This window comes from Mesoplodon densirostris, chromosome 18 (genome assembly GCF_025265405.1).
Source record: "Mesoplodon densirostris isolate mMesDen1 chromosome 18, mMesDen1 primary haplotype, whole genome shotgun sequence".
NCBI lineage: Eukaryota > Metazoa > Chordata > Mammalia > Artiodactyla > Ziphiidae > Mesoplodon > Mesoplodon densirostris.
This window is the reverse complement of record NC_082678.1, coordinates 8,072,952-8,357,510: the sequence shown is the minus strand read 5'-3', so window position 1 is coordinate 8,357,510 and position 284,559 is coordinate 8,072,952. Positions and strand designations below refer to the sequence as shown.

General features: G+C 46.9%; 7 protein-coding genes and 2 pseudogenes across 26 annotated transcripts; 5 read left to right on the top strand and 4 right to left on the bottom strand.

Moving 5' to 3' along the window:
- Positions 1-44,257: 44,257 nt before the first annotated feature.
- On the bottom strand, positions 44,258-46,047 carry FZD2 (frizzled class receptor 2). The gene has a single exon (XM_060081611.1). The coding sequence runs from the start codon at positions 46,030-46,032 to the stop codon at positions 44,335-44,337; it is 1,698 nt and encodes a 565-aa protein (XP_059937594.1). The 5' UTR covers positions 46,033-46,047; the 3' UTR covers positions 44,258-44,334.
- A 32,908-nt stretch (positions 46,048-78,955) lies between these two features.
- GPATCH8 (G-patch domain containing 8) lies at positions 78,956-183,374 on the top strand. 4 transcript variants are annotated; one of them, XM_060081311.1, is made up of 9 exons: positions 105,257-105,320; positions 106,295-106,329; positions 113,796-113,868; positions 133,943-133,987; positions 136,253-136,320; positions 136,955-137,041; positions 159,641-159,784; positions 172,910-173,040; positions 177,194-183,374. In XM_060081311.1, the coding sequence occupies exons 5-9, from the start codon at positions 136,294-136,296 to the stop codon at positions 181,095-181,097; spliced, it is 4,293 nt and encodes a 1,430-aa protein (XP_059937294.1). In that variant the 5' UTR covers positions 105,257-105,320; positions 106,295-106,329; positions 113,796-113,868; positions 133,943-133,987; positions 136,253-136,293; the 3' UTR covers positions 181,098-183,374. The 4 variants fall into 4 exon arrangements, with proteins under 4 accessions (XP_059937292.1, XP_059937295.1, XP_059937294.1 ...); XM_060081309.1 differs by lacking the exons at positions 106,295-106,329; positions 133,943-133,987 and adding an exon at positions 78,956-79,208 and having other exon boundaries at positions 105,246-105,320; XM_060081312.1 differs by lacking the exons at positions 106,295-106,329; positions 133,943-133,987 and adding an exon at positions 80,803-80,899 and having other exon boundaries at positions 105,246-105,320.
- LOC132478983 (protein BEX3-like) lies at positions 97,191-97,488 on the top strand (annotated as a pseudogene).
- LOC132478420 (small ribosomal subunit protein eS6-like) lies at positions 143,822-158,514 on the bottom strand (annotated as a pseudogene).
- Positions 183,375-188,084: 4,710 nt separating the features above from the next.
- ITGA2B (integrin subunit alpha 2b) lies at positions 188,085-201,345 on the top strand. The gene is made up of 30 exons (XM_060080748.1): positions 188,085-188,272; positions 189,809-189,930; positions 190,020-190,117; positions 190,224-190,389; positions 190,674-190,723; positions 190,799-190,844; positions 190,938-191,066; positions 191,414-191,461; positions 191,612-191,655; positions 191,791-191,844; positions 191,987-192,039; positions 192,246-192,457; positions 194,718-194,900; positions 195,155-195,200; positions 195,300-195,404; positions 195,492-195,547; positions 195,641-195,792; positions 195,945-196,070; positions 196,433-196,500; positions 196,657-196,804; positions 197,335-197,427; positions 197,698-197,777; positions 198,090-198,170; positions 198,294-198,390; positions 198,489-198,641; positions 198,743-198,859; positions 199,350-199,463; positions 199,682-199,783; positions 199,998-200,114; positions 201,101-201,345. The coding sequence occupies exons 1-30, from the start codon at positions 188,085-188,087 to the stop codon at positions 201,155-201,157; spliced, it is 3,105 nt and encodes a 1,034-aa protein (XP_059936731.1). The 3' UTR covers positions 201,158-201,345.
- A 2,831-nt stretch (positions 201,346-204,176) lies between these two features.
- FAM171A2 (family with sequence similarity 171 member A2) lies at positions 204,177-214,125 on the top strand. The gene is made up of 8 exons (XM_060081331.1): positions 204,177-204,462; positions 207,779-208,006; positions 208,234-208,326; positions 210,641-210,799; positions 210,879-211,058; positions 211,159-211,275; positions 211,401-211,527; positions 212,123-214,125. Exons 1-8 carry the CDS (start codon positions 204,345-204,347, stop codon positions 213,606-213,608), a joined length of 2,508 nt encoding a protein of 835 aa, XP_059937314.1. The 5' UTR covers positions 204,177-204,344; the 3' UTR covers positions 213,609-214,125.
- A 120-nt stretch (positions 214,126-214,245) lies between these two features.
- GRN (granulin precursor) lies at positions 214,246-221,017 on the bottom strand. Of its 3 annotated transcripts, none has more exons than XM_060082070.1 (13): positions 220,922-221,017; positions 218,138-218,293; positions 217,888-218,013; positions 217,686-217,770; positions 217,113-217,225; positions 216,881-217,016; positions 216,665-216,759; positions 216,314-216,437; positions 215,944-216,041; positions 215,607-215,852; positions 215,136-215,369; positions 214,804-215,034; positions 214,246-214,715 (listed from the first exon to the last, which is right to left on the bottom strand). In XM_060082070.1, exons 2-13 carry the CDS (start codon positions 218,273-218,275, stop codon positions 214,578-214,580), a joined length of 1,764 nt encoding a protein of 587 aa, XP_059938053.1. In that variant the 5' UTR covers positions 218,276-218,293; positions 220,922-221,017; the 3' UTR covers positions 214,246-214,577. The 3 variants fall into 3 exon arrangements, with proteins under 3 accessions (XP_059938053.1, XP_059938054.1, XP_059938056.1); XM_060082071.1 differs by having other exon boundaries at positions 218,138-218,282; XM_060082073.1 differs by lacking the exon at positions 215,136-215,369.
- Positions 221,018-234,488: 13,471 nt separating this feature from the next.
- SLC25A39 (solute carrier family 25 member 39) lies at positions 234,489-239,822 on the top strand. 7 transcript variants are annotated; one of them, XM_060082241.1, is made up of 13 exons: positions 235,440-235,570; positions 235,860-235,956; positions 236,441-236,540; positions 236,673-236,732; positions 236,845-236,889; positions 237,164-237,273; positions 237,612-237,679; positions 237,822-237,946; positions 238,125-238,298; positions 238,613-238,722; positions 238,937-239,018; positions 239,097-239,177; positions 239,287-239,822. In XM_060082241.1, the coding sequence occupies exons 3-13, from the start codon at positions 236,456-236,458 to the stop codon at positions 239,400-239,402; spliced, it is 1,056 nt and encodes a 351-aa protein (XP_059938224.1). In that variant the 5' UTR covers positions 235,440-235,570; positions 235,860-235,956; positions 236,441-236,455; the 3' UTR covers positions 239,403-239,822. The 7 variants fall into 7 exon arrangements, with proteins under 7 accessions (XP_059938220.1, XP_059938224.1, XP_059938221.1 ...); XM_060082238.1 differs by having other exon boundaries at positions 237,140-237,273; XM_060082239.1 differs by having other exon boundaries at positions 236,830-236,889.
- Positions 239,823-240,474: 652 nt separating this feature from the next.
- Positions 240,475-249,902, bottom strand: RUNDC3A (RUN domain containing 3A). 9 transcript variants are annotated; one of them, XM_060080813.1, is made up of 11 exons: positions 249,561-249,902; positions 245,804-245,919; positions 245,261-245,409; positions 244,989-245,074; positions 244,072-244,161; positions 243,878-243,958; positions 243,534-243,699; positions 243,248-243,405; positions 242,309-242,446; positions 242,088-242,212; positions 240,475-241,055 (listed from the first exon to the last, which is right to left on the bottom strand). In XM_060080813.1, exons 1-11 carry the CDS (start codon positions 249,665-249,667, stop codon positions 240,913-240,915), a joined length of 1,359 nt encoding a protein of 452 aa, XP_059936796.1. In that variant the 5' UTR covers positions 249,668-249,902; the 3' UTR covers positions 240,475-240,912. The 9 variants fall into 9 exon arrangements, with proteins under 9 accessions (XP_059936796.1, XP_059936799.1, XP_059936797.1 ...); XM_060080816.1 differs by having other exon boundaries at positions 242,088-242,194; XM_060080814.1 differs by having other exon boundaries at positions 245,261-245,397.
- Positions 249,903-284,559: the final 34,657 nt, after the last annotated feature.

Sequence of the window (284,559 nt, the reverse complement as noted above, 5' to 3'; positions counted from 1 at the left end):
AGCTGAGACTTATTAAGAGGGTCGTGTGTCTGAGGGCACACAGCCAGCGAGGGCAGAATCAGGACTTGAACCCAGGACTGCTCATTTCCGGTGCCCCTCCTGCTATACCTCAGATGCCAAAGGGCACACCCTGCCCTTCCTTTCTCACCTCCCGCAGCTCCAACAGCGTACACTATTCTTTCTTCTTTGTTTTTCCCCCAAGAGGCCTCCCGTTCCCTCGAATCCCCTGCGGGTCACCCCCTACGCCCACTTTTCAGTACTTACTCACAAACAGCAGCAGGGGGCGCTGTAGACCAGCTCGCAGGGACCGTGCTGCCCCGGGAACCCTGTTGGAGGAAACAGCCATAAGTCTCTCTCCCTCCTTTTTAATTTGTTTATATTAAAAGTGTTTTCGTGGGCTTCCCTGGTGGCGCAGTGGTTGAGAGTCCGCCTGCCGATTCAGGGCACACGGGTTCGTGCCCCGGTCCGGGAAGATCCCACATGCCGCGGAGCGGCTGGGCCTGTGACCCATGGCCGCTGAGCCTGCGCGTCCGGAGCCTGCGCGTCCGGAGCCTGTGCTCCGCAATGGGAGAGGACACAACAGGGAGCGGCCCGCATACCGCAAAAAAAAAAAAAAAAAAAAAAAAGTTTTCGTAAGTACTACTTGTACATAGTGTAAAATTTTAAAGGTACAAATGAGCATGTATACAATGTACCTGCTCCACAACTACCCAGATCGCCCTCCTGGAGGCAAACCGGGGAAGTTTTCTCCTGTTTCCTTCTCCAGATATTCTGTTATGTAAGCAAATATGTATTTTTCTTCCCACACAAATGATAGCATACAAACATGCACACACTGTTTTTTATTGTTCACACAAATGGTACCATACTACACCAGCTATTCTTCCTCTAGTCTTTTGAAGTAATTTATCTTGCAGATCAGTCCATACTATAATTCATGATATTTAATTGGATGGAGAAACCATCATCAATTTTGCCAGCTCCTTGTTATTTTTTATCTTCTACAACCATAAGCAACTGTACACAGGCCACTTTGCACACATGTGTACCTACAGGATAAATCCCCAGAAGTGAAATTGCTTGCCTGCAAATTACACACATTTATAATGTTGATCGATATTGCTAGATCGCCTTGCACAGAAGCTACCCATTTATTGCTGCCTCAGCAGAGCATGCAAAGGTCTATTTCCTACACCCTCACTAACATAAAATCTCAAGCTTTCTGATCTTTGCCTATCCCGTAGGTGAAAGATGGTTTATCACTGCAGTTTTAATTGCATTTCTCTGAAAATGGGTTCCCCCCCCCAACCTCTGAGATTCATTCATGCAATCCGTAAATAATTAGCAGGTGCCTCCTATGTGCCAGGCACCGTTTGGGGGCATCCTCCTCCAGCTGTCCCAGATCTGACTTCTGTTGTCTTTTCCTGTCTGCCCTGTACTGGCCTGCCCTATCATAGCCTCCAAGAAGCTATTTTCCTTGCTTGGCTATCCTCACCAGGTCAAGCAGGGGCGACCTCGCTTGACCTCTTCTTTAGAGGCTTAGGAGTGAGGAGAATGTAGTTTCTCTGTTTCTCGAGACTAATTCCTGTAACCCAATTAAGCAAAGCTGAGAGGTGGGGGACATGTGTCTTGAGGTCAGAGTTAGCCCTGAGTCCTTGGGCTTCTCAGACCCACCCAGTCCAATGGGCCAGTCAGTGCCTAACACTCTGGGGTGTTAGAAAGGAAAACAAAGAGCAGGTACCTGGACACTTGTCTGTATTCAGTGGATATTATTTGCTCCATGACTGGCTGGTTGAAATTCCTCAGATTAGGCGCCTCCTAAATGTAAAATATGGTTAAGAGCAGGACTATTTAGATTAAAGCGAGGAAGACAAGATGTTAGGATCATTGTTCTCTTCTTGGAGAGCAACCTCTGAACTGTTTCTCAAATGCTCCTTTTGTTGGGGTCCCAGCACACTTGACCTCATTGTAGGGTAACCGTTCCTTTGCCGGCCTTCTCCGCAAGGCTAGAAATCAACTAGTGTCTGTGTCTTTGTTCATCTTTGTATCTCTCCTCAGAATAAAAGCAGAATCAACACATGGGAATTTTGAATGAATGTCTTCCTGCCTTCCAGTTCTGAAGGATAGCATCCTCGCGAAGGCCTGCACCATTCTCTAGTTAATAGCTTAACTAGAGGGACCTCCAATTCATCCCATGTTTGGCTGCCAAAGAGTTTTCTTCCCAAAACACACGCTAAGCCAGTCACTTGTGGGGGTTCCCTGTGGCCTACTAAATGAAACACATATTCCTTAGCCTGGAATTTAAGGGCCTCTGTGGTGATATGGCTCCAGTCTACCTTTCCAGTCCTTTTTTCCACTACCTCATGCTCCAATCAAGAGGAATTACTCAATGCTTCTTAAGTGTGCCCACATTCCACCCCCTTGCCTGTGCCCTTGCCAGCCCTCCTCTGCCTGGAATGCTTTCCTCTTTGTTTGCCTTCCGTCACTGATGCCCTCTTCTGTCTCTCTCCCCATCCCACCCTTTGTTTAAAAAGTAAGAGTAATCACTATCAAAATTCCAATGGCATTTTTCACAGAAGTAGGACAAACAATTCTCAAATTTGTATGGAACCATGAAGGATCCAAAATAGCCAAAGCAATCTTGAGAAAGAAGAACAAAACTGGAGGTATCACACTCCCTTATTTCAAACTATACTACAAAGCCACAGTCATCAAAATGTTATGGTGCTGGCATTAAAAACAGACACACAGATCAATGGAAAAGAATAGAGAGCCCCAAAAGAAACCCATGCATATGTGATCAATGAATTTATAACAAAGGAGCCAAGAACATACAATGGAGAAAGGACAGCCTCTTCAATAAATGCTGTTGGGAAAACTGGACAGACATATGCAAAAGAATGAAACTAGACCACTGTCTTATACCATACACAAAAATCAACTCAAAATGGATTAAAGACTTGAATGTAAGACCTGAAACCACAAAATTGCTAGAAGAAAACATAGGTGGGGACTTCCCTGGTGGCGCAGTGGTTACAAATTCACCTGCCAATGCAGGGGACACAGGTTCGAGCCCTGGTCAGGGAAGATCCCACATGCCATGGAACAATTAAGCCCGTGTGCCACAACTACTGAGCCTGAGCTCTAGAGCCCATGAGCCACAACTACTGAACCCTGTGCGCCTAGAGTCCATGCTCCACAACAAGAGAAGCCACTGCAATGAGAAGCCTGCGCACCACAACTAAGAGTAGCCCCTGCTCGCTGCAACTAGAGGAAGCCTGTGCGCAGCAACAAAGACCCAACACAGCCAAAATAAATAAATAAATAAATAGAATTACTGAATGATCCAGTATTCCACTTCTGGGTATTTATCCAAAGAACACAAAAACACCAATTTGAAAAGACATGTGCACCCCTATGTTCATTACAGCACTATTTGCAACAGCCACAGTATGGAAACAACCTAAGTGTCCATGGATGGATGAATAGATAAAGAAGTTGTGACATACACGCAATGGAATACTACTCAGCCATAAAAAATAATGAAATCTTGCCACTTGTGACAACATGGATGGACCTTGAGGGTATTATGTTAAGTGAGGTAAGTCAGACCAAGAAAGACAAACACTATGATTTCACTCCTATGTGGAATCTGAAAAAACAAAACAGAACAAATGAACAGGGAGTTCTCTGGTGATCCAGTGGTTAGGACTCCGAGATTCCACTGCAGGGGGCACAGGTTCAGGGAACTAAGATCCCACTTGTCGGGGAACTAAGATCCCACATGCTTCGGTGCGGTCAAAACAAAAAAAACAAAAACCAAAGAAACCCCACAAGTGAACAAAAAACAAAAAAACAAACTCGTAGATACAGAAAATAGATTGGTGGTTTCCAGAGGGAAAAGGAGTTGGGGGTGGGTGAAGTGGGTGAAGGGGATCAACTGTATGTCAATAGAGGGTAACTAGACCTTTAGTGTTGATTGCTTTCTAGTGTATATAGATGTCAAATTATAATGTGGTACATATGAAATTTATGTAATGTTGTATATCAATTTTACCTCAATAAAAGAAAAAGGAAGAACATTTTAAAACTTAAATGAACAAACAAACAAAAAGTAAGCGTCATCGGTTTTTAAAAAGATGAAAGAAAATAAATTTTACATAACCATCCAGGTCCTCTTTTTTCTTTTTTCTTTTTTCTTTTTTGGCCACCCTGTGTGGCATGCAGGATCTTATTTCCCCAATCAGGGATCGAACCCCTGCCCCCTGCAGTGGACTCATGGAGTGCAAACCACTGGACCTCCAGGGAGTTCTCCAGGTCTTTCTCAAATGTAATTGCCCCCAAAGACTCCTGTTCAGATCGATCCACCAGCAGGATATCATCTACCCCCAGCCCTTAGCTCCCCAGTCAGACTGCTGTCTATGCGTCTCTCATGAGGCTCTATCTTGCCCCATCTGTGTACATTTGTTCCTTTTTTTTTTTTTTGGCAGAGCTGTGTGGCATGTGGGATCTTAGTTCCCTGACCAGGGATCGAACCGCCGCACACACACCCCACAGTGGAACCACAGAGTCCTAACCACTGAACCGCCAGGGAATTCCCTCTTTCCCACTTTGAGTATGAGAAATGGGAAGAGTTTGGGACCTGTCACCATGACCTTCGCAACCATCCCTTCAGACCCTCCTCTAAGAGGGGTTTCCTCTTGGCTCAGAGCTGCCCCACTAGTGTCAGGAGATAATGTCACCCCATTATCTCCTGACACAAGCCCTACAGAGAACAGTGGGCGCCTGTGCCTGGGACTTGGGAGAAAACTGTCCTGTCTGCCCTTTTCCTGAGGGAAGTTATCGTGGTTACATGTCTAACTGACTGGAAGGAGGAGCGTTTTTCGCTTCCAGTCTGTGGAAGGGACGAGGCCAGGAAAAGGAAATGGAAAGTCATCTCCCCTTCCCCTGCGTCCCTGGTCTGCCCAACTAAGCAGATGGGCTGGGGCACTTGTCTGTTAAAAAAGTCCCATCTGCATCCTTGGGAGGTGGTGTGTGCCCTGGCCAGGCTGGAGGAAGACAACCTGGGCCTTCCCCAGGGTTTTCTTCTGGTGCCTTCCACAGAGGAAAGAGTGGTACCTTGGAGTTCCAAGACCCCAGTTTTAATTCTTGCTCCACATCCAATAGCCAGATAACCTTGACCAAGTGCCTTCATCTCTCTTAGCCTAAAAATAGAAAAAGCTTCACCTTCTCTACCTTCCACATAGGCTATTCTCAGCACCAACAGAGAAAATGTACCCGAGTGTTTTACAAGTTGTATTTTTTAAAATGTTATTTATGCCCTGCCTTATTTTGGGCAATGGATTTCCAAGAGGCTTGAAAGATACAGAAGACATAAACTAGCATAAATTAAAAGTGTGATTAGCAGAGGTAAAAAAGAGTGAGAACATAATGAACCCAAAATGAGGTTAAATGCATCCCTTGTTTGCTACAGGTGGATCTCAAGGTTGCTGAATCTTGTGGAAGTGTTATCTGAATCTGTGAAAGGGGTTGCTTGGGTGGTGGTGTTTCAGGGTGTCCAGCATGGAGACTGAACGCTCACAGCAGGGCTGACACATTCTGGATGGGCCCCGGATCTCCATGGACAGGGACTGGTCCCAACTTCACCCTCTGCATAGATGCTACTGCTTTAGTCCAGCCCAGATCCACCTGGACCTGGAGGCAGCCAGGTCCTTCTAACCATCTATCCACCCCCACCACCCTGCACAACTAGCATTACCCCCCTCTGGGGACAGACCCACCTGCCTCCCACTTAGACACTCATTTAAAACAACAACAACAGGGCTTCCCTGGTGGCGCAGTGGTTGAGAGTCCACTTGCCGATGCAGGGGGCACGGGTTCGTGCCCGGGTCCGGGAAGATCCCACATGCCGCGGAGCGGCTGGGCCCGTGAGCCATGGCCGCTGAGCCTGCGCGTCTGGAGCCTGTGCTCCGCAGCGGGAGAGGCCACAACAGTGAGAGGGCTGCGTACCACAAAAACAACAACAACAACAACAAACAACAAACCAGCTCTACTGACATATGTAAGTAATATACATACCATAAGTTCACGCTTTTCAAGTGTACCCTTCAGTGGGCTTTAGTATACAGACCCTCTTAACCTCTTGTAATGAGCAACAGACTAATCAGAACGTCTTTGCCACCCAGACCAACTCGCTTCCTTTTCCTTTGCTCTCCCCCCACCCTAATACTTCTGAAGGAGCCAGTCATAAGAGTCTGGACTCAAATTCGGAAAAGTGGCCCTGTATTTCCAGGATTTTCCACCTCTGACCCATCTCTTTGGCTGGGTGTCCATGTTAGATGGGCTCTCCCGAAAGTAATAACTGGACCTGGGGTCGGTGCAGAGGGCACAGAAAAGCCAGGGCATGATCTCGGAGTTTCGTGAGACTGAGAAACACCCAGTGAAGATCCAGGCGGTGGGAGGCTGTGGGTACGAGTGGCCCAGAGAGCTGCAGCACTTGACAGATCACATTGTTAGACCGTGACTCACTCCCACCACCGCTGCTGCCGCTGCACCGCAGTCTGGAAAGCTGAACCTCTCAGCCTGGCCTTCAAAGGAGGGCCGCTCGGACTGTGGGTGGACCCCCTGAGTCAGCCTTTGAGGGCCAGGTTGGGCTGGCAGACTTGGGATCTCTTTATTCCCGAGCTGGACTATTTCACACCCCTTGACCCCACATGTTCAAAGGTCATGTGCTGGGAGCCTGAAAGGCGCGAGGAAAGGTGTCCTCTTTGTGCTTTTCAACAGAGGAGGGGGACCTGTCTGAGCTCCTGACCTTCCTCCCCAAAAGATTTGGGCTCTGCTGACTGGCTGTGAGGACCCAAACTCCAGCTCTGGAGTTAGTGAGAATCAAGCAGACCGCCTCCCGCACCCTGTGGCACTCACATGCCTTTCTTCTCCTCTCTCCTCCTCCCCATCATCCTACTGTTTCCCACCCACTACATCAGCCCATCAGATCTTTCACAATATAAAGAAGAGAGGGGGTGGGGTTTCCCTGGTGGCGCAGTGGTTGAGAGTCTGCCTGCCAATGAAGGGGGCACGGGTTCGAGCCCTGGTCTGGGAGGATCCCACGGGCCGCGGAGCAACTGGGCCGGTGAGCCACGGCTGCTGAGCCTGCACGTCTGGAGCTTGTGCTCCGCAACAAGAGAGGTCACGACGGTGGGAGGCCCGCGCACTGCGATGAAGAGTGATCCCCACTCGCTGCAGCTGGGGAGGACCCTCGCACGGAGGCGAGGACCCAACACAGCCAGGAATAAAGAAAGAAAGAAAGAAAGAAAGAAAGAAAGAAGAGAGGGGGAAAACAACTACACCCCGATAAAAAAAGTGGAAAACAATAAATCATAATTCGCATGTGTTTGCAGTTGCATTTAATGGACAAAAAAATAATAATAAGGAGGGGGGGAATGCCTTCCGTGTCTATCTTACTCTTGGTTTAAGATTCCCTCTGTTTTGAGCATCCATTGACGTCTGGATCTCCAAAAAGATGGTCCCACCTCAGGGGCCTGGGGACGGGCTGCTGAATCATTTCCCTCTGCAATTCTAGCACATCACAAGTCCACTCTCCCTGCGTGCTTGGGCTAGGAGTGGACTGGAGTATTGAAAGGGTGACCCAGAAGTCCCTGTCTGGTGGAGGAACTTAGATGAAAGCAGTGAAATACTATTTCCCAGAGCAGTATGTTCCCAGCTGCAAAGCCTACAAAGCACTGAAGCTCCAGAGAGTGGTTTGGATGGTGGCAAGAGTCCTTCAAAAGGCTTCCTTAAAGCCCTCGTGGGAACCATCACATGTATGTGGTCACAATTTCTAACCCTCCCTAAGCAAAGCCAGGTAGAGTGTCCATTATCCAGGGAAATTAACTCTGGGCTGCACTGGGGAAGCTGTCCCTGGGTTAGGTGTCTTTAAGAACAAGATCCCCGGGGACTTCCCTGGTGGCACAGTGGTTAAGAATCCGCCTGCCAACGCAGGGGACACGGGTTCGAGCCCTGGTCCAGGAAGATCCCACATGTCGCGGAGCAACTAAGCCCATGAGCTACAACTATTGAGCCTGCGCTCTAGAGCCCGTGAGCCAAACTACTGAGCCTGCGCACCTAGAGCCTGTGCTCCACAAGAGGAGTCACCGCAATGAGAAGCCCACACACCACAACGAAGAGCAGCCCCCACTCGCCGCGACTAGAGAAAGCCCGCGCGCAGCAACGAAGACCCAACGCAGCCAAAAATAAATCAATAAATAAATGTATAAAGAACAAGATCCCTGAATCCAGTGGTCTTTCCCTGCCCCAAGCCACTTCCGTTGCCTTCAGATCATGTGCGGAAACCTGGGAGTGGACGTGGAGGGAGACGGGCTGTGCGGTCAACTAGGAAAGCCGCAAGATGGGAAGACTTGCTCCACCTAATAAGGGGAGAGGGAGGAAGAAGCCGATTCAGGGTTCTTGAAACAGTATTTTCTCTTCTATGGGAATAGCCAAGTGTATCTGGGGAAGACAAAGAGGAGCTTCCTATCTGGGGAGGAGGTCGGCCGCTTAACACGTTTTGGGACACCGTCTCATAGCAAGAGCTACACAGGCACTTGGACCAGCTCGCTGCCTGCTCACAGCCACCCCGTAAGGCATGTTCTTACCCCCATTTTCCCAGTGAGGCTCTGAGAAGTGAAGTCACTGGCAGCTGACTCACTGCAGATTTGGGACACGAGCCCAGGCCTTCTGATTGGAAGTCTGGTGGTGGTGGCAGTACTGTGCCTTGTCACCCCACAAGGCTGGTGCCTAGGGTCATTGCGGATTCTGAGGTGCCCACCATAGGCCCCTATCCTTGACCCAAACAACTGCCCTGTTCAGTGTTTGGGAGGAAGCTGGAATGGCTCATATTCAGGGCTCAGAGACCCCTGGCCGCTTTCCCAGGCTGTTCTTTCCCAAGAGGTTCTTAGGCTTGGTTTTACACTTCCCTCCACCCCACACCCTCCTAGCCCCAGCTGCCTTGGAAGCAGGGAGAAGGAGGCAAGACCAGAAGGCTTTTGTTTTCCAAAGATGGAGAAATGGCTGAAATCCCGGCATCTGCCCCAGAAGACAGAGGCAGCTCTGGATTTCCTGCTGCTCCCAACACGGGCCAGATAATTGGAGACAGATTTTTGGGCTTGGGTTGGGGAGGTGAAGCTAGAAGTACAGTCATCCGGTCTCCTGTAAGTCCGCGTGTGCGTGCGCGTGCGCTGCTTTGTTGGAGTTTCTTTGTTAGTAGTGAATGTATGTGTGTGTGTAGACATCTGTGTTCGAGACAGTGTGTGTATGCGTCTAAGTGCATGTGTCTGAGTGTGTGTGTGGCACGCCCATGTTCCTTGTACTTCTTTGTTCATGTATAGGAGTCTGTGCGTGTGTGTGTGTGTGTAAGAAAGTGTGTAAGCATGTGTCTGGCTCTCTGTGAGTGGCTCCCTTGTTTTGTTTTGTTCCTTTGTGAGAGTCAGTTCAGCCTGGGGAGATCTCACTAGCTCTTTAGGATCCTATTACTCAAGACTTGGTGATTAAATGTAAAACAATAATTAAGATAAAAAAATAAAAGGCAGGAAGGCAGATGGCCTTCAGGGAGAGGGTATGAGGGATAGAAACAGCCAGAGTAGAGTCCGAAGGGAGAGCAGAGGTTCTCTTGTAAGGGCTACAGATAAAACCCCAGCCCCTCCCCCAACCTCTCTAATAGAGAAAGGCACCGTGCACTTCCAGAAAGGTTCAGCTTTCTCCACACTTCCATGGTTGGGCAGGGAAGGAAGCTGCTAGTGCCTTCCTGCCCGAATCGCCGCCCTGGAAGGATTATCAGCCACTTTCTTCTAAGCCCTTCTGTGCACATTCACCAATGTGAGTTCTTTTGGCTACAGATGAGATACAGACCAGTTGGGAAGTAGCCTAAATCATAACACTTACACCCAGTCATTGTGTACCTGCTGCATGTTGGACCCTGGGCTGCACACTGGACATACTTTCTGTATCAACAGTATGTATATATGTATGTATGTATATGTATGTGTGTGTATGCATGTGTGATTTCATAAAACCACTTATGAGCTGGGTCATACCTCTGGGCAGAGGAAACTGAGACTTATGATAGAACCAGGACTTTTTTCTTCTTTAACCTTTCATGATTCCCCCCAAGTGATAATCCATTTGTTCATTCAACAAACAGGTATCGAACACCTGCCTTCCTTAGGCATGACGCTAGGTATCATGGTGGGGGACACAGATGAACCAGATGCAGTTTCTGCCCTCCTGGAGGCCACCCTCTAGGGAAGGAGTCAGTGACGCTCCAAGGACTGAACTCATCACTCTCTATTTGGGACTGATCCCACTCAGGGCCAGAGCAACGTGGCTGTTACAGAGTCAGGGATTTTTTGGACTGGGGCAAGATTTGCTCCTAGAATTAGTTGTTCCTTATAAGGACATTTGAGATAAGGACTGGCTGGGGAAGAGAAGACGTGGGGGAAGTGGAGGGCAGTGGCTGTGTGCGCTGGGGCTGGAGGGGGAGGAGGGGGAGACTTCCAACTGGTCCGCTTCACAGCCCAGCATTCGCTGGGTGGATATGTTGTCCTTAGATGGTCCAGCCCCTCTGGAAGGAGGAAGGAGGGAAGCAGGGGAAATGCACACACCCTCGCCTCTCGGGACTGGTCTCTGAGGTCCTAGGGTGGCTGATTGGGGGTGGGGAGGCTAGAGGCCCCTACTAGCTCCTGGCAACCTGACTCAATTCTCTAGTGCAGCGGCTTCAGAGCCGCCGCCAGCATTCTCTGGCCTAAATCGCTTCCAGTTTGTTTAGTCAAAACCCTTGGCCCCAACATCAAAGCCCCTTTGGAGTTTCTGGGGGTTGTTGTTCTTATATGGTGTTTATTTCAGAGATGGCTCTGCTGTCACTGGCTGTGCGGGGTGGGACAGGAGGGGCTGCTGGGGTCCTTGATTTCAGAGACATCGGGTTGGCCTGGGTGGAGGGCTACCAGACAGTGTCTAGGGCAACTGTCCCCGGGACACTGTGTCCCCCACGCCTGCCTCTGCCTGGGGAGAGCACAAGGGGTAGCTGCCTTCTCACCTGCCCAGGGCCCCGCAGAGGAGCCTCCATTCCGTTCAAATTTATGCCAGACATTTCAGTCTGGGCTTCCAGGGGTCAAGTCTACACCACCTCCGCACAACCCCCATACCAACCCTCACCTCAGAATCCACGGGCTCACTCCAGGCAAACAGCACTCCACTCTACACCTCACCATCTCAGCCCCTCCGCACCCGGGCCTGGACCCCAGCTCCTTCAACACCTCCTCCCCTTCTTTAAGTCTTTACCACTTTTCTTTTAATCTGATTGGCTGAATGTGTACTCAGCTATTTGACAAACGCTTGGCTCCGTTAGGCTCTGGAATCCACACCTTTCTTACTTCTGAGTTCCTGCAGGTTTGAGCAGGACCCCTCCCTCCTATGGCCCATTCTCCAGAACCTGGCAGGGTGTGTGCACACGGAGAAGAGGGATGCTCTGTCCAGACAGCGGATGGAGGCGCTGCTTTTTTTTTAATTAGTTCATTTTTATTTTTGGCTGTGTTGTGTCTTCGTTGCTGTGCGTGGGCTTTCTCTAGTTGCGGTGTGCAGGCTTCTCATGGCAGTGGCTTCTCTTGCTGCACAGCACGGGCTCTAGGCACGTGGGCTTCAGTAGTTGTGGCACGTGGGCTCAGCAGTTGTGGCTTGTGTGCTCTAGAGCACAGGCTCGGTAGCTGTGGCGCACAGGCATAGCTGCTCCGCGGCATGTGGGATCTTCCCCGACCAGGGCTCCAACCCATGTCCCCTGCACTGGCAGGTGGATTCTTAACCACTGCACCACCAGGGAAGCCCGGAGGCGCTGCTTTCAGGGAAGCTGATAGCAAAGGATGCAGGGCTGGTGGCCTGGGTGGAGGTAAGCTCCTAGGACTGGCCCTGGGAAAAAATCTGCACTGAGTAAAGAGGAAGCCAACTCCAGGCCTTTGCCATTCGCCAGAGCATGAACAAAAGGTGAGAGAGAGAGAGGGAGAGGGAGAGAGAGAGAGAAGAGGACAGTAACAGGGCCAGGTCTTTGGTAACCAGTTGTTGAACAGAAAAGTTTCCAACCAGGGGAATTCCCTGGCAGCCCAGTGGTTTGGGCCCAGTGCTCTCACTGCCATGGGCCCGGATTCAGTCCCTGTTCGGGGAACTAATATCCCACATCCCACAAGCCATGCAGTGTGGAAAAAAAAAGAGAGAGAGAGAAGTAAGATGTTTTCATAGGCAAAAATGTAATTAAAAGAAACTATCACTATTAAAAAAAAAATTCCAACCATGAGCTACAAGGACAAAGTCCTCTCTGGGTCAAGTACCTTCTTCCTAGGGTGTTCCTAAGAGCCAGAGGGGTCTCCAGACCCTGCTTAACCTATCTACTCTCCCTCCACCTCCACCGCCTCATCTACCTCTGTTTCCTTCTCCTGTCATCATCCCGGGCTATGCCCTCCCTGCCTTCTGAACTTCCCATCTGCTCCCTCAAAGGGAACTAACTGGATGCACCAATGGCCATCTTTAGTGCCCCCACCCCCATTGGACACATTCTTTTTTTTTTTTTAATTTATTTATTAAAAAAATTTTTTTGGCTGCATCGGGTCTTCGTTGCTGTGAGCGGGCTTTCTCTAGTTGTGGCGAGCAGGGGCTACTCTTCATTGCGGTGCGCGGGCTTCTCATTGCGGTGGCTTATCTTGTGGAGCACGGGCTCTAGGCTTGCAGGGTCAGTAGTTGTGGCACACGGGCTTAGTTGCTCCGCGGCATGTGGGATCTTCCCGGACCAGGGCCCGAACCCATGTCCCCTGCATTGGCAGGCGGATTCCCAACCACTGTGCCACCAGGGAAGCCCTGGACACATTCTTTACCATCACAATCACATGCTAAAAATGGGATCCCAGCTGGGACGGGTGGAGGTAAGACTAGCAGTGGACTTAGCCATCATCCCTGCCATGGGACAATGGCAAAGTCTCTGAGTCTGAATCTCCTGCATTTTGCGCATGCTCGTGAGCCAAGAGCTAGGTCTTTACAGGGGCTCCAGTCTAAGAACTTGGCTGAGCACAGGTGACCTCCTTGCTTTGTGGACTCTCCCACAGGGAGCCTAACTGGTGGTTCCCCCAAGACGTGGTAATTCAGAAAGCCTAGACACAGGCTCCCCATCCCTAAACCAGTGTCTTCAGTGCTCTAAGGAGCTGGTCTTCTGATTGGGGGGAATGCAGGGTTTTTTTGTTTTTTTGCGGTACGCGGGCCTCTCACTGTTGTGGCCTCTCCCGTTGCGGAACACAGGCTCCAGATGCGCAGGCTCAGCAGCCATGGCTCACGGGCCCAGCCGCTCCGCGGCATGTGGGATCTTCCTGGACCGGGGCACGAACCCGTGTCCCCTGCATCGGCAGGCGGACTCTCAACCACTGCGCCACCAGGAAAGCCCAGAGAATGCAGTTTTGAGCCACTCTCTCCCAGAGTGGCCCCTTGGCTCCATCGTATAGCAGGTGCCTCCTCCCCACCCCGCCTTGCAGACTCTCATTAGTTAGTAATGTTAATGTGGCTGCAGCGAGTGATTAAAACTGTTGGTTGGACTGAGGGTTAGCGATCAACATCCCTGGCATAGTGGCTAATCCTTTGGAAATATGTTTTTAATAATCATAGGGGAGGAGGTCAGGGTGGGTGGTCCTGGGAGCTAGGATCCAATGTCTCCTGCTCCCCCAGCCCTCGCTTCCCATGGTTTCTCCTAGGCAGGCACTCTGGGGTGTATTGGGGCAGGGGACTCACTTGGTAAGACTGGCCAACTCCACAGCAGATGGAGGTGGTGCCTGGTACACAGCTGCTTCTGCTAACAGGGCAGGGACAGGATTGTGCCAAGGGTGTGGCTGGTGTAGCTGAATGAAGTGCCCCGGGGTCAAGAGGCTTTAGCCACGTGGAAGGATTAATTCTGAGCCCTGTATTGCTCACTCCTATGCCTGATGTCCAGAGAGGAACCATGGGTTCCAAGGATCCCCTTACCAAAGCAGCCCAGTTCCGGAGATGTCCTCAGTCTCTCCCAGTCAGGAAAGCCTCAAGTCAAAAGGGCTCTATTTCTGTTCCCTTAGGTTTCTTGGGCCTGCTGATCGTCCCATTCAATCATCTAGTTTATGTAATGCCTTTAATAATACACAATTATAATTGTCCTATGAACAGTATAATAGCAGGCACATAATAAATATAAACTATATAGTAATATATTACGTGTAATAATATAATCATTACGGTTAACACTTTATTGACTGCCTACTTTGTCAGGCCCTTTATATAGATTTTACCTCTTGTGATCATAACACCCTGCCAAGCAAGCCTTATTATCCTGTTTTATATGGAGAAATCTGAGACTCAGGGAGGTTAACTTGCTCAAGGTCATACAGCTAATAAGGGGTAGGGCCAGCATCAACCCTAGGTCTCTGGTTAATTTCAAACCCATTCTTTCCAAAGTCTGACACTGTAGGGAACTTAAAGAATAAAATAATATAGCGTCAAAATAAAAAAAAAATAGTAATAATATAGCATCAGCACCATTAAAACACTGATAACCCCGGACACCACACACACACACACACACACACACACACACACACACACACACACACACACACACACACACTAAAAGTTAGGTGACAGCACAAAATAGCTTTTGGAGGGCTGCTGAGGCCAGGCACCACATGCAAGGACGGCTCAGGGTGTGGTACTGGCAGTAAATGTCACAGTTTGGCGGAGGGAGAAGCCACCAAGGACAGCAGGGATGGCTGAAGACTTTGCAGAGGGAGGAGAGGGATTTAACGGGTGGGTAAGAGTTGTGGTGGGAAGGACAGGAGCAAAGGTACACAGGTGGGGATTCAGTGGCAGTGAGGAGATCAGACTGGTCTACTCCATCCTGATAACTTCTGTCCGCCCACTCATCATCCCTGTAAACAGGCCTGCCCTTAACTTCTGCGGATCCTGGGGCAAGAGTACCAATAAAAAGCTGCAAACAAAATTTCTAAATATTTAAAAGTTATGGGACGGGCTTCCCTGGTGGCGCAGTGGTTGAGAGTCCGCCTGCCGATGCAGGGGATACGGGTTCGTGCCCCGATCCCGGAAGATCCCACATGCCGCGGAGCGGCTGGGCCCGCGAGCCATGGCCGCGGAGCCTGTGTGTCCGGAGCCTGTGCTCCGCAACGGGAGAGGCCACAGCAGTGAGAGGCCCGCGTACAGCAAAAAAAAAAAAAAAAAAAAAAAAAAAGTTATGGGACTTCCCTGGTGGCGCAGTGGTTAAGAATTCTCCTGCCAATGCAGGGGACCCGGGTTCAATCCCTGGTCTGGGAAGATCCCACATGCCGCGGAGCAACTAAGCCCGTGTGCCACAACTACTGAGCCCGCGTGCTGCAACTATTGCGCAGCACGCGGGCTCAGTAGTTGCGCGCCTAGATCCCATGCTCCGCAACAAGAGAAGCCACTGCAATGAGAAGCCTGCGCACTGCAACAAAGAGTAGCCCCCGCTCGCCACAACTAGAGAGGAAGCCCGCGCGCAGCAACGAAGACCCAATGCAGCCAAAAAATAAACAAATAAATAAAAAGAAAACAAAATAAAAGTTATAACAAGGACCTACTGCATAGCACAGGGAACTCTGCTCAATATTCTGTAATAACCTAAATGGGAAAATAATTTGAAAAAGAATAGATACATGTATAGGTATAACTGAATCACTTTGCTGTACACCTGAAACTAATACAACATTGTTAATCCACTATAATCCAATATAAAATAAAAATTTAAAAAAATACAAGTTATAAATCAAATGTTAAATAAGACCTATCTCTTACCTTGACAAATCTACTTTCAAAATCACTTTGGAGTTTAGTGCTGGAATGTGGCGGCGCTGCCCCACCTACCTACTTTCTCTTCCCACCAGTAGTTCCTTTCTGCTCTGCTCAGGTGAGGACACCTCCCCAGCCCACGTGTGCAAGCTCCACCCACCCCCGTAGCCAACCCGCCCTTGACCACCATCAACCCTGAGGGTATCCACACTTGTATTTGGCCTGCCCTTGGTGGGAAGGATGGATGGGGAAGGAGCTCTGCAGGCCTTGGAAACAGTCTGGGGGTCACTTAGATAGGAAATTCTGGGGATCAGTGAGGCCCTCAGCTCAGGTACAAAATTTAAGGCTGTCAAGAAACTCAGTAATAATGGTAAATAATACTTTAATGCGATATTTTAAAAATCAAAATTAATGTAAAAGACCCATAATAAACAAAATATCAAAATTTTTAATAAAGATTGGATCGGTATTACTGATTTTTTTTTTTTGATTCAGACTTTAATATAGTTCCACACAGGGCTTGGCCAGGAACCCAGAGCATGATCTAGAAGGGATCGTAGAGGGGGCCCTGTAGGCTCTGGGTAGGCGCATCCCATGGACTCTTTGTTCTGGGGGGTAGAGAGCAACGGGAGGCTCCCAGAACAGAGGACCCTCTTTTTTAGAGCCTAAGGGTGATGCGTACTGAGCTCCATGAGGCATCCAGCATCTAGCAGAGGATCTGGCATGTAGTAGACGCTCAATAAATACGTCTTTTTTTTTTTTTTTTTCGCCGTACGAGGGCCTCTCACTGTTGTGGCCTCTCCCGTTGCGGAGCACAGGCTCCGGACGCACAGGCTCAGTGGCCATGGCTCACGGGCCCAGCCGCTCCGCGGCATGTGGGATCCTCCCAGACCGGGGCACGAACCCGTGTCCCCTGCATCGGCAGGCGGACTCTCAACCACTGCGCCACCAGGGAAGCCCAATAAATATTTCTTGAATAAGCAAATGGATAGCACTAACTTCCAAAATCAATCACAGTCATATCCATTACAAGGTTCCTGGGACAGTGACTCACAGCGCAGCCCCAGCACCCGTTATCATCACGTTGTTGTCGCCTGGGTCAAGGCCATGAGTCAGAGGACAGAGGCAGAGAATGTGTCAAGACTTAGAGAAGAGACTGAGAGAGGATCCTGGACCGGTGGGGGGCAGGAGGAGGCAAGGCTGTGGTTGAAGAGAGTGTGAGGTCCAGGAGGAGATACAGGTGAGATGGAGGCCAGGGGTCTCAGAGGCTCAACCAGAGCTGGGTTTGGAAGACGGAGGAAGAGGGAGGGGACCCAGGCTTAGGGTGGCGGATGGGGAGGGGAGGAAAGAGCTAGTTCTGGGAGGACCAAGGGGCAGCCCAGGGAGTTAGCCAGAGTAAGACGCAGGGGAGGAAGCTACGGAGGCTGGCAGGAAGAGCACAGGACCTGGAAGGAGTGACCGGTGTATGTGTTTCTGCACAGTGATTAGAGGCCTGGAGAAAGGGAATGAAAGCCTCGAATGGGGATCCCAGGAGCCAAGAACAGGTCCTTTCCTCAAGAAATGTTCTGGGCGGACCCCTCGGACCCCTCTCCCCCGACTCGGGTTACACACTGGTGTTTCCTATTTCAGGCCCTAAGCCCTAGTCCGATCGCCTGGCCTCCACTCCCTCCTCCCTCCCTCTTGCCTCTACCTTCCCCAGGGAGGGACAAACACTCTTGATATATGAAGTGTTTCCACCTCTATGCTTGGGAATCCCACAAAGGCTTCAGTGTGTGGTGGCCCCTCCTCCCCTCCCCTGCAGTCCCTCCCCTTCATCCTTCTGTCTGGGAGTCTGGGAATGCCTCCTTTTCCCTGGGGGTGTCAGAGAGAAGGTGGACAAGCTGTGGGTTGGGAGGTTCCCTGTCCTCTCCAGCCATGTCCCTTCCATGGCGGGTGGTCGGGCACGGAATGATGACCACTGGTTTCTTTGGCTTCCCACAAGGGCCCGGTTCTGGAGGTCAGAGGGTGGGTGGGAGGGCTTTGCTTCTAATTTGCCTCTTTGCTTACCCTTCCCACCTCACTCCTTGCTGCCAAAGCCCCCTCCCACAGGTTGGGGGAGTGTTTTCTCCATACAGGAGCCCAAAGGAGAAAGAAAACTGAGTTTTCAAATGCACTCTATGTGCCAGGCATTGTGCTAGGCCATTTTACAAAAGTCATCTCAATTCCTTCCTGGAAAGTTTTTTTTTTTTTTTTTTTTTAATTTATTTTTGGCTGCATTGGGTCTTCGTTGCTGCGCACGGGCTTTCTCTAGTTGTGGCGAGCAGGGGCCACTCTTCCTTGTGGTGCACAGGCTTCTCATTGCAGTGGCTTCTCTTTGTTGCAGAGCATGGGCTCTAGACTTGTGGGCTTCAGTAGTTGTGGCACATGAGCTTAGCTGCTCCACAGCATGTGGGATCTTCTCAGACCAGGGCTCGAACCTGTGTCCTCTGCATTGGCAGGCGGATTCTTAACCACTGCGCCACCAGGGAAGTCCCCCTGGAAAGTTTTTGAAATAGGTATTTTTACTGCCGAAGACAAGGCGAGGCAAGCAAAGTTGGACGTAGTATATGGCACAGGGTTCAAGACGATGGACTTAGGCAGCAGACAGACCTGCGACCGAATCCCAGCTCTCGGCTTCATGAGCTCTATGAATGGGGCAAGATTTTTATCCGCCAAAGCTTCAGTTTCCCCATCCCTAAAGGAAGGGTATAAGGCTCTTCACAGGCTTGTTGGAAGTATTAAGTAAGATATGGTTCATGAAATACATGGGAAGAGGTATGTAGTAGATGCTGAGATTATTATTTTTGAAAGTCCCGTAACTGGCAGGGGACAGAGCGACCCCTCAGCTTTCCACTCCCCGACAAGGCTCTTCTCAAGTGGGCCGGAGCCCTTGGTCCAGTGGAGTGGGCCGGGGGGACAATGAGGCTAAGCGGAGTCAGCAAGCCAGTGCGTGTGTGTGTGTGTGTGTGTGTGTGTGTCGGAGAGAACTCCCTTCCAATTCCCAGGGACCCTCTGTGGAAGTACAGATGGCGTGAGGACTCTAAAAGAGCCTGAAGTCAGGGAGCCCTGAGGACACAGACATCCCACTTCCCACCCACAGGCAGGGGGAGGACCCACTGCAACACCATGGGTGGTCTCCTGGACCAGCTCCTCCTCTGATTCAGGGAGAGGCTGCAGCTGGCCTTGGGCCACACCAGCCACTCACACCACCAGCCACACCACGTGTCCATCACTGACTCTTCCTGCCCCAGTCGTACAGCAAAGAGTGGAAATGGGCACACTCAGGGTGGCTGGAATAACGTTTTAGGCGTGAACAAGCGAGATGATGTGCTGAGCATACAAACACAGGTCCCAGGCACCCATGCGGGGGATATGATTTGGGTTTATGTGCGTTACAGCTTATATGCGAGGGGGTGCCTGTGTGCATACACATTTGTGGTCACACAACTTCCAGACTTACCCTGGGGTCCCTGGGTGTATGTGGGTGCCATGTGCCAGGATATGTGCGTGTGTCCACGTGTGTGACTGCATGTCAGACAAACTCCCTGGAGCTGGGGCTCTGCAGGAAGGGTCAGATGGCAGTCTGAGACACTTTTCATGTGTCAGGAAAACCAGGCTCCCCTTTCAGGAAGCCTTCCCAAGGAAAATAAACTAGCCCAGCTCCTGGGGCAAAGGGGGAGGGAGCGGGGCATGGGGAAAGAGAGAAGGTGACTGAGCATGGTGGAGGAGGTCACGGAGCAAGGCAGTCAAATGACACCCCTTTGACCCCACCCGATGACCCCATCCTGATCTCTGGAAATTCTCTTCCTTTCACTTTGTCTTAAGAGGGCTTTGTCCTCTTGCTTCTCTTCAGATCTTTTTCTCCTTTCCATCACTCTTCTCTCCCTTCTCCCTCCAACTTCCTCTCTTCCTCCCCATTCCTACTATTCTGGCTGCCTGCCAATCACCTCTGCTTCTCTCTCACCTCCACTGAAGAAGCCAAAGCCATGGTCCACCTATGAGAACAGGTGTTCAGAAAACCCCGATCAGCAGGTACAGGTGTACCAGTTGTTATTAAGAAGCCCCTGACTGGTGCCTCTAGCAATGGAGGGGATTTTTCTCTCTTGATAATTGACTACATCATTTATCAGATGTTTATTAAACACCTGGTTTGTGCCAGGCACTATGGTTGGCTCTAGAACTACAATAAATGGGCTCTGCCTTGTGGAAATTTCAGACCGATAGGGGAGTCAGAAATTAATCAAAGCCACGTACATAATATAAAATTAAAACAATGTTGAGGGAGTTCCCTGGTGGTCCAGTCGTTAGGACACTGCGCTTTCACTGCCAAGGGCCTGGGGTTCAACCCTTGGTAGGGGAACTAAGATTCCATAAGCTGTGTGGCGCAGCTGAAAAAAAAAATGTTGAGGGCTTCAGAGAGAGGAATACATAGTACATATAAGTATTGTGAGAGCCTCTAATGGGGGAATTAACATGGTCAGGGGATGAGCAAGATTCACTAAGGAAGTGATTAGTCTAGGTTGGAGGGAAAAGTAAGAGTTAACCAGGCCAAGGAGTGGAGGGAGTGGGTGTGGAGTGAGACAGATTATTGGATTGTTGTAGGCAGAGGGAACAGCATGTGGAAAGGCCCTGAGGCCAGAGGGAGTGAGGTCCATTTGTGTAACTGAAGAAAGGCTGTGTGGTGAGGAGAGAGAGGGAACTTAGACGGGGCTACAGCAAGCTGTGCATGCTCTCCTAGGCTGTGTTAAGGATCATTTGTCTAGACAAAATGCCAATATGCTTTGTAAGTATGATATCTTTTATAATTTTTTAAGAAAGCATACATTCATTAAGACTTTTAAATGATTTTATGTTTTTTCACCACAACAACATCCACACATATTTGAAGAAGAATAGTACACAGATCTGGGGACTTTCCTGGTGGCACAGTGGTTAAGAATATGCCTGCCAACGCAGGGGACACGGGTTCGATCCCTGGCCCGGGAAGATCCCACATGCCTCGGAGCAACTATGCCCGTGCACCACAACTACCGAGCCTGCGCTCTAGAGCCCGCGAGCCACAGCTACTGAGCCCGAGTGCCACAGCTACTGAAGCCCGCACGCCTAGAGCCTGTGCTCCGCAGCAAGAGAAGCCACCGCAATGAGAAACCCACGTGCAGCAACGAAGACCCAACGCAGCCATAAATAAATACATTTATTAAAAAAAAAATAGTACACAGATCTGGGAGACAGTGGGAAATCTGCAATCTACAGATTCTGTTGGGTCCACTTATGAATTCCCAGGGCACCCACAGGTTGAAGGTCACTGTGCTGGGGAAGAGAGGAAAGGACGGGGTAGAGAATCACCTCAGTGTGTTGCCAGCGTCCGGGTCAGACAGAAAAAGCCAAGCTGAGCTGAGCTCCACACACTCTCCTCCCGCAGCGTCTGACCCTGGCCCTCCGCCACCCCAGCCATGTGCTTAGCCCCTAACAGCTGGAGTGGCTTGTGCTGGGGGCGGGGCTGGGAGAAGGATGAGACAGCTGAGCAGGGAGGGGAGAAAGAAGGAGTAAGAGCGCTGCTCAAAGCAGGGCCTGCGACCAGGAGCATCAGCTTCGCCTGGAAAGCTGCTGGGAATTCAAATTCTCCGCCCCACCCTTGACCTACTGAATCAAAATCTTGAAGCGAGGTGGCCTCTGCGGCATTATGTTTTAACAACCCCAGCAGGTGTCACTTAGGCACTGCTGAAGTCTAAGAACCAGCCGTATAGAGGGGTGCGAAGTGCTCTAGGCTGAATCTGTGAAAATAGGAGTTGAATCCTCATTCGTCCAGCCGGTCAGCCATCCAGCCATCCCGTCTTGCTGGATACTCTGTTCATGGAAGCCTTTCCGAGGGAAAGGCACAGAGATGGAAATAACGTGGCTCCCTCAGGCCCAGCACCGCCCCCCCACCGTAGCCTCTCCACTGCCTCTGTCTGGCCTCTTGTTCTGGGACCCCCCAGCCCAGCCCATGTGTGTGGGGTGGGGGAGGGGAAGTGTCTCAGGAGGGGTGGCAGGCGAGGCTTCCTGGCAGATCCAGCTGTCCTTTCCAATCCACACCTCACCCCCGCCCCCCATCCCCAGCTCCCTCACAACAAGCACACCCAGCAGCTGCAGGAAGCGCCCAGCCTGGCCCAACTCTAACCCCAATGTCCCCCAGCTCCGGGGAAGTGGAGTTCAACCTGTTCTTCCCTGATGACCCTCCCAGACCCACCACAGCCTGGACCCATGACATCTCCCAAACCCTCCTCTCCTTCCCCGCAAACCTCCCCTCTTGAAGGGATTGGGAAAAACTGTCACAAGCCATGTCCCCACCCCAGTGCCCCCAGCCTGAGCCCCAGCCCCAGCTGTCAGCTCCTCAGGCCACAGCCCAGCCCCACTGAACGCCACCCCACACTGTGGGTGGGATCTCATCTCCACACAGGCCAGGCAGCTGGCTGGACCACCTGCCTCAGGAGAGACCAAATGGACGGCGGAGAGGAAGGGCAGGGGTGGGGTTGCTCTGAGGGAAAGGAAACAGGGGTGAGAGGGCTGAGGTCAGGGAGTCTAGGCTGTTAGAGCTGGAAGGAATCTCAGGGATCAACCAGTTCAGTGTGGACATTTTACACCCCTCCCCCAGGAGGGGGAGAGAGTCAGGGTACCTGTACATCGGAGAGCGCCGTCCCCCAACCGACCCTAGTCCACTTCATCATACAGCGTCTTCCTTGAGTGAACTGTGTATTTCTTCTCCCCTATCACTCATTCTACTACTCCTGCCTGCTCACAACTGATTAAGTTCGTTAGGTCATCTCGTATTCGCTCCATGTTTATAACTTTTTGTAGCTTAGGAGTGTGTGTGTGTGTGTGTGTGTGTGTGTGTGTGTGTGTGTGTGTGTACTGCCTCCACCATCAGACTGAGGGTTTCCCAAGGACAAAGGCTATGTCTCTACCATCAGTCTAGGCATTCCTAGAGGACAAATGATGTTTCCCTTCCATCGGGAGTTCCCTGAGGGCAGGGGCCGTCTCCCCTATTAGGATGGGGTTTCCACAAAGCAGGAACTGAGCCTCCAGAATTCTGTGGGCCTCCTTCTCACCTCCATGATTCTCTTCAACACACACAGCCTGGTGTTAGTCCCTTAGCCATGTGGTCTGGGACTGAAGAGCAGAGAGGCCCTTGGATAAGGAGCGCTCAGTTCACAGACCATCTCTGCCTGAAATGGCTGGCGGCATCTGGAGCCACTGGGGCCACGGCTACGGGACTCGGGAATTCTCACACAGCTGCCCTCACTCCTTGCCCATCCCCAGATTCCAAATTTTTGTCACACTAATTCCCAGCTCTGGTGTTCTGTGGCTCCTGTCCCACCAGCCCTCCCGGGAAATTCTCTACATTTTGAAGGGAGCTCACCCTACCTAAGCTGCAGACCCTGTACAGTGAGGGAGTCCGGTGGAGAATGAGGGGGAGAGGGGAGGTCTTCCTTTCTCCCCTTGGCCAAGGCCTCGGGATGGCTGAGGCAGATGACCCCCCCCCAAATCTCTCCAGGCCCTTGCCCCTCAGTGACCTTCCCTCTCTCGTTTGCCCCAGACCCTCCCCACCATCTCCCATGACTGGTGAGTTGCAACTATAGTTCAGCAAAGACATCAAAGCTAACCCTCTCTAAGGAATCGGTCATAGAGTCTTCCTCCTTGCTCCCTAAAGAGGGTGCTGGGATTTTTGTCACAGCTCCCAACCTACCAAAGGTCTATCAGAGTTCATTCTGGAACTTTCTGGAATGATCACCCTGCGCATCTAACAGCCCCAGCCTCAGGCCAGCGATGTGGCAGGGTCTGAGTGAGAGCAGTCAATACGGGGGAGCTCAGTTCCGTCCCAGAGGGTCCTGCCAGAGTCTCTTCCCACACTGTGCTGGGCCTTACAGCAGCATACAGGGCACCTTCACAGATGTCATCCTAAGAACGTATAGGTGACAGGCTGGCTAGTAGCGCTTCCTCCTTCACTCTCTATGGCACAGAGTTAAAGCGCTGTCCACATTCACACTGTGCGTGTGGGCACGCGTGCGTATGTGCATGCGCGTCCCCGCGTGTGTGTGTATGACTAACCCCACCCCAGCCCATACTATTAAGGATGAGTTCTTAATGGTCAGGGTCCTTATTCACTTTCGTGGCCTTGGTAACCAGCAGAGTGTACGACATACAGTAGCCATCAAGTCTGTGGGATGGATGGGTAGATGGGTGGATGGATACACAGACAGGCAAAGGAATACAATCTATATATAACCCTACAAGGTGCATAGGACAGACCCTATCCCAGCTTGTGGATAAAGAGACGTACAAACTGTATCCAAGGCCCCACAGCTAGTCAGTGGAGATGGAACACCACGCCAGGCCTTTTTGGGTACCATATCCCACAGCAGTGCTAGCTTGGAACCAAAACCAGGCCCCCAGACTCCCTACACACAGGATCGCCATGCATGGTTGAGCAGGTCACGCGCTGCACGATTCCAGAGGTGCTTCTTGGTAAATGGCACCCCCTGGAGTTGTGGCAGGATGTGACTCACGTGGCTGCCTCCACGCTCACGCCTCAGCCCCCTCTGTGCACACATTCAAGCACTTGGGGCGTCAGGGATTCATCCCCTCCTTCTCCTCCTCTCTCACTAGTCAGGGTGCCAGCCAGCAGGAGTTCCTGCCCCCGCTGGTGAGGACCCCTGAGGAGTACACAGCACCCCCTCCCAGGACCACTGTGTGCTTCTCAGCTCCCCAGGTAGGAGCACTTCTGTCAAACCTCACCATGGCCCCCAGGGCCCCCTACATGTGCCCACACCCCATCCGCACACACAGGGAGGTGCAGGGCCCCAGATCTCCAAGCTCCTGTCTGAGACTCAACCAAGCAGGGGGCTGGGGGCTGGCCTCCTCCCCCCACCCCTGCCTGGGGCAGAGTCCCGACCCCCTCCACTCGTGTGCAGGGCCCTGGCCCCTCCCGGGGAACAAGGCTGGGATTAATAAGCGGCCCGGCTCCCTCCTCTAATGGGCTCCAGCTGCACAAACATTCCCAGAATTCAGAGCCGGCTCTGTCTGGGGTGGCCCAGGCCTCAGCCCCAGCATTCCTGGCCCCCTCCCCCACAAGCCTGGGACAGCTGCTCCGGAACTCCGGCAACTGGCTGGGGATCGAATCCCAACTCGGCTTTTCCAGAGGTGGGGGGCATTGGAACGGCTGGGGCTGGGGCCGGGGCTGGGCTGGGCTGGGGAGGAGAGGAGATGGGAAGAGGTGACCAAACTCTGAAGGGACATCTCAGGAGTTCCTGCCCTACCTGTCCTCCCTCTCCCGCTCTGCTGCTCCCCCTCCCCCGCCAACACGGCTCACACTCTGAGCCCTAGGTTCCAGGGGCCCAGCTCCGTCGTACCTAATTTGTCTCACCAGGCAGTGCCCTTGGCTGGCAGTGCCCAGGGGGAGGTGACAGGGCAAGGCTGAGAGGAAAGATAAACATCTCCCCTTGTGTTTTAAGAGATCCAGCTGTGTCCTGGCAGGAGCTTCATTCAAACAGAGTCTTATCAAGAAGGGGGGGGGGGGCAAAGGGAGCAGGAAGAAGAAGGAAAGTGGGGTCCTCACCCTCTCATTATCCACTCAGGGAGGGACATTCAGGGACCCAGTGGCAGCAGTCCTGGGTGGACACAGCTGTGCCTGTATTGATGACCGCTCTGCACCTGTCTTCTCATTCCCACCTCTGGATCCGGGGCCAGGACCCATCGTTCAGCTGTCCTCGCTCAGGGGCCACCCGTTGGGCCAGTTGGAGGGACATCAAGGGCTGAGGCCAGGCGAGGAGTCCTGTGACTTGTGTTTGTGCCAGAGTCCATGGGCATGGTGGGGGGAGGAGGACCGTGGAGGGCACAGGTGACTCCAGTAGAGGCGTGTGTATGATCCTCTGGGCGTGCATGTGTCTCTGTGCCCAAGCTCGAGCAGCTGTGTTAAATGGCACTATTTGATGGTGTTTGCAGGTGGACGAGTGTGTGCGCACATGCACACATCCACCTCTTAGTGTGCAGAAGTGGGGTTCGTAAGTTCCACACTCATTAGAAAAGGCTGCCTGCTGGCCTTCCCTCCCCCATGGGAAGTGCCCCTCTCCTGGGCCATGGGCCAGAGAGAAGCAGAGAAGAAAGAACGGTAAAGAGAAAAGGGAACTCAGAGAGAGCAGAGCCCCACTAGAGGCTGGAGGCCACCAAGGGAACCAACTGGGTCCTGGCCTCAGCTCTGCCATGAGCCAGCTGGGGACTTTGGACAGGTGACTTCCCTGACCTGGGCCTTGGTTTCCTTATCTTGAATAGGAGAAGGTTGCACTAGTCTCACCTGAGTCTCTGCTTAGATTCCACTGTGACTAGAGCTGGATTTGAGGACACAAAGAAGATGCTCCATCCCTTCAGAGCTGTGGAGAAGTGGGATCTGGGCAGGCCACAAAGAGCAGTCAACAGGGACTGCCTGGAAGGTCCCCTGGAGGGGCAATTCGGAGAAAGGGGGGTGGTCCCTGCCCTGGGGAACCACTAGACGTGTCTAGTCCACTAGACAGGGAGGCAGATAATGGCAGACTGTCTCCTAGCTGGCTGAGCTCTTGGTGGCAGTCCTGTGTTAGGGGAGAAGAGGGTCACTGAGACAGAGAGCCTGGGGTCAGTCATGTACACACAGCAAACACACATGCTCTCCTCCTCGGGCCCCTGCTGAGGAATGCAGACAGACCTCTCAGGTCTTTGTCCCCATCAATCACCTGCCCACGTCACATCACCTGCTTCCTCGTGGCCCCTGCTATTTCTCCTTGGAGGCACAGAGGGGACAGCTCTCTGATTGTGTCTGAGCTCTTTAACTCATCCTTACTATGCATCTCCTACCCCACTGTCCACCCCCAGCTATGGGACCAGCTCCTGAGTTGGAGAGAGAGGGAGAGGTGAGACCTTCTCCTCGTATAAACAGAGAAACTGAAGAGTTTGGGTTGGGGACAGAAACTCAGGAATTGGACCGTGTTTAGGACGGTCTCCAAGTGAGCCTCATTAGTCATTCATCTAGCATTTAGTGAACAGCCACTTTGTATTCAGTCCTGCATTAGAAAATGAGGAATACAAAGAAATAATATTTCCTCCAGGGGTATGATGTCAGAAAAAAAAATTCCTTCCCCAAAACCAAAGGTGGCGTTGGAACCAACCCTAGGCTGACTTAAGGAAACAGTAATCAACCTGCGATGGATGTCAGAGCTGTTGATGTGAGCACTGGAGAAACAACAGACCAGGACACCTGAATCTCCTAGACAAAGGCTCCAGACTATAAAGCTGCAGGTGTTTAGCAGAGATAGTGGGGATTTTAAAAATGAAAAGAAGAAAACAGCTGACCATGGTTATGGAACTCTAAGGTAGAGACGGGCAAGACACTGAACTCATATTCTCTCTCTCCCACCCCTTCCTACCTCTTTCAGCTGTCTATTGAATAACAATCCACCCGAAACTGAGTGACTTAAAACAAGAGCAATCTTTTATTTGCCCACAATTCTGCAGTTCAGGCAGGATTTGGTATGTACAGCTCACCACAGCTCCATGGCTGAAGCCTGGGCTGGTGTGTCTGGAAGAGATGGGGGCTGGCTGGACCTCTCTCTTTCTCTTCATCGTCTCTCATCCTCCAGAGGGTATCTCTCTCCCTCTCTTTCTATGTAGCCTCTCTTTCTCCTGCAGGGTATTTGGACTTCTTTTGCCCAGTCACCATTTGGACATGGTGACTGGGCAAAAGAGGAAGCTGTGCCAAGCACCTTAAGACTTAGACCTGAACTGTCAGGGCATCAATTTTGCTGCATCCTGTTGGTCAAAGAAAGTCACAAGGCCACTTGGATTCAAGGAGAGAGAAAAATAGATGAAAGCACGGGGAAGGCATTGCTGGTGGCCATTTTTGCAGACCATTCACCACATTTCCCCTAACTGTGCCCCGTCTCGTTCCCCCTTGGTTCACTGAAGGGAACTTTCCTCCTTCCTGGTGTGTCATCCTTAATCCCTTCCTCTCTCATACGCCATGTCTAATCAATGCTTACGTTCCATTGTTTCTGCTTCCTCAGTGTCTCTCTAATCATTCCCATGGTTGCTACCATCCTCTCTTACCTGGAATGCTCAATACCTTCCTAAAAATTCTCTGGTTTTCACTCTTGTTTTGTTACTGTATTGCTTGGCACACTGCAGCCAAAGCAATCACTCTAAAAGCCACACCTATGGGGAGTCAGGAACAGGAGAGCCAGGGAGAACTATGCTTCATTACATGTCCTTTTGGCATTTCCTCTAAGATCAGGAACAAGACAAGGGCCTACTTTTGCCACTTTTATTCAACATAGTATTGGAAGTCCTAGCCACAGCAATCTGACAAGAAAAAGAAATAAGGAATCCAAATTGGAAAGGAAGAAGTATAACTGTCACTGTTTGCAGATGGCATGGTACTATACATAGAAAATCCTAAAGATGCCACCAAAAAACTACTAGAGCTTATCAGTGAATTGGGTAAAGTGGCAGGATACAAAATTAATATACAGGTGAGTTCCTTGGTGGCTTAGTGGTTAGGATTCCAGGCTTTCACTGCCATGGCTCGACTTCAATCCCTGGTTGGGGAACTGAGATCCTGCAAGCTGCGTGGCATGCCCCCACCCCGAAAAAACCCCAAAACTAAAACTAAATTAATATAATAGGTATACATTTCTATACATTATATGCCCTTTTGTACCATGTGTGTACCTACCCCAAAACTAAAATGCCTTTTAAAAAATGATTCACGGGGCTTCCCTGGTGGCGCAGTGGTTGAGAGTCCGCCTGCCGATGCAGGGGACGTGGGTTCATGCCCCGGTCCGGGAAGAACCCACATGCCGCGGAGTGGCTGGGCCCGTGAGCCATGGCTGCTGAGCCTGCGCGGCCAGAGCCTGTGCTCCGCAACAGGAGAGGCCACAACAGTGAGAGGCTCGTGTACCGCAAAAAAAAAAAATGATTCCCAATCAAAATCAAATTTAATAATAGATAAAATAAACCGAGCCTTCATTTGCTCTTCTAATGAAAGCACCTCAGTGACGGCCCAGTGCTCCCTGATAAAGTTTGGACTCCTTAACAGAGCTTACAAAGCCCTTCATGATCTGCCCCGCCTGGCCTGCAGCCACTTTGCACGCTGTGCTCCAGCCAAGCAGAACTAGTACTTTGAACTTCCTGTAGTTCCTTGAAAGCACTATTCTTTCTCTTGCCTTGTAGCTTTTACACAGGTGACTGCTCACAATACTCTAATCATCCTTCAAGCCTCAGCTTAGATGTTTCCTCCAGGAAGTCTTCTGTGGTCCATAAAGTTGGGGTTTAATACCTCTTCTATGAATTCCCATAGCACCCTGGACTTGACAAGCACTGTGCTCATCACACTGTATTGTAATGACCTGGTGCTTCACCTTGTCCCTCCCAGTAGGGCACACACTTCCAACAGGGCAAGAACCAAGCCTGCCTTGCTCACTGCTGTTTCCTGAACGCCTGTGCCAAGGTATATACTAACCACACACCGGTGGAAGAAAGAAAGGGAGGAAGGTAGAAAGAAAAGAAGGAAAGTGGAAGAGAAGAAAGGCAAATTGGTTTAAAAGCTGGAACAGCTCAGAATGTGGCCAGGATCCCAGCACCTGGATGGATCTCATAGACATCAGATACAAAAGAGGGCATAGTATATGACTCCCTTCCTAGAAGTTCTAGAACAGGCAAAATTAACTGATAGCGATAGAAGCCAGAATAGTGGTTACCTCTAGAACAGGACTCACTGGAAGGTGGCAGGAAGAAAATGTCTTATATCTTGATTTAAGTAGTGTTTACATGAGTGTAGACGTGTAAAAATTCATTAATCTCTACTTAAAATTAAAATGCACTTTATGCATTTTTCTCTGTTATATGTCAGTAAGAAAGAAGGAAGGAAGGAAGGAAGAAAGGAATTATCTGGCCAGAAATTCAGGTAAACTGCCTAGTTGGTAACAGTGACAAATCAGTTATAATCTAGGACTAAGATATAGAACTGGGATCTGGGCAGAAAATGTGTGAGTGTGCAGGGGGAGCGGGAGTGTACAATTGTGTGCATGCAAGTGAGAGAGGGACCTGGTTTATACTGAAAGGAGAAAAGTAACGCAAAAACCTTGCCCATCCATTCTTCACACGTCTACCTGTCCCTTCCCAAATCCTCCACTGATGTTCCATAATTGCAGCATAGAGCCTGGGATCCTTGACCTGGCATTAAAACATTCTACTATCTGCCCACCCCTTGCCCTTCTGTGCTTATCTCCTTTGCCTTGTGCCCTTTCTCCCCAAATCCACCATACTATGCTGCTTCCATAAACTCCTTACCTGCCTAGGTCTGTCTGTCCATTGAGAGGTCAGCTATCATTGCTCTTTGCTTAGGAGACTTCTACTCACCATCATGGGGTTGACTCCTCCTCCATCTTTCTTTTCATGGTCATTTGCTCATAGCCAGATAGCATGTAACTTGACCTCTTATGGATACAACTATTTTTGTATGTTTTCATCCCTGTCTAGAATGTAAGCCCTCTACAAGGCAGGGACAATGTTAGTGCTCAGACCTACAGCTCAAGCTCCCAACTCTTGTCTGAGCATCAGGACCACATTTCCAACTGCCTACTGGATATCTCCTCCTTAAAGTAAATGTGTTCAAAACTGAGTTCCTTACCTCCATGTGGTAGAGATAATCATGCTCACCAAATATCCCATGTGCTCTCCTATACTTCCCAACCCTCTGTGGTTGGGAGAGGCCACAAGACTTGTTCTGGCCAATGAAATGTGAGTGGAGTGGATGTGCATCACTGTCAGACTGGAGTAGTAAAAAGCCCATACAGAATTCTCTAGTATCTCTCTCTTCTCTTGCCGTGTAATTGAAGAGGTGTCTGAAGAAGACACGTGTTCCAGGTGATGTAGCTACAAGATGGGGGAGCCCCTGTCAGCTTCGATCTCTGAATGATCACATGGAGTAGAGACCCCTGTTGACCACATGGGATCTGTAATATGAGGCAGGAAACAAGAGACCTTTGTTTTGTTAAGCCAGTGAGATTTTGAGGTTATTTGTTACTGCGGCATAATCTACATGATCCTGGCTAATAGATTCTCCACTGCCCCATTGTTATCTTTATTCCTTCTCTTGGTAAGTGGTTTATCACCCACCCAGTCATCCCAGCTAGAAACCACCTTAAGCTCCTTCCTCCTTTCTCCTTCACCTTCCTCTTGATTTCACAGACAGTTCTTCATCTACACCTCATCACCCTTCCCTTGGATTAGAATCAGCATCTTACCTGACCTCTCTGACTTCAGCATCCTCTCTCCAGCCATCTTCCATACCCTTCAGAGTTCTCTTTCTAAGACACAAATCTGACCACAGCATGCATTGGTTTAAAGACTTCCACCTGTTCTTAGTTTTCTTTTTCAGGATAAGAGCCAAAAACCTGAGGCTGGTACCAAGCACCTTGACTGCCTGGTCAACCTCCCTTGCCAGACTTCCCTGTCACCTAGTGGTCTAAGATCCAGCCACATGGGATGACCTGTGAGTCCCCAGACATACTGGGCTTTCTTGGTCTCTCAGTAAATGTGCTTATAGCTCTTGCTTTCTGGAATGCTCTTCCTCCCATTGCCTGTCTGGCAAACTCCTACTCATTCTTCAAAACACCAACCAAATGTTCCTACAAAGCTTTATTCATATCTCCAGGCAGAATTATTTTCTTCCTCTTTTGTATTGCCCTGGTACCTTGAACCTTCCTCTATTAGCATTTTTCACTAAAATTTTAATAATTCATTTACAAGTTTGCCTCCCCCACTAGACTGGAAGTTCCTCAGGGACAGAAATGGTATCATTCATCTTTGTGTCCCTAGAGGCAAAGCAAGTAAAGCATGTTGAAAGAATGAGTGAAGGAATGGATAGATGGACTGAGGAAAGAATTCTCTTATATCTATTTCTTACTTAGAGTATACATCACTTGTACCCCCAAGTTTCTTCAATATGCAGTGTATTAGTTGTCAATTGCTATGTAAATAATCATCCCCAAACTTGGTTGTTTTTTTCCCTTTTTTGGCCTCACCATGCGGCTGGTGGGATTTTAGTTCCCTAACCAGGGATTGAACCCTGGCCACCGCAGTGAAAGCGCCGAGTCCTAACCAATGTACTGCCAGGGAATTCCCCAAACGTAGTAGTTTTAAACAACAAACATTTATTATCTTGCAGCTTCTGTGGGTCACGGAGTTGGGCACAGCTTAGGAGGGTGTCTTTGGCCCAGCGTATCTCATGAGGTTACAGTCAAGCTGCTGGCTGGGGTTGTGGTCTCATTCAAAGTCTTGATTAGGGCAGGGCTGGGGGAAGGGGATCTGCTTCCAAGCTCATTCACATGCCTCATTCCCTCTCAGGAAAGAGATTACACAAGGACATGAGCCCCAGGAAGCAGGGATCAGTGGGGGTCAACTTAGAAGCTGACAACCACGTGTAGTCATAGAGTTTTTCCACTTTAAGTGACACGAGGAAAGAACGGGAAAGAAGAGAAGGACAAGAGAAATTCCTGGTGCAGGACCTTGAGCCAGGATAATACCTTTGAAAGCAAAAATCCTGATCACTGAGATGGTATCAACAGAAATTTTACCTAGCTCTGGCGAAAATGTGTGTGTGTGTGTGTGTGTGTGTGCATGCACGTGCGCACCCAGAAGTCCTGAGAAGGAGCTAGTCATTTTTGCACATCTACAGTGAATGGCAGAGATTGAAACCAAGATTTTTGGTAAGGTGACCCTGGGATAGGAGGCAATTACTATGGTCCGGAAGGAAGGGGGTTTTGAGATAGAAGAATGTTCCATTCTGTTTTTTTCCATAGACTGAGTCATCAAACTTGGGATCTGGTCCTGACTTGGCACAAAGAGACTGTGGAATCCTAGGGTTCTTCTTTTCATTCTCCTCGTTCTCCATCTTTTAAGTAGATAAACTGTGGCATGTCCATACAATGGAATATTATTGGGCAATAAAAATAAATGAAGTACCGATACATGAAACAACATGGATGAATCTTGAAAGATACTATGTGAAAGAAGCCAGACACAAAAGGCCTCATGTTGTATGATTTCATTCATATGAAATGTCCAGAATAGGCTCGCTCTAGAGGCAGAAAGTATGTCAGTGGGCTCGAGGAGGAGAGAGTGGTATTGGGGAGTGACTGCTAATAGATACAGGGTTTCTTTTGGGGGAGTGATGAACATGGTCTAAAACTATATAGTGCTGATTGTTGTACAGCTCTATGAAGATACTAAAACCATTGAATTATACACATTACAAGGGTGAATTTAATGGTATTCCCTTCTTTATCTGTAAAATAAAGGAGTTCAGTCGTGTGATCTTTCAGATCCTTTTAATCTCTATTATTGTACAGTCTAAGGTAAGTGTTCAGAGCATGGGCTCTGGTTTTAGACTGCCTGGGTTCAATTCTAAGTGATCTCACTTACAAGCTGTTCCCTTGAGTTAGGAATCCTCTTCTTAGGAATGAAAGAGTTAATACATGTCAAATACTTAGTGTCAGACACATAGTAAGTAAGTACTTAATAAACTTAATTATTATTATTTCCACTTGTTTCAGTTATCCATTGCATAACAAAGTACCCCAAAACTTAGTAGCTTACAACCACAACCATTTTATTATATCTCACCATTTTGTGGGTTAGGAATGTGGGCAGGGCTTGGCTGGGTAATTCTTCTGTTCCACGTGGCATCGCTGGGGACACGATGATATTCAGCTGGAGGACAGGCTGGACTGGAGGGTTCAAGGTGGTTGTACCCACATGTCTTGTGTCTCAGGGGGGATGGCTGCAAAGTTGGGCTCAGCTAGAACTATTAACCAGAGCACCTACATTTGGCCTCTCTATCATGGCGGCCTCAGGTTAGTTTGACTTCTTACATGGCAGCTCAGGCCACTCAAGAGGCAAGGGTTCCAACGAACATGGTTAAAACTGCTTGGGCTTTTGTGACCCAGACTTGGATGTTACAGAACATCACTTCCATCACACTCAACTGGTCAAAGGAGCCCAGATTCAAGATGAGGAAACATAGACTCCACCTCTCAAGAGGAGTATCAAAGAATTTGAAGTTATGTATTAAAGTCACCTCACTTTTCAAGCCCCAAGTAAATTTCCCATATAAATCTTAGAGGGGCATCAATGGAACAGTCTATCCCTCTTTCTCTGACAAGGAACTGGAATGATATCTCCTGAGATTTCAAGGGAATGAATTCCTACCCCTCCCCAGAGGTGTGGCATGTGTACACTCACACATATACATGCATACACACATACACACACACACACACACACATATACAGGCACAGTCACACAGTCAGATCTGGTACATACATGTAGCCAAGCCTGCCCCCATCTCTAGATGAGACCCAAAGTCCTGCCCTAGAGTTCTTTCCTTAATTCACTGATCATTCTTGCTCCTACTTGTGTGAAAAGGGGGTATTGGCAGGGATGGAACCACTCTTTGATTGGAGAGAGGCCATACATCCCAAACCCACTAACATTTCACTTTAACATGTCTTGTTAAACATGTTGTGTGTGTGTGTGTGTGTGTGTGTGTGTGTATGTGAGAGAGAGAGAGAATGTTTCCTGATTTTGATTGGCTTACGTCAGTAAAGAAATGAGATCTGGTGTTAAGAGCAAGCAGGGGTGGCTCAGACATGTGCTACAGGCCCAAGTCACCATGAGATTTAAATTTTGCTGGGGATCAGCCCAAATCCTCACTTAGATCGGCCCTGCCACTCTCCTCCACACTCAGCCTATGGCCCAGGCCCACTTTCCTCCCTGTTCCCTGATCAGGCCATGTTCGTCCATGGCTTTGCTCATGTTATTCCCTCTGCATAGAGTACCCTTGTCTTTTTCCTGACAACCCTAGTGTCTGCCTCTTGTATCACATTCCATTGCAATTACCTGCTTACATGTCCACTTTCCTCAAGAGCAGAGACCAATGCTCTATTCACTGCTGCATCCTCAGTGCCTGGCACAGAGCAGTTCTCAACACAGGTTGAACCAGTGATTGAATGAGCAGCTATTGCTCTCAGATTCAGCAACTATTTCTCCTCCACGTCTCTGTGCTGCCCATCCAACTCCAATCTAACTCCTCCGACTGCTATGAGAAGGAGCAAAGGTCTCAAAGGCTAGGGTGGAAAGTTCGGGCTAGATTCTTGAGGCCTCAGGGAGACTGTGCAGAGTCTCAGAATACAGGAAAGGATGTGGTGCTGAGCTGTAGAGGTGTGGCCAGCAGACCCAGAGGCACTCACAGCCCTAATGGGAAAAGCCAGAGAATCCTGCAAGGTTTTTCCAGGGTGGGGGAAGATGTCTTAAAGTCTTTATACCTCAATTGAAGTAGTTTGTAAATGCATCTGGTTCTGCTGGGCTAAGTATTAGGGTCCGTTGGGAATATGTAGACCTGGGCCTGAGCCAGCACCTTTCTAGAAGATGATTCTGGCTACTGAGGTGGGGGCAGGTGCAGTTGAGTAAAGCAGTCCCTTGGACCAGTGCTCCTCACACTTGAATGTGCAAACAAATCCCCTGGAAATCTTGTTAAAATGCAGCTTCTGATACAGTAGGTATGAGGTCAGGCCCAAGATTCTGTTTTTCTAACAAGCTCCCAGGTGCTGGCACTGCTGGGTGTGGGGGGAGGCTGGGGAGGGCAGGGCAGAAAGCTGATGGGGTCACACTTTGAGTAGCAAAGACCTAGAAAAGTGGCATTAAGATCCAGACACTGAGGGAGGGCTCAGAGCTCAGGCCTTAAAGTAAGAAGCTGCCATCAGCAATGTAAAAAAAAAAAAATGTTCAGATGATGCAGGAGACAATATCATATAAAGCCAGCCTGACAAGCATCTGGCATGCTTGCCAACCTTTACATTCTCTAATTTGGTGACCATGGCAGACATCACTAGTAGATCCCAGCACTATTGCCCACTGAACCAAGAGGATGCCTCAGAATCCATCTCAACACAATCCTCCAGGTAGTCACTACCAGTTAATAACAGTTGGCATGAGAAGTGACCTCATTTACTATTTCTGGTACTGTGGTTAAGAGTCTGACTGCTGGGCTTCCCTGGTGACGCAGTGGTTAAGAATCCGCCTGCCAATGCAGGGGACATGGGTTTGAGCCCTGGTCTGGGAAGATGCCACATGGTGGAGAGCAACTAAGCCCGTGTGCCACAACTACTGAGCCTGCACTCTAGAGCCCACGAGCCACAACTACACTGAACCCACATGCCACAACTACTGAAGCCCGTGTGCCTAGAGCCCGTGCTCTGCAACAAAAGAAGCCACCGAGATGAGAAGCCCATGCACTGAAATGAAGACCCAATGCAGCCAAAAATAAAATAAATAAAATTTAAGAAAAAAAAAAAAAGTCTGACTGCCTTTGCTCTGCTCTGACTAGCTAGGTGCCCTCGGAATAGCTGTTTCCATGAATCTCAGGTACTTTTTTTTTTCTTTCTTCCTTTTCTTTTTTTTTTGGCCACACTGCACAGCTTACAGGATCTTAGTTCTCCTACCAGGGATTGAACCCAGGCCCATGGCAGTGAAAGCGTCGAGTCCTAACCACTGGACCACTGGGCAATTCCCTCAGGTACTTTAATATGCTGTAATTTGAGGTAAAGATAGCACTCATTTCATAGTTCTTTTGAACATTAAATGCTATTATGAATGTATTGAGCTTAGCAGTGTCTAGCATATAGAAAGTGTTCAATAAATGATGGTTACTACATAGAGGGATGAATGGATTGGCTGCACAATTAGAGGGGTTGTGAGGGGTGGGGTTAGGGTTAGGGAGAGAGAAGAGCCAGAGAGATAAAGGTGGGGAAGAAAAGGTGGACAAAGGCTGTGCCAGGCTGGGGATGGCTGGAAGATTTCCAGCTCTCTCTGGATGGAACTGGGCTCCCTACCGGCACTAAATCTCTTTGATTGGAAGGGGTGAGTGGCACTTGTCATCTTCAGGTATGTGAGTTCAGAACTTCTTATCGAAGAAAACTAAAAGACTTTGAAATGGTCAAAAATATTACTGTATGTCCTTGAAGATTGTCTCTGAGTTTTATTCTCTTCAGTTATTTTACAACTCAGACAACTGATAGTAATGGAAATGATTTTTGTCCATGTAAATTGTGTCTGGTGGAGATGCAATTGATTGTTGTCCAGTGGAAACTGCCCAGTTTTGCATTAAGCAAATTTATTTCTTAGTGGCCTAGATATGTTCTGTTCCTTGGATTCTACTTTGAATGTCTTACCTTCACTAACTAATGAGTTAAATGAACATTTTGATGTGTTCATTGTATATTTCTATGAGAGTAATTATTCTGCCTTGTAGAAAAAGTATTTTTTAAAACATTCTCATTAGCAGTGAGGATTGAGCAGGAGGCTTCCAGGACCCTCTGTCCTGTGCAAGCTTTCCCATGTTCTCCAAACACCAAGATTACATATGTCAACTTTATCAGGGATTGTCCCCAATTGCATTGCTTGTTTTACACAATCCAAGTAGACCATGATCCCATATTTGAGCTTGGACACATTCTCAAACAGTTAAATTGTGAGCTTGCTTGACAAAACATATAACAACCAAACTCACAAGTACTACACTTAATACTTATCCATTCACTGATTCAAGAAACTAGATGGCAGGCTACATATGGGCAGGGACTGAATTTGTGCATCTCTAGAACTCAGCAAGTGCCTGACTCGTGGTAAGCACTAAATACACATCTATGGAGCCAACACGTGAATGAATAAGCTTAACTAGCATTTATTAAGCACTTATTAGGTGCCAGGCACCTTTTAAACATTCTACTTGAATTAGTTTGTTTAATTCTCAAACCAGTCTTGCAAGGTAAGTATAATCACTATCCTCATTTACAGATAATACGCAGAGAGGTTGATTAACTTGCCCAGGATCAATAGCTAGCAAGGAGCTGAGGCAGGATTCAGGCCCAGGTAGCCTGGCTCCAGAACCTGTGATCTTGGGCACCCACATGTGCCAGGCATATTACAAGGCTCAGGGATAAGGAGATAAAAGACCAAACACAGACTCCCCCTCAAGGAGGTCACAGTCAAGAAAGGAGATGAGGGCTTCCCTGGTGGCGCAGTAGTTGAGAGTCCGCCTGCCGATGCAGGGGACATGGGTTCGTGCCCCAGTCTGGGAAGATCCCACATGTCGCGAAGCGGCTAGGCCCGTGAGCCATGGCCGCTGAGCCTGTGCGTCCGGAGCCTGTGCTCCGCAACGGGAGAGGCCACAACAGTGAGAGGCCCGCATACCGCAAAAAAAAAAAAAAGAAAGGAGATGAATAACCGTAATGTGATATGCTGTGACAGGTGAGAACACAGTGTGGGGACAGGATTGGCCTGGGATATGGCTCTCTGCGGAAGGGCCACCTGACCTCAGGTAAGTTCTGAGATGCTAGGAGTTCATATCCAGGTGAGGGGAAGGGAAGGGCATTTGCACCACAGGAACAGTATGTGCAAAGTCACAGAGCATGGTTGGTCTGAGAACATAAGGGTTCTGGAGGCTGGCACGTGAGAGTGTAGGGAAGAATGATGGGAGGTGAGACTGGAGACACAGGAGCCAGATCCACGTCGTGGAAAGCTGTATGTGCGGAGTGAGGGCGGGAGCTGGGACATTCCTTGCAGGCTTCACAGTATTTTAAGCAGGGGAGTTAGAAGCTCAGACCCCATACTCTGCCTTCTCCCCACCCACAGGACACTAAACCCAGTACGCTTAATTCTCTCCAAGGCATATCCCATGCCAGAGTTCCCTGGGAGGCCTAGACCTGGAAGGAGATGCTAACTGATTCTGGGACACACCCAGTGCCACCTGGAGCAGTGGCTGGGCATCCTCGCTCCCTTGTGTCCAGGATTCCTGCTGTCACCCCCCAGTCTCCAACGACCACCACTGTGACCACCTCAGGCACACTCCCTCCTGTCAGTCACATGCTGGGTGAGGCCAGAGATCAGAATTAAGCACCTTCCTTCCTACATTCCTTCCCTGCCCACCCTCTGACTCCACCATCCCCAGGAGCCGAAGAGGCTGGCACACCCCAGGCCCCAGTCAGAGGAAGGAGAATAGGGAGACCAGAGCTTCCTGGGGGAGCCAAGGCTCTGGGCTGTACCCTCCCCTCCCACCAGGCTGAGGCTGGTGATTAGCCGGGTTAATTACATCCAAACCATTTCCGACTGGCACAAGCCCACCCACCCACAGAACCTGCCCAGAGGCGTGCAGGCCTGGCCCAGGGTCAGGAAGCTAGGGCGCCAGCTACCCTGGGAGGGGTCCTGACCCCTGCAATGGCCAAATGGAGGGTGGTGGTCCTCCTCTCTCCAGGACCTTCTCCTCTACCCTTCACCCCAGGTCTCCCTCTCATCACCTCCTACCCTCAACCTCCCTTTTTTTTGCTCATCCCCACACAAATCCCTTTCCCTCCCCTCCCGGCTCTTCCTCCCACTCCAAGTTGGGAATGAAATCATGGGGCTCTGAGTTCTGCACGAGGCCCCGACATAAACACTCTGATTGGGGCTAATTATAAGGGCCAGGTTGGGAGGCTGGAACCTTCAGAAAGCTTGGCTTTCAAACAAAGGGCCCAGGGCTCAGCCCCCAGCCCAGGCCGGCTCCTCTCCAGACTTCATGAGGAATAAGGAGGGGGCGGGGCTACAGGCAGTCCTCTGTAAACCCAATCAATGGTCTATGAGCTTGTTCCATGTCCCAGGTCCTATCTTGTCCTTTCTCGGCTGCTTTCACCTTGGCCCTTCCAGGCCTCAAATCCCAGGGCCTTCCCAGCTGGCTGGGAAGAGCCGCAAGCCCGCAGTGGAAGGCAAGGCAGCTGGGGAGGCGCTCTCAGGCTATGAGACTGGGGATGGGGCAGAGTAGGGGGAGGGAGAGGCGCAGGGGGAGGGAGAGGCGCAGGGGGAGGGAGAGGCGCAGGGGAAGCCAGCTGTGACAGCCCTAGCCTTAATTAGCCAGCTTCAAAGCCGGCCAGCGAGAGTGTGCGCCCTGCTCACTCAGGCGGGTAAGACATTTCTGTCCTAATCAGAGGAGAGAAAGGGAGAAAAACACTACCCACCACCACCTCGGGGATCCTCTAGATTGTGAGCTGGTACCCCGAGTCAGGGAGAAAACGTAGGAGCACAGGAAATCATTCTGCTTTGTTAAAACTACCAGTAAGTCCAAAAGTCCTCAAGAAATGTACATCCTTTGATCCAGTGATTCTATTTTTAGGAATTTATCCTAAGTAATTGGAAGAGTGCTACCATTTATTGAGCTTCTACTATGTGTTGGTTCTGTACATGCATCCTCTGATCTAATCTTCACAACAACCTTGCAGACAGGTACTATCACCTTTTACAGATGAGGACTGAGGCTCAGAGGTTAGGAGACGTCCCCAAAGACTCACAGCTGCACTGTGTCATGCCAATGCCCGTAACTCCCCACACACGGTCTGTCTCTTTCTTCTTTTTTCCCTCGACTATGAAAGTATTAACATTCATTCCACTCTGCTGCATCTTGATACCTGCAAGAGAGACAGGATCTAGTGAATAACCTAGTTTGAGGGTGTTCCTGGTTTTGTAGGTCCGATGGTTTTCCCTTCTGACCCTCCTTTCCACAGCAGAGGGAATTACAGGCTGGGGGCTACTGGAGTCTGAGAAGGTAAAGGTTGCCCCATGGAGAAGTAGAACTACCCACAGATGAAGACTAGATAATGTCTAAACCAGGGACTGAAAAACCAGCTTGGGGATGGTGTGGGGGAGGGGTGTGCAGCTAGACAGTGCCTAACCCCCCTAAAGTTACATACAAAATTGTGTTCCGGGGTCTGGCCATTTTTTTCCCAGGAGGATGTCCAAAGATATTTCAGGTTCTCAGAGGAGTCAGTGGCCCCAGAAGTTTAAGATGCATTTTGAGGTGAGGAGACTATGTCTGGAGAAGGAAGGGACCCTACTACAGTGAGCAGTGGGATTATCAAAGGGGTGATGCCTCAGAAATGGCAGGAGCTTGGGTTCTGCTCCCCCAGACATGTGCCCCATGGCACCCTGGGACAGCATCTCCCCACTTCCAGAATCTAGCCCAGATCAGGGATCCCAACACCCTCCTGGAGAGCTTTTTGGAAAGATCTGGAAGTCCAGATCCCACTGATCCTCACTCTTTGGGGATGTCCAGAAGAATCTAGTCTTAGAAAGCCTTAGTGTTCTTTTCTGGGGCACTTCAAAGGACAAACAGTTTGTCAGCAGTGGAAGCATCTTCGGGAGGGGAATCTGGGGTGGGGTGGGGGGGAAGCAAATGTCTGAGCCATGAGGCAGGGGAGTCTGGAGGAGAGACGCCCTGCTCCTAGAGACCAAGCACTGCTGCTCCTTTGTGGGAGGGGGTATGATTGGGAGGGCAGGTAGAAAGCAGCTGTGGCCTAACAGCTGCCCCAGGCCTGGGGGCCTCAGCGGAAGGGCTTTCTTACTGGGCCCTTGACCCTTCACCAGACAAAGCCTCCCTCTTCCAGACCGAGGGACCAACCCACTTACAAGGGGTAAACTGTGTCCTATCTAAAGGGCGACCTAGAAATCTGTGAAAGTACACCTCCAAGCCCATGTGTTTGACTGGGTTTTCCCAACAAGGGAGCGGAGACAGACCCCTCTCCAGGGGTGGCAGTGAGCTCAAGTGTCTCACTTATGGGGCTCCGCTCCAGGGCACTTTGTCCCCTAAATCCTCCACACCCTCCGTCTAAGAGTTGTTTCATTAGAGCAATGCGAGTAGCCAGAGAGAAAGTTCCCCATACTTTCTGTAAGGTAACTCAGCCCTTTAGAGAAGGGAAGGGCATCTAGATGTATCCTTTCCTAGAGAGGCAATTATCTTATTGTCTGTCCTCTCCCCAGCCACAGAACCTATTTTTTTCAGTGTTCTCAGGCCCTTTTCCCCTCCGTTGGTGACTTTGAGGGAGGAGGGTTGAGAAGGATCTTTACCAAAATCCCCACCCACCCACCCACCCCACTCCGGGAAGAAAAAGGTACTGTTGCTAGTCTACCATCTCCTCCTGCCATCAGCATGATGGTCCACTGACAAAATGTACCCAAAGCACACAGAACTGGGATCTGGGGGCTGAGAGGCAGGGGAGGCTCTTCCCAAATCTTCAGCAGAGACAAGCACTCCTCTTCCCACTGGGCTCCTTCCCAGCCACTGGAAACCTCCCCCCACCTCCCCATCTCCCCTTTCGCAAGCTTTGGCCATTCTTTCCAGGAAAGACGCTCACAATTTGTTTGTAATTTAACTCTTTCCTGTAGCCCTTGTGGGGTTCCTTTAGAATTTTGCAACAAATGGAGCTACAGGGCGGTGCCCCCTCCCTGGCCTGCTTCTTTGATAGGTGAGGGAATCTCCTGTTGGGACTTCACACATACCATCATTTGAGAAAAGGCTAGTTTTAACTTATAATGTTGGCCACTGGTACAAATCATCTGGGGGAGGGTTATACATTTGGGGAAGGGGACTCTGCTGAAATCCCCAGGCCTCATTCAATTCCCAACGAAGCCCCACATACGTGTTCAATTACCACCAAACATTTCCAGATCCCCTCCCCCAACATAAACTAACACACGCAAACACTTCGAAGTAGGGGTTCTAACTTACTTTCTCCCTTATCCCAAAGCCTGCTAACAAAGGGTGTTAAGGCACCATTTTTCCTACCACGGTTTGGCTAAAAAAGCAAGGTCGGGGCAGGGAACCTCTTCTCCACCCCACCCCCAACCAACTAGGTCGGGGGGAGATGGAAGGAGGAGGTGTGGTTTGGTTAAACTAATAAAATGTTACAACCCTGTTAAGTACAATTAAAGGGCTAGATCTCTAGAAGATAATTAAATGCACTTTATTATTATGATTATTAGCTTTAATTTGCACTATTATCAAGAAACAGGAGATGCTGAAAAGTTGAGTTATGGGGCAAACTTGTTTCACCCCATCCCTTGGTCTTCAAATCGATCCATGGTAATTAAAATTCTAAAATACTCCAAATAGTTGAGGGAAATGATGTGTATTGGAAACTGCAATTCTCATACCGGCGTGAAAGATACTTTAAGAGAAGTCTTGACTTTTATTTGTGGGAGTTAGGGGGAAGATAAGAAACATGTTATAAACATTCTATCAATCTTGTGATATAGAATGTCATGTGAACACTCAACCCCACCCCCACAGTCACAAAGAGCCTGCCCAGAGCCTTCTTCCAAAGCAAAGATACCCACGTTTTTTCCCCCCTTCCCCCTTCTGGACAAGTTTGAAAAGAAACCGGTCTTTTGTCAAAGGAAAACTAAAAATCCCACCAGCCCATCCATCCGTTCCCTCCCTCCAACCCAACACATTTTATTGCCTTTTGAAAAACAAAACCAAAAAACCCCAACAACAACAAAACCCCACACACAGCGCACAAACCACCCCACAAACTGCTAACCTGAATGCCAGAGGAGATAGTCAGTTAGGGGTGGGGGGGAGAGCAGGTGAGAAGCAGACAGCAGGGGAAAGGAGATGAAAGGTGATCTCCAGATCCCAGCATCTGCGAGCTGATGATGCTCCCCCTAAAAATGGAGGCGGTCAGGATCGGTACTCAACGTAGTGGGATGGGGAGGTTGGGTTGTTTCAAAACACACATCGCAAAACACTTTCTGCCCCTCCAAGCGCTCGGGGAAGCGAGTTGAAAAGAAGAGTCAGAGAAGAAAGATCTTCCTGCCAGCAGGGGGGTGGGCCCGGAGGGTAGGGGTGGAGGCCATTCTTCACACGATCTCCGCCCTGTCCCCACCCTTCGGTTCGGGGTGTTTTTTTTTTTTTTTTTTTTTTTTTCCACGTCTTCATCTCCTTTGGGAAGTTTCCAAAGATCGAGTGAAGCAGACAGGACAAGTGAGAAAGGGGGAAAGGGAAATCAAAACGAATCCAAGTCTTGATCAAAAGTATCCAACTGCTTCCACAGACCCAGCGTCAGGGAGACGGCTCACAAATTTGGCTTTAAAACCTGAATGTAACTCCCAACTACCCATAGCCTCTTCCAGCAGGCCCAGCCCTGTCAAATCACCAAAATACTGGAACCGAAGTAGGGGGTGGTGTTTGAAAGGGGACTGAAGAAAGGAGAACCCCCCAACTCCCCCTCTTCCCCATTCCTCAGGCCTGGCGCCCCTCACTACTCCCCCCACTTTTTTTTTCCTTTTTTCTTTTAAATAGAAAATATATAATTAAATTTACAGAAACTATTTACAGTTTTAATTACAAACCTGGTGGGGGTGTCGGGCAGAGTTCTCTTTAAAAAGCGACCTAAAAAGGAAATGGTTTCGATTGTTCTTTATTTAAAAAAATAAAATAAGGAGTCTGTAGGAGCGCCCCCCCCCTCCCTGGGGGCGGAGCGCGAGGTGCCGGCCCGGCTGGGGACTCGGCGCCGGAGCTCCGGCTCACACGGTGGTCTCGCCGTGCCGGCTGTTGGTGAGACGGGTGTAGAACTTCCTCCACGAGTGCAGCGTCTTGCCGGACCAGATCCAGAAGCCCGACGTGATGCCCACGATGAGCGTCATGAGGTATTTGATCATGTAGACGGTGAAGTCGGGTGACATACGCGGCGTGTAGTGCGCCGGGCACGGGATGGCCAGGCTCTTGCAATGCTGGCTCACCCACGAGCGCTCCCAGTGCTCTCGGAAGGCCTGCTCGTAGAAGTAGCAGGCGATGACGATGGTGGCGGGCACCGTGTACAGCACCGAGAAGACGCCGATGCGCACCATGAGCCGCTCCAGCTTCTCCGTCTTGGTGCCGTCGTGCTTCATGATGGTGCGGATGCGGAAGAGTGACACGAAACCGGCCAGGAGGAAGGACGTGCCTATGAACAGGTACACGAAGAGCGGCGCCAGCACGAAGCCCCGCAGCGGGTCCAGGCTGTTGAGGCCCACGAAGCACACGCCGCTCAGCAGGTCGCCGTCAATCTGGCCCATGGCCAGGATTGTGATGGTCTTGACGGCGGGCACGGCCCATGCGGCCAGGTGGAAGTACTGCGAGTTGGCCTCGATGGCCTCGTGGCCCCACTTCATGCCCGCCGCCAGGAACCAGGTGAGCGACAGGATGACCCACCAGATGGAACTGGCCATGCTGAAGAAGTAGAGCATCATGAAGAGGATGGTGCAGCCCTCCTTCTTGGTGCCCTGCACCACCGTACGGTAGCCGTCCTCGGAGAAGCGCTCGTTACACACCACGCGCTCCTGGAGCACGAAGCCCGCGATGTAGGCCACCGACACCATAGTGTAGCAGCCTGACAGAAAGATGATGGGCCGCTCCGGGTAGCGGAAGCGCTGCATGTCCACCAGGTACGTGGTGACGGTGAAAAAGGTGGAGGCGCAGCACAACACGGACCAGGTGAGGATCCAGAGTCGCGCAAAGCGCGTCTCTTCCTGGGAGAAGAACATGGAGCCGTCGGGCCGCGCCGGCTCGCACGGAGCCGCGCAGTCGCGCTCGCCCAGAAACTTGTAGCTGAGATAGGACGGCACCTTGAGGACGCGCGGACAGTGGAACGGGTGCTCCAGCGTGGCATAGCGCGGGGGCGAGCCGCCGCCACCCGGGCCGCCCGGGGTGCCCCCCGCACCCGGCTGCAGGCCCGGCGGCGGCGCGGTGGTGAGCAACGCGGGCGCGCCATCCTCCGAGTGGTTCTGGCCCACGCAGATCTGCTCCGCGCCGTGGCGGGGGAAGTGCTCGCAGCGAAGGCGCTCCGGCCACTGGAAACCGAACTTGTTCATGAGCGCCTCGCAGCCCTGGCGCGCGCGCTCACAGATCGAGCGGCACGGCGGGATGGCCTGCTCCAGCACAGTGCACACGGGTGCATACATGGAGCAGAGGAAGAAGCGCAGTTCGGGCGAGCACTGCACCTTCACCAATGGGTAGAACTGGTGCACCTCCAGTCCTGCGTCCTCCTGGTTCGTATGGCCCAGAAGGTTGGGCATGATGGTCTGGTTGTAGGCGATGTCCGTGCACAACGGGATGGAGATGGGCTGGCAGAAGCCGTGGTCCGGGATGGAGATGCCCTTCTCCCCGTGGAACTGGGCTGGCCCCGCAGCGGGCAGCAGCAGCAGCGGAAGCAGCAGGCGGGGCAGGGCGCTGCGGGGCCGCATGCTGGCCGCCGCCCCCCACCCGGCTCCCGGACGCCCCCCCGCCCCCGCCCCCAGCCCCGAGACCGCGCGCCTTCCCCGCCGCCGCCTCGCCGCGGCCGCCGCCTCCCGCGTCTCTTTGCAAACTTTGCTCGCGGCTGCCGAGTTGGGGAGGCCGGGCGGGGGAGGGGGGCGGCGCACCCGCCCGCTGGCTCGCCGAGGTCGGACTGAGCCGCCGGAGACACCGCGCGCTGCTTGCCCTCTCTCTTCCTCGTCCTCCTCCTCTCGCCTCTCCCCTCCCTTCTCCGCCCAGCGACTCCTTTGTGCCTTCCTCCAGCCCTCACCTCGGCCTCTCCGATCCCAATTAGTCGGTTTCAAGGGGGCCCCCGCCGGCGGCCCCGCCCTCTCCTCAGCCCCCCAAAAAAGGGATCCTTGAAACCGCCCCGTCGAGCTCTAAGTACCATCCCAAAATGTTCTCTCGGCCAATGAGATTTAAACCCGAGGATCAGCCCCGAGGGCTGGATTGGTCAACCACAACATAATGAGATCAGAAACCAGATGCCAACAAAACTTTCGCCCCCCCCCCTTTTGCTTTTTAAAGAGACAAGCTATTATTATATTAAGGGCTTTTTGCCCAGCACGGGATTTCTCTGGAGTCGCGGCGGCGAGATCCGGAGACACACGTTCCCCGAACTGCGGCGGACCCGAGTCACTCAACCCTGGATCACTCTTCTTCCGGGGGGCCACGGCGCTCTCCGGGGTAGGGTCTCTTTAAATCCTTGCCTCCGCCCCTGCTCCTCGAACCCCACCTATTCCAGTCCAATTTTTCAGATCAAGTAAAAAAAATATATAAGTTTGAGAAAAAATTGTTTAAGGGAGAGATTTTTAAAAAACTATCAGTTTACAAAGACTTTTCTCTCAGCTCCTTCCCATGGAATCCAGACAAAATTTCCTGTCGCCCTATATGTAGACCCCTAGGAGTTTGCCTCGCTCCTCCCCCTCATACACCCTTAAATAACCCTCTGGAAAACGAGAGCCTGTCTCTTTAAGAGGCTCTTAAAGGGGCCTGGACTCCGGGGCGTAATTGCCCCGTAGCGAGCACAAAGGAGCCCATTATGGTTCTTTGTGTTCGGTGGCACCTCAAAGTGAGAAAACTCAGGAACTCAGAGGCCCTGAGCTGGAGGGTTGGGGCGGGGGTGGGAGGGGGTGAGGTGAAGGAGAATGGCCTAGAGCTGCGGCTTCTCCCTCCCCTTTCTTCCGAGGCAAATCTTAATTATGCAAAGTAAAGTTTAGTTGCCATAACGAGGAGGTCTTAATCGGAGGTTAATGGTGGGGAGTGGGGGATGACGAGGAGTTTTGAGCTGAAGAGATGACTCTTTTAGGACGTTTGGGGGAATTTTCCTCCTCTCTCTCCACCTCTGCCCCCACCCCCTAAAAGCTTCCAGATTTGGTCTCCTCGGAGAGAGGGGAGTTTTACCCAAATCTTAAGTGATTCCACACCAGAAACGGGTGGTGTGTGTGGCGAGGGAGGAGGCTGGGGGGTTGTGTGGATTAACCCCCTACACACACACACCCACACTTACCTGGCTGGGGGTGGATGGCGGTGGCCAGCAGGGTTCCGGCTAGCTTAGAAAGGTTTTCTTCTGTTTTCTCCCTCCTTGGATTTTAAGTTTGAGAGGGGGTTCTGGGGAGGAGAGGGGGAATTTGCATGTAAATCTCCTGGGCCTGGTACTGGATGATGGATCAATTATTTTTATTGTCTCTCAGAGGGAAGGGGGGACACGTAAAAAGAAGAAAGAAAATTGAGTTTAGAAAACCCCTTTGCTTCTCTGTCTGGGCCAAATCCTCCCAGCCTGGCGAGCTGTTTCCTGATCCAATCTAGAAAAGGACTGCTTTAAAAACAAAACAAAAAAACAAACAACAACAAAAAGAGAAACCTAAGAGAAAAAAAGAAGAAGAGAATAGGAAGAAGGAAAGAAAATTCTAAGTCATAGATAAAAACAATGGATCCAGGTTTGATAGGATTCAATTTTTTTTTTTCTTGATTGAATGAAATACAGATTTTCAGGTTCTTTACAACAGGAAGATTCTCCTTATCACTTCCTGGAGAGGTCGACTTTTCACTACTTTAGGCAGAAAGATTCCCTTCAAAATCAGGGGGCTATGCCTTAGCTCTCCATTTTATTTCCATTCCACCCACAAGTCCACCTTCACCCCAGAGCAGTCTAGGGATGGGAAAATTGTGCTATCCTGCTCTGTGGGACCCAAACTAAGCCCAAGGTGCTGCTTCTTCAAATCTCCCCTCCTACTCTACCTCCAGGTCATCTCTAGAGCTGGTACCACCAAGCCTCTGAGCTGAGCGGTGAAAACAAAAAATGAGTAAGACAGGTTCCTCCACTCTACTCAGGAAGCTCTCACAGTCCGATAGGAAATTGAGAGTAAATCTCCAATAGAAATGCAGCATCTTCAATTTCCTTCCATGACAAACCTGTTTTCCTACCCTTGGGCCAGGCTTGAGTGACAAGTGACAGCTATCCCTTCCCCAGCCACCCCCAAGGCAAAGGGGGAGCTGAAGCTGGAAAAAAGAAATAAAAGACATCCTTTCATTCACTCAGTCAACCTTTCATTCTGCAACACATTTTTATTGAGTCTTCTGATTTTAGACCACTGTGGTAGGTGCTGTGGACAAAACAGAGAAAAATGGCAGCATCCCTGCCCTTTACAACTTTACGGTATCCCAGAAGAAAAGTGATTCTATGAAGATCTTACATGTATCTAGCATTTTTACCTGAAATGGATACCTAGTAATTGTAATTACTAAGGTTTATCGAACACTTACTAAGCACTGTGCATACATTATGTGTATGCCTACAAAGTAGGTATTGCATTGTGTTTATGGATGAAGAATCTGACCTTGATGACATTTGGCAACTTTCTCAAGGTCACGTAGTAAATGGCAGAGCTGAGATTTAAACCCAGGCCTGCTTGAATCTTAAAGCTGTGTTCTGTCTCCTACACCACACAGCCCCTAATGTCTATAAAAACTGTGTGCTTTTACACACTTAACAAATATATATTGACCATCAGACCCAACCCCTATTCCTGTGGAACTTATATTATAGTGGGAGAGATTCACAGTCATCACGTAGTCACTTTTTTTTTTTTTTTTTTTTTTTTTTTTTGCGGTACGCGGACCTCTCACGGTTGTGGCCTCTCCCGTTGTGGAGCACAGGCTCCGGACGCGCAGACTCAGCGGCCATGGCTCACGGGCCCAGCCGCTCCGCGGCATGTGGGATCCTCCCAGACCGGGGCACGAACCCGTGTCCCCTGCATCGGCAGGCGGACTCTCAACTACTGCGCCACCAGGGAAGCCCACATAGTCACTTTAATGGATGTAAAATTGCCACAGGATTGAGTGCTACGAAGGGAAAGTCCATGGTGCTATGAAAGCATAATTGGGGAGAGGATTTGATTGAGTTGGAGAGGGCAGAGGAGGCCTCTGAGGTTGGACTGAGGAGTAAAATAGGATGAGGTAAAGAGAGGCCAGCAGGTGTGACACCTGCAGGGCCTTGCAGACCATGTGTAAGGTGCTAGGTATACAAATGTGAACTTATGGGCTTTCCCTGGTGGTGCAGTGGTTAAGAATCCACCTGCCAATGCAGGGGACACAGGTTCGAGCCCTGGTCCGGGAAGATCCCACGTGCCACGGAGCAACTAAGCCCACAAGCCACAACTACTGAAGCCTGCGCGCCTAGAGCCCGTGCTCCGCAACAAGAGAAGCCACCGCAATGAGAAGCTTGCGCACCACAACGAAGAGTAGGCCCCACTCGCCGCAACTAGAGAAAGACCGTGCACTGCAATGACTACCCAATGCAGCTATAAATAAATAAATAAATTTTAAAAAATATATGAACTTACAATCTCAAGGCAGGGATAGGTTTTCCAGACAGAGAGAACACCATGTGCAAGGGTGTAGTGCAGTGAAATGGATGGAAGGAGCAGGGGGCACAAGTATACAAGCACTTTGGTCCTGTTAGAGCCCCGTGAACATCTAGGAGAGTGATGGCAGAGGAGGTTTTATTTTTATTATTATTATTATTTTAATTAATTGATTGATTATTTATTTATTTGGCTGCGTCGGGTCTTAGTTGTGACACGCGGGATCGTTGTTGCAGCGTGAGGGCTCTTCGCTGCGGCGCACAGGCTTCTCTATAGCTGTGGCATGTGGGCTGCAGAGGCTGTGGGCTCAGTATTTGTGGTGCTTGGGCTTAGTAGCCCCGCAGCATGTGGGATCTTAGTTCCCCGACCAGGGATCGAACCCTCGTCCCCCGCATTGGAAGGCGGATTCTTAACCACTGGACCACCAGGGAAGTCCCGGCAGAGGAGGTTTTAAATAAGTAGGGACCTGAGATACTGTGCACATAATCTGGACTCCTGGAGGTGGAGATGCACTGGACTGTTTAGGGAAGTGAAATGGTCACACTTAACTTTTATATATTTTTTAATTTTTCATTATTAAATTTTTGGTCGCGCCATGAGGCATGTGGGACGGCGTGTGGGATCTTAGCTCCCCGACCAGAGATCGAACCCGTGCCCCCTGCATTGGAAAGGCAGAGTCTTAACCACTGGACTGCCAGGGAAGTCTCCACACTTAAGTTTTAGATGGTGCATTTGGACAGTTAGGAGGAGCATGACTTGACTCAGCTGAGTCAGAGATACCAGTTAGGAATAGATTGCAAGAGACCAGGCAAGAGATGCTGAGGGCGTGAACTGAGCCAAGGCAGTGTAGAGAAGAGAGAGTAAGGGAGGAGGCCAACCAAGTTTTCTGATCTAGATGCCCTGATGTCATTAACCCGGCTAGGAAATGCAGGGACAGGCGGATAATGAGCACAGTCAAGCCAGGTCAAGCCTATAGTATGTCCAAGAGAAGATGTCCAGAAAACAGTTAGCTATTCTAACACAGTGCCAGGAAGGAACTCTGGGTAGATTTAGATCTGGTACCTTTAGCCTGTGGTTGAAGCCATGAGATTGGCTAAGATCACCTAGGGAAAGGGGATGGCTAAGATCACCGAGTGAAAGGGGATTGGGTGAGAAGACTAAAGTTTCGTGGATGTCAATATTTCAGGACCATGAACTGTGGAGGAGGAACACTGAGAGGGAGCGGTAAGGCCAGGAAAGATTCTAGGAGAATGTCTCAGACTTGTTTTTCCTGGATCTTGAGAGTCTCAAGTCAGAATTTTTATTTACCTTGTCTCAGTTGTGAGAATTAAATGAGATAGATTATGGCACTCACTTGACCTGATGCTAGGCTAAAAGCTTGGTAAATAATAGCTATTGTTTTAATCCAACAAATTATTGAACATCTACTATATGCAAAGCCGACAAAGTCTGCAGAGACCTAGGCTGCAGCTTCAGGGAGCTTACAGTCTAGCGGGTGATGGTCTGCGGTCCTGGTAATTGCATGTGTCCCTGTCTCCTTGCTCCTTTCGCATTAAAACCCCCTTCTTCCAGAGGAATCATCCTCCCTAGCAGTTACAGGTCCCCTCTTTGTTTCCTCAATCCTGGGTCAGTATTCTTTCCCTCCAGAAACACTGAGTTCCTCCACCCTAAAGGGCAGGGGTGTGTGTATCCGTTCAGGAAGGGGAGGACTGAGGATGAGAACGTGATTTCAGAAACTTTGAATCCTCAAAGGTTTGATTGAGCAAAAGTACTCTACTATCAATGGGGTAGGTTCTGGACACTAGGTGGAAAACAGGTTTGAGTCTTCAGAGACTCTAGTTGGTTACCCCCATTCCCAACCCGCAAGGTATCCCTCTGCTGTTCGAGAAGCTTCCTTTTCCTCCTCTCTTCCTGAGCCTGGAATCCACCTTCAGATGAGATACCAAATTCCCTCTCCCTGAACTCCATCCTCCATTTAGTTCTAAGGAAACCAGCCCTTCAGGCACAGAATAATCAGGAAGTCGAGGACTCCTGGAGCCCCAACTTGTAAGTCCCATTCACTGCACTTCACCCTCCTCCGCCTCAAGTTCCAGGGACAAGCTCTGGGGACAGAGGGAGTAGGGAATTGGCAGAGTACAGACGTTATCCCCTTGATCCCTCCAGCACCCTTTCCCAAGGTCTCTGGATGGAAAAATGGGCCACAAAAGGATTAAACATATATAACAGATGATCTATTAATTAAGCATTTTCATTAGCCCAGGCCTAGGCCGAGCAAAAGCAAGGTGTGGGCTTCTCAGAGCAGACTGGGGAAAACAAAGCTGAAAAAATCAGTGCTGAGTTTGGTTAGTGAGGTTCTTGGGGGTGATTGCCTTCTTGGCCCAGGAAATCAGCATCCCTGGGAATGAATGAGTCAGATAGTTTGTCTCTTGGAAACTTCTAGAACCTAATGCCAAGAGGAGAGGAATGGGGGAGCCTGAACCGTAGACTTGTAGATGTGGAGGGGTCCTGGGGGAGATAGGGATGGGGGTGCTCACTAGGGAAGGAGAGCCAAGACAAGTTTGCGTCCGGGTTGGGGCTCCCCACCTGCTCCAGCAGAACACACACTTCCTTTCCTGGGGCTGCACCCCATCTCCTAACTTGCCCTTTTTCCCCCCCTCTTTCTTTCTTCCCTTTTTCTTTCCACTCTCCCTTGTCCCCTTCCCTCCTCCCAGAACTTCTCTCCTTTTCCTCCAGGCTGGGCCACCTCACCCCCTCCCCTTTCTCTTTCCTGTAACTTAAGCTGTTGTTGGGAGTTGGAGGAGCTGGGCTGGTTTGAAAGGAGGCCCCACTGCTTTTCAGGGAGGAATTGAAACCCTGGAGCCGGGGGTGAGAGGAGGTAGAGGGGGAGGGGGGCAACTCGAGAAATCAAAGCGGCTGCAGCTCCATCTGGGAAACCAGCTTTGATTTACTAGCAAGGACCTGGCTCTCCAACCTGCACCCCCCAACCCAGCCCTGCCCACTCCCCCTCCTTCCCTGGACTTTGCTTTGTGGTGATAACTGGGGGGTGAGGGGGCCTGACTCCCTCCCCGAGCCTGAAAGCCTGTTCTTGTCCTGGCAGAAGAAGCCCAGAGGAGCAAGGCCCCGGGGACCCTGGCTAAGTGAAGCTGCAGATGCTTCTAAGGGAGCTGGGTATGGGAGGGGAACCCTGGGAAGGAGGAAAGCCCCTCCGTCCAGGCAGCCTGGCCCTCTAGACCCGGTCCTCTCTGGCTTGACTGGACCCCCTCCCCAGAGATGTGGGGCTGGGCTGGGGGTGCCGACAGGAGGAGGCCAGGGCTGCTTCATCTGTCTGTGGCCTTTCCCTCAGAACTGGGAGGTTGGGGACGGGGGGTGGAGAGTAAGAACCAGAAAAAGAAAATGACTGAGAAAGAAAAGGAAAATCTATCTGAGCGGATTATTTTGTGTTGAAATTCAGTGTGGGCCGTGGACACCACTGGGCTCCAGTGAGATTCAAGGCCATTCTGGAGGGCAGTGCCACCTGCCTGCTCCCTTCCTCTCCCATCCCGTTTTGTTTCTGTTTCACCTTGCCTCTCCTCTGTCAGATCCTTAAACTCCTCGAGGTGTAAGGTGCTCTCTAACGGAGCCTCTGCAACAGAAATAGGGTCCCAAGAGTCCTGGACCCCAGGGCCAAGGTGGGAATAGAGAACAAAGTGAGTCACAATCCCAGGAGATGCTTGTGCAGCTCTTTGACTGACCACCTAGTCCTCCTCGGTGGGGTGGGGGAGTGTGGGTTTTTTTTGTTTTGTTTTGTTTTTGGCTGTGCCACATGGCTTGTGGGATCTTAGCTCCCCGACCAGGGGTCAAACCCAGGCCCCAGCAGTGGAAGCGCGGAGTCCTAACCACTGGACCGCCAGGGAATCCCCAAGGGGTGGGGGTTAGATAGACCCCTGGACTCCTGGGTTTTCGGCAGAGCCTCCTTCCCCTGCACCCTCACATCACTGGTATTTTTCAGGGTTCAAGCATCCAACCTTCAGGACTAACTCTCAGGAAGGAGAAGAGGCTAATTCAGCATGTGCCTCCCACAATCAAACCTTTTCAGAGCTCACAGCACTATGTGGGGCTGACCCATCCGAGCTCCTGCCCCAGGACAATGTTTCTGAAAGCCTAGAGTCCACATGTCTCAGAATCATGGGAGAAGGGGTACCAGGGCAGGATCTGCCTATTAGAAATACAGATTCCTGGGTCCTCCAAATGACAGGAATTTATAAACCCCAAGTGATGGTGGGATTTTAGTTCCCCGACCAGGGATTGAACCCGGGCCCTCGGCAGTGAGAGTGCTGAGTTCTGACCACTGGACCGCCGGCCGGGGAATTCCCCCCAAGTGATTCTTAAGCCCATGCCCCAGCGCTCTGCTTTCCAGACCACTCGATTAGCTTTCAGAGCCCTGGTTAATCTTGGCAGCCGCCCAGTCTTGCTCTGTCCCCCACTCCAAACCCATCCAACCGCCTTTCCAAATCTAACCCCGATGTGTCTTTCCAGCATTAATTTCTACCGCACTTGCCCTATTGTGGTGGACAAGATGGACTGGCCCTCAGCATCCATTCTCACCTCCTTCTAGGTACCTTCCTGCACTGCAGAGGTTGTAAAGCCAAAAACCTCATCTCTCAGCCTCCCTGGCGGCTAGAGTTCTGGATGCAAAATGCATTCATTCGAGACTTGGAAGGTTGGAAGGGAGATGAGGCCATGTTCTTGCTGCTCTGGCTATTTCTGCTTGCAGGCAAGGTCCTGGAGATGGGGCTTTTCTGGCAGCAGCACCCAGTTCAGTCTCTGTGACAACAGTAGCAGCCTGGCACTGATGCCTATGGGGCCAGGAGGCTATGGGGTTGCATCTGTGACCTAAGTTCCAGTGGCAGCCTCGTGGTTCTCCCTACCTGATTTTGCAGAAGTGACAGCTCCTATCGGAGGCTCATTTCTATGGCTACATCAGAAGGTCTGCTCCTCCAGTCCATCTAACAATTTTGCAAGCTCTAATTCCTTGTTGTCTTAGTCTGCTTTGGCTGCCATAAGAAAATACCATAGAGCAAGTGGTTTAAACAACAGGAATTTATTGTCTCGATTCTGAAGGCTGGAAGTCCAAGATCAGGGTGCCAGCACAGTTGGGTTTTGGTGGGGACTCTCTTCCTGGCTTGCAGATGACTGTCTTGCTGTGTGCTCACATGGCCTTTCCTTGGTGCGTACTTGCAGAAGAGAGAAAAATCTCTTTCCCTCTTCTTATAAAGCCACCAATCCTATTGGATTAGGACTCCACCTTTATGATCTCATTTAACCTTAATTACCTCCTAAAAGCCCTCTCTCCAAATATATTCACATTGGAGATTAGGGCTTAGCCATGTGAATTTCACGGGGACACAATTCAGTCCATATCACCTGTATTAAATACCCTTCTGCATAAAGCATCTAGAATGGTGCGTTGCTTGCACCGAATCCTCACTTTACCCATGAACTAGACAGAGCAGAACACTTGGTACTTTCACGATACACGTCCTTGCTCCAATGGGCCTTTTCTAAAATGTCCTTCCACCATCGTAAATCTTTTAAGGCCTCTTCTCTGTTGCTTCCCTGATACTATTCCCACACTCCTTTCTCTGGGTTTGTGCATATCTTATGGCATTTAGCATTTGGTATGTGTTATTTATGTATGTGTAACTACCCTCCACTCTCAACAAGATCATCTCTTGAGGGCAGAGGCCGTGTCTTAGTTTTTGTACATGCCCTAGTGCTTATAATGGGTGGTATATTGTAGGTGTTCAGTAAATATTTGTTAAGTGAATCAATGCCCACTATAAGTAGGACAGAGCCTGAAGAACTCCTTGGGTTTAGTAATCTAGAGATTCAAGCATCTTGCCCTGGACGCCCAGCCCAACTCCCTTACCCTGACCACTTTGCCCCATTTCTGGAACCCACACTTTAGGAAGCGAGAAGCTAAGCTCTGAGGAAGAGAAATGAGCAAGCCATTTCTGGGTCTGGAGGCCATTTCAGTCTCCAGTTTTGACAAGATTATCCAGTTCCTTGAAGCCATATTTAATTGCAAATATGTTCTGGTGTCTCATCTTAGAAGAAGTAAAGGAAACAACAAATTTGACATAATAATGAGAACCCATGAAGTGGACCCAGGAGATCTAAGTGCTCAGGTCATGGCCTTGATAGGCCACTGCTGACCTACTTACTAGCTCTCTGACTTTCCGTGAATCACTTTGCTTCTGAGTATCAGTTTCTCTATCTGCAGAATGGGTACAATAAAATCTGTCTTATTCCCTTTGAACTGAGGATTGAATGAGAAAATGGATTTGGGGAATTCCCTGGAGGTCCAGTGGTTGGGATTCTGTGCTTCCATTGCAGGGGAAATGGGTTTGATCCCTGGTTGGGGAACTAAGATCCTGCAAACCACAGGGTGCAGACCGAAAAAAAGAAAAAAGAAAATGGATTTGTAGGGACAGTTGCTTTGGGAAGGGACACTGGGGCCGAGCACTGACCTGCACAGCGGAGGAGGAAGTTTGAATCTCCGCTCCACTTCCTTGCTACATTCCCCAGGACAGGTCACTCATGCTCTCGGAAGCTCAGTCTCTTCATCTATCAGATGAGATATTAACCTTCTCTCTCTGAGGGTTGGGAGGCTCAGATGAAGGGGTAAGTGAGCAGCAACTTCACTTAGTGGACACTCAGTACAAGTCGTTAGGATTTATATTTCCTCCTCTCTCTAGGTCAGGTAGAGGCAGCTGGAGAGGAGGTTTTCCAGGGAAACTGGAACAGGTGTTAGACTTCTAAGACCGGAGGAGTTCAGGAGGCTTTGCTCCATGGCTGCGTCACTCCGATGAACCTTTGAGGAATTCTATGGCGTGAGAGCCGGCAGCATAGACCGACGAATACGTTAATGTTGAGCTAAAGTCAAAATCTACAAGGGAGGACTTCCCTGGTGGCGCAGTGGTTAAGAATCGGCCTGCAAATGCAGGGGACACAGGTTAGATCCCTGGTCCGGGAAGATCCCACATGTCGCGGAGCAACAAAGCCCACGCACCACAACTACTGAAGCCCTCGTGCCTAGAGCCCGCGCTCCACAACAAAAGAAGCCACCGCAGTGAGAAGCCCGCGTGCAGCAACGAAGACCCAATGCAGCCATCGATCAATCAATCAATCAATAATCTACAAGAGACTTCAGTTTGGGGGACAGGGTGACAAGGCTTCTTTGAAGCTGGGGCTGACCCAGTCACTCTCCAGGCGTCTTGACACCCTCCTCCACTCCTTCCAACATTCTAAGCATCCCAAAAGGAGAGAAGCTGACTCATTAGGAAGCAAAGAAAGAGATCGGGGACTTCAGCTGAGGCCTCTGCATGTATCTCCGTTTTCTGGGAAGGGCCTTAAGGTTGAGGCGGCTACTGGGGAGGTGGGCACCAAGGATAGAACTGGGAGAGGCAGGTCCTACCTAGAGGATGGGGGTCACTGGGAGGAGAAAACACACTTCCCTCCTCTCTCCGGGAAGCCTTCCTTCCCTGCAGCTGGTGCCCCAAGGATCCACCCCCCCATCCCAGGCGCTTCCCTTAGAGAGAGCCTGCTGAGCCTGGAATGAAAAGAATCTGAACTACAAACAGACCTCCCAGAGGCACCCCCAACTCTCCTCTAACCGCTCCAAGCCAGCTAAAGGCTGGCTTCCTGGAGCTGGAGACTGGCTGAGAGGCAGGGATGGGGTTTGGGCTACAGCTCCGGAGAAGGGGCCTCAGTGGGGGGACTTTTTCCCTCGAGAGGGAGGGGAGGAAAGGATTGAGGGCAGGGTAGGGACTAGGCCGTACAAGAACCATATTTTCCAGACCCCAAATCAGAACTGGTAAGAGTATACTCGCAGGGACCATGAGATTGGGGTTTTGAAATCAAACCTGTCCTCAGCTGTAAGGTCTCCACCCCAGGAGTACAAGAAGTCACCCAAATATAATCCAGGAGGAGAGAAAGAATCCAGTCTATCACCCTCCCCCCCACCCCCAGCCTTCTCTCCCCCTCCGCTTGGCCCCTCTCTCTCTATGTATCTGAACACTTAGTCGTGGTGGGCCAGGGAGCATCTTGTTTTGTAACCTCTCCAGGAGCCAGGCTCTCCTGGATCTCAGTCTGGGCTGTACAACTGAGTCTGAGAAGGCTGTAAATGAGCTCTGAGGAGTTGGGGGCAGGGGCTGGAATCAGAGGAAAAATGGAGAGAACAGCCAAAAGGACCAAAGGCACAGTGCCAGAGAGGCCCCCTCCGGCCTGCCACACTTCCCCAGCCCCTGGCCTCCTGCCCGCTGTCCCCTTGGAATCCCTCTCCCCCTTCCCCCACCTGGATCCAGCCTGGGGCTTTGATGTGAGTTAGCCAGGGCTGTCAGTGTCCACGGATGCCCAGGCAGGGCATTAGAGGGGGAAACCCTGGGGAGGTGACCAGAGAGGACAGGCTGCTGGAGCTGGAAGCTGCCTTAGGCACGATGACCTCTTTGCAGGGGCCGCTCTCTCCAGCTTGTAGAACACAGCTCCTGCCAAGGGTGGTATAGAAAGGCACAGAGCCCACAGCGGGCTGGGGAAGGCCGCTGAAAAGGCAGCTTAAGGGCTTCCTGCTGGGTGAGATGGATTAGGGCCCTGTGGGGAGGGAGCCAGGCAGTGAGAAAGGCCCTGGCCCAAAGCCAGAGCCCCTTGGCCGAAGGCCCTCTGGGATCAGGAGCCCCTGGGTGTCTGGCAGGCGGGGGTTAGCACGCTCCACCTGGACAAGAGGCTGGGAGGATGCGGGCCCAGCCAGGGTTGAGGAGATACCATGGCGTCCCTAAAATAGAGGGGGCAAGGAAGGAAGGAGACACCCCTGGGTGAACTAGCCAACTTCTCGCAGGTAAAGGGAGAAGAGGAAGAGCTGAATGACCCCCCTATTTCTCCCTGTGTCTCCCCTCTACCTCCCAGAGGGAAGGTGTCCTCTCAGAGGCTCCCAGGGTGGGAGGGGAGCAGACAACCCTTCCTACCCATAACCCTCTGCTTCTCAGGGACCCTAATATGGAACAGAAGGGGACCCACATGGTCCTAAAGTTTCCACACAAGCACCGATTTAGGGGAAGAGCCCAGGTGACCACCAAGAAAAGTCGTATAACTGAGAAACCTGGCTGGTGCCTGGACTGTGCCATCAGCGCTGGTTTCACACTGGCCCTCAGCTCTGTTTTCTAATCTGTGAGATGACATCTCTGAGGCCACACTGTGGAGTGGGATGAGCAGTGGCGGAGGAGTCAGGAGATCTGACTGTCCCTCTGAATTTGGTTTCATCACCAATCAAATAAGGAGAAAAAAATTTGTTCCACTTAGTGTATTTCAAGAGCTGACACATGCATTCTGGAAAATTCAAATATGAGGTACCAAGACATCATTATCCCTGGAGTGTGTACACGTGTGTGTGTGTGTGTGTGTGTGTGTGTGTAAAAGGATGGATGTTCCCAGGAAGGGAAGGGAACACATCAAGAACCGAGGACTGCCACATGGATGCCTTGCATGTCTTTATATCTTCACGAGGACTTTAAGAGCATGGTATTATTGCCCCCATTTTATAGATGAGAAAACTGAGGCTCAATTAAGTTATGTAATTTCTTGTCCAAGCTTATAGAAGCTCATAAAATGGGGCATCAGAATTAGAAGGCAAGACTCTTGGGTCTTTAGAGGTTATATGGCCCCAGGGTCTGGAAGCATTATGCCTATGTTCCTATGTTTAGAGGATTTCTCTAGAGGTTTGATTCCTTCTCCTTCCCAGCTGGGCTCAGGCAGGAAGCAGGCTTGGATCCTCAAGACCCATTCCCCATAGTGCAAAAGGGTTGGAGGGTTGGCAAAGTGAATGATGAAGTCAGATAAGGTACACGTGGCCACTGGGGCCATTCTCTGGGGGAGAAGGGGCTCCAGCGATGGGTATTTCAAGCTCAGGGCATCCCTGGATCAGAGCTGCCCTGTCTCTGGACTCAGCTGGGCCAGCCCCCTTCTTTGTGCTCAGATTTTTCCCACAGCCCTGCAAGGGGGGTGCTGGAATCCCAGGCCCACCCCCTCCCACTAGGCAGCACCCCATTAAGCCCCACCGTAAAAGTCTTGAGAGTGGAGGAGGAGGGGGGTGTCCTCATTCCAAGGAAGCCTCGGCACCCTTCTCCCTTTCTGGGGAACAAGAAGCTTGCTAACGGCTTGGGCCCCTTCCCCAGCCCCTGGCCCCAGCCCTGGCTCCCCCGGACAAAAAGCTGCTTTACATGAGAAGAGCAGGCTGGCCTGTCCTTACCCGGGCACTCAAAGAGGCGGTAGCCCCTGACAGCCGGGACACTGCCCCTTCCCCCAAACCGAGGCCTCGTTTAGTTGCAATTAGCAATTCTTTGCAACCCACGGGGCTGAGAGGGACGAGCCCCCTTACCTCCCAAACCCAGCCTCCCAGCCAGGGTTCCCCTTCCCCCTCCTCTCTCCTCCCTCCCCACCCCTCCCCTCCTCCCTGCCCAACCCCCAGCTCTCCCCGCTAATCGGTTGACTTCCTCGGAGTTCTCCAAAGAAGGAAGCACCTAGAGGTGCCAAACCAGGGGCGGCTTGGGTGGGGGTGGGGGTGGGGATGTGAATCTGGGGCTGTCCAGGCGGGGATGGAGGGGACTCCCTCCTCAACTCACGCTGCACCGCCCCTTCCCTCCTCTCTTCCCACTTGTCACCCCGTCTCCAAATCAGGCTTAGCTTTTGGATCAGTAGGACGGGAGAGATGGAAGGAAGTTTTTAGAAAGAGATCTGGGGAAGGGAAAGAAGGTGAGCGGGAGGGTGGCACCGGGTGATGAGGGAGGGGAGGTTCTGTCTCGGAAACCGGACGCTCGCTTCTTCTCCCCTGGTTGGCCTGCCCCCTAAATGCTGCAATTTGGGTTCCTCCTTCATTCAGCGGGCCTCAGTGTCGGGCTGGGGGCCAAGAGCCCTAATTCAGGCAGTGGTAGGGTGCTGACACTTGGAAAATGAAAAAGACGAGATAGAATCCCAGAGCCCCTTTTAGGCTCACACAAACCCACTCCTTGGCGTCTGGTCCCCACGGAGAGTGGATTGGGGGTACGAGTGAGGGAAGGGGAGTGGGAGAGTACTCCTTTGCTCCTTTATTTAACTTTTTTAGTTTTTTGGCCGCGCTGTGCGGCATGCGAGATCTTACTTCCCCGACCAGGGATCGAACCTGCGCTTCCTGCAGTGGGAGCGCGGAGTCTTAATCCCTGGACCGCCAGGGAAGTCCCCCCTTTACTCCTTTAGTAGTTTCCTCCACGGTCCTCTCCTCCCTTGTGTCCAAGCCTCTGGTAGGTTTTTTCTGTCGCCACCAGGGGGCGTCCTCGGTAGAGTGGGGGCTCCGGAGCCGGCAGGGAGTCTGCACACTACGGCTAGTCTCTCCCAGCACCCACCTGGCCTTCCCTTCCGCATGGACCGAGACTGAACATCCCTGAAAGAGAAGATCCCATCCTCTAAGGGAATTCGGCCCTGGCTTTAAAGGGTATGTGGGCGGTGGAACGAGATGTCCAGCACCATGGTTCGGCTGGCCCTTGAGGGACGTGACAAGATAAAGGGACTAAGGCTCCCCTGGGGTCATCTCAGCCCGCCCACCTCACAGCTTTTTTGGAAGAGTTGGGGATTGCGGGTTGCTATTGGGGGGCACCCCCTTGGGGTCGTCAGGATTTACGAAGGGAATAGGACAGGGGTGACTTGGAAGCAGAGCAGGGGGTTCATGGTTGAGCTGAGCTGAGCTCGGCTGTTTTAGGTGTTCCTCTCCCTGTTTGTTAAGTATTGACATTATACTACCCATGCCAATGTTGGGGCAGGGCATGGTTTAGGCTTGGGAAGTAGGAAGGAAAGGTCTGGCCTCTTTATCAACCTTCAGTGGGCTCTCAGAACTCGCATCCTTGGAGCCTCACATCAGAACCAGGGAGGAAACTGCGAATCGAGGCCCCAGGTAGTTCTAGGGAAGGAATCACTTAGCATTGTTTCCTGTGGAATTTGCATATACCCCTCCTTTCCCTTTACAAACCCTGATCCTCTGTTTGGGAAGAAAAAGTGCCCCATAAATGAAGAAGGGATGTGAGTTCCCACCCAGAGCTGAGGGGCCCAAAGGGGGCCAAAAGGAAGCAAAGTGAGATCTTCACCCCAGGGGAGAGAGGCAGGCTCGGCTCCTCCAAAAGCTGTCCTCGGGGAGTTTCAGTGCGAGGCCTGGATTCCAGGTCCTCGGAAGGGCCTGGGGAGGTTGGGCCTCTGGACACTTGGGATCCTACCTCCTTCAGCTGCTGAAGTGCTGGGGTCTCTGGACCTGCTGAAATCCATGAGGCCCTCATGGCCACCCACCTCCCCTGGGAGGAAGGGATTTAATGGGGGTCAAGTGTTTGGAGCTCTGGGCAGGAAGCAGTTGTGAGCCAAAGGCAGGAAATGCTCCTCAAGAGCCATCCTCCCACAGTGAAGCTCCTCCAAGGAGCTTGTTCACCGCAATCCCCTCCAGGAGCAGGAGGTGGGAGGATCTGGGCCGGGGAGAGAAAGTTGGGCCGGAGGAAGGAGGAGGCGAGGCCTGCCACTCACTGCCCCACCCTCTCTCCCTTTCTCCCACCCCTGCTGGAGCCTTGCGCTGACAATTTCCCCAGCCCCCCCACGCCTTCCCCAAATTTCAGTGTCTGGAGCTCTGTCCTGTCAAGAGCCTTTGGCCTCACAGTCAAAGCCCCCCGCAGTCTGAGGTCTTCTGGCCTTGGCACCCACTATTTATCCCGGGAGCCCTAGATGCCTCAGCCTGCCTGCCTGACTTGCTGTTCCCTCTGCTTTGCTGTTTTGGCCTTATCTGTCCCCACCGCTCTTCTCTCCAGGACCTTTGGAAGTCTGATGCGAAGCTGCCTCCATGCTGAAAGCGTCCCTGCTTCCTTTCACACCACCTTGTTCTCACTTGTCAGAACACAAACCACATTTTCCCTTGTTTTAGAACTGAGAGCCTGTCTGTCTTTCCACCAGGGTGAGAGCTCCTAGAACTCTTTTGTTTCCCACAGAAATAAAAGGTGAGCCACCTATGCCATTTTAAAAGTTCTAGTAGCCACATTGAAAAAAAGTAAAAAGAAACAGGTGAAATTAATTTTGATAATAGATTTTATTTAAGTCAATAGATCCAAATTATGATCATTTCCACATGTAATCAATATTAAAATTATTAATACTGTATATTATATACATATGTATTTCAAACTAAGTCTTTGGAATTCAGTATGTATTTTACACTCACAGCACCTCTCAATTTGGATTAGTTTTGTGCTCAGTAGTCACATGGCTTGTGGTTACCATATTGGATAGCGCAGTTCTAGAAATCAGGGATGGATCCCCAGGTCTATGCTAAAAGTTCAGATAGCATCTTGTTTAAGAAGCCCAGTTTTTGGAACAGATTGCCTAGCTTTGAATACTAGCTCAGCTATTAGCTGTATGATCTTAGACATGTCCCTGACTTAACTGTCTCATCTGTAAAATGGGTCTAATAAACCTCATAGGATCTTTGTGAGGATTATGTGAAGTGTGTAGAACAACATCTGGCACACAGTAGTAGGTGTTCTATAAAGATTGGAGGCTTCATCTCTGAAAGAGGCTAACCTTGGCCCCGAACAATTGTAAGCTGAAAGACGGAATTTAAAAAAAAAAAGTCTTTGCACTGTAGCAGGCTGAGGCAGAAGCAAGCTGGGTGGGGTGAGTGAGTTTTTTCTGGAGGAGTTGGAATAGGATGAAGAGGAGAAGGCTGTGGGTGGCTGGCAGAAGGCTCCTTCGAGGGCCAGACCAAGGTTTACAGCTGTGCTGCCATGGAATTTGGAAACAGTAACCGGGATGCGATGATTCACTGCTGAAATGAAGCTTCTGGGATTCAGAGAATAGCGGTCTGCAGCGCTGGAGCGTTGAGAAAACGCTTCAAGGAGCAAAGTGAAGTTTGGAAAACCAGCTGGCAGTGGGTGACAGGACGTTTGCCGAGTTCGCGGTGAAAGGGACTAGTTAGGACAAAGGGTCTGACTGGGGTCAGGCCCACCCCCTTGCAGGTACCCTCCCTTCCTAGCTGCAGGCTTCCTGGGAGATGGAAGCGTATGCCAGCTGCATTTTGAGGCCGTAGCGCCCTCTGCTGGACCTGGGAACCTGGGGCGGCAGCGGGCGTGCGAGGTGCTGGAGATTAGGGGAGGGGGTGACAAAATTCTGTGCAGGGAAAGTTCTGTGCCAAATGCAGTCTTTCCTGATCCCCCAGACACTCCTGAGGAGATAGCACAATCGGAATCCTTTGACAAGCATATAGGAAGCTTAAGTAAAACGAGCAACCCCTAAAGTGTAATTGTCTATTGGATCATCTTTATTTGCTCAATTGGTGTAGATTCATGGGAACTATACTAATTTCACCTCATAATCCTTTGGAGTTGGAGGGCTATGCGTTAGAGGCAAATAATAGTAATAATAGCCACTAATGCTTATATAGCCCTAATTTGTGCCAGGTGCTATTCTTTTATTATTTTACAGACGAGGCACAGAAAGTTTTGTCACCTGCCTAATGTGACCCAGCTGACAGATTTCAGGACCAGGCTGACCTGGGCAGTCTGGCTCCAGAGTGTGTGCGCTAAACCCTCTCGCTACCTACTGAGTCTCTGAAATGATCAGAACCACTTTCCCCCTTATGTGAGATATGATAAGTCCAGGTGCTTCATGAATCTGGACCTTTCTAGTTCTGTCTGAGTCTCTGACCACTGCACATTGATTTTGAAAAAAATCAGGGCTAACGTTTATTGGTTTGTTGTGCACTAAATACATGCCAGACCCCATGACAAGCACACTGTTGGATTATCTCATTGAAGCGCCATAATGGCCCAATGACTACTATCATCTCCCCCCTTTTACAGATGGGGAAGTGTATTAGTTTTCTTTTTCTTTACTTAAAAAAAAATAATAAATGTATTTATTTATTTTTGGCTGTGTTGGGTCTTCGTTGCTGCGTGCAGGCTTTCTCTAGTTGCGGCGAACGGGGGCTACTCTTCGTTGCGGTGCGCAGGCTTCTCATTGCAGTGGCTTCTCTTGTTGCAGAGCACAGGCCCTAGGCACGCGGCCTTCAGTAGTTGTGGCACACAGGCTCAGTAGTTGTGCCTTGCAGGCTCTACAACGCAGGCTCAGTAGTTGTGGCATACGGGCTTAGTTGCTCCGCGGCATGTGGGATCTTCCCAGACCAGGGCTCGAACCTGTGTCCCCTGCATTGGCAGGTGGATTCTTAACCACTGCACCACCAGGGAGTTCCCCATGTATTAGTTTTCTATTGCTACATAACAAATTGCCACAAACCTCGTGGCTTCAAACAATACGTATTAGAAGTCCAGGCGTGGCTTAGCGGGCGGGCCCTCTGCTCAAGGTCTCACAAGGCTGCAATCAAGGTATCAGCTGGACAGTGTTCTCATCTGGAGGTTTGATTGGAGAAGACTCTGTTTCCAGATTCCATCAGGTTGTTGGCAAAATTCATTTCCTCTAGGGTATACTGACCATCCCAGCTTCCTGCTGGCTGTTGGTTGAGGACAGTTCCTTTCCCAATGTATCAGTCAGTGTCCTCCAGAGAAAGAGCACCAATAGGGTGTGTGTGTGTGTGTGTGTGTGTGTGTGTAAAAATATTTATTCCAAGGAATTGGCTTACATCCTCGTGGGGGCTGGCAAGCGTGAAATCCTTAGGGCAGATCAGCGGCTGGAAAGAGTCAGGCAGGAGCTTATGCTGCAGTCTGAAGGCAGAATTTCTTCTTTATTCCTCAGGGAAACTTAAGGTTTGTTCTTTTTTTTTTTTTGGCCACACTGCACAGCTTGCAGTTTCCCTGACCAGGGATGGAACCTGCGCCCCCTGCAGTGGAAGCTCTGAGTCTTAACCACTGGACTGCCAGGGAAGTCCCCAGTTTTGTTCTTAAGGCCTTTTGACTGATTGGATGAGGCCCACCCACATTACCAGGAATAATCTCCTATACTTAGAATCTACTGATTGTAGATATTAACCACATCTACAAATTCCCTCCACAGCAGCACCTAGATAAGTGTGTGATTGAATAACTGGGTACTAGAGCCTGGCCAAGCTGACACAAAACACTTGCCATCGTGCCTCACGGGGCCACTTGCTTCCCCACGCCAGCAAGGAGCATCTCTAGAGTGAGCTGGCTAGCAAGAAGGAGCCATGTAATCCATATAGAATCACGGGACATCCCATCCCCCTTGCCAGATTCTACAAAGTCAGAAGCAACTCGAGGGTTCCTCCCACAAGCAAGGGAGGGGAATCACAAAAGAACATAAACACCAGGAGGTGGGGACATCTTAGAGTCTGTCCACCACAGAAGCTAAGTCTCAGAGAGGTTAGGGAGAGGCCCGGGATCACACAGTGGTAAAGCTGGGGGTCTGCTAACAGCTCTGCTGGAAGCCCCCTGCTGGTTCCACATCCATGGGCTAGCCTAGCTGTGTGCCAAGCTTCCCATCTTTCCCTCATCCTCTTTCCCTGGAGAACTTGGCCTCTTGTAGGTTCAACCATCACACACAGGCTGAGGATGCCAAATCCAGGCTTCCTGGCTCCAGATTGTCTGGTTCTCATGGGCCTGTATTTCCACGTGGGTGTCAGCATGTCTCTGACGCAGTGTGGTGAAGAGACCCTGGTTCAGTCTCAGCCTTGGGTCAGCCACTAGCTCTCTGAGGAGCCTGGCAAGTCCCTGGACCTCTGCCTCCCAGTTTCCTGGACTCCTCTTCTCACCACCCTGCCCCCATCCGGTCGTCTCCCTTTACTCTCTCACATCCGCCCACCACGCTGCATCCCGATCCATTCTGCACTCCAGCTGGAATGATCACGTCATCCACTCCTGAAAACTTCTCAGTGACTTTCTACTGCCCTTGGCATCAGTGGTGAGCTCCTTGGTCTGAACTACCAGTCTCTGTGTGGCTGAGCTCTGGTTTGCAACCCCAGCTTCCTCTCCTGGACCTACAGTTCCACAAAAGATGAGCCCAGGGACCACTGCGGCCCCAGCACCTAGCACCATGCCTGGAACCTAGGATGAGTCACCACATACCTGATAAGTGACAGAAATGGTCATGTGAAGAGAGTGGGCTGAACCAGGCAACCCTTCAGGTGCTGCTTGTGATTCCCGTAATCTCTGTCTGCTCCATCCAGTAACGCTAGGCTCAGGCAGCCAGGTGTTATTGTGAATAGATGGATCCCCAATGGGCCACACCAGGCCTGATTGCCACTTCCATGCCTTTGTTTCTAATCTTTTTGTGATTATTGTATAAATTATATCCTATAATTATACACAGGGCATATTGTTTTGGCCTGTACCCTAAAAACTACAGTGTGCATCAAAGTCTAAAGTGAATTTATTCCTTTACTTACTTTCCTCCTGCACCAAAGAACATTTTAAGTTCATTTATCATTTATGTTGTACATTTTATTTCTCTTCTTTAACTTTACAGGACATTATTATTATTTTTTATGAAGTCAATGCTTATTTAGATTTATGTACATATCTTAGTCTTCACTTCTTTAAAATATTTTTTTTTTTTTTTTTTTTTTTGTGGTACGCGGGCCTCTCACTGTTGTGGCCTCCCCCGTTGCGGAGCACAGGCTCCGGAAGCGCAGGCTCAGCGGCCATGGCTCACGGGCCCAGCCGCTCCGCGGCATGTGGGATCTTCCCAGACCGGGGCACAAACCCGTTTCCCCTGCATCAGCAGGCGGACTCTCAACCACTGCGCCACCAGGGAAGCCCCTAAAATATTTTTTAATTGAGATATACTTCGTCATTTTAAGTGTACAATTCAGTGGCTTTTAATATATTCACAAGGTTGTACAACCATCACCACTATATAATTTTATAATATTTTCATCACCCCAAAAAGAAATCCTGTACTCATTAGCAGTCACCCCCCCATTCCTTCTTCCCTCTACCCCCTGGCAACCACTGATCTACCTTCTGTCTCTATGGATTTACCTATTCTAGACATTTCATATAAACAGAATCACACAGTATGTGGCCTTTTGTGTCTGGCTTCTTTCATTTAACATAATGTTTTAAAGATTCATCCATATCATAACATGTGTCGGCACTTCATTCCTTTTAATGAGTGAGTAATATTCCATTGATAGAGGTACCACTTCTGTTTATCCACTCATCTGTTTGGGTTGTTTCCACTTTCAGGCTATTATGAATAATGCTGCAGTGAACATTTGTGTACAAGTCTTCGTTCCTTCTTGCATCTTAGACTTTCCATCTGGCATCACTCTCCTTCTGCTTGAATTGCATCCTTTACAATTTCCTTCAGTGAGGTTCTGCTGGTAGCAAGCTTTCTTAATTTTACTAGTTTTGTTTGAAAATTCACTCTTGAACTCTAGGGCAGAAGTTATTTTCTTTTAGCTTGTTCAAGATATCATCCCACTGGCTTCCGGATTTCATTATTGTGTTGAGAAGGCTGCTCTTAAGATCCTCATTCCCGCTGCTTGTATATATTCTCCCTTCCCTGCTGACTCAAATTGGAGTCATTCTCCAAGGCCTGCCTCCACTTCCACCTCTTCCATCAGCCCTTCCTCTTCCTGTCCCCTTTGAGCTTTCCTACCCCAGACCTAGAACTGACTGTCCCCATTCAGTGGCAGTACCTTGGGACTTCTCTTGCATGATTTACTTATCAAATAATTTACGGATTGATTTATTACCTCCCCCACTAGATGATCAGCTTAGGGAAGGCAGGAATAGCCACGACCAGTGGCTCCAAATCCTGACGATCAGGAGGTGTGGTGGGGATGGGGGAGAGTCAGGTTCAGTAGGTTTGAAGCAGTTTCTGGGTCTGACCAGGCATCTGGGAGTGGAGGTTAAGAACTTACACACACACACACACACACACACACACCCGCTGCATTAAATCCCTACTGGCCCCAGCGAACCTCTTCCGCAGAGATGGAGGCTTCTGGGAGAGGTTGCTTCGGGTCTGGACCCCCCTGGTCTAATCTGAGATCTCCTTGAGTTGGGCGAGGAGGCTCGAAGGCGGCTGCACTGCGTCTAGTCGACGGTAGGTGGCAGCACACACATTCTCATTGCAGCCCTGGCAGCTGCTCGCGGACTTCCGGGTGGGGCTCGGACCGAACAGGGCATGACGGAATGCGACTGCCCCAAGTCGGACCTCCTTTTAGTCCACAGTGCCCAAAACAGAATATGGTCAACAACTTCTCCTCCAACCCTCTCCCTGTCTCCTCTCCTCTTAGGCCCCGTGCTACGGCGATCCCCACCAAATTCCAGCTTCCTGTCCAGTGTTGTTTCTTGCCTACTTAAACTTTGCCCTTGCTGACCACCTTCACTCTGTCATACAGAGTGAAGTAAGTCAGAAAGAGAAAAACAAATATCGTATATTAACGCATATATGTGGAACCTAGAAAAATGGTACAGATGAACTGGTTTGCAGGGCAGAAATAGAGACACAGATGTACAGAACAAACGTATGGACACCAAGGGGGGAAAGCAGTGGGGGGTGAGGGTGGTGGTGGTGTGATGAATTGGGAGATTGGGATTGACACGTATACACTGATGTGTATAAAATGGATGACTAATAAGAACCTGCTGTATAAAAAAAATAAACAAAATTCAAAAAAAAAAAGAAAAAGAAAAGCAAGATGCAGAAAAGTGTGAATAATATGACCCTGTTTTTGTAAAGCTAACAACAATAAAAATATTTCATGTACATATATATATGTGTGCATATACAATTATATGAGCAATTTTTAAAAATGACTGAATACATGGAATTCCCTGGCAGTCCAGTGGGTAGGACTGTGAGCTTTCATTGTCGCTGTGGGCCCAGGTTTGATCCCTGGTCAGGGAACTAATCTCCCACAAGCCACGTGGTGTGGCCAAAAAAAAAAAAAAAAAAAAAAAGTGAGTGAATACAAACTGCATTGCAGATTTGGATTACCTGGTTGGGGAAGAAGGAGAGGGAAAATCAATTTATTTTTTGTTTAAAGACTGCTTTTAAAAATTTTTTGGAAGATTACACATATATTTAGGTTAAATTATTTATGCTGATATGTGGAAAAAACAAACATATTTGATGAGTATAAAATAGGAAAATATGGGAATTCCCTGGTGGTCCAGTGGTTAGGACTCCACACTTTCACTGCTGAGGGGGAGGGTTCAATCCCTGGTCAGGGAACTAAGATCCGGTAATCTACGCAATGAAAAAAAAAAAAGGAAAAAAATCTATTTCAGACATTTATCATGTTCTATTATGTCTTTTGTCTTCCCCTATCAAAAAGAGTTGACCTCTTCTGAGTCATACCTCTGAACCCACACCATGCCCCTTACAGACTCCTTCCTATCCCTACGCCTGACCCAGGGGCTTTAAGAATCGTACCTAAATCATGTCCATCTCCCCCAAAGTCTGGGTGCTCCTGGGGGTCATGGGCCATTATTAGTACACAGGTCAGCCATAGGATAAATATTCAGTAAATCTCCCTAAGTGACTGGTTCATTACTCAGCCTGAAGAATCTGCAGAAGGGAGGTGGAAGCTATGGCCCCTGGCCCTGTAGAATCTCTTTGAGAGATTCTCTAAGAGCCAACACTCTTAGAGCAGTTGGCCCCACATTTTCATGGTCATCAGAATCATGTTTTGGGGGTGGGGATGGTAATAAGATTCAGCAGAACTGGGCAGGGGGAGCACCATAATCTACATTTTATTAATTTTAAAAAGTATTTATTTATTTGGTTGCACTGGGTCTTAGCTGTGGCAGGCAGGCTCCTTAGTTGTGGCATATGAACTCTTAGTTGCGGCATGCACGTGGTATCTAGTTCCCCGACCAGGGATCATACCCGGGCCCCCCTGCGTTGGGAACGCAGAGTCTTAACCATTGTGCCACCAGGGAAGTCCCATAATCTGCATTTTAAACAGCACTCCCCTGTTATTCTGACCACATTTTGAGAATCTCCTCCAAACTCAAGATCCACATGGACAACATCTTTTCATCTCCATTTAAACTCTCAGAGATGTCTCAGGCTTAGTACATCCAAAATGCAGCTCTTGATACCCTCGAAACTTGTCCGCCACCCACCCAACCCTCCTAATCTCAGCAAATAACTCCCCATTCCACTTGGCTACTCACACTGGGAACCTGGAAGCCATTCTTGATTCCATCCTTTTCTTATCCCCAACATCTAATCCATTATCTTGCCAATCCTTCTTCAAAATGTACCTTAAATTGCTTTCTCTCCACCTCTACTGCCACCATCTTAGTCCAGGCCATAACGTCTATCACCTCTCATGGAATTTACTGCAGTAGCAGCATATCTTCTCCCCACTTCCATTCTTGCCCCCTTAAAATCCATACTCCATACAGTCAATGATGGATCTCTTGGAAACGTAAGTAGGGTCACATTACTCCTCTTCTCTAAGTCTGCCAAAGACCCCCCACCTGTGTGGAATAAGCTCCAGCTCCTTGCCATGACTTCAAGGTCCTCCTAGGTAAGACGGTCCCTGCCTCCCTTTCTGTTAGGGAACTGTTGACCGAAACAACCAGCCTTGGCCAGGCATGATGATAACCACTTGCATGAGTTGCCTCACAACAGGAGGTTTCGACAAGGAACGTGGTGCTTCCACCAAAAACTAACCAGGAGAATTTGGGAGGGGCCAAAAGGAGGGAGGAGCCGCCAGTCCATAATACTGTCCTACCAACCTCCCAGACTCCTTCACGCTGGCATCCATCTTGGCTGGGAGATGCGCATGCCACCGGGAAGGACCCTGAGTCAGACCAAATATGGGCCAAACAAGATGATTGGCCAGAGGCAACCTGGAAACTAACCCCATTACCGTAAAACCTGAGGCTGTGAGCCACATGGCCGAGCAGTTCTCCCAGGTTCCCTGACCCGACTGCTCTCGGCCCAGGCGTGCCTCCCCTGTAAAGTCTTCTGCTTTGTCAGCATGTGTGTCTCCTCAGATAATTCATTTCTTTGTGTATATATATATATACACACACAGAAATGATAAATGAAATGATAATTCATTTCTATCTATATATATATTTTTATTGGGGTACAGTTGTTTTACAACGTTGTGTTAGTGGAGTTCCCTGTGCTGTACAGCAGGTTCTCATTAGTTATCTATTTTATACATGTTAGTGTATATACGTGACAATTCATTTCTGAGCGCTGGACAAGAGCCCACTCTCGGGCCCTGGGTCCCCCTTCCTGCAACATTTTCACTTCTTGCAATACCTCTAACCAGGACTGGCTATATAACATGCAGGGCCCAGTGAAAAATGAAAACGTGGGGCCCTTGTTACAAAATCATTCAGAATTTCAAGATGTCACAGCAGAGCATTAAACCAAGCCTAGAGCCCTTCTGATTACAGACCCTTGTGTGGCTGGCCCTGCCTCTGTCTGCAACAGTCTGCCCCAGTTTATAACAGCCATCTCTCAGCTCGAATGTCACTTCACCAGAGGTGTCACCTGATGATCACTGAATTTAAAGTAGCCTCACCCAATTCCTCTCTATCACATCACTGGGTATTATTTTCTTCCCAGCACCTGGCCATATCTGAAAGGATCTCATTTTTCACTTGTGTATTGTCTGTCCCTTCTCCCCACGGCCAGAATATAAACACCATGAAGGATCTTTCCTGCTGTGCTCAGCTGGGTATCTCCAGCAGCTAGAGCAGGGTTGCTTCAGACTAGGTATAGGATAAATATTTGATGAATAAAGGAACGAGTATGCCTAAACAGTGAAGGAAGCTGGTCTAGCATTGGCCACCTACCACAGGGGAATCCAACGGCCAGCAGCGTTTTCTTTTTTTTCTTTGGGCATTGTGAATACCATAGGCTCCTTTTCGCCCACTGCCTTAGTTCTATCCCAAGTCTCACACTTAAGTCCCTGTCTTTCCTCTGAGTGAGAAAGGATGAACAGACCATGTTTGAATCTGATTAGCTGTGTGACCAAGGGTAAATGATTTGACCGTTCGGAGCCCTACCTCTTCATCTACCCCATGAGGATAATCGTGTTATCAGCTCTTTAGATGATTTTGAAATTAGATGTGTGAAAATTAATAAAGGGAAACCTCACTAAAATGGAGTCGGGAGGACAGAAGGGGGAGCTCTCACTCACATGTCACTCCATATTGTCGACGGAAAAAAATGCACAACCTAAAGTTGAGAATTATGTTTTATCTGGTGGACTTTCTGAGGACTTCAAGCCTGAGAGGCAGCCTCTCAGATAGCTCTGAGGGACAGCTTTGAAGAGGTAAGGGAGGAGCCAGGATATATAGGAGTTTTGCAACAAAGACCAGGTAGTCAGAACAGCAGAAGATTACTGTTAATTAAAGAAAACCCAGACATCTCAAGTTAATTAATTTAGCGCTTTTCTATGTATGGAAGATGCAAGAGTCTGGGCTCACTGAAATTGTTCCTTTGATGTGCACCTTAGCTATCTAGGGCCAGTATCCTGTTCTTTCCCATCCTGACTTCCCTCAGGGCTCATCACAGGGGGTGGCTGTAGTGGCTTGATGGCTGCAACATCCTTTGTTTACTGATATGGCAGGGAACATTTTTCATTCATGATATGAAAACAGATCCCAACAGGGAGAAATGTACCGTTCTTCTCTGGCAGGAAGTGACACTGCTTTGCTACCACCAGCAGAAAGAAGGAAGATTTTCTCCTTGCCTGGCAACAGCACAGCCAATGAGAGACTGTCACAACTCAACCAGTGAAAAGTCATTATATTTTGAACTCCTATTTTCCTCCAGTGAACTTTTTGTTTATAACAGTCCCTCCCAACTTCCTCTTCTCCTCTATAAAAGGATTTACTTTGCTTTATGGGACTTGCATGGGGTTTGCTGTAGTTGCTTGACTTACAATTCTTTGCTGCTCCGAATAAACTCATTTCGCTAGTAAAAAAACAGAAACAAAAACAAAAAACTGACTGTTTTTCGATAACAGGAAGATTTAAATCTCTCAGGCTATCTTCCTTCTCCTTTCCCACATCCTCACAGTATACTTTTTTTTACTTTTGGCTTCATATATTTATTTTTCTAAACATCTTTATTGGAGTATACAATATACTTTTATAAGACATTTTTGTTAGATCAATATTCAGTTTTTGTATTAGTGTGATTGTAAATATTTTCACAGTTAAACCATGTTGTATAGTAGGATTACTATGATTATATTTTTCCCTACAATTTTCCCCTAAAGTTAATTCCCTTTTTTTTCCATTTGCTTAGTTTTCTATATTCCTATCCTGATGATTCCCATCAAACACTTTAAAGAAGTGTAAATCTCTCTTTCAAACCAACTGTATACTCCATCAGATTTCTTTTTGCCAACAACATTCCTGGGGGCCTCTGTCCTCCTGTGTCCCACTGTTCTCATCTATAATGGGTGTTTTTAGGTCTGCTGCACAGGTGTCATCCTGGAATGTCTCTACACAGTCACGCTGGGAACTCTCTTTGCTTCTTTCTCAGGTTAGAGCTCTGCTTTCTGGATTTCAAGTCTCCCTCTTTCTTGTTTTACTCCTTTTTTTTTTTTTTTTTTTTTTTTTTTTTTTGCTGTAGAACATCTTTAGTGGCTTCCAGAGAAAGAGTACATGGGAAATAATTTTTTTTGGTAGCTTGCACGTCAAAAATGTCATTTTTCTCCCTCATAGTTGATTAATGATTTGACTGGATATAGATTTCTGGGTTGGAAACCACCCTCTCTTAGAATCTTCAGGGCATTGGTCCTCAGTCTCCTCCCCTCTGGTGTTTTGCAGAAGACCAAGATCATTCCAAATCTTGGTCCTTCATATACAACCTATTTTTCTTCTTTGGAAACCTTAAGGAGCTTCTCTTTGTCTCATGTGTCCTGAAATTTCACAATGCTGTACATGGCAGCAAGTTATTTTTCATCCATTGTGCTAAGCCCTCTCAATTTGGAAACTCAGGCCATTAAGAGCAGAAAGTGTTTACATGTTATTTCTTTAATATGCTCTTCCTTCCATGTTTTTCCCTGTTCTTCCTAGAAATCCTCCTATTCAGATGTTGGATTGATCCTCACACTTTCGCGTCTGTTCTTTCCTGTTTTCCATCTCATCCATTCAACAAATCTTTATTTAATGCTTACTATGTACCATTCATTATTCTAGATGCTGGGCATATAGAAGGGAACAAAACTGAGAAAAATTCCTGCTCACATGGAGTTTACATTACATATTAGAAAGTGATAAGCACAATAGAGAAAAGTAAAATTAAGGAAAGAGGCTAGGAAGTTCAGAATACAGGGCTCTGTAAATAGGGTGATCAGGGATCTTACTGAGAAACTAACATTTGAATAAAGATGAGGGGGCAAGCCATGTCAGTGGATATCTGGGAAAAAATAATAGGCAGAAAGAATAGTATATACATTAGTCCCTAAATGGGGGCAGAATAGTATATACATTAGCCCCTAAATGGGGCAGGCTGAGGCAGGAGCAAGCCCATGGGATCAAGGCTTAGCCAGGAGGCCAGCTGTTTCAGAGAGAAGGGAAGCAGAGGGCAGAGAGGAAACTGAGGTATGAGAGGTGAAGTGGTGGTCAGTGGATTTTACTGTGAATGACAGGGAAAGCCACTGGAGGGTTGGACCAGGGGACTGATGTAACTGATTGCCTTTTTTAGCAGGATCACCATAGCTTGAACAGTGTAGGGCAGGGGTCCCCAACCCCGGGGCTGAAGACCAGTATCGGTCCGGGGCCTGTTAGGAACAGGGCCGCACAGCAAGATGTGAGTGGTGGGTGAGCCAGCAAAGCTTCATCTGCTGCTCCCATCGCTTCCCATCGCTCGCATTACCGCCTGGACCATATCCGCCGCCCCCCACCCCCACCCCCCGGTCACGGAAAAATTGTCTTCCACGAAACCAGTCCCTGGTGCCAAAAAGGTTGGGGGCTGCTGGTGTAGGGGGTCGGGGTGGAAGCAGAATGTTTAGTAGCTATTGCAATAATTAAGGAGAAAGTGAAGGTGGCTTGGACCTGGGTGTCTTTTTATTCTGTTTTCTGGGAAATTTCCACAAGTTTATTTTCTAGCTCTTCTATTGGATTTTTAATTTCTGCTTAAGAAATTTTAACTTCCAACTTCTTTCTTTTTTTTTTTTTTTTTTTTTTTTTTTTGCGGTACACGGGCCTCTTCCTTTGTGGAGCACAGGCTCTGGACGCGCAGGCTCAGCGGCCATGGCTCATGGGCCTAGCTGCTCCATGGCATGTGGGATCTTCCTGGACCGGGGTACGAACACGTGTCCCCTGCATTGGCAGGTGGACTCTCAACCACTGCGCCACCAGGGAAGCCCCCAACTTATTTCTTAATTTCTGAACATTCTTTTTTCTTTTTTGGCATCCTATGCTCCCTGATGTGGACCCTTGTTCCCTGATGTGATCTTATGTCTCTGTAGATAATGATTATAATTCTTTTTAGGTTTCTTTTGCTACCTCCATTATCTCTGACTCCTCTGAATCCCCTTTTTCTGTTGTTTTGTCTTGTTTTGGTTTTGGATGGGGTTGTCTCTGTCTCTCCTGTTACAAGTTTCCTTCAATGTCTGGTAATCCTTGGCTATCCATTCATACATAAGAGTTGAGTGGAAGTTCTGTGTGATGGGGCTACCTGAATGATGGACTTCTCTGTGGGCTATTTGGGCAGGAAGAAGACCTTTATGTTGAGGAGAACCCACCCCTCACTCCCATTTTTGGTAAGTGTTGGGGTTTTTTCCACTAAGCCAGTCAATTTCCCAGAGCGGGATCTGTGAATGAAAAATATCACCTGCCATGTCAGTAAACAAAGGATGTTGCAGCCATCAAGCCATAACATTACAGCCTCCCTGACGGTGAGCCCTGAAGGAACTCTGGTTGGAAACAGAATGCCCATGCTGCAGCCGCCCCAATAGGGCACTCTGAGGAATCTCAGGATGAGAAAACACAGGATACTGGCCCCAGATAGCTGAGGTGCACATCAAAGGAGTGATTTCAGCGACCCCAGACTCTTGCATCTTCCCATATATAGATAAGTGCTAAATTCCTTAAATTGAGATATCTGGTTTTCTTTAATTAATAGTAATATTTGATGTTCTGACTACCTGGTCTTTGTGGCAAAAATTCCTATAGATCCTGGCTCCCCCCTTGCCTCTTCAGAGCAGTCCCTCAGAGGGATCTGAGAGTCCTATCTCCTGGGCTTGAAGTCCTCAGAATGTCTGCCGAACAAAACGTAACTCTCAACTTTTAGGTTGTGCATTTTTTTCAGTCAATAGATCCTATAGTCTCTCACTGGGAGAAGCCTGACTCTCTGACCAGAATGTTGCCTTTTACCAAATCTTCCCATTTTCAGCATGATATCTCCCTCTTCAGTTGTCACAGATATGAAGTCTCTCCGGTTCAGCCTTTTCAGGGGAGAACCCTCCAGTTCGTTACCTGGGTGGGAAAGGGATTTAGAGTCTAACTGCTCCCTTAACTGCCTTGTAACCAGTCCTCTTGTTTTTAGCGCCATTTACACCTTCACCTTCCGTGGTACCTGGTGGTTCCAATTCTTGAGCCTTTCTATTACACCTTAGCATCAGTCAACTTGTTTCCTGGCTTCCCTACTCCAGGACTTCGCTTTCTCCATTCTACTAAAGCCATTTCCATTTAGCTATGCTCTCCAGCTTCCGAATGATGTTGACATCTCTTGTCTGCTATTGTCCTCTCTTCAGGTCTTTTTGTCCATGTGAATTTATGCCCTTCTCATCTTTTTGCTGTCATTTCAGTGGGGTTGGGAGAGGGAGAAGAGGTAAATGTGTCATGTGTATTCACGGGATTCAACCTGCCACCTTTACCCTCAAGTCTCTTCACAGTGTTTCAATTCTGTGTGTTCTGCCTCTACTTAAATAGGGAGCTCTATTCACTGCTTAGAACTGTATTCCGCTCGGACTGGGGGTTAGGTGCGGCAGAAGGTAACAAAGGAATAGAAGAGACACACACTTTCTCCATAAAATTACATTCCATTTGACTCTCTCAGGGTAGGGTAAGAGCCCTTTTTCCATCATGCGATTTCTGTCAGCTACTCTTTTCAAAAGCAGGGAAGTCCTGCTCCCTCTCCTATGTGTTTTATGTATTTTGGCTAAGGGAGCTGTAGGGCTAGGTGGGGTGCTCAGGAAGGTCAAAGGATAGAAAAATCTGATTCATAACCCACACAAAGACAGTGAGGGGAGAGAGACGCAAGAGGGAAGAGATATGGGAACATATGTATATGTATAACTGATTCACTTTGTTGTAAAGCAGAAATTGACACACCATTGTAAAGCAATTATACTCCAATAAAGATGTTTTTTAAAAAAGACAGTGAGGGTCAGGGGCAGTATAAATGATCAATTTCCTTATTTTTAAAAAGGAAACTGAAGCCCAGAGAGCTGTAGTCGATTTGGATCAACTTTGGTCTCTTGGGAAATACTTCTCTCAAATGATCGCTTGAAAATGCCACATTATTAGCAGTCTTTGGCCCTTTGGGTCTAAGGTTCTCTGTCCCAAGGCTGCAGGCCCCTTGCTGTTCCTTGGGTCAAAGGTCGCTTCAGAAGTCGTTCCTTTCACCACCGCCCCTCAGTTTTGTTTTCTGTAGCACTGGTTAATTTTTAAAATTATGTTATTATATTATCTGATTATCCTCACTGCAATGTAAGCCCTACCAGAGACGGGATCTTTCCTGTCTCGTTCGCCGTTTAATCCTCAGGGTGAACCTGGGATTCGAAACTAAGTCTGACTCCAAAATCCGCGCTTTCAGCCACTACATCATGCTGCTATTTGGTAAAGAAAGCAGAGGATGGGCTTCTGCGTTTTCAGGCAAGCAAGAGGGCAAAAACAGGTACCATACTGGAAGAAATGAGCAGGTGGAAAACATCCGGCTCTACGAGCGCAGCGCCCTCCCGCGACCTTTCTCTCCGGAAGCGTTTGCAGCCCTCTGGCGCGAGTGCGCACGCGCGACCGCCAGGGTCTCTCTCCGGGTCGCGCGCGAAGCGGGGACGTGAGGGAAGGTTCCGCCTCCAGGGTAGAAAGGCGCCTGCGCCGGTGGTGCTCCGGTCGGGACGCGCATATCTCGCTTCCTCCCTCCCTAACCTGTACGCGGGTGGGCGTGGGAGGAGGCGGGGAACACTGGAGGGGAGCGAGGGGGCGGGTGTCGCGGGAGGGAAGGAGCGAACCGGAGAGCGTCGTCCTGAGAGGAGTGAAGGCGGCAAAATGGCGGACCGCTTCTCCCGCTTCAACGAGGACCGAGACTTTCAGGTAAACACGGGCGTCGCCGAGGTCCGCGGAAGGCGCCGGCCGAGCCGGAACCTCCTCATCCCCCGCTCCCAGCTCGCTTTCTCTCCGGGGTCTGCTCCGGCTTCCGAACCGGCTCCCTTTTCTCCCTCCTCCGATTCCTCAAGGGGCCTCCCGGTTTGAGGCGAGGCCGCATCTCCTCTCACCCCGTATCCTCTTACCTCTTTACCTCAGGCCGCCGGGTTTACGGCCTCGGCCTGTTCGGGCTGCGGGTTTGGGAGCCCCAGCCTGGCTGCTGGGGGTGGGAGGAGGGCTGTGCTGCCCTCGGGTGTGCCCAGCGTGTTGCGGGCGCTGGGCTGTCTCCCAGGGGACACGGCGGTTGGGTTGGGGTGGGAGGGCTTGGGGCGAGTGTTGCTGAGACCAGGACTCCCGAACCCCTGGATTTTGCTCACACGGCTCGTCTTGGACTCCTTCCCCCTCTTTGCTCATTGTAACAGATAAATCCCTTTCATTGTCTATTTTTCCATATCCTCACCCGGAGAAAGAGGGCTTTAGTTATCAGACGCTTTCTTGGTTAGTCAGACATTGAGATTTCTCCGGGCGTAAATGTTGCTGTTGTCATTAGACCATTAAATGGGCTTGGAAAACAGTAAGTTACAGGATGATGGTCGATGTAAGCTTAGCCCCAAATCCTACCCCGAGAGATTTGTAAGAAGCGTCCTGATAATGGACTTTACAAGCAGGTGATGACTAGTACCAAAAGCTTGATTTTTCTTTCTTCAGTTGCAAACGTTGTATGGGAAAATGTCCTTGCCATGGCAAGCATTATTGAGGAAAAAATTAAGGCCAAATTAGAACAACACGTCTTTCGGCTGTTTCGAATACCTTCCAGTTAAGCATTGTTACCGCAGCAATCTCGGGTACTAAAAGGGATTTAGTAGAGGTGGGCTATTTCTAGGGTAAAATACATCCTCAATCTCAAAGAAACCACTGCATTACTACCGCATATCCTGGCAACAGCAGTTTGGGTCAGGGGATGCCGAACTCAAATTATTAGCCCGCTACAGATCTTTCTCAGAGAAACACGGGAATACACGGGATAGGTTTCGGAAGGCAGTTTGAAGGCTTTGAATTCCCCGAGATGTTTGGGTTGGTAAATAAACAGGTAAAACAGTTAAGCCAACACTGTTAACAATCTAGTGCCTAGAACGCTTATGAGAAGTTTTGCAACAGTGAAGGATCTGGGGCTGTTGAAAAGCCTTGTGATCATGCGCCTGCTGAGAGCTGCAGCACAATACAGGATCTCAAGGTGTTTAAGGCTATAATGCAGGTCCTGGGAAGTTGGAAGCAGTCAGTTCATATTAGCCATTTGAACCCTGGGAAAGGTGGTTTTTTGTTTGTTTGTTTTAGGGAGCACCGTAAGACATGAGTAGGCTGCAAGATGTGTGGTATTTATTGGTAGTTTTTTAAGGAGACATGTTGGTAACTAAAGTAAATCCTCAAGTGCTTTTCAGAGGAGAGAATTTGAGGATCACTTAATAAAATTGAAAATAAATAATATGGACAACTAAGTTTTGAGGGGAAATGTTTGTCAACCACAGGATTTCAGCAGTCAAACAAACAGGATTTGCAGGGACTTGAAAGATTTTGAAAACTGGAGAGCAGAGTATGAATGCCGTCACCTGAAAAAACTGAGAAAGCCTCTACTTTTTCAAGTAAGATGACTTTCTCTTCTGATGCTGTAGTTGCGTGTATATAAGATCTGCTTTTGGTGGCTTGGTAGTCCTTTGAAGATACTACATATATTTTATGTACTCCTTTTATATTGGAATACCCAATTCCTGCTGTATTGGGTCAGCCAGGTAAATATTGGGATTTAAAATTCAGATGTCCCAGCATTATGGATAAGTAGGGCATTGGTAATGAAAAACTTTTAGACAATTACAGGATAGTAAAACTTCTGTAAATTATTGTGCTAACATTAAAAAAATCATTCATTTAAAAATACTTAAAAGTACTGTTTCTGGATTTTTTTTTTTTTTTTTTTTCTTTTTGCGGTATGTGGGCCTCTCACTGTTGTGGCCTCTCCCGTTGCGGAGCACAGGCTCCGGATGCGCAGGCCCAGCGGCCATGGCTCACGGGCCCAGCCGCTCCGCGGCATATGGGATCCTACCAGACCGGGGCACGAACCCGTATCCCCTGCATCGGCAGGCGGACTCTTAACCACTGCGCCACCAGGGAGGCCCTGGATGTTTTAATAAAAGGGAAAATACAGATTGATTTTCATTAATGATGTCATTTGATTTAGTTATTGGACAGAAGACATAATAGGATGCTCCTGCATATAGTATGTCTGAAACATTGTTCAAGGTCAGGTTATTCAAAATTAACTGTGGCCTTCTTTTAAGGCTTTAAGTGATAAATGAGGTGAAGCTAGTAAGTACACTTGAAAACAGATCCAGAGTAGGTTTCCAGACACAGTGCATAGATCCTGTTGCTTTAAACAGATCCTTTTCTAGCACTGGAAATTTTTCTGTGCCCCTTCTCTGGTAAGTTCTAGATGATTATCATTTTCTTTGCCTTTAATTTGGCAAGATAATTTAGAATTTCACTCTTTGCCAGTTTACCATCAAGTGCAAATTTTGGGGAGTTAGAATACTGTCTCTTGAATTTAGTATGGAGTCAGAGGTGGCTTCACTATTAGATTTTGTGAACACTTGAAGTTTCAAAGGTGTCTTGTATAATATAGTGAGGAGCTTCACTGGTATGCCAGTTGAAGCACTTATGAATATAAAGAGTAATTATTATCAGGGACATATGTTTGAAAACCTTTGATAACTTCACTTTAATAAACAGGTGCTATTCTATGAGCTTTATGTGTGTTATCTCTTAATCTTCACACTAACTCTGGGAGGTGTAGGCACTCTTACTCTCATTTTCAAATGAGGCAGCTCAGGCACAGATAATTAAATAACTCGGCCAAGTGTACGCAGCTGGTACATGGCAGAACCTGGATTCAGACTCTGGCTTTTTGACGTTTGAACCTGTGCTCAGGACCATTATCTCTACTGGCAATTATGTATTTTATATAACTGTAATCGAGTCATCAAATGTGTAGGATAAACTTACAGGTCACAAAGAATAAATGAGCTCTTAGAGAGGTGATACAATTACAGTTGTTACTCTGTTCCGTTTTGTGCAGATCTGTTTCTCGTTGGTCTCCCAAGGCTTCTAGGGAGGCTCGTGACAGTGATAAGTTACACCTTGTCGTACAGGGTATATTGTTAACTTGTTTTAGTTCAGACATTCTTTTGTGTACCCCTTTTAAGTGGTATTTTATCTTTGGAAGTCTTTGTGGTATTTTATCTTTGGAAGTCTTTGTGATTTAGGCTGATGTATTTATTTTTTTAATGTTTTAAGAGTTTTAACTACTCCTTTAAGAATCTGACCTCAATTTCTGAATGAGACATGACTTCTGTCTACGTTTACCAGATTAAGGCATACTTGTTCACAGATTGAAATGTTACACAAACTAATGGAAAATAACATAGTATAATTTACAATATAGATGTGTTCAACACTTTGAACCACAAGTTCACTAAAGAAAGTATTATTTGTACAGTGATGTACAGCTATGAGGTGTACACACTGCTTAGCGTTTAGTGGTTGCGCAGCTATTAATGATGATGCAGCTGAATGTTAGGAAATGTTCTTCAGCTTGTGTACCTGCAGAGGACTGGTGATTTAGAGTAGTCTCTCATTTCTTCTTGTTCTGAATGTATTCTGCATTAGATTTCTAATGAAAAGGAGCTACAATAATAGATCAGTGAGTGATAATGAGAGAAACAACTATCTTAAAGGTGATAATAAAAATCTAAAAATTACCCAAGAACTTCCTATAACCTATATAGTAATCATAATGGTACACAGCAATAAGCAAGTCATGTATTAGTTTTATGTGGTATGTTTGTAGGATTCCTTTTTGTGTTTCATATATGATACCAGGATGTGACCTTCAGATAATTCTTAATTGAGACCATTAAGTTGGGAGGTTTACAGTTTTAAAATATTTAGGTCACAGAAATATATTAATATATTTTCTGTGTGGGTCTTTGTAATAGAGTTGGCATTCTAATGCAGGCATGCCAGAGATCACACATGGGCAAGTGTTCTAGTCTCTGTTTCCTGTGTTTCCTATCATCTGAAAGATGCCACTAGCTATGAAAATCATTGTCAGCTTTGCTTGGGAGACTGAAACTTATGCAAAATCATTGCTGTTTCGTTTCCCATATACATTATGATAGGTGGAAAGGATTGGAACCAAGGCTGTACAAATTTCAAAATACTGATGATGAATTGGCATGATTATTATTAGCAAATGCAAAATTATTGGTTAGTATATTCTCAAGGGATCAAGAGTGACCAAAGAAAGGTCGGCATAGAGGAAAGCTCCCTGGTGGTGATTTGAAGGGTAGAGGGTATATATTTAAGGCAAAAGGCACTTAAAAACGTGGGGACATATTAAGGAATAACATCATAGAGACACTTATAATTTGCACTGAAGGGAGGATGGGGTTGGCGAGAAGTGTGATCATAGCGTTCCATGTGATGGTACCCTTATTTATTTGTTTTCAAAGTAGGCATGGAAGACCAAGAAGAAACAGATCTAGACAAATATATCATTAGGCTGAGTGCCGTCAAAATTATAGAAAAATAGGTGTTCCTGTTGTATTCCGTCCTTTTAGTCTGTATGCGTCACAGAATTCTCATTAAAGTACTGCGAAGGATTCTTTTATCGCATTTTCTCAGGTCTTTAAGTTATATAACGACAACAAAAGTTTGTGACTTAATTTTTTTTTAAAACGTATATAATTAGCTCTCCTGATTGTGCTGCTTCATTGCTGAGATAATTTCCATATAAATTCAGTCTATTTGGGTACATGATAAAATGAATAAAGGACAGTCTGTTTTCTTGATGTGGTCAAGATTACCATTTTTGGAAAAGTTGTAGCAGAAGTTCGTGAAATCTTGAATTATGGATTTGAAACCCATGTAGAGGTTTCATTTTTGTTCTTGTGATTTAATAAGTTTCTAATATTTTATTAATGAAAATGGATTCCAGCTTGAGGTAGACATCCAGTTCTTGAATTCTATTCAAATTCCTTCCTGAAACAACTTGGTACTTTTGCTTGTATGCCTGGCATTCTCTTTTCATATTAGCATTGCCATTTAGTATTAAGTGAAAGCTGACTCATGGCAATTACCAAAGGAATTACAAATGACCACCACAAATCCTGAAAGAAGGCATTGATTTGATATTGCAGTGAATACCAGAAGATGTTGTAATGATTTTCCAGTTATAAAAAATGAATTGTCCATTTAACTTGGAAGTCTAACCAAATGTGCTTAATGCATATTGTATTAATCAGTGCAAAAAATTAAATACGCTCAGGCTGAATATACTGTGTTGTCATTCTTACACAAAATGATATCTTTGGGATTTAACATACACTTAGTATTTTATACTAATTTAGGAATGTATGGGGAAAAAAGTATAGCTAAAGTTGGTTTGGCATTGTACATAGGTTAATAGCACATAATGTTTTAGTAAGTGCTATAGAAAGTAAGAAATTAAAGTTAGGACCCAAAACCACGAGTTTCCTGTTTCTTGCCTTAATTCTTCTTTTTACTGACAATGTTAGGGTAAGATAAATCTTGTGTTTTGTGTCAGTCAAGCAACCAGAAAGTTATCTTTGTAATATTACATTTACTCTCATCTCATGAGGTTCCAATTTTTTGTCATCCTTGCCACTCCTTGGCAATTACATTGATTTCGAGAGGGAATGTCAATTTATTGCTGTGTTTTATAGAACTGAAATACAAAATAGCTCTCCAGGTTTAAAGTTGTAATAGAGAAAAGTCATTGATCATGGTGTTTTAAAAAATAAATAAATAAATTTATTTATATATTTTGGCTGTGTTGGGTTTTTGTTGCTGCGCGGGGGCTTTCTCTAGCTTCGGCAAGCTGGGGCTACTCTTCGTTGCGGTGCGCGGGCTTCTCATTGTGGTGGCTTCTGTTGTTGTGGAGCACGGGCTCTAGGCGCGTGGGCTTCAGTAGTTGTGATGCTTGGGCTCAGTAGTTGTGGTGCGCAGGCTCAGCAGTTGTGGTGCACGGGCTTAGTTGCTCCGTGGCATGTGGGATCTTCCCAGACTAGGGCTTGAACCCGTGTCCCCTGCATTGGCAGGTGGATTCTTAACCACTGCGCTGCCAGGGAAGTCCAATCATGTTTTGTATCTGACATTTTAAATAATGATTTTTGGAAAAGTTGGTGTTCGTATCTCATGGTTCATGTAATAGTATTTTTCCAGAGTTCATGAGAGAAGAACAGCTTAGTTTTTCACCCTCTTTATAGGCAGTACTGATAAAAAATCAAGAAATTAATTTGATACTTTAGGTCTTGACTATAGAAGAAACTAAAGCTGATGCTTGTGGGTTATATGCTGTAGTGTCAATAACTTCTCTTGTTGCTATGAGTAAAATTATGGAGTATTTTAAAAGGAGGGGCAAAAGTGGTTGAAAATTTAATTGGTTTAATACTACTTTAGGGTATCATCTGCACAAAAGATGCAAAGGAGTTTATTTACTTCAAGAATATTTTTTAGAATATAAGCTAATTTAAAAAATTGTTAAAACAGTATTTGAATAGGGGTTGTACTGAGAATAGTATGTATGATTATGTGGTGGAGTTGGTTAAGAAGTGGTGTTTTTCAAGGAGCTATTGTTTTAGCTGGAAAGATAACAAAAGTAATAATATTAAGTTTATTACACACAAGACTAGCATGATTATCAGATGAATAGTATTATAGTCAGTAAATGCAAAACCCTAAGGAAAAGAGAGAGCCCTTAAAATGGAATAACTAGGTGTGCCTTTATGAAGAAATTAGCATTTAAACTGGGTCTTGAAAGGTGGGTTTGCATCCTTGCAAAGGAAAAGAATGGGAGGCATTCAGTTGGAGAAAATAGGGTAAAAGTATAGAAGTGGAACTAGCAGAATTGGTTTTTTTTAGGACAATGAATAAAAAAACATTGGGAATAGGGGAAAAGTGAAAGCTGGGGATACAAAAGTAAGTTTTATTTCAATGCTGTAGGCAGGCATGTACTGGCTATTTAAGGTGTTGTTTAAGCAAGGGAATAGACATAGGAAGATTGATTTAGATACAGTTGTGTTAGATGTGCTATACATAACAGTTAAAGCTGCGATAACCAGTCTCCATTAACCAAAATTAATGTGAGTGGGGGCAAGGGAGTAGAGGGCGTATACAAGGGAGTGATTATAATAATGGGCGATGTGGTTTTAAGCGTGGCAGAGAGATAAGTGAGGACTTTTGGGGTGGAGGGTAGAGGAAAAAAGTTGGATCAATGGACTGTAGGTTCTGATGGGGTTTAAGGCTTGTTGGAGTGGAGGTACTAGAGGGAATGAGCTGGAAGGACAGAAGGTTGTGGTGTTTGAAGTAGAGATTATGGAAGGGTTGAAATTATTAGTAATGACCATGAGAGTGAAATGGCTAAGGTAGAATGGAGGTCAAGATCATTATAGGAAAGGAAGTTAGGGAACTGAGGCACCAGGGTGTTGTAAAATCATCTAACCTGGATATTAGAATGGTAATATTGTGTAATTGCATACTGTCATGGTTTAATACGTGCCCTTGTATACATTCTTGTCTAATTCTCCCAGTAACTCAGCAAGATAAGTAGTATAGGTAGTAAGTCTTTCATAGATGAAGAAACTGAGGATAAATTAAGTATTTGCCTAGTACAGAGCTGAGTTTTGAACTTTAATCTTCTGATTTCTTTTGTAGCATTCTTTCTGCTGTGGTACATAGTTTGGCCTCTTTTTGAGGAGATGAGTGTTGGTATTGTCTACATTATGCAAAGCATTGTTTCTTTTAATACATAGCAACATTTTCTACCAGTTAACTAACTGGTAGGAAATAGTTGGTATGCTTATCATTAAATTTTTTTTTTCCCATAACCATCTCAGCGTTACAAGCTTAATTGGTTCTTCATGACTTCTTGCTTGCCTTTCTTCTGTTTATAGGCCTACCAGAAATTCCATTCCATTTCCCGAACATTTATTGAGTGCCTGTTTGTTAGCACAGCATCATAAAAGGATAAGAAAAGAAGATTTTTAAAAAATTCGCCCATTTTGTTAATTTGTTCCAGTAAAAGAGTAGATGGCAGAGAAGAGTGGTACTTCTACTGGGTACTGTCAAATTAGGGTACCAAAAACTTATCCATGACCATTATGGCATGAAAAGTTGACTGCTGTGGAATCTAATGATGCTACTATCAGCTACTATTTTTTGAGTAGTTTTACATGCCAGGCCTTGTGCCAAGGCATTTTGGAGATATTTATCTAATCTAAGTAACCATCCAAACCAGGTGGTGGTATCCTTCATTTTACGGAAGAGAAAACTGAGAAATTGAGGCCACACGGTAAACTCAGTTTTGAACCTTGTTTTCTCCTAAAATATAACTTTTCCTGTCTTTCCTGATGGTTTCAAGTATAAGATACAAACGCACTAACTTGGTTTCTAAGACTCTTAAGCATCTGGTGCCATTGTAACAGGTGTATTTCTTTTCTTCCCCCTCATTGTCCTGTCCTGCCATCTTGTAGTTTATGTTATTATCTGGACATGCTAGGCTCTTTCATTGTTTTTTGTTTTTGCATATGCTCTTACCTGTCTGGAATTCCTACTACTTATTCTTTTTTAAAAAATAATTATTTATTTATTTATTTGGTTGCATCAGGTCTTAGTTTCGGCAGGCAGGCTCCTTAGTTGCGGCATGCGTGTGGGATCTAGTTCCCTGACCAGGGATTGAACCCAGGCCCCCTGCATTGGGAGCAGGGAGTCTTATCCACCGGCCCACCAGGGAAGTCCCCTTACCACTCATTCTTCAAGACTCAATTTGCTGTTGTCTCTGACGTCTTCCCTAGGCAGAGTTAGTTGCTTCATTTTCTGTGCTCCCGCAGCACTTTGGCCATATTTCAGTAACAACACTTTTGTTAGTAATAGTAGTAGCTAACAGTACAGAGTGCTCTCTGTTAGGAACTGTGGTATGCATTATTATCTCATGTAATCCCCTGGTAAGGTGGGTTTTATTTTTATCCCCATTTTACAAAAGAAAAACTTACCCACTTCACACAGCTAGTGAGTCGAAGAAGTAGGTTTCAAGTAGTTTGGACCAGTCTCAGCCTTTAACCACTGTGTTGTTTTATTTCTCCTATGGTATACTTTGTAATACTTATTATAATACTTATAATTTATCTCATCTCCCTGGACGTGGAACTCCTTGAATGCAGTCTTTCTTGTTTTATTCATTTTTCTAGTATTGAGTCAGGGTCTGGCACCTACAGGTTGCTCAGGTATTTGAATTAATGGTTAAGTAGAGGCATGTATGTAGGAAGGAAAGACTTCATAGAATCTAAGAAGAATGTCCAGACTTGGTGGCTCAACTTCCTGCTGTGCTGTGGATTATCTAGGTTGAACTATTAGTTCTGTAACATCCTAAAGCCAGTTGAAGGATATTTCAAGTGTGGTGGTTGTCTTACGGAGAGTCATAAGCTCACTTTATTTTATATTGTATATAATTTCAGCAGTCTTTTAGTTGTGAGTTTTCTTTTGTGTGACACATTGTGCATACACATTGTTTTTCCTTGGACTAGTGCAGAATTTTTGTCAAATGTCTAAATAGATAGACATTTATCATACCAGCCAGTGGTGAAAAATAATAAGCATTGCTATGGGTCTCAGAGGACTTTTTTTTTTAAATTAATTAATTTATTTTTTCTATCTATTTATCTGTCTATCTTTGGCTGCGTTGGGTGGGTCTTCGTTGCTGCGCATGGGCTTCAGTAGTTGTGCCACGCAGGCTCAGAAGTTGTGGCGCATGGGCTTAGTTGCTCCGAGGCACATGGGATTTTCCTGGACCAGGGCTTGAACCCCTGTCCCCTGCATTGGCAGGTGGATTCTTAACCACTGTGCCACCAGGGAAGCCCCTCAGAGGACTTTTTTTTTTTTTTTTTTTTTTTTTTTTTTTTTTTTTTTTTTTGCGGTATGCGGGCCTCTCACTGTTGTGGCCTCCCCCATTGCGGAGCACAGGCTCAGCGGCCATGGCTCACGGGCCCAGCCGCTCCGCGGCACATGGGATCCTCCCAGACCGGGGCACGAACCCACATCCCCTGCATCGGCAGGCGGACTCTCAACCACTTGCGCCACCAGGGAGGCCCCTTCAGAGGACTTTTTAACTATTGTCTCCATATCTTTTTGCATGCCTCAAAAATTGTTTACTGACTTTGCCTGCATTTCTGAAAAAGGTTGACTTCTCCTATGGGGTTTTAAAAAGTTCCTAATTTTTCAGTGTAATGAGTTTTTGGAAACGAGTCCTTTCTTGTTCTAGTCAAATTATCCAGAAATTTGATATGTCAAACAGATGTACGTGTATTTTAATTTATTTTTATTTATTTATTTATTTATTTATTTATTTATTTTGCGTTACGTGGGCCTCTCACTGCTGTGGCCTCTCCCGTTGCGGAGCACAGTCTCCGGACGTGCAGGCTCAGCGGCCATGGCTCACGGGCCCAGCCGCTCCGCGGCACGTGGGATCTTCCCAGACCAGGGCACGAACCCACGTCCCCTGCATCGGCAGGCGGACTCTCAACCACTGCGCCACCAGGGAAGCCCTGTACGTGTATTTTTAGACGAGTGTGTGATATGCTTATACCCTTGACTCAGTGTAATGTGTTTTCAAGTTCTTAGATATTTACTGAGATGGCTTAGCCAGTTATGTTTCCTACCAGATTACATAGAGTTAAGTTTAATAAGTGAATTTATTCTTCTGGGTTACTGACTGGCCTCAACAGTGCCTTAAAATAATAATTCATTATTTTGTAACTCTTTAAGTCTCGAAACCTATGCAGTAATACTGTAGTGTGATCATCTGGAATTTACAGCTGGGGAAACAGACCTAAACCCAGAGAGTGGTTTGGTAATCTGCCCAAGGTTATACAGCTAGCAGATAGTAATGATTTGATTTCTGGTGTCTCTGACTTCAGAGATCTTTGGCTTTACAATAATGTACTGGAAGTCATTGGAAATCAGACTATATCATTAAGAAAACAGTAGTGAAGAACTGGGGTTTTTGAGGAATTGACCACAATGGTGTTTCTGTCTACTTTCTAAATAGAAATAAATTTTAAATATACTAATAAAATAACATCAATAATCCCCCAGAATGTCCTTTTCTTTTCTTTTTTCTTTTTTTTTTCTGGCCAAGTGGCTTGTGGGATCTTAGCTCCCCAACCAGTGATAGAACCTGGGCCCTTAGCAGTGAAAGCGTGGAGTCCTAACCACTGGACTGCCAGAGAAGTCCCAGAATGTCCATTTCTTTTTGGATAGGTTTTTCATCCTGAGACATTTTCTTTCTGAATTAAGGTAATACTAGAATTAGTTTATTTGGAATGAGTAGGGCAGAGGGAGACAGAGATGAATTCTCATATTGTTGACAGGAGGACTGTTTTTGTTCATAGATGAAATATGAAGCTGTTCTGTATGGCTCTGTCTGCTAAACAAAACTATTTTAGGTCCATGGCAGGTGGAATCAGCATCATTTATATGTTTTGTATTTAGAAAGTCCAGATTATAAACAAGTATGTTATTTGAGTTGTGATGTAGGGCTATGATTAATATATACACTTGGAGACGTTAGACAATCTCTAAGGGGATAATGGTAAATACAGTACAAAAGATAAATTTTGGTTGGGGAGATTTGGAGCAGAGAGAGACAGGAACATCTACAGTATGCAGCTAAATAGCCAAAGCCAGGTGCTAAGATAGGGTTAGCATGAGTGGTACAATAAACTGCCAAAGGTAAAACTTTTAAACTTGGCTCATACCTAGTCTAGATGGGAAAAGCCAGACAGGATTTAAAATCTCAGTCTGTATAATCCTTGTGTTAATAATTGATTTGATCTAGAAACAATAAATGCTGGAGAGGGTGTGGAAAAAAGGGAACACTCTTGCACTGCTGGTGGGAATGTGAATTGGTACAGCCACTATGGAGAACAGTATGGAGGTTCCTTAAAAAACTACAAATAGAACTACCATATGACCCAGCAATCCCACTACTGGGCATATACCCTGAGAAAACCATAATTCAAAAAGAGACATGTACCAAAATGTTCATAGCAGCCCTATTTACAATAGCCTGGAGATGGAAACAACCTAAGTGTCCATCATCGGATGAATGGATAAAGAAGATGTGGCACATATATACAATGGAATATTACTCAGCCATAAAAAGAAATGAAATTGAGCTATTTGTAATGAGGTGGATAGACCTAGAGTCTGTCATACAGAGTGAAGTAAGTCAGAAAGAGAAAGACAAATACTGTATGCTGACACGTATATATGGAATTTAAGGGAAAAAAATGTCATGAAGAACCTAGGGGTAAGACAGGAATAAAGACACAGACCTACTAGAGAATGGACTTGAGGATATGGGGAGGGGGAAGGGTAAGCTGTGACAAAGTGAAAGAGCGGCATGGACATATATACACTACCAAACGTAAGGTAGATAGCTAGTGGGAAGCAGCCGCATAGCACAGGGAGATCAGCTCAGTGCTTTGTGACCGCCTGGAGGGGTGGGATAGGGAGGGTGGGAGGGAGATGCAAAAGGGAGGGGATATGGAAACATATGTATATGTATAACTGATTAAATTTGTTATAAAGCAAAAAAAAAATTAAAAAAAATTAAAAAAAATAATTGATTTGACTATTCAGATCAGAACTTTGGATCTGCTGACTTTGACTGTGAGTAATATTTTTCATTATTTTTTTTTTAAGAAATGGTATTAAATTTTAATAGTCATAGGAGGATGGAAGAGACTCACCTCTTGAGGGTCTTAAATATTGTGTTTTCCTATTTGAAATTATGGGCTGTTTGTTGTGATCCTTAAAGAATTGTCCCACACTTTTCTTTAGCTCTAATTTTCCCTATTAATTACCATATAGTTAATCACTGGAAAAGGTATAGCTGTGGGATTATGTGGATTCCGAAATTAGCACTGGTTAGCAAAAAACAAGATTATTTATATGGATAAATTTAGGGCAACCCCTGTCTCTATTTATATTTAAATGATCACTACAGCTAAATTTGTAATGAGAAGTTTCCACATTTGTCCTGTGCTTGGAAGCAGAATCCTTGACCTGTAAGGAACTAGAGCTACCGTGTACTTTAATGACATGCAGGTCAGTCAGGTTCTATTCATTTGTAGTTAGACCTACCACAAGTTGATACTTTTTTGAGAGAAGAAGCAGTTGAAGGAAAGTCAGCTGGGTGTATGTATACATGTATGTGCATTTAAAAATCTTTGACACATTTTTTGGTGTGTGCGTGTCTAATCTTTTTGAACTTACATTTCTGATCAGCATAAATGAAAAACTATATTTGAATTCTGAAAGCAGGTAATATTTAGAAAGGAAGAGTTGATTTAGACAATGGAATAAGTGTTCAAAGCAGTCATCATTGAAACCAAATTTTAAGAATGCTCTAACACAGGATCTGTGAATTTTCACTAGGATGACCCGGTGTTTGGTTTATGCTTCTTGTCCTGGCTAATTAATTACGATTAGCACTCCCTTTTACTCTAAGAGTGCCCTGGTTTGTATGATATGATCATTCTAGCTCTAACGGGATTTGAGAGATCTAAATGTGGTTTTGAAAGCAGGGTAAAGCAGAAAAAATTACTTCTCTTCAAATCCCTGTTGCTGTCTTCAGATAATCAGATGCCATACTGACTATTTTTGGAAAGAAGGATCTTACTAAGTTCATCTGAATGACTTGAAAAACATTTTTGTGGGGGAGAGAGGCAAGAAATAAAATATCATTATCATCATCATCATCATCATCACTGCTACTACTATCATAGTTTGTGCCCTGGGAGTTTGAAATCACTTTTTATATCCCTTCCTTTCTTCTTCGTTTCGCTTTTCTAGTACGACATTCAGAAGGGACAAAAGGATTCAGAATGAAAAGTTAAACCACTTAACCTCAAAGACAACCACTATTTCCAATTATATGTGGGTTCTTTCAGAGTTACTTAATATATACAAGCATTCTCCATTCTACCTTTCCAATGGTAGCATGCAAGCACATTTTTCAGCATTTTGATTGTTTTCTCATAATAATATGCTTTCAATAATAATAATAACTAGGGCCTCCCTGGTGGCGCAGTGGTTGAGAGTCCGCCTGCCGATGCAGGGGATACGGGTTCGTGCCCCGATCTGGGAGGATCCCATATGCCGCGGAGCGGCTGGGCCCGTGAGCCATGGCCGCTGGGCCTGCGCATCCGGAGCCTGTGCTCCGCAACGGGAGAGGCCACGACAGTGAGAGGCCCGCATACCGCAAAAAGAAAAAAAAAAAAAATAATAATAACTAAAAGATTTTTGTTTTTATTTTAAACTAATTTATTTTAAACTTATTTTAGACATATGGAATGGTCCCAAAAATAGTATGAAGGGTTTTGGTATATCACTCACCCAACTTCTCCTGCTACAGTATTTGTACAATAACCATAATATAATTATCAAAACTAGGAAATTAACGTTGGTAAAATAGTATTAACTAAACCATAGAGCTTATTTGAATTTTACCACTTTTTCTACTGATGTCCTTTTTCTGTTCCAGAATCCCATCCAGGATTCCACATTGATTACATTTAGCTATTCTTTGTCTCCTCTAATGTATAACACATCCTCAGTCTTTCCGTGTCTCTTGTGATAACTGGGTTTTTTGTTTTTTGTTTTTAATTTTTATTTGGAGTATAGTTGATTTACAGTGTTGTGTTAGTTTCAGGTGTACAGCTATACATATACATATATCCACTTTTTTTAAAAAAAGATTCTTTTCCCATATAGGCCCTTACAGAGTATTAAGTAGAGTTCTCTGTGCTATACAGCAGGTTCTTATTAGTTATCTCTTTTATATATTGATAACTAGGTTTTGACTAACTCTGCTTTCTATAGGGAATATTATTTCAGAATTATGGAGGCAGGGTTATTTTTTTTTAATCTTTGGGCTTTGTATGGGAATACAGTGGAAGAATATGGGACTAAGAATCAGAAGCCTTTTTGAATTTGTGACAATCTCTGTATCCGTTTATGTATCAGTTCTCTTGTTTGTAAAATAGGGATGATAAAAAAAAATCCCCTAAATTTAGCTGATTCCCAAATCCTGTACTGAGTATCTCCTGAGCTTATCCTAATAACCTTAGGATAAGGTTTCTAAAGGTATTTTATAAAGCTCAAAGAAGCTGTACATGTCTGTATGTATGGAGTTGTGTTGACCCTTCCCAAAACTTTTTTTTTTAAATAAACGTTTTATTTTAGTACAGTTTTAGATTTACAGAAAGATTGCTAAGATGGTACAGAGTTCATATATATACACATAACACCTCATATACTTTGTGCCCATTTTCCCCTGCTGTTAACATTTTACATTAGCATGGCATATTTGTACTAATGAGCCAATATTGATATAGTAGTAGTAGTAGTAGTAGTAGTAGTAGTAGTAGTAGTAGTAGTAGTAGTAGTAGTAGTAGTAGTAGTAGTAGCGTTTGGCTGCACGGAGAGGCATGTGGGATCTTAGTTCCCCGACCAGGGAACGAACCCACGCCCCCTGCATTGGAAGCGTGGAGTCTTAACCACTGGACTGCCAGGGAAGTCCCTTGATACATTATTATTAACTTTATTCAGATATCCTTAGTATTCCCCTAATGTCCTTTTTCTATTCCAGGATCCCATACAGGATATCACATTACATTTAGTTGTCATGGCTCCTTAGATTCTTCTTGACATTGAGCAAAATTAGTTAGTGTTATAATTGTCATTAATTTTGAGTAATTAATAATAAGTATTTCAATTTATCTTAAGTACCTATATATATATTATGTTTATTGTATATTTAATCTTTTAAAGCAAACTGTTTGACTTGTACATTTGTGTTTGGGACATTGTTAGATAAATTTATGACTTACTTGATATAAAAGCCTTCATTAGGATCCAAAATTTAACATTGTTCCTATAGGTAAGAAAGATTTGCTTTAAATGATCTGTTTCGGGGGAAACAAGGGACTACTTGCTTCCTTTGCTAAAGAAAAAGGAAGAGTTTCATATATCTTCTTTGACCACCTTCATGCCCAACAAAAATATAGTCCTTCTTAACTCTTCTTTGAGGAAGGAGCTATCTAGTCTTCAAGGCAATTCCCTCCAAATCTCCATTGTCTTTGATCTTTTCCAGCTCCCCCTTTGTTTTCTGTATATTTGGTCCTCCTCGCACCTCCTTAAAAAAAAATCATAATAAACAGTTTTAAAAAGCCAACCTTACTATACCACTCTCTTTCTTAAAGACCTCTACTAGCTGCATATAGCGTTAATCATAGATCAGAGAATAAATCCTGTGCTCTACAAAGCCAGCCTTATACTTTTCAGTGGAAGAGTCTCCACACTCCACCTGCACCTGGCTATGATACAGCCCCCCTTCCACTTTGAAGTCTTGCTTGATACTCCTAGTCTATGCTCCCCCAGCTCTTCATTTACATCTCTGTTATGGCACTTAACCATATTGTAATTCACTGTTTAGCTATTTCCTTCTCCATAAGGCATATTCCTTAAGCCCAGGCACTCTTTCTTTATGTGTGTGTCCTGTGCCGGAACACTTCCTAGTAAATGACAAAAAATTAGTGAATATTATGTGTTGGGTTAGAATAACATGTCCTTTTATGTAAATAAAGAGAGAAGAGGCTTGTTTATACAAGGTGATTTTTTAACTGTTGTAAGGACTCAGTATTTCCACATCCTTGCCCTTGTCCCCTAATTTTTTCAGTCTTTTGAAGGTGATTTGTGGGATTCCCTGGTTGTCCAGTGGTTAGGACTCAGTGCTTTCATTGTGGTGGCCTGCGTTCAATCCCTGGTCGGGGAACTAAGATCCCACAAGCTGCGTGGTGTGGATGGAAAAAAAAGGTGATTTGCACTGTTCAAATTATGCCCTTAATGGGGTGTTTTTTGTAAAATACTTTTTCCCAGACATTCTGTTAACTCAACTTGTAGGTAGAACTTTAATCTTATACCTAGATATAACATGTAGTCCAGTAGCCTCTTGTCACAGGTAAGGAATCGTCTTTAATTTTTTAGAACATTGTGCCCCTTTTATTAAAATGTATTATTAAAAACAGTGATACAGGGGCCTCCCTGGTGGCGCAAGTGGTTGAGAGTCCGCCTGCCGATGCAGGGGATACGGGTTCGTGCCCCGGTCTGGGAGGATCCCATATGCCGCGGAGCGGCTGGGCCCGTGAGCCATGGCCGCTGAGCCTGCGCGTCCGGAGCCTGTGCTCCGCAACGGGGGAGGCCACAACAGTGAGAGGCCCGCATACCGCAAAAAAAAAAAAAAAAAACAAAAAAAAAAACAGTGATACAGGGAGTTTTCTGTGTGTGTGCTTGAGGCAAGAGGGGTGCACTCCTGCTGCACTGGCTACAGGAGTTGGGGGGTGAGCTTGGCAGTGACGTGGTGCCCTCACATGACTGGGAGCGGCAGAGCAAAGCAGCCTTCATCCCTCCAGGGGAAGTGGAGCAGGTCTGTGGGTATAAGTGTTGTGGCAGTGCACTCGTGGCGAGAATCGGAGAAGCAAGAGACAGCAAGGATAGGCCTAGGAAAATGAAGAAATGGAGCAGCCCAGGGCCTCCCTGGTGGCGCAGTGGTTGAGAGTCCGCCTGCCGATGCAGGGGATACGGGTTCGTGCCCCGGTCTGGGAGGATCCCATATGCCGCGGAGCGGCTGGGCCCGTGAGCCATGGCCGCTGGGCCTGTGCATCCGGAGCCTGTGCTCCACAACGGGAGAGGCCACAACAGTGAGAGGCCCGCATACCGCAAAAAAAAAAAAAAAAAGAAATGGAGCAGCCCATGCAGAATGGAGAGGAAGACCCCCCTTTGGGAGGGGGCGAAGGCCACCAGCCAGCAGGAAATAATACACAGGGAAAGACTCACCGAGCTGCCTTTAACTTCCAGTGGGCCATACCCAGTAGACAGGTCAGTGATGGGATGGGTGGAGATGGAAATGTTAATGGACGGGATGAGAGAAATCAGGAGAAAACTTGGGGAGCTGCAGTTGAGGAATTGTCTTTGTATACTTGTAGGGGAGCCCTCTAATCACCATGACCATCATGATGAATTTTGCCTTATGCCTTGACTCCTGCCATTTCCCTTGAGATTAATACTGTGATTCCCAATGTTGTTTTCTTTTTCCTTGCATTTCCCTGATATGCCTTTACTGATCCCTTTGCCGTGAACCTTATGTGATTTCCATGTGTCAGGTGTTACCAGCTTCTAATTAGAGATTGCCTTGGCACCCAATCTAAGTTTCTGTCAACAGTACAGTTTCACCCATTCGCCTGGAAAAATGTAAAGTTAATAAAGCAATTAAAAAGTTTTTAACAAGCAAAAAAAAAAAAAAACCCCAAAACGAAAACAGAACAAGTAGTACAAATGTGAAAGTGGATATTGTTTAAAAGTTCAGGCTACATTGTAACAAAGGTAAAAAGTGAAAGAAAGTGCTGCATTCTCCATTTCATTTCTTAGAGGTAATCATTGTTATCAACTTAACAATTTTGTAGTCAGGTTTTTTTTAAAAATAAATTTATTTATTATTTATTTTTGGCTGCGTTGGGTCCCTGTTGCTGTATGCAGCTTTCTCTAGTTGCGGCGAGTGGGGGCCACTCTTCATTGCGGTGCGCAGGCTTCTCACTGCAGTGGCCTCTCGCTGCGGAGCTCGGGCTGTAGGCATGTGCGCTTCAGTAGTTGTGGCTCACAGGCTCTAGAGCGCAGGCTCAGCAGCTGTGGCGCATAGGCTTAGCTGCTCCGTGGTATGTGGAATCCTCCCGGACCAGGGCTCAAACCCGTGTCCCCTGCATTGGCAGGCGGACTCCCAACCACTGCGCCACCGGGGAAGCCCTGTAGTCAAGTTTTTAAATGGACATACTGTTTTGAAGAAATGCTTTAGAAATTTTGACTATGGGTTTTACTCAAGTTATTAACTTTTTTTGTTGCTACTTATAAAAAATATATAGACTTTATTTTTTAGAGCAGTTTTAGATTCACAGCAAAGTTGAGCTCAAAGTTCAGAGTTCCCATATATCCATTCCCCCCTTCACATCAACTGTCATCAGCAATTCCCACCAGAGTGGTACATTTGTTACAAGAGGTGAACCAGTATTGACACACGATTATCAACCAAGGTTGTAGTTTACATTAGGGTTCACTCTTGGTGTAGTTCAGTGGTTTTAACAAATGTAGTATAATGACCTGTATCCACCATTATAGTATCATACAAAACAGTTTCACTGTCCTAAAAATTTCCTATGCTCCATCTATTTATCCCTTCTTCCCCTTTAAGCCCCTGGCAACCACTGTTTTGTTTTGTTTTGTTTTGTTTTTAACTGTTTCCATAGTATTGCTTTTTCCAGAATGTTACATATTTGGAGTCATAACAGTTTATAACCTTTCAGGTTGGCGTCTCTCACTTAGTATTAATAATATGTGTTCAAGATACCTCTGTGTCTTTTTGTGGCTTGATAGTTCATTTCTTTTTTAGTGCTGAATAATATTCTATTGCATGGATGTACCACGGTTAATCTGTTCATCTATTCGACATCTTGGTTGTTTCCAAGTTATATTAATTATGAATAAAACTACTATAACTGTCATGTGCAGGATTTTGTTTGATATAAGTTTTAAATGCATTTGGATAAATACCAAGGAATGCAATTGCTGGACCGTGTGGTAAGGCTATGTTTAGTTTTGTAAGAAACTGCCAAACTATCTTCCAGAGTATTATTTTGCTTTCCCACCAGCAATGAATGAGAATTCCTGTTGCTCCCACATCCTTTCTAGCATTTGGTGTTTTCAGTGTCTTGGATGTTAGCCATTCTAATATGTAGTGGTATTTCATTTTAACTTGCAATTCCCTAACGAAATAAGATGTTGAGCACCTTCTCATATACCATTTGCTATATGTATATTTTTTTTGGTGAGGTATCAGTTTAGATATTTTGCTCAGTTTTTAATTGAGTTGTTTTCTTATTGTTTGAGTTCTTTGTATATTTTGGATAATAGCCCTTTATCAGATGTGGGTTTTTTGCAGATATTTTCTCCTGATTTGTGCCTTGTCTTCTTATTCTCTTGACAGTGTCTTTCACAGAGCAGAAGTTACACATTTTAATAAAGTTCAAACTTATCAATTATTTCTTTCATGCATCATGCCTTTGGTGTAGTATGTAAAAAGTCAATACCAAACCCAGGGTCACCTAGATTATTGCTAGCTTTTACTTGATTTTCATGTCATCACGTTTATTTTGGTGGTAGATGAAAGATGTTTTATGCTTCACCACCAAGGATTATTGGCTTTGTGGTTAACATTTTGCTTTTGTGGAAATTGATGGTAATTATGTTTTTGTAGTAACAAATTTTAAATGTCAGCCTTTCTTTTCCTATAGGGTACATTTAATTCAGTTTAAATCTGCAAATTCGTGGACTTTTAGACCAAGAAACAGCATAAAAGAGTGTCTAGTTCAAATTCTTCATTTTAAAAATGAGTGCAGAATGGATGAGAACTATAACATGATTTGTATGAGATCAAACAGCAAATTAGTAATAAAAATAGGACTTAGGGCTTCCCTGGTGGTGCAGTGGTTGAGAGTCTGCCTGCCGATGCAGGGGACATGGGTTCGTACCCCGGTCCGGGAAGATCCCACATGCCGCGGAGTGGCTGGGCCCGTGAGCCATGGCCGCTGAGCCTGCGCGTCCGGAGCCTGTGCTCCGCAACGGGAGAGGCCCGCGTACCGCAAAAATAAATAAATAAATAAATAAATAAATAAATAAATAAATAAAATATAAAAGAAGTGTTACGGTGAATATCATCTGCAATTTAAATTTGTAATAGCTGTGGAAAATGTGATATTCTTCTCCCAGTGTTCCCCCTCTTACCTTTTCCTTCTGGGAAAAAAGTCACAAAGTAACGCAGCATAATACATAACTATACTTATTTATTTATTGTTTAAACATTTTTTAAAATTATTTTTTATTGGAGTATAGTTGCTTTACAATGTTGTTAGTTTCTACCGTACAGCAAAATGAATCACCTATACGAATCCCCTATCCCCTCTTTCTCAGATTTCCCTCCCATGTAGGTCACCACCGAGCACTGAGTAGAGTTCCCTGCTCTACACAGGAGGCTCTCATCAGTTGTCTACTTTATACATAGTATCAGTAGTGTATATACGTCAGTCCCAATCTCCTAGTTCCTCCCACCACCCACTTCCCCCTTGGTATCCATAAGTTTGTTCTCTATGTCTGTGTTATAACTATATGTATTTTTGAATCAACACCATTTAAAATACATTTCTGGGGAAGTATTTTAAAATCTATTTTAAAGTGGTATTGATTCAAAAATACATATAGCTTTCATTTTAAATATTGAGAGGTAAACACAAAATGATTATGATTTCTATTAGGGTATGAGTATTAGAGTAGTTAAGTATAAAATTCAAAAGAAAAAACATGCAGTTAAAAACAGGGCCTCCATCTCATCTCTTGTCTCTTAGACACTTAGGTTTCTGAGTTAACCTCTAGAATCAGCCTCGTATGTATTCTAGAGCTGTCTATGCATGTTTTTTACTTTGTTTTATTTAATTTTAAAAACTATCATAGAGTAATATTGATTTTTATTTTAACACATGTATAGATGCAAGTAACTACCACTATAGTGTGTTTACAGAATAGGATTTATGCTTTTTTAATGCTTAAAAATATTTTTTTTAAGGGTGGAAATGTAGAAATACTGGCTTTTCCCACCCTTTTTCAAAAAATTAAAGTATAATTAAGATATAGTGAAATTCACCCATTTTATTTATTTATTTATTAAAAATTGAAGGATAGTTCATTTACAGTGTTGTTAGTTTCAGGTGTACAGCAAAGTGATTCAATTATACATATAAATATTCTTTTTCAGATTATTTTCCATTATAGGTGAAATTTACCCATTTTAAATGTGTATAGTTTGTGTTTTAACAAAATGTATCATAGGGGACTTCCCTGGTGGTCCAGTGGGTAAGACTTCACCTTCCAATGCAGGGGGCCCAGGTTCAATCCTTGGTTGGGGAACTAGATCCTACATGCATGCCACAACTAAGAGTTCATATTGCCGCATCTAAGAAGTCCCATGTGGCAACTAAGACCCGGTGCAGCCAAAATAAATAAATAAATAGGTAAATAGATAAATAAATAAATATTTTTTAAAAATGTATCACAATGTAGCCACCACCACAGTCAGTCTACAGCCCCTGTCAACCACCAGTCAGTTTTCTTTTCTCTAATTTTGCTTTTTCCACATGCTGTATAAACAGAATGACACAACTTCTTCAGTATGGTTTCTTTCACTTAGCATAATGTGTTTGAAATTCATACATGTTGTTGCTTATATGAATAGTTTGTTCCTTTATATTGCTGAAAAATAGTCCATTGTATGGGTGAACCATAGTTTTTAAATCCATTTCCCAGTTGAGGGACATTTAAGTAGTTTCCAGACATTCACAGGCAGGTATTGTGTGAACGTAGGTTTTTCCTTTTACTTGTGTAAATACCTAGGGACAGTATTGATGGGTTATTTGGTAAGTGTATGTTTAAGTTTATAAGAAACTGCCAAACTGTTTTCTAAAGTGGCTGTACCATTTTACATTCCCACCAACAATCTATGAGAGTTTCTGTGCAATTTCATCAGCACTTGACATTGTTGGGTTTTTTTTAAGCTATTTTAATAGGTGCATAGTGGTATCACCTTGTGATTTTAGTTTGTATTCCCCTAATGATTAATGATGTTAAGTGCTTGCCATCTATGTATATTCTTTGGTGAAATGTCTGTTTAAATCTTTGCTTACTTTAAAACTGAGTTTTCTTATCATTGTGTTTTGAGAGTTCTTTATGTATTTTGGATACAGGTCTTTTGAGATTTGTGAATATTTTCTCCCAGTCCAGGTTTTCAATTTTTTCTTTTATAGATTGTGCTTTTGGGGTTGTATCTTAAGAAATCTTTGTCTCGCCTGAGGTCACCAAGATTTTCTCCTGTATATTTCTTCTAGAGATTTTATAGTTTTAGGTTTTACATTTAGGTCTGTGATACATTTTGAGTTATATTTTTATTATGGTGTGCGGTATGGATTGAGGCTCATTTTCTTGCATATGAATACCTAGTTCTAGCACCATATATTGAAAATACTTATTTCTCTGTTTTTGAACCTTTGTCGATCAATTAATCATAAATATTGTAAATCAACTGTACTTCAAAAAAACATAAATGTATGGATCTTTTCCTGGACTCAAACTGTATTATTAATGCTCTTTTGTATTGTGTTAGATAGATGCAGAATGATTTGAAAACTTAGTTGTGTTTATAATCTGGTATTTATGGACAGTAATTTGTAGGGAATTCTCTGGTGGTCCAGTGCTTAAGACTTTGCGCTTTCACTGCCACCCCGGGTTCAATCCCTGGTCGGGGAACTAAGATCCCACATCCCGTGCGGTTCGGCCACCGAAAAAAAGATTTTGCTAATGATTCATGATCTATTTGGAAAAACTTGAGTTATTTATCGTGTACTAAGGATGAACTGGAATGGGTTTTCCCAGATGGCATTTTCTTTTTTGTAGAATTACTTGGTAGTTCACTAATAATATCTGTTTAAGTGTTTGTGCTTTTATTATATCATTTTTGATAGTGATAAATTTGGGAGCAGTTCTCTTTTGATTTGAAACACGGTTGTCCTAAGTTAAATACTCTAAAGATTTAATTATTTAAAAAATAGTACCCAATTATTGTTGGTAGTTTGAGATTTTTTTTTTTTTTTTTGCGGCACGCGGGCCTCTCACTGCTGTGGCCTCTCCCGCCGCGGAGCACAGGCTCCGGACGCGCAGGCTCAGCGGCCATGTCTCACGGGCCCAGCCGCTCCACGGCACGTGGGATCCTCCCGGATCGGGGTGCAAACCGGCGTCCCCTGCATTGGCAGGCGGACTCTCAACCACTGCGCCACCAAGGAAGCCCAAGATTATTCTTTTATAATTAGATCATATCAAGCTATAGAATGAAAGAGAATTATGAGATTTGGCTGGACATTGGTGTTCTATAATACTGTGAGGTTTGAGTTAATCTAATTATCTGGATATTTATTATTTAGGAATTTAGCTGTACTTTGCAATTAACACCTTTTAAAGTAACTGTTAAACTTTTAAATGTTGGAATAGAAGTTAAAATGCCAAGAGGTAGGTGTTATTTTAAAGAGATCGTTGGACAAAATATTGAAGATTAAGACAGACTTTCAAGATTGATAGCTATTTTTTCACATTTTAGTATTTGTTGATGATTGCTTTTTCTTATTCTTGGAAGGAATACCTACTCTTAAATCCTATTCCATTTTTTTTTTTTTTTGCGGTACGCGGGCCTCTCACTGTTGTGGCCTCTCCCGTTGCGGAGCACAGGCTCCAGACGCGCAGGCTTTAGCAGCCATGGCTCACGGGCCCAGCAGCTCCGCGGCATGTGGGATCTTCCCGGACCGGGGTACGAACCCGTGTCCCCTGCATTGGCAGGCGGACTCTCAACCACTGCGCCACCAGGGAAGCCCAATCCTATTCCATTTTTAAGATTAGCTTTTTGTCTTTGGAAACCCCACTCCTGTCCTATTACTCCTTTCTTTTTTTGGATAGACTCTACCACACAGTTTTATTATTTTTAATGTGGTAAAATACACATAACAAAAATTTTCATTTTAATTATATTAAAGTGCACAGTTCAGTGGCATTAAATACATTAACAATGTTGTACGACCATTATCACCACTGTCTAGTTGCAGAACTTTTTCTTCACTACAAGACCACCATTCTTCTCCTTAGGGACTTCACATTCTGGTGAGGGAAACAAGTAACCTAATGTTTATGATACGGTGTGGCAAACTATATGTTAGAGCTTGCTATCATTAAACTTTATTCTTTCAACTGCAATTTTACTTTGAAAAAGCAAAGTAATTTTTGGTTAGGTTAACATTCAAGTTGTCATACCACTCCACACCTGAATTAAATTTAGGCTAGACTGAAGTCTTTAGTCTTTTGACTTAGGTCAGTTCAGAACTCACAAATCCTCATGCCATCTACTTTGTAACACGAAGGAAACCGGAAAATTGATACTCTGATTTAAAGCCAAATTATGGGCTCTTCATTTCTCATGGAGCAGAGAAAACTAGGATTAGAGAGAATTTCCTAGTTGTCTGCACCTATCCTCAATTGAGCTGTTTTGACTTATTCTAGTTGCAGTGACAGCTTGCTTGATTGTGGTCAAATATGGCATTATACAGGCATGCTTATCTCTTTTGGCAGATCATTAGCGGAATAGCTATATTTGGGATACTGTGTCAAGAGATTGTGTTTCTGAATTCCTTGAAACTTTGGAGTTAGAACTTGATGATTTAAAGTTGATTGTTTTAGCAGTTTTAGTTAAAAGCAATGTTGTCAACATTGAACAGTATTGTAATACAGATTTTATTTGCATTCTACTGTTAGGGTTTATTTTCTGTAGCACAAGATTGTTTAGGAAAAGTAAAACACAATACAGCCCTTTGTTTTTAAGATTCTGCAGGCTTCCTAATATAGTCAGTCTACAAAAGAGTTGAGAGCCCAAATGGTTGATAATGTTTTAGTTAGCAGTTTCAGTGTTCCTCATAGGAAGACGAGTTCACATTATTAGATCTAGACTTCTGATTGTTTTTATAAATTTAAGAAAGTCTGAATTTGTGGCATAGTTTGTTTACAGAAAAAGAATGAAAAGTTAAAATAACCCCTAGTTTGATTAGTTTTACTAATAATTTTGGCATTTATTGCTTTCGGAAAAAATAACTTGTCTTGTTTTTTCAGGGTAATCACTTTGATCAGTATGAAGAAGGACATTTGGAAATTGAACAAGCATCACTTGACAAGCCTATAGAATCGGTAAGATCAGTGCTTAATTTTGGGTCACAGATAGGTAGTGTTCGTGTGACACTTGATGTGAATGAAGTTAAACTTATTAATAACTTATAGTACAGTTTAGAGGTCTTGCATGCCCTACAGTAATCAAGTAGAGTTTGGGTTGTAATCTAATATTTAATATGTTGGGAAATCAGTGAAGAATCTAGAAACAATTTAGAATTTCGATGGAAAAATATCATTTTTGACCCATACTGATATCCTGTTAAAGATAGCAAGTTGAAATTTAGTGTTTTTGTAAATTGAATAAAGGAGTAAAATGTATTTTGATCCTTTAAAAAGCTTCACATTTCCTGGGCAACACAATCATGTGTGAAATGTTCCATTAGGAACAGTTAAGGACTAATGTGTTTTATTTACCAGACTCTTGTAAAACATGGTAATTTTGGTTTCTGTGGCTTGAGATGTCTGGTTTTTGTCAAAAGTTGATTGTATCTTTTCACACAACTTAATTTTAAATATTGATGCAAAGCAACAGAACAAGGAGATTTATTTTCCTGACTCTTAACTTTTGAACATTATTTTTATTTTGAAAAGCCCTTTATTTTCAGATTACACAGCCCATTGTTAAAATGTCTAAACTTGTCAGTATTGTCAGTATTTAATATTTGTGCTTAAGTTTACGTATTTAATAAGGGTTTCAGGAAGTTGTTGGTTAACTTGAATGAAAAATCATCAAAGAGAGAATCTCTATAGCAGTCAAGACATCCCCCTTCTCCCTTTAAGAAACACTAGCTTCTCCTCCTCCCTCAGGAAAATAAGGCAATTTAGAGAGCAGATATTTTAACTTTAGCTTTTATTTTCGTAACTGTACCATAGTAAAGGATCAACATATATTTATGTTCCTAATTAGGTTGGTGTTGTGTGTGTTTGTGTGTGTGTTTAGATGTTTACAGAAATTTACACAACTTGGGGTGTTCGACATTTTTCTTCCACAGCAGTTGGCCCATATTAGCTAAGCAGCCATGATCTGGTTTGTATTGCACGGTCTGCCTTTTTTTAATTTCTTCTCTAGGGTTTCTTTCTCCCCCACCTCCCCTTCTTATTTCTGTTCTTCTGGTCCAGTGAACACTGCATATAGTACCTCTGTCTTAATGTGCTGGCATGATGCTAGACTTAGGCATGGCAGTAATTGATGACGCATGTGATAATGCTGCAGAGGGAGAATTCACACGTGATGTGCTGAAAGCCCAGTCTTGTTTTGATTTAAGGATAAAATGCCAAGCCCACTTTGTTAAGTTAAAAATCACTGAAGTTGTTGCCTTGTTTTATATCATCTTGGGAATTATCACAAGGTAGAGTTTTACAATAAAATCTGTAGGCTAGCTAGGTCAATACCTTGTACTTGAAAAATAATTTAATTTTTCCATTTTATTTAAATGTTTCTTTGGGTCAGAGTTTAAGAACAGATAGCTGTCAGAAGAAAGGCCGAAGTACCATATTCTACAAGGTACATGGTTGGTTAATATTCTACAAGCTGTAATTCTGTGGGTACTCTGACTCAGCAGTAGCAGGAAATCTAGCTAGACTAAGTTTGCAGCCTAGTAGTCATTATTATTATACTAAAAAAAGTTTTTTTAAAAGCAGTAAATTAAATGATATTTAACATTTTTAAAGCCTTCTTTTAGGGCTACATTTAAAGATTTTTGGAAAAGTCATTCCTTTGGCATGTGGGACTAGTGCTCTTTTTCCTCTCACACTGACCAGGAATTTTTCCAGCACATGTCATAGGGAGAACACTATCAGAATTCAGTCTGACTGAGTAATCTCAACAAGTAGGAGTGGAATTGATATATGCCATATTTATTAAATGGTTATTATCTTCTCCACTAAAAATAGCAAATGGTATATAGTACCCAGACTGGATATTTATTTTTTTATGAATAATTATATGTTCAGAGATGTATATTAATAAGTTATACTTACAATGAAAATTTACTCCCGAAACACATTAAAATATGCTTTATTTGTGATGTGGTAGTTTAGGTAGTAGTGGGGGAGGAGCTTCATAGCCGACATGGTGTTAGATGGAAGTGGGACAAAAAGAGAGGGATTTTATTTCTGTTACCAAATAATTTGGGGATAAATTTAAAGTTTTAAAAGGAAGTCCCAAAATGATTGGCATCAAAATAGTGTAGTAACCCCCAAGTGCCCTATCACCTTAGGAATGCTCACCAAATAAGTGTATATTAGTTATATGTCTGGCTGGCTGGCTATCTTGTTGAGCTATCTTGTTCTTAGGGGTAAATGGCGTTGTTTCTAACACACAGAAAGAGTCTCTGCTGAATTAAAATCTTTCTCTGCAGCAATATCTATTGAGAGGTGCTGACTGTTTTGCTACAGCATGCAACTCAAAAGTGGCTGGAAATATGCAGCTTTGGGAGTCTACAGATCATTGCAGGAGCTAAAGGTCTAGTCATTTTTTTTTCTAACAAAGGTAATCTGCAGCAGCTGGTAACCGAGGAAGTCTCTGCACAGGTTTGTGCCAAGAATATGCCCTTGTGAAGGGTTATTGTGAGTATAGGATTAAGGTCCTTTTGTTTTGTAATAGGGTAAATTTGTTGCGAACCAGCAAGATGGGAAATGAGATACAAAGATGTGATAATGCATTATGCTTTTGGTAAACTTCTGAAGCTTAGCTTTGTTCCTGAGATGATTACAGGTGTTTGTTTCAATCAGGAAATGTTTAAAACACATGAAAATCCAGCATTTGTAAAGTATTTCATAATCTTTGTTATAAAGTTTTATTTTCCCTTCTTTACTTCAGCCAACCAGATATCTTTCAGTGAAATTTCTGGTCAAGAATAAAACACTGAAAAAAAAAGAATAAAACACTGTTCTAAGAAAATGTTTAAAGAATTGCCAGACAACTTGATTATCTGAATTAAAGGAACGTAGAAAGTATTAATATTTTACCCTCATTACAAAAAACTTTTAGAACTTATATTTTAAGTTATTGCTTTATGAGATTTTTAGGTCCCGGCTATAATTATGACCTCTATATACTTAAAGATAAAATATTTAGAAAACAAATAAAACTTAATCTAAAACCATAGCCCAGTCTAGGATTCTACCATAGATCCAAGAATTGGTTGATGTGATTTAGGATATATGGTCCTTTATGATCTTTATCATAGAAAGAAGATGAGAAATCAGATGGGAGAGTGATTATAAGCTATCCAAAAGTTAAAATGCCTGCACCATAGACATAAAATATGTTGTCATTGTTGCAGCTGGAAGTAAAACTACACATCAGCCATTAGTTGGCCTTTGTTCTACCTGACTGATTAAAATTCTGTCTGTATAGTTGTCAGGTTGACTGAGCAGGTTTTAAAAATTAATGTTAAGTTTTCAAATTCCAGTTGCTGATGTTTGCTTTGCATATCTAGGGATTTAGAAGTATATGTATAAGTGGGTTTTGTCTTGTTGCATATCTGTTTAGATCTGTGGACTCCACTAGTTCCAAACTGTAACTCCGTAAGACTGCTGATTTGACATTTAGCAGTGACCATATGTGGACTGCACTATAAATAATGTGCTTCTTGGAGCTGAATGGTGTAGCATTACTATATGGCTTTTCTCTCTAGTCTTCATTGTGTCATCTGTAGTGAGCTATAGATTTTTTTGTTTTGGGAATTTTTACAACTTGTTGTTTGCATGGGTTCACCTAGTAGCACTTGGTTTTTGCTTAGAGTCTTTAATACACAATCAGCAAAGCTTACAATCCACTCAAGAGACTTGCCATTTTTGTCACTGTTGAAAATGAGCTAAATGGTGTAAATTGAATGTGGCTGTCAACTAAAAGAAAATTCAGTGTGTAATTAGTATTCATCTAGTCACTGACATAATTGTAGTATAGTTTTCTCTTGAGACATGATATTCTATTCCCTATTAAAAACGTGGAATCAGCCCCACACGGTGAAGTAAATTTTAATCTGTATTTTGGCAGGCTCCCATTATACAGATTGGTGGTGCTGTTGCCAAAATGATCATTGTTACTCTGGTGGTGTACAGCTTCATGGAGCAAAGTTCCTGGGAAAGTTTTCTACTTGGTATTTAATTAATAAAAATGTCGAGGAATGGATGAAACAATGAGTTGGTTTTTTGTTTTTGTTATTTGGCTGGTATTGTGTTTTCAGCATATTGGTAGTTGTTTATAATACACATTTCTTGCTATCAATGATGTTCCCATTTAAAAATTATATTCTTGGGCTTTCCTGGTGGCGCAGTGGTTGGGAGTCCGCCTGCCGATGCAGGGGACACGGGTTCGTGCCCCGGTCCGGGAGGATCCCGCATGCTTCAGAGTGGCTGGGCCCGTGAGCCATGGCCGCTGAGCGTGCGCCTCCGGAGCCTGTGCTCCGCAGCGGGAGAGGCCACAGCAGTGAGAGGCCTGCGTACCGCAAAAAAAAAAAAAAAAAAATCTTTTTCACACATATAATACAGAGGAACAAAGGGTTAAAATATGGCACTTTAATTTACATTTAAGTTTAGAAATACAAAAAAATGTAAAGGCCAATTTAGGTAATCTAGGTGAAAAAAGTTTGCGTTTTTAGGTCAGCTTCATAGTTTAACCAAAATTAAGAAAAACTTCATGCCTAACCAAAGAAAATGCCACACTGCCACCATTTTTGGAGTCTCAAGCACAGAGACTAACAAATAGGTTGTGGGAGGAATTCTCTGGCGGTCCAGTGATTAGGACTCTGCACTTTCACTGCCAAGGGCCTGGGTTCATTCCCTGGTCGGGGAACTAAGATCCCACAGGCTGTGCCACACGGCCTGAAACAAAAAAACAAATAGGTTGCGGTAACTCTATGAATCTTGTGGAAAACCAGCTTTTTGCCTACTTCCCTTGGGCAAAGTTCAGTTGCTTTATTAATTGTGTATTTCCCTGCATTTCTTCCATGTGCATTTAAATTATAAACAGCCTGTCACTGTACATGCCCCTTTGTTAGTCACAAACCAGGCTGTGTTAAAAAAGAAAAAATAAAATCTATTATTTATTTTTGCTTCTATGAGATTATAACTAAATCGCAAATTATATATTTTATTTAAAAATAAAAAACTGAAAGTTTTTTAGTAACTATTATAGTGACCAAAATAGTAAATTGTTACTATTTCAGAAGTTAAATAGTACTCATTGCCTATGTTAGGTCTAGATTACCTGTTTGGGCTACAAATTATTTACTGCAGCTTACTGTTATAACATTCACGGGAATAATTGGCAACCTAACCAGAGAGAGTAGATTAATGATTTTTACAGGCTGGCCATTGAATCCCTTGCTCTTTCACAGTGAAAGTTCAATGAACATTTTGATCACTTCAGATTAGACAAGTCTGCTTTGTTCTACTTTGTTATAAGGTATTTTGGTGTGCCTTTCTTGTGTTACCCATCATCCTTAAGCCTGTTGGAGTTTTGACTAGTGTTTATAAAACTTTTTTCTTTTTCTGGTAAGAAAAAGGACCATAATGAATACTAGTCGTTTCTCCAGAGTCACAGAACTGCCTTTTTTCCTCCAAAAGCAGATAGGCTGAAATGATAGGAAAGGTTTAGATTTTCTGTATTAGTCATTCACTTAATCTAGGAGGTTGGTGAGGGGAAGACTTTCTGGGAGATATGCCTATTATTTTTGTTGCGTTTGTTATAACTGCAAGGACACAGAGTGGCATGTTAATAATTTTAATATAACCCCTGACAGTTCATTCCCTGTACATACTTGGGGAAGTAGATTTAATTCAAGAACAGTTTTCACCTAAAGCTTTAGAAGAGAAATGCCACTGCCATTTTGTATCAATAGTTTTTTTTGAGAAGGTGACAGCCATCTTGAGTGGTTTTGTAAAAGTGGTGCTAATGTGTATAACCCTAAATTTTTCTTTTTCCTCCTTCTCCCTTTAACATTTGCTTTTCCTTTCACTGTTGTCAGTCACAACACGCTGCTCTTGAATCTCTCAGCTGGTCTTGACTCGTGAATTTACTTATGCTTTCACTCTTCTTTAATAAATACATTAATTGCAAGCAGTGAATTGAAAACAAGACAAAAAAAAAAGACCGTTAGTGATTGGACAGTTTCTTACTTTGTGTTACATTTAACTGTTCTTTTGACAGCCCAGTTTTTAAAGCCAGGTTCGTATGGAAATGCTTTCACTCCACTTGCACTGCTTTTGGAAATAGCATACTGCTTCATCTGTCTGTTTATTTTAGTGCATTCATAATATAACACAGTCAGCATAATGTCTCATCTCCACTTAGCCAAAAGATTGAGTTTTCTTAAATTAAAAAAAGGGACAACAATTTTTGTCAGCATGGTTTAATACCGTAAATCTGTGCCAAGTATAGTTACAAAATTAGTCTGTTAAAAAATTAAACAATACTTCAATCAGCTACAAAATCTTAGAGTCATTCTGCTATCCTTGTCCTTCCCATAGTTAATTCAGTTGTAGGAGTTAGAATGATGTAAAACAATGATTTTTATGTACAGGTAAGTTTATTTCCACAGTAGTAGTATAAAGGCCTCTTTATCTTCCTTTTCTGCTAACATTACTTGTATTAAGACTTACAAAAATTTTTTTAACAATAAAGTTATTTATAAATAGTTAGGCATTCTGTACTGGGATTACACATAGCTGTAGCATTTTCTCATTCTCTCAGTTGCTAGCAAAAAATAATCTCTAAGTGACCTTCTGTGCACAGTAATGATTTTGTATATATACGTTTAAAACAATTGCATGTTTTGGGGCTTCCCTGGTGGCGCAGTGGTTGAGAGTCCGCCTGCCGATGCAGGGGACACGGGTTCGTGCCCCGATCCGGGAGGATCCCACATGCCGTGGAGCGGCTGGGCCCGTGATCCATGGCAGCTGAGCCTGCGCGTCCGGAGCCTGTGCTCCGCGGCAGGAGAGGCCCCAGCGGTGAGAGGCCCACGTACCGCAAAAAAAAAAAGACAATTGCATGTTTTGTTTTAGAAACAGACTTCTCATTATCATTTGCCACATTTTTGGGTTTTTTTTAAGTATCCTGATCTTTCTTCCTCTGATCAGTGAAATTCGGCCCAGTTTTCCAGTTGGCATCCTGTCATAAACTCATAGAAGGAAGTTGACCTTTTTTAAATTTTTAAACAGAGCATTGGGGAGGCTTAATCTTCCTTTTGTAACTTACTGTCAGAGAATATAATAGTGAAATAATTTTTTTCTTTCCTTTGTAACTCCGAAGAGCATTTTACCGTTGAATATGGAGCTGGAAGATAAAAAGCAATTTAATATGAGATTTGATTCTAATTCAGAGACTAATTGGTTTAGTTGACTTCATAATTTGATTTCAGGAAATATGAGATTATTTTCAAATGGTGATACCCAATTAATATTATAAATTACATTTTAATGCATACAGAACACTTCATGTTTAAAATTTTTAAATGTTTTCTTTTGAATGAGTAACATCATTTTATCTAATACAGTGTTAATGGTTATTTTAGCTTTGTCTCTGTACTTCGCAGTATTTGTAAAAAGCAAAGAATTGGACAAAGGTCTGCAGAATTTTCTAAGATCTTGAACCCTTACACAAAAGCTGACATTTAATTGTTGTTTCTGGTGTCTTTTTCATGTGGTTTACATTGAAAGATCTTTTCCACTGTGCTCCTAGGAAGATGAGACATTATGTATATTGGTTTTTTTCCCCTACATGCACTAATGGTTCTTTACTGTTAACTTACTGCTAGGCCTGTTTCATTCTAACATTTTAGTATTTTTGTTAGATTACATGTTGAAATGCATCACTCAGTCTGTGCTTGAGCTCATTTTATTTTTTTCTGTTTAATCAATTTAATTTCTTATTTTACTAACCTCACTTTTTTCAGTTTAATATTGGCTGCATGCTAGTTAAATATTTATATTTTTATATATATATTAAAAAACCAATCAAGTCTAGCCTGGATTTTGCTCTGATTGTGTTTTCATTTCTAGTGGTGGGGCAGTCTTACACTTACAACTTACTTTGTATCATGAAAGCCTGACACATAAGCAGAATAACTAAACACAATGTAGACTTTCTTTAAAAAACTTATAAAGTGGTGCTGTCTAGGTGGTGGATATGATTGTATAAGTACCTTGATTTTATGCTTTTTAATGTTAGTTTTAAACTTCATAAATGTATTCTTCCCCTTTTCCCCTTCCTTTTTTTCTCCTTTTAAAAGTGTTATGTACAAAAGTTGCCCAGCACACCATCAGAAAGGACCCTTACCCTGTATGTTCTTCCCATATAAAATACTAGCCAGTATTTCTTTTTACATTAATGCCCCCTTTATTGGGCACATTTACCCTATTATTAGCACCTTTTTGCATGCATATATGTAGAATTATCTCTTGTTCATCACCTGTTTAAATATCACTAGGAAGGGAAGAATATATTATTGGAATATTTTTGGTTTGTCTCTCTGTTCTGTCTGTCAGGATAATATTGGACATCGCTTACTCCAGAAACATGGGTGGAAGCTGGGCCAGGGATTGGGAAAATCTCTTCAGGGTAAGTTTTTTAAATATACCAAAAAAAAGAAAGAAAGAAAGAAAAAGAAAATGTTTCTGATGGCAGATCTTATGCCTGAGTATATTTGTTGTCTTTCTGTAAAAAGTGTTTGGGTTTTCCCGCTTGCCTTTTACTCCCTAGAATAGTCTATTTTTCCTATGACTGTATTTTAAATCACTGTTAAGCTAATAATTTGCAAGAGTAAGCTGCTGTGTCACGAATACGTTCAGATCAGACATACTGTGTGTGGCTCAACCTGTTTTAAGTTTCTTTTGGTGGAGGTGATGGGTGGGTGGAGGTGATGGGTGGGTGAAGTAAATGAAGTACATAGTATTGGAGTGTGCTTTCTTGGTATTATTTAGTGATGTTGTATCGTGGCTTCAGTATTATAAAGAAAACCATTCAACAGCAGAGTTTAATTTTTGCCCTCCCAAATTCTCCCTGAAGCTGGTGATTGCCCTGGTTCTTTTTCTGTAATCAGAATCCATGTAGTAGTAGAGAGAAAAATTAACCTATATGAAACATAAGATGGAAGCAGAGGCTTCTTAGGGTTCTCTGAGAGGCTGTTTCTCAAGTTCAGATCAGTCTCTGGGAAATGTATGGCTTAAAGTTTCCATTGCATTTATTTTTTCTTTTAACTATACTAATCATTTGGATAACAGAATACTAACATTTCTGCTTCTGAGTTCTTGCTAGTTGGAAACCAACCAACCAACTCCATTCACTTTTTAGCTCCCTCATATTCAAGGGCTACTGTTTGTTCTTTGCAGATGTGAACAGTACCTCAGAAATGATGGAAATCATTGCACTTCTACTTCTGGTCATGGAGGGTCTTGTTGTATAAAGGGATCTTTGGGGAGAGGGGCGCTACTGTTGACTAATTCTTTGAATTTGGGAAATGAATTTCCACAATTTGAATGGGAAGTCTGATCAGTTCAAATGTGTATATTAAGGGGCACAAGAGGACAGGGCATGAAGCAGGATGTTTCAGTCTTTAAAACCTTTGCTTTTTATATTTTACATCCACAAATTCTATCCAGTGCTAACACAAAGGAAATGCTCAAAAAATATATTTCAAATTAATATTTATTACTAAGCATTCACCTATTCTTTTGGACAGATAGAAAGATTTGATCACCATTAAACTTGTTTTCCAGTGGCGCAAGAACTTATTGCACACGATATAAAGAATACTCTACAGTTGAGAGCAATTAGTATGGCATAGACCATAGATTTTGTAAGAGTCCAGAAGAGAGAAAGAGTAATCGGGACTAAAGTAGACATGACTTCTTGATAGGATTAGTCCCAGTGGTTTGCATAGTTAAGTGTTGGGTTGAATTGAATGGAGGCGATAGTTCAGAATAAAGTCTGAAGATTGGATTTGATCTTTCCCTACTATTTGAAACCTCTCTTCCTTTTCAGAGATTCCCAGGAGCATTGCTGATTGTTACTCTCTTTGTTCAGGCACACAAGGGAGTAGAACTGGGGGGCATTTCATAGGGGCTAGCAAATCTATATGAATCCTAGAATTTTTCATTGTACGCATCAGAGACTTTAAAGTACAACTAGAACCTGCAGAGGGAAAGAGAGTGAGAGACATACAGACAGTGAGTTTAAGAAAGGTGAGGTAAATGGATACTCACCTATTTTTGGGTGATGGAAAATTATTATTATTGTTTCATTTTAAGAACACTTTTGAATTTGGTTCTCTTTAAACTTTGAGCTCCTTGAAAAGAGAAATTAGGTTTTATCCATATTTCACCTTCATCTCTATGGTGATAGGCATGTAATAAGCACTCAATAACTCATAAATCCATTATTTATTTAAAATAACAGGGAAATTTGAAGCCCATCTTTTTTTTTTCTTTTTAATTGTGGCAAAACCCACATAACATAAAATTGCCATCTTAACCATTTTTAAGTGTACAGTTCAGTAGTGTTTACTAAATTCACATTGTTGTGCAAAAACCCACCTGCCTTGAATGGCTAGTACAGTCTTTACCCTTCAAAAAGAATGGGACCTTATTCTTTTGCCAATATTAAGGGGTGATTTTAATTGTCTTGTAAATGGCTCTTTTATTTTTTAGTGTCACATTAAACATTGTGCAGGCATTGTGCTGGTTTCTCTTACATAGCTCTTTCTATAATACCCACATGATTTGACCTAGAATATAGCCACATTTATGGTATATTGAGGTAATTCATGACTGATTTTTTTCATTGTACCAAACCTTTTCTATAAATAACCACTGAAGAAAGCCCTGTTGCTCCACTGAAAATCATGCCTCCTTACTATTGTATAGAGCAGTCACTGCAAATCATTTCTAGGCTCATGGCTTTGCATTTTCTTTGCATTTAGTCGTTTATTGTCAACCTTTAGTTCCTTTTATTTGATTTTAAGGCTCTAACATTTTTAACATGCAACCATCCACTAAATTTAAACCTGATCTTTTTAGGATTTTTTTGTTAATGTTTAAAAATTATTTCAACCCATGCAAGATTTTCACAAAGGGTGCCAGTTCCTGGGGCTACAGTGTGTATAACTTGTCACTGGATAGGTTGGAGAATAGGGCATGCCAACTCTGAAGCAAAATTATCTGTGGTACAATAGAAAATTAAACTTTGTAAAGTGGGTTTAATTTTGTACTTGAATTTCCCTTATTATTCACCTTTTGCTCTCCCCTAGTATTTATTAAAATATTTCAAAAGTTAAAAAAAATAGGAACTTTTGTGTGTGGCAGGTAAGTGATTATTAGTGTTAAAAAAACAAAAGACCTGTAGAAAAGACATGTTGACAAGATGTCTGAAGGAAACAACATTAAGAAAGGCCTGGGCTTCCCTGGTAGCGCAGTGGTTGAGAGTCCGCCTGCTGATGCAGGGGACACGAGTTCGTGCCCTGGACCGGGAAGATCCCACATGCCGCGGAGCGCCTGGGCCCGTGATCCATGGCCGCTGAGCCTGCGTGTCCGGAGCCTGTGCTCCGCAACGGGAAAGGCCACAACAGTGAGAGGCCTGTGTACCGCAAAAAAAAAAAAAAAAAAAGGCCTGTTGTTGAGAAATGTTATGGACAATTTTTTATTAGAGGCAGAGGATGTGTTTAATTTGGAATAAAGCAACAGCAAATGATAGTTGTATTTTGTGGCTGTTGAGCTGGATTTGATTCTTGAAAATGTTTTATAACCTTCCGGCAGCTTTGAAATGGAATGGAATGTAGCTCAGAATCTTTATTTTGCCATGAAATAGGTAAGTAGGTGTAGCCCAGGAGTGGTGCCTGAACTTCCTTTGTTATATTGTCTAAGCCGTTTGATGATTTGGCTGATTTTTTTGGTCACAAAGAAAAGTTTAGCACCTGAGAAAAATGAATGAGGTGTGGTATTATTTCATATTTCACGCTGTCCAGAGGGTTCAGTCAGTAACAGGCAACCAGCATTTACTGAGCTAATAACCTATTCTAGTTATACCAGTTGTAAATAGCATAAGCCATGGGCAAAGTAGATAAGACATCGTTCCTGCTCTTCAGGCTTATTTTCCAGTCCCCCAAGTCTTGCTTTTTAAACTTACTGTACACCTTTGAAGGTTTTTTAAGGCCAGGGGCCATGTTTTATATTTTTTAGTATGTGATCAATTGAATATTTAATTGACAAATTGCTTCAAGTTCCTTGAGAGTAGGGATTCTCTTTTATTTTTGTTTAAAAGTACTTGGTGTAGGGTATGAGGCGGTGTGAGCAGCATTTGGAAACGTAAGATTTAGGTTAGAGTTTGGCTCTGCCACTTACTTTAAGGGACAGGTTGCCATAACTGAATTATTTTTCTCAGCAATAAATGGGATTAAAATCTCTACCTCTGTTCTCACAGTGTGATTATGAGGATAAAGTAAATTAAGTGAAGTCACTTTACACAAACTGTAAAACACTATATAAATCCTACTTGTTATTAACACCTCTGATGTATAGTGTATATTTAGATATTTTAACTGAATTTGAGATAATCCATCTTTAGGTCTTTATCAAAAACCTAAATATAATAAAAATCATAAATAGAGAAGCCTCTGTCTTGCTACTCTCTATTTCCCAGAATTTGTAACAGTAGTAGTTTAATATGATATACTAGATATCTGACTCCCAGATCTGTGCTTTTAATGCTGTATATGTTGTAGGGTCCTAAGCCCCTAATTTTGGTGTTTGTTTCAGTAATTCTGAGCTCTTAGTTAGAACATCTGAAAGAGCCTCAGTCACTGAGCAGTGGTGTTGGGACAACTGGATAGCAACCCAGAAAAAAGAAGTTGGATCCCCACTGTCATACCTTACCCAAAAATATATTCCAGATGAATAAAATATTTAAATGTAAAAAATGAAATCATGAAATCATTAAGATGAACAATGGGATAATTATTATTTTAAAAATAATCTTAGAATGAGGAAAACTTTTCTAAGTTAAACTCCAAACCCAGAAGACATTAAAAAAAGGATAAGGCTTCCCTGGTGGTGCAGTGGTTGAGAGTCCACCTGCTGATGCAGGGGACACGGGTTCGTGCCCCGGTCTGGGAAGATCCCACATGCCACGGAGCTGCTGGGCCCGTGAGCCTTGGCCGCTGAGCCTGCGCGTCTGGAGCCTGTGCTCCGCAACAGGAGAGGCCACAACAGTGAGAAGCCCATGTACCGCAAAAAAAAAAGGGGGGGGGATAAATTTGACTGTATTTCATCATAAATAAGGTAAAAAAACAGAACAACAAGAAAAAAACAAACTGGGGGAAGTATCTGTAATATTTCATTACAGACAAAGGACAGATTTCCTTATGTATTTATTATCATCAGTTTGTAAAAGACTTATAACCTAAATAGAAAGGGAGAAATGATATGAGCACTGTTTACAGAAAAGTAATGCAAATGACCTTTAGGTGTTTGAAAATATTCTCAATCCTTTTCATATTAGAGATAATGCATATTAAACTGTGAGATATCATTTTTCACTTGTTGGCTTGGAAAAGGCTTAAAAAAAAGATTAGCCTGGTCAGATTTTGGAGAAAAGGTTCTTACATTATAGCCAGTGAGACTATAAACTGATAAAACCACTGTGGAGAACAATTTGAATTACTTAAAGATTAAAATACATGTATCCTTAGATCTAGTAATTCTGTTTCTATCTATCTATCTATCTTTAACTTATTCATGAAATGCACAAAATAATGTATGATTGAAGTTATTCATTATATCACTGTGATAGATTGGAAATAGTCTACCATATTTCCTTGATTCTAAGACAGTTTTTCATATTTTAATAAAGATAAAATCAGATACACCTTATTAATGGCATTATAGTTATAATTGGCAGCTTTTTAAATTTCTTTCTTAGTGGCACATAAAACTGTTTTACGGTTAATGGCATTTAAATTTTTTAAATTAATTTATTTATTTTTGGCTGCATTGGGTCTTCGCTGCTGCGCGCGGGCTTTCTCTAGTTGTGGCGAGTGGGGGCTATTCTGTGTTGCGGTGCGCAGGCTTCTCATCGCGGTGGCTTCTCTTGTTGCGGAGCATGGGCTCTAGGCACATGGGCTTCAGTAGTTGTTGTGCGTGGGCTCAGTAGTTGTGGCTCACGGGCTCTAGAGCACAGGCTTAGTAGTTGTGGCACACGAGTCCAGTTGCGTAGCGGCATGTAGGATCTTCCCAGACCAGGGCTCGAACCCATGTCCCCTGCACTGGTAGGTGGATTCTTAACCACTGCGCCACCAGGGGAGCCCTAATGGCATTTTAGATTTGAAGAAATAGGATACTAAAATGGGTAAAGGGAAACCATGCAGCTTTAATACTCAATATGTATAGAACAATTTCCAAGATAAATTAAGTAAAGAAGCAAGGTGCAGAATAGTGTGTATTATAGTAAACTACCACTTGTGTTAAATGATATATATCATATACATGTATACGTGGGCAGATAGATATATACCTCCTGCTTAAAAATCACTATTTTGTTCCTGAAAATCAGACCTTCTGTATGAAAACCCTATTTGGGAACCTATTTACCATTATTTTAAATGGCTTACACATCAACCCAACCCCTAACCAATTTCTAAAACATAGCTGGCTGTTTTAGAAAATTAAGATATAAAATACTTAAACGTTTCTTCCTGATTACCAAATAATTACTATGGTTGTTAACAGTTGCTTTCTATGTAGTAACATGTCCATACCTTTTGTTGATACTTAAGCAGCTTTCTCAAAGTCCTACAAGTTGTATGTGGATGTATCTCCAGATTTCTCACTTGTCTTTTCCTTAAAATGTTGAATTAGATTTTTGAGATTGAAAGATAAAAATTTTACTGTATGAAACCATTGGCTGGAAAATGTTGTGTCAAGAAAGATGAACTGAGGCATTTCACTGTGAAATATTAAAAGGGTACATTCTGTGGGGTCTGCCTATATATTTATTTTTTATTTGCTTGACTATGCAGAAAAAAATCTTTGTTAAGGCAGCCTGTGAAGGGAAAGTGGGTTGCTTTTTACTGTATTCTTTTAAAATTTGATATGATATACTTGTAATACTATTAAAAATATGGAAAATAATTATTTTGAAAAAGACTTAGAATAGGCAGAATCAAAGCAGAGTAGAGTTGGTTTCTTTGGTTTTATGTACGTGTCCCTACTCCCACTCTAGTTTCAGTTGGCGAACAAATGGTTAATATAGTTGGGTAAACCCTGCATTAGCTAAGCCCCAACAGTGCTTCTACTACATTTTATGGCTGCAGAAAAACTAGATTTGAATTCAATACAATAGAAATATGTGGTGTTACAATTTAGACTTTATTGTTAAATTAGAACGTTGATCTTTAAAACCTAACTTCCTAAGAAAAGTCATTCTTTGGCTGAGGAGAAAATAGCTTTCCTTTAATATTTTGATGACATAGATAAATTTTCTGGATAGGGTCTTTGTAAAAGCTGAGTTGTCCTTCTACCTTAGTTTCCCTTTGAAATTTGTTTTTCTTTGGGAAAAGGAAATAGCACCTAACTCAGTATGTATTAGGTGCTAAATCTAGAATCTAAACATTCTGCATGTCCTACTTAATGAAATACATATTAGTATGCTCATTTTATAACTGAAGAAATCATTTTGGAAAGGTCATACAACTACTGAGTCTCTGCCATTCCAATATAAGCCTAACTTTGAAATCACTGTTTCTATTGGGTTTGCCAGAAGGTTCGTTCATTTTTTTCTGTAAGATGGCTCTAGTAGTGCTAGTTGTCTTTAACCTCATTTGAAACAGTTTTGTTAGATTGTATTGTGACAGCTGTCATATCAGCGTGCGTTTAAAAAAAAACTTATCAAAATTGGTGAATGTTTGTGTAGCCATTTTAATATTGAAGATGGGGAAAAAGCAACATTTTTGGCATATTATGCTTTATTATTTCAAGAAAAGTAGAAATGCAACTGAAACACAAAAAAAGATCTGTGCAGTGTATGGAGAAGGTGCTGTGACTGATCAAACATGTCAGAAGTGGTTTGCGAAGTTTCGTGCTGGAGATTTCTCACTGGACGATGCTCCATGGTTGGGTAGACCAGTTGAAGTTGATACCGATCAAATCGAGACATTAATTGAGAACAATCAACATTATACCATGCTGGAGATAGCCAACATACTCAAAATATCCACATCAAGCATTGAAAATCATTTGCAGCAGCTTGGTTATGTTAATAGCTTTGATGTTTGGGTTCCACATAAGTTAAGTGAAAAAAACGTTATTGACCATATTTCCACATGCTATTCTCCACTGAAACGTAACGAAAATGTACCGTTTTTAAAACAAACTCTGACGGACGATGAAAAGTGGATACTGTACAATAATGTGGAATGGAAGAGATCGTGGGGCAAGGGAAATGAACCACCACGAACCACACCATAGGCCGGTCTTCATCCAGAGAAGGTGATGTTGTGTATATGGTGGGATTGGAAGGGAGTCCTGTATTATGAGCTCTTTCCGCAAAACCACACAATTAATTCCAGCAACTAGTGCTCCCAGTTAAACCAACTGAAAGTAGCACTCAACGAAAAGTGTCCAGCATTGGTCAACAGAAAACTCATCATCTTCCATCAGGATAACACAAGACCGCATATTTCTTTCATGACCAGGCAAAAACTGTTACAGCTTGGCTGGGAAGTTCTGATTCATCTGCCGTATTCACCAGACATTGCACCTTTGGATTTCCATTTATTTTGGTCTTTACACAATTCTCTCTTTTTTTTTTTTTTTTTTTTTGCGGTATGCGGGCCTCTCACCGTTGTGGCCTCCCCCGCTGCGGAGCACAGGCTCCGGACGCGCAGGCTCCGGACGCGCAGGCTCAGCGGCCATGGCTCACGGGCCCAGCCGCTCCGCGGCATATGGGATCCTCCCAGACCGGGGCACGAACCCGTATCCCCTGCATCGGCAGGCGGACTCTCAACCACTTGCGCCACCAGGGAGGCCCTACACAATTCTCTTAATGGAAAAAAATTGATTTCCCTGGAAAACTGTAAAAGACACCTGGAACAGTTCTTTGCTTAAAAAGATAAGACGTTTTGGGAAGGGCTTCCCTGGTGGTGCAGTGGTTGGGAATCCGCCTGCCTGTGTGGGGGACACGGGTTCGGGCCCTGGTCTGGGGAGATCCCACGTGCTGCGGAGTGGCTGGGCCCGTGCGCTGCGGCTACTGAGCCTGCACTCTGGAGCCCGTGACCCACAGCTACTGAGCCGCGTGCCACAACTGCTGAAGCCCGCAAGCTTAGAGCCTGTGCACTGCAACGAGGAGTGGCCCCTGTGCTCGCCACAGCTAGAGAGAGCCCGTGTGCAGCGGTGGAGACCCAATGCAGCCGAAGATAAATAAAAAAATAATTAATTAAAAAAATTTTTTGGGACAATGGAATTATGAAGTTGCCTGGAAAATGGCAGAAGGTAGTGGAACAAAAGGGTGAATACGTTGTTCAATATAGTTCTTGGTGAAAATGAAAAATTTGTCTTTTACTTTTACTTTAAAACCCAAGGAACTTTTTGGCCAACCCAATACATTTATATCTTTTCCCTTCTCAGAAAAAGCTGATAACTGAAAATAAGAGTAGGTTTGAGGGGGACAGCAGACATGTAGTTCCCCCAAATCAAAAGAGTATGGATTGTCAGAAAGGCTTAGTTATACTTGTTGCTGGTCTAGCTGAAGGAACCTGTAGCTGTAATGGCCTCTGTTCCCTGCTACTTAAATGAGCTATGCAGTCTTTACACATTGCCAAAGGTAAGCATAATTTTAATAATTCATGTATCAAATTTAGTAAGATACAGATTCTATACAACCTCTGACTATCTTAATGGAATTTAGTTAATATAAACAAAAGAGATGCACCCAGTTAGTAAACAAAATTAGTCAGAATTGTCAGTCTTTAGTAAGAAGTCTAGGTTTTAGGGCTAGACTAGAAAGGAAAAGGGATTGGGGGAGTGGAGGAGGGGAAATGGTGAATTCAGATGCCATATAGGCTACTTGTTTCTCAGTATAGGGATCGTCACATTTAAAGACAGACGTTAACGGGCTTCCCTGGTGGCGCAGTGGTTGAGAGTCGCCTGCCGATGCAGGGGACATGGGTTCGTGCCCCGGTTCGGGAAGATCCCACATGCCGTGGAGCTGCTGGGCCCGTGAGCCATGGCTGCTGGACCTGCGCGTCCGGAGCCTGTTCTCCGCTGGACCTGCGCGTCCGGAGCCTGTGCTCCGCAACGGGAGAGGCCACAACAGTGAGAGGCCTGCGTACTGCAAAAAAAGAAAAAAAAAAAGACATTAACTATATGTTAAGATGTTATTTAATCAGAAGACATTAAATATATGTTAAGTTCATAGCAAAATAACCAGAAAGGAAGTAGCAAATTTTACTAATGAAGATTTAGAACAGGTAAGTATAAAAGGCTATTTTATCATTCTAGTACTTTTTTTCTAAGAAAAGAGTGAACTAGTTATAGAAGCAGTTTGCACAGTATCAAGGTAGATTACTTTAAAAGAGGCAATCGCTGGTGAAGAATTACATGGAATTAGTTGCACTTTTATTAAATACTGTGTTCAAGAGACCGTAATAAAGAATATACATGACATTATAAGATACCGCCCTTACTCTCAAAGAGTTTACCATTTATTTTAGGAGATAAGTGGAAGAAAGCTGAAGAATAAATTCTGTAAGGATGAATGACTAGGGAAGACTTCGCAATGAAGTCTTGAGGAGGGAGGAATGGGTATTACCGAAGAAAGGAGATACTGATGTATACACAGTGATTACGGTTGGCAAAGAGTAGGCCTGGCTGGCTGGAGCAGAGAATGCCCATAGGGCAGTGCATTTCATACATTTTAAAAGCAGAAGAACCTCTCAAATTACATATTTTTTAAATGTCGAACCTTAATGTATAAAAGAGAGGGTGGGAAAAAAACCACAATTATTTGTTTGAAGCAGGGTTCTAGGTCTCCAGGAGCAGTCTGGAGACCATAACTAGAAGGCAGTAATGGGAAGTTGGTTCAAATAGGCACAAATCTAATATTACTGAGTGTTTCTGTCCTAGGCACTTAACAGATATCTCATTTAATTCTTAAAGCAAGTCTATGAGATAATTATTGTTATTCTCATTTTGCAGAGGAAGAAACTGAGGCTTAGAGAAGTTGAGCAAATTGCTCAAGAATAAGCTACCAGTAAACGACAGTATCAAAATACAAACCTTGGTCTTTCTGACTCCAAAACCCATGCTCCTAACTACCACACTGAATGTGGAAGGCTTTAATGCTGCTCCAATTTGGAACTTTATTTTGTAAGCCAAAGGCAGTTTTTGATCAGAAGAGAGGTATAGAGTTCTATAGCAAGAAGAAATATTAAAGCTAATTTAGTCTGAAATTCATTTTACAGATGAAGAAATTTAGGTTTAGGGTTCCAAAGTGCTGAAACCCAGTCCCCAATTCTCTGATTTGTGATCTATTGTTCTTTCCATTATGGCAATGAGGACATTGGTGGTAGAAGTTAAATACTGGTCTAGCCAAAGTAGTCTGAAGATGAAGATGTAAAACCATTTAGAAAGCTGTCTAGGTATGAGTTGATAAGGGCATAGAATAGAGTGATAGCAATGGAACTGGAAAGGAAAGTATAGTTATGAAGGATGATAAAACAAGTCAACTACGAAGCATAATGTACAGTCAATTCATGCATGTGTCTTACTAGCAAGCCTTTGTTCACTGGGTTTAGTGTTAATCCTTTATAATAGCTAGCATTTATTAAGTGTTTACAGAGTGCTTGCACATGTACAGTCTAATTTAAATCCTCTCTGCGGTAGGTATTCCTGCTTTACAGATGAGGAAATTGACATTCTAAGGAATACTTTGCCCAGGATCTTACAGCATAAGTGGTAGAATCATGTTGCCAAAACCTATGCTTTTAATCAGTATGCTATCTATAATGTACTTCAGTGCTGTGTGGTGGGTTACTTCTGTCTCCTGGAGAAATGTGATGGTGGTGAGAAATAAAGCACTGCAGAATTGAAATATACAATAGTTATTCTGGCTGAAAAAATTGGAGATAGCTTTGAATGTGATATTTTTTCTTAGGACACTTGAAGTGGTCATATATGTTTATGATAAATATAAATTTGTATAAATTTGCTAGAAACTTGAGGCTAGGTTGAGTGGTAAGAACCTTGGCCACATTTTTAAGGATGGTTGGTAATTGATCTCCAGGGGAAAAGAAAATACTGTAATTTCTGTCTCATACTATAATTTCCTCATTTATTTTTTCTTATACTTTATATTTCTCTCCTGTGGCATTTTAAATATTCTACCTTGTATAATTTGTGTTTATGTATCTCTTAACTCTCATTAGACTATAAACTCCTAAATGATAATAATTGCTAGGCATTTATATATTCTCTGTTGCTTTCATATGTTTTTTATTCTGCACACAGTTATTGAATCTTTAGAATGTGCAGGTCTGTAGTAAGTCTTAAAGACTTACTTTAAGAGCCCGCCTGCCGATGCAGGGGACATGGGTTCATGCCCTGGTCCGGGAAGATCCCACATGCCGCGGAGCGGCTGGGCCCATGAGCCATGGCCACTGAGCCTGCGCATCCGGAGCCTGTGCTCTGCAACAGGACAGGCCACAACAGTGAGAGGCCTGCGTACCACAAAAAAAAAAAAAAGAGTTGAAGAATGAATAAGATATAGCCTCTGCCCTCCAGAGGCTCATGTCTAATATAGACACGAATGTAACAAATAAATGTAATGCAATGCAGTATAATATCATAATTGTGAAGTTAAAGGTACAGTGGGGGCTAAATAGAGAATTGAACAACCTAACTTAGAATTTCAACTTATTTCTTGAATGATTTAACAAGTGAAAAATCTCATATTGTGCGAATAAGGAAGCAAACAACTATATCAATATTTGCCCAACTATACTTGTTAGTTGATACATGGAATCTCCACATTCTTCCATAAGAAACACTGGTATTTAAAAGTAGGACCAAATGTAAACATGATAAGAACACAAAGTTAAAAGTATGTTTTCTGAGAAATATATTTTAATAAAAAAACTAAAAATTGTTTATTAAAAATGGCTACCAAAATTTGAAGTAATGGGATTGTACATTTAGAAAAGGGAAAAAAATAATATCATCTTTCATTTATAAATGTGGTTTATTAGTTTTAAATTCAATCTTTTCTTTCTCAGTCTTTCCAAACCTGTGAAGTAGATAGCTACCAAATGAGAGTTACAGAGAAAATCTAGTGGGAGCTCAGAAGGAAGGAACAAAGGACAGTCTCAGGAGTAGGAATTGCAAACTCTGATGCCTGCTGGGGCCAGGTGGTACCATACGCAATTGAAGCCCACTGAGTGTGAGACAGTAGGAAGTGGTGTGAGTTGTGCCATGTCTAGAGAGGAGTAACTGCCACTCAGCTAGCTCATGCTCATTGTTACCGTGTAAGAGTAGAGTCTCCGGTATTGCCAGGCCTGAATGTTTTAAAAAAGAAACCAGAAATCCAGATATTTTGGTGACATTTACTAATTGATAAACGTTGGCTCAAAGTTTAAAATAATCTGAGATAAACAAAACATGTTCCCATATTTGGGAACAAGGCCCATATTTGATTCACAGGTTACCACTTTATGACCTCATTTGAAATTTGACCTGGGTTTAAATTCAAGCTCTGCAACCAGTAAGTGGTGTGACCTTGTTATAACCTCAGTATACCCAAATTTTTCAAAGATTTGGGAGTTGTTTGGGGAAATTAAACATGATGGTATATAAGTTTTATACCTGTATCCTATCTCATTTTCCTCTCTAATACATGGAATGGAGATAATGCCACTTAATAGATTGAGAAACTTAAGTGTTTATCCAGTCAAACTTCTGAGGATAGTAGCTATGTTTATAAGTCTTCTGACCTCTACTCCAGTACTTTTTCCATTAGACTTATGATTCTCAAGCTTTAGTGTGTAGCAGAATCACCTTGGGTGCTTGTTAAAAATGTAGGTTCCTAGGACTTCCCTGGTGGCTCAGTGGTTAAGAATCCACCTGCCAGTGCAGGGGACATGGGTTCGATCCCTGATGTGGGAAGATCCCACATGCCGTGGAGCAATGAAGCCCGTGTGCGATAACTACTGAACCTGCACTCTAGAGCCCGCAAGCCACAACTGCTGAGCTTGTGTGCCCTAGAGTCTGCATTCCACAACTACTGAGGCTATGTGCTGCAACTACTGAAGCCTGTGTGCCTAGAGCCCATGCTCCGCAACAAGAGAAGCCACCGCAAATGAAGCCCGCGCACTGCAACGAGGAGTAGTACCCTCTTGCTGCAACTAGAGAAAGCCTGCGTGCAGCAACGAAGGCCCAACACAGCCCACCCAAAAAAATATATATATATATTAAAATATATATATATATATATATATATTTTTTTTTTTTTTTGGGTAAATGTGGATTCCCAACCAGCACAACTCAGCAGGTCTGGGGTGGGGTTCAGGAAGTAATATTTTAAACAAGCTCCCTAAATAATTTGCTTTGGACCATATGAATAAAATAAGCTTCTAAGAATGTTACCTTGACTGTAGTAAGTAGGGTAGACAGTTGGTCCTTTTGCTCATACAAAATATATTAGTAATTTTTAGTCTGAATTAGTATAATGCTATTTATTTTTCGATTTACACTGTTTCCTACATTATTACTTATGGACTTCTTGCCCTAGGTTAATTTGCATGATTAAAATGAAATTGGTTTGTGTGGAAACTGGTTTCTTACTTTGGCAAGAAAGTGGAGTGTCCAAGAAACTTTTAAAATTAGAAATACAGAGTATAGAGTGACAGTGATTTCATTGTAATTAGAGTAGTCCAATCAGGTGGAAATAGTTGAAAATATAAACTTTCACTGGTTAAACCAATATTTGATAAGTAGGAGCTAAGAGGAGACAAAAATGCCCTCAAAGTTGTATGGAATCATAGACTTTAGAACTGGAAAAGAAAATTTCTGTGGATGACCTAGGATCTCTGGGTTTTTTAGCAGAGACTTCAGAGGAAATAAGGAGGATTTTTGAGTAATTTCAATCTACTTGATTTTCTGAATTTACCCCTACATTCCACGTGGACTTCATCTGTTACAAATTTGACATACTATGGATTAATAACTTGCTGTTCAGTACACATACATAGGTGCTATTGTCTTCCTCCAGATGACAGTAATAGTAAAATAGTAAGCATTTTAATTTATTCTGTTTTGCTTAGGCTTAATTAATTTTCTTAGACGATTTGTAGTATATGTTTAATTTGGAGAAGGTCTTGCTAAAGTATGCTTCATTCTTTTGGCTTGGATTTAACATTTGTATAACCTTGCTTTTCAAACTCAGTGGTCACTCTTTTGTTAATGGAATGATAACATGGGAAGGATTTGAGGGTAATACTTTGGTAATAATTTTCTCCATCTGTAAATAGGGTTGTTTCATTATCACCAAATTGTAGGTAGAACATTAAAATTTATCACAGCTTCTTAGAGTGTCTTTAATTTTAAGGTACTTATTGCCAGTTTTGGAAATGAAAGAACAAATTGATTTTTTAATTTTCTGAGGCCTTAAGAAGATAACAGTGTTAAGAGTTCAACAGCATCCTATATAGTGATTTATAGTGGAACGTTAGGGTTTACAAAGCGTCTTCTGTTTGTTGTTTCTTTTGATCTACATGCCAGTCCTGAAAGTGAGGATAATATCTCCATTTTGCAGGAGAGGCTGCTGAGACTCATGTGCTGATTGTCAAAAGTCACACAAGTGTTTAGAAATTCTCTTATTGGAGAACTGAGTTTTTGTAGCCAGCGTTTTTAGGGACTCCCTAGAAAAATATAGAAAGAAAATAATTAAAGATGAGTTGAGGAGGGGGTTGATGTGTAGAGTAAAGGAAGAGCAATCTAAATGAAGCTGGAAGGTCTTTTGGGGTTATAGAGTGATCCTGGAATATTAAGAAATTCTCAATGTAGTTAATGGAAGTACTTAACCAATAGTAAGAGGCTACAACTCTAAGAAGGCATTGGATTGTTGGATTATTACAATACCATAGGACTGGCTACTACCTACATAACTCCCCAAAATATTTTCTACTCTTCAAACTTAAGAATTGAAGTGAACCTTAGAGACCATTAAGTCTAACTCCTTAAAAATTTGGTGCCTGCTTCTTCTTGTCTGCTAATGAGTGATGGTAGATAAAAGAAACTGAACAAGGTTGTAATGAATAGTAATGCAAAACTCAACTATTTCTTTATATTAGCTTATATATTTTTTGAGATATGGAGACCTGTATAATATAGCATATATCTTCTGTTTGATAAAATAATTCCTTGATTACAAGACAGTTAAATCATCAGTATCTTGTGGCATCAAGCAGAAAGCGCTGTGATGACTAAATATTTATTTATACCTGAACAAGGTGAGACCCACTGTGAACATGTTCATTCTCTTGAGTCAACAAATGCTTTTTAATTTGTTATATCAAATTATGTCCCAGATACTGTGTCAGTTATTCAGGATACAAACATAAGTAAAGCTCAGGGCACAAAAGTGTTCCCCCATTTTTAAAAAACTAAGGACCTAAAATTGTTTTGCCTTCTCCCCCTATGCCTCATATTTTAGATTATTTTACCCTGAAATTTATTTACTAAATTGGTTTTCTCATTTAAAAAATAAATTGATTTTATCTTACCAAATGGTTAGCATGAAGCAGGCAGTGTTCAGTGAGTTGATGTGATTTAAGATAAATTTGGAGTGAAAGTATGATTTCCTTTAGGTGACTTTTTTTTTTTTTTTTAATTTATGGTAACTCAGGCATTCCCTTTATTACCTCTCCTGAGGGCTTGAGTATCTCATGTCACCCCGGAATGAAATATCTTTTCCAGGCTTAACATTCTGATTCTAACACTTTATTTTAATTTATAATTTATTTTGCCCCTTCTCTGTCCCTGTTTATTAATATATTAGATTATATGATTAAAATTGAACTATTTTATCCTAGAAGGCAGCTCTGATACTTTGGGAAGATGGAAGGATCTTTTGGTCACAGTTAAACTTCTATGCTCTTAAAAAAACACCTGTGTTTGAAAATCAAAATTACCTGGTTGTTGTATAGATCATTAAACAGGCTGTGACAAGAATATAGTTATTTTTTGTAGTGCTAGAGAATTTGGATTCTGTTTTGAGTAGGAAGCCTTTAAAAAAAAAAAACCTTAGAAACTCTATAGGGAATAATTAATATGCTTGATGTTTCCTAAGGAAAAAATATCTAAATGATGCTGAAGGTAATCAGTGTTCTTATGCTACTGAAGTAGATTTTGGAAGTAGATTTTGTGACTTTCTGATGGCTTTTTAAAAAAAAAATTTTATTGAAGTATAGTTGCTTTACAATATGTTATTTTTGATGTCATTTATATTTACTTCTGCTTTATTGGGATCAGTCTTTAAAAACAGTTTTAGACATCTTTAAAAGACAACATTAGACATTTAAAAACTTTTTGAACCATATATGCATTGGCTCCACAAGTGTTCTTCCCGCCGCCCCCCATGTCAGAAGTTTATATTGGTAAGATTATTTTGCCTAATTATAGGTAATTCATGGGGTCTAGGACTTTGTTTTAGTCACTGCCATATGCCCAAAGCCTTCCAAGAGTACTTGGTATATAGTAGCAACTCAGTAAGTGTTGAGTGAATCTCAGTAAAGGAAAGGTCAGCTGAGGTAAATTGGGTGTTCTTACCTCTGTTGATATCCAACTAGTGTTTTAATCACTTCAGAAGCTTCTTAATTTCTAATTTATTTCTGTGGAGAAGTCACGTGTCTTCTGTTTCTGAAGTGTGCTGATTACCAGATTATGGTCGTACTTTAATATTTTCTTCCCAGTTGTTGTATTCCTGGAGTTAGTTTGTTTAAAAATAGTGTTTGTGGGCCTTCCCTGGCGGTCCAGTGGTTAAGATTTAACTTCCACTGCACAGGGTGCGGGTTTGATCCCTGGTGGGGGAGCTAAGATCCCACATGCCTCACGGCCAAAAAACATAAAACAGAAGCAATATTGTAACAAATTCAATAAAGACTTTAAAAATGGTCCACATCAAAAAAAATCTTTAAAAAAATTAAAAAATAGGGCTTCCCTGGTGGTGCAGTGGTTGAGAGTCTGCCTGCCCATGCAGGGGACATGGGTTCGAGCCCTGGTCTGGGAAGATCCCACATGCCGCAGAGCAGCTGGGCCCGTGAGCCACAACTACTGAGCCTGCACATCTGGAGCCTGTGCCCCGCAACAGGAGAGGCCGCGACGGTGAAAGACCCGCGTACCGCGATGAAGAGTGGCCCCCGCTCACCGCAACTAGAGAAAGCCCTCGCACAGAAACGAAGATCCAACACAGCCAAAAATTAATCAATTAATTAAAAAAATAAAAAGTGTTTGTAAAAAAAAAATTATTTCTTCACAGTCCAGTTCTTTGGGCCAGTTTTGTAGATTGGTATATCCTTAAGTGTTTCAAAATCAAAACTGATTAATGTGAGGGATTATTCTCAGAAACAGTGTGGCTATAAGCAATCAGTGGATTTTGGTATTTAGCTTTATTCTCTCTTCAGTTATGATAAGTCATAATACCATCACATTTTAGCAAGAGATGAATATATGAACATTTTAGCATGTTTGTCATCGTAGAAATAAGCCTACCTTCTAAAATATAGAATGTACAATACTGTTTGGTTAACGAAACATCATTTAAAGTTTTTTCATCTCTTTAAAAAATTTTTTTAAATTAATTAATTGATTTTTTGGGGGCTGCGTTGGGTCTTCATTGCTGTGCGCGGGCTTTCTCTAGTTGTCGAGAGCGGGGGCTACTCTTCTTTGCAGTGCACGGGCTTCTCATTGAGGTGGCTTCTCTTGTTGCAGAGCACAGGCTCTAGGCACGTGGGCTTCAGTAGTTGTGGCTCGCAGGCTCTAGAGCACAGGCTCAATAGTTGTGGTGCACGGGCTTGGTTGCTCTGCAGCATGTGGGATCTTCCCGGACCAGGGCTCGAACCCGTGTCCCCTGTGTTGGCAGGCATATTAACCACTGTGCCACCAGAGAATCCCTTAAAAAAGTTTTTTAATTGAAGTATGAATGACATACAATATTATTTTAGTTTCAGGTGTACAACATAATGATTCGATATTTGTATATAGATTTACCGTTTTGATTTAGAAAATACGAATATCAATTTTTTCCCCCATCACATGAATACATTGGTATTGGAACATTCTAGAGGTGGTGTGTTTTCTTTCCTTTTCCCCCCCTTGTCCAGTTGGCTAGATCACAGTCATAATATCTATATATAGATCTTTGGCTGAAGAGGACAGTTTCTTTAAGGAAAGTATTCAGTGTTCTGGTTGAAGTTGCCTCCTTTGAAGTGAAATAAACAACAAAATGTTCTTATTTTAATGGATTTTAAGAAATATTTGCCCCTGTTAAGGGAAACCAAGAAATAGGGAACCTGGATTTCATTCAATTTGTTTTAAAAAGAAGTTGAGTTTTCTAGGGAATATTATATTAGCAAACATTCTGTTGCTACCTACCCTTTGAAAAGTCATAACTATAGGTTGTTATTCAGATGTTCCACAGTGATGTGCTCTATGATAGGATTTATCCTTGATCACAAATGAATAAATTCAGGGGATTTTTTTCTTTTTTTTAATGCTGCAACCTCTTCCTGTATGTATTGTTCAGTGTCTTTTCCCAGTGAGATTTTCCCTTGGTCAGGAGCCTCTAATGAAAGAAATTACTATTTGGCCCAGGCAGTAATGTTGCCTTCAGATTGTTTTTAAAGCCAGACTGTTTGTTTTCTGTGAGTTACCTCTGAGTGAACTAATTGTAAATGTGACAGCCCTTTTGATGCCACTTTCTCTGGAGTTACTGGTGTTCTTCAAAGCTTGGCTTTGTTGTGTGCAGAAAGAGAGATGTTAGCGGACTTGGGAAGACTTCATTAAAAGGAAACAAAAGTTCTAAGGAAAGCTCCTTCAGGAGTTGTATTTGTTCGTAACAGAACTCAAATGCACATAAGTTTTCCAAGCACTGAAGATCTAAGGTTATTTTCCAGACCTTTTACTTATTATATATTTTCAGTAAGGTCTTGATGAACCCCTCCACCCCCCAAATCCTCTTAGAGTTATTTTAGTGTAGCAAATGACTTGATGATCACTGTCCAGTTGATCTGTCTTTGATGTTATTTCTTTAAGGAAAAAGTCCCACCTTGGGCCCTGAGTACTGATTTACCAGAATGAGTAGTTAAATGAGAGATCGGAAGCTAGAGCTAGTTTTTTCACTTTCTCTCACCTTCCCCCCTGCATTATTTTAGAGGAGGTTGTTCATGTTCTCAAGTAGCAGTACAAAAATCTCACACCCTGACCCAACCAGTATGAAAACAACCTCTGTAGCACAAAGTGTCCTTCCTGTGTCCCCAGCTGAAATTGGGGGAGGGACAAAGCCCAATTGTTACTTTACCCCATCCTGTCTGCCTGCTAGAAGGCCTGTTTCCTACCCTAATGGTTTCTGCCTAACAAATGGTGTTTCTTTTTTACAGCATTATGATCCTGGACTTGTTGTGGTGATGGTAAACTTAGCAGTGGTAATTTTTTATTTTCAGACTGAATTACTCCTTTTGTCATCAGTGCACCAATATGTTAGGCTTACTTTCTCTGTTGTAGCCTTCATCCTTCTGCTTGGTCTTTTTCATTTTCCTTTCCTTTCCTTATGCAACTTGTCTGATCCTTGTTCATTAAGGGGTAATGTTAAGAAGGGATATATCTGTTTGTGTTAGAACTGCCAAAAAAAAAAATCAGTTAAAACATTAAATTCTAATACTGTAAAAACTTGATTTCCCCACAATATAATGGGCACTAGCACTTGCTACTGCAATCTATAAATAAATTAAAACAAACTTTGACTGCCTTAGAAGGCAAAAGTACTAATGCAGAGTTTATAACAGGGGTTTACAGAGGTAATGAATTTATACCAAAATTGTCCTGATTCTTACAAAGCAAATTCTGACAAATCGAAAAAGATGTCAAATCAAAAAAAAGTAAAATTACTTTGACATTTATTTTCAATTCTTTCATTGGACCATTTCTTTTTACCAGTAAATCCCTGATTGAGACGTTATGAAAGTGATATTGCACCTAGGAAGTCATTTTTATAACCTGTCTTTAATTTGGTCCTTTTGCTAAAGATTGCAGTCACTGCTTATTTATTATACCATTGGGCATAAGGTAATAATGCATTTTTATTTTGTTTAACTGGCAGTATTTGATAGTATCTAAAAGAAGACTGTATTTCAGAACTTTGTTCTCTTTTCTTGCATGAGATGTTCTTTATTAAACATTTTTTTTCACTGTTCCTAATTACCTTCTTATTGTTTACAAGCAATAATGGGATATTGGTGATAAGTAATTGAACTTCTGAATTTGTTTTTCATTACTTTTTGAAACACAAATTAATCCCATAAATACAGAGCAACTGGGTACAAGTGGTTGCTGGTCACTTTGGAAACGGTTTCTTTTTTTTTTTTTTTTGCGGTACGCGGGCCTCTCCCTGTTGTGGCCTCTCCCGTTGCGGAGCACAGCCTCCGGACGTGCAGGCTCAGCAGCCATGGCTCACGGGCCCAGCCCCTCCGCGGCATGTGGGATCTTCCTGGACCGGGACACGAACCCGCGTCCCCTGCATCGGCAGGTGGACTCTCAACCACTGGCGCCACCAGGGAAGCCCAACAGTTTCTTTTTTTTTTCCTCCTGGACTAATCCTAGTCATGATCATGGCTTTTATTGCTTTTTTTTTTTCTCCAAATTTGTTTTTGGTAATATCTCAGATTTAGCCTGACAAAACTCAACTTTTAGCCCAAAGGTATAATATATATGTGTGTATAACAAAAAAACAAAAATAAAAAAACAGTTGTTTACACCAGCCTGAGTGAAATGATGAGGGAAGTAAACATTGTGTTTTTTCACTAAAGGTATACAACGGATAAGGTAAGTCCTCTTTTCAGTGGGCTTACATCACAATAAACAGCGCAAGTTGTGATGTAAAACAGCTGTGGTAGTAAAGTGCTTGTCTGCCCCATTTTGCTTTGTTTGGCTGGTTATGAGTGGATTAAATATACATTTTTTAAAATCTCCAGCATAGATCAATTAGTTTAAAGTCAATTTTCTTCGCAACTAGTCCTTTTCACAGCTTACTGATTGCCACAGCCAGTGTTAAATCCACTCTGGAAAATGGGACCTCAGAGCACCAATTTAAAAGTGAAACTATTTTTTGTTCCTAAGGGCAACTAACTGTTGCTTTCTATTTAATTATTTTCACCACCTCATTTAATTGTAAAGCATCTTTTGAATACAAAAAAATATTAAACACGCTGAGTTGCTGTTATTGAATTTTCCTGTATCATGTTTGAAACTGTGCTCTTCCGATTTAAACATGTCAGTTGAGATATTTATTACCAGTTTTAAAAGTGTGTGTGGGAAGATGTCAGTGGACAGTAAGAGTGAAGTGATTTTTGGTGGAAAGTTATTTGGAGGTCTTTTTAAAAAGGAATTTCTAATGTTTTTGATTTTAAACTTCCTGGTGCCATTGCTTAGAAGTGCTTTTGCATTACTTATTTAATTTTGCCATAGTAATCTGGAATCATCCCCAACTGGAAGGTCAACCAAGGTGGTTAGTTGGGCTTAAACTGGGAGAGGTAGGTTTGGTTGTAAGCTGTGAGAATGGCTTGTGTTTGGTTCACTGTAGCTTTCTGGTCTCTGCACTCCAAGGCAAGATCTCTAACCACCCAAACCCAATGTGTAAAGTGAACTGTTGACTTAGCTTTGCATCTCACCTTGATTATATGTTCCTGTTACAGGGAGAACAGATCCCATTCCAATCGTTGTCAAGTATGATGTCATGGGCATGGGTCGCATGGAAATGGAGGTAAGTTGATCTCATCAGTTCACTTGTTTTATGGGATATTTAAAATTGATACTAATTCCAAATTCAGATGTAGTTTTAATGTTTTTGAGGGGAAATTTTAAAATGTATTTTACATTCTCATTTAGTGCTGCCTTTGAGGCAGGTAGGTGGCAAATAATGCCCCTGTTATAAAGAAGTTGAGTGTTTTCCCCAGGGTTATGCCACAAGGCAAGGTCAGATTTAAACCCAGACCCCGGTGCTCATTTCCATAGGCAGTGTTGCTCAACTCTTAAAATAATTGCTGTGGTAGAAGCTTTGCCCCTGTAGAGCTGTGTACAGCTGTCATCTGTGATATCTTCTTTTCATTGCCTGAAATATTTTTCTCCATTTACTCCTAATTCTTTGGCATTGAACATTGAAGTAAAGTCTGTTATCATCAACACTTGTGCCTGTTGGGAACCACCAGCATGAAAGGATTAATGAACTCTTTTGCATGTTATTTTCTCTGTGGGGTGACAATAAAGCAAGAGGTAGCTGAGCAAAAAGTTAGAAGTTTCTTATTTTCATACAGTACTGTAGTTGTGTAAATGACTTTTTTTATGGCTAATTGGGGGTACTTAAGGAATTAAGACTAATTATATCTGTTTTCGTTAAGCTTGATTATGCCGAAGATGCTACCGAACGGCGCCGTGTCCTAGAAGTAGAAAAAGAAGACACGGAAGAACTGAGACAGAAGTACAAGGTACTTAAGTGAAGCCATTCTTGCATGTGGGGTGTTCACACTGAGATATTATTCATTTTGGTGAAAAGAATCTGTTGACAGCAACATTCGTTTGACCTTTGGTGGTGATTAGTCTTAGACCTCGGGTTTCTGCTACTTTCTTATTTATTGCTTCTGTAAAAACTATAGAGATAGTAATAACCATTTTGTATTATTATCTGTTGGGGAGAGTGCATTAGTGTTTGAAAACGCAGTGCCTGGTGTACATTAGTTAGTAATAGCAGTAAAAATTGGTGAGTCCTTTGAGAGCTTGATACCTGTTGATAAGCCTTTTCTTTTTTAATGGATGAGGTGTTTGAAGAATGACAAACAATTGAGAACTTCAGTATCTTCCTTTTTAAGCAGGTAGTTATAGAAAACTGCAGCTTAGAACATGTTATAAGTTAGCTTTCAAAAAGACTGACAAGGGTACATGCCTTTCAAGGTGTTTTAGTAAGCCCAATCTCTACCATAAAATAGGTAAATTTGAAGATAAGAAACAGAATTAGTGAAGATTATCATATAGAAGCGGATTTTGGTCATGATACTTAAGGTGAGAAGAGAGAAAAGGGATTCGTTTTTAAAAATCTGTTCTACCGTAAAAAAATATATAAAGCAAAAAGTGACAGAACTACAAGGAGCAATGTTATACCTACCACAGTTGTTGGAGATTTTAATATACCTCTCAGTAATTGATAAAAGTAGAGGAAAGCAATCAGCAAGGATGTTTGGAAGACTGGAACATCTCATTTAACAAATTTCACCTCATTATTATATAGAACTATACACCCAATCACTTTGAAAGTAACAAATTTCAAATATATATGAAACATTTATTTAAACAAATTTTTTACCATGTTCTGTGTCATAAAGTATCAACAGATTTCAAAGAACTGAAATCAAGTTATCAAGCCATAAAACAATTTTTAAAAGAGATTTTTTAAAACCTCTGTTTCAAAATAAAGAAGCACATTTTTACATATAACCTATCAGTAAAAGAAGAAATCACAATGGTAATTGGAAAATATTTTGGACTGAAAGATAAAAATGCTACACATCAAAACTTGTAAGATAAGCTAAAGCAATATGATATATGATAGCAAATACATGTCCTTTTTTTTTAACATCTTTATTGTAGTGTAATTGCTTTACAATGGTGTGTTAGTTTCTGCTGTATAACAAAGTGAGTCAGCTATACATATACCTACATCCCCATATCTCCTCCCTCTTGCGTCTCCCTCCCACCCTCCCTATCCCACACCTCTAGGTGGACACAAAGCACCAAGCTGATCTCCCTGTGCATTGCGGCTGCTTCTCACTAGCTATCTGTTTTACATCTGGTAGTGTATATATGTCCATGCCACTCTCCCACTTCGTCCCAGCTTACCCTTCCCCCTCCCCCTCCCCGTGTCCTCAAGTCCATTCTCTACATCTGCGTCTTTATTCCTGTCCTGCCCCTAGGTTCTTCAGAACCTTTTTTTTTTTTTTTTTTTTTTTTAGATTCCATATATATGTGTTAGCATACAGTATTTGTTTTTCTCTTTCTGACTTACTTCACTCTGTATGACAGACTCCAGGCCCATCCACCTCCCTACAAATAACTCAATTTCATTTCTTTTTATGGCTGAGTAATAATATTCCATCATATATGTGTCCCATCATATATATGTGCCACATCTTCTTTATCCATTCATCTGTCGATGGACACTTAGGTTGCTTCCATGTCCTGGCTATTGTAAATAGAGCTGCAGTGAACATTGTGGTACATGGCTCTTTTTGAATTATGATTTTCTCAAGGTATATGCCCAGTAGTGGGATTGCTGGGTCGTATAGTAGTTCCATTTTTAGTTTTCTGAGGAACCTCCATACTGTTCTTCATAGTGGCTGTATTAGTGTACATTCCCACCAACAGTGCAAGAGGGTTCCCCTTTCTCCACACCCTCTCTGGTGTTTATTGTTTGTAGATTTTTTGACTCTGGCCGTTCTGACCGCGTGAGGTGATACCTCATTTTAGTTTTGATTTGCATTTCTCTAATGATTAGTGATGTTCAGCACCCTCTCATGTGTTTGTTGGCAATCTGTATATCTTCTTTGGAGAAATGCCTATTTAGGTCTTGATAGCAAATACATGTCCTTAGATGCTTATCTTAGGAAAAAAAAGGCAGGAAATAAATGAAGTAAACGTTCCTCTTGGGAAGTTAGCAAAAGAATAGCAAAATAAACCCAAAGAAGGTTAAAGAAAAGAAATAATGAAGATAAGATAAAGATAAGAACAGAAGGGCTTCCCTGGTGGCGCAGTGGTTGAGAGTCCTCCTGCTGATGCAGGGGACGTGGGTTCATGCCCCAGTCCCGGAAGATCTCACATGCCGCGGAGCGGCTGGGTCCGTGAGCCATGGCCGCTGAGCCTGCGTGTCTGGAGCCTGTGCTCCGCAACAGAAGAGGCCACAGCAGTGAGGGGCCCGCATACCACACACACAAAAAAAAAAACAAAGAAAAGAAAAAAGATAAGAACACAAGAATGAAACAGAAAACAAACATACAACAAATCCAAAAGTTAGTTCTTTGACATACTTGTGATATTAAGAAAGAAAAGAACATAGAAAACCAATGTCAATATTGAAAAAAAGAGGATGTCATTGCAGATGCAGCAGGCACTAAAAGATAAAAATAGTATGGATAACTTTATGCTTTGAATGCAAAGATAGGTTTAAGTGGACAAATTCCTAAAAAATATAACTTGCTAAAATAGACTTGAAGAGAATAGAAAACCTTGGTAATCCTATAACATATATAAATTACATAAATTGAATCTGTGGTGAAAAATCTTTCCATACAGCCCAAATAATTTCATAATGAGTTCTATCACAGTTCATAAAAGAAATAACTTCAGTCTTGACCAACAACTTCTGATCTTCCAGAGAACTGAAAATGAAGAAAAACTCCCAGCTCATTTAATTAGATACTAGATGGTAACTCCTGACAAGGACAGTATGATAAGAATAATTATATGACATTGATGTATAACACAGATGCAGATCTTAAAAGACGATAACCAATTTAGGATATACCATGACCAAGTTATCCCATGAATGCAAGATTGATTTAATGTTAAAATCAATTCATGTAGTCAACCATATTAAATGATTAAAGGGAAAAAATTATATGACCATCTCAATAGGTGCAAAAAAACCAAGAGCATTTTATAAAATTCAGCATTCATTCATGATGAAAACTCTTTTCCAACTTGACGAAGAAAGGACCTTTTTTAACCAGGTGGAATGCCTACAAAAACTATATAGGATGCACAGCAAAGGAAACCATAAACAACACCAAAAGACGACTCTCAGAATGGGAGAAAATATTTGCAAGTGAAGCAACTGACAAAGGATTAATCTCCAAAATTTATAAGCAGCTCATGCAGCTCAATAACAAAAAAACAAACAACCCAATCCAAATATGGGCAAAAGACCTAAATAGACATTTCTCCACAGAAGATGTACAGACTGCCAACAAACACATGAAAGAATGCTCAACATCATTAATCATTAGAGAAATGCAAATCAAAACTACAATGAGATATCATCTCACACCGGTCAGAATGGCCATCATCAAAAAATCTAGAAACAATAAATGCTGGAGAGGGTGTGGAGAAAAGGGAACACTCTTGCACTGCTGGTGGGAATGTGAATTGGTACAGCCACTATGCAGAACAGTATGGAGGTTCCTTAAAAAACTACAAATAGAACCACCATATGACCCAGCAATCCCACTACTAGGCATATACCCTGAAAAAACCATAATTCAAAAAGAGTCATGTACCAAAATGTTCATTGCAGCTCTATTTACAATAGCCCAGAAATGGAAACAACATAAGTGTCCATCATCGGATGAATGGATAAAGAAGATGTGGCACATATATACAATGGAATATTACTCAGCCATAAAAAGAAATGAAATTGAGCTATTTGTAATGAGGTGGATAGACCTAGAGTCTGTCATACAGAGTGAAGTAAGTCAGAAAGAGAAAGACAAATACCGTATGCTAACACATATATATGGAATTTAAGAATAAAAAATGTGTCATGAAGAAACTAGGGGTAAGACAGGAATAAAGACACAGACCTACTAGAGAATGGACTTGAGGATATGGGGAGGGGGAAGGGTAAGCTGTGACAAAGCGAGAGAGAGGCATGGACATATATACACTACCAAACGTAAGGTAGATAGCTAGTGGGAAGCAGCCGCATAGCACAGGGAGATCAGCTCAGTGCTTTGTGACCGCCTGAAGGGGTGGGATAGGGAAGGTGGGAGGGAGGGAGATGCAAGAGGGAAGAGATATGGGAACATATGTATATGTATAACTGATTCATTTTGTTATAAAGCAGAAACTAGCACACAATTGTTAAGCAATTATACTCCAATAAAGATGTAAAAAAAAATTTAGAATAATAAAATTTTAGGGCTGAAAAAAAAAAACTATATAGGAGACATCATACTTAATATTGAAAAGTCAAAAGCTTTCCTTTTGAGATGGGGAAACATAACAGGTTCGTATCTGTCATTGTTTGTATTAAATATTGTGCTGGAGGTCTTAAGCAGCACAGTAAGGCAGACAGGCAAAAACAAAGATACAAGAGATGAAAGGGGAGACAGAACTGTTATTGTTTGCAGGTATGATTATGTTCATGATATCCAAGAAAATTTACAGATTAGTTACACAAATAGCAGAGTTTAGCAGGATGCTAGATACAAAATCATACATTTAAATTTTCATATTACAAAATGGATATAACAAAAATGTCACCAACTGTAATAGCAAAAAAAATATATGAAGCACTTGGGTATAGATCTAATGAGATGTGGGAGACTTAAGGCAAAAATTCTGAAGCATTATTTAGAGGCATTAAAGAACAATGAATTTTAAAAATGAGATTTTTTTATGATCATGAATTAGAAGACTCAATATTGTAAAGGTATCTGTTTTCCCCCAATTTTTCTATATATTCAAATCAATCAGATAAAAATCCCAACAGGATTTTGTTTGGAATTTTGTGTGGAAGTATAAAGGGCCAAGAATAGTCAGAGGTTAAAGTATAAGATAGAAAGCTACAGTAATTAAGACATGTGATATTGGCACAAGGATAGACCAATGGAACAGAAAAGAGAGCCCAGTTGCAGACCCTTACATATTTGACCACTTGATAAGACAAAGATGGTATTGCAGATAAGTGGGGGAAAGAATGAATTTTTCAGTAAAAGGTTCTGAGACAGTTGGTTATCCATATGGGAAATAGTGAATCTGAACTTCTACCCCGTACCATACAATAATCAACTGCAGGTGGATTAAAGATTTAAATGTAAAAGGAAAAAACATAGAGCTTAGAAGATACTATAGAGGATTTTCTCTTTTCACCGCACCTGACGTATTTACTTATTTTTTATTTCAGTGATATTTTATAATGAAAATTGTTGAGCATACAGAAAAACTGAAAGATCTATATAGTGAATACCTATATACCTACCACCTATATTCTACAATTAACACTTATAAATATTGTTTTATTATATATCAATTACTTCTTTAAGTGCCTTTTTTTAGTTCCTAAAATATCTTTTTGATTCTTTTCCCCAAAATTTGCTATTTTTTTGTTTTTTAAACAAAAACAAAATTTTTTGCCTTTTGGTTACTATTTCTGCCTTTTTTAAAAAAACATTCTCAATGTTCTTATTTTATAATTTCTTTCAAATCTTCTATTATCTGTAGTACTTTGTAAGTGTTTCTGTAGTTTGCTGCTTCTGACTTTCTTGCAGTGGTTTGTTTCCTTGTGTGGTTTGCAGTTTTGATTGTCATCTCATTCTCCGGATGTTTTTCGTATCCTGGATTTTAGAGGGGTTCTTATGGGGCAGTTCCATATGTGCTTTTGCTAGAGACTCAAGTCTTTAACTGAAGACCTGAGAACTTTATATGGACTGGTTTTAAAATGTTAATACCTAAGCTAAGGGTTCCTGCTTTGGATGAAAGGTGTAAATTCTTTAGGTCCACCAATGACTGTGGTCTGAAATTCCAACCTTCTATGCATGACCTTTTCCATTTATACCTTGGTAGATGGTGAGTTTTTTGATGCGTTCAGGGGATAGCAGGTGATGATGTAGTGCCATTTTTCTAGTCCCTGTTTCAAGGATGGAGACAACCATTCATCTCTCTGAGCATTTCGCAGGGAGAGCTTAGTAGGCCTTCTACCATCAAGGTCCTGAGGCCTCATCTTTAGGTGCCTAGGGATTGCCCTGTCATGTTGAGCTCAGCTATATATTAAATTTTTTTGTGTTTTATTTTATCCAGAGTTACAATATGGTGAAATCTCTCTCTTCATTCTCTTCCTTTTCTTCCTTTTTTTCTTTCCCTGTTCTCTTTTCCCTACCCCTTTCTTTATGCACTCTTCAACCCATTTAGACTGGCTTTAGCACTTTTCACTGAACCAGTTTATTCAAGGCTGCAAAATACCTTTATTTGCTAAATCCAGTAGACCTTTTAAAGTTCTTATTTTCTTCCACGTCTTGCTTCTTTGCATCATTCAATACAATTGACCACTCTTTTCTCTTTAAATCAATTTCTTTTCTCTTGCTTTTGAAGATTTTATACTTTCCTAGATTCCTCCTCCTTATCTCTCTTGCTGCTTCTGTATAGATTCCTTTGTTGACTCCTTCTCTTCTGCCTGAACACTTTTTTGTCTCTTCTTATTTATTTGTTATGCTTAGAACATCTCATTTTTTATTGGACTCAGAAGTAGAAGCTCTCAGAGAAGACAGCCTCCGTCTCTTGGCAATCTGTTCCTGGCGTTTTTCTTTGGCCTTCTTTATTCTCTTGCCAGAAGTTTAGCATATTCTGCAGCCTCTTCCTTATTTTTCTTAGTACGCTGTTTCTTCAGAGCAATACGCTGACATTTGTGTTGCAGAACACATGGAGTAACAAGATGCTGAATCTTGGGTGCTTTGGTCCTAGGTTTCTTACCTTTGTTTTGGGGCTTTCTCACAACATACTGGCGGACATCATCTTTATTTTTTTATTTTTTATTTTTTTTAACATCTTTATCGGAGTATAATTGCTTTACAATGGTGTGTTAGTTTCTGCTTTATAACAAAGTGAATCAGTTCTACATATACATATATCCCCATATCTCTTCCCTCTTGCGTCTCCCTCCCTCCCACCGTCCCTATCCCACCCCTCTAGGTGGTCACAAAGCACCGGGCTGATCACCCTGTGCTCTGCGGCTGCTTCCCAGCAGCTATCTGTTTTACATTTGGTAATGTATATATGTCCATGCCACTCTCTCACTTTGTCCCGGCTTACCCTTCCCCCTCCCCGTATCCTCAAGTCCATTCTCTAGTAGGTCTGCGTCTTTATTCCTGTCTTGCCCTTAGGTTCTTCATGACCATTATTTTGTTTGTTTTTTAGATTCCATATATATGTATTAGCATACGGTGTTTGTTTTTCTTTTTCTGACTTATTTCACTCTGTCGGACATCATCTTTAGAGAGATTGAAAAGTTTGTGGATTCTGCTAGCTCTTTTGGCGACAAGGCACAGTAGTATCAGTGAGTCAGGAATATCCTTCTCCCCTTTTTTTACGATGACCAAATTGAGAACACTCAGATTTGCATTCACAATGCAACCCCGTACAGATTTATGCTTTCTTTCTCCAGTCCTCCTTGGTCTGTAGCAGGAATGCCCCTTACTCAGTAGCAGGCGGACTCGGCCATGGGTCAAGACACCCTGCTTCATGGGGAAACCTTGTTTGTCGTTCCCACCACTGATTCGGACCACATAACCCTTCCATTCTTCACCCCGAGCGTCAGCAGCAACTTCTGTGGCCATACGCTTCTCATAAAAGGTACGAAGTTTTTGTTCATTGTTCACTTCAATGAGTTTCTGGCAGCCAGTAGCCGGGAAAGAGATGTTCTGCTTTATCCTCAAGTGGCTGATTGCCTCCGAGGTGCCACAAAAAAGAGCTGCCTAAACTTTAGATGTTGGAGTTCTTCAGCTTAGGACCTGGGCTCTCTTTTTCTGTCTAACCACTGTCCTTAAGCATAGAATCGTCATGCCACTGTTTTGAAATTTTTCACATGGTGTGCTTTTATCCTTTAGGTCTTAGCTTAAATATTACTTCACAAGAAATCTTTCCTAACCACCCAATTTAAATAAATCCTCTACTTTATTCTCTTGCAATACTCTCATATATAATTTATAATTATAAATTTTTGCTTGTAACCTTATTTATAGGCTGACTATGGTACTGGAAAGAAAGGGCCTTGAGGAGAGAAACTGTCTATTTGTCTGGCAATATGTATACTGCATCCAGTATAGTGCCTGGCACATAAGTACTCAATAAATACGAGTCGAACAAATAAATTCTTGGAAATGATGGGGAAAACCAGGTTTATTTGGTATACTATCAGAAATACAAACATTTTAGAGAATACATTTTTATTGTTTTTCAAGTAAAAGTTACACTGTCAAGTAAATAATAAATACATGAAGTAGCTGAGTAATTCACAACCTCATTAGCTTACACATTATATTTTGAGGCCCTTTCTCCCCCGACCAAGAAATTATTTCACTTTTGAACTCTGTGGTAGGTACAACAAGAATTACTTAACTCCCATTTTATTGATCAGACTGTTTACTCAGAAATCTTGTCCACTTTGAATTATACAGCTTAAGAAACCCTCTCCCCTTCTTGATGTCACTCCTTTATTTCATATTTGTTCTTCACCTTCACATGACCTCGGAACCTTGACTTTAGTAACTTAGCCCCTCCTTAATTTATACTTCTTGAGCACCACAGATTGATTTTTTATTTCTCAACACTTTGATTCCAAATTCTTTTCTTCCTAATCCTTTTTTGTCATACCTACTCACCAAGAAACTATCCCCACTCAGTAGAAATATGTGCATTATTCATTTCTACATCTTTACTGTAGTGCAGTGTGGGACTAGTGCCAACTCGCTGGACTCCCAGAACTGCCAAGGAATCCTTTCATGCATCAACTCCCTCTTAGTCTCTTCAACTGTCATTCTCAAACATTGATCTTTAAGCCCTCATCTTCCCTCAGCCACCCTTGTCCTTCCTCCATCTTCCCTTACTCCTAGTAGAAAACAAAGAAAATTTGGACTATCAGATGGGTGTGCCTTCTTCTACTGTAATATCTGCCATCAAACTTGGGTCTACCTCTTCCCATCCTTAAATATTTCTCCCTTGTTTCATAATCTGTCAAATGAAAATTCCTACCTACATCTGAATTCTGGATCCTAATCCTCTCTGTATCATCAAGGACCTTACATCTTTTTTCCTATCTTGGCAAACTCACTTTGCACTCATTCATTTCCTATCACCAGTAAACATGCTCACACATTCTTGGGGGAAAAGAACCACTAAAACTACAAAAAAAAAACCTTACTCTGTTGACTCTTACTCTCTGTAACTGCCATCTTTCCTTTTTACTTGTCTTTAGAACCAAAATTCTGAAAGAATAGTCTCTACACTCACTGCCTTCTATTCTTTTTTTTTTTTAATTTTCATTTTTATGAAAGTTGTACGTAGTTTTTTTTTTTTTTTTGCGGTATGTGGGCCTCTCACTGTTGTGGCCTCTCCCGTTGCGGAGCACACGCTCCGGACGCGCAGGCTCAACGGCCATGGCTCACGGGCCCAGCCGCTCCGCAGCATGCAGGATCCTCCCGGACCGGGACATGAACCCGCGTCCCCTGCATCGGCAGGCGGACTCCCAACCACTGCGCCACCAGGAAAGCCCTGTACATAGTTTTAAAGCCAAATAGCTTTACCATGCTTTTAACTGGAAAAAAAAACAAAAACAAAAATTGCAGTCCTGTTTTGATACCCTTAGTATCTTGTTAAATATTGATAAGATATTTTTAAAATATGTGTAAGATATGAAGAGTAACTACAGACGCTTGTGTGTCTTCTGCTCGGTTTAAGAAGAACATTATCAATAACTTTATGATCCCGTCCCATTTCTTCCTCCCTCAGAGGTAAGCACTGTCCTGGATTTTGTGTTTATCATTCACTTGCATTTTTTCAGGTAGATTTTTGCTGTTGTTGAGATAAAATTCACTGGTTTAACCATTGTATAATATACAGTTTAGTGACTTAGCATATCCACAATGTTGTACAACTGCCACCACTAATTCCAGAACATTTACATCACCCTAAGAAGAAACCTTGTACCCTTTAGCAGTCATTCCTCATTCCCCCTGTTCTCCCTCCCCTAGCAACCACTTCTGTCTCTATACATTTGCCTATTCTGGACATTTCATATAAATTAAATCATTCAATATGTGGCCTATTGTATCTGACTTCTTTTACTTAGCATAATGTTTTCAAAGTTCATCCATATAAATAGCATATATCAGTACTTTACTCCTTTTTAGGGCTGAACAGTATTGCATTGTATGAATATACTAGTTTGTTTAATTATTCATCAGTTAATGGACATATGAGTTGTTTCCACTTTTTGGTTATTATGAATAATGCTGCTTTGAATATCTTGTACAAGTTTTTGTGTGAATATATTTTTCAATTCTCTTTTGTGTATACCTAGGAATGGCATTGCTAGTTATATGGTAACTCAGTGTTTAACTTTTAAGGAACCGCCAGACGCTTTTCCACAAATGGTTGCACCATTTTGTATTCTCACTCGTACTGTATGAGAGTTACAATTTCTCTACATTGTCATCAACACTTACTGTTTTCTGTCTTTTCTATTATAGCCATCCTAGTAGGTGTGAAGTAGTAGTATCTTCTTGCGGTTTTGGTTGAGCATCTTTTCATGTGCTTATTGGCCTTTTCTTTCTTTTTTTTTTTTTTTTTTGCGGTACGCTGGCCTCTCACTGTTGTGGCCTCTCCCATTGCGGAACACAGGCTCTGGACGCGCAGGCTCATCGGCCATGGCTCATGGGCCTAGCTGCTCCGTGGCATGTGGGATCTTCCCGGACCGGGGCACGAACCCACGTCCCCTGCATCGGCAGGCGGACTCTCAACCACTGCGCCACCAGGGAAGCCCCTTATTGGCCTTTTAACTATGTTCTTTGGAGAAATGTCTATTCAGATCTTCTGCCCATTTTTTAAATTGGGCTCTCCTTTTATTGTTGAGTTATGAGAATTCTATATGAATTCTGGAATGAGTCCCTTTTCAGGTGTATGACTTGCAAATATTTTCTTCCATTTTTTGTTGTCATTTCACTTGATAATGTCCTTTGGTGCTCAGAGTTTTAAAATTTGATGAAGTTGATTTTATCTTTGCTTCTTTTGTTGGCGGTGTTTTGATGTCATATTTAAGAACCCATTGCCTAATCCAAGGCCATGAAAAGTTACATCTATGCTTCCTTCTAAGAGTTTTACAGTTTTAGCTCTTAACATTTAGGTCATTGATATATTTTGAATTAATTTTTATATGTCATGTGGGCTTCCCTGTTGGCAGAGTGATTAAGAATCTGCCTGCCAATGCAAGGGACACGGGTTCGAGCCCTGGTCTGGGGAGATCCCACATGTGGCGGAGCAACTAAGCCCGTGCGCCACAACTACTGAGCCTGAGCTCTAGAGCCTGCAAGCCACAGCTGCTGAGCCCGCGTGCCACAACTACTGAAGCCTGTGCGCCTAGCGCCTGTGCTCTGCAGCAAGAGAAGCCACGACAATGAGAAGCCCGCGCACCGCGACAAAGATTAGCCCCCGCTCACCGCAACTAGAGAAAGCCCGCGCACAGCAGCGAAGACCCAACACAGCCATAATTTATTTATTTATTTATTTATTTATTTATTTATTTTATTTTAAAAAATTTTATGTGTCATGTTTGGTAGGGGGTCCAAATTCAGTCTTTTGCATGTGCCTACCCAGTTGTCCCAGCACTATTTGTTGAAAAGACTATTTTATCCCCATTGAATGGTCTTGGCCATTCAAAAATCAGTTGACCATAGATATATGGGTTTTTTTCTCTCAATTATTGGTATATTCCGTTGATCTTTATGTCTTTGCAGTCTTGATTACTGTTGCTTTGTAGCAAGTGTTGCAATTGAGAAGTGTGAGCCCTTCTACTTTATTCATTTTCAGGATTGTTTTGGCTGTTCTTGGTCCCCTTGTAATCCTATGTGAATTTTAGAATCAGCTTGTCAATTTCTACAAAGAAGTCAGCTGGGATTCTGATAAAGATTATGTTGAATCTGTAGATCAGTTCGGGGAGTATTGCCATCTTAACAATGTTAAGTCTTCCAGTCCATGAACATAGGATGTTTTTTCATTTATTTACATCTTCTTTATTTCTTTCAATAATGTTTTTTTTAAGCTCTGTTTCTTTTGTTAAATTTAATCCTAAGAATTCTCATTTTTTATGCCACTGTGATTTTTTTATATTGATCTTGTATCCTACAACTTTGCTAAACTCATTTAGCAGCTCTAGTAGTTTTTTTTGTGAATTCTTTAGGGTTTATTACATATAATACCATATCATCCATGAAAAAAGATAGTTTTACTTCTTCTTTTTCCCATCTGCTTTCCCATCTGGATGCCTTTTTTTTTTTTTAACATGTCTAATCTCCCTGCTTAGAACTTCCAATATAATGTTGAGTAGAAATGACAAGAGCAGATAGCTCTGTCGTAGAGGGGAAGAGACATCTTCGTTCTGATTTTAATGGGCAAGCTTTCAGTCTTTAACTTTTAAGTATGATGTTAGCTGGGGGTTTTTCATAGATGCCCTTACCAGATTGAGGAAGTTCCCTTCTATTTGTGGTTTGTTGAGTGTTTTTCTCATGAAAGGGTGTTACATTTTGTCAAATGCTGTTTTTGCATCTATGAAAAAAATAACATGAGTTTCCTCCATCCCCGTTAATGTGGTATATTATATAGATTTCATTTTTATATGTTGAACCAACTTTGCATTCCTGGGATAGATCCTACTTGGTCATGGTCATGGTGTATAATCTTTTTAATATGCTGCTGGATTTCATTTGCTAGCAATTTGTTCAGGATTTTTGCATCTATATTTATAAGAGATGTTAGTCTGTAGTTTTCTTGTGATGTCTTTATATCAGGGTAATACTGGTCTCATGGAATGAATTAGAAAGTGTTACCAACTCTTTTATTTTCTCTTCCTTTTTAAAATGGTTTTACCATGTGTTTCATATCCCTAAATGTGTATTGTTTAATTTAACTGTTTTTGACTTTTATATAAATGGATTCATATATTTCCTGGTATACACGTATGAGAGTTTATCCAGGGTATGGCTTTTATTTGTTATTATTTGATTGCTTTAAAGTAGTTAAACCTGTGTGTTTTTCCTAAACACTGCTTCACCTGTAGCCTGTGTATATTGATATATAATGTTGTCATTATCATTTTTTCCCTAAATATTCTAGTTTCAGATTTGTAGAAAGGCCTTTTTAAAAATGTTAATTCCCAGTTTCATTGTACTGTGTTCATATATGTTGCTTATATTATTTCTTCTTAGGGGGATTTATTATGGTTTCCTCTGTAGCCTAGTAGGGTCTTTTGGGGTGAGTGTTCTATGAGTACTTTTATAAAAGATGTATGCCCTATTTTGAGGCACATAACCGTGTTAAAATATCCTTAAGATGTTCTGTATCCTTGTTTATTTTTTATCTCTTTGACCTGTCATGTAATGAGATGATTTGAGTCTCCTTACTTTAGTATGTTCATGTGTTTCCCTTGAATCTCCTCTAATTTCTGCTTTATGGATGTTGCTGCTAGATTATGATAGTTAGATATTAAGATTTTTAGATACCATGAGTTGACCTCATTGACATTATAAGTACCTTTATCTTGTTTAAAGCTTTTAATGTAAATTCTACCTTGATTGAAAGTAAAAACCCTGACTCCTGCTTTCATTTTTTTGTATATGTATTGCTTAGTATGTCTCCATCCTTTTGAGTCTTTCTCAATCACCCTGTTTTGAATGTGCCTCTTATGATCATCATGGAGTTGGGTTTTGCTTTGTGTTACAGTACGAAAAAATTTTTTTAGTTAATTTTTTATATTTTATGTGACAGATATGTTTAGTTCATATTTATCTTTTTATGTTGCTGACTCTGTGCTCTGTTTTTCTTCTCTGAGTGTAAGGTAGATAAAGCTATAGATAGATGGATAGATATAGATAAGTGGATATAGGTTGGATTATATTTTTGTTGTAATTACCTTTATAACTTAATAAAATTACCTTTTGTTCTTTATTTCTTTTAGAGAGTATCCATCATTTTCATACTGTAAGCAGGGGAAAGTTTCCTTGTTTCCTCTTTTTCCTCCCTTTCATTTCGTCTACCACCTAATAGCAGTAAACTTAGTGTGTATGTAGCATACAATTAAGTGTGGTTGTATAATACTTACATTACTTAATTTTCCGTTTTAAATGGAGTTCTTTTTTACATCTATTATAGTTGTAACGAAAGGCAAATTGTAATTCCCATTTACTTATCTCTACCCCTTCCCCATCTTACATTAGTTATACCATTTCTTTCTTGTGAGGGCATATAACATGTACATTGTAATCTGACACCCTAGTAGCCCCACTTCTTTTAACTTCAATTCTACATGTAAATGTATTCAAAGCAGCCTTCCAGTCCTTCTGTTGAGTTTTTCCTCATCACTTCTGCTGTTTATTTCCTAGTAACTTCTTTAAAGGGGGTTGTACAAACAATATTTCCTGAATTATTTATATATATATAAAATATATATAATATATGAGATTATATTTTATATTATACATTTATCTATAATATAAGCATTATATAATCTCATATGTTATATGAACCTATAAAAATAATTCAATCACATATGTAAATATATGTACATTATAAAATCCTTGGTTAATAACTTTCTTTCCCTAGATATCTTGTAGTATTGTACCACTGGCTCCTGGAATTGAATATAATCCTGAAGAAACTGAAGGCTGGGCTGATTTCTCCCTTTGATGGTTTTACCTAGCTGCTCAGAGGAGTCTTTCTTTACCTTTAAGATTCAATAACTTTACTGCAGTGTTGATTATGACCACTCTTTTGGGACTGTTTTCATTGGCACAAAATGTGCCGCTTCAACATATAGATCAAGGCATGTGGTGGGGGTTTTTTGTGTTGGTTTTGGGTTTTTGGCCTGTATATTTGAAGGGATTTGGATATTTGTATATTTGAAGGAATGTCTCCCATTGCTCCAATCCAAGTTCTTCCCTCTGCTTTTTCTAGATCTCAGAAATTCTTGATGAGTGCAAGAGATGTAGGTGTATCACTTCAAGTGAGCCCTTTATCATACTTGAAGTATGTTTTTGCTGTCATTTTCTGAAATCTGCTACTGCTGGCCTTTTTTCACTGCTCACTTGGCCTTGAATGGCTTCTACTTCATTTCTCTTCACATACTTCTCTTATGCCTTTTTCTCTTATGCATTTTTTCATTCTCCAGATCGTATCACCGTTTTGCTTTTGTGTGGTATTCAAGAGAAAAAGAAAGTTGTTTTCCTGTGTTGCCACATTCATACCAGAAATCCTGGTATTGTTGTTTTCTGTTAGTTTGTTTTTTATGTATCCAGCAACCTTCCATTACTAGTGTTTGGTAAGAGTTTATTATCTGAAGAGTTTGTTGGATTTTGTACATATTGTCTGCAAATAGTGACATTTCAGCATCATCCTTTCCAGTTTTTACACCTTCCTTGCCTCCCTCCTTCCCTTCCTTCCTCCTCCCCTTCCCCCTCCCCCCTCCCCTCCCATTTCACTCCAGTGTTACCATTTCAGCTACATCTTAGGAGTTGAGGTGTGTCGTTTTTATCTCTCAGTTTGAAATATTTTCTACTTGATTATGATTTCTTCTTAGTTATTTAAAAGTGTTTCTTAATTTCCAAATATGTGACTGTTTTTTCCCCTGATTATTGTATTACTGACTGCTAATTTAATTGTAATACAGAGAATAATACCAGTTGTTTGAAATGTGTTAAAGTGGTCAGTTTCCTTAAATGCTCTGTGTTTACTTGAAAAGAATATGTATCCTCTAGTTGTTGGCTGCAGTTTTACACATATCCTATTTGTTTGAGACTGTTAATTGTATTCCTTGAATCAGCTATACTCTTAATAAATTTTTTTGCTTGCTTGAACTATCAGTTACTGAGAGAGGAATGTTAATCTCCCACTGATGGTGGATTTTTCCATTTCTTCTTATAACTTTGGCATTTTTTGCTTATATATTTTGCATACAACTTTATAATTGTTAATAGATTGAGCCTATTATTATAAAGTGATATTTTTGCCTTAAAGTTTCTTTTGTCTGATATCAATTTTGATAGCTTTATTTTGATTAGTGTATTTTCTGATGTCTTTTTCCACCCTTTTTCTTTTAGCTTTTATAATCAACATTTAGTTGGATTATTTGTAGGTGTTTTATCTAGTCTTCCAATATCTTTCCCCCCCGCCCCAGTCTCTCTTAATTGGAGTATTTAATCTAAATATAGGTAATGTCATTTCCAGTATATTTGGATTAAAATCCGCCATCTCATTTTGTCCTTTCTCTTTTTTCCACCTCCCTTTTCCCCACTTCTTTTCCTCTTTATTTCTGCATTCTTTTGTTGGTCTCAGCAAGCAATATTGGACTGGGAGATGTCTAGCATATTGATGAAGTCACGGAAATGGATTAAATCACCCAGGGAGAAAGGAAAAACACAGTATCAGAGTTGAAGAATTCTTTCCATGAGCTTATCAGCAAACTAGACACAGCAGAAGATAGAATCAGTAAATTTGAAGACAAGTCAATATAAATTATCCAAACTGAAATTGAAAGAAAAAGTAAAAAACCAGAACAGACTATCCAAGATCAATGGGGTAGTATCCAGACAGTTTAATACAATATTACTGAAGTCCCAATAGGAGAGAGAAATGGGATAGATTCCAAGAGCTGATGGCTGAGAAGTTTTTTCTTTTCTTTTTTTAGTGGGACATATAATAATGACATTTTAAGAGTAAATGAAATATATGGTAAAGTGGTCTCAGGCCCTTGGGAAGAAGAAAATTCAAACTTTAGAACAACTTAGGCTTCAAAAAAACTCCTAGATAGGGATTTCCCTGGTGGTCCAGTGGTTAGGACAGCACTTTCACTGGCGTGGCCTGGGTTCACACCCTGGTTGGGGAACTAAGCCATGCAGCCAAAAAAAAACAAACAAAAAAGAACTCCTAGATAAAGCTCCCCAGAACAGAAGATCATAGTCATATCACAAATCCAACTGAGAAACTAGACACTATGGGCTAGAGATAATGGAGGAAGAAAAAGAGCATAGTCAGACCCCTTAAGACTTAAGATATTGGAATTGTCAGCTCAGATTACAGTGTGTAAAACAAGCATATTTAATATGTTTAAGAATAAAAAGGGATTGAGATCATGAGTAAAGGGCAAGAGACCATATAGAAACTCATTGGGAGGATTTAATAGCGTTTTGCACAGAGTTGAATATTAAATTGTAACACATCTGAAGAAGTATCAGGATGCAGGAAAAAATGGAGAGAGGGAGGGCAAGAAAGAAAGAGAGAGAAATGGAAAATACATGAAGAGATTAAGAGTTAGATGATAAAGAATGAGAAGCTCTAATGTGTCTAGACAGAGTTCCAGAACGAAAGAAAGAAAAAGAATAGGGCAGAGGCAGTGTTCAAAGAGGAGATCCCAGAATTTGATGAAAGACACAACTCACAGATTCAGGAAGCCTAATGAATCTCGAGCAAGATAAAAAAGAAGTCTACATGTAGACACATCCTGGTAAAACTGTACAATACCATAGAAAAATACACAATCTTTCAAGAACTGTTGTAGTAAATGGAAGTCAGAATACAGTGTCAATTCTGTTATAATCTAATGGAATGTTGAATGTGCTCAGAGCAAACAACCATCAACCTAGAATTGTACACCCAGCAAAAATATCTTTAAGAGTAGAGGTTAGGGCTTCCCTGGTGGCGCAGTGGTTGAGAGTCCACCTGCCGATGCAGGGGACACGGGTTCGTGCCCCAGTCCGGGAAGATCCCACATGCCGTGGAGTGGCTGGGCCCATGAGCCATGGCCGCTGAGCCTGCGCGTCCAGAGCCTGTGCTCCGCAACAGGAGAGACCACAACAGTGAGAGGCCCGCGTACCACAAAAAAAAAAGAGTAGAGATTAAAAATAGATAAATTTTTGGATAAAAAAATCAATTTGGGGCTTCCCTGGTGGCGCAGTGGTTGAGAGTCTGCCTGCCGATGCAGAGGACACGGGTTCGTGCCCTAGTCTGGGAAAATCCCACATGCCGCGGAGTGGCTGGGCCTGTGAGCCATGGCCACTGAGCCTGCGCGTCCGGAGCCTGTGCTCCGCAACGGGAGAGGCCACAGCAGTGAGAGGCCCGCATACCGCAAAAAAAAAAAAAAAAAAAAAAAAAATCAATTTGCCACCAGAAGACTCTTCTAAAAGAAATTTCACAGAAAGTACTTAAGAAAGAAGGAATGTGATTCCTTTAGAAAGATTTGAGATGCAATAAGAAATCTCTTATAATCAATATTTAATTGGATTGTATGTGGGGTTTTTGTTTGTTTTTTTCTTTTTTTTTTTTTTGCGGTACGTGGGCTTCTCACTGTTGTGGGCTCTCCCGTTGCGGAGCACAGGCTCCAGACGCGCAGGCTCAGTGCCCATGGCTCACGGGCCCCGACGCACTGCGGCATGTGGGATCTCCCCGGACCCGGGCACGAACCCGCGTCCCCTGCATCGGCAGGCGGACTCTCAAACACTGCGCCACCAGGGAAGCCCTTGTTTGTTTTTTTTAAATATCCAGTCTTCTGATCTCTTTTTTGGAAGAGTAAATCTTCCAAATCTATATAAACATTATAAAAAACCAATGTCATGGAATTAAAAATAAAAACCAAAATAGAATTAAAACATGCTTCTGCAGCCACCGTTGCTAGAAGATATATTCCACTTGGCACCTGCTGCTGCTTCTTTTTTTTTTTTTTAATATTTATTTATTTGGCTGAGCCGGGTCTTAGCTGCAGCGTGTGGGATCTTTGTTACTGCGTGCGGGATCTTTAGTTGAGGCATGCAAACTCTTAGTCGTGGCATGTGAGATCTAGTTCCCTGACCAGGGATCAAACCCCAGGCCCCCTCCATTGGGAGCACAGAGTCTTAGCCACTGGACCATCAGGGAGGTCCCGGCACCTGCTTCTTTATACCGCTCACTTTTGAAAGAAAGTCTTGTGCAGGTGCATTTCACAGGAAAAGAGGGTAGACTGTATGTCTGCACCCTAGTTTTAAGGGAAGTTGGGAAGGTGAGCTTTCTGACTTCTCTCTGGGAAACTAGCACTGATAAGGAAGAATATCCACAAGTTGCTTAATAGCCAGACAACATGAAATTGCCCAGGATGCTGAGAGAAAACTATTGAGAAGGATTGAATAGGGAAAAAAATCATAATGTGCTATATATTCACTTTTCACTTTTAACTAATGTATCCAAATGAGTTCAATACTGGCATTCCACAAAATACATGAGCCTTCTCTTGCATACTAATTAAATAGCTCATGTGAGAAATAGTGGAGAGATGTTAGATGATAGAGATGCCTTGAAAGTGTATCCAAAAGATGCTAAACTGAATAAAAGAAAGGCTGATTGTAGTGCCTTTGAAATGAGATTTATCGTTAGGTCTGTTAACTAGAAGGAGCTACTCATCTACCCTGCTGTAGAAGGCTAGCAAGCAATCATTTATCATTCCTTTCCCCTTCTCATTCTTCTATGCTGCTTTATAGCAAATGAATATACTCAGCTTGCTTTGAGATGTCTTTTGATGTCTAGTTTTTAAGTGGAACTGCTGAGGCAAATTGGACCACCTCTTTGGGTCAGTCCCACAGTTTTGAGCCAAAACCTCATTAAGACTAGTGGATAACCAACATATCTGTGTTGGCTTTTCAAAATTAGCAGTGCAGCTTATTTGGAGAATAATCTTGTAATGTTTAACCCCATAGCTGGCCACAGTCTCAAGTAATGCTTTTTGCTATAAAGTCTAAAAGCTGAACGTTAATAGTTACTCCAGCTTCTTTTGGTTAGTAACTTGCCTGGCATATCTTTTTCTGTCCTTTAACTTTCAACTTTCTAAGTCCTCATGTTTTAGGGATATCTCTTATAATCAGCACGTAGTTGGATTTGTTTTTCTGATAGTTTTTTATTTTAATACATTTACATTTCTTGTGATTCCTTATAAATATGTTTCTTACATCTTTTTACTTTCTATTTTCCTGTTTTTTGTTGTCTGTCTTACCTTTATAAAATTGAAGTTTTCTTAATTTTTCCCCCTTTACTACTCCTATTCTTCTGATAACAACTCTTGGAATTCTAATACAAATTATGATTAATTTAACAAAGTCTAAAGTTAACTACATCTCAATCAGTAGAAGGACTCTAGAACGCTTTAATTTCAAACTCTCCTATTATATATGGCTGTGTCTGCTAGCATTTTTTTTAACCCTTTTCCATCCTGCAAGCTAGGTGGTGGTGTTACTGTTGTGATTATTAATCTATATATTTATTAATTTCATTTCTTACCACTTTTAGTATTTCAGACCTTTTGTCTGACATCATTTTCTTTCCTTAAAACAGTGACTTTCAAGTCCTCAGTAATATTACATTAATAATATAAAGTAATTACATTAATTAATTAATATTAAATTAATTGTTAATTTATTTATATTAATTATAGATAAATTAATGATATTAATTATATTAATATAAGAATTAATGCTGTATCTTCTTATCTAAGAATAATTAATAATTATTAATTAAACTAATACATTAATTAATATTAAATTAATTATATTACATTAATATAAAGTAATATTACAAGTCCTCATGTAATATTAATATTACAACCACACAAACACAACTGAAACAAAAGTTTTACAAGACAGTATTTACCTTTATTATGTGAAATATCCTCTATATTTTTCTATTCTTTTTTTTTTTTTCCTTTTTTTCTGCCTGTTACAGTCTACGAAATCAATGTCATGACCCACTAGTGGGTCACAATCTATGATTTCAGAAATACTGCTTTAGGAAGTTCCTTTTTAATGAATCTGTAGGTGGTAAATTCTCTTTTCATCTGGAGAAAAAATTCTCTTTTTATCATTTGGTATACAAATGAAAATGTTTTCTCTCACACACCAAAGCATACTATCTTCCATCTTTTGATGTTGCTTTTGAATCTTCTGTCAATCTGATTGTGGGTGATCCTTAATCTTTTTCTGGGTAGTACTATGATTTCATTGTCTTTGGTCCCATAGTTATGGGACTCAGTTTCACTAGAGTGATTCTAGGTGCTTATTTTTATTTAGCCTGTGTGATATACCTGGGCTTCCTGTACCTGCGGAGTCATGTCTTTCATCAGTTCTGAAAAATTCTCAGCCATTATATCAATAGAAATATAATTCACTTACCATAAAACTCACCCTTTTAAAGTGTACAGTTCAGTGGTTTTTAGTATATTCCACAAGGTCATGCAACCATTGTTACAATCTAATTCCAGAACGTTTTCACCACCCTGCTACATTTTTTTGAGCTCTATCTTGACTGTCTTTTAACCCATCCCCTAGATAGTTGGTGAATTTTTTTGTTTATTTTTTACAGTTAGGTTTTTCAATTGTAAAAATCTCATTTGGTTCTTTCTGCAATCTGCCTATTTTTTTGGTTTTGATTTTTTAGAGTGTTTTATGTTTGCTAATTTTTGTAATTCCATTTTATATTTTAAACATTTTATAGTTCTATTCTAAAATCTGAGTTCTTGGGGACTAAATCTATTGCTTATTTTTTGTGACTCTTGCCTGTGATAGATTTATTTCCTTTTGTGTGTGTAGTAATCTTTGATTGTAACTCATATTTTATTGATCCTAATCTAGGAAAAAATCTGGGACCAAAACTGAGGATGCTTTCTGAGAATATATTTTATTCCCACTGCCAAGACCCAGAGATCCTGGGATTTCCAGCCTACTTCCAGGTTCTTTTCCTTACTAATGAGGCTTCTCAAGTTTAGTTCCTCCACCTTGCTCAAACCTCAAGCTCCAGTGTCACCCACATGTCCTAAGGAGAGCCCTTGCCCATCACAGCTCTGATTTCAGTTTCAGGTCATAGCTGATTTTTAAATTTTGTTTTGTTTTTTCTTCTCCGATTGCCCTTCTCGGGGATTTACTTTTCTCTCTGTGGTTCCTGCAGTGCAGTGAAAATTGTGTTTTATATATCTGGTTGGTTGAGGGGTTTTTAGCCAGGGATAGGAGTAGGGAATGCCACAGTATCTAGTCCACCACACTGCCAAAAGAGAAAGTAAAATTAAACTCTGAACTTTGTTTGAAGACAACCGTTAGTATAACCACACGCTAATTACCCCACCATATTGCTACTTCTGCTCTATCTGACTTTAACTGGTACCATTAAAATGTTATGAAAAGCCCTTTTTCCCTCTTCAGGGAAGACTACTTTTTTATAACATTCACTTAAAACTCTACGAAGTCATTTTTTGTTTTATTTTGTGGTTCTTACAGGATTATGTTGATAAAGAGAAGGCAATTGCCAAAGCGTTGGAAGACCTCAGAGCCAACTTTTACTGTGAACTCTGTGATAAACAATATCAGAAACATCAGGAATTTGACAACCATATCAACTCCTATGATCATGCACACAAGCAGGTGAGGAACAGTTAATTTCTAACAAAGAAAAAGATACTTTATTTGTTATAACTATTGAATTTTGTAAGTGTACCCCAAAAAACTTGTTGACTGTGGTTTCTTGTATCTGCCTGTCTTTATCTGAGGTCATCTGACTGACTTGACTTTTCTCCAGTGACAGAGTCCTGACATTGACCTCATCCTTCCAAGATTGTATGTAGAGTGAAGAATTGTGAGCTTCATAAATCGTGCATAAAACTTTTGGCTTTGAGTGCTTTCTAAATTTGTATTTTTCAACTAAGGATCACTGGGAGCTTTGTTTCCCTTTCTCCCCCTTTCTGAACTTGTTAAACTTTGAACAGTTATCTCAGACTGTGGTCATTTCATCTTCTGTATCTAAGAATTCATGCTGTATTGGTTATTTCCTATCAGTAAGTCATTTTGTTACTTGGTACACCTTGGAGGATAGATAAATTTTGAGAAGGAAAATAAAGTTAGATGCTATTTTAACTTCAACAGAAAATTCTGATGCTGCATGTTGAAGAGCTTGCTGAAAAATGAATTACACCTTCTTTATGGTCTTTCTCTTTTCTTTTCTTTTCTTTCTTTCTTTCACTGATTTAGAAAAGAAACTTATTCCTAACTAGTACTGGCATAAAGAAGGCGGCAATAATTCCTTTGGGGGATTTTAGAAGGAGGAAATGAATCTTTACATCTATAGAACAATTCTAACTTATTAAAGAATTTTGAGCCATTTGATCTTAGGTGACTTTAGCAGAACTTGCTAAGTCTTTGGGGGTACAATGGTTGTAGTTGTAAATTTGTAAGATTTATGAGCATTACTGGAATGCTCTCATAAGCTGGACCTGTCGAACCAACTTTTATTTTTTTAACCTTTGTTTCATCTTCCAACCAACCATAAGATTTTAGTGCACATAAAAGGCGAGCTTTGGGGCTTCCTTGGTGCCGCAGTGGTTGAGAGTCCGCCTGCCGATGCAGGGGACGCAGGTTCGTGCCCCAGTCCACGAGGATCCCACATGCCGCGGAGCGGCTGGGCCCGTGAGCCATGGCTGCTGGGCCTGTGCGTCCAGAGCCTGTGTTCCACAACAGGAGAGGCCACAACAGTGAGAGGCCCGCTTACCGCAAAAAAAAAAAAAAAAAAAAAAAAAAGGTGAGCTTTGACTAAGTTTTCTCTTACTGGCACAGGAATAGTTTGTAAGCTGGTTGTGGTCTTATGCTTTTTCCACATGTAACCACACCTAACCAGTTTAAGATTCTTCCACTGATAGAGTTATATTGAAGACAGCTTTTCAACTTCTTATACAACTTTAGACATTGTTTTAATATATTGTCAGCTCTACTTGATTTGAGGAAGAGAAATCTAGAGAGCATATATATGGACAAGATATATTAGCAATTACCTTACTACTTCAAAGAATCATATGTCAAGAAAGACAAATGCAACAGTGAATATTGCTTATCCAGTAACTTTTCCAGCTTTTTGGTGTGTGTGTAGTTCAAATTTGGGGTTTTGTTTTTGTTTTGTTTGTTTTGGGGAATTAACAAAGATATTTAGCATCTAAATACATATCTACCATTTTGGGCTCTTGAGAATTTCTTCAGTTAAGAATTGTGTTTGATAAATTAAAAGAATTGATATATTTGTATGTATAACTAAATCACTTTGCTGTACACCTGAAACTAACACATTATAAATCAACTATACTCCAATATAAAATAAAAATTTTTTTTTTAATGAAAAGACTCAGGCTCCCCTGGTGGTGCAGTGGTTGAGAGTCCGCCTGCCAATGCAGGGGACACGGGTTTGTGCCCCGGTCTGGGAAGATCCCACATGCCGCGGAGCGGCTGGGCCCGTGAGCCATGGCTGCTGAGCCTGCGAGTCCGGAGCCCGTGCTCCACAACGGGAGAGGCCACAACAGTGAGAGGCCCGTGTACCGCAAAAAAAAAAAAAAAAAGAAAAAGAAAAGAAAAGACTCCAGAGGAAACTTCAGGCACCAAAAAAGAACAATTAGAAAGGTTACATTTTTAGTTGAAAGAAGTTTCTTAACTTCCCTTTCTTTCAATTAGAAAAAAATGAACCAGGAAAAGTGTGATTCAAACTTGAATCATGTATAGACTTGCTTTTTAAGGGGAAAAAATTCTATCAGAGCAAAACAGATTTACAGATTAAATCTGAGCAAAAATATGGAACTAATAAAATTCGCATTGACAGCATTAATGTGATGGATGGTAATGTTTTAGTGATGTTGCTCTCAGTTTGAGAGTAGTAGAAATTATTACAACTGATTCATTTGAATTTGACATGTTTATTCTCCTGTACACCTTGTGTTGCCTCTGTTCTCTCATCACTTTTCTCTTTTGCAGTGATTCTCCATCTGGGGAGGTTTTGTCCCCCAGGGGACACTTGGCAATGTCTGGAGACATTTTTGATTATCACAACTGGGGAGATGGTAATACTGGCACCTAGTGGGTAGAGACTAAGTGTGCCGCTAAACATCCTACAATTCACAGGAAGGCTGCTTGCAGCAAAGAATCACCTGGCTCAAAATGTTGATCCGTAGTGCTGAGGTTGAGAAACTCTCTTCTCTTAAGACTACTGAAAAACTTTCAAATACATATGATATTGTGATATTGTTTGGCCTTTGTTTGGTACAAACCAATTTCATTTTAAGTCCCCAGTTATGTTGTAAACATTTCTAATGTTCTCATCTAAATGATCTCAAATATTTATTATTATTACTCTTTTTTAGATTATCATCAAAATGAAAATACAAAATTAAGGATTTCTTATATTGAACTACCATATCCATTAATATAGAATATATCTGTGATCCCTGGTCTGGGAAGAAAGTCTTTAGTTGGTGTGATTAATGAATGCATGTAAGCTTATTTGTTCACCTTGATCAAAAGCCCATCTAAGGTGTTAAACAAAGAACAGATGTGGTGTAAGTTTGTTATTTTGTTTGTTTTTTGGTAGTGTTCTCTATTTGGTTAAAATGTAGGCTTTTCAGCCTTCTTTATACTGTTCTCAATGGAAGTGGTAGAATCTTGAAATAGAATGCTATAAATATATAAACAAAAAAATGCACAGTACTGAATTTTTTATAGTTACTTTTCCCTGCCCTTAGAATTTCTAAGGAGACTTTAACTGATCTTGGTACAACACAGCTAAATAATCCCTAAGAGGAGGAGGTAGGTCCTATTTTTCATTCCTCTTTGATGGACATGAACTTACCATACAAATGGACCTACCATTTTCCAAATTTATGCTCTAAAATCATAAAGACACCCTGTCTTGTCTTCCAGGAAGGCACACAGGATTATTATGAATCTGAGATAATAGGTAAGTACATTCAACCCTATATTAGTAATCCCTAGTTTGCATCTTTCATCAAATTTTCACCATTAAAATTTTCCAGAGAAATAATCTATTATGTTAGTGGTAAACTTACTAGTATAGGCAGGATCCTGAACATGCCCTTATCTTTATTAAGCACAAGTAATCTCTCAAAAAGGAGCTATGTGGTCACCCTCATTTGTGGTGATTTTTTTATCCCCCTGCCCTTTGGTGCTATGTACATCTCACTATTCACTAGTTTTTCTCAAATTTTCTAAGATATTTTGTGAAGAGAGTCATTAATACACAGATACTAAGACCCAGCTTGATTTTCAGAGTTGAAAAACCTAATTAGACATTTTGGCTCTTTTTAGCAGTTTAATCCTCTTTAAAAGTGATAATTTCATACATTTTGAAATCTTCAAGGGTAAGCCTTCCATTCCTCAAAGGATAACCCAATGTATGATTCATTTTTATATACATTAGTTCTGATATGCCTGAGTGCTCAATAAACATTAGTATTCATCTTCTACCTTTGTTGGCTTAGTTATAAGTTAAAGTTGACTTTGAAACTAAACATTTTTCCATCTCTACCTCCGTGCCTCTTTATTTTGCATATCTTTTTAAAAAACGTACCTGCTAATGGATATAACAATGGAAACCATTTCTTTAGCCTTGCAAGGTTTAAATTTCAAACTCCAAAGAATATTCTCTTTCCCAGAGGTAAATTTGTAGCAGCACAGTAGTCGGTGCCTTATTTTAATGCTGGTGTGTTTTGGTTTTGTTTTTGCTTTTGCTTTCTTATTACCCGCTCAGGATTCTTCCAGTCTTACTCTCTTTTATTTGTGCCACTAAGGGGCTCTCCTCACTAGCCTCCAGTACATAAACTATTTGTTTATGTGGGACATAAACAAATTGTCCCACAGATGTACAATTGACCCTTGAATACACGGGGGTTAGTGGTACCAACCCTTCCATTCAGTCGAAAATCTGTGTGTGATTTATAGTTGGCCCTCCATATCTGAGGTTCCTCCCTATCTGTGGTTCCATATCTGTGGATTCAACCAACCCCAGATCATATAGTACTATAGTATTTACTATTGAAAAAAATCCACATATCAGTGGATCTGCACAATTCAAACTCATGTTATTCAGGGGTCAGCTGTATTTTGCCTGGTCTTTGTGGTGTCAGTTTTTTTCTCCCCTTAATTTCAGTTGGTTCCCAACTTTTTAAAATGAGATATTATATCATTCAGGCTTTGGCTTATCTTGAAATATTGAAACATCTGAGAACATTAGGCCTGCATATCAACATAACAGTTGGGTAAAGCTGATTAGTTGCCTTCTCTTTAGAAAGGCATGTTCTCATTCTCCAATTAGATATGGTTTCCACTTCATCTTTCTCTTACGTCAGCCTGTGAGACTCATTACATTACCTACCAAATCCCTCTAAACATTTGAATTTGTGACCCAGGGCTGTACCTTTCCTTCTTTTCCACACAGGCTCCCACAGGTTCTCATTGACACTAGGGAAGTAGCACATTGAAAAGATGCCTTCTTATTCCTCCTTAGTGTTGGGTACAACTTCCTTGCAATTTCAAAACCATCTGTAGTAGTCCAATCCAGTATCAAAATCTGGTACTGTAAAGCAGCTTTGAGAAATTCCTTCAACTTGTACAGAGAATCAGTATCTCCATCAGAGGAAAGAATGCTTTCAGCCTGCCTCTTCTTTTTGCTAAGATAGCTTCAGTATGAAAACCCCTGTACTTCAGTACATTTTTTAAAAAAAGAAATACGAAGGTCTGTTTTAGCTGTAAAAGTAGTGGTTTCCTGAGCTTTATAAATGACTGAACTAAAACAAATCAAGCCTGTAGCACCCATTAGTGATTTCTCTATTCTGAATTGTACAGAATAGAATCTATAACTACTACATGGTTTAGTTAACTTTGTCTAAACTTTGTCTAATACTTCTGAATTGAAGTATTTTCTGAGAAATTCTTTGGTGATAGAAGGAATGATCATTTTTGGACTTCACATGAACTTCATTCAAGTTTGGACTACTTTGCACTTGAAGTTTCACTGTTGACTGGTCAGATTTTTTTGCCTCTCGATGCATTTGATCCTCTGTATGCTTGGCACATGTAACATCAGGACAGTAAGCACACCAAAGCCAATTGAACCTCTGGGAAGCCACTGCAGATCTGATGAAATGTAACTGTATTCCTTTTTCAGTGCAACTTTGATATTCAGTGCAGGTGTTGTGGGGGGGCAGCGCAGAAGTAAAAACAAAATTAAAAAGGCAAGGGGAGAAAAGATAATTCTAGGGCTAAAATAAAAAGAAAAGGACCTTTCTAAGAAGTGAAATCACTAAGATCAGATACCAGTGAAGGTATTTCATAGGTGCTGTATATTTTGGGTGCTTATAGAATGTTTATACTTAGAAAACCATAAATTGATTATTGTAAAGATGTGAAATAGGTTAGGAAAATCATAAAGTATTTGTGAATCCCAAAGCTTCATAAATGTTGACTTAAATAGCACAGTTCACTTCTGAAGAGATTATTCTTTGAGAAGCAAAAGCAAGTGTGAAGAGAGGAATGTATCTCAGAATTAAAGCATATTGTAGTTGTATTTTAATAACCTGTATCAGAGAGGTGAAAATTTTAGGTTCAGTGATACTTTGTACCACTGTGTATGCCATTTTCTTTGGGACTGTTTTGTCTAATAAGAGAATTGACATCATTTGGCCAGTCTTCCAACAACTGAGCATGATTCGAGCCTTTTCACCTGTTAAATCTTATAACTCACCACCTCTGCTTTTGTTGAGAATAGATTCCTTACACCCTGCTATCACAACCTAGTTAACCTTGGAAAACTCTGCATCTGTTTAGGGAAGCTGTCTGCTTTTTGAGCCGAGGTCACCCTAAACAGACCCTTTGGGAGCTAAGGTTGCTGGTAAACCCTGTATTCTCATACTATGTATTTCTAACTCTGTTCTTTATCTTGGCACACAATTCCAAAGTGAATAAAAATGATTCTACCTTATTTATGTTTTGTAGCTTTCAACTGGTTTTCTGCTTCTGTACACATGCATTCATCACAGTGATGCACTGTGGCAGAGATTCTGGGATGAGGCTGTATGTTCTATTGTAGTCTGAAAAGTTAAAGCAACTTAAGGAATAATGATAAGTTTGTGAGCAACAGTACTGAAAAGAGAACTCTGAATTGGATGCTGCTGTTCCATTTGCTTTGGACCTAAGCAACTCTTAGGAATTATGCTCCTTCAGATTTTACCTAGAGGGCAAATCTTTGCCTCCAGATATGATCTCTAGAGGATTATGTAGATATACTTAAAACTTGTTATCCACAAAACCACAGTGGTATACCATTTCACACCTACTCCGATGGCTAAAATGAAAAAGACACAGTAAGTGCCGGAGAAGATATGGAGAAATTGGAACTCTCCTACACTGCTAGTGGGGTTGTAAAATGGCGCAGCCCCTCTGGAAAACAGTTTGACAGTTCCTCAAAATGTTAAATATAGAGCTACCACATGACCAACACATACTTAAGAGAAATGAAAATATGTCCACACAAAAACTTGTACAAGATTGTTCACAGCAGCACTATTCATCATAGCCAAAAAGTGGAAACAACCGAAATATCCATCAACTGATGGATAGATATACAAAATGTGGTACAGCTATACAATGGAATGTTATTCAGCAATAAAATAGAATGACTTACTGATAAATACAATATGCACGAATCTTGAAAATATTATGCTAAGTGGAAGAAGCCAGTCACAAAAGACCCTTATGTTGTATGATTTTATTTATATGAAAAGTTTAGAATGAGCAAATCTATGGATAATATAGTTCAGGTTTCCAGGGACTGGGTAGAAAGGGGCAATGAGGAATGAATGCTAATGGATGGGTTTTCCTTGGGGGATAATGGAAATATTCTAAAATCAGATAGTGCTGATGGTTGCACAACTCTGAGAATATGCTAAACCCACTAAATTTTACACTTTAAATGGGTGAATTTTATGATATATGAATTACATATCAATAAAATTATTTTTAAAAACTTCATTATCAAACTTAAATTTTGGTAGTGATGATGGTGACTTCATATATTGAATACATGGGGTGTGTGTGTGTGTGTGTGTGTGTGTGTGTGTGTGTGAAAAATACCTTAAAGCAGTATACACCTGGTGCTATTAAAGAATATAACATACTTTTAAAGCTTTTTGCTGTATTTCTGAACATAAAGCAAATATAAGAGTGATTTTATGACATTAATTTGATATTAACCAAATGATATTAAGTCATTGTGTTTCAGAGTAATTGGGCACAAATGGTATTGCCATAAATGACTATTAGAACTACTGTTACCTAGCCAAAAGAATGTATACTTCTCTTTTTCCCCTCTGATTTTTTTCAGTATCTATAATCATCATTAGTGTTTAGTTTTCTCTGTTACCAAACATTTGGTTTTCTCTGTTACTGAATAAAACGGATTTTCATCACTTACTGATATGCATGTGCTAAAAGAAGAATTTACACCTCAATGCCCAGTAACTTGGATTTCCTTAACCTTTCAACTATAATCTTTTTTCTGTGAGTAGTTTAACGCTGAGGCTTTCTGTGTTCTCTACTGGTCTTTTCCCTCCCTCATCACATGGCGATGTTCTGGCTGGTCTCATCCAGAGGCATCAAACACTGAGACTTGAAGTGGGTAACCTGGCCAAGCAACTACAGAATGACTACTCCAGTTTTGGAGGGGAAAGGAGTTCCTCATTAACGTTATGTCATTGGAGAGAGGCAGGAAACAGTGGGAAGAAGAGGCTGTGGATTTTGGGTTATGTGGGGTTGTTGACATAATGGAAAGGGAGTAGTTGAGTTCAGAAAGGGCTGGATCATATTTAGGCAGAAAAACAGATTGAGTTGCAAGCAACCACTGCTTCTTTGATCACCATTTTCCATGTCTGTTTGTAACCAACAAATAATACATAAAAGTATGTATGTGTTCCCTTTCCCAATAACTGATTTTAAAACTGAAACCAGTTTGATAAATGTTTGTTGAACATCTCTTTTGTGCCATAGACAGTGGTGTGTGCATTGCAGGGTTAGTTGTAAAGGAAAACTGAGAACAGTCTCTGGGAGAGTGAGATTGCTATCTGGTGAGAAAAACAAATCACAGATAATCTGACCCTGAAGAGACAGAATTAGGTTTCTCTTTAGAATTGAGTAAATATTAGAACATAGGATTTTTAGTGGCAATAGAAAATACCCTCTGCCTATTTTCTGGTGCCTGAAATTCCCTTCACATGGAAACAATGTTTTTATTCTTTAAATTGCAATAATAGATTTAAAATACTTGAGAAAGATAATAGATTTATTCCTAGTAAAGTATACTCAATCAAATATAAGCTTCTAACATCAAATTTTATTGTGATTCAAGAGAGAAGAGTAGCATCAAAAGATATAAAAAGTATTTTATTAGACTGAGATCCTTGTTATCTTTCGTTGATAGGGAAAACTGTCTCATTCATTCCCAGCTCAAACACAGTGCCACTTCTTGCTCTTGACACTCTACATTATTGATAATGTGGACAAATATATCACCTGCACTGAAAACCTGGTAAGATTTACCAGATTCTCCTTTCTCTGGTTTAATTTGTTTGCAGATGGATAGTGGAGCAGGATTTTGTGTCTGGAGTAGACATTTTTCTGCCAACACAGTGCTGTTTAGCTGGTTTTAAGAACTAGAATGTCATTTACATTTGAAGTGGTCTTTAGCCCAACTGTGGTTGGGTATTTCAAGTGCTGGGTTATTTGTTAAGTTCTTCGCTCTACTGGTCTTCTGGGAAATTTAATAGAAACCCCAGCTACCATGTGAGTGCAAATCAGTGAGAAATTATGTTCTCTGCCACAAATGTATACTTTTTTGGAAATATGCTATTCGTTTTTTCAGGAAAACAAGATCTTCAAACCCTTTCATTATGAATGGGGTTTGGTCTCCTTTCCCTTGAATCAAATATTTTTCAGCTAAAAATGTGTTATGTGGCTTAAATTTATATTAATAAATAAGCAAATTTATTAGTAACTCTTCAGAAAGCATACTTTATAATTTTCAGAGATAAGGACATAGTAGCTTTGGAGTCACCTTAAATGATTAATTAGATCCATTCAGATTAGACTGTGTGCTAGTTTGGAGTCTAACTTGAATTTGTGTGTACAGTATGGAATTTGCTCAGCCTTTGAAAGTAGTTTTTGGATTGCTGACACATCTGTACTTTTTGGTCTCCTTACTTGAACTCTGTCTCTTCTCTGACAGTCAGTTATGTTGCTCCTCTATTCTTGCCTTGAAAAAGCTATCTAAAGTTGAGTTCCTCTTCAGAATTTAAGTGGAAAGTAAAAAGTACAGGTCACACACAGAGAGAATTTCATACGGGTGTTCAGTGGCATATGAGCCAAGCTTGGTAGCCTTTTGGAATAAAATAGGCAACTGGAAAATCTGATTCTGAATTGAGGGCCTTGTACCTTTATGAAAATTACTTTTTAGATGGGAAATTGAGAAGTTTCTGGTCAGTATCTTTTTTGCCATTGGCCCAATTCTGTTCAGGAGTAAGGGGTTTAAATTTTTAGGCTTTTTGGTTCTCTAAGGAATGAGACTTCCGGGAATTCCCTCATGATCCAGTGGCTAGGACTTGATGTTTTCACTGCCAGTGCCTGGGTTCAGTCCCTGGTTGGGGAACTAAGATCCTGAATGCCAGCAGCGTGGCCAAAAAAAAAAAAAAAAAAAGAGACTTCCTTACTGTATGAGAGTAATAACTAGGAAAAACATTATTTAGCTTGAATATGTCCCTAGTAAATATTGATACATGAAAATATTTCATATCAAACTTTCCTACAGGTGGTAACGAGGATTTGTCAAAAATCAAGGATCCAGTGTTTAAGCCAAATTATTCACCAGCCATTTACCAGATGAGTTCTGTAGCCTTGGCGCTGTAAGGGTTAATTATAAAGATAAGCCGTAGTCCCTGCCCCAAATAAAGGGGAAGGGGCAGTATTGAACAGTTTGGACATACTAAATGCTTTACTTGTATTTATTTTGACACTTAGTCTCGTAAATCTATTGTTAGATAGCCCTGTTTTTCTAATGAGGAAATTGCAGCTCAGAGAGGTGAAACCACTTGGCCAGTAATTAATGGATTTGAACCCAAGTCTTTCTCACTCTGAAATTTTACACAAACTGCCCTTCTGAAAGACAGGAATAAGTATAGTCAGGCTAAATATGATGATTGCTAGATCACTGCTATAACAAAGTGTTAATAAGACAGTTCACAAAGAAGAAAAATCCTATCTTATGTGAGGGATCAGTAGAGACTTTGTGAGGGGAATTTAGTTTGACCCTGAGAAGAAAAGAGAGACTTGGAGTTAGGAATCCATTTTTATCATCAGAACACCCTTATCTAAGAGAGACCCCAAATATACATTTTGGGTTTGGGAGAGTTGCCAAGCCCTGTCTTTAAGGTTTGGGTTAGAATTCTAGGGTTCCCAATTCTATTTTTAAGACCTCAGTCTTAACTATAAAGTTTGTAAAGGTGATACAGGAGTGTTTGCTACACCCTATATAGGACCACGATTTGAACTTGTTTTATTGACATCATCCCATTTTCTTCCCTCCCTACCTTTAATTATATTGTGGTGGGAATTTGAGATAGGATGTCTTCAGGCTGATGTGGAAATAGTTCTATCCCTTCAACTTCAAGTTTGTACCAGGTGGCTGCTGAATGATTGGAAATCATTGACTTAGCTTGGAGACTCCAGACTTTGATAAAATGCTCATTCTTTTAGGCAGTGTCCTGTAGTTTGGGGAATAACTCCTAAAAGTATAAGAGGGAAGGGAATGACTGGGCATGGAGAGATTTTCCAGGCTTATGAGGTGGCTAGAGAAAAGACAGCAGAAATGAGAAGAACATATTCTATTTAAATCTTGGCTAGAGAGCCTGTTAAGTGTTTGGGGCAGGAAAAAACTAGGTTTGTGGCCTGAAATAATCATACAATAGTTCTGATAGGCTCTTCCTCTCTGCCCCATTCTCCTTGGAAGGAGGAAATTGGAGTTCATATTTATTTAAAATAGTTGCTCCTCCATCTTGAAGTGATTTTTATAAAAATCTTAATTCTGAGCAGCCAGCCTCAGTAAAACAATTTTGCCATCTCTTGGTTACTTGAACGCCCCCAAAATAAAGGTAAATGAAAATAAGACTAACTGCTTTTAGACCACAGTGGTCTTTCCTAAAGTTCTGTAACCATTTTTCCTAAAGGAATGGAGATGGTTCCATTTATCTAGAAGGGATTATTACTGTGTCAGTCTGTGTGTATGTACACATACATGTTTTGTATAGTTGCTTCCCTTCTCCCCAACCCTTTTAGAGTTGATGGCTTTATCCCTGATTGTTCAGTATAATAGTTTGCACATTCACTAAGAGAGCTTGTGTAGTAATGCTTGCTTTATTTTTTTTTTCTCTTCCATTCTTGTTTTATTTTTTACTTTTCTTTCTCTTTGTGATGTGACATTTTCAGCTGATGTATTGAAAGCAAATCCTTCTAATTTGGGAGCCCAGATCACAAGAGTGAGTTTTTCTACTAGTGTCTTTAGCTGTGTATCTTTTTTTGTGTGTGTCTTTCTACCCTTTTCCCCTCCCAATTCAAAAAGATTCAAAACACATTTCATAAATATTAGATAAGAAAATTCCTCTGTCTGTTGAACATCATGCCTTTCAAACAAAGCAATGTCCACTTTATGTTGGGTCAGATTCCTTTTCCCAATGCTATTGTAAAAGCATAGGTTAATATATGTGTTTTGGTTTGTTTGCTTTTACATTATCTAGTATGTTGAAAATAATTTTAGTTATGTCTTCATTGCAGATAGATATGTCTGGAGTATGTCATCAGTGTGTCATAACATTGTTGTTTTTGTTTTGTTTTAAGGAAAATTATATATAATAGCTTCTGAGAATAAAAGACCCATTCTTTTATCAGGATTTTAAGTAATACTTTGACTTGTCTCTACTCTCCCATCTCATCCCCTGGATGTTCCTCTCAGGGCCATGAAGGAATGAAAAGCCACACATATTACTCTCTAATTTCAGCAGACTGACCAGATGAAAGTGGTCAGACTGGTGAGCTCTGAACATGCAAGCATTGGAAGATGGTTGGTTTGATTAGTTAGCAAGAAAACGGTTCATGATGAAAAGAATAGCACCTTTTTATGGTGAAATAAAAGTATGCTTTCTATTAGTCTGAATGATTCAGATAACCTCCCCATGTAAGCTGTACATTGCTTTTTAAGATCTTACACCTGGGTAATTTTCTATACTAGCTTAACCCCTTTCTGTTCTCTTTGGCTTGTGTTATTACAATTTAACTCATGTTCAATTTGTCTAGTTTTGCATCCTGGAAGAGCAGGTGATTAAATAGTCCCTTTTCTTTTCTCCTAGTGTTCTTTTCTCCTAATGTTGCTTGTTGCTTCTGAAATTATTTAATTTTGCCCAATAGAGCAAATGGTATGCTGTCCTAATTATGAATGCAGATACTCCAAGTGCTTTACCCAAAGTAATCAGCCATTGTTTTCAATTACCATAAGAGAGGATAACAGTGTATTCTACACTAGCGCTATAACCATTGATTATGGGTAAATATTCTGAAAGCCTTGCTTTCAGGATCCCCAAGTTATTCTAAATCACCCACTCCGTGTTCCTTTCTTTTGTTACCCAGAGATTGAAAGATCTCAAGCAGAGAGAGTTTGCTCGAAATGTCTCTTCAAGATCCCGCAAAGATGAGAAGAAGCAGGAGAAAGCCCTACGGCGGCTCCACGAGTTGGCAGAGCAAAGAAAACAAGCTGAATGGTGAGAACATTTTCTCTCTGAGGATTCTACCAATAATTATAACCCTTAAGATTTAAGAATTATAATCCTTTTTTTAAAAATTGAGGTATAATTTACATATAATCCTTCAGTTTTTAATAGATCCTTCTTTCAAACTAAAAGCATATCTATACTTGGAGTATAACATATTGATTAAGAATATGCACTCCTGGGCCTCCCTGGTGGCGCAAGTGGTTGAGAGTCCGCCTGCCGATGCAGGGGATGCGGGTTCGTGCCCCGGTCTGGGAGGATCCCATATGCCGCGGAGCGGCTGGGCCCGTGAGCCATGGCCGCTGGGCCTGCGCATCCGGAGCCTGTGCTCCGCAACGGGAGAGGCCACAGCAGTGAGAGGCCCACATACCGCAAAAAGAAAAAAAAAAAAAAAAAAGAATATGCACTCCTGAGGCCGTATCCTATGATCTTTGTGACCTTAGTTATCTGAGCTCTTTGCCTCAGTTTCCTTATCTGTAAGATGAAATGATAACAATTTATTTCTTGTAGTTGTTGTGAGAAGTCATTAAGTTGTTATATCAAAGTGCTTATAAAAGAGTTCCTAGCACATAGAAGATGGTCAGTAAATCAGTAAATTATGCAACAATTATTATTCCCATTCTCCAACTTTTTTTTTCTTTTCTTTTTTTTTTTTTTGACTGCCCTGCACGGCTTGTGGGATGTCAGTTCCCTGACCAGGGATTGAACCCTGGGCCACGGCAGTGAAAGCGCCAAATCTTAACCACTAGACCAGGGAATTCCCCTCCAGTATTATTCTTATGTAGAAAAGCATATACATCACAATATTCTACTGGGGCACAGATTCAAGTGTTGTAACTGCCTTTTAAGTACTATAGAGTAGAGTTAGTACTAAACATTAAAACCTAGGAAATTCTATCCATTTATTTCTCTGCAGATTCCTGCCTTCTTGAGTGTTGTTTTTAATGTTCCTTCATGGTTCTTGATGATAAATTTGGGGCTGGTGTTTAGCCTTAGGTGGAATTTATCCCACCTAGGGCTGAATTTCCAAGCGACTAGACTTTGGGGACCCAGTCTTTGAGCATCTGAGAATTCATGAGGTATGTGCCTCAATCCGAAGGACTTACGTCCCTATGTTTGTTTTTAATGGCTGGCCAGTAACAAAGGAGGAACTGGTTACAGTGGAAGGAGAAACTGTGATTGTGGCTTTTAAAACTTTACAGCCAAGTTGGGGCCAGAGTTTCCAAGATCATAGACTTTCTGGATTTTTGTCTCTGGATCCTTTTACTTATTTAATTCTCTTGTGTTTTGGAGGAAGGAGGAAGGGAAAGAACACATATAGTGTAAGTTTTAAAACAGAATTAACCCATGAGCTCTAATGTTGAGTTAAAATGCCTATTAAACTGGTTCTGATTCCTTCTTTGGCAGCTCTTTATGTAATAAACACATTCCTCTTGGACTTCTAGCAAGGGTACCTCCTTAAAAATATATATACTACCTCAGACTTCCCTGGTGGCACAGTGGTTTAGAATCCTCCTGCCAATGCAGGGGACACGGGTTCGAGCCCTGGTCCAGGAGGATCCCACAAGCCATGGAGCAACGGAGCCCGTGTGCCACAACTACTGAAGCCCATGTGCCACAACTACTGAGCCTGCGCTCTAGAGCCCATGAACCACAACTACTGAAGCCCGCCCGCCTAGAGCCTGTGCTCCGCAACAAGAGAAGCCACTGCAGTGAGAAGCCTGCGCACCACAACGAAGAGTAGCCCCCCCTCGCCGCAACCAGAGGAAAGCCCTTGCACTGCGAAGACCCAATGCAGCCAAAAATAAATAAATAAATTTATTTATTTTAAAAATAAAATATTAAAAATATATATACCAGACGACTTTCTAGTTCTGGACATATTTTATTTTATTTTTATTTGTTTATTATAAATTTATTTTATTTTTGGCTGCATTGGGTCTTCATTGCTGCACGTGGGCTTTCTCTAGTTGCGGCGAGTGGGGGCTACTCTTCGTTCAGTGTGTGGGCTTCTCACTGCAGTGGCTTCTCTTGTTGCAGAGCATGGGCTCTAGGCACGCGGGCTTCAGTAGCTGTGGCGTGAGGGCTCAGTAGTTGTGGCTTGCAGGCTCTAGAGTGCAGGCTCAGTAGTTGTGGCGCACGGGCTTAGTTGTTCGGCAGCATGTGGGATCTTCCCGGACCAGGGCTGCTCGAACCATGTCCCCTGCATTGGCAGGCGGATTCTTAACCACTGCGCCACCAGGGAAGCCCTGGGACATATTCTAATACGTGTTTTTCTTCAGTAGTGAATGTTTTATTATTTATTTATTTATTTTTGGCCGCGCTGTGCAGCATTAGTTCTGTTTTAGAAATAAACAGTTAAAAGATGACCAAGTGATCTCTTGGGAGAATAAAAGAAGGTTTTGACCCATCAGGTCTTTCATTGTCCTAGGAGTAATGCATGACCCCATAGTGTTATTGAAGTAGCATGGCAAAGACTAAGCAAAAGGTCAAAATAAATTTTTTTAAATTCAATTTGAGGGTTTCTTTGCCATGGGATAGGTTTTGTGACACTGAGAGTATCTCTTGCTACCCAAATCTTGTGGGTTCCATGCTGCAATAACAAGAGTTCAGATAGCAAAGGGGATACCATATTATCCAAATATATTTGGTCCCTGAGTTTAGGGCAGCTAGTAGCTAGGGTTTAGATTAAAAAGACTTCATCCAAATAATTCTCTTCAGTTCTTGAGTTTGGCTTGAGAGATACCTGTATAATCCACACACTGTAAAAATTTCAGACGTGACAGGAGTTTAAAACACTGGCTTTGAGGTTCCTTCGTGCTCCTGTTTTCAAAGCTGAGAAGGTCCTTGGTAGAATTATGATCATTGTATGGAATGTCCAGAAAGTATCACAAAACCAAAGCTAATGCTTGGGCATGGTGCCAGGAGATAGGCATAGGCTCTTAGTTTCTATAACAGACATACTAACCTAACCACAAACCATCATAGTGTAGCACAGTGGAGGTTTCTGACTGTGTTCAACTCAGGGAATAGGCACATTTTTGTTGTTGTTGTTTGTTTGTTTGTTTGCGGTACACGGGCCTCTCACTGTTGTGGCCTCTCCTGTTGTGGAGCACAGGCTCCGGACGCACAGGCTCAGCGCCCATGGCTCACGGGCCTAGCCGCTCTGCGGCATGTGGGATCTTCCCAGACCGGCGCACGAACCCGTGTCCCCTGCATCAGCAGGCGGACTCTCAACCACTGCACCACCAGGGAAGCCCTAGGCACGTTTTTAAAAATTGAAATTTGAAAGCACAGAAGAAATTGAGGGGTTTTTTTTGTTTTGTTTTGTTTTGTTTTTTAGCTGTATGAAATACAGTTGATCCTTGAACAACGTGGAGGTTAGGGGTGCCAGTGACCCCCAGCCCCCGACACATTCACACATCCACACAGTCAAAAATCTGTGTATAACTTTGTAGTCAACCCTCCGTACTTCCACATCCATGGATTCAACCAACCGCAGATTGTGTGATATGCATTTATTGAAAAAAAATCTGTGCATAAATGGACCCTCGCAGTTCAAACCTGCAAACCTGTATTCAAGGGTGAACTGTGCACCCTTTGTGAATAGTTGTTCAGCCATATGTTTGATAGCATACTGATGGGTAGGATGATACAATAAGAATTGAGAATGGATACAGGACAGGTGGGCTGTACCAGACGGTAATGATAGTGTATTCGAATTGAGAGGTAAACCTCAGTTTTTATACTTTAGACAGCTAAGGAAGAAACAGCAGTAACTGGCTATCCTTGCGAATGTCGCTTGGTAGATTAGTAGTGTGAGACTTTGTCTAACCTCACTGAGGAAGTTCCTTTTGTTAGCACAGGGCTGGGGAATGACCACCACTCAGTGTCTTTAAGATCTGCCTGTGATGAATGGTGAAGCATAGGGATTGGTATCATATAAGAAGTATGAGGGACTTCCCTGGTGGTCCAGTGGTTAAGATTCCATGCTTCCTCTGCAGTGGGTGCAGATTTGATCCCTGGTTGGGGAACTAAGATCCTACATGCTGCGTGGGGAGGCCAAAAAAAAAAAAAAAAGAAGTATGAAATGTTCCCTAAACCTCTTTTTTTTTGTTTTTCATTTTTCTAAACCATTGTGTAGTGCACCTGGAAGTGGTCCCATGTTCAGACCAACCACAGTGGCTGTAGATGAAGAAGGTGGAGATGATGATAAAGAAGAATCAGCGACAAACAGTGGCACAAGTGCCACTGCCACCTGTGGCCTGGGATCTGAATTCTCCACAGATAAAGGAGGCCCTTTCACTGCAGTACAAATCACTAATACCACTGGACTGGCACAGTCTCCTGGGCTAGCCTCTCAAGGCGTCAGCTTTGGCATTAAGAATAATCTGGGGACCCCATTGCAAAAATTGGGAGTGTCATTTTCCTTTGCCAAGAAGGCTCCTGTCAAACTCGAATCAATAGCATCAGTTTTCAAGGACCATGCAGAGGAAGGGACCTCTGAAGATGGAACAAAAGCTGATGAGAAGGGTACAGACCAAGGACTGCAGAAGGTGGGAGACTCCGATGGTAGCAGTCATCTCGATGGTAAAAAAGAGGATGAAGACCCTCAGGATGGAGGGTCCCTTGCCTCAACATTATCTAAGTTAAAAAGAATGAAGCGAGAAGAAGGAGCTGGGGCTACAGAGCCAGAGTATTACCACTACATCCCCCCAGCACACTGCAAAGTAAAACCTAATTTTCCTTTCCTACTCTTTATGAGAGCCAGTGAACAAATGGAAGGTGATAATAGTACACACCCAAAGAATGCCCTAGACAGCAAAAAAAGTAGTTCTCCCAAGCCTAAAGGCTGCATCAAGGTGGCAGCAAGCCAAGGAGCAGAAAAGACAGTTGGTGAAGTCTCTGAACAGCAGATGGAAAGCAGTGTGGCTGAGCCCTCAGAGCCTGAAAGCAAAGCTGAGACAAAGAAGGCCTCAGGAGGGGATGTAAGTGAGCATAGTTTAGAGAGTCAGAGTCAGAAGGATTCAGAGATCCAAATGTGTGAGTCTAATCCTCCTAAAGAAATCTCTCAGGCCACTCCAGCAGGGAAAGAAAGCCAGGAGGGACCCAAACATCCTACTGGTCCCTTCTTTCCAGTTTTAAGCAAAGATGAAAGCACTGCCCTCCAGTGGCCATCAGAACTATTAATTTTCACGAAGGCAGAACCCTCCATTTCTTACAGTTGTAATCCTTTGTACTTTGACTTCAAGCTTTCAAGGAACAAAGATGCCAGAACTAAAGGGACAGAAAAACCAAAGGATATAGGAGGCTCCTCAAAGGACCATCTCCAAAGCCTTGATCCTAGTGAGCCAAATAAAAGCAAAGAGGAGGGAGAGAATGTAGAACATTCTTCAGGAGGCAGAATAGATGCACCTGCTTCAGGGTCTGCCTGTAGCGGCCTGAATAAGCAGGAGCCTGGGGGTAGCCATGGGTCAGAGACAGAAGACACAGGGAGAAGCCTTCCTAGCAAGAAAGAACGATCTGGGAAGTCCCACCGACACAAAAAGAAGAAGAAACATAAAAAATCTAGCAAACACAAACGGAAACACAAGCCTGACCCAGAAGAGAAAAGCTCTAAGGCAGAGTCTGGGGAGAAGTCTAAGAAGCGCAAGAAGCGAAAACGAAAGAAGAATAAGTCATCAGCCCCAGCAGATTCTGAACGGGGGCCCAAACCAGAACCCCCTGGTAGTGGTAGCCCTGCACCACCAAGAAGACGGCGGCGAGCCCAAGATGATTCCCAGCGGAGATCCATTCCAGCTGAAGAAGGGAGCAGTGGCAGGAAGGATGAAGGTGGAGGCAGCGGCAGCTCCCAAGATCATGGTGGGAGGAAACACAGAGGTGAACCTCCAGCTTCATCCTGCCAGCAGAGAGCCAGCAGCAAACGGAGCAGCCGATCTAGCCATCGAAGTCGACCCAGCAGTGGAGATGAGGATAGTGATGATGCTTCATCACGCCGGCTGCACCAGAAGTCTCCGTCCCAGTACAGTGAGGAGGAGGAGGAGGAAGAGGAGGAAGAAGAGTCGGGCAGTGAGCATTCCCGTAGCCGCTCACGGTCTGGCCGGCACCATTCCTCTCGCCGTTCCTCCCGGCGTTCTTACTCAAGTAGCTCAGATGCTTCTTCAGACCAGAGCTGCTATAGTAGACAACACAGTTACTCTGATGACAGCTATAGTGATTATAGTGACCGATCACGAAGGCACTCCAAGCGCTCCCACGACTCTGATGACTCAGACTATACCAGTTCCAAGCACCGGTCCAAGCGGCACAAATATTCATCTTCTGATGACGACTATAGCCTCAGTTGCAGCCAGTCCCGAAGCCGATCTCGGAGTCATACTAGGGAGCGCTCAAGATCCAGGGGCCGCAGCCGCAGCAGCAGTTGTAGTCGCAGCCGGAGCAAACGGAGAAGCCGCAGCACCACAGCCCACAGCTGGCAGCGGAGTCGGAGCTATAGCCGGGACCGCAGCTGCAGCACCCGGAGCCCTTCTCAGAGATCAGGCTCCAGGAAGGGATCGTGGGGTCACGAGAGCCCTGAGGAGAGGCGTTCTGGTCGTCGAGACTTCATTCGCTCTAAAATCTACCGCTCCCAGTCTCCCCACTATTTCCGATCAGGCCGGGGAGAAGGTTCCGGGGAGAAGAAGAAAGAAGATGGCAGAGGAGATGATGGTAAAGGGATAGGCCCACCCTCCCAGAACAGCAACACTGGCCCAGGAAGAGGGTCAGAAGGTGACTGCAGCCCTGAAGACAAGAACTCTGTCACCGCCAAACTGCTACTGGAGAAGATCCAGTCAAGGAAAGTGGAGAGGAAACCCAGTGTGAGTGAGGAGGTGCTGGCCACCCCTAATAAAGCCGGGCTCAAGCTCAAGGACCCTCCACAAGGTTATTTTGGGCCCAAGCTCCCCCCTTCTCTTGGCAATAAGCCTGTCCTTCCACTGATAGGGAAGCTCCCAGCTACCCGAAAGCCCAACACCAAGAAATGTGAAGAGTCTGGCTTAGAAAGGGGGGAAGAGCAAGAGCAGTCAGAGACAGAAGAAGGGCCTCCAGGGAATAGTGATGCCCCATTTGGACATCAGTTCTCCTCAGAGGAAACAGCTGGCCCCTTATCAGACCCACCCCCAGAAGAGCCAAAGTCTGAAGAAGCTACTGCTGATCACCCTGTGGCTCCGTTAGGCACCCCAGTGCACTCTGACTGCTATCCTGGGGACCCATCCATCTCCCATAACTACCTCCCTGACCCCAGTGATGGGGACACCCTCGAGTCCCTGGATAGTGGCAGTCAGCCAGGCCCTGTGGAATCCAGCTTGCTGCCTATAGCGTCAGACCTTGAGCACTTCCCCAGTTATGCACCTCCCAGTGGGGAGCCTAGTATTGAGTCAGCTGATGGGGTTGAGGATGCTTCCCTAGCCCCACTGGAAAGCCAGCCCATCACCTTCACTCCCGAGGAGATGGAGAAGTACAGCAAGCTCCAGCAGGCCGCACAGCAACACATCCAGCAGCAGCTTCTGGCCAAGCAAGTAAAGGCCTTTCCCGCCTCAGCTGCCCTAGCCCCAGCCACTCCAGCCTTGCAGCCCATCCACATTCAGCAGCCGGCCACAGCCTCTGCCACCTCCATCACAACTGTTCAGCATGCCATCCTACAACATCATGCCGCAGCAGCTGCTGCTGCCATTGGCATTCACCCCCACCCTCATCCCCAGCCACTTGCCCAAGTACATCATATTCCCCAGCCCCACCTGACCCCCATTTCCTTGTCCCACCTCACTCACTCAATCATCCCTGGCCATCCTGCCACCTTTCTAGCTAGCCATCCCATCCATATCATTCCCGCCTCAGCCATCCATCCTGGGCCCTTTACCTTCCACCCTGTTCCACATGCTGCCCTCTACCCTACCCTACTTGCCCCCCGGCCTGCTGCAGCAGCTGCCACTGCCCTCCACCTTCACCCACTACTTCACCCCATCTTCTCGGGTCAGGACCTGCAGCACCCCCCCAGCCATGGAACATGAGTTGGGGGATAGGAGCCCAGGTAGGGCCAGGGAAGGTGACCCATAAATCTTCCCTTGGGGTGTTGAGCCATTAATACCAGCAAGTAGAAGCTGGAATGGGCAGTGTCTGACAGCCAAAGAATTGAGTTTTGGCTTGCAGGGGTGGTTTTAGATTTGAGGTTTGCTTTGGGTTTACTATCAGGGACTTTTTTCCCTTTTCCCCTTTCTGTTTGTCCCTCCCTCTCCTGTGTTTCTAAGCTTGGGAACACCAGTAAGTGCTACCCACCCCTCTTTGGCAACATTTCCAAACCGTTGAGTTTAGATACTCCCCTCCTCTCTCTATTTTCTATCCTCTGCACTTGTCTATAAATTTTAAAACATTTTCTTCCTCTCTGGCTGGCGGGTTTTCCATCTGGTCCTGCCTTATCAGTGTCTTTGACCTTGGTGACCTTATTTATCCCGGGTGAAGTGGAAAGGGAGTCTGACCTGGAACCAGGTGCCACTCAGGCTGTCATTCGATCCACTTCCCACACAAACAGCCACACATTTGGCACTGTTGTCCTCGTGTCCCTCATCCCAGAAGAGACATCTGCATATCCCAGAAAAGAAGGTCCTATCATGAATAGAAGCTATGCGGAACATAAAGTCACCCATGTGCTTCCCCAGAGAGGAGCTCCTGTGTCTGAAGGGTGTATTTTCTTCTGTCATGTTGATGTTTCCTTCTTAATTTATAGGATTTTTTAATGTAAAAAATTGCACTGAACTCTATAAACGTAAATGCTGCTTTTTGTAGCTCATATAAAAAAGGTTCCATATTTGTAGTATACTGCAATAATATTTTTTACATCCAGCTCTTTAAGTGATCCTTGTTCTGGTGGCTTTGTGTAAATATGTTTGCCCTAGTTGAATTAAGAAACTTTAAAGGTTATAAAATGAAAACAAAAAAATAAAGTATTTGTTTTCTGCTAGATGCAAAAATGACTAAGCATGTATATTTTATCAAGCTCATGTATTTTTTGAAATTATGAACTATAAAAATGTTAAAACAGAAAGAGGAACATTGTTTAACATTCTTTGCAGAGACAAAATTTGCAGTAAGTGGTGTCCCCAGCACTAGAATTTTTGAACTAATGGGCAGCAGTCAGCTGGGGGTGCCAGAGGGATACTCAGTTACGACAGAGTCTCCCTTACTTGCTTTGCTGTTTTATACAGAGAAACAGGTGTACCCCACAGAGGAGGAGAGAGATTCAAGAGCTTTATTCTCTGGAAGCAGTGAGATTCAGTATGATTGTCCTGGGGGATTCCTGGGTTTCAGGGGTGCCTGTCCCAGGCAGTCCATTTGCCTTCCTAGTACTTAGCCCCCTCTGACAAAATTTTTTAATGTGCCTTTTGGGATGGCTAGAAACTGAAGTAGAAGTAGACTGGAGGATGATAGAGTTGGGACAGTTTTTCCTCCTCCACTTACTGGGAGGTGAGCACATTTATAGATTCTGCAGACTGTTTTGCTTCATAGTTTCCATGCCTTCTACCCAGCTTAGTTTAAGCAGTAAAGATACCTTTTTTCTTTTCTCCCATGACACTTACCAGGGAAAGTACCACCTCAATTCCTCTTCCTCCTCTTCTTGCGTTTCACCCGGCTCTCAGACCTAGTTAATACACTGACCCAAAGGTGTTTATATTTTAGGTCTCATCTTCTTTGGTGTAGTTAGTACTTCCCTGTTTGGCATATCCCTACCTATTCCTGTGGCTAGAATTGGTTGGATGGTCACCTGACAGGAAAAACAAGCCCTTCTTAGGTGGGCCAGGGCTCTGTTCTGCCTTTCTTCTTCAGTTTCCAAAAGAGAAAGGCTTTGAGTTTATGACAAGCAAGTGCTGGGCAAACAAGACTCTTGACTGAGCCTTCTGCCTGTTCAGTGCTCCTCATCTGATTCAGAAGCATCGCTTTTTTGATAACTAGCACTGGAAAATGAAATCATCTGTTTGAAGTGAAGGGACTCATTTTTCTTTGCTTTCAGCCCATGTAAATATTTAAATAATACAGTATTAACATTTTTGTGCTGCTTCCCATTAGCTTGTAGATTGAGCCATACTCTGGCTGCCTCTCTGCCTTCCTGGAGGCAGTTTCCTTTAATTTACAGAATAGTGATTGTAAAACTAAAAAAAAAAAAAAAAAAAAGAAAGAAAGAAATAACCTATCCTTACTTACAAGCATAACAGATTGTATTTAACTTTATCACATATGATAGAGATATATATGCTGTAAAATTAGGGAAAGGAACTTTCTAATAAACCAATGATTTGTGGAAACTTAGAGTCTGTCGTGATTGTTGCCCCATCCACTCAAGCGGGGAAGGGATGGAGGGAGTTACGGTTTACAAATAACATCTTGTTTGAAGTGATCATAGATTCTTATGAACCATATGATGTTTAGACTGTGCTTCTCAAAGCTCAGCCTGCCCAAGTAGAGGGGAAAGCTTATGCTGTGGGAGGAAGTAATGGTTAAGTTTCTCTCAGTCTTATGTAGGTGTCTTGGAATGTGCACCTCCTTTCCACCCTTCCCCAGATTTTTTTTTTTTTTTTTTTGCCTTGCTGAGCGGCACGCGGAGTCTTAGTTCCCGGACCAGGGATTGAACCCGTGCCCCCTGCAGTGGAAGTGAGGAGTCATAACCACTGGACCACCAGGGAAGTCCCCCAGATTCTCTTCTATTTCTATCCTTTTGCTCATTTTAGATGTACAATCTGTGTGTAGTAGAATGTATGGCAAATAGGTGCTCACTAAATGTGTTTGGAATTTCTAGCTTTGATTTTTAGGATTTTGGATGGAATTCAGGGCAATGAGATGAGTCACCTGCCTGGCCTTTGCCCTCCAGATGGAGTTTTGTATACCAGAACCAGTCCTGAATTATTCTCCTCAACTGTTTAATACCACTACAGTGCTTGAGAGCTACCTGGTAAAAGGAAGTATGTCCTAATTGTTACTGAGCAGATAAAAGCCTCTGTCTACTCTTCTGTATGGAAAAGTCTCAAAAGACAGGGAAAGTTCAGCATCAAAAGCTAACCATAGATCTGTAGTGATAAATTAGTTTCCTCTCTTCCTCATCCTTTCAGGAAGGAACAGTACACGGTCTATTTCTTTCCTACTCTCATACAGCTGTGTTCTCCCCTTGACAAAAGAGAAGCTATTCAACTTGAACCTTGGGTTGGATGCTCAGATCTACTTCTCTAAAATAGAAAAATCCCTGCCCCTAAATAAAAGATGAAAATGAAAAGTGGGAATTCCCGGGAGGTCTAGTGTTTAGGACTCGGCGCTTTCACTGTGGTGGCCCAGGTTCAGTCCCTGGTCAGGGAACTAAAATCCCGCAAGCCACGTGGCACGGCCAAAATAAAGAAAATAAAAAGTGATTTTGTGAGCAGGCAAGGTGTCAGCGAAAGATGCAGACACGTGTAGAGAGTATGCTGTGTGACGGTATGTGCAGCTGCCTGATTCCAGTAGGGGTTCTTCTATCTGCCTCAGCTCCCTGGGCTTGCAACATGGAAGTACTCCCTCTTCAACACCCTCAGTGACTAATTCAGGCCTTGTGAACCCCTTTCCATTCTTGTTTGCCAGGGATACCTTCACCTCCCCCTTATCTCGTGTCTGAATTATTGCAGCATTTTCCTGGCTGGCCTCCCTGACTCTAGGATCTAAGTCCCTGTCCCATGTAAGCTTACTGGCTTTTCAGAATCAGAGTGCAGCTCATTTTGTACTCATTGCTTCCCAGTAAAATTGTAAGCTCTGAGAGGGAGGGACTGATTCTTATACTTCCTTTTTTCCCTTAATCCCTTAGAGTGTTTTATATAGAGTTGAACACAAACATTTTGATTATGTGTTCAAGAAAGATAAAAGCAAAGTAAAATACCATTAGTGACAGGATTATGCATCAGGATTTAGCAAGGAAACATCAAAGATGAAGATTTTCCTGTATATCCTCCACACTGCCAAGCTCAGTGCCAGGCACATAATAGAAGTTCAATAATTTTTGACTTTATGAAGCCATAGCATTCATTGAGAAAATTCTAGGACTCAGGCTGATGGAAAGTGACAGCAATGTGTCAGCACTCCTCTGCCTACTATCAACCCAGCTCTGACCCCAAAGGAACACCCAACAAGGAATAGAATCTTTATTAAATACCAAACTCTCCCTTCCCAAATCTGATCCTACCTGTTTCCAATTTCAGGTAATGATACTACTGTCCTACCAGCCAGCCACCAAAGCTTTGAATCACTTTTGACACCTCCCTACTACACAAAGGAGAGAGCAGAGATTACACATCCAGTTACTGATGTAACTGGATGTGTAATCTCTGCTCTCTCCTTTGTTCCTGCCACCAGTACCCTGGTTCAGGCCTCATCACCTTTAACTGAGAGGATGGTAGATGCCACCTATCTGATCTTCCCACTAAGTCCTGCCTTTTCCAGTTCCTTCTATCCATAGGCAGCTACTGTAATCCAGACTGGTGCACAACTGACCATGTATCTTATTCCCTGACTTCAAAAATCTTTATGATTCTCCATCTCCTATGTATTAAAGTTCAAATTCCTTAAGATATTCAAGGACCTCTGGTGATTAGACCCCAGCCTTCCATTCCACTCTCATGCCCCAGTCCTCCCCTTTAGACACCCGATGTTGACTACTTGCCTTTCTCTATAACTAACCTCTATGTCCTGCTGCTGCTCTCTTTGCTTATGTTATTTCCTATGTCTAAAAACCCCTTCATTCTCTTATTTCTTTATTGGCTGAGTTGGGTCTTAGTTGCGGCACTCCGGATCTTTCCTTGCGTCACTCGGGCTTCTCTCTAGCTGTGGTGTGTGGGCTCCAGAGCGTGTGGACTCTGTAGTTGTGGCCCACGTGGGCTCAGTAGTTGCGGCACTTGGGCTTAGTTGCCCCACAGCATGTAGGATCTTAGTTCCCCAAGCAGGGATCGAGCTGGCGTCCCCTGCATTGCAAGACGGATTCTTAACCACTGGACCACCAGGGAAGTCCCCCTCTTCATTCTCTGACAAAAGGCAACGTAGTGCAATGGTTAAGAACATGAATTCAGGCACGAATGTCTTTGACTCCTAGTTTTGCCAAACATTGGCTGTGTAAACTTGGGCTATTTACCTAAAACTCTGTGCCACAGTTTTTGCATTTATAAAATGGGCATAATAGTACTTATTTCATAGGGTTGTTATGATGGAGCAAATAAATGACTTCAGCTAGGCATCATCTCTACCTTTTTCAAGGCATCCTTTACTATCCCTCTGCTGCAGTTATATGTGTTCATGTCTAAACTCCCTCTGGACTAAGTTTTTTAAGGATCCTTGACAGTTATCTTTGTATCTCTTACCACTCAATGCCTTGAACAGAATGAGAATTTATTAAAAATGTTAGTGAAACGTGAGTTAATTTTGGGCTACACAGTATACACCAGTAATACAATACCACTCAGATGAGGACAGTAGGAGGGTGGAAGGTAAGTATATGACTGAGTTGAGTATTATGTGCCCACCATGAGCTTGGCACTGGGAATTCAGCAGTGAAGAAGGCCCAGACTAAAGTTCAAGGAGCTCCTAACCTAGAAAGGGATAAGATTTTGTGCTGTGTGCTAAGGTGGTGAATTATGAGGGCAAGGGAGGTGCTGAAGGGATTCCACAATGGCCCAGGTAGTTGGGCAGGGTAAGATGCTGGTTAAGTTTGATCAGAAAATATAGAGCAAAAGGAAATGTGACTGTGTTCTTTACCCCTAGCAGATCTCTTGAAGTTCCTTCCTGACAACATGCTTTTTGGGGAAGACATGAGATGCCAGTAAGACTTGGCACTCCTCCTCCTCTGAGCATCCATAGAAAATGACCTTTCTGCTCAAAATTACTTCTTTTCTTTCCATTATGTGAGCCTGCGTTTGCTTCTTCCATCCTCAGTGCCTGCTTCTATTCAGTCTGTCTGTCAGCAACGCCTACAATATGTTGGGCTCTTGGCTAGGCCCTGGGGCTGCAGAAAGGAACCTCACTCTCAAGGGATTCATGGACAAAATCCAGTGAACAGACCATGACTAAACGGTGTGATCGGTGCTGTGCCCATGTGTGTTAACCACAGAGTACCAGCCTGAGGAGTTGGGGGAGGCATCCCCTAGGCAATGACCCCACTAGAATCAAGTCTTAATGATTGGACAAAAGCTCTTGTCACCCAAGAAAGAGTGAGGCCTGCCTTCAATTGAACAGCTGGTGCAAATCTCAGAGCTTGTGAGCCAGAACACCCTGGAATGACTCCACTTTATCCCCATCTCCTTTCCCCTTCAGCCAAGATCCATTTGCCACCCCTCCCCCAGCACTGGCTGCATTGCTGTGGCCACATTAAGACTTGGCCCCAGATGGAGGATGAGTGAGGAAGCTGTTGTACCAATATGGCTGAGTCAAGCTGCCGAAGGCCCTAGAAGGAGGAAGTGGATAAGTGCCTTATCCAAAAGGATACAGCAGCCTCAGGTCTTATCAGGGGGCAGGAGCTTCCTCACTCCTTCCCCCATCTCTGACCAAGTCACAATGTGCCTCGGCAGTGCAGGCAGCTGTGTGGGGGGAGAAGGAACTATAGAACTGGGGGCTAGAGTGGAGGTGTACAGACCAGCTGGTTCATGACTGCACTATCCCAAGCAGGAAGCAATGGTGGCTTAGACTAGCATGGTGGTAGTGGAAATGGGGTGAAGATTCAAGAGACATAGTTGAAAGGCAGAACCAACAGGACTTGATGATAAAATACTCTCAAGAAAAGGGAGGAGTCGACTTTCAGCCATAAGCATCCACCCCCCAGAGTGGCCTCACCCTCTTCCTGGCAATCCTAGAAACCGTATGGGTCCAGGACCTAGAGCCCTTTACTCTGCCTACTACTCAGCAAGTGGGTTTCAGTTTGATAAGAAAAGACTTCCTGTGGTGGAACTGAAAGGAAGAGGAAGGAGCTAAACCATTCCTGCCTAGGAGGTTGTGGGAGAAGGAAGATGGCCAGAGCTTTGTGTCCACTTCATGCCCTCTGGCTTCTGGAGTGGGTGCAGCTGCTCTTGGGACCCGGTGCTGCACCTCCAACCTGGGCCTTGAACCTGGACCCAGTGAGATTCACCTTCTACACAGGCCCCAATGGCAGCTACTTTGGGTTTTCATTGGACTTCTACAAGGACAGCCGTGGGAGGTGAGCCCTGGGGGACTCCCCCACCATCACTGCATCTCTGGGTCTTGAGTTCCCCATTTGTGATAGAGGTTGAGCAAAGTGATTTCTAGGGTCTATTCGGGCTGAGTTCTTGTTAGGAGTCCTGGGGAGGGACTAGCTCAGGTGAAGGTGTCAACGAGAGGCAGCACTGGGGAGCTGGGCAGAGCAAGGACAAAGGGAAGACAAAACTTGATGCTTTATTTTTTTCCCCAAGGGTCCGTTTTATGACCCACTCCACCCTCATCCTTTTGAAATACAGAGAGGAGCACATGTCTTAAATTGACTTGCAGAACTATGAAATTGTCTACCACCCCCCCACCTTGCTTTTCTATTCCAACCCCCTCATCCCCATAAAAATTATAGATATTTGAAAAGAAGCAATAGGGCTTTCATGGTTGGGATGGATCAGGCTGCAAAATCAGACAGCTAAGATTAGAGTCCTGGCTCTTCCTCTTGACAGGAACTACCCTGAACTAGTTACTTACTGAAGTGGACACTAATGTCCAGCTTCAGGGAGTGGCAATGGCAGAAGGCCTTCAAGTATCAGCCCCTTGGGAAATTTCCTCTACTGAAGAGAGCCACCTCCCCCAAAGCTCCCCCACTTCCAAATGTGGCCTAGGAACAATGACTGATCGATGAGGAGTGTGGAGAGAGGGGAAAGTTTAAGGGTCCGGCCCTCTCACCTCAACTCCAGACAGTTCTGAAGGGTCCTTCTAGCGCCAGAGTTCCCAGGGCATTAGCCCATGGCTGTTATTGGGCCTGAATCTCAGCACCGCTCCCTCCTCTGCCCACTCGTGCTTCTTTCCCCTCCTTTCCACAGATATTGGTCTCATGGGCATTACTTAAGCATTCTGCATACTAAAAAAAAAATTATAGCATTTTTTGGAGCACTTGTTATGTATTATTTGGGTGGCACTGTGCTGAATGTTCCTCTTACGTTTATTTCATTTACTTCTGACATCATTTATTGGTTGGTATTGTCCACCTTTTATATACGGTACAGCTGTGATTTGAACCTAGATCTACTAGAGTCCTCAGAGGTGTCAGCACCCCACCACCCACTTTAGAGGTGACCACTAGTTTAATTCTTTGCCGTTAAAACACCATCAGGAAGGGATCTGATAACAGTTCAGACAGACATATTAGGGTGCATATAAACCCATGGCTTTTGGCGGCAGGTGTTGGGGAATGTAGATGTGTACAGAGTTTAGGAGGTCTCTAAAGGCAAGGATATCAAACCCCTGGTGTTCAAATCGAACCAGATGGTTATAGTCTCAGCTTTACCCTTAATTCCGCGGGTTGCTGTGGGCATATAATTTCCCTCGCTGGAAGTCAGTTTCACTGACCATAAAATGAAAAGACTGGCCTCTATGGTCTGTGAGGTTTCACTGAGGAAAGATGACCCAGGGACCCCCCCCACCAAGGCACACTGCCCTCCTGGGTAGTGCTCCCAGCGCGGGCACTGGGGAATGGGGTACGCCAGAATCCGCGCAGCGCTCACCCAGCTTTCTTATGCAGCGTGTCCATCGTGGTGGGCGCCCCACGGACCCTGGGCCGCAGCCAGGAGGAGACAGGCGGCGTTTTCCTGTGCCCCTGGAAGGTCGAGGGCGACCAGTGTACCTCGCTGCCCTTCGACCTCGGTGAGTCTCGCACAAGGAGGGAAAGGGAGGGGCTACAGGGAGAGCGGACAGCGGGGCTTCAGCACCCCATCCCTTCTTGTGACCTCCAGATGATGAGACGCGAAGCGCAGGCACCCAAACTTTCCAAACCTTCAAGGCCCGTCAAGGACTAGGGGCGTCGGTCGTTAGTTGGAGCGACATCGTTGTGGTGGGCGCTACGGGACTGGGCTCAGGGTGCAGACAGAGGGCGGGGACACGTGGAGGGGGGAACCCGAGTCCCGCCCCTTCCCCACTCTCCTGTGGCCCTGCTTCAGGCCTGCGCCCCATGGCAGCACTGGAACGTCCTGGAAAAGGCCGAGGAGGCTGAGAAGACGCCCGTAGGTGGCTGCTTCGTGGCTCAGCTGCAGAACGGCGGCCGCGCGGAGTACTCACCCTGCCGGGCCAACATCATGAGCCGGGTTTACCAGAAAAATTACTTCAGTGAGTTCCGCTCTCCGTTTTGGCTCCGCCCACTCGCGGCGGTTTAGCCCCGCCCTTAATCTGATCCTTCCCTCCCACCAGCTCCCCCAAACCCTGCTTTCAGCCTGGCATCGCCCAGTGACCCAGCTCCTGGCTCCACCCCACACGCCCCCGGCCCGGGAGCCGCTTCAAGGCCACGCCACCGTATTACCCCGTGGCCCCGCCCCCATATGACTCCACCTCCCGGCCCCGCCCAGGCCCCAGGGCCTGCTTCTTCACAGACCCTTGCTTCTTGCCTCCTCTAGGCGGAGACAAGCGCTACTGTGAAGCCGGCTTTAGCTCCGTGGTCACTCAGGCGAGTAGGGATCATAAACGGCGTTGGGGGGCTCCCAAACAGGAACCCCTCTCACCTCCAGGGCTTCCTTTTCAGGCTGGGGAGCTGGTGCTTGGGGCCCCTGGTGGCTACTATTTCCTAGGTACGTGCGCATCCGTACACCTCCCTCCCTTCTCTCGGCCTGGGTAGACCCCGGGCGTCTGGGGCCCCACACCAGCTATCCCTTGCTCCCTAGGTCTCCTGGCGCGGGCTCCAATTGCCGATATCATCTCGAGTTACCGCCCGGCCACCCTCTTGTGGCACGTGCCCACCCAGCAGCTCACCTTCGACTACAGCCACCCAGAGTACTTCGACGGCTACCGGGGTAACCCTGGCACCTCCCTTCGAGGCTTCCCAGCACTCTAAGTGTCACCGCCGGTCAGGTCCCGCCCCTGTGGGAACTCCCCCTTGCCAACCCTGGCTGGCCAGCTCCAGCGCTAAGGCGCCCCCATCCTCTGCTACCACAGCTCCCCTTCCCCACCCTCTGCAGACCGCCCAGCTCCCATACACCCCACCTCGACCTCCCGTCCTGGATTCGCTTCACGGCCTAGGGCAGGTCTCGGTGGCCTCGATTTTCCCGTCTACACAATGCAGGATTTAAACAGTCTCCTCCCTCCCGGCCCCCTCCCTGCTTCACCCTCCCAGAAAGGCTAATTCGCGCTGTGTCTTCAGGGTACTCGGTGGCTGTAGGCGACTTCGACGGGAATCCAAACACTACAGGCAAGAAATTCACTTAGGGGCAGGGGTTGGGGAAGCCCGGAAAGGAGCACCTCCAAGACCCGCGCCGAAATCTCCCTGGGATGAGGAATGGCGGGCGGGAGGCGGGTAGAGATTCCAAGGACCTCACTGGCTGGGCCCGGCTCTCCCCAGAGTTTGTCTGCGGTGCCCCTACCTGGAGCTGGACCCTGGGATCGGTGAGTGCCCTCAGCCCACCACTCAGTGTCCCGAAGCCACTGACTTCACTCTTCAGCCTGATACCCCCAACCTAAACCTCCTGCCCTTTTGCGGCGGGGACGACAATGACGCGCTCCTGTGCGCTGTCCGCGCAGGTGGAAATTTTGGGCTCGTACCACCAGACGCTGCACCGGCTGCACGGAGAGCAGGTGGGGGTCGGTCCCCTTGGGGGGTGGCCAAGGCTGGGGCTTTGAGACCCTAGAATATTCCGCGGGACATGGTGGGGGCAAAGTCCAAGAGAGGGTACCGAGTCCGGGGACAGAAAGTAAGGTGCGACCGGGCTTCCTGCAGATGGCTTCGTATTTCGGGCACTCAGTGGCCGTCACTGACGTCAACAGGGACGGGTGAGAAGCTGGGCGCCCCCACCCCTACCCAGTTGGGTCCCAAATTACCAGAGGCGTTGACTGCCCTCGGGCTCCTCCTTCCCTAGCCCTCACTCCCACGTGACCACCGAGGGGAGCGGGAAGGCGAGGGTGGGCGAGATTTGGCTCTGGCCCGCAGCGTCCCTCTAGCTCTCCCACCACCACGTAACCACCCGTCGGTCCTGCAGGAGGCATGACCTCTTGGTGGGCGCGCCACTGTACATGGAGAGCCGTGCTGGCCGCAAGCTGGCCGAGGTGGGGCGCGTGTACTTGTTCCTGCAGACTCGAGGCCCTCACGCGCTGGGCGCCCCCAGCCTCCTGCTGACCGGCACGCAGCTCTATGGGCGATTTGGCTCAGCCATCGCGCCTCTGGGCGACCTCAATCGGGATGGCTACAACGGTAAGGGATGAAAAGAGCCCCACTTGCTTCACAGGGGTTTACAGCCACAATGATCATGGATTTGACCCGAGGGCAGCAGGAGCCAGGAAGGGCTTTGAGCAGGAGAGAGTTAAAGGAGACTCATTGGGGTTTGTTTGCATTAGTCCAGGCAAGAGGTGGTGACCACCCGGATGTGGGCTTTGGCAGCAGAGTTAGAGATGAAGGTGATTTCAAGATATTTACTACTTAGGTTATTAGGACTTGATGGGTGAATGGATGTGGGGCTAAGAGAGAGAGGAGTTGGGTGGGTGTTCACTGCCTGGAACTCAAGCCATGCAACAGGTCTGGGGTGAGATCAGCAATTCAGTTCTGGACTTGTTTGATTTTTTTTTTTTTTTTTGACTGTGCCGTGTGGCTTGTGGGATCTTAGTTCCCTGACCAGAGATTGAACCCGGGCCTCTGGCAGTGAGAGCATTGGGTCCTAACCACTGGACTGCCAGGGAATTCTCTGGACTTGTTTGATCTTGAAGGGCTTGGGAGCATTAGGCAGACATATCCAGAGAACATCTCGGTGTGGCTTCCCCCACTTCCAGCAGAGAGGTCTGAGTGGGAGATAGGGGATTGGGGAGAGTCAGTGAGGTCCTGGGAGCTTGCGAAGTGTGAAGAGGCCCAGACAGAGCCCTGGGGAGCGAGAGCATTTAGGGGACTCCCAGAGAAAGTGAGTCTGGAAAGGAGACAGAGGAATGTTCAGAGAGGTAGGAGGGAAACCAGGAGATCTGATAGCCCAGAACTCAAAGGAAGAGTGCTTTAAGCAGGAGGAAGTTGGGTCAGTGGCCCCAGATGCTGCTGAAAGGTACAATTAGATGGGGCTGGAGAAGTAAGTATTCATGGGCTTTAACAAGAAGGAGGTCATTGGTGACAGTGACAAGAACCGATTCAGGGCTGGGTAGGGACCAAAGCCAGAATGCCAGGAGGCAAGGTATGAATGGAGGGGAAGAACTGATGGCAGCCAGGGTAGACCAGTCTTTCAACCAGTTTGTGAACGGAAAAAGAGAAAGGTGATTACTGAAAGGAGATGAGGGTCAAGGGAAGGTTATTTTAATTTCAAAGAATATGGAGTAAGTTGAATGTGGAGGAAAATGATCTTATGGGGAAATGGGGGCATGAAGTGAGCTGGAGGAGGGTCCCTGCAATGCCTGAGGGATGCAGGGGTGGGATGCTCAGCCCAGTGGCAGGTATAGGAGGGACACCTATTCCAGGGTCAAATGGGGAGAGGAGGAAAAAGTGGGTGTGGAGTTATAACACAACAGTTGGGCTGCTTCTCTTTGTGAATGAAGTGGGGAGCTAGGAGCTTGACTGAGTGGAGAAGGTTTGAAATAGGTGCTGAGCAGAAAACGCCGAGGGACTGCTGGGCAGCACCAAGGTCCCTAGTGAAGGCTGGAGGTCAGGAATTCATGGTGCTCCATAGGGTGGCGTCTGGCCAGGCTTGCCCAGGACTGGCAATGGAGCAGGCTGGCTGAGGATATGGTGAGGGTGACTGAATGATCAGAAAATAAATGAAGAGATGAGGAAGCCAAAGATCAGGAGACAGTGGAGGCCCAGGGCCTGAGGACAAGACTCGTCTGAGTGGTCTATTTGTATGAATTCTGTGTACCTCGATCAGAAAAGTCAATAAAGGTTTTTAAAAGAAAACAACTGCACAGGAAACATAGCATAAAGTCAGAAGACAAAGGAAAGACAATTACAACATATATATCAAAGATTTTAATTGCTATCACATGCAAAGAATTCTTACAGCTGAATAAGATTATGATGATTATTAAATTTTCAAGAGTGATCTTAAAAGTTATTAGTGATGACGAGCCCATGGTATGACTCTGGATTTGCATGGTGGGCGTGGAATGGGGTGAAGACCCCCAGGTGGAGAAGGGGCAAATATGTAATAGGTCTTGGTTACTTAATCTTCTGGGACTCTATTTTTTGTCTAAAATGGGAATAATAATGCCTAATTTTCAGGATTAAGTGAAATCATGTCATTATATTTTTCTCAATAGATAGTGAGGGCTGTTATTGTTTTTACAATAATCGGACTTGATGGGTCTCCCTCCTACCCAATTGTGAACTCCTGGAGGGCGGGGCAGCTCTCTCCTTGACCCAGACCTCTGCATTCCTCTCCTGGTCCCCTGGAGTCTGCCCAGAGAAGGAGCTCAGGAAAGTTTTACAGGGCCATCTGGAGAGACTGGATAACAAACAGCCACCCCCTTTCTGTTGCTCCTTCCAGATGTTGCCGTGGCCGCCCCCTATGGGGGTCCCAGAGGTCAAGGCCAAGTGCTGGTGTTCCTGGGTCAGAGTGAGGGACTTAACTCACACCCTTCCCAGGTCCTGGACAGCCCCTTCCCCACAGGCTCTGGCTTTGGCTTCTCCCTTCGAGGTGCCACAGACATCGATGACAATGGATACCCAGGTGCCCCTGGACTGCCTCCAGCTAGACAGGAAGGGCTCTTGGGCATTAGCTGGAGATGCTGAGACACAGCCAGGGGCTTGAACCTGACCTGGTGCCCGACTGAGAGCTCTGACCTGTCTGTGGGGCTGGGGGGCCAGAGCAAACCTTCTATGGGGGTGGTAGTGTGGGGAAGCGCTGGGAAGATGAGGTGAGGACGCCGTACCCCCTCTAATTAACAATTCTGACACCTCCCTTCCTTCCCACAATGTCTAAAGACCTGCTGGTGGGAGCTTATGGGGCCAACAAGGTTGTTGTGTACAGGTGAGCACTGACTCCAGGGGCGGGGAGGGGGAGGACCCACACCATCAGAGGAGACTAGGCCAGGAGGGGCCACAAGGCAAGCTTCCTGCATCCCACCAGGGCTCAGCCGGTGGTGATGGCCACTGTCCAGCTGCTGGTGCAAGATTCGCTGAATCCTGCTGTGAAGAATTGTGTCCTGCCCCTGACCGGGACACCAGTGAGCTGGTGAGGAGACAGAGGGTATGGGCCAGGCAGGATCTGGGACCTCAGTGCGGGGACCCTAGCCCCTGAGCCCCATTCACATCTTTGCAGCTTTGACATCCAGATGTGTGTGGGAGCCACTGGACACAACGTTCCCAAGAAGCTGCGTGAGTGGCACCATGAGGACAGGAGGGAGGTGGGCCTGGGCTCCCCTGGAGGCTGGCCGGGGAGACCCTGACACTCCCTGCTTGCCCGGCCAGGCCTAAATGCTGAGTTGCAGCTGGACCGGCAGAAGCCCCGCCAGGGCCGGAGGGTGCTACTGCTGGCCTCTCAACAGGCGGGCACCATCCTGGGCCTGGATCTGAGCGGGAGGCACGGCCCCACCTGCCACACCACCAAGGCCTTCCTCCGAGTATGCTCGGCTGGGAATGGGCAGGGCTGGGTGTGCAGAGCTTGTTCATCCAGCCCTGGGGCACTGGGCTGGGTGCTGCACAGGGTGGTCAGTGGGACACACGTTGTAGGGTACATGGTAGCAAGATGGCCTGACTCTTGCCCCCTCACTAGGATGAGGCCGACTTCCGGGACAAGCTGAGCCCCATCGTGCTCAGCCTCAATGTGTCCCTGCAGCCTGAGAAGGATGGACTAGCCCCAGCTCTCATGTTGCATGGAGACACCCACATCCAGGAACAGGTAGGGGTGGGCGGGTGCAGTCAAGGGAGGTGGAGGACCCCTCCACCCAGCAAGTCAGGGTTAGGGTTAGTGTCCAAATCGTATTGTGAACCCCCAAACCTAGATGTCACCTCTAATCTCGGATGTTACTCTCAACCCTGATGAAAACCCCCAAATCTCAATATCCCCTAAACCCTCATGTAAACCCCAAATGTCGATGTCACCTCTAAACTCTGATATAAACCCATAAACCCTGATGTCATTATCAAAGCCCTGACATCGTCCCAAACCCTGATGCAAACCGCAAAGCTCCGATGTCAGCTCCAACCTCCTTTTCCTTCTCAGACCTTCTAATTCCCTAAGCCCTGATGTGCCCCCTCTAGACCCGCATCGTTCTGGACTGTGGGGAAGACGACCTGTGTGTGCCGCAGCTCCAGCTCACTGCCAGCGTGTGAGGAGACCGCCCGCTCTACACAGCCCTGGCCCTGTCTACCCCCGTGACCCCCCTCCCCTCCTGGCTCCTGATACTCTGTCCTCAGCCCCTCTCCTCCTCCCAGACCCTGGGCTTGGACCCGGCCTCCTCGGCTTTACTCCTTTCTCCCCACAGGACAGGCTCCCCGCTCCTCATTGGAGCCGATAACGTGCTGGAGCTGCAGATGGAAGCGGCCAACGAGGGTGAGGGAGCCTACGAGGCTGAGCTGGCTGTGCACCTGCCTCCAGGCGCACACTACATGCGGGCCCTCAGCAACATCGAGGTGAGGCCCCCACCCTGGGGCACGGTCGGGGACCTGGAAGGTGCAGGAGCCTTGATTCTCATCTCCCACCTGAGAGCTCCCACTTCTCTTATGCCTTCCTTTAAAAGCTGCGATTTTTTTTTTCTTTTTAATTCGGAAGAGGAGCATTTGCTAATGGCAAAAAATTCAAGAACTCGATTATAAAACCCAAACCAAAAATGGCTCAGGAAATAAATGTTAACAGGAACCTCTGTTACCATTTGGTGAATTTCCTTCCAGTCTTTTTTCTCAGCATCAACAATTTTTATTTATTTATTTTATTGACGTAGTTTATAATAATGGGGTTATACTCCATGTAATGTTTTGTGGGTTTTATTTCCAAAAAAAAAAATCATTAAAAAGAATAAGGTGCTGCAGTAATACATAAAGTGGAATGTGACAGTCCTTGAACTCCCACCCTGGCATCCTCCTCTCCCTGACTTTCCAAGGGAGCTTAAATATATATGGGATGCTCTGTAACCATCTTGTTTCTCGGGACTGCCTCTCTGAAGGGCTTTGAGAGGATCATCTGTAACCAGAAGAGGGAGAATGAGACCAAGGTGGTGCTGTGTGAGCTGGGCAACCCCATGAAGAGGAACGCCTGGGTGAGGCCGCCCAGTCCTGGGTGCTGGGTCTCCTCCACCAGGGGTTCATAGACAGCTGGGTTTTAGGGGCTGGGTTTGGAGTCAGATGGCTCCAGGCTAGAATCCTGGTCCTCCCACTTCCTAGCTGTGGGTTCTTGGGTGAGTGACACCCTTTCTGAGTGCGCTTCTGCACAAAATGGAGGTAATAATGGTGACCTTGGAGGATGAGGACCACAGGCCACATTCAGAGTGGGCATTTGGGCAGTGACTTTGGCTCTCCCGATGTCTCAGATAGGAATCACGATGTTGGTGAGTGTGGGGAACCTGGAAGAGTCTGGGGAGCACGTGTCCTTCCGGCTGCAGATCAGGAGGTACTAGACTGGGAAGCACTCCATTCCCCTTTCTGATCTCCACACAGAGACCCTCAGACACCCTCCATACATAAGGGTCTTCTGGGATGCCTGCTCTTTAGACTTCCCTCTTCCCTTTCTTCCTCAGAGACTTGTTTCTGAGCTTTGGAGCCCTAGAGGAAGTTCTTGTCTAGGTCTAACTTTAGTGTGGCATGCTGTTTGTGGAGTTAGCTCTTCCTGAGACCTCTGAAATTCTGGCCCAGCCCCAGAGAGTCCTCACGTTCACTGGCCTGGTGTCCCTGATCTGTTTCTCCTCATCCCCCTCCCTTACAGCAAGAACAGCCAGAATCCAAACAGTGAGATGGTGATGCTGGATGTGCCAGTTCGGGCAGAGGCCCATGTGGAGCTGAGAGGGTGAGAGGCCAGGGATGGAAAAGGGAGTTAGTAGGCACAGCCCTAAGGTTCCGGGGTCCTGGGCAAAGCCCCACGGGCAAGTCAGGGGATCAAGCTCACTCTGGGAGTGTCGGGCCCCTGCAGGAACTCCTTTCCAGCCTCCCTGGTGGTGGCAGCAGAAGAAGGCAAGAGGGAGAACAGCTCGGACAGCTGGGGCCCCAAAGTGGAGCACACCTATGAGGTAGGGAGGAGTCTCCGCGCCCCAGGCTGGAGTGGGAGGGCCCCAGGGGCTGGGCTAGGTGCTGAGCCTCCTAACATCCTGCCTCCGCCACCCGTCAGCTCCACAACAATGGCCCTGGTGCTGTAAATGGCCTCCGCCTCAACCTCCGCCTCCCTGGCCAGTCCCAGCCCTCCGACCTTCTCTACATCCTGGATATACAGCCCCGGGGAGGCCTTCAGTGCTCCCCACACCCGTCTCCCAACCCCCTCAAGGTGAGAGCCTGGGTGAGTCCCCAGCCCATCAAACAGGGCCCCTGTAGGAGGGCTGGGAGATGGGCAGAGTGTCAGACCTGATGGCCTCTTTGCCTCCTCAGCTGGACTGGGGGCTGCCCACCTCCAGCCCTTCCCCGGCCCATCACCAGCGGGACCGCAGACAGGCACTCCTGCCAGAGCAGGAGCAGCCCTCGAGGCTTCAAGGTCCAGTTTTTGTGGTGAGCAGGCTCTGTGGTCTCCAGCTGGGGCCTCCCTGGGGCCCAGGGGCAGAAGGGACGGGAGGCAGGGAGGGAGACGGGCAGGGGGTGTGATGTAGGCCTCGTGTGGGCCACCGTGGTCCCACAGAGTCCTCCGACTGAATAGGAAGGCTTGTGCTGGTCTTGTGTCTGGGGCAGGGTGGGAGGCACTTGCATATTTTAAGGTTTCCAGTACATTGAAGAAAACGAATAAATGCCAAAGCAGGTTTACAGAAAGGCTGGGTATTGAACGCTGTGCGATTGACCCACTTCTTTCCTCCTTCTCCCTGCATCTCCGGGACTGTGTGAGCAATCTCATTCAGAGATAACGTCCCAAGCTTGAATCTGAGTCCCTTCCCGAGGAGGAGGCCCGGCCTGAGCTCCCTGACCCCCCAGCCCCCTCTGTCTTGGGCCCTACGGTGAGAGGGTGATGGGTCAGGACGGGCTGGGGACCAATGACACATCCCCTCAGAGCTGCGATTCGGCGCCCTGTACTGTGGTGCAGTGTGAGCTGCAGGAGATGGCGCGCGGGCAGCGGGTCATGGTCACGGTGCTGGCCTTCCTGTCGCTGCCCATTCTCCGCCAGGTGGGCCGGGATGCGGGCGGGCGGGGCCCTCTGGAGGCGGGCACTGAGTGTGTTGGGGGAGGGCGGGGCTTCGGGGGGTGGGAGAGAGTGAGGGCAGAGTTTACTTTGGAGGGGACGGGGTTAGGCTGGGGGCAGATCTCCCCAGAGGGGAGTCTGGGGCCGGGACTCCCGCAACCAATAGGCCTCGTGTAAATGGCTTTCACCGCCACCCCACCCAGAGGCCCCTGGATCAGTTTGTGCTGCAGTCGCACGCTTGGTTCAACGTCTCCTCCCTTCCCTACGCCGTGCCCGCCCTCAGCCTGCCCAGCGGGGAAGCTCTGGTGAGTGTGGAAGGATGGTGGCAGAAAGGGGTCCCACGGGTCTCCCATTGGCCTTCCCCTGTGTCCCTGCCCAGCAGGATGGGGGCGCGGCCTCCCTGGGTCTGCGGGGTGGGACAAGTAGGTGGCTTAGCTGGGGGTCACCAGCCCTGCAAGTTTGAGTCTTTGGGAAGGTCAGAGTCCCGGTGACTGAGGAGACCCGTGGGTCTCCCCTCAGGTGCAGACACAGCTGCTTCGGGTCTTGGAGGAGAGAGACATTCCAATCTGGTGGGTGCTGGTAGGCGTGCTGGGTGGCCTGCTGTTGCTCACGTTCCTGGTCCTGGCCATGTGGAAGGTGATGCGGGAAGGGAGGGTGGGTTTCGGGGTGGGGGGGGCAACCCCGCAGGGAGGCAGAGGGAGATGGTGGCCCAAGTAGGTGACCCAGGGTCCATCTGATCTCCATCTCCACTATTAGAATGTCCCTCTCTAGAGGACCTCTTCCAGGGCACAGATCCCTGGGAGAGGTGGCACCTGAAAAAATTCTGAGGCCTTTAGACCCATTCCCCCTGAGAGCAGGAGTCCCAGGGCATGAGCCCTGCCTTCAGGAATCCATTGGCCACCGAGAAGGACAGGGTTCACCTCCTCCCTGCTCTGTCCTGCCCCCCACCCCCCGACTGATGTGGGAGACCCAGGTCTGGTCCAGACCCCGCTTCCTGCTCCTTGTGAGGCCCTGCTGGGTCACTCCCTCCTCTGTGCCTGGACAACATGTGAGCCGTTCTCAAACTCACATGTCCAAACCCTGGAAAGCCATAGTGCTTTTAGGGAAAACCACACATTAGACTTATAATAATCAAATATATACCATCACATGCTTGAGTCATATAGAGACATGATCATCAGTACTTAAGAAAAATTCAGGCAAGAAAAAACAAAACATTAAAAAAAATTTGGGGGCTTCCCTGGTGGCACAGTGGTTGAGAGTCTGTCTGCCAATGCAGGGGACACGGGTTCGTGCCCCGGTCTGGGAAGATCCCACGTGCCGCGGATTGGCTGGGCCCGTGAGCCGTGGCCACTGAGCCTGTGCGTCCAGAGCCTGTGCTCCGCAACGGGAGAGGCCACAGCAGTGAGAGGCCCACGTACAGGAAAAAAAAAATTTTTGTTACATGCATTATCTCTAAATGGGGAAAGGCCTCCATTTGATCATATAGTGGGGTTTGTGTTCTGTGCTGGTCCAGGACGAGGACCTCGTGACTGGCTGGTTTCCAGCATACATCTTCCACTGCTGCTCTGGGGCCTAAAGATCACCTTTACACCCTGTCCCCGGCCCCTGTGCACCCCCAGGTTGGCTTCTTCAAGCGGAATCGGCCACCCTTAACAGAAGATGATGAAGAGGAGTGATGAGCCCGTGCATCTCTGTCCTAGCAGGAAGGCTGGGGGTGACGCCTGCTCTGTTGCTTCTTCTCCAGCAAGTGCCCCCCAGCTCTGGTCACCCATGGGTTGGAGCTGTTCCATGGAGGGCTCCTGATGTTCTTCCCCACCCAACAGAGCCAGGTCACCCCCTTTCCTCCTGCCTAATAAAGAGGTTGAGTCCCAACCCCCAGCATGATGCCTCCTCTTGGGGTCAGAGGAGGAGACGAGGCCTGACGTTGGGATGGGGAATCTAGGGCTGGCAGAAGTGTGAGCAGAGAGGGTCTCTGCCAGGGCAAAGGGTGCAAATTACTGTCTTTGGGGAGTGTCAGGGAGTAGAGAGTGGGGGTGGAACCAGGGAGAAAGGGTGGCAGAGCCTCCAAGTGAGACTGGAGGGGGATGGGGTGTCTGAGGGTGACTGGGTGGGATGGTGGTTGGGAGCATCGAGAAGGCAGGCTGCGTCCCTGGTGGGTGGCTTTAAACAATATTTTTTTCCATGATTTTGAGGGAATCAAACCTCAAGATGATCTGAGATTTGGAGAAATCACACACTGTCCCCACTCATAAAAGAAGGTGCCTAAAGCTGTGCTCACTGTGAGGAGGGGCCGAAGGAGACTGAGCAAGCCCTCAGCCTGAGGAAGGCAGGGTCACGGCGGGGACAAGAGCAGGCATTGCTCTCTGGCCGCCCTGCTGTTTGCTGTTCCTTCTTCCCCGCCAAGGGGAAGGGTCTTCAGTTAGGAATGAGGGCAGCGGTGGGGAGCTCACAGGAGGGCTGCGAGTGGAAGACAACTGTCCCACCGCAGAGACTGGAGTCAGCGGATAGAGGTGGGGGGTCCTCTTGGAGTCCTGAGAGGTTGCTGGTTCATGAGTTCAATATTTATTGAGCACCATGGACCTGGTACTGTTCCAGCGCTGGGGTGGAGCAGTGGACAAAACAAGGTCCCTGAGCTCATGGAACTTACATTCAACCAGGAGTAAAGAATAAACAAGTTAATGTATGGTCAGTGGCAGTCAGTGCTGGGAGTTGAAATAAAGATGAGATAGTGATCGAACTAAGTGGGTGTTGGGAGAGGGCTGACATTTTAGGGGGAGTAGTCAGGGAAGGTCTCTCTAATGAGGTGAGCAGAGAGATGAATGAATGAGGCAGGCAGCTGGAGGGAATAAAGTGTTCTAGACAGAAAGAGCAGCCAATGAAGAGGCCTGAAGTGGGAGCAGGCTTGATGTAATCAAGTAAAAGAAAGGAGGCCCCTGGGCTGGAGGCAGGAGACGGGTCCAGACGCGGTCAGGGGTGGGGGCAGGGAGGCAGCACCTTGTGGCTGTGGCCATGGGGAAGACTCTGGACTTGATGCTAAGTGTGGGGGGAAGCCACGGATTTACAGACTTACCTCACAAGAGCTGCTGGTATTTGATTTTACCCAAAGGGGTAAAAGGTAAATTCAGAAAAGAAGAGAACAGTTTGACATCCATGCATGGCAAGTTCCAGAACAGGTTTCTCGTTGTGTGACTGTGACCATCAAGGAAAAGATTAAGCTGTGATCCTTGAACACCAGCCAAACTCCCTCTCCCCTCCACCATTGTAATTGGATGGCCCCAGACAATTTATCTTGATCCAGCAAAGCATTTGGCATTTGTCCTTATAAACAAGACAGAAATGTGAGCTGAATGATAGAGACTCAGATTTAAAACCGAACAATTTTGATAAAGCTGAAGGAGATCTCTATGGGGGTGTCCCAAAGCTCCATCCTTCCGCTGCCTGTTAGTGTCATGAGTCCCTTGAATGGAGTCAGTGAAGCTTCTCTTCACCCTGCAGATGGCTCCGGGCTGAGAAGCAGCTCCAATACAATGGGTGATGAAGCAGATTCAAGGCAGCCTTGACAGATTTTAAAGTTGGGTTGAAACCAACAAGATGAAATTCACCAGGAATGAGTGCTAAATCCTGCGTTGAGGTTGTGAAAAAATTGGTTACATAAGACTGGAAAATCTGAATAGATGGAAATTTATGAGAAAGAAAAAAAGAAAGAGAAAAGCAGGGAGAGAGGATGAGAGAGAGGAAGGAAGGAAAGAAAGAGAAAGAAAGAAAGAAAAGAGGAAGGAAGGAAGAAAGGAAGGAAGGAAGAAAAGAAAGAAAAGGAAAGAAAGGTAGTTTTGTTCACAAGCTCACAACAATATGTCCTTATGTCAGGAGACCCAACCAGGACCTAACCAGGAGAAAAGCCTGACCTCTGGGGGATGGAGTTCCTTGCCCTAAGTATCCAGTCCTATTGTGAGAAAGAGGTGACAAGCCAGAGAGAACCAGGAGAGGGATAACCAGATTAGATGAGGGGTTTTAGATGAGGACAACCAGAAACTGGAAAGAAAGAGCGCTTGGCTGGGGCGCGGGCAAGCTTGTAGTGTGGGATTCAAACGTGGGGTTCCAAGCATTATGTTTGCCCAGTGATGGATCTGCTACTACGCTGGGCCAACAACAGCACCATTTATTGTGCCCCTGCTCCAGTCAAGCACGTGCTAGACCCTTTACGTCATTATCTCTTTTAATTGGTACAATAACCCCACGAGGTAGAGATTATTACAACTCTCATTTTAAAGGAAGGCTGTGGAGCTGTGGAGCAGAAAGTTAAGTAACTAGCTTATGGCTCAAGAAGAGGCAGAAGCTAGACGAGAACCCAGACTGGGTGATTCCCAAGGGGGCTGCGCCCTACCTCCCCAACATTGAGCAGGTGTTTGTGCGGAGAGAACTGGGCAGTTCTTACAGTTTGGGGAGACACGTATGACCAACTCTTTGTGTTGTAAGCAACAGTCATTCGCCCTCTCAAAATTCTGCAACAGATTTCCGGGGCTCAGGAACTCTGAGAACCCCTGTGGTTGGACCCTATTCGCTACATTCCCTAGCCGTTGGGGGTCTGGGCGCGCGGCGGTGGGCTTCGTGGCGGGCTGTGGACAGCGAGGGGGCGGTGCCCGGAGTCCCGCGTGGTGGGGCGCCGCCTGCAGGGGGCGCTGGCGGCGGCTCCTGGAGGAGACAATCGCACTGAGCGGCCGCCGCAGCCAGAGCTGGAGCCCGAGCTGGAGCCCGAGCGGGAGCCCGAACGGCGCGGCGCGGCGCAGAGCTGGGGCTGAGCGGGGCCGGCCGAGCGGGGCCGGGCGGGAGCCATGGGCCGTTAGGGCCGGGCCGAGCCCCGCGATGCCGCCGCCGAGTGGCCCCAGCGTCCTCGCGCGGCTGCTGCCGCTGCTGGGGCTGCTGCTAGGCGGCGCCTCCCGGGCTCCCGGCAAGTCGCCGCCGGAGTCCCCCAGCCCGCAGGGTGAGTGTCGGCCGGGAGGGGCAGTGATCGCGGGCCTCTGCCCCCACCCCCGCGATCGGGCCCCCGCCCGCCAGCCCCCTCTTCGCGGCGCTCGTGAATTGGGGGGTGTTCTATTCCCTGGATTTGGGTGGGGGTAGCTAGGCGACCGGGGGTCCTAGCTTACGGGGGAGAGCAGGGAGGGAGAGGGAGACCCGCCGGGCGGGGGTCTCGGGGAGACACAATGGGGAGGGCGGGGGTCCCCAGGCTCCGCGCCGTCGCCCCCTCCCGCCTTGTTTTTCTCCCTCCTGGTCCGCGAGGCGCTGCTGCCTGAGCCATTGTCTATCGAAGACACCCGCCCAGGGGCGGGCTGGGGCGGCCGCCCGCTCTGCAGCCCCCAGCGGGTTCCTCGCTCCCGACCCGGCTGGGTGGGAGCCCAGGCAGCGGCTGCCACCCTGGGCCCGGACGGGGGCTGGGCGCCTAGAGCTAGGTTTGAAGGGGGGAGGGGAGAGGGGGAGTGGGTGAGGCGGTGGGCGGATTGGCTGCTCGAATGGGGTTCTTCGCCCCGGAGTCTGACAGCCCCCAGACGGCCCCCCAGGTTCAGAATTTGGGGTGCACCAAAGAAACGCTGATGGGCCCATGATGGAGGAGGGGCTGCAGTTGGGGGGCTGTCTGGAAAAAGAGGTACGTTGTGATTCCCAGCTCAAGGCGCATGGCAGGGCTGTGGTGGCGGAGCCATGCTGAGCTGGCTATCTGGCCGTGGACAGTGCCGGCTGGGAGGGCAGGTGCCTGGGTCCCCGCCCAGCAGGCCTCCAGCCACTCCTGTCCGCAGCCCCCCCGCCAGGTCACCCCCTCCTCATCTCACCTCTCCATCGCAGTGGAGGAGACCCTCCCAGCGCCTCACGGGCCCAGGTGGGTGTGTGAGGTGGGAGCGGGGCGGGCTCCTGCAGCCGGAGAGGTGGGAGAGCCGGACCGTGACTCCCTGCCGACGCCTGGGTTCTCCGGGGCCTCCACCCACTCCAGCCCGCGCCCGCCTCCCAGCCCCTGGCCACGCACCCCAGCCACTGTTCTCCCCACCCCTGCCTCTTAGCCCCATCCCTGCCTGAAATGGTGCTCTCCACTCTTCGCCTTTCCACCAAGGAGCTGACAGGAAAAGCGGGGCAGGGGGGGTTGGATGAGGGAAGTGGGGTCCGGATGAAGGGAGGGGGTCGGATTTCCTCCTGGAATGGGGCAGGGCTGAAGCCTGGACAGGCGGATCCTGTATGGAATGTCAGGCTTTGAGGATGGGGAAGGATCTCCTCAGCTTCAGTCTTCCCTGCTCTCTGCAGGAGAGGAGGCTTTGCTGGGTAGGAAGGGCCCCTGTTTTCTCAGGAAACCTCTCCCTCAAGACCTGCGCCTCAGGGGAGGTGGCCCAGGGAATTGGCTGGAATAGAGCCAGGAGAGGGGGTTCTCCCAGGCCACTAGCTGGGGGCCCAAGTTGAGGGGAAGGGAGAAGGGCACCTGCCCACCCCCTCCCCAGCTTGGCACTGATGCCTCCTCAGGCCTTACCTGCCCACCCCTGTGTTATTCCCTAAGCCCCCTCCCCTTTTCTAATGCTCTGGCCCTTGAACCCAAGGCATTCCTTCAAATGACCATATTCCAGACTCCTGGGTCCCCCCTTCCCAGCTGCTCTATCCAGCTGCTCCTAGCCTGGGGTAGGAGTGGGGAGTCGGCAGGCCCCTCTAGCTTCTCAAAATTCCTGCTGGGTGGCCGGGAGAGAGGGGAGCGGTGCGGGGAGGCTACCAGTTCCCCGGAGAACCAGTGTGTGCAGCCACCCGCCGAGTTGGGCTCTGGCCTGGGAAGCGAGAGGGAGGTGGGCTCAGGCGAACAGCTGGATGGGATGCCAAGGGCAGGCGTGGTGCTGGCCCTGGGGTTGGTTGAAAGCCTGAGACAAGACACCTGTCGCTGTTGAATGTCAGGCTCCACCCGTGAGGCCCCGTGACCTCCACATGCCCTGCTGCCCTCGGCTCCGGGGTCTTCCTTCTGTACCTGGCCTCTCCTACGTTTGTGTCTAGCACCCAGCCCACTCCCCACCTCCCTCCTGGGCCCCACACTGAGGCCTCTGTACCTTTCCAGGCATGACACCCACTCCCATTATTGGCAGCAAGGTAGGGGTGAGTCACGTTCTTGAGGAGGGGCTGTGCTGAGTGGGAAGAGGTAGGTGGTGCTGTGGATCAGAGAGGCTGCCTGCAGAATCCATGAGAACAACTCAAGGCTGGTCCCTGCCCTGTCATCCCGTCTGCACTCAGGACACCTGCAGGCCAGCCTGGCCAGACCATCTTGAGGCCAGGGGTAGGGGTGGCTGGAAAGAAAGACTTGGACTTCCCTTCCCAGCCTCCTCCACACTGGTTACCCTTGGGCCTGGGTCGGCCCCCCCAGATCTCCTTCCCCTTGCCAGGGCCCCAGCTCCCTGCCCATCTCCTGGGAGGAATGAGGGCATTGCCATGGTGACTGACTGTAGCTGACCAGCTGGGAGGGGGCTGGCAGTCCATGTGAGGGGGAGGGGTCAGGAGGTACTTGTTTGGCCTTAGGGGTTGTGTGAGTCCCTAAATCTGAAGGGAAACAGGTGTGTGCAAAGGATTCTGGGCACAGGATGAATGATGGGAATGGCCAACCTGCTGGTGTCCCCTTCTCAGTTTTTTCTTGAGAACCCAAACTCTGACCCAACCCCCCTTCCTCCCTTCCAAATGGCTGAAACTTGACCGCTCTCCTCTCCACTTGCAGATCCCTGGTTCTCCGGTTATTCATCCTTTCTCAGCCCTCCTTCCCTCTCCTCTCCCTGACACCAGCCCCATAGGGTCCAGTGGTTAAGAATTTGGGTCTAGAGACAGACTCCCAGGTTTGGATCCCAGATCTCCCACTTTACTGTAGTACAAGTATCTAAACTCTTTGAGCCGCAGTTTCCATATCTATAAAATGGTCTAAGACATCGAGTCTAATACATCACTGACTGTAAGATACACCATTATTTATTTCATGTGCCAGTAAAAGAGGAAAAAAATGCTGCCGATTGTGATTATGACATATCGATCATAGGTGTAGCCTGAGTCCAGAAGTGTTAAAATGTCAAAATGTGCATGTGTCAGGCTTGATGAAATATGCTAATAGTACCACCTACCTCACAGGCTGATGTGAGGTTTAAATGAGGGCTCTATAAATGCTGGCTCTTATAATACCTTGTCTAGCCTGGACCCCAAAGCCACACCCAACCCACAGCCCCCTCCTCTGATCTCGAGGCTCCCCCCAGTTCTCTCATGCCTCCTCCCTCCTCCTCACTCCCCTCACCCCATCTTGCCCACAGAGATTCTGATCAAGGTGCAGGTGTATGTGAGCGGGGAGCTTGTGCCCTTGGCCCGGGCCTCCGTGGATGTATTTGGGAACCGGATGCTGCTGGCCGCCAGCACCACGGACTCGGAGGGCGTGGCCACACTGCCCCTCAGCTACCGCTTGGGCACCTGGGTGCTGGTCACTGCTGCCCGCACTGGCTTCCTCACCAACTCTGTGCCCTGGCGTGTTGACAAGCTGCCCTGTGAGTGCAGGGGCAGCTGGAGGGGGTGGGGAGCAGCTGACCCCATCAGCCCCTTCCCAAAATAGTCCTTGGGGGCGGAGAGGGCAGGCTTTCCAGCAGCTGCTGCCTGGGCTGGGGTATGCACGGGGGGCTGAGGGAGGGTGAAGTCACTGGGATTCAGACAGTGGGAGTGCCAGCCTAGGGGAGGGGGGGCTTGCTCTGGAGCTGACAGACCATCCCTCCTGCAGTGTACGCGTCAGTCAGCCTCTACCTGCTGCCTGAGCGGCCGGCCACCCTCATCCTCTATGAGGACCTGGTGCACATCCTCTTGGGCTCTCCTGGTAAGACCCCCGCTCTCCACTCCCCCACCCCTCCGCCCACACCAGCTCCTCTTCCCTCTCCCTGACTGGGTATAGAGAACTTCGCCTGCCACATGTTAGCTGGGTGCCCTTGGGCAAATCACTTAACCTCTCTGAGCCTTAGTTTGTTCGTCTGTAAGATGTGAACAACTGATAGTATCTACATCGTCAAATTTAGGTAAGGATTAAATATCGTCAAGCATGTGAAAAACTTCACAGAAGGCTGTTTATTGTTACTGGGGCTTCTCGTGGTTTCTATTCTCCCTCTACTCCTACTATTAGAATTCCCATTTCCTGCCACCTTATCTTCAGTGGATCCGCACGTATTTCTTGTGCACCTACTGGGTGCCTGGCTATATCAGAAGCCAGGGTCATTCCACAGGCATAGAACACCTATCAAGTGCAAGGACTGGAGCAATCCCACAGTGGCCCTTGTCCACCCACCAGGCTTTCGGTCTCACCCAACTAATACTTCCTGCAGCACCCGTGCTGTGCGAGGCATTGTCTCCGGTTCTGGGGAATAATGGTAAGGAAGAGCAGGGCGGCTCCCCACCTGGTGGAGTTCCCTGACAGGCAGAGCATTGCAAACGCTGAGATAATTACAGATCAGGCAGGGCAGGGGAGTGGAGGGCAGCTGCTTTCAATACCGAGAGGACCCTCACGTGGGAGAATAGCAGGGTGAGAGGATTTGGCGAAGGGAGCTGTGGGACGCGGGGGCTCAGGAGTTGAAGGGGGAGCAAAGGCACTTTCGCCGGAGAGGAATCAGGATGCAGGGGCAGAAGGGGACCGTGAGGGCACAGGGGATGCTCTGGACTGGCTACGCAGGATGGGGGCGTGGTGTCGACTGGTTGACGAAGCCAGGCAGAGGGTAAGTTCCATCTGGCTAGTACTAGGGAGCCACTGTGGGTTCTGGAAGGAGAGCCTCCCCTCTCCAATTTATATTCTTATCTTGAGCCCTTGTCCCCAGTTACTTTTCTGGTTTCCTCTTCTCCCTCTCTCTGATCCTGAACCAGAGGCTTCTAAGATGTCTTTGGAGGTTTCTAAAATGCCAAACGAACCCGAGCTTAAACCCTCCCACGGCTCCCACTGCTTTTGGTAGAAAGCCTAGACTCTTTCACAAAGCTGGCAGCGCCCTCCAGGGCCTGGCGCAGTCACCTGCAGTGCCCCGACCAGCAAGCTGCCTCATGCCCCTGGGCCTTTCTCCTGTCAGTCCTCCTGGAAGTCCCTTTCCGCTTTCTTTCCTGGCTGAGTCTTACTCACACTGCAGGGCTCCACAGGGCGTTCCCGAGCTGGGCAGGCCAAGCTCCTCTTGCACCATGCTATTTTACCAGCGAGGCAGGATGGGTGAGAGGAGGGGCCCTGGCACCAGACTGCCTGGGCTTCAATCAGGCTCCAGTGACCTTGGGCAAGTTACTGAACTTCTCCCGCCTCCATTTCTGCATCTATAAAATGGGGCTGATCATAAAGGCACCTACCTCAGGGGCTGTTGTGCTAATTTCAGGGGTTAATATAAGTAACCTGCTTAGAACAGTGCCAGCATATCTTAAAGCTTAATAAATGTTAGCTATTACCAGATTATATTGGAATACTGTTTATACATCCCGTCTGCTCCAAGCCAGACAGACAGACACACAGACACAGACACAGACACACACACACACACACACACCCTAAGTTGTCAAATGCAGTAGCCACATGTGGCTATTTGCATTTGAATAAATTAAAAATTCATTAAACTTTTTAGAATTAAAAATAAATGCAGTTCCCCCGTCGCACTAGCTACGTGTCAAGTGCTTAACAGCCCTGTGTGTCTCGTGGGTACTGTTACAGGCAGCAGGACACAGAACATTTCCATCCATAGCAGGAAGTTCTAATGGGTACTGTAATGAACAGCGACGCACTAGACTGTGAACTTGAAGGCAGGGAATTGTAAATTGCGTCTTATTCCTCTTTGTATTCTCAGCACCTCACACGGTGCCTGCCACACAGTAGGCAATAATAATTGTTTGAGGACCTGAACCTCGTCATTTTATAAATTAACATGGAAAGAGTGTTTCCGAGAGAGCAGGTAACTTGCTCGGGGGTCACACAGCCAGGACCAGAGGATGACAGGTCCACGTCCCTTCTAGGTTATCATTCTAAGCCTGCCCGGTGCTCTCCCCAAGTCACCACCCTTCCTGGCCTTCCCAAGTGGCCTAACCCATTGGCTCCCCTTCTCTTTAGACACTTGCTTTCTGCTCTGGTCCCTGGGGACCTTGTCCCTGGCCAGGCCACTGCAGCCCCTCTTTCTATCCAGGTGCCCGCTCCCAGCCCTGGGTGCAGTTCCAGCGCCGGGCTGCCCGCCTACCTGTCAGCTCTACCTACAGCCAGCTCTGGGCCTCGCTCACACCTGCCAGCACCCAGCATGAAATGTGGGCTTTCCCTGCCTTCCTGGGCACGGAGGCCTCCAGCTCAGGTATGCTGGGTGCCAGCCATGGAAGGGATGTTCCCCCCGCCAGGATTTAGGCCTCATCCCTTGTGTCCCCTTCCTGCAGGCAATGGCTCCTGGCTGGAGCTGATGCCCGTGGCTGCTGTGAGCGTGCACCTGCTGGCAGGTAATGGGACAGAGGTGCCGCTCTCAGGCCCCATTCACCTGTCCCTGCCTGTGCCCTCGGAGCCTCGTGCCCTCACCGTGGGCACCAGCATTCCAGCCTGGAGGTTCGACCCCAAGAGTGGTGAGTGCCTCAAGGAGGTGCAGGTGCTAGAGTTTGGGGAAAGAAAGTGGGACTTAAGTTGGGGGGACACCGAGTTTGATGAAACCCTCACCTCTCCCAGGGCTGTGGGTACGCAATGGCACTGGTGTGATCCGGAAGGAAGGCCGGCAGCTCTACTGGACCTTCATCTCCCCTCAGCTGGGGTACTGGGCGGCTGCCATGGCCTCCCCCACGGCCGGTGAGAGTTGGGTGGGGGACAGCAGGGGCGGGGGGTGGTAGAAGGGGAGGCTGGGAGAGTGGACTCCTTCTGAACGGCAGGAGGGACATCCACACCTGGGAATGCTAAGCTCTTGCCCCGCACAGGGCTGGTCACCATCACGTCGGGCATCCAGGACATCGGCACCTACCACACCATCTTCCTGCTCACCATCCTAGCAGCCCTGGCCCTGCTGGTGCTCATTCTGCTGTGTCTGCTCATCTACTACTGCCGGCGAGTGCCCCGCATCCCCTCCGACTGCTTCCCAATCCCCCAGCCTCCTCTCATCCCAGGCACTGACTGAGGCCAGCTCCATGCCTGGTCTTGTGCTGGGTGCTTGAGGCCCCAACGATGCATAAAACACACCTTAGATCCTCAAGGCCTGACAGGAAAGCACTGCATGTGCACATGCAGAGACCAAAGACTTGGGGGGAGAGGAGGCAGGAGCTGCGGGCCAGGCCCCTCCAGGGACACTCTGCAGCTGCTTCTACCAGCCAGCCCTCACTTTCAGGGGTCCTCAGGCCACACATGCCCCTGGTTGGCTTCGGTGCTTCTCCCCGGCTCTCACTGCACCTGCTACGTCCCAAGGAGTGCAGTTGATGCCGAGGGAGGCCCAAATGGGCACAGCTGCTGGCTGCTCCCCCAACAGACTCTCAAGCTCTTTCCGCACACCTCTCCCAGGACCCATCTGGGCTCCCCAACCTCTCTCGAGTCCCAGGCACTGTCCCCACCCCTCCAACTAGATCCATCCCCCATCTTCCAACTGCGGTGGAGGGAGCTGCTCTGGCCTCCACCCTTTCCTGACGGCCCCGCTCTGTCCCGTCTCCAGGAGGCGCTGCCTGAAGCCGAGGCAACAGCACCGCAAGCTGCAGCTCTCCGGGCCCTCTGACGGTAACAAACGAGACCAGGCCACCTCCATGTCCCAGCTGCACCTCATCTGTGGGGGACCCCTGGAGCCAGCCCCGTCGGGGGACCCCGAGGCTCCGCCTCCGGGCCCCCTCCACTCGGCCTTCTCCAGCTCCCGTGACTTGGCCGCCTCCCGGGACGACTTCTTCCGTGCCAAGCCGCGCTCCGCCGGCCGCCCAGCCGCCGAGCCTGCGGGTGCCCGCGGAGGCGAGGGCGCCGGGCTCAAGGGCGCCCGCTCCGTCGAGGGTCCCGGCGGGCTGGAGCCAGGCCTGGAGGAGTACCGGCGGGGGCCCCCGGGGACCGCGGCCTTCCTGCAGGAGCCGCCCTCGCCGCCACCGCCCTTCGAGCACTACCTGGGCCACAAGGGGGCGGCCGAGAGCAAGACCCCCGACTTCCTGCTGTCTCAGTCGGTGGACCAGCTGGCGCGGCCGCCGTCGCTCAGCCAGGCGGGGCAGCTCATTTTCTGCGGCTCCATCGACCACCTTAAGGACAGCGTCTACCGCAATGTCATGCCCACCCTGGTGATCCCCGCGCACTACGTGCGCCTCGGCGGCGAGGCGGGCGCAACGGGGGCGGGCGACGAGCCGGCCCCGCCCGAGGGCGCGGCCCCCGGCCCGGCGCGCCCTTTTCCCCAGCCCGACCCCCAGCGCCCGCTGATGCCGGGCCACTCGGGCGCGGGGGGCGAGGGCGGCGGGGGGGGTGGCGGCGAGGGCTGGGGGAGTGGGCGCTCGGCACCGGTCAGCGGCTCGGTCACCATCCCGGTGCTGTTCAACGAGTCGACCATGGCGCAGCTCAACGGGGAGCTGCAGGCGCTGACCGAGAAGAAGCTGCTCGAACTGGGCGTGAAGCCTCACCCGCGCGCCTGGTTCGTGTCCCTCGACGGGCGCTCCAACTCGCAAGTGCGCCACTCCTACATCGACCTGCAGGCGGGCGGCGGCGGCCGCAGCACCGATGCCAGCCTGGACTCGGGCGTCGACGTGCACGAGGCGCGGCCGCCGCGCCGGCGGCCCCTGCGGGAGGAGCGGGAGCGCACCCCTGCCGCCGCCGCCCCCCCGCCGCCGCCGCCGCCGCCGCCGCCGCCGCCCGCGACCCCGCGCCTGGCGCTCAGCGAGGACACGGAGCCAAGCAGCAGCGAGAGCCGCACGGGCCTCTGCTCCCCGGAGGACAACTCGCTGACACCGCTGCTGGACGAGGTGGCAGCGCCCGAGGGCCGGGCGGCCACGGTACCCCGGGGGCGGGGCCGCAGCCGCGGGGACAGTTCCCGCAGCAGCGCCAGCGAGTTGCGGCGCGACTCGCTCACCAGCCCGGAGGACGAGCTGGGGGCGGAAGTGGGCGACGAGGCGGGCGACAAGAAGAGCCCGTGGCAGCGGCGGGAGGAGCGGCCCCTCATGGTGTTCAACGTCAAGTAGCACCCGGCCTGGCGCCGCCTCCGGGCAGGCCCCCGCTCCCTCCGCCCGGGCCCGCCCCCAGGGTGCGTGCTCCGGGGGGCCGCGGGGGCCCTCGCCCTTAGCCCCCATTCCCGGCCTGGAAAGATGCCCGGGGGCCTGCGGAGCTGTCCGGTGGTATGTGCTGGGTAATGTCTCGGGAGGGACCCATGTCTGCCTCCGAGAAGAAAGTGGGAGGGGTCCAGACCCCCGACGGGAGGTGCTGGGGAGGAGGGCTGGGTGGGGGGGGAAGCAGTGCCTGTATAAACGTGGCTGTACATAGAAAGCTCTATCGTGGGAAAGCAGGAGGGGCACCTGGGCCTCAGCTGCTAGTGTGAGGGCTGGGAAGGGAGGGGTGTTCTAGTGGACCCCTGGGAGGGGAGGGGGTGCTGCTTGCCGACTAGCCCACCTCTGGGCTACGATGTCACAGGGCTGGAGGCTGGGGCAGCTCTGGGGACTAGGGGATAATGTGATGGGATCGCTGTAGGCAACAGCAAATATAAAACCGGTGAGATAAACTTCTGTGTGTCTTTCTGTGAGGTGGGGGGAATGTGGACACTGGATGGGGGCCCTGGCTCAGGGGCCCCCTGGGGAGGGCAGGCAGGGTGGCCAAATCAGACAGTTAAGAAAGTGTACAAACTTTACTGCAGCACGCGCGCGTGCACACACACACACACACACATGCACACCTGTGGATAGGGAACAGCACCTGTCTACAGGGTCCACGGAAATGGGGGGAGGGGATGGCAGCTGGAAACGTGGCTTTTGCCACAGCCCTCGTTGGGATAGGGAGGGCCTTAGACTGAGGCCCCGCCTCCCAGGGTGACAGGGGTACTCAGAAATGGGGGTCTGGGAGACTGTGGCGGTGGAGAGGTGCTGGGGAGGCCTGAGCAGTGGGCACCGTCTGAGCAGGGCCCCGAAGGCCGCGGAGTGTCTTCAGTCCTCAGCCCCTCCTCACAGCAGCTGCCTCGGGGCCAGGTCCCTCTGAGGAGCGTCCCAGCGCAGGGCTTCCCGGAGCAAACACTTGGTGCCCTTGGTCCCACAGCGGAAGCCAGCGGGACAGCAGTGACGCCTGTCCGCACAACACGTGCCCTGGATGGTGGGGGGAGGGGCGAGAGTTGCGCGTGGCAGGACCCGGCCCAGGCCCACACCCGGCCCCAGGGTGGGGGGTGGCACTGACCTGGCGGTAGGGACAGCAGGCCCAGCCCCCTCGGCTGTCTCGGCAGCAGGTTTGGTTATCGTGGCAGAAGTGCCCCTTCCCACAGTCCACGTTCCCCACACCCACGTGCCGGCCGCGGTCCAGGTGGGCAGCAGGGCGGGCAGAGTCCACCTCCTTCTCGCAGGATCGGGCCTTCACGTTGCAGGTGTACCCAGCTGGGCAGCAGTGCTGGCGGTCCTCACAGCACACGGCCTGGGGGGACAAAGGGGCATTACACTCTCGACCACCTAACGTCCCCCCACCCGGGACTGGACTCCCCTGTCCTGTCCGGAAGCAGGCAGGTGGGCGCTCACGTGTGGCAACTGGCAGCAGGCCCAGCCCCCGCTCAGGCTCGGGCAGCAGGTCTGCCCCACCGGGCAGCTGGTGTGCTGGTCACAGCCCATGTCTCTGGAGTGGGACAGGGAAGCCTGGCGGGCAGGCAACTTGTCCAGTCCGGTCACCACCTTGTTCCCCCTCTTACAGTGTCCCCCGGCCACACACGTGTAGCCCTGGGGGCAGCAGTGCTGGTGGTCTGAGCAGCAGACAGCCTGGGGAGGAGGCCGAAAAGGGTGGTCTAGGAAGCTACTACGGGACGGAGCGCTGAGCCCCCGCTGCCTCCACTCCGCCTCTCCCGCTCACAGCTCCTCCAGCTGGGAGTGACTCTGACTGAGCTGGCGCCACCCGTGGGCCGGGCAGAGGGCAGAAGAGCAAGGCAACAGGAGCCTGGCCACGTGCTCAGGCCGAGACACCGTCCCTCCCCCCATACCCTCCCCCTCTCCATGCACCTCTGGGACAGGACAGCAGCCCCACTCCCCAGACGTGAGTCGACAACAGGTATTGAAGGAGGGACAGCTGGTGACGTTATCACAGGGGACATCATTCTCCACGGCTCGGGGGTCCGGCAGGCTGGCGTGGGCTGGGGCCTTCCTCATCCAGGGCCCCCGGCGGGCACCCTGTTCACAGGTACCCTTCTCTGTGTCGCACCTGAACCCGGCCGGGCAGCAGTGCACGTGGTCCTCACAGCACACAGCCTAGGGTGGAGGGAGAGGGGACGGTGGGCCTGGGGGGCCTAGCTGGCTGCCACCCTGTGCTCAGCCCAGGCCACTCACCGCTCCTCGGTACCTGGTCAAAAGGGCAGCAGCCCCAGGCCCCAGACAGCAGGCGGCAGCAGGTGTAGTCGTCGGGGCAGCTCACCTCCATGTCACACTTCACCTCCCGCACTGTGAGGCAGGCAAGGAGCATGGGTCAGCAGTGGCGCTGGGAACCCTCGGGGGGGCCCTCCCTTTGTCAGTTCCACAGCTAGAACCGGATGTGGAGGATGGAGGGTACTGCTCAGGCCACCCCTGGCAGTGATCCTAAGGCGAGGCCCAGTGTGGACGAAAGGGGGCTGTCCCTGCCCTGGCCCCTCGTGCGGGCATCAGTCCCCAGCCCCATTTCTGCTCACTCCTCGTGGTGCAGGTGGAATGGCGGCGTCTGTGGCCTCCCCCGGTACCTGTGTGTGCGGGCAGCTTGATGAGCAGGTCCGTCGCATTCTCCTTGGAGAGGCACTTCCTCTGGATCAGGTCACACACAGTGTCCTGGGGGCAGCAGTGCAGGTGGTCGGAGCAGCAGATGGCCTGGGTGAGGGCGAAGTGGTCTTTGGGATTTCCAGTCTCCCTAAGAGCTCAGGGAGCAGCCAGGCCGACAGCTGGCACTGCCCCAATCCCCCACTAGGGGGTGGCATGAGTCCTGAGCAGCCAGGCTCCCGGCCAGCCACCAGCCAGCCAGCCCCACCCCTTGGAGTCCCTGCCCGGCAGGCAGGTGTCCAGGCCAGATGGCTGTGGACGCACAGCCCCTCACTCACACTGGGCATCGGGCAGCAGCCATACTTTCCACTGGGCAGCTTGCAGCAGGTAGAACCACCAGGGCACTGGGACTGTGCATCCGGGCACAAGACCACTGGAAGGAGAGAGAAGGGTGACGGGCAGCCAGGGTGGAGGGGAATGTCTCCCCAGCCAGGAGCTAGATGAGGCCTCTCCTCACTCCCAGCTCACACCCCGACACTCTCCCACCTCCTTACCTGGCCTTTTAGTCTTTTGGGCAGGGATCTTCTCTGCCAGGGGGTGGGTGCCTGTGGCCGTGAGGCAGAGGCCACGAGCCAGGTCACAGGAGGTGCCCTGAGGGCAGCAGTGCACCTTGTCTTCACAGCAAGCAGCCTGAGAAGGGGTGGCCCTGACTATGTCTGTGCTCCCTCCAGCCCTTCCTCTGCCCCCGCTGTCCTCCTCCCTCCCCCCATCTTCCCAAGCTTGTACCTGGGGCAGAGGGCAGCACCCCCACGAGCCATCAGGCATACTGCAGCAGGTGGAGGAGTCGGGGCATTCGAACTGTCTGTCGGGGCACTGCACGGCACCCAAGGGCTCGATATCTGTGGACGGGATGACCCAGGATTCCACCCCGTCAGTGAAGGTCATTCCCCCCACCACTCAAGGAGCTCCTGGCACCAGGGCCTGCAGGCCCAGCTACAGGAGGATTCGGGGGCTGGCACTAGGGCTCAGGGCTCCCCCAGGCTTTCCTGACCCACTCTCGCCCAAGCCAGTCCTTGCCCCAGCAATAATACGGCACAGGGCAGAGGCATCCACTGACTGGGTAGGCCTTAAACCAGGCCAGCTTGGCCTCTCCCCACCCACACAATGCTTGGCCCTGGGCCTGGAGTCTTCCATTGTCTCCTGACCCCTCCTCGCCCCAGTGCTGCCCGTCCCTCCAGAGCAGTGGGGCTGCTTAGTACAGATGTCACATGAATGAGGACACGAGGGCAGGAATCAAGGTCACCCAGCTGGCTGCACTCCTGGGTGCTCCAGGCTCTATGCGCTGCCCATGTGGCTCACCTGACCTCTGGAAGCAGGACCGCCCGTCAGCACTGCAGTGGAAGCCCTGGGGGCAGCAGTGGTGGCCATCCCCGCATGACACGGCCTGTGGGACACAGAGACGCCTTCGTTGGCTAGGCCCATTTCCCTGAGGGTGGGAAGAGAGTGCAGGAAAAGTGTAAACGCAGACCCGAGCCCTCCATCGACCTAATGGCACCCTCACCTCTGGGAACGGGCAGCAGCTGGAGGTCCCCGAGATAGTGAGGATGCAGGAGTAGCCAGGAGAGCAATGGGCGTCGGTCTGGCACGGTGTGCCCAGATGCCGGCTCAGCGCCGTGGGCCACTTGTCCTGGGAAGCGAGAGGAGGGGATAAACCGAAGGAGCCGAGCCCGGCCCCCTCCTCTGGCCAATCCAAGATGAACCTGTGGGAAATCCCAGGCCGCTAGCTCTCGCCTGGGCCGAAGGGCGCTCACCGGAACGGGACTGCAGCAGCTGTAGGCAGCTCCTCTCAGGTCCAGGCAGCAGGCCACAGGGCAGAGCTGACCGTCTGGGCACTGTGTTCCAGCCACCAGCCCTGTCACTAAGGCCACCCAGCTCACCAGGGTCCACATGGTCCACCTGCAAAATCCCTAGAGGCATTTGGCAACCAGCTGAAGCCCAGGCTACCCTCGATTCTGGGCCCAGTCACTCCCCCCGCCCCAGGCCCAGGCCTAGCTGAGCCTCCCCAGCCACACCCTGTCCAGACAGAAAGAAGGATGCGGGGCCTGAGATTCAGTTTCCTACGAGTGTCCTGTGTGGGTGTCACACATGCACCAGCGTGTGTACACCCATGAGCATGAATGCTGGCATGAGCACATGTGTGAAGCTGTGTCCCCACATGTGGCCTAACACCTGAGTCTCTGTGGCTGAGTGTGTAGAGACATGGGTATGTGAGAGTCAGGAAGATTTGTGGGTTTTGTGGGTCTGATCTGTGGGGACGAGGACCACCTCCGAGGGGTGGGGAAGGCATCAGTAGCCATGAGAGGACAGGGATGGGGTGCAAGGAGGGAGTCTCCCCTTGAAGAAAAGCCAGGGTTCCACTTCCCGAGCCAGCCCCTCTAGATGCCCGATGCTGTGCTCACACCTGCACCCTGCTAAGGCCTGTTGGCGGGGGAAGGGGAAGGGAGGACACTTGATGACTTTGGCAACCACGGGGTTGAGAAAGTTGTGAAAAAGGAAGGACGGTGCCCGTGGAGTCTGGGCTGCCTTCCCCAGAGGCCAGCCGCCGCCTGCCCACTGACTGTCGCCTCCCCACCCAAGGAAGGGGATACACAGGCTGAGTCAACCTTTGGGACACCTGTGTTCTAAGGGCCCCCCAATACCACCAGGCCCTTTCAGAATCCCCAAACATACCCCCTCCCTTCCCCCCACCTCTCCCTGCCCTGGAGCCGAAACCCAGCTGCATGTGGGGAGACCAAGTGTGCCCACCGGGCTGCAGGTCTGCATCATCAGAGGGAAGTAAGCCTCGGTCTCTGGAAGGGAGCAGCCTTTCACTTCCTAAACAACTCTTCCCCCAAGCTCAGCCAGCTCAATGGGGTGGCCTCTGCCTAGAGGGGCCGAAACAGTCATGTTTGTTGAGCCTCTTAGGAGCCAGTGACAACACTCTACATTATTTTCTTTCTTCTTTGCAACAATTGTCCAAAGTAGAAATTATTACCTTTACTTTTCAAAGGAGGAAACTGAGGCTCAGAGATGTGAAGTAACCCCCCCCATCATATATCAAGACGTAGAGATGACAGGCTTTGATGGCTCCAGACTATACTGGACCTGGGTTCATTTCACAAGTGGACCATGGATAGTGCCTGGGAATGGGACCCCAAACCCCAGGAGGATAGAGGCCTGGGGTCCAAGCTGAGAAGAGGGACAGAAGTGCTTCTTGGACAGGTGGAACAGGCCAGGACAGAAACACAGAGTACGGGGCTGCCTGGATACTGCACATGGGTCCTAGTCCTAGAACTGCCACCGTTGACTATGAGAGCCCCCAAAGTTGCTCCCTGTCTTTGGGCCTCAGTTCCCCATTAGTCTGTGTGTGGACACTGCACACTTTGTATGGCAGGGAATCGCACACACCCAGTCACTCACATCCTCTCTCCCTCACCTGGTTTTCCTCAGCACCCCCTCTCCAGCTCAAAGACCATCCCCAGCAGGCCATCTCCTGGCCAGGTAAGGCTGAAGAAAACTGGACCCCGGACTGCGGCCCCCTTCACCCTCTACACCGATGCCCACAGCCCCCCACCCTGAAAGGCATCTACAGCTGGCCGCACCTGCTTCTTAGGAGTCCAACCTCAACCCTCCACAGGCTTGTCCCACTGCCCCGGCCAGAAGGAGTGCCTGTCTGCACACATCTCAGACTACTCAGCGCCCTAGTGATTCATTTACATATATTCTCCTTCCTGTGTATCCTAAGGTTCAGGAGTAGAGTGTATGCTTCTACCGAATATACGTGCATGCACGCGCACAAACACACTCAGGACCAGGAATGGGGGAGGAGGGGACCCAAGTCCTCTCAGCAGGGTTCCAAGTGGTGGCCTCTCTCCCCACCCCACACTGCCACCGCAGAGAGGGAAAGGAACCTCTTCAAGCCCCCAGCTCCGTCATCTTCCACTAGGGGGCAGCCCCCAACTCCGAGTGCCAGGAGAGAGATTCCCAAAAGGCGAGCCAACCCAGCAGCGAGAGAGCAGGAAAAAGTGGCACAGGGAGGCGGAAGTTAGCTCGTCCCACCACCACCCCCCACCCCCCGCGAGAGGAAGTGAGAGAGAGCCAGACACAACCCAGGGGTTCAGTCACCACTCCCAAGTCCCTACTGTCTTTGAGGAGGCCAGGGTCTCAAGCCCCGTTCCCAGCCCTCCGAGCTCGGAGACCATGAGTGGGCGCCTCGCCGGCTTCCGGTCGCCGCGGGGACTACCCACCAGCACCACCACCAGCACCTGCCGACGGGGGCGGAGTCGGCTCCAGAACGGAGTAGTCTCTGCTGTGGGGGAAGGGGCTGCAGGCCCCAGGGGTGCTGGAGAGGGAGAAAGCCCCTTCTAATGGGGGTCACTGCAGTTACTGCTTATTCCCACCACCCATAAAACCCCTTCCAGTGCATCGGAGTTTCTCTAAGGGAGTCTTTTCTTGTTTCCCTGATGAAACTACAGAGGAGCCTGAAGCCCCCACCTCCCCCTGGCTGGGCCCCTGGGAAGGAGCAAGCGAGAAGTCTATGCAGCCACCCTCCTTACCTGCGTCGGGGTCGGCGATCCCTGGGGAGCAGCGACCGGGAAGCTCACCAACTTCGCCCCCTCGGCGCGTTGTCCCACCCACCTCTGTTTCCATTGGCCAGGTGTCCGGGATGTCGCTCTCCCATTGGCTACTCGTCGACGTAAAGGCGGGGCCAACCTGGGAGGCTGTGCTGCTTTTCCTACTCAATTCACTCTCCTCCCTCCCTTCCTCTCTCTCCCCAACCCCCCATTTCTAGGGATCATGTGATTAGGGAATCATGTGATGCCGTCGCCGGCTAAGCCTGCCTGCTGGTGCTCGCCTCGTCGCCTCCGGTAACCCCATCCCGAGATGGGCCAGCTCCTGTCAGGGGACATTGAGAGCCAAGAACTGTCCCTTAGAGGGTGCGTACAAGAGCATTTACAGGATGTCTCTTGGATTTGGAACATTTGTGCATCCTGTTTCTATTCTAGTCAACTAACTCAGATTTAATGCTGGGCAGCTGGGCCCCAAAGAGGAGTGAAGGAGTAGTGAGGGCAAGGATAAACAGCCCTCAGGCCCCTTCCTCAAGGGGCTCACAGCAGGGGGGGGGGTTGGAGAATCGGGGGCCAGGTGCTCTAGGTGTGTGTAGGGAAGACGTAGTAGGTTGGCTCTAGGCAGGGAAAAAGAGGTTTAATTCCACCTTGGGGGCACTTTTTTTTTTTTTTTTTTTTTTTTTTTTTTTTTTTTTTTGCGGTACGCGGGCCTCTCACTGTTGTGGCCTCTGCCGTTGCGTAGCACAGGCTCCGGACGCGCAGGCTCAGCGGCCATGGCTCACGGGCCCAGCCGCTCCGCGGCATGTGGGATCTTCCCGGACCGGGGCACGAATCCGTGTCTCCTGCATCGGCAGGCGGACTCTCAGCCACTGCGCCACCAGGGAAGCCCCGTGGGGGCACTTTTTTGAGCTGAGTCTGGGAGGATTTTAACTGGCAAGTGGGGAGGGGTTGGAGAAGTGGCTAGATAGGGGGTAATGGGAAGAGCATTAGGAAACCAGATGGGAAAGGCAGCCTTGGGCAGAGATTGAGTGCCAGGTTCAATGAAGTGGACTTGAGGAGCTGCTGGCTGTGTGGCACCAGGCTGGGCTGGCTGTGCGTGCATAGCACAAGTGGCTTCCTGGTTTTGGTCGGCCCTACCTTTCAGGAATTGACATGCTGGTGAGGAGAGAAAATATACCACACGGAACAGATTCACCAGCAGCAGGAGCTAGACTGCTCAGTGCCAAGGGGCCTTTCCCTGGCAGAGATGGGTGATGGGAGATGCACCAGGAGAGATGAGAGGCCCAGAGGAAACCTGGTGCCGGGTCTTGGAGGAAGGACAGCGTTTGGTTGTGCTGAATGGCTGGGGAGCACTGCAGGTTAAGCAAAGAGCTTGAGCTGGGGGTGAGGCTGGGGTGGTGGGAGTCTGGGTAGAGAAGATTTTGATAGAATCAACTGACTGTAAATGTGAGGACTGGGCTCTGGACTCTCAATTCTATTCCCCTGATATATGTGTCCATTCTTAAGGCCAGTATCACACTGTCTTAATTACTATAGCTTTTTAGCAAATTTTGAAATAGGGGAAGTGGGAGTCCTCTAATTTCTTGTTCAGGATTGTTTTTGGCTATTCTAGGTCCCCTGAATTTCTATGTGAATTTTAGGATCAGTTTCTGCAAAGAGAGCTGAGGTTTTGATAGAGAATGCACTGAATCTGTATTTGGGGTGTATTACCTTCTTAACAATATTGTCTTCCTATTCATGAATATGGGCTGTCTTGATTTATCTATCAGTTTCTTTTTGACAGTTGCCAAGTATTCCACACTATAGGTGTTACATGTTTACTTAACCAGTCTCTGTGCGGCTGTGCGGCTTGTAGGATCTTAGTTTCCCTACCAGCAATCAAACCCGTGCCCCCTGCAATGGAAGCTCAGAGTCCTAACCACTGGACCACCAGGGAATTCCCTTAACCTGTCTCATTTAATGGACTTTTATGTGTTTCCAGTTTTTGCAGTTACAAATAATTAGGCAACGAATATTTCTGAACATGTCTCTGAGTGCACATATGGAGGTTAAATTCCTGAAAGTAACATTGCTGGGTAAAATGTATGTTGAAATGTTAATACTAAATCGCCTTAACATTTTTCCAATTTACACTCCCAGGCTCAGTATTTGGGGGAACTTATTTCCCATATACTCACCAACATTGGATATGCCAGTTCAAAAAATTTTTGCCATACTAATGACGGAAGATATTTCATGGTTGTTTTATCTGCATTTCCTTGATCTCAAGGGAAGCTGAGCATTTTTGTGTATGTTTATTCTGCATATGTATTTCTTCTGTGAAATGCCTGCTCTTATCTGTATTAGTCAGGGTTCTCCAAAGAAACAGAACCAGTTGATGTGTATATAGAAAAAGATTTATTAAAAAGAATTGGCTCACATGACTATGGAAGCTAGTAAGTCCAAAATCTGCAGTGTGAGCCAGCAGGCTGGAGATTCAGGAGAGCCGATGGTGCAGATGAAAGTCCAAAGACAGTTGCTAGAGAATTTCCTCTTGCCTGGAGAGGCCAGTCTTTTTGTTCAATTCAGGCCTTCAACTGATTGGATGAGGCCCACCTGCATTATGGAGGGCAATTTGCTTTAGCCATAATTCAGTGATTTAGATGTTAATCTCATCCAAAAACACCTGCCAAGTTGACACATAAAACTAATCATCACACAACAAACTCACAGATATAGAGAACAAACTAGTGGTTATGAGTGGAGAGAGGAATGGGGGAGGGGCAATATAGGGGATTAAGAGGTACAGACTATTATATATAAAATAAGCTACAAGAATGTATTGTACAGCACAGGAAATATAGCCAATATTTTATAATAACTATAAGTGAAGTATAACCTTTAAAAACTGTTAATCACTACATTGTACACCTGTAACCTACATGATATTGTATAGTTGATATAGTACATCAACTGTAGTTCAATAATAAAAAAAACTAACCATCACATTATCCCTTGTTCATTTTTCTCCCGTGTTTCTTTTTCTTGTTGAACTGTGGGAGCTCTTTACATAGTCTGGATATTATATACATTGCAGATATTTCCTCCCAATCTGTCATTTGTCTTTTATCTTTGTTTATGGTATCTTTTGTGGTCAGAAGTTGTGTTGTTATGTCATCTGAAATCCAGCAATCGATCTTTTCCTTTGTGACTTCTGGCTTCCTGCAGCCCACACTTGCTTAAGAAGTTAGAAATACGTTCTTCCTGGTCTGTGACAGTTCCTGCTGTGGTCCCACCTCAGATGCCAGCACTACCCTGGATTGAGGCACCACAGTGATAGGAGATTCCACTGAGAGACCTGACATGAAGAGAACCCCGGATGTGACTCTGGCTAAGAGGTTCCTCCAGGTCAGGGTTGGACAGCTTCCCTCTCTCTCCCTCTTTCTGCTTCTTTCAGCCTCTCCCCAGTGCTTCCCATCACCCCTTCAGGGTTTTCTTCATTCAGACTTCCAGTTCTGCTCTCATAGAAGAGTCGCAGCTGCTCCAGGGCCAAGGGCCTTTCCCCCCAAGATCTTGAATTGCCCGATAAAACATCGGATGCCAGTTAAATTTGAATTTCAAATAAAGACAAAAATTTTAAGCATAACTATGTCCCATGCAATATATATATATATATATATATATATATATATATATATATATTTTTTTTTTTTTTTTTTTTTTTTTTTGCGGTACACGGGCCTCTTACTGTTGTGGCCTCTCCCGCTGCAGAGCACAGGCTCTGGACACGCAGGCTCAGCGGCCATGGCTCACGGGCCCAGCCGCTCCGCGGCATGTGGGATCTTCCCGGACCGGGGCACGAACCCGTGTCCCCTGCATCGACAGGCAGACTCTCAACCACTGCGCCACTGGGGAAGCCTCCATGCAATATTTGACACATACTTACACTTAAAAATTAATCCCTGGGAGTTCCCTGGTGACCTAGTGGTTACGATCCGGGCTTTCACTGCCGGGGCCCGGATTCAATCCCTCGTTGGGGAACTGAGATCCCTCAAGCTGTGCAGTGTGGCCAAAAAGAAAAAAATATATTATTCCTTGTGTATCTGAAATTCAGATTTAACTGGGCATCTTATATTTTTATTTCCTAAATCTGGCAGCCCTGAACACTAAGGTTGGAGCGAGGGCACAGAAAGAGCCCCTGCCTCACGCACACCTCCTCCTTCCTTCCCCATGCTGCCTGAGTCACCTTAGGGTGAGTAAGCGTTGCGCCAGTTGCTCAGGCGCCTGCCCTCCTCATCGGGCACCTGACTGGTGTCTGTGGGGCTCTGCTGGGCCCTCCAGCCTGCCTGGGTAGGTGTGGGGGAGGGGAGGCAGGAGCAGGCCAGTGCCCAGGCCAGAGGCTGTGGCAGGATCTTTGGCAACAGAGACACCAGACCTGGATTCCTGACCTAGCACAGGTCATGAACTTGACCAGTGCCAGTGGGCAGGCCCCTTCCCTCATTGTTTTTTAATCAATTACTATTTTTAACAAAGTATACCATGCAAATAAATTTTAGTCAAGTTATAACACAAAGCAGCACTCTTTTGTTTTTTTGGCTGTGCTGCATGGCATGCGGGATCTTAGTTCCCTGACCAGGGATTGAACCCGTGCCCCTTGCAGTGGAAGCTCAGAGTCCTGACCACTGGACCGCCAGGGAAGTCCCAACAAAAGCAGCACTCTTGGGGCTTCCCTGGTGGCGCAGTGGTTGAGAATCCGCCTGCCGATGCAGGGGACACGGGTTCATGCCCCGGTCTGGGAGGATCCCACGTGCCGTGGAGCGGCTGGGCCCGTGAGCCATGGCTGCTGAGCCTGCGCGTCCAGAGCCTGTGCTCCGCAATGGGAGAGGCCGCAACGGGGAGAGGCCGCAACGGTGAGAGGCCCGCGTACCGCAAAAAAAAAAAAAAAAAGAAAAAAAAAACAGCACTCTTATCCTCTCTTTTCCTACACCAGGCTTCCACTTTCAAACCCTTTAACCGTTTCTTCTGTGACTTTCCCTTGTGTGCTTGTATGTGAATTCTTAATTCACCTTTGGCCTCAGTGTGTCCATCTGAGCAGTGGGTGAGCACTGCCCTGCTCTCTGTCCACTGGGAGATTCAGAGTCTACACTGAGCTGTGGCGACTCCACCCGGCCCCGGGTGCAGGTAGACTGATGCTGGATGGTATCTTTAAATCCAACTGTGGGGTGCAGGATACAGGGTAGGGGTTCAGCGGGAGGGAAGAGAGGGGAGAAGGGGGAAGGCAGGTAGGGGAAGTGGATTACTTGGCTTTGCCCTGTAATGGAGGGAGCTTCAGGGATCCTGATGTGCAGGTCTGAGAGCCCCTCATCTCGCTGAACCCCCTTTCTATGCAACGAGGAACCTACGCTCAGCGAGGAAACTCCTCTCCGCTCCCCTTCCCTCTTACAAGCTGTGTGACTTGACTTAACCTCTCTGCCTCAGCGTCCTGGTCTTTACGTTGAGGACACGACGATAAGGCGCGTCCCTCGGGAATGAGATGATGCCTGCAGAGCCCTCAGCTCAGGGCCTAAGCCAAGTATGTGCTCAGCTAAGGAAGCTGCCACCGTTGGTTGTAGTGATTCCCCCCCTTGGGACCTCCCCAGCTCCCCCTCACACATACCTTAGCCTGGGAGACCGCCCACCCACCCCTCAGCCCACCTCACCCTCTCCTCTCGAGCCATGGCCCATGTATCTCTCTTCCCAGTAATCCACCTGGACCCCCACGTGGCTGCACTCCATGGCATCCTTCGGGCCCAGGGTCCAGAACTCTGTCCAGGAGGGTCTATTTGTACCTGGTCCATTTCAGACTCCTGAGAAGGGCACCCCATCAGACTGAAAACATCAGGATCCCTCAGCCAGACCAGGGCAGAGGGGGCAAAGGAAGACTCAACCCCTCAGGGATGGGGTCGGGGCAGGGAGACACAGGGTAGGGTGAGCTGGGTTGAATTCTCTTCTCCCATCCAGATGTGGAGTCAGCATCTGCCTTCTGTGGGAGAGGAAGGCACATTCCCAGGTCAAACTTTCAGTTTCTTATGTTCTGAGAGCAGTGGGGTGATCCAGAGAAGAACTTCCTGGTAGAGGCAAGGACTGACCCCAGCGAGTCTCCAGAAAGCCCGATTGGCCTCTGGGACAGGCAGGTGGCAGGTGCTGGAGGACAGGAGCCAGCTCTTTCCTGGAAACCTGGGCAGTGGGCTGGCATCTGGGCAGTGGGACCTCGTCTTTGCCTGTTGATCTCAAATTCCAGCTCGGCCTCTTCCAAGCTGGGTGACTTTGGCTTATTTTTTTGACCTAAATGCCCTCATCTGTGAAATAGAGTAACTGTATTATAATTACCTGCCAGGGTGTCAGGAGGATGGACTGTGCTTGCACACGTATGTAAAGTACCAAGCTCAGGGGACTTCCCTGGCGGTCCAGTAGTTAAGACTCCACACTTCCAATGCAGGGGGCGCGGGTTCGATCCCTGGTCGGGGAGCTAAGATTCCACACGTCACACACGGCCAAGAAAAAAAGAAGTACCAGGCTCATAGTCGATCCTCATAAGCTGTCACCTCCTTCTCCACTACTCCTACGATCGAGAGAATTTTGACAACTAAACTGCATTTATTCAGGACTAAAATTCATTTTCCTATTAAAATTTACAAAATCAATGATGTAAAATCTGACGCCACTCAAATGAAAAAGAAAACATCCAGCCAAACCCAAGACAGGGGCTCAGATCCTCCAAACCCTTACTGAAGCTCCTTCAGGGTGCTGGCCCTGCACTGCGTCTAAGGACACCCCGTCCCTCCCCTGGAAGGCGTGGGAGGGGCTGGGCCCCGATGGTGGTCTGGCCAGTGTCATACCTCCCTGTGGGTACAGGGAGAAACTTTCCCCATCCTGTGCCTTTTTCTGAACTTGAGAATGCCCTGGGGGCAGCTGTGCCCCTCTGTGGTTGCTGCATTGCCTGTGGACTCCAGGAGTTGGAGCCTAGCCGTCGTCAAGGGCAGCAAGTGGACAGGTTGGGTCATAGAAATGGAAGGAGAGCTTGGGCTGTGGGCACTGTTGACTCGTTGACTGTTAGGGCTGGAATGTTAATGAACTTGGGGGCAGGGCGGGGAGTGGAAAGGAGAATCAGGACCATGTTTTGCCCGCCTCTGTTCCACATCACCGAGTCCTTCTAACGACACTGCAGAGTGTTAGCTCCACCTCGCAGACGTACGAGACACTAAGGGTCTTGTCCAGGGTCATCTGGCTACTAAGCGGTGGTGTCAGTATCTGAGTCCAAGTTGATCGGACCTCGGAGCTTTTACCCACATTGCCAGGCTCCACTGGATGATGACGTCAGCTCAGCCTGTCCTCCCTCCTAACCCTTCCAGCCCACCTGAGCTCTCCTGTCCCCTCTCCAGGCAGGCCCCCTAGGGGTCAGGAGACACCCGCTTCAAATCGCTTGGACAGGTCACTTAACTCCTCTGAGATTGTTTCCTCATCTGTAAAATGGGTCCATGATAACCCCCACATGCCCTCTTACACAGTCATGAGAGGTTCAGATGGGATGATGGATGTAAAGAGATCTTGTAAAGTGGCACATAAAATGGGAGGAATTCTTTTTAGGACATCAAAGAGGTTCCTCTTGTTAATCTGATGATCTGTCTCTGAAGCACTGGGCCAGGGCTTAGGCGAGGAAACTGCCTTCCCCAGAAAATTCAGAGAGGTCAGGTCAGAGTCATCTCCAGGAGCCCAAGGAGGAACAGAGAGAGGAGGCAGCTACATGTAGGGTGGGACAGGAGGAGGGAACTTCCCCACCTCAGCCCGGGGCACGCTTTCCGGGTCACAAACCTCCTTCACACGCCTCATGTGTCATCTTAAACCTGTCAGCAGTCCCGGAAGGGAAGTAGGGCCAAGAGTGTTATTCTTTCCATTTCAAAAATGACAAAAACAAGGCCCAGAAAGGAGACAAATTCCCCCAACAAGTTAGCAGAGAAATCTGTACTCAAATGCACATCAGGGGACTTTAATTCAATTTCTTACGTTAGGATGGTTGCTGGTATACTTGATTTCCATGTTTTTAAAAAGTAGGTCTGGGGGCTTCCCTGGTGGCGCAGTGGTTGAGAGTCCGCCTGCTGATGCAAGGGACACGGGTTCGTGCCCCGGTCCGGGAAGATCCCACATGCCACGGAGCGGCTGGGCCCGTGAGCCATGGCTGCTGAGCCTGCGTGTCCGGAGCCTGTGCTCCGCAATGGGAGAGGCCACAACAGTGAGAGGCCCGCGTACCGCAAAAAAAAAAAAAAAAAAAAGTAGGTCTGGCTAATGTTTATTGAGACTCACATTGTGCCAGGTTCTGTACTAAGCTCTCCTTTAATCTTTAACACAGGCTTGCGAGGTAGGTACAGTTATCATCCCCATCTTACAATGAAAGAAGGAAGACTCAGAGGTTAAGCAACTTTCCTGGGGTTGTGCAGTTGGAGAGGGGTGAAGCCAGAAATTGAACACAGGTCTGGTCCAGAGCCTGTGTTCGTAACCATCATAGTTGTTCTTTTCAATGCCAGATTTTCTTTCAGTGTGAGTGCCCAGCTCTCATCTGAGCACCTTCCTTCATCCCAGCCTGCTCGGCCCTCCCTTGGCCTTCACTATGGGTTAATCTCCATCAGCGTTTCCTGACCCTCCACTTCTCCCTTGTTCTAGGCCATCTTAGGACCTCTCCATCACGTGACCTGTTTTAGTGCCTTCACAGATGTCCTTCCTGTCTGCAATTGTCTTGTTTATTTACTTGTTTGTGTGTGTCTCCTGCACTAAAAAGTGTGAGCAGGGACCCAGTGGGGCTTGTTCCCTGCTATATCCCAGTACCTACAACGGTATTTGGCATACAACACTCAAACATTTTTAAAAAGAGAAAAAGAGAGGGAAACATTCAGTAAATCAAAAAGAGAGAGAGAGAGAGGGAGACGAACACAGGTCAGGCCTTTGGTCCAGGCCCAGCTGGGATGGCTCCTCCTCAGTTTGGGTCACTGAGACACGGGCTCAGCCCTGGCATGGCCACGCTTTTCTGGAGGCTGACATGCTCCAGGCAGCCTCGGGCACACTGGGAAGCAGAAACTGAAGCCCCAGAAGGCAATGACACTACATGGGACCCCTGGTGCTTAGTGAGCTCATGAGGTTCTCAACAGAATCAGATCCAAAGTCTTCTTTTGGTAATATAGTTTGTAACTCTCCTTCAATAAATTTTCAGAAGTGAAATTCACAGAGAGTGTAATTACCTATGCACGTTTTTAAAAATCTGTATTAAATTCAAACTGTAATAGAGAGGAAAAATAATAGAAAGTAATTTAGAATTAAATAACATGTATTTCTGTGTGTGAAAGCTCAGGCTTGACTCCACGAGAGAACGGAAGCTTGCAGATGCCCATGAATCACTGGCGATGGAGAACCGGAAATGGAGGCTCTGCGCTGGAGTATTTTGCTAGTAACTCAGCTCACACCAGCCAGGTGGCCAACAGGATGAGATGTTCTGAATGATCCTTGGTAAAGTTCTAACGGAGACAAAGCCACATCTTCCTGAAGACTGCATGGTAGTTTTATTCCTGGGAAGTTCTACAGATTATCAATGTAAAACCATTAAAAAAGATATGGGTGAAATAGAGCTGGCTTCGAGGTCAGATAAATATGAACAGATTTCTCAAATCCGCAGATGTGGAACCCGCGGATACAGAGGGGCCGACTGTATTCCACATACTAGGCCATTTTATATAAGGGACTTGAGCATCCCCGGATTTTGGTATCTGCAGGGGCTCCTGGAACCGATCCGCCATGAATACCGAGGGACGACTGTATGTGGTTGTCCAGAAAGACAGAGGAAAGCCGCGAGGTGTACGAGTATAAATCCCTGTTAATGTCAGACTGTCCTACACTTTATAGGACATTGAGCATCCCTGCCCTGACCTCTATCAAATGCCAGGGGCTCTGATCTTGTGACAATCACAAATGGCCTCATAAATTCCCCAAATTTCCCCTAGGGGGCGGTAGAGCTCAGATCGAGAACAACTCCCCGGCATATTCCCCATCGCCCCGCTGTTTAATTTAACACTTATCTTTGAGGTTGTTTTACACTCGGAAGTGGAGGTCAGCATCCCTTTCAAGGTGGTATTTGTTATATGGGGATATTGTCCGGCAGTCCCTTTGCATGGCTTTCTGCTGTTAAAAACAGGGCTAAGGTAAGGGCGAGTCATTTCGCACATGAACAAGCCAATCAGGGAGGAATGCTTACAAGTGGCCTGGCTGAGTCACAGGGTTGGGCATTTGGCATTTTGATAGCTATGGCCCAAAACTGCCTTCCTCGGGGGTAGATTAATCCACACTCCCCAGCAGAGTAGAGAGTTCTAGGCATCTGGCTGGGGGTTGGGGGGAAGGCAGTTCTGCAGTCTTTGCCAGGACCCTTCGCCTCTGGAGGCCACCTCCTCAGACCACACCCAGGGTGCTCCCAATGAAGACTTGGGTGTCCAGAAACTTCCCAGCTCATCTTCTCAAGCCAGGGAGGGGCTGGGGGGAGACAAGAGAGGCCTTTCCCTGGGTGGGCTGATTCTAGCTATTACATTTCTTTCTTTCTTTTAAACTTAAAAAAAAAAAATACAGGGACCTCCCTGGTGGTCCAATGGGTAAGACTCCGTGCTCCCAATACAGTGGGCCCAGGTTCGATCCTTGGTCGGGGAACAAGATCCCGCACGCAGAGACGTGCCTGCTGCAACTAAGACCGGGTGCAGCCTAAATAAATAAATACTTAAAAAAAAAAAAAGATAGCTTTGTTGTTGTGTTTTTTGTTTTTGTTTTGTTTTCCCAGTGCATGGCTTGTGGCATCTTAGTTCCCTGACCAGGGATTGAATCCAGGCCACCGAAGTGAAAGCCCCGATTCCTAACCACTGGACCACCAGGGAATCCCCAGCTTTGTTGCTTTCTGATTCTATACATAATATATATGTATTTCAGAGGGAGAAATCCCTTTCCCCACCAACTTTTTATTTTAAAACCTTTTAAAACTTCAGAAAAATTGCAAGAATGGTACAAGGAGCACCATATACCCTTCACTTTGATCTACAGTTGTTCACATTTTGCTCCATTGGCTTTATCTTTTTATTTTTGCTGAACCCTTTGGGACAGTTGCAGACATTTGCACTAAACACTCAGTGTGCATTTCCTAAGAACAAGGACATTCTCCTACAAAACCACTGTATGGTTATCACACTCAAGAAATTTAATGTTAATGAAGTAATATCAACTCTACAGGCTTTATTCAGTTTTCTCCAGTTGTCACAATAAAGTCCTCTATAACTTCCCCACCCCTCCCTGCCCACAGGGCCCAATCAAAGATCTGACTTGGCATTTAACTTGAGGCCTAGAGTTTGGATTTCTCTTCTCCGGTTCAGTGGTCCTGCAGCCTGGGGCCTTGCCTACAGGAAGGCACCTCTGGGTGGGAACGGTTCAGGCCCTGAACTCAGAGGTGCTGGTAGAGTCCACGGGAGGGACCTGAGCCCTACTTCAGCCCCATAAATGTCTTCCTAGGCCCTGGGGGTGCAAGCTGGGGCTTGCCCTGGAAGAATTCAGCCTTACAATAAACTATCTTCTGTTTACCTCGCTTGCCAGGCAAGGACTTGTCCATCAGTCCCTGAGATAATCCCTGGGGCTGGTACTATTTGCTCCCCTTTTACAGTTGAAAGGAGTTTCTGTTTTTCCATCTGACAAGGAGGCCCGTGATGGCCACATGGAGCCACATGCTGCCTCTAGTAGGACCACTGGGTGAGTGGTCAGCGTGAACCGCGGCTGAGACAGCCAGGACGGTGGCCGCCTCCTCCTCAGGCCTCTAGGCTTGCTTCTCAGGTCAGGCCAGTCTAGCCAGAGCCCCACAGGTTCATGGGCATCTCAAGGCTCTGGATCCACCCTGCAGTCGCCATGATCGTCCTTGGACGACACCGCCACCAGCTCCAGTGGTGGATAACTTCTGCCTTCTGCCCAGACTGTTGCCAGCATGCTGGCCTTTGGTTATACCAAGGTTTTCTCAGCCTCCAAGCATTTACATGTAGGGGATGGCAGGGAGTGAGATCTATTCAGCTCTGGGTGGGACTACAGAACTGTTGGTCGACTCAACTTTTCACAGACATGACTTTAGCTAAGAGTCTGTAAAATAGCAGGATGGGTAACTCATCCTTATTTTCAGTTGAGGAAACTGAGGTGTAGTGACAAATCTCAAAGGCATCCTATTGCAAAAAGAAAACCAGAAATGGAGTGCAAGCCCCTCATTCTACTGTGAAGGAAACTGAGGCTCAGAGGTCACCATGTTTGATTCCTGGCTGTGCTACTTTGCTCTGGGGAAGAAGGCGTGTAAGGAGTTATCACTATCTGTGCCTGCATTTAGAGGCAGAGGTGGGACCAGAATCCTGGTTGCTCTAAAGACCCTTTCCAGAACTTTCTGTGCCACAGGTCCTGGAGTGGGGCGGGGGGCAATCAGTAATAATAGTAATGGTCACCAACTGCTTGCCAAGTGCCAGACAGGGCTCTAAGCACTTTAGAGCTATTAACTCATTACATCCTCAAATTCCCATGAGGCAGGGGTATTTTGATCCCCATCAGCTCATTTATAAATGGGTGGAATGAAGGCTTAAAGGACTCCAGATACTTGCTAGAGGTCCCACAGCTGCTGCAGCAGGCAGCCCAGATTGGAACCATGTCCCGCCCTCCCAGTGCTCTGATCTGGAGGCAGGTAAGTGGTGCAGCCCCACCACACTGTATCTTAGAGTTCTTGGGGCCTGAGGCCTGAGTAAACATTTGCAGGGAGCAGAGAGCCCTGGCTGAGAATGGGATGGGATGGGAGATCCTCTGGACTCGGGTAGGAGGGGGTTTGAATTCTAGCTCTTTCATTTGTGTGATCTTGGTGCAACTTGACCTCTGGGGTCGCCATTTTCTCATGTGAAATATGGGAGAGTGCGTAGGAGAAGTCTGGATTCTACTCCACACCAGGAGTCATTTCACAGAAGGACCTCAGTTTCCTCCTCTGTAAAATGGGGGGGGGGGGAGTTATCTCTTGGCTGATGGCTGTGAAACTGTGTAAGTCATAACTTTGAGGGAGTAAAGGACCCTAATAGGGGCTGGGTTCTCGCCCTGTCAGTTTATAAAATTATTTTGTGTCATTTCAGAATTCAGTTGGTATGGGAAGGGCATGTAATGGGCGCCTTCTCTCAGGGCCCTTTTGATCAGCAGCACTTCACGGGTCACTCCCCTGCCCCCATTTCGGGCTTCCTAGCGGTGGAGAGCCGCAAAGTCTTTTCTCAGGGAAAGCACACGGTTGGCCCCTTGGAACCCACGTGCTAATCCGGCGTGCACCGGCTGGCTGGGCGACTCCAGGCTTGGACGCGACCATTCTGGGGGTGAGGGGCGGAAGAGCTGGTGACGTCAAAGTCACGGCCTACCCTTCTTAAAGGCGCAGGCTCACAGCCGGTGTTCTTTTTTCTCTTAGGACACTCTCGCCGCACTAAAGTTTTAAAAGCGAGGCAGCTGATGGGGTCTCGGGTGCGGGGCTGGCCCGGGACAGAAGTGCGGCTCCTGAGAAGCGGGATCAGAGACGTCCAGGATTAACGCCCACCTGTCACCCGGGGAGGCAATGGGGTGCGGGGGAGGTACTTGTCCAGTTCTTAACTTTAAGCCTCAGTTTCGTGTTCTGTAAAACGGGGTTAATAATGATCTACTTCTAGAAGTTCTGAGACGTAAAAGAAATAGGTTTCGTGAGAGTACCCAACACAGAAATATCGATCTCCTTCTCCCCTACTCAATCCTATTCCTGTGCGAAGGAGGAATCCGAGACCCAGAGCGGTGTAGTAACTTGCCCAGGGTCACAGGGAGGTGGGACGAAGCCCAGGTTAAACCCGGTTGAACCCACGTCTCCCGGCTCCCGGGCCAGCCTTTCCTCTTTGTCCAGCCTGCCTGGCCCGGGTTACTTACTCGTCAACTTCACTACCCACACCTGCAGGGTACCCCTCAGTTTTGTCAAGTGGTTTTGCAGTTGCAGTCTCGATGGCTTGTTAAATAGAGACGACCCTGTTTGATACGGTCGCCATGAAGTTGTAAAATCTCAGCAAAGAGCCCGATGGGTTAATGTTTGTCAGCACTATTTCATCGCCCCCTGTGGCCTTGGAAGAACTGATTCAAACCCCCGCCGCCAAACAAATGAGGAAAATGGGGAGACTGCTTTACCCACGTTCGTCTAGAAAGTTTGCGGGAGCAGCGCTCGGCCGGGATGCTGGCGGGGTGGTGTTGGCGACAATACGCTGTCAAGTACGGTGCTGCCGCCAGGTCAAGCGCGGCGTGGAGACTCGCGACCTTGGTGCGCGGGCCCGGCGGGGCACCCGCGGCGCGGGGCCGGGTTAGCGCGGGACCCAGAGGAGGCCGCGAGTGGGCGGGCCGGCCTCACTCCGGGCAGGCGGCCGGTCGGCCCGTGGGGGGGCGGGGCCTCGCGGCGCCGTCCAGGGGCGGGACGGGCTCGTCCAGTTTCCGAGTCGGCCTTGGTGCTTAGCGAGCGCGCGCGGAACCGGTCCCGGCCGCGGAGCCGCTATGGGCCCGCTCGGCCCCGGGCGCCGCGCCGCGCAAGCACCGGCCTAGAGCCAGGTGGGCGGGGCTGGACTTGGGCTGAGGGTCCGGCGGGGGGCGGAGGCGGGAGTCGGGTCTCTGGGGGTCCCGGGGAGCCTGAGCCGGGCCTGGATGGGGGCCGGGAGTCGCGGGCCGACCTAGTCGGCCCCACCGAGCGCCCCTTGCGCGCGGGGCCAGAACAGAGAGTGTCGCCGAGGGGCGAAGAGCGATCTTGTCTCCCCATCCCTACTTCCCGCACTCTCGACCGGCCCCCCCGAGAAAGAGATTTTAAGGGAGAGGGAGCAGAGAGATTGTCCTTCTCCTCCAGGCTCGGGGCTTGGCCCTCCGGCCTCGGGAGGACGGGTGCGGGGGAGGGTCGGGCACCCCCGCCTGCAGTGGACGGACGGACCCTTCGCCGCCCTCAGGTTTGTTACCTTTCCCTCCCTGCCGGGCTCCACCTCTCCAAGTCCGGTGACTCGAGGCTCGCATGGGCCCGCCTTCGGGCTGGGTGCTGGAGTGGGGGCGTAGGGGGGGCGGCTCAGGCGTTTTGATCTTTGGGCCCCCAGGCCGTCCCGGGCACCTGCACTGAAGAGGTGCACAGTAAGCCCGTGTGGCGAGGGTGAGGAATGGCGGTGGGTCATTACCGTCCATTAACTGATGAATGATTCTCCCAGATTCCTTCCTAACTACTTCCACGGTGACCTTGGGCAGGTCACCTCACTCTCTGAGCCTCTTTCCCCTTTGGCAAGGTGGAGTTGACAGTAACTGCTATAAAAAGTGGTTCTGCGAAACTCATAGTGAGTGAGTGGGGTGAGGGTCCAGCTAGTGTCCCCAAGAGCCTCTGCCTCCGTTCTCTCCCTCCCCCTGGCTCCGGTTTTGTGCTCCAATTGACTGACGTTTGTTTTTCAGAACTGAAGCTACAAGATGGCTGACCAGGACCCTGGGGGCATTAGTCCCCTCCAACAAATGGTGGCATCCGGCACTGGGGCCGTGGTCACCTCTCTCTTCAGTAAGACCTGGGATGGTGGGGTGGGGGCAGCCGGGAGCTGGGGCAGACCAGAGATTAGAAATGACTTGGCTCTGGATGAGGGGTCGGGGCGGGGTCCTGAAAGGAGCTTTCAGACCTGCCCTCCTCCCCCAGTGACCCCCCTGGACGTGGTGAAGGTACGCTTGCAGTCTCAACGCCCCTCGGGGGCCACTGGTGAGTGTCTGACCCTGAAGCCAATAGGGAGTGGTGCCAGGGATCCCCAGAGATGAGGTCCCTGGGGCAGGTGGGGAACATTTGTGACTTGAGGTAGTGCCTTGTGTTTTAGAGCTGATGTCTTCCTCCAGACCCTGGAGCCTCTCCTACGCCAAATGTGAGTGCCCCACACCACGGGGAACCCATAAGTGTCCTGGGGAGGGATGTCCCAGTCTCCCCAGGGCACACGGGGGTCTCACAGCCACGGACTAGCACACGCTTCTAGATCATATTAGGTAGTCCTTGGTCCTACACAAGAACGGCCACCCAGGGACCCCAGGCTCTGCTGGCCCTCTAGGGATGGGAGCTCACCACCTCCCTGTGAGGTTCCAGGGCTCTGTCATGCTAACGCCCCTCCCCTTCCCCAGTGCCCTCCTCTCTCCAATCCACAGGGAAATGCCTCCTGTACTGCAATGGTGTCCTAGAGCCCCTGTATCTGTGCCCAAATGGTGCCCGCTGTGCCACCTGGTTTCAGGACCCCAGTCGCTTCACTGGCACCGTGGTGAGGAGCAGCTGTGCCCTTAGCTGGGTCTGTTGGCATTCCTGAGGGATTCAGATTGGTCAGGCAGCAGACCCAGGAAAGACCGGGTAGCGCAGAGCACATAGGGGTGGCCAGTTCAGTTTGGGAAGGGCTTTCCTGAGGAGGTGGGGCCATCACAAGATTTTGAAGGGTGAATAGGAGTCTGTTTGGAGCCAAATAGGGAATTCCATGTGTAGAGGCCTGAGGGGCTACTGGGTAGGAGCGAGGGCATCAGGCTAGGGCCCAGCGTGGGCCAGCCCCACCACAAGCCTTGTTCATGTTCACCCTCCCTCCTCCTGGGCTGGTGTCTGCTTGGCCAGGATGCCTTTGTGAAGATTGTGAGACATGAGGGCACGAGGACCCTGTGGAGCGGCCTCCCAGCCACCCTGTGAGTACCCCAGTTCTTCGTATTGCTTTCCCCTGATACCCCACTGACCCCTTACTCCCCTGTTGGCTGGCTGGGTGGGCAGGGGAAGCTTGGGAGGTTTGGGAACTTCGGGGAGTCTTGGCTAACCTGTTCACACCCCTAGGGTGATGACTGTGCCGGCCACTGCCATCTACTTCACCGCCTACGACCAACTCAAGGCCTTCCTGTGTGGTCGAGCCCTGACCTCTGATCTCTACGCACCCATGGTGGCTGGCGCACTGGCCCGCCGTGAGCACAGCCCTGGGCTTTCCACCTCCCCTTGACCCCACCCATGCCGGAGCCCAGTCTGGACTCCCAGCTCCAACCTCTGCCAGCCTAGGGGTGGGGGGGACGTTCAAGGCCCCCAGACTCTGGGCAGGCTGCCCCTGGGACCTGTAAACTGATCCCTCCTCACTGGTCCCCGCAGTGGGCACTGTGACTGTGATCAGTCCCCTGGAGCTGGTGCGGACAAAGCTGCAGGCTCAGCATTTGTCATACCGGGAGCTTGGCACCTGCGTCCGAACAGCTGTGGCTCAAGGCGGCTGGCGTTCACTGTGGCTGGGCTGGGGTCCCACTGCCCTACGGGATGTGCCCTTCTCAGGTAGGCACCAGGAGTGCAGGGATTGGCGTAAGGGAGCCCAAGAGGTCTACAGCCAAGTCCCAGCTTTGCTACTGCTGACCTTGAAGTCACGTAAACTCTCGGAGCCAAGAACATCTCATCTGTGAAGTGGGCCCCAGCAGGCGGGATATTCAGCCAGTTTTCACAAGATACTTCTCGCAGAGGGCCTGTTACGGGAACTGGCACGTGGCAGGCAGGCTTCGTAGCTGGGAGGGAGTGGTTGTGATGTAGGTCTGTGAAAGGGGGGTGGTTTGTGCCCTTCCCATCTCTGATGAGTGAACTCCTGTGCCCCCAAGCTCTGTACTGGTTCAACTATGAGTTGGTGAAGAGCTGGCTGCGTGGGCTCAGGCCGAAGGACCAGACCTCCGTGGGCATCAGCTTTGTGGCTGGCGGCATCTCAGGGACGGTGAGTTAACCAGGCTGGGAGTGTGGCCAGTAGAGGTGTCCTTGGGGTGACCTGAGGGCCATTGCAGATGCTCCGGAAAAGAGTCCTTGCTTGCCTGTCAAGGAGTGCGCTCCCCCTCCCCTCCTGAAGCTCTAGCTGGGGCTGGCAGACCCTGGCCGCATGCAGGGGATGGGGGTCCTGGGAACGGAGACCAGCCCTCTCCCCACCCCACCAGGTGGCGGCCATCCTGACTCTACCCTTCGACGTGGTGAAGACTCAGCGCCAGGTCGCGCTAGGAGCGGTGGAGGCTGTAAGAGGTGAGGTGCCCTGGCTGGTGCTGGGCGGGGCAGGCGGGGTCCCATCGGGGTCTTACAGGGTCTCGCCTTGGTTTGCAGTGACGCCCCCGCACGTGGACTCCACTTGGCTGCTGCTGCGGAGAATCCGGGCTGAGTCGGGCACCAGGGGCCTCTTTGCAGGTGAGCGGCTGTGTGTGTGTGTGTGTGTGTGTGTGTGTGTCCACGCCCTAGTGGAGGTGGGGCTCCCGGGGACCCGACCTCTGACCCCAGCCTCCCCCTCCCACCGCAGGCTTCCTCCCAAGGATCATCAAGGCCGCCCCGTCCTGTGCCATCATGATCAGCACTTATGAGTTCGGCAAAAACTTCTTCCAGAGGCTCAACCAGGAACAGTTTCTGGGTCCTTGAAAGGAATGAGGGAACAAGGACCCGACCTCTTCCGTGGTGGGAGTGGGGCAGGAGGAGACTGGGGCAGGAGGAGACTGAGCCTGGTGCCTTTTCCTCAGCATTGCGGGGAGGGGCCTCATTTCTCTTTCCTCCCCGCTCTGAGCCCCATGGGTAGGGGGCTGCCCCTCTGGGCCCACGCTGACCCCTCCTCTCTCAGACCACTTTCTTCCTGCTGCTCCCCATTCCCCAGCCCCAGGAATCATCACACCCTCCCCTCAAGTTCAAGACCAAATTTGCTAACCTCTCCCCCCCTTCTTTTCCCTGTGGGTTTGCTGTAGCTGGGCCTGCCCCCAGGAGCCGCAGAACCTTGCGCCCGGCATAGTCTGCACCCACCCTTGTTAACTCCTTGAGTCTAAAGATGATAAACTTCTTTCCACTGCCTCTGATTGTGGGGGTCTCTGGGGCGGGTGGGAAGCAGGATTTGGTGAGTGATTTGCACAGAAGAGGGCTGGAAGGGACCTTGATGTTGGCTTTGGCTGCCCAGGTGGCACCCATGTAGAGGACCCCTCCCACAGTGTAGTGAGAGCAGGTGGGGATAAGGACCCAGAGTTGAGATGGTGGTGAGACCTCTCCCCAAGGGTACACTTAAATGACAACCCAGGAGGGAGGGTGGCTTCACTGCCAGGCTTTGGCCTAATGGAAGGGTCTGGATCTCTAGGCCAAAGCTGTATTGCTCAGGATGATGGAAGGGAAACGGGGCCCTGCCACGCCTTGCCTTCTCCATCCTGCCACCCAGGATGTCCAGCATCTTCTTTGCCTGGGGTAAATGAGTTACCAAAGAGTATCAGGTTGAAGGGGTCCTTACATGTTTTGGTCCTTCCCTGGGCTGACCTAATATTTAGGACACTTAATACAGAAGCCACCCACCTCTTGAATTATTCTGACCAGTCTGCTCCCAGGGGGCACACCTGATTTTATCTGGTCTAGCATCACCTTGGTTACGGGCACAGCACTAGCCCCACCGCATTCTGCCAACCTCAGAACAGGGCCCTGTCCCAGTCCCCCCACAGACAAGGCTGCTCTCAGTCCTCTGGTTTTTATTTGCCTGCTACCCTCATAGCTGCCCCCCGTGCCCCCCCCAGCCTGGGGGCTGGGGAAGGAGTGACTTGGGGGCATACACACGGACAGACGAGAGGCATGGGAGGCGGCGGTGCCAGGCTGGGCCACCAGCTCCTGAGGAGGGCGGGGAGATGAGCGAAGGAGAGTCCGGTAGGGAGCTAGCCAGGCAGCAGGGTCGCCAGAAGAATAAGCTTCCTGAGGGCTCCCTGTGGCCCCGGTGCCCCTGCCTCTTGGCCCAAGCTGCCTCCCTTGGCAGCTCCTGCCTCCATGGGCAAGAAGCTGAACCGCGCTAGAAGCAAAAGGTGTCTCCCGAGAGACGCCTGGCTGAGTGGGCAGCATTCTCTGGAGGGTGGCCTGGATTGGGGGACTGAGGAAAGGCGGCAGGTGGGGCCGGCACCGTCCGTGCCGCTCCTCAGCTGGGACTCAGTGCCGGGCTGCCCTCGGGACTGTCGCTCACCAGGCACTCGTTGGATTTGAAGCTCGCCAGGGACTTGCAGCTGGGGATGGAAGCCAGGGAGCCGCAGAGGCCCAGCATGGAGGGCGTGGGGTCCTTCCCTGGGGAGAGAGGGCGGGTGAGGTGGGGCCAACCGGTCTGCGTGTGCGAGTTGCGTATGTGAGTTGGGTGTGCACAGGTGCGGGCGGAGAAGGGACAGCCCTCAGGTCACCCATCCGGAGACCTTCCTCATTGCTGGAGCGCTTGCCTTTTTCAGTTAAACCCTGGTAAGCACCTGCCCATTTCCATGCACAGAGCTGGGGGCACTGCATTGTAATCGTCAGTTTATGTCTCTGTCTCCCCCCGAGGGTTCATCCTCTCTTTGTCCATTTATTAAACACACGGTGAGCACTTGTTCCGTTCCAAGCACGGGGGATACAGAGAACGGACGAGACACAGTCCCTGCCCTCACGGAGCTCACAGTCTGGTGGGGAGACAGACACACGGACAATCACAAACACTGTGGCGGGGTTCCACGTCCATAGCCTGCCTTGTGTCAAAGAAGATCTAGGGTCATCCAGTATAGTGTGGTTTTTAGAAAGAAAAGACAGGTAGTCCAGGCACCGGGAAAACTAGGGTGGGAAACCAAGGTGAAGCCAGAGGGGGAGGGCAACACAAAATGCATGCGTTGAAGTCCTGGACATTCTCTTGAAGGGAGCCACTAATTTGGCTCTGAGCTTCCTGGCAGCCAAAGAAAAGGGGGAAACAATGATCAGGCGACTGGTTCACAGAGCGCATGAGATAAGAGCAAATTAGGTAGGCGAAGAACTCCCTGAGGATTTGCAGGGCTCTTGAGGATGTCATGATGCCAAAAGCCATGGAGCCCTCACCATATGCCAACACTGGTGATCATTTTAAACAACATCCCCATTTTACAGATGAGAAGGACTCAGCAAGGTGGAATCAGTGACCAAGCTCGCGCAACCAGAGGAGGCGCAGCTGGGATTTGCCTGACGCCCCAAACCAAGCTCTCAGTTGCTGTGCTGGGCTCTTGGGGAGAGTTGAATGAATGAGGGAAGTGGCCAGGGCCTGACTACAAGCCCCGAGGCCTGGCCTCAGCCCTTCCGGGATGGGTGCTGGATTGGGGGGCTCACCAATGGGGCCCCAGGGCTCCTCGTCCCGCTTGCCCTCTCCCAGGCGCTGGGAGTCCGAGCTCAGACTGGCTTCAGCCGACAGCGGCTCCGTGCTCATGAAACTGTGTCTGTGGCAAAGCAGAGAGCTGGTGTGCGGGCAGAGGCCCACGGCCCCAGTGCCCCTCTTCCCTGGTAGAGGAGGGAGTGGCACTGAGGCCAAGCCAAGTCTGCCTGGGGCTTACCTCCGGTAGAGCTTAGGGTTGTTGGCGCCCTCGGCCCCATTGAGTGTTCCCAGTGACGGCCATTGGTTGACCAGGCGTGTGGTGACGTCCTTGGAACACTGGGCCAGGGGAGCATGGTCACCGGGGATCAGACCTGTCCTGGGATGGGGAGGGGGGGTCAGGCCTGGCTGGAAGAGGGAGCAGAAGTGGGGAAGAGGAGCTCAGCAAGAGGTGGGGGGAGGGGTTAGGATTGAAACCTGGGTAGCAGAAACGGGTATGAATGCTGAGGACCCGTGGGGCAGATCCTGGGAGTCAGTGGAGGGTACTGGGGGGGCCACGGCGGTGCCAGGAATTAGTGCCCTCGTGCTGGGGGTTAGGGGAATAATGAGATGTTGCAGGGGTCAGTCAGGGTGATGGGCGGGTGGGTGCAGCATAGTGTGGGAATCATGAAGAGTCATGGGGTGCCGCAATCATGCTGGGAGGTCACAGGGTGATGAAAATGTTTCAAGGGGAACGGTTAGAGGGATGGGTAGGGGTGAGGTCAGGGTTCACGGTGGGTGATGATGGTCAGTGGGCCTACGCTGCAGATCAGAGGAGTGGTGAACAGAGGGAATAATGCAGTCATGTTGAAGGTCGTTGAGTCACATTAATTAGAGGTCCTTAATTGTAATCTTGGGGTCCCAGGAGTACTGTTCAGTGGCCATTCTAGCTTATGTCGGGTAGTTGAGGGTGAAGTGGGGAGCCGGTTGGTGGGGGGCCTTATGTCGAGAATGATGTTCGGTCGCGGTGGCGGGGAGGGGGCTGGATCTCCGGGTGCCGGTGACGGACTCAGGGGTTTGATGCTGGTGCTTGGTATCAGGAAAGGTGGCGTTAGACTCAGTGGGGGCGATGGTGGGGGTTCCCTGGGGTGATGTGGTTGGGGTGGCCGAGGACGGGGGTCAGGGCCGCGGCGGCACTCACAGCTGCTCCTGCAGCTCCAGGATCACGCCTTCCAGCTCCCGCTTCTCCCGCTGGTTCTGCGCCGCCGCCTCCTCCAGCTGCAGCTGCAGCCGCCGGTTCTCCGCCTCCAGGTCCTTCAGCTGCGACTCGCGCAGACGCACCAGCTCCTCCAGGTAGCCCTGCGGGGGCGCCGGCTCAGCCCCGGCGGCGAGAGGAGGGAGTCCCCGCGGCCGCCCGCCCTCTGCCGGGCTCTCAGCCCCCACCCCCCGCCCCCCGCCCCGTCCCGCCCCCGCCGCGCACCGCGCACCTTCTGCGCGTAGACAATGCGGAACTTCTGTTCCATCTTGTGCCACTTGCTGTACCAGCTGTCCTCGTCGGTGACGAGCGGCAGGTACGGGTGCTCGGGCGAGTTGTCCTCGCTCGTGCTGCTCTCGGCGCTGTGCCGCTCCTCCTCGTCGGTCAGGTAGTCGTAGCTTGGAAGGAGGGCGCAGTGGGCACCGGCCGGCCCTGCCCGCCCGCGCGGCCCCAGCCACACCCCCTTGGGCAGGGGGACCAGGATGCCGCCCAGCCCGCCCGTCTCCCGCCATCCCCGCCCCTCAGGGCCGTCGTCTGTCCGCACCCAGCACCCCCCGCCGCAATCGGGCTGCTCACCTCTGGGTGAACTTTAGGTAGGGCGTGTAATCGATGACTACGGGGGTCTTCCCGTCCAGCACTTCGCCCTTTAGGCAGAAGCTGGGGGCAGAGCAGCCACAGGGTTGGGGGCGGGTATGAGGGGATGGGAGTGCGGACCTTCGCAGAGAAACAACCTCAACCCCCGACCATGGCCACGGCCACCCAGGCCCCACCTGAAGTCTATGGCGCTCAGTCCGATCAGCATCCCGGTGAGGACCGTGGCTTCCTCCCGCAGCATGATGGCTCCCGAGTCATAGAAACGTCTGCGGGGAGGGGTGAGGGACTGCCGGTGTAGCATCCTCCCAGGGAGCCCCACCCCTCAGAGCGTCTCTTGTTGGCTTATTACCAACCTTTCCTAGAGGAAGGAGGTATCTTTTTCCTGCTCACCCCTCAGCTGTGGATCTTGTCTCCCCCTCAGACTGGGGCCCACTGGGGATAGCGCCTGTGTTTCCCACCTATTAGAACGTGTGTGCCCTGAGACTAGACCTCCATCCTCAGAACTCCCCCTTCCCCACCAAGTACTGGGTCACCCAGATCCTTAAACATCAGGAAACAAGTCCTAAAACAGTGCTTGGCATACAGTAGATGCTCAAAAATATGTTGACGTGAACTCTGAAATGTGAGGACAGGCTAGAGATACAATGCAGTTAAAAACCCACAGTGCAGGGATTGAAGGTCTGAACCCTGGGGCTCTGGAGTCCGTGGGTAGCAAGTACAGACTGCTGCTATTGTTTGGGGAGCAGGTAGGGCTCTGTGTTGTAGGCCATGGAAGGCCAACAAGTAAAATGATACACAGTTGAGGCTTGTCCAGAGCTGTGTCTAAGAGCAGAGCTGTGCATGAGACCGGTGCTGGGGGTCATGGGAGATAATGAATTTGACTTGGAAGAGATGGTGGTGGTGCTAAAGGTGTGTTCTGGGACTGCAGGCCCAGCTGACTGGTGGACAGTCTGGGAGATGGAAACTAGCAGTGCATACTGGGAATTGTAGTCCAGGTACTGAAGGTTACATCAGGAACTTAAGGATCAAGTGTGTTTAGGCAATGAATGTACACACTGGGACTTGTGGTCCACAATGACTGAGGAGGTCTGACCTGGTGGTCCGGGTGTCCCGTAGGGCTGTGGTGATGTATTCCGACATGCGCTTCTCCATCAGTGCCACCCGGATCCATGCCCGGCCCTGGAAAGCACGCTCACCTTTACTTGCTGCCCCGAAGGGACTCAAGTGTGCACCACTGGGTCTGGATCTCCTGTGGCCCTTCTCTCCAGTGCCCGTGGGCAGGGGCTAGGACCAAGGAACAGGCAGCCCTCCTGTGTCCACAGCAGGGAGCAGCTGCCCTGGCCCTGCTCACTGCAGGCCACTTACCTTGGCGCGGGCAGTGCTGATGTTTTCCATGTTCTCGATGCTGCTTACGCAGTTGTTGGGCACTTTGCTGCAGGCCAGGCGGATGTAGTCCCAGAAGCCCCGCTGCCCGTCTGAGCTGAACCAGCTCACCGGACCTGCTGGGGCACAGGCTGAGCCAGGGCAGGGAGGGGGCTCAGCAAGACCAGGGAATTCGGAGAGGGTCCATGTAATGGGGTACACACATGCGTAAGTATAAGCAGCCGTGCGCGTGCGTAGTGCCTACCCCAAACGCACGTGCACACACATGCATGTATATACAGGGCACATAACTGCACGCCCATGGCTGGGGCTTGTGGACACCCACTGCCTTGTGCCCAGAAGATCCCCTCCCCTCTTCCCAGCTCTGTGCATGGGCTTCTGCGCATGGTCCAGAATTGGGGCCAGGGTGAATGATGGAGTTCAGAAAGCCACAGAGTAGATCAGAGCGGGGGTGGGGGGTAGCTGGAGGCCAAAGGCTGGGAGTTGGGAGGGCTGGGCAGTGGGGGGACAGGAACCTGGGCCCACCTTTGAAGCGGTGGCTGAGGATCTGCTCTAAGATGGCTGCAAAATTCACGAACTCCTCAGATGAGTCATCGATGGGCTCTGCCGTGTACTTCTCCAGCAGCGTTTTCACAGAGAACCTGGGCGAGGGGGAGGGAGAAGGGCAGTAGGGTGTCAGGTGAGAAGACAAGGTGATGGGGGTAGAAGGAAGGCAGAGAAGAGGCCACCAAGAGCACGGAGTGGTGGGGGAGCGGAGGGAAAGAGGGCGGGAGACAGGGGAGACTGTAGTGACCCATAGAGGGGCTGTGACATGCGAGAGTAGGGTGGCAGGTGGGAGACTGATGGACAAAGTGGGTGACAGGAGATGGGAGAGGCAGAGAAAGAAAGCTTCAGGAACAAGGTATGAGAGGGGATGAAACAATCGGTAGAAAGATGAGGCACCTAGAGCCAGCGGGCTAGCCCAGAGCCCCTTCCTCCTTGCCCACCCTTTGGGGTTGCATTCTCTCTGTCAGAGAAGGGTAGGGGTCCGATAGGAGTTAGGAGCTGCTTTGTGCCCCGTCCTCGAGCTGCCTTCTGCTATTGCTGGAAAAATCTCCAGTCCCTTCTGGGGTGGGGTGCGGGTCACCTGTACCAGGGCATGTGAGTTGGCACCAAGCACATGGAGTGTGGGCATGCATGGGTGGCCAGGTGGGCTCCCAGCACACGGATGCCCCCCTTCCCCCTTCTCCTTCCTAGCTTGGCCACCCACACACCAGCTGCCCAGACCCAGGCGGTGCAGAACTGGGCCGGGGGAGGTGCAGGGTGTGGGTCTGACACACTCAGTGGGTGGGAGGGGGCATTGGCAGCAGATCTCTGGAAGCGGGCTTGGGGGCCCGGACACCTGGCTTCTCAGAGAGGAAGGAAGCGAAGGGAAGCCAATGGGGTTGAGAGGCTGGAGCACAGCAGCCCCCGTCCCTCCCTTCAGTCCTGCCCGGAGACTCAGCTCCCTCTGCAGTCCCTATGCCTGCAATCGCCACCGGCCATCACTGCGGTGGGCTGGGACAGGGAGGAAGACACGGCTCCCAACATCCCATCATGGCCCCCTATGGGTGGCATAGCAGGGGTGAGGTATCCAGGGATATGGGGGCTGCTTGGAACTGTCCTTTTTACCCTAAGCTCATCAAGCCCTGTGATGTGCCCAGCACTATACTCTGTGTGTGTTATCCCATCCATCCTTACAACAGCCCTGGGTCCTCTTCTTATCACTGTCAGCCCCATTTGACAGATAAGGTAACTGAGGGTCCAAGAGATTGATGTTTTCAAAGTCACACAGCTTGTGAGAAGTCAACAGGTATGTCTGATTCCAAAGGCCTCGCTCTTTCTGCTACATCTGTGGCCTCCTGGTGGATGTAAGGATCACCGAGGCCCCGACCAACCCCTGCCTCCTCTGCCCTCTGTGCTCCAGCCCTCAAGCCTTGGCCCCTGAGGCTCTCAGGGCAATGGCACAACCAAGCCCATGGACCTTCCTCCCTTCCCTATGGGCTTAGAGTTGGTCTGGCCTGAGATCAGAGCCAGGTCAGTGCTGGAGTTGCACTAGGGAGAGGCAGCCTGGATGGACCCAAATCTTGTGTCCATGTGATACCTGGTGACCTTGGACAAGTCATTTAATCTCTCCAAGGCCCATTTTCCCCAGGTGCAAACAAGAACAATGGTACCTGTCTCATCAAATTTTGGTTCAGATCCCGGGAAAGACTGAGAGAAGGTGAGCGCAGGCCATGGGGTAGGGGCGGTGAGGAGCTGAGCCATTAATGGGACAGCCAGAAGGAGCCTGTGTTTAGGGCATTAATCTGGGCTTCGTTATGCAGCCCCGCCCCCTTGATTTCTTCTGGTCATTTGGGTCAGACCTCAGTGGGGGCCTGCGGCTGGTTTCAGCATGGCAGCCATCTGCCATCTGTCCTCAGGGGTGCTGCAGCTGGTCATTGCCCCCCCAGGAGCCCCATGGTGTGTTCCCTGCTCAGAGGTGCAAGGCTGCTGCAGGTTACCATGGAGACAGGGCGGCCAGGGCCCAGGGGAGCCCTCGGCCTGCTAAAGGGAACTGTTCTGGGAGCTGGAGGCGAACCATGTGACAATGAAGAGGCGGCAGGGGCCCGAGGGGTTTCTGAGCCTTTGTCATGCTCCCAATCGTCCCCAAAACTCTATCCCTCACACCCCAGCTCTAAGCGCGCTTCCAATCCACCAGAACCTCTGCTTCTGCAGCCTAGGCCAAGGGGAGTTCCCCCCTTTCCCACACACTCAACAGGCCCAGCTGTCCTGGCAGGCAAGAGAAGGAAGAGGAACCTAGGAGATCAAGCGAGAGGAGAGGGACTGGAAGGATGACATCGGGATGGGGCGATTTTTGTGTGCCAGGCACAGGGCTAGGCACACTCCTTGGTGTGGCTGTTACATCTACAGTGGGGATGATGAGGCACCCAGGGCCCAGAGTGGTTAGGAGACTTCCTCAAGGTTGTACAGCTCATAACTGATGAAGTAAGAGCTTGACCCTAGGACCACCTGTGTTTTACACCACACTGGCAGGGTTTGGGGGGTGAGCGTGGAGGCAGGGGACCGCCTTTGGGCTGGGCCATTGCTGCATTCATTCCTTCTATAACAGTCCAGGCATTTTTACAGAGGTCAGATGTGCACAGAACCGTGCTAGGCACTAGGGATAGAATGGTGTGAGACAGACGCAGTACAGTTGGGTGTGTGCCCAGGAACCTGGAAGGAGCTGTAGGATACGGAAGCCAGGGCATCAGGTGGGCACTGATTCCTGGGGGAAGGGGCGGGACCAAGGCCAGCGTGCAGGCACGTGGGGCTGGCAAGGGAAGACAGCCGAGCCCTGCACTGGGAGCGCCCTGCCCTCAGAGGTGGCGCGGGGGAGAGGGGAGGTTGCAGGTGGAGAAGGAAGCTGGCAGGGGGATCCTAGGTGGGGAGATGAGTGCAGGTGGGGGCTGAGAGACTGGCCATTCCTGGCTTCACGGCAGGGCAGGGGGGGTGAATCACTGCAGGGCTGGGAAGTGGGAAGCTTCACTTCCTGGCCCCAGGAAAGTGGGCAGGTCTTCCCAACACTGCAACAGCCCCACCCTCAGGAACCAATGGCTCTGCCCTCCCAATCTCCTCCCCTTGAACCCAGGAGACCCAGGCTTCTGCGGTCAGGCCCTCAGTCCTTCCCACGGCAGGGGCAGTGCCGTGCCTTCACTGGACGGATTCAGGGACTTTGCCTACATGCCAGTTGACCCTGCCATAGGCTGCAACTGCCCAGAGATGGAGGAGGGCACCATCCCTGATCCAGGATTTGAGCACTGGAAAATCTCCCAGAAAAGCCCCACCCCAGAGAGGCCAGGCTGACAGGAGTGGGAGTGAGGGTACGCTTGGAGGGCGTTCATCCCCCATCCCATCAGTTCTCCTCTGCCCACCCAGCTCCCGCCCCCAGCAAGGGAGTCAGCCATCCCCACCCCTCCCCCTCACACACAATGTCACTTCCTGGTTCTCACAGGAAGCTGCAGTGCCAATTAAACACCCCTCACCCCCAGGCCCCAGGCTGGGCATAGGCCTGGCTTGGCCTAGAAGGGTAGGGACCAGACCTCCAAACCCCCTCCAGGCCTGAGCCTGAGGATAGCGGACGCGCCCCTCCTAACCCTGTGCTCTCTCCCTTTTCTCCGCGGCTGCTGTGCATCCTCCCGCGGGCGCGCTCAGTCCAGGTCTCCGCAACCCGCCCCGCCGCCTCTTCCTGACCACCCCACCCCCGCCCGCCAGCGGTGCCCACCTGCACACGGTGATCAAGTTCCTACGCTCCACAGCCACATTGCGGGAAGACGCTTTCTTGGAGGGCAACCCCAGAGCCATGGTGGTCTGGACAAAGCTCGCTTCCATCCAGATGTGTAGCCACTGCTGCCGCCTCTAGCTGCCCCCCGCACCCGCCCGGCGCCCCGGCCCCCCCGCCGGATCACGGCTGGGCCCTCTGCCCGCCGGGGCCCCTCGACCCCTCCACGGCCATCCTCCAGCCGCTGCGCCTGTTGCCGGGCCCCCTGGCTCCCTCCCCCGGCGGCGATTCCAGAGCAAAACAAGGCAGGGGAGGGAGCTCTCCGAGGTGCTGAGCCGGGGCCCGTCACCCCCCTTCCCTAGCCGCCCGCCCCCCTTGTCAGGTGACGTCAGGGTCCTCGGGCCCCGCCCCGAATGCCGGGGACCAATCCGCAGAGGACGCAGGGTTTTGGGGGGAGGGGAGAGGGCCGGGGCCGCAGGGAGGGCGGAGAGGGTCCCAGGGAGAGGCAGCGATTGGAAGGAAGAAAGGGGGCTTCTGGCTTGTTCTCCACCCCCATGCTCAGAGCCCGGGACCCACGCCTAGCATCTCTGAGCTCCGACGCCTCTTCTCCCTTGTTTCTGACTTGTGATCAGTGGTGTCTATCTCAGATTTCTCCTTTCTCCTCACCTCCTGTACCCTCATCCCGGCCCCGCCCCCCCACCCATTCAGTCTCGGCATTCCCAGCGAGGCCAGGCCAGGTCTGCGTCCAGAGAGCGCAGGTGGCCCTACGCTGCCGAGCCGGAAGGCCAAGGAGCAGTCAGAGACTGCATATCTGTCTGTCTGCGCCCTGGCTTGACTTGTGTGCACCAGCCGGTGGAGTCCACGGATACTAGGGTGGGGGAGGGGAAACCAGAATAAGCCGTAGGAACCCAGCGCCTGGGACCACTCGGGACGATGAGTGGAGAGTAGACTGGCAGCTAAGGGCCTGGGCTCTGTGGAGGTTCCCAGCAGTAGAGCTGATGCCCACAGTGGTGCCAAGGTAACTGCTTCTTCTCTGAGTCCTACCTCCTCACACCACCCCAGAGGCAGCTGACATGAGGGGTTAACCCCTTGGCTGCCAGAATTGCTGCAGGGTGCCATCAACCCTCTCTGCAAGGCCAGAAAAGCTGGTTGCATCTTTTTTATTTTATTTATTTTTTTAAGCATAGTCGATTTACAGTGCTGGTTGCATCTCTTAGGGAAAGGTGGGGAAATGGAGGCATAGTCCGGCTTCCCTGCCACCCTTTGCTCCCTCACAGCACTGCTCCCACCTGCCCCATCCCTCTGTTTAGCCTGTTCTCTTTCAACCACTGAAATCCCCAGCTCCCACAGAAAGCTTTTCTGTGTCAGTTACAAGGGGGGCACACATTTTCTCCATCTGGCCTCAAGAATGTCCATTCACCAACTCTGCCCACTCACTGGGTTTACTCTGCTCGCTAGTGGCAGGTCAATGTCTACACATTGATTCAGATGTGCACCCACATCTGAATATGACCAGCAGGCAGGGACCCTCCATTAGCACAAACAGAGGAGCAGGAGATGAGAGACCTGGAGAAATTTCCAACCTTGGTTTGCCCCTCTGGGGGCTGGGAAGAAGGTCCTGACTCCCAGCACAGATCTCCTGCTCACTCGGCGTCAGCCTCAATTCTTGGCCTTTGGGACCTCAGACTTAGTCTTTTCAGTCCCTTCTCTCTGACTTTTCCCCCTTGCCTCACCTCTAAGAAGCCCCTCTTATTGTCCTCCTGCCTCCAGACCCATTGCCAGGGGTGATTGTGATGTTCGTTCTTTTGTTTTTTGGGTTTTTTTTTTTTTTTTTTTTGCGGTATGCGGGCCTCTCACTGTTGTGGCCTCTCCCGTTGCGGAGCACAGGCTCTGGACGCGCAGGCTCAGCGGCCATGGCTCACGGGCCCAGCCGCTCCACGGCATGTGGGATCTTCCCAGGCCGGAGCACGAACCCGTGTCCCCTGCATCGGCAGGCGGACTCTCAACCACTGCGCCACCAGGGAAGCCCCGTTCTTCTGTTTTTCAATTGCAAGATATATCGGATGCACAAAAGAGCACCTAAAACACATATGTGCAACTTGAAGAATATTTACAAAGCAAACACCTATGTCATAACCTCAATGATCAAGAAATAGGATATTATGGGCTTCCCTGGTGGCGCAGTGGTTGAGAGTCCGCCTGCCGATGCAGGGGACACGGGTTCGTGCCCCGATCCCGGAGGATCCCACGTGCCGCGGAGCGGCTGGGCCCGCAAGCCATGGCCGCGGAGCCTGTGTGTCCGGAGCCTGTGCTCCGCAACGGGAGGGGCCACAGCAGTGAGAGGCCCGCGTACAGCAAAAAAAAAAAAAAAAAAAAAAGAAATAGGATATTATCAACACCCCAGGACCTGCCGTATGCTTCTCCCAGATCTCATCTTCATCCATCCCCGCAAGAGATAACCACTATCCAGACTCTTGCGATAATCATTTTCTTGCTTTTCTTTATAGTTTTACCACTTACACATCCATCAATAAAACATATAGTTTAATGGTGTTTAAACTTTGTAGACATGGAGTCATACTATTTGAATTCAGTTGCAATTTGCTTCTTTCAATATCATGTTAGGGAGATTCATTTTCGCAGTATACTATTCCAATGTATGTCTCTATCACAATTTATCTGTTCTACCATTGTGGGTATTTTGTGCACCAGATAGGGCCTAGATAGAAAAATAGAAACCACACGATGTATTTGAAAGGGGATTTGGTTACACAGGAGTGGGAAGACCAAAAGAGCAAAAAGAGAAAGAGAACATAGAGACAACGTGAAAGTAGTGAAACTTATAACTAAATAAAGTAGCAAGGGCTAAGGGAACTCAAGGGAAGAGGTGGGAGCCCACGGGTGGGGCTCAGACTCAGCCAGAGCCACCAGTGGGCTGCTACTGGTGCCATCTACAAAGCTGGTTCTTAGAATGCAGAAAAAAGCTGAAGGCTAGAGCCAACTGCCAAAGATGGGGTGACCCTAAACAAAAACCCCAAAGAGAATTTCGTCCCTTCTCCTTTCCCTGACTTCCATCTCCCTCTAGTGCTTTCTATTAGTAGAACCTAACAGAAGGCCAGTTAGTAGTGGAGTCTGGGAAACAAGTTTGTAGAGACATGAAGAATGGATCTGGGGCCTCCCTGGTGGCGCAGTGGTTAAGAGTCCGCCTGCCGATGCAGGGGATACGGGTTCGTGCCCCGGTCTGGGAGGATCCCATATGCCGCGGAGCGGCTGGGCCCGTGAGCCATGGCCGCTGAGCCTGCGCGTCCGGAGCCTGTGCTCCGCAATGGGAGAGGCCACAACAGCGAGAGGCCCGCATACCGCAAAAAAAAAAAAAAAAAAAAAGAATGGATCTGGAGCAGAAAAGCCAGAAATAAGTAACAGGCACAGAAAAAGTGGGGAACTTTTGCTGCTCAGCATCTACACACATCTTTTCTATACATATTTGAACAATAACAACTTCCTGCCTTTGCCTATTAAGATGCAGTTGTCTTTGGTACAAGTGAAGGTGCTATAGCGCCCTCCCCTGCAACGTTGAGTTGCAAAGTCTCTGCAGTAACTATTCGTCTCTGGGTGATGTTCATACCTTTCTGAGTTCAGCCTCATTTCCTCTAGAGGAACCTAAAGACTAAATAATAAAGCTCACTACCAACAACAATCCTTCTATAAGATAATAAGGCAAAGGAAGTTAGGGGGAAATAATACTATACAGAGTATATAATATAAAGCAAGCAAGCAAGCAAGCAAATGCCCATAGCATCTACAATTCTTATTTTTGTAACTGGTCAAAGTTGACATTTATAATCTCCTCTTCCAACACTCATTTCATTTTCACTTTGCCCTTAGCCAGCACCCCAGTTGGCTATTGTTTTTTGTTGTTTTTTTTTTTGTAGTACGCGGGCCTCTCACTGTTGTGGCCTCTCCCATTGCGGGACACAGGCTCTGGACGCACAGGCTCAGCAGCCATGACTCACGGGCCCAGCCGCTCCGCGGCATGTGGGATCCTCCCGGATCGGGGCATGAACCCGTGTCCCCTGCATCCGCAGGCAGACTCTCAACCACTGTGCCACCAGAGAAGCCCTATTGTTGTTTTTTAAACCATGTCAGGTGACCACTTCATTCTTGAAGAATCTAAATCCTCAGAATTGGATTGCTACCAGTTCAGTGGAACCATTGTTGTATCTAGTGAACGGATTCCTCCCTTGGGGTAGCAGGTGCTGTCAGTATCCCTCCCTCATTCCCTAAGCGCTTGGGTACACTGAAAAAACCTCCCACTGCCAGAAAAACTGCAACTCAACCTGAGGGCTCTCTCTGGCCACTGGAGCCTGCACTACTCAGACGCTGGGCCCTCCCACCCTCAACAAACCTCAGGCAATAACTGATGAGGATTGGTGGAAAAATACCCCAGTTCTCTGAGCCGTCAGGTGAGATAGTCCTGAGGCTCACATTATTACTGGCTCCCTGAGTCCCCAGCAGGACTCAGTTCCACTTGTCCACACTCTTAATTGGGTTGATAGCACAGCCTTTATTGGCCTCCTTCCCTTCTCTGTGTCACCTTCCCGTTCACTTGCAGGTAGTTCCTAGCATCATTTTTCAGATATGGGGAATTCCCTGGCAGTCCAGTGGTTAGGACTCCGAGCTTCCACTGCAGGGGGCATGGGTTCCATCCTGGTTGGGGAACAAAGATCCCACAAGCTGCATGGCGTGGCCAAACAAACAAACTAAACACCCCCCAAAAAAACCAAAAAAAACCCCTCAAATATCAAATCCTTCAAATCCTCAACTGAGATTTTATTCCTAGGGGGACCGCCCCTCCCCCAAAAAAACCCAGTTGGTATCTGGAGTGGTCCTAGGAAGCAGATCCCCCAAACGGGATTCTGGAATTGGATGACTCACCATCCAAATGGGAACAAGGATTCCATTGCCGGGGTAAGTGCGGGTGCTGATACCCAGAGCACCAGCAAGTTTACTAAAACTCTCACCCTGGTGAATCCAGGGATGCACTGCCTGTGAGTATCTCTAGTATTTGTGATATGGGAGGGAAATGGGAATTATAAAGATTGTGGAGTTGGTCAGTTGTTGGTAAATGCCTTCAAATTGCTAAAAGAAAAAAACGACAGACTCACATCAGTTATCAACTCAGGGTACAGTGTAAAACCCAGAAGTCCTTTAGGGCAGCACTCAAGGAAACTCTTATCTGCAGCCTGTGTAGGGCTGACTGGGCTGAAAATCAATCCCATAATGCTGTAAGAATAGCAGGATTATTTATTCAAAGCCCCACCAAGTCAGGGCCCTGATAAGGAAGGAGGAGGACACTGAGACCTGGTATGAAAACATCTGTTCTGGAATCCCCATATTATCCTGAACCCACTGGGCAAGGAGAAGTGGCCTCTCCCCCTTGGTAGAAGAGAGCAGTTTCTCCTTGCCTGGATAACATGCAAAGTCCTCACCTGAGGCAGATGCCTCACAAGATGATACTTGCTCTCTTCAAGATCTGACCCTGACCCCACTCCACGATTCTAGACCATGGGCAAGTCTCATCCTGGAACAAGTGAGGAAGTACTATCCCAGCTATAGGAAGAAAGGGATTGTTCACCAAAAATGCTGCAGGATCTGGCTAACGTAGCAGCAGAAACTGGGAGAACATGCTTGAGAACAGATCTTGAGGGTGCTGGACTGGGGTCAGGGAGTAGAATATAAGGCTGGATAGTGGAGAGTCTATATTGATCTGGGATACTCTACCATGACTAAGGATTTAACATTTTAAAGCCTTAGCAAGGACATCTGGAACCAGTTTCAATATGCTACTGGGATAGAGCTTCAAAGTTTGGAGGAAACCGTATGTTACAGCAAATGAGGTGGAGATGCTAGAATTTCCTTGGCTGAGTGCTAGGGGAGGGTCAAAAGGCTTAGGGAGATGAGCTCACCAGAATGAAATTATTATTGTATAAGACCTATTATTATTGTATAAGACCAGAGAACGCTCCAGCTTCCTGTGTTCCTCACAAGGACCCAGAGACACTCGCTTAAATAGTGATAAGAAATGGGCTAGTTGTCGGAGAGGCACTGGCAACATTTGCAGTTCAGTAGGGGTTATTCTCTGCAGGCCAAAGTGGATGGTAGTGGACATATCTATGGAACTGGGCTTTGTAAAGTCAGTGGGTATGACACGAACCCAGAACAGAGGCCAGGTGATGGCACTTAGTCATCAGTGTTAAGGTGGACGTAATTACCATAATGGGCAGAAAGACCAAAATGGCAAGCTGGGATCTACTGTGATCGCCAGTGGTCTTCAGCATGGAAGAACATGGTCTTCCTAGGTAGGTGGACAGCCAATGAGAGTATTTCTTGACTTATATAAGCAAAAACAAGCAAGAATGTGAGAGTAGAAGGCTGATGTCGGCCACTGCAAAGGAAAATCATGATTCATCACCCAATTTCCAGACCCCAACCATTTTTCAGCTACAGAACCCACTGATTAAAGCAGAGGCCGGTGCCCTTCAGGAAGAATCTTGCAATGCCACAGTAAACTTACATCATAATAATTATCTCACTCCTCCAAAGTCATTTCTCAGAGCAACTAAGGAAAGGGGAATACTCAGATCTTTCAAGGCTTTTGGGTACAGGATCTGAGCTGACAGATATTAAGGGATCAAAATGCCACCATGGACATGTGTTAGAGTGGGGCATACAGAGGCCAAGTGATAAAAGGAGACCTGGCCAAGTCCATCCCACAGTGGGTCCAATAGGTCCACAGACCCACCTGGTGGTTATTTCCCTGGTCCCTAAATACATAACTGAAATAGATGTACTTAGCAGATAACAGAACTCTCACATTGGTTTCCTGAAACAATAGCCATCAGAGTAGGAAAGACCAAGTGGGAACTGCCCCCTATCCCTGCCAAGATATTAAATCAGAAGAAATACCTCATCCCAGGTGAAATGACAGTGATTATAGTCACCCACAAAGGATGCAGGAGTGGTGGTCCCTGTTACATCTCCATTTAACACATCAATCTGGCCCTTGCAAAAACCAGGTGAATAATTGTAGATGATGAGAACATAACCAAGTGGTAGCCCCAATTTAGCTGCTGTGCCAGATGATCTGACAGATTATCCTAGAGCATATCAACATAGTCCCTGATAGTTAGTACGTGCCTATTAATTTGGTGAAGGAAAGGGGATTAGAAACTTATAAAAGTATACTTCCATTGCCTCTCTCCCTGACTTTGAAAATTGTTATACATTTTATTTTAGTTGGCATTTATTTCCAGGATTGTTAATGAGTTCAAGCACTTTTTCACATGCTTATTGGTCATCTGGGTTTTCTCTACTCTGAAGCTCCTGTTCCAAGTATTTTGCTCAATTTCTCTTGGATTATTTTTTCACTGCTTTGTAGTAGTTCTTTATATACTCTAAATATGAACCTTTGGTCACTTGTATGTACTACAAATATCTTCTCATATTCTGTGGCTTGTCCTTTAGTCCTCTTTATGGTATATTTTCATGAACAAAAATTCTTAATTGTAATATAACCAAATATATCATTTTTTCTTTATGACAGGTGTTTTTTGTCTCTTAAGAAATCTTCCCTATCTTGAGGTTATGATGTTTTTTCTTACATTACCTTACAAAAGTTTTATAGTGTTATTTTACTTTGAAGTCTATAATTCACCTGGAATAAATTTTGTGTATGGTGTGAGGTGGGGGTCCAATTTCAGTTTGATCCAGCTCCATTAGTTATTTTCTCTCTCTCTCTCTCTTTTTTTGGTGGTGGTGGGGGCGGGGTGTCCATGCTGCGCAGCATATGGGATCTTAGTTCCCCAACCAAGGATGAAACCGGCAACCCCTGCATTGGAAGTATGGAGTCTTAAACATTGGACCACAAGGAAAGTCCCTCATTATTTTTTTAAAGTACTTTCCCCACTGCTTTTCTGTCTCAAATCAAGTGTCCGTATATGTGTGGGTCTGTTTCTCAGCTCTGTGTTCCGCTTTAGTTGTCTCTTTGTCTGTCCTTGCACCAAATCATAATGCCTTACTTATTAAAACTTTATAATAAGTCTGGATGACTGGTAGGGCAAGTCCTACTATCTTATTTATTCTTCTTTTTTTTTTTTTTTTGCGGTACGCGGGCCTCTCACTGTTGTGGCCTCTCCCGTTGCGGAGCACAGGCTCCGGACACGCAGGCTCAGCGGCCATGGCTCACGGGCCCAGCGGCTCCATGGCATGTGGGATCTTCCCGGACCGGGGCACGAACCTGTGTCCCCTGCATCGGCAGGCGGACTCTCAACCACTGCACCACCAGGGAAGCCCCTATTTATTCTTCTTTAAGAGTGTCTTGTTTCTTTTCTTGGACCCTTGTGTTTCCAAAATAATTTTAGAATTAGCTTGACATGTGCAACAAAAATGAACTTTATTGAGGTATGATTAACAAATAAAAAATTACATATAAAAAAACTGACCTTAGGATTTATATTGGAATTGTGATTGTATTGAATTTATAGCTTAATTTCTACAAAGCTGACATCTTTACAATTCTGAGTCTTCCGATCATTGGATACAGTATATTTTTATTTAGCTTGTCTTAAAAATTTGTTAATAAAATTTTCACATTTTCTTCAAAGAAGTCTTATACATACCTTGTTAGGTTTATCCAAGATTATTTATAAGTGTTATGTATTTTAAAAGTACCTTGTTAAAATTTTATTTTCTAATTGTTGCTGGTGTAGATAAGCAACTGACTTTTTATTGTGTTAAAATATATATAACATGAAATTTTCTACTTTAATCATTTTTCAGTGTACAATTCAGTAGCATTAATTACACTCACAATGTTGTGTAACCATTGCCAGTATCTATTTCCAAAATATTTCCATCACCCTTCATCATACAGTTATGAACATTTGGGTACAGTATGTGTTTGAGTCCCTGTTTTCAATTCTTCTGAATTGCTGTGTCATATGGTAATTCTATGTTTAACATTTTGAGGAGCAGCCAAACCGTTTCCACAGTGGATGAACCATTCTACATCCCCACCTTAACGTACGAGGGTTCCAATTTCTCCACAGCCTCACCAGTGCTTACTGTCTTTCACTTTTCATAATAGGTCTCCTAGTAGTTGTGAAGTGGTATCTCATTGTGGTTCTGATTTCCATTTCCCTAATGCCTAATGACGTTGAGTATTTTTTCATATGTTTATTGGCCATTTGTATACCTTCTTTGGAGAAATGTCTATTCAAGTCCTTTGACCATTTTTTTTATTAGTTTCTGCTTTATAACGAAGTGAATCAGTCATACATATACATCTGTTCCCCCATCCCTTCCCTCCTTTGACCATTTTTTAATTGGATTGTTTGTCTTTGTGCAATTAATTTTTAAGTTGATTCTTTTAATTTATTAAACACTTCTATAAATTGAAATAATTTACTGTAGCAATTTTCTTGCTACACAATTAAATTATTTGCAAATAACAGGTTTTTTTCTTCCTCGCCAAGTAACAAGCATCCTTGTCCTGTTTCTGACATCAGGAGGAAAGATTTCAATATTAGGTGTGGTGTTTTCTATAGGTGTTTTTTATAGATATCCCTTATCAGGTTATAGAAGTTCACGTCTATTCTTAATTTGCTCAAAGCGTTAATCATTAATGAGTGGATCAAATGCTTTTTTCGTTTCTGAGATGAATATATGGTTTTCATTCTTTTCATGTTCATGTGGAGGATTACACTTAATTGATTTTTCTAATGTTACTAAACTCGATGTCTGGGATAGCCCAGTTTGGTCATGATGTATTACTTTTTTCTTTTATTACTGGTTTCAGTTTGCTAATGTTTTATTTATTTAGGACTTTTGAATTTATGTTCATGAGCAAGATTGACATGTTATTTTTCTTCCTTGTACTATCCATACCAGGTTTTGGTATTAAGATAATGCTACTAAATGAGTGAACAAGTGCCCCCTCTTTTTCTATAATCTGGAATAATTTGTGACTCTTTGGAAGTATTTGCTTCTTGATTATGTGATTGAATTTAATGATGAAACTCTCTGGTCATGGAACTTGCTTTGTGGGAATATTTTTGACTGCTAATTCAATTTATTTTATGATTGTAGACTATGTAGATATTGTATTCTTTTTTTATTCCTAGAAGGTTTTTATTTTTATTTCATCAATTAATTTCTCCGTTTAAAAAAATCAACATTACTGAAGTATAATTTACACACAAGAAATGCACCCATGTTAATTGCACCAGTCAATGAGTTTTGACAAACATACACACCCACAATCAAGATAGAGGATATTTCCATCACTGGAAAAGTTCTTTCATGCCTCTTCCCAGTCAATCCTCTGCCCCAACCCCAGGCAACCATTTATCTACTTGCTGTCACTGTGAACTAGTCTTTTTTAGAATTTCACCTAAATGGAATCATATAAGATTTACTGCATTGTGTCTGGCTTCTCATACTCAGCATAACATTTTGTAAACTCATTCCAGTTGTTGCAAGTGTTGTTAATTCATTACTTATCAGTGCTGTGTAATAGTCCAGTGTATAAATGGACAATTTATTTGTCCATTCACTTGTTGATGGCATTTAGGATTTTTTCAGTTCTTTTCACTAGTATGACTAAAGCTGCTAAAAATGGTATTGTATAAATTTTTCTGTAATGAAGCGTTTCCATTCCTGGTGGGTAAATACCTACCAGTAGAATTTCTGGATCATATGAGAAGTATGTGTTTACGTTTGTAAGAAACCTCCAAACTTGCAAAGTGGTTGTACCATTTTACATCCTCATCATCAATGTATGAGAGGTCTAGTTGCTGCACATACTCACCAATATTCAGCATCTTTATTCCTTTTTTAAAATTTAGTTTATTGAAGTATAGTTGATTTACAATGTTATGTTAATTTCTGCTGTACAACAAAATGATTCAGTTATACATATATACATTCTTTTTCATATTCTTTTCCATTATGGTTTATCACAGGATATTGAATATAGTTCCCTGTGCTATACAGTAGGACCTTGTTGTTGATCCATTCTATTATTCTTTTTTTTTTTTTTTTTTTTGTCTGCGTTGGGTCTTCGTTGCTGCACGCAGGCTTTCTCTAGTTGCTTGGAGCGCGGGCTACTCTTTGTTGCGGTGCGTGGGCTTCTTTTTTTTATTTTTTTGCGGTACGCGAGCCTCTCACTGCTGTGGCCTCTCCCGTTGCAGAGCACAGGCTCCAGACATGCAGGCTCAGCGGCCGTGGCCCACGGGCCCAGCCGCCCCGCGGCACGTGGGATCCTCCTGGACCGGGGCAGGAACCCGCGCTCCCTGCATCGGCAGGCGGACTCTCAACCACTGCGCCACCAGGGAAGCCCTATTATTCTTTTTAATTGTAGTCATTCCAGTACCTCAGTGTGGTTCTTCATTATTGAGGTGTAATTTACATACATAGAGCAAAATGTTTTGTTATAAGCACAGCCATTCAATAATTTAATAGATACATGCACTCATGTATCCTACACACCTATTAGGACAGAGAACATTTCCATCACCCCCAGGAAGTTCTCCTCTGCCTCTTCTCAGTCAATCCCCACCACCACCAAAACAACCACTGATCTGAACCATAGATCTTTTTGCCCTATTCTAGAACTTTCTACAAATAGAATCATACAATAAATATTCTTTCGCACCGGCTTTTTTCCTTCAGTGTAATGTTTTTGAGATTCATTAATGTTGTAGCCATGTAAAAGTAATTTGTTTATTTTTATTGATGAGAAATATACCACAGATGTCTATTCATTAACCTGTTGATAGACATTTGAGCTGTTTCCAGTTTGGGCTACTATGAAGAAAACTTCCATGAACATTCTCATTGAAGGTTTTAGTCGACATATATTTCATTTCTCTTAGATAAATATCTAGGAGCACATGAATAAATCATAGGGATAAGTGTATGATTAACTTTTACTGCCAAACTCTTTTCCAAAGTGGTTTTACCCCTTGTACAATGTACAAAAATGTAAGGTTGCCAGTGCTCCATCTCCTTTCTAACACTTGGTGTTCTCAATCTCTCTCTCTCTCTCTCTCTTTTTTTTTTTTTTTTTTGGCCATGCCACGAGGCTTGTGGTATCTTAGTTCCCTGACCAGGGATTGAACCTGGGTCCACGGCAATAAAAGCACTGAGTTCTAACCACTGCACCTCCAGGGAAATCCCAATCTTTTTGCATTTTAGTCATTGGGTGGGTATGTAGTGGTATCTCATTGTGGACTTACTTTACACTTCTCTGATGACTAATGATGTTAATTTTTTTCATGAGTTTATTAGTCCATTGTGTATTTTCTTTTGCAAAGTGTCCAAGTCTTTCATCAAAATTTTAATTGAATTGTTTGTTTTCATAATTGAGTTGCAGGAATTCTTTATATATTCTAGATACAAGGCTTTTGTCAGATAAATGTATTGCAAACATTTTTGCCCAGACTGTGACTCTCTCTAAGGATCAAGGTGCTGGATTTTGTTGTTTTCCAAAATGCTGGACTTTGTTCTAACAGGCAATTCACAAACTTATTCATGATTAACTTAATTCATTTGAAGTTTATTTTTAAGGTATTAGGGAAGGTTTAAATTTGCCTAAGGCTAAAACAGCCCTCATTAACTACTAAAGTGTTACCTTTCTGGGGTCTCTACTGAATGCCCTGGTTTTTTAAACAAGCATTCTCCACTCTGGGTGGTCAGAACTTGACTATATCCTAGCCTTCTGTAACCTCTGGGAATTCTGTAGCTCACAGCACATCTGATTTCTCAGATGTGTGGCGTTTCACCCTTACATGTGTGGCTTAGTATTCAAAGACTCTCTCAAGTACACTCTGATGCATTTTGCTGGAGCTCTCTCTCTACACAGCTCCCTTTTCTTTAGTATTCCACTTTGTAAATTCCAAGTGTTACAGCCTCCTGAAACTCTGATTTCTCATCCCAACCCAGCAAATCCACTGCTTTGGGACCTCTTCCTTGCACTGTGGTCTAGAGAGTGCCTCCAGGCAGAAGCTGGGGTAATCACAGGGCTCACTTGGTTCCCTTTCTCCTAAAGATCACAGACCTGCACTGCCTATCCAATGATTAAACAATTGTTTCATATATTTTATCTAGTTTTCTTGTTGTTTACAGCTAGACAGCAATTCCAGTCCCTATAACTCCATCATGATGAGATAGAATTCTCTTATTTCTTCTTGAATTGGTTTGTGGTGTCATAATTTTCTAGGACATGGTCTATTTTATTGAAAATTTTAAATTCTTTGGCATAAAATAAATGTATCTATAATATCCTCTCATTTTTTTAAATGTCCTTAAGTTTGGTAGTGAAACTCACCTTTTCATTTGTGATATTTGCAGTATGCGATCTTTTTTTTCCAATGATAAATCTCACTAGAGATTTTAAACTTTTATTAATCTTCTTAAAGAACTACCTTTGTCTTTATTGATTCCCTTTATTGATGCTTTATTTTGTATTTTATGTATTTTTATTATTTTTTTTCTTCTTTCTTCTTTTAAGGGACTCATTTTGTTCTTCTACTAAGAAATGGGTAACTTAGGGAATTCCCTGGCTGGCCAGTGGTTAGGACTCTGCACCCCCCATTGCCAGGGGCATAGGTTCGAACCCTAGTCAGAGAACTAAGATCGCGCAAAGCCTGAGGATACAAGAAAGAGTACGCTGGCGTCTGGTTCCTCCAAAGGGATAATCCCAAATAAATATTTAAAAAAAGAAATGAGTAACTTAGATTGTTCATTATAAGCTTATTTTCCAATATACACATTTAAGGCTGTAAATTTTTCTATGAGTATTGCTTTAGCCATATCCCACAAATATTTTTTTCATTCAATTCAAAACATTTTATAACTTCCATTATGGTTTCTCCTTTAACCCATGAAAACCAATAGGACAAATATGTAGAGACATATAGGTACAGATATATAAACATCTCTCTATATATTTATAGACATACATATATAAATATAGATATTTATATGCAGATATAAATATATTTGTGTATTTCTAGATATATTTATAGATAAATATTTACAGAGAGAGAGAAATTGATTTACTGTTTTATTGCCAAAGAATTGGCTTAGTCAATTGTGAGGGTTGGTTAGACAAATCTGAAATCTGTAGGGCAGGCGCTGACACTGTAGTTCACAGGTAGAATTTCTTCCTCCTCAGGGAACCCTTAATTTTGCTCTTAAGGCCTTTCAACTGATTGGATGAGGACCATCTAGAATATCCTTTACTTAAAGTCAACAGATTGTAGATATTAATCCCATGTACAAAATACCTTCACAGTGACACCTAGATTAGTGTTTGATTGAGTAACTGGGTACTGTGGACTAGCCAAGTTGACACATGGAACACACCACTGTCTGTCTGATGCTTCTCTCATGATTAGACTCAGGTAATGAGTTTTGGGGAGGAAGATCACAGAGTCCCATCTTCATCCCATCATCTCAAGTGTATGTACTATCAGCATAATGTGTGATTGATGATGTTGACCCTGCTTGTTGGCTGAGCTAGTGTCTCTTCTGCTCCATTTATTAATCTATTCAATTACTTAAACATATCAATATGGACTCATGGATATTTGTTTTATACTTTGGGTTGTAATCCAATACTTCTTTATTTTGTTGTTCAAATTGTTCTAGCTTTGGCCACTGGAAACTGCATGGTATATATATTTCCCATCTTCTTACCTTTACCTTTCAGCATGCATGTTCAACAAACATTTATTGAGCACCTACTGTTTGCCTTGCCCTGTGCTAATCATATAGGATCTGCATGTAGTTTAGTATATAAGGGGAGAGAATGAAGAGGAAGAATGAAACTCAAGGTTAGACAGAGCTACAGGATTTGAACATTAACATTTTTTTAACTTTTTATTTTATATTGGAGTATAGTTAATTAATGGTGTTGTGATAGTTTCAGGTGTACAGCAAAGTGATTCAGTTATACATATACATGTATCTATTCTCTTTCAAATTCTTTTCCCATTTAGGTTGTTACATAATATTGAGCAGAGTTCCCTGTGCTATACAGTAAGTCCTTGCTGGTTATCCATTTTATTTTATTTTAAAATTTTATTTATTTATTTATTTATTTTCTGGCTGCCTCAGGTCTTAGTTGTGGCATGCGGGGTCTTCGCTGAAGTGTGCAGGATCTTTCGTTGCGGCGCGGGCTTCTCTCTAGTTGTGGCGTGCGGGCTTTCTCTTTCTAGTTGTGGCACGCGGGGTCCAGAGCACGTGGGCTCTGTAGTTTGCAACACTCGGGCTCAGTAGTTGTGGCACACAGGTTTTAGTTGCCCCGCAGCATGTGGGATCTTAGTTCCCCAACCAGGGATTGAACCCTCGTCCCCTGCATTGGAAGGCAGATTCTTTACCACTGGACCACCAGGGAAGTCCCTGGTTATCCATTTTAAATACAGCAGTGTGTACATGTCAATCCCAAACTCCCTAACTATCCCTTCCCCCACCTCCACCCCGCCAACCATAAGTTCTGAACATCAGAATTTGAACATTACCAAGGAGTGACAGGCTCCAATTTGGGCTTTAGCAAGGTCATCAGTTATAGGAAAGTCAGTGGATGGTTCCTTGATGATTGGCCAAATAAGGTGGAAGTTTTGCAGTCACTTCCAGGTTTCTGGCTTGAGCATTGGGTAGACTGGGGTGTCATTGGCTGAGATAGGGCACCTTGAATGAGGGCCAAGTCACAAGAGTGTGCACCGTGGAGGTAAGATAGCTCAGGAAAGATGAACTCGGGGGAGCATCAACATAGGGGTGAGATGATAGGAGGAAGATGAGCCAGCCAAGAAGATAGAGGAGAAACCATCACATAGATAGGAGGGGAACTGAGAGCAGATACCTCCAAGAAGGGAGGGGCTGCACATGTCAAATGCTACGGAGAAATCCACCTGGGGAGCTGGGTAGTGTTCATTAGACTTGGCAACTTATAGGTTATTAGTGGAAAGGGGAGATAGAGGAGAAGCTGAGCTGTCGGGCAGAGGAGGGAATGAGAGGTGAGAGAGAGAGGGTGTTAGGCATTGTGAAGGGGAGGAGAACAGCAGGGCAACCTCTGTAGCGTCAAGAGAAGCTCGTCTGGTTATTTCAATGGATAGACTTGAGCTCTTTAGGCCTGTGGGGAAGGAGCGAGCGGAGAGAGAGAGGGAGAGTGGGGAGAAAGGAGGGAGGAAGTCCAGAGTGGCCTGTGCCTCAGGGTGGGGTGGAGTGCTCCAGAGAGGTAGGGTGTCCCATGGAACAACCTGAGCCCCCTAGAGGACGGGTGCTAACACTACAGACAAGTTTACCGGAGTTGCGGGAGGAGAGGTTATTTATTAAATTCTTCAGCCTTCAAGGGTCTTTACTGACAGAGGGAAATCCTCACTACTACCTGAACTTGGTTTCATGTCCAGTTTATTTATTTTTTTATTTTCAACATCGTTATTGGAGTATAATTGCTTTTCAATGGTGTGTGTTAGTTTCTGCTGTATAACAAAGTGAATCAGCTATACATATACATATATCCCCATATTCCCTCCCTCTTGTGTCTCCCTCCCACTCTCCCTATCCCACCCCTCTAGGTGGTCACAAAGCACCGAGCTGATCTCCCTGTGCTATGCAGCTGCTTCTCACTAGCTATCTATTTTACATTTGGTAGTGTATATATGTCCATGCCTCTCTCTCATTTCGTCCCAGCTTACCCTTCCCCCTCCCCTCATGTCTAGTTTATTAACCTTCTGAATCTACTGAATAATTGACCTTACTTTAAATAATCAAAGAAATTAAATAAATAAAATAAAATAAGTAAAATAAAAAAGGAAATTCTCTGGCGGTCCAGTGGTTAGGACTTGGCACCTTGACTGCCGTGGCCCCAGGGTTAAATCCCTGGTCAGGGAACTAATGTCCCGCAAGCCACACAGCGCGGCCAAATAAATAGATAAAAATAAAATAAATAAAAATAAACAATCAACATCTCTCTGATAATCATGCGAGCACAAATTAACACTTAGGAATCTGACAAATTAAATGTCTCCTAACATTTTAAACATGAATGACAATAAAAATTGATAACACTTAATATTAGCCTTTACTATATGCTCCAAGCACTGTTTGAAGTGCCTTACATGTATTACTTCATTAATACTAACAACAACCCTTCAAGGAAGGTGCTATGTTTATCACCTGGTTCCCATTTTGCAGCTGAGGTGGCTGAAGCCCAGAGACGTGAAGTAACTTGCCCAAGGTCACACAGCTGGTAAGTGTTACACTTGGGATTTGTACTCAGTCACCTGAGCCATGGAGACTCTACTACAATTACACACTGTAATGAAAACATGGCTGATTTTTCTGAACACTTAAACAATTGTCAAAACATACACAAATATGATTATTTCCAAAAGTATTATGTCTGGCTATCAGGCGAATTGAGGCTTCTGTTTGCAATGGTCATTTCCCAACGGTCTAAACTCTGTATTTTGTGTTTTTCTTTGACCGCTCGGTGCAGCTTGTGGGATCTTACTTCCCCAACCAGGGATGGAACCTGCATCCCCTGCAGTGGGAGCGCAGTCTTAACCACTGGACCGCCAGGGAAGTCCTTTAAACTCTGGTTTTAAAGTACAAAATGAGGAGGGCTTCCCTGGTGGCGCAGTGGTTGAGAGTCCGCCTGCCGATGCAGGCGACACAGGTTCGTGCCCCAGTCCGGGAAGATCCCACATGCCGCAGAGCGGCTGGGCCCGTGAGCCATGGCCGCTGAGCCTGCGCATCCAGAGCCTGTGCTTTGCAACGGGAGAGGCCACAACGGTGAGAGGCCTGTGTACCGCAAAAAAAGTACAAAATGAGGAGAGGGAACTTAAAGCCAGCAGGCAGAGGCATCTCTTATGTCCTTACTCATTTTTTGCCTTCATTTTCTGCCCCCTTGGGCACACGGAGGGCCACTTCTCCTGCACTGGCCTGTCCACTGTCAGAGCATGTTTTGACCATCGGGACATCCTGTCTGCAGTGCCTTGCTGCGTTTCACACCTGGCTTATTTCAGGTTAACCTGACTATCCTTCTCCTTCTGACGCTCGCACTGTCCCTGCCCGACAGAAGGACTCCTCAGCACGGCCCCTTGACATCCTTGAAAGTTTTCTTGCTACCCCAGGATACGGAAGCCACTATCATCCTGGGAATTGTATTTCCTTTGGTAGAAGAACTGATTCGAGAGGTAAATATGGAAGTCAGGCCATGTTTGGTTTGAGCAATGTCCTCCAGCAGCAGAGTTCGGGGTGTGAGAGGACACCCCCTGGTCAGGCAAGGTTTCGGATCTCTGGGCAGATGATGGAGAAGGATGAGGGTGTCTATACATTGCAGATACTGGCAGTCCGTCTTTTTTTCTTTTTAATAAATTTATTTAATTATTTTATTTATTTATTTTTGGCTGCGTTGGGTCTTTGTTGCTGTGCGTGGGCTTACTCTTCATTGTGGTGCACGTCCTTCTCATTGCCGTGGCTTCTCTTGTTGCGGAGCATGGGCTCTAGGCGTGCAGGCTTCAGTAGTTGTGGCACGTGGGCTCAGTAGTTGTGGCTCACGGGCTCTAGAGCTCAGGCTCAGTAGTTGTGGCGCACGGGCTTAGTTGCTCCATGGCATGTGGGATTTTCCCGGGCCAGGGCTCGAAGCCGTGTCCCCTGCATTGGCAGGCGGATTCTTAACCACTGTGCCACCAGGGAAGCCCTGGCAGTCTGTCTTAGCGTCCGCCTTCCAAGGCTTCCCATCTGAGATGGAGAAGAGATGGCAGATCCACCAAGCTGTTGGCTCATTCCTTCACGGACACACTTGCTACACTGCTTTGAGCGCATCTGTTGACCTCTCTGCTAAACCACAAGAGGGGATCCCTGCTCCCTCCTGGGGTTTACCGGCCAAACTGATGTGTACCTTGGTGTACAGGAGGCTCCCATTGGTTCTGAGCTGCCGCCTCTCTCTGCACAGTCCCAGGACTGCAGTGTTTGCTTTCCCTCAGACTCAGGCTCCCAGGCCCATCCGCCTGGGTTTCTGCATCCCCAAGCACCTAGCAGGGTGCCTGACACATTAATAGAGGCAAAATAAATGTTGTGGACCTATTCTTGGGTGAATAAATGAACTAACTTCCCCATCTTCTCAAAGTTGAGGCTTAGAAAATCCCATTTCCTCCAGGTATCCGAAGGTAAACGGAAGGACAGACTGGAAACCCTTCCCCCATCCTCCTCTCCCCTCGGGTATGAGACTCAGTATTTTTTTCTCCCAGACAAGATGGGTTAATGTAGTGGCCTCCCAAATCTCCCAGCTGACAGCGCTGGATCCTGAGATAGGGGACTGGGTGCTGAGACACAGCTTTCTACTCCCCACCCTGTCCCACCCAATCCCCTTTAGCACCACTGGTCAAGCCCCATTTGAAATTAACCAGTGTAAGGGTAGAGCTGATGCTCTGGGTCCTGATTGGCTGCTCCAGGTCTATTCAAAAAGGAACAAGGAGGGGCGGATAAACTAGGAGTTTCGGATTAACACATGCACACTACTATATATAAAATAGGTAATCAGTAAGGACCTACTGTAGAGCACAGGGAACTCTACTCAATATTCTGTAATAGCCTATATGGGAAAAGAATCTGAAAAAGAATGGATATATGTATATGTATAACTGAATCACTTTGCTGTACACCTGAAATTAACACAACATCGTAAATCAACGATACCCTAATATAAAATAAAAATAAAAACTAAAGGGACTTCCCTGGCAGTTCAGTGGTTAAGACTCCTTGCCTCCAATGCAGGGGGGGCAGGTTTGATCCCTGGTGGGGGAGCTAAGATCCCACATGCCCTGCGGTGTGGTCAAAAATAAATTAAATTGAAATAAAATAAAAACGTGCTACTTGAAAAAAAAAAGAAACAAGAAGCCGTTTGGACTTCGGGGCTCCCTGCCCTCCTCCAGGCTCCTGGAGAGACAGTTATTAAGCTGAGTCTTCTGGAGCCTGGTTGGCTTTCCCCCGAGGAAGACAGAGGCTCCTGAGGGGAATAGAGCTTTCTGAGGTTTCCCTCAGGAGGTCTTCCCAGAGCTCAACCTTCCTGCTGGGAGTCGGGGTGGGCATCTCAATGTCTCCTGATAGGGATAGTTCACGAAGGAGGAGAAGCTAGGGTCAGGGGTTTTGGGACCCAGAGGCCTTGCTTTTCCCCTTCCCCATCAGCCAGGTCTTTGGGTATGTACCCTCCCCTGCCAGGATGATCAGACCTCAGGGTCCAACGTATGGAGGGACCCTCAGGCTGACTGGGGTTTTCTCCTAACCAGGGCAAAACCGACTATTTATCAAATTTTACTACGTGCCTGAAGCTGTGCTAAGGGCTTCCTGGACAGTATCTCATTCTACATGCACAACCTCTCTGGGAGGCTGGATGTTATGGGTGAAGAATCTGAGACTTTGAAGACATCTGGAAACTTACTCAAGGTCACACAGCTAGTAAGAGGCCAGAGCCAGTTGGTTTGACTCCAAAGCCACTGGTTTAACCACAACTCCTCCCGCCCACTCCCCCCCTACCCCCGCACCTCACCCCCCCACACACATACACAGTGGGGGACACACCCATAGGCCCAGGCCCTGAGACAGACTCTGCCATCAGCTGTCAGGCAGAGGCCCCACACATCTGGCTCAGCAGATAGGGAGGACCAAGAAGGGATGGAGCTGCTCCCCGAGGGAGGGGCCGTCCCTCAGGTCAGGCTGGGCTCTTTTCTGGAGGAGCCATCTGACCCCTCCTCCAGCAGGGATGGAGAGAGAAGAGGCTCTCTTGGGCTGAGAGGCGGGGGAGGGCCAGACTCACAGAGAGATCCACCTATCCCGGGGAGGGGTGGGTCAGCCACGGAGAGAGATCCCAGGGGATGCAGTGAGAGACAAGCCAGGGACAAGACAGAGGGAGGGTGGAAGGGGATTTCCCCCACCCCTCGGGTCCACCAACAGCTGTCTTGCCACACAGAACTCACCTGTGAACACCAGTGACATGGCAGGCATAAATACCACCCGCCCCCCAGCAAAGCGGCTGCTCCACAGTTCTGAGTATTTCAAAGGGTCAGGAAGGGAGGTAGGACAGAGGCAGCTTCCCAGTGGGTTCCATGGTCAGCCCCTGACACACCTAGTTCTGAGCTCCCTCCTGGGTGCAGGCCTGCCCTGAAAGCAGAGGATGACAATCGCAAGGGCCCCCTCAGGAAAGGGAGGAGGTCCCGGCAGGAGGACCAGTGGTCATGCGTGCTGGGTAGCCAGTCAACAGAGGCGGGTGTGGCTGGACTGGAGAAGGGACTGAGCTCAATTTGAACACTTAACCAGTTCAGAGGAGAGCACAGAAGCTAGGATCAGTAGGGCAGGACCTGGGATCAAGAGCAAGTTCACAGACAGGAAGGCCAGGCTGGGAGGTCAGCAAAAATCGGGTCAGAAGGAAGAATTTGGATTTTATCCTCGGGCGCCAGGAGCAGCTGGCAGCAGGAGTGGTTAGAAGGGCAGGAGCGGGTGAGGTGGGCGGGATCAGTGGGCCCCTGGAGCACATGCGGACCCCCTACGTGCCCCACCCGCTTTGGGAAGGAAGAGGGAACCGCCTTCCACGGGTTCTCCGCCCGCTCAGGGCTCCTCAGGCCTGGATCCCTCCTCCCACGCACAGAGGCCCCCAGGGATGCGTCCTCTTCCCGCACAGTCCCCTCCCCCTCCGCCCCCCCCCCCCCGCCCCGCCGCAGGTTCTCCCCCACCCTCAGGTTCTCTGCTGCTCCCTGCAGGTCCTTCAGGTGTAAAGCTCCCCAAGCAGGCCTGCGTCCAGGCCGCCTGGGCCCTAAGTGGGCAGAGCAGGGGTCTTGAGCCTCTCCCGCAGAGTGGATCCAGGACAGGAACCGAGTGACTGTCCCCCACTGGCCAGCCCGCCCTCCAGGCCTGAGTCGGTCTAGTGGGCAGCGGTTTCCGGTCTGCGGCAGCCCCGCCCCAGCGCTGCTCCCTGGGCCTGGTCGGTGTGACCTTGAACTCTCACTGACCCAGAAGAGCCATTTCCTTGAGGGTTTTCTCTCCCTGTCCCCATCCCAAGCTTTAGACCCTGGCTGTCTCTGAGCACACCCTGCTCCAGCTGGCTGCCTATGAGCTGGGTGACCCCTGGGAAGTTACACCACCTTTCTGTGCCCCCCTTTCTTCAAGTATTGTGAGGATTAACGGAGAACAGGCTGTGAGTAAAGACAGCTTACCTTATGGAGGGTGGTCTTTGTGCCACGTGATCGAGTCTGTTTGTCTGGATGAGGAAGCAGAGGGTCAGGGGTTGCTACTTAATGCGGAAGAGGTGAGGTGGAGGGGCCTGGAGTTCAGCATCCCACTGTGGGCTGAGGCTTGCTCCAAGACTAGTCCTCATTTTGAAGCCCTGGGGTCTCTGGGGACTTGTGAGCCATGCTGTCTCCACCTGTGGGCTGTGCTTTTACACCCTGAGGACGGAGGCTAGATGGTGGGATTAGTGATGGATGAGATAGTACCGGAAAGGGTGGGAAGATGCAGGCTAGTGCAGACCAGGTTGGAAAATGGCAGGGACCTCAGGGATCGACACAGCAGGGGACAGAGATAATACTGTCAAATGTTCTACACCAGAGGATTCCCCAACGCCCCCACCCCACCGCCCTGCCTCCGTCTTTCAAGGTGCCTCTTCCTTGGGAATTCCCTGGTGGTCCAGTGGTTAAGACTCCACGCTTTCAATGATGAGGGCCCAGGTTCGATCCCCGGTTGGGGAACTGAGATCCCACAAGCTGCACAGCACAGCCCCCCAAAAAAGATGCCTCCTCCCTCCTCCTTGAAGCCTTCTCTGACCACTTCATTCTCTTACTGGAGAATTCCTGGGGCCTGAGAAGCTGCAGCTTAGCCTTGGTGAACTAAGTGTTCCCTGTTACTGCATGTGATAGGGGTCCACCATTTATTCATCACCGAGTCTTTTTTAAAGAGCTTTCCCAGGACTTCCCTGGTGGTGCGCAGTGGTTAAGACTCCACGCTTCCAATGTAGGGGGCCCAGGTTCGATCCCTGGTACGGGAACCAGTTGCATGCCGCAACCAAGAGTTTGCAAACCACAACTAAGGAGCCCGTAAGACGCAACTAAGGAGCCCACCTGCTGCAAATAAGACCCAACACAACCAAATAAATAAATAAATATTTTTTTAAAAAGAGCTTTCCCATGTATTAGCTCATTTAATTCTCCTAACAGCCCTGGGAGGGAAGGATGAAATGTGCTTACTTCCAGGAGGAATTTATCTCATGGATTCTAGTAACATCCTCACCTAGTGAGTAACAGAAAGGTTACAGAAACTTGTCCCAACCATTTCTGATGTTAATCCCATTAGAGCCCAAAGGCAATATAAGTGAGAACTTGAGAATTTCACAGGGAAATGGCATTTACAGAATCCAGGTGATTGTGTCCTGGCTTCTAACTAATCCAGGGTGGAGCTGAGAGATCAGAGAAGCCAGCTGAGGTGAAAATTGAAAGAACACTGGAGCCACAGAGAGCAAGGTTCAAATCTTGGCCCTATTGCCTACTGTGCGACCTTAGGTGGGTTACTTAATCTCTCTGAGACTCATTTTCACCATCAGTAAAATGGGAATAAGAATGCATCTCTCATACAGTTATTGTGGAGAATCATTCAATCATTCATTCAGTAAAAATTCAGAGCCTGGGCTTCCCTGGTGGCGCAGTGGTTGAGAGTCCGCCTGCCGATGCAGGGGACACGGGTTTGTGCCCCGGTCTGGGAGGATCCCGCATGCCGCGGAGCGGCTGGGCCCGTGAGCCATGGCCGCTGAGCCTGTGCGTCCGGAGCCTGTGCTCCGCAACGGGAGAAGCCACAGCAGTGAGAGGCCCTCATACCGCCAAAAAAAAAAAAAAAAAAAAAAAAAAATTCAGAGCCTACCCTGTGCCAGGCACAGTGATGGACAAGCCTAGTAAGGAACTGGTCTTCAACAAACTACTATGTATAAAATAAATAGGCCACAAGGATATATTGTACAGCACAGAGGATATAGCCAATAGTTTATAATAACTGTAAATGGAGTATAATCTTTAAAAATTATGAATCAATATGTTGTACACCTGAAACTTATATCTTACTGTAAGTTAATTATACCTCAATTAAAAAAATTTTTTTAATATAAAAATAAAAAGAACTTGTCTTCATGGAGTTTATGGTCTAGTGGAGAGAGATAACAATAAACAATAAATAAAATGGGAAATTATCAGCTGATAGGAAAAAGCAGGTGATGTGATCCTGGCTGAGATTACTGGGTGTCCTCTCATTTTCATTCTCTATTTTTTTTTTTTATTTTTGGCTGTAGGATCTTAGTTCCCTGACCAGGGATTGAACCTGGGCCCTTGGCAGTGAAAGTGCGGAGTCCTAACCACTGGACCACCTGGGAATTCCCCTCCTCTTCTTCTTGTGTAACTCTGGACACATGGCTTCCCAGGCTCCCTTGAAGCTTAGTGTAGCCATGTGATTAAGTCCTGACTAAAGGGATATAAGCAGAAGCCACCTCTGGGAAATGTCCTTAAAGCAAGGGGCACATCTTTCTTCACCCCTTCCTCTTTCCTACCTGCTGGAATGCAGAGGTGATGGCTGAAGCTCAAGCAGCCATATTTGACCAAGAGGAGAAAGCACCCGCTGAAGATGCCACAGGTAGAAGGTATGTGGGGGCTTCCCTGGTGACGCAGTGGTTAAGAATCCACCTGCCAACACAGGGGACACGTGTTCGAGCCCTGGTCCAGGAAGATCCCACATGCCGCGGAGCAACTAAGCCCGTGCGCCACAACTACTGAGCCCGCGTGCCTAGACCCCATGCTCCGCAACAAGGGAAGCCACCGCAGTGAGAAGCCCGCGCACCACGATGAAGAGTAGCCCCACTCGCTGCAACTAGGGAAAGCCCATGCGCAGCAACAAAGACCCAACTCAGCCCAAAATAAATAAATAAATAAAATAATTAATTAATTTTTAAAAAAAGAAGGTATGTGGGTGAGGCCCCTGACACCATAGAGGACCAGCCTGAGACCCCCTACCTCCAGACTTTCACATCAAAGAGAAATAAACTTCTGTCTTGCTTAAGCCAATACGATTCGGGGTTTCTCTCATACACAGCCCACCCTGATTTTCCTTGACATGATGATAGAGTCGGTGGGGTTATCTGTAAATGGGTGATCAAAGATGCAGGGGTAGGGCTTCCCTGGTGGCACAGTGGTTGAGAGTCTGCCTGCCGATGCAGGGGACACGGGTTCGTGCTCCGGCCCGGGAGGATCCCATGTGCCGCAGAGCGGCTGGGCCCGTGAGCCATGGCCGCTGAGCCTGCACGTCCGGAGCCTGTGCTCCTCAACGGGAGAGGCCACAGCGGTGAGAGGCCCGCGTACTGCAAAAAAAATAAAAAAATAAAAACGATGCAGGGGTAACATCTGATCCGAAACCTGAATGGTGAAAAAGAGCCAGCCAGGGGGAGATTGGGGAGGAGCATCCAGGCAGGGTGGGGAGACACAGGCAGGAATGGCGCTAGCGCCTTGGCAGAGCAGAGAAAGGGGGGTGAGCAGAGGGCAGGAGTAGCCCAGAGTAGGGAATGGGTGTGGGGAAGTCATGAAGGATTTTACACAGGGGAGTAATGTCTTCTGTTTTCTGTTTCTCAAAGGTGAGTCTGAGGGCTTCCCTGGTGGCGCAGTGGTTGAGAGTCCACCTGCCGATGCAGGGGACACGGGTTCGTGACCCGGTCTGGGAAGATCCCACGTGCCATGGAGCGGCTGGGCCCATGAGCCATGGCCGCTGAACCTGCGTGTCCGGAGCCTGTGCTCCACAACGGGAGAGGCCACAACAGTGAGAGGCCCGCGTACCGCAAAAAAAAAAAAAAAAAAAAAAAAAAGGTGAGTCTGAGTGCTGGGTGGCCCCTGTATTGTGAAGTCAGGAGGCCAGGTGGGAGGCTCCTGGGGTAATGGAGGAGCAGGACGGTGGGCCTGGGGAGAAAGAGTAGAGAGGGAGAGACGAGGATGGAAAAGTGGAGACGGAGACGATAGAATGAGCCGTGGCTGGATGTGGAGCTAGGGAAAGAGAACAATCAAGGCAGCCATTCGATTTGGGGCATGAGGAACCAAGTGGGTGAAGACTGGAGGAGGCCCAGAGTTTGTTTCTTTGCTTATTTATGTTTAGGGGGAAAGGTCAGAATTAAACAAGACTGTTAACCTGTGTCACCCGTATTGCCTTTCTCAAATAGTAATTGCCTCATGCATGCTTTCAGCAGTGGGCTAGGGAACCGATTTTTGCATTGACTGCATTCAGAGTCAACAAACATGTATGAACTATCAACTATGGACAGAGCTCTGGGCCAGGTTTAAGGGACTGAACAATGGTCCCTGTCCTTGAGGTTCATGGTCTGTGGAGGAGAAAGGGCCATGGACCATCCCAGTAGAGCACAGACGGGCGATGACACAGGTGGGCTTGGGCTGAGCCGTTTCAGTCCTCCAGGGGTGGGGGAGCACGAGGGGAGGGAGGCTTCACAGAGTTGGGGATGCAAGAGCTGAACCCTGAAGCTTCAGTTCAGCAGATATAGAAAGGAAGGGTGTCTCAGGACAAGGGAACAGCATGTCTAAAAGCCCAGAAGCCCAGGGAGTTCCCTGGTGGCCTAGTGGTTAGGGTTCCGGGCTTTCACTGCCATGGTCTGGGTTCAAGCCCTGGTCAGGGAACTGAGATCCTGCAAGTAGGACAGCGCAGCCAAAAAAAAAAAAAAAAAAACAAAAACCAGAAGCCCAGAGAACACAGAACCTTCAGAGAAGAGCAAGTGTCAAAACTCTGAGAGGGACTTCCTGGTGGTCCAGTGGTTAAGACTCCATATGCTCCCAATGCAGGGGGCCCGGGTTCTATCCCTGATCAGGTAACTAGAGCCGCAATTAAAGATCCCACGAGCAGCAACAAAGACCCCGCGCAGCCAAACAAATAAATATTTTTTTTTTTAAAAAAAAGGGCTTCCCTGGTGGCGAAGTGGTTGGGAAATCTGCCTGCCAATGCAGGGAACACGGGTTCGAGCCCTGGTTGGGGAAGGTCCCACGTGCCACGGAGCAACAAAGCCCATGTGCCACAACTACTGAGCCTGCGCTCTAGAGCCCACGAGGCACAACTGCTGAGCCCACCTGCCACAACTACTGAGGCCCACATGCCTAGAGTCTGTGCTCTGCAACAAGAGAAGCCACTGCAATGAGAAGCCGGTGCACCACAACGAAGAGTGGCCCCTGCTCCCCACAACTAGAGAAAGCCTGAGCACAGCACGCAGCAACGAAGACCCAACGCAGCCAAAAATAAATAAATAAATTAATTAATTAATTAAAAAAAAAAAACAACCCTCTGGGAGAGCTCTCAGCCTTGCCTTGAGGCCCCTTGAGCAGATCCTACCTACCAGGACACCCCACCTCCCTGCGCCCTCTGGAGAGCCAGGCTGCCCTCACAGCTCTCCAAGGCTGCCGTTTGACCTCCCTCCTCCCCTCCTGGAGAAACCCCTGGAACCATCCTCCCCTTCTTCTGTGAGCACCCAGTTCTCAGGGGATCCTGCCGACTCCCGGTTTGTATCTCGGAGTGACTTATCTTTGCAAGATCTGACCTTGCTTCCCCCAGAGAGGCAGAAGCCTCCTTGCTCTCAGGATGCCCCCCAGGACCAGCCAAAGGTGCGGGGATGTGAGTCAAGGGGTACAGGATTCCAGGAGAGGAGGGCTGGACGGGCTCATCCCTGAATGCCTTTCCAGTTCCAGTCCCTCCCCCTGCTTCCCTGCTCTCCCACCCCCTCACCCCTCACCCCTGCTATAAGGAAGACTGGTCCATTCACAACGTAGAGGAATTACTGCCCCAATTCCATTCACCCCCACTCTGCTCTGTCCCCAGCCCGTGCTGCACCTTTACACCTCTGGTCCCTCCACCTGGGAGGCCCTGCTCCTACTTTTCCTGATGGGCTTTTCTAAGACTTGGCTCAGAGGACTCCCTGGAGACATCTTCACTTCCCAAAGTACTCGTCCCTCGGGCTCCCCATTCTTTGTTCACAGCCCTTGCTGTCCTCACACTCCGGTTGTTATGTGCTGACACCTGCTATCTCCATTGGACACGAATTCCTTGAGGATGGATGCTGTGTGGCCCTGGTCACCTGAGACACAGGTGACCTTCAGTCTCCATGGTCTATTTCCCCATTCACGACTCAGTCCCTTACCTGCGTCCAGAGCAGATTATCTTCTCAAGCTCCTTTCCATCTGTCATCCCATTTGGTGCGTACATTGGCCCAGAGAGGAGAATCAACACCGGAGAGAGGATGTGGCCAGCTCAAGATCACCTAGCGAAGGGGAGAGCCACCTGCCCCAGCAGTTCACACTGAACCTAAATGCCCCAGCTGTGGCGCGTGTGCCTTTAGTGCAAAATCCCAGTGGTTTGAGTCCCCAATCCAGGAGGGCACAGGAAGTCACATCTTCACAAGGAATACCCATGGGTCTCTCCAGATCACCTGGCCAGACCCGGTCCCCTCTGCCAGGCTCCTGGCTCCCTTTGATGGGTCATCCCATGCTATCTGGACCTCCACTCACCTTAGCTGCCACTGCACACTGTGGACCACTTTGCACTGAACTTGGGCCCAGACCCTCCCTTCTGTTCCCACAAGGGAACTGTCCAGCAAGGCTTTGCTAAGGGTCTGGGAAGAGCAGAAGAGGATCACCCACTGGGCACCAAAGAGTAGGTGTGAGACTACCAGATGGGTCTACCTTCAGTGATCACCGGCCCACCTAACACTTCACTGTCAAGCCCATTGCAAGGGGCAACTCACCATGACCCCACCTCCCTCAGCTCCCTCAGGCCAAAAGAAGGCAGCCTTCCCTTTCAAGGTCTACTGCCAAATCCTCACTTCTCATTGAGGACTGACCGTGTCCCAGGCTGACTGAAAATACAAAAGTTTCCTCCCTTCAGGAGAACTTCACACCTAGCCCACAGGGTCTCCCTTGGGGACAACCAGTCCCAACCCATGATCTGGGCTGTGTGGTCTGGAACAACATCAGATGGGGGTGCAACCAAATCCCAGTTCAGGGTGGGCTTCCGCAGGCCCAGCTTGGGGCTCCACCCTCGGCTCACCTTGTTCCTGCCGACATTTGAACTTGGCACCCAAACTTCTACAAGCATGAACTTGGACAGGGGCATCCGTGGACGTTGGAGAGGGGACCAGGTAGGCGCCTCCCTAGTGCTCTAGGAAATGGCGGGGTCTGGATGGCAAGAGGGGCTCTAAGTGAAGAGGATGAGGGGGTGGGGGGGCTGGGGAGTGTGGCCCTGGAGGACCAATCAGGATACCCTCTCAGGGCATCCTGGGGCCCTGCTCAATTCCCCCAAAGCCCAGGCTTTCTGACCATCTCCATCCAGTCCAGGGGCATGGCTAAGGGGAGGCAGGCCTCTCTTGTCTGATTTCCCCAGAGCCCTGTGCAGTGCGAGGCACTGGAGCCTTCAAATAAATTGAACTCACCCAAGTCCAAATTGGAATCAAACGAGTGAAAGGAGCCATCACTTCTTCCTGGAGAATCATAAACAAGCCAAGTGCAACATTGGGTGGATTTGGGGAAACAGCCACACACAGTCAAGGTGACAAGAATGACCAAGAGCACGTGGTGTGAGCAGAAGGACCAGAGGCCGATCCGCTCTGCTGCTGCTTGGGTGACTGGTGGGCTGGCAGGGGCTGGTCCCTGCAGAACAGCCGAACAGCTGGGTAGATTCTCCTTCTAAGCCGGATGTTCCTTTGTCATCCCCCCTTCTCCCCGCCTCTCACCTAGCTGGCTGCCAGTCCTTTCTGGGCCCTGGGAGAGGTGCTGTGTGGCAGTCTCCTGCACTCAGCTGCCTCTCGGCCACTGGGACAGGCAGAGGGCAAGGTGCCTGGGACCTCTGGGCTGTGGTGGGAAGGCAGGGCCTGCATCTGGCATTCGCTGCCGCAAGCTGCAGAAAACAGCCCAGTCTGGACCAGGGCCTGGAACAGACGCCACCAGCTGGGAGACTGAGCACCAACGTGGAGCAGTGGAGGCATCCCCATCCCCCTTCGCCATGGCCGCTCTGTTCCTGACTGACACGGAGGCCAAGGGTGGCAGGAGGGAGCCCAGGGCTTGGCCTCAGGCAGGACACCAGCTGAGGGGAGTCGCCTACCTCTCCACCCTCAGCTTTCTCATCTGTAAGAGGGGAAGAGCAATAGTAAACAGCGCCTTCCTCAGAGGGGCTTGCAGAGCTCAGAGAGATGATGTATGTGAAGTGCCGGGCACGGCACCCGGCACAGAGCCGGTGCCCATTCATTGGTTATTCTTTTTACTGGGAAGCCACTTTACCTCTCTGTCGTGATAGTTTCCTCCTCTGTAAAATGGGGAGGCTATAAGGATTAAGTGTGACCATCAGGTGAAGCCCCCAGCGCAGTGCCTGGAACAGACCCTCTGCAAACTGGAGTATTCCAGCTCCGGGTCTGAGTGGATGGATGGCCTTTCTCTCTCTGCTGGGGCTCGGCACGTGCGGGCTTGTGGTGAGCCCCGGGAAATGGCTGTGGAATTACTGGATATGCCACCTCTCTGTCCTTGTCTCTGCATTTGTATTGTTTGAGTCTGAAGCAGGAAATCCCCAAGCTGGCGGCCGCAGAACCTACACTCTCCCTTTACAGATGAGGTCACGGAAGCCCGGAGAGGGGCAAGCGCTTGCCCTGCGTCCCGCAGCCAGGCAGGGTCGGAGCTGGGCTGGGATGGCTTCCTTCCTCCATGCAGTGTCCACAAAAGCCCCTTTCTGTCCGCTTTCCAACCTCTGTTCACTCGTGCCCATCTGAACTCCTCTTTCAGTCTCTGCCTCTTTAGCAACCAGAGCCCAGGAACCAGTGACCAGCCCCAGTGCCCGCCAAGAGCAGAGAGTGCCCTCCTGGGGGGTGGCGATGGGAGCTGAGAATGCCGGCTGCTCTGGCCCCGGGGCCTGGGTCGGGCTGTCGACAGAAAAGCCAGTGTGCCCAGACATTGGGACTTTGTGAGCTCAGAGCTCCGTGTGGGGACGTTGTTTTCGTTGACCTGAGATTGTTTCAGGTTGACTGGAGGGCCGCGTCTTAGCGCCCAGGTGCCAGTTCTTTGGAGCTGGTTGGGGTCTTGAGGAGAGGATGGAGGGGGTGCCCTGGTCTGGGGCAAGAAAGGGCAGTGGCTGCCTGGGTGCCCCCACTCCATGAACACCGGTCCCCGAGGGCAAGGCTACAGAGGAAGAGTGAGCGAGTCCCGAGGGACGGCACCAGGAGAAAGCAAGCGCCCGTGCATCTTGGGACCTGAGCAGAGGGGCCTGGCCAGAATAGGATGGACAGAGGCAGGACAGGAGCATCCAGATGTTGGGACAGACCCGCTGGGAGGCTGGGAGCTCCAGGAACCCAACCATCGAATGTTAGTCCACGAAGGAAGCCCCAGGAGACTCGTAGGGGACAGGAGGGCCTTGGGAGGCCTTGGAGGCTGGCCATCCGGGGTTGGGTGGGGTGGTCCAGACTCACAGCTGTCCAGATGTGGGTGAGAGATAACTCTGTTTACTGGGCATCCAGCGGGAGCGGGGCAGAGGGGTGGAAGGGGCTCCCACGACCCATGGGGCGGGCAGATTAGGAGGCGGGGGCATGAGTCAGGGGTTTGGGAGCTGCCCCAGGGGCGCAGGAGCGAGGACCGAGTGCGGTTAGAGCGGGTGTGAGCTCAGCTGGTCATAGAGGCCACCAGCGGCTGCAGGAGTTCGCCGAGGGACCTGAAGGCTCGTGAGCAGGTGAGCAGGGCGGGGAGGGGCTGGGGTGATCCTGAGGTGCCTGTCCTGAGGGTTTCTGCAGGTGCCCAACCTGAATCTGTGCCCGTGGGCGTGGGTGCTGGACCTGCGAGAGGGGTGCTGGTGGGTGGGATGAGAGCGTTACAATGTGTGTTGTTGCCCCTAAGGGCACAGGCCCACTGGCCCCTGCAGCTGGGAAGAGTGGGGCGGCAGGTATTAGGAAGGAAAGGCTGGCACGTGGCAGCAGACGTGGGTGAGCTGGCCGGGTGAGCGTGTGTGGAGGGGCAAATCTGATTCCCCTCCGGGTGTGGGTCCTTGTCAGGCTCCTATTTACCAGCCCCTGAATCGAACAGGCTTGGGTCTCACCCCCCAGCCTCCTCTTTCATCTGTGTATGGGGATCCCCAGGCCACCCCGTCTCCCTCCTAAGAGAAGAACTGTCGGCTGGCACTGCTTCTCATTTTGAAACACTTCCAGGGAATCTAACCAGGGAGACCTGGCACTGTCCCCATCCTAGGGGGTGTTTGGAGGGAAAGGAGGAGTCCCCCACCACCTGAGGATCTCAAAACACTTAGGTTAATTCCATGGGAATTGAAAGAAAATCAGAGGGGGATGAAGATAGCAAGTCTGTACTTGATACCCAGTAGCAGTGATAACGATAGCAGACTTTTACATAGAGCTCTTTTGTGCCAGGCATTAGTCTAAGTGCTTTATATACGTGAACTTACTTAACGCTACGACAGGTCTATGAGGTAGATGTCATTATGATTACCCCCATGCTACAGATGAGAAAACTGAGGCACAGAGAGGTTGAGTCACTTGCCTAAGGTCACACAGTAAGTGGCAGGGCTGGGATTTGAAGCCAGGCAGCCGGATTGCAGGGTCCATGCTCTTAGTCACTGATACTAAACCAGCTAATAGCTATTTTCTCTTCTGGGAGACAACTCAGGGCAATGGTTAGAGGTGTAGCTGGAGTCAGACAGGGCAGGGTTTAATCCTGACTCTGCTACGTACCGCCAGGGCACCGAAGCCGTAAACTTCTCTGAACCTCAGCTTTCTCATCTGTAAAGCGAGGCTAATGACATCGCCCGCCTCACAGAGTGGTTTGGGGAGAGATAAAACGGCACAGCCATGTATGGTGTCGGGACGATTACACAAAGTTGGTGCTATGCCACCAGGGAGCCCTCCCTGCCTTCTGGTCCACGCTCCCCCCCCCCCACCAGCCTCTTCCAGCTGTGCTCCACTTCCTGGGCCCCAGATGCCCTGCTCCCCCTTATCTGCCTGGCCCTGGCTGGCGGGCTGGCCAGGTGTTTGGTGCGCTTCCAGGTGTTCGGTGCCATCAGGGTCCAGGCTCTTATCAGCGCCAGCAGAGCAAGGCCTGCAGCTGAGGGGACGGCTGGGCCTGGTGGCAGCTACAATCTGGGTCATGGGTGCACCCTCTGAGGCCCCAGCGGAGCTCGAGACACCTCTGTTCTCCCCTCTCCTCTCTCACTGATGTCTCAGAACCCCAGTAGGAAGGCGTCCCATTGTACAGACGGGGTGACTGAGCCCTAGAGAGAGGCGGGGAGCTGCCAGTCAGTGGCAGAGAGGCAGCCTGGATGTCCGGGTTCTCGGGCTCCGAAGGGACCTTCTGACCCTCTCCCCTCTCAAATGGGAAACTAAGACCACAGTCCCAGCCCATAGGGCGTGGTGGGGGGCGTGGCATATGTTTAGCACCTCAGGCAACAAGGCCAGAGAAGGGAGAAAGAGAATAAAAATGGGAGAAGAGGAAGGCAGGGGAACCTGGGAAGACGGGGACACAGAGAGACAGAAGAGGGAGAGAAAAAGGGTGCATGACCAGACTCTTCAAAGGGCAAGTCCCCTGCAGGAGGGACACCCCATCCTCAGGCTTTGGAAACCGCCCCCCACGGCCATCACTTGCCCTACAACCCCGCAAGGCAGGAGCCCTGCCTTTCTCAGTGTAGGTCAGGGGCTCACTCATGCCCCTCTCTCTGTCTCTAAGGGCTTCAGGGCCATCCATTCCTCAGAATGGCTCTTTCCGTATATGCTCCCTGCCCGGTTCCCTCCCACAGCGCCCAGCCCTGTCCTGCATGGCCCTCTCTCTGCATCTTGCCCACCATTCCTGGCACCCGGGCTAGCCCTCCCCACCTCTCAGCCCTTCACATCCCACCGGTGCTTCTGGAACCAGCACCAGTGTCCCCTCCACCAGAAACACTCCGCCTGTGGCCCCACCGCGAGTGCTGCTTCCCCCTGCCACAGGCATCCTCAGCACCCAGCACGGTCTGCTCACTGCTTGTGTTTGTCTGGGGCATGTGTTTTCTCCTGAACGCCTTAGCCTGTCACGTGTTCCCAGCTTGTCTCCCCAGTCAAGGTTGCGAGCTTCTGGAGAGTAGAACCATCTCTTGTTCATCTCAGTTTCCCAGGCTCCATGCCAGGCACAGAGTGGGCACGTTTGTCAACCTGACCCAAAGCCTTGTTGCTACAATGCGCTCTGCTGCTGTGGGTAAGGCGGAGAAGGATGTCCCTCCACACCCAGCCTGGAGCCGCGCCAGGGCACCCCTGTGCTCTCCTTGGGCTGGTCCTCACATTCCTGCGGTGGGCATCCTTCCTCTCCACTAGAGACACAACTGAGAAAACGGAGGCGCAGGGCTCCACTGCCTCCTGGCTGGCTCCTAGTCATCCTGGCTCCCCAGCCCCAGAGCCCCAAGCCTGCAAGGGGGAGCCATTCTTACATTCTTTCAACACATACTTATTGAGCGCCTACTATGTGGCAACCACTCTGCTAGGAGTGGGAGATCCAGTGAGGATTGAGACGCGCAGGATCTTAGCCCTCGTGTGGCTTCCTTTCTAGAGGCATCCTCAGACCATATATCCACAAATGAATTAAGAAACCAGAAAATGACAGATTGGGTTAGTGACTGTTAGGGTGGTCAAGAAGGGACTCTGAAGAGGTAGCATATGAGCTGAGATGTGGGAAGGGCTGAAGTGTGGGAGTAGGGGCATCCAGGATGTGGCCAACGACATGTGCAAAGGCCCTGGGGCAGGAAAGGGCTTGGTAAGGAGGCCAATGGAATAGGTGGTGAGAGAGCAAGAGAGAGGGAGTTCAAGATGGAGTTCAAGGGGAGAGAAGCAAGGCCATATCATCCAGGACCTGTGAGCCACTCCTAAGGATAC

Coding starts and splice junctions, on each gene's coding strand:
- ITGA2B (XM_060080748.1), top strand. CDS start 188,085: ATGGCCAGAGCTTTGTGTCCACTTCATGCCCTCTGGCTTCTGGAGTGG. Junction 190,118..190,223: donor GTTGGAGCGACATCGTTGTG/GTGGGCGCTACG, acceptor GCCCTGCTTCAG/GCCTGCGCCCCATGGCAGCA. Junction 192,040..192,245: donor ACTGACGTCAACAGGGACGG/GTGAGAAGCTGG, acceptor TCGGTCCTGCAG/GAGGCATGACCTCTTGGTGG.
- RUNDC3A (XM_060080813.1), bottom strand. CDS start 249,667: ATGGAAGCGAGCTTTGTCCAGACCACCATGGCTCTGGGGTTGCCCTCC. Junction 245,075..245,260: donor TCAGCACTGCCCGCGCCAAG/GTAAGTGGCCTG, acceptor CGTGCTTTCCAG/GGCCGGGCATGGATCCGGGT. Junction 243,959..244,071: donor CTGAGCGCCATAGACTTCAG/GTGGGGCCTGGG, acceptor CTCTGCCCCCAG/CTTCTGCCTAAAGGGCGAAG.
- FAM171A2 (XM_060081331.1), top strand. CDS start 204,345: ATGCCGCCGCCGAGTGGCCCCAGCGTCCTCGCGCGGCTGCTGCCGCTG. Junction 208,007..208,233: donor GCGTGTTGACAAGCTGCCCT/GTGAGTGCAGGG, acceptor TCCCTCCTGCAG/TGTACGCGTCAGTCAGCCTC. Junction 211,059..211,158: donor GAGGTTCGACCCCAAGAGTG/GTGAGTGCCTCA, acceptor CACCTCTCCCAG/GGCTGTGGGTACGCAATGGC.
- GRN (XM_060082070.1), bottom strand. CDS start 218,275: ATGTGGACCCTGGTGAGCTGGGTGGCCTTAGTGACAGGGCTGGTGGCT. Junction 217,771..217,887: donor GCTGCTGCCCGTTCCCAGAG/GTGAGGGTGCCA, acceptor TGTGTCCCACAG/GCCGTGTCATGCGGGGATGG. Junction 216,760..216,880: donor CCAAAAGACTAAAAGGCCAG/GTAAGGAGGTGG, acceptor CTCTCCTTCCAG/TGGTCTTGTGCCCGGATGCA.
- GPATCH8 (XM_060081309.1), top strand. CDS start 79,164: ATGGCGGACCGCTTCTCCCGCTTCAACGAGGACCGAGACTTTCAG. Junction 113,869..136,252: donor ATTGGGAAAATCTCTTCAGG/GTAAGTTTTTTA, acceptor TTCCTGTTACAG/GGAGAACAGATCCCATTCCA. Junction 173,041..177,193: donor CAAAGAAAACAAGCTGAATG/GTGAGAACATTT, acceptor ACCATTGTGTAG/TGCACCTGGAAGTGGTCCCA.
- FZD2 (XM_060081611.1), bottom strand. CDS start 46,032: ATGCGGCCCCGCAGCGCCCTGCCCCGCCTGCTGCTTCCGCTGCTGCTG.
- SLC25A39 (XM_060082237.1), top strand. CDS start 236,456: ATGGCTGACCAGGACCCTGGGGGCATTAGTCCCCTCCAACAAATGGTG. Junction 237,274..237,611: donor GTCGCTTCACTGGCACCGTG/GTGAGGAGCAGC, acceptor CTGCTTGGCCAG/GATGCCTTTGTGAAGATTGT. Junction 237,680..237,821: donor AGCGGCCTCCCAGCCACCCT/GTGAGTACCCCA, acceptor TCACACCCCTAG/GGTGATGACTGTGCCGGCCA.